The sequence below is a fragment of the Lontra canadensis genome, unplaced genomic scaffold (assembly GCF_010015895.1).
Source record: "Lontra canadensis isolate GAN:19392208 unplaced genomic scaffold, GSC_riverotter_1.0 scaffold79, whole genome shotgun sequence".
Taxonomy (NCBI): domain Eukaryota; kingdom Metazoa; phylum Chordata; class Mammalia; order Carnivora; family Mustelidae; genus Lontra; species Lontra canadensis.
Window position 1 is genome coordinate 7,150,922 of NW_022631073.1, and position 281,609 is coordinate 7,432,530.

Here is a 281,609-nt window from a genome sequence, read left to right on the forward strand (position 1 = left end):
AATGAACGTACACAACAGCCCCGTCTCTCTCCATTGATACGTAAGAGAGGGGCTGGTTCTATAACGCCACCTCTCCCAGCCGTGTGTGACCCGGAGGTCGCCAGCAGAGCAGAACGGCTCCCAGCTTCCCACTTCGCTGTGTGGGAGGGCCCCGCTGAGGCTCCTGACGGCAGTGAGGAAGGAGTAGGCCTGTGCTGTTGTCCAGTTTCCTGAGGCCTTGAGCACGACAGGCCAGGTTGGAGCAGGATCGGGAAGGCTGGCCTGCACACAGCCCATGCCAGCAAATGCTCCGGGATAGGCCCTGTTGCCGTCCTCTGTCACAGCTCACACGCCCGGATCCATGGTTGAGACTCTGTGTACGCTCAGAGTTCCTGTTTGCATGTCACAGGAGAGGAAACCGAGCCTCAGAGCGGCACAGTGACCTGGCAGGTGGCTGCACGTAGACGCTCACTCGTCAGAAAGGGAGCTCCTCTGGTCCAGGCCTGCATTTGACAGGAGGAGGCCCAGAGATGGAGCGTGTCTTGGCCAACAGGCAGAGCTGCTCGGGAGCAGGGCCAGCGCCAGAGCCCACGTTTCCGGAGCCTTGCTGGCTCTACCCCGGACCACACTGCCTCTGGTTTGGGCTTCTCTACTTTGGATTTTGCTTTAAAAAAAATTTTTTTTTCTTTAACTCCTTACCTCTTTTGGTTTTTCCTCATGGTTTGATTAAATTCACTATACTTGTAAATAGGTCCGACTGAAGAACAGGTCATGGTCGTCTTAGGCTAAGTGGCTTAACATTTCAGATTATCTTTGGGGCCCTTGCTGTGTCTCACCATCCTCTGCTCTCTGCCCTTCTCTCCCATGCCCCAGTTTGGAGGCGAAGGTGGTGTCTGGCTCTGTGCTCTGTAAGTACTGGTTCTCTTACCCTCCCTCCCTTGTCCTTCATGTCCTTCCTTTTGAGTTTGCTCAGCAAGTTCTAGTCCACAGCATCTCGTCTCTCGTGGTGGCTGGTGGGTTGAAATGACACGAACTGTAGTGAGAATTACTTGAGTGTCATTGGAAACTTGTCTGTCGGGTGTTTCTCATTGATAAACGAGCTCCTGACAAGTCATGCATGCAGCTGGCTTTGGTTTCAAGAAGTGACACCGGCTGTCTCGTTCCCATGTTCAGATTTGTTTTGGCCCTGGGTCTCGACACTCTTATGTCCCTGAATAATGTCACCCCTCCCCTCCTCTCGAAATGCTATTTGCTTAAACCCCAGGAAATCCCTACAACACTGAGAGTGACCGTGTAAAGTCCCAGAGAACAGAGTCCTGATGTGGTTCAGTGGCTCATTTTACTGGTTTCTTTTTTCCTTCCAGGAAGACAGTCTCATAAGGGGGCTTGCTCGACTTTGTTCAGCCAAGGGCGTGGATGGGTTCCTTGCTAGGCAGGTGATGTGACTGCTGGTCCTTCTCCAGATGTGGAACTTTGGTGGCCTTTGGTCACCTGAGGGACTAGGCCAGGGAAGGTATGTTCATCTCAGTTACAAAGAAAATGCCTCCAAGGAGACACCTCACTTTGGGGTGGGGAGTGAGGGTTGGGTTGAGCGGGTGGTTGACCTCCTCCCCTGAGAGTCAGACGTGGGCACATGCCAGCTGTGAGGCTTTAGGTCATTTTGTCTCTTGTAGCCTAGTTTCCTTGCCCCCGACCCTCCCCCCACCCGGACCCCCCAGCATGTGCAACTGGGACCCCCGAGTGAGCGCGAAAATCAGCAACAGACTCAAGCGTCCAGCAGCCCCATGCTAGGAGTCAGGTGCTTGGCGGACTCACAGGCCCGTTTCCTGCCCCCAGCAGCTCACGCTGCGGCTGAGAAGATATGACCTGTGTTAGCCGCACCCAGCTAATAGAGGCCTGCACTCTGCTTGGCCTGGGGCATGCCGAGGACTTCATGCCTTCAGGGTCTTCACGCCTTCCCTGCAGAGTCTTACCTCCTCAACCTTCCGCGTGAGGGGGGCAGAACAAGGATCACGTATGACAGATGACAGAGGGTGAGCTTAGCAGAATCATGTCGCGCTGCCCCAGGGTTCTGCCGCTCCTCTGGGACTGAGCTGGGTGGCCGTGTGGCTTCCGGACAGGGATCCACTGCCCTTCCCCTGTTCTCCTGACTCCGCCGACAGACCCGGATGTCCGGTTCCTGCTATGGCAGGCTCCGGGCAGAGACCAGAGGATGACTGAGGCAGGCCTACACCCAGACTCTGCAGGTGGACAGGAGGGCCCCCCATGGGTCCCCTAGGAACGGACTTGGACAGGAGGGCAGGGTGGCTGTGGTGGAGAGGCCACTGGAGGCAGAGGCCTGGGGAGAGGTGGCAGATGGACGTGGATTCCAGCTGGTGTAGCAGGAAGCCAGCACGACTCCCCCGGGGGACTGGAGACACCCCAGTGTTCATGGGGAGCACCTCACCTTCCACGTGGCGCCTGGCCTAGCTGCACATCCATGCTTGTTAGGATAGATGGCACTGACGCCCTCTTGCCTCCCTGCGCCCCTGCCAGCCATGGAACCCTAGTGCTGTGTCTCAGCAGTAGGTTCCGGAAGGTTGGTGCTTGGCCTGGGATACCTCAGGATGAGCTGTGGAGATGAGGACTGCTACAAACCTCGTGTCTCTGCTTCCACATTTGGTCAGTTTAATTGAGAAATACGTGAAGGGTCATTATGATGAAATGCACAGATCCTGGAGTAGAAGAGTCAGGGGTCAAGACAAAGGTTTTGGAGTTCAGCAGATGTGGCCCGAGTCCTCGTGCTGTCCCTCACAGCTGGGTGACCTAGGGCCTGTGCCTCAGTTTGTCGCTCTGTAGAATGGAATAGCAACGGGGCCCACGAGCAGGGACTCCGTGGATACACTAAGCTGAGAATCCAGCACGGCTGCCCTGGCTCTTATTTTATTCATGCTCTGCGGAAAGGTAGACTCTGCTTCACACTTAGTTCCGCAAATACAGACCAAGGAGGTATTAGGCAAATGGTGAAAACAAAATGCAGTTTCTCCCTGGATTCTGTCTCTCCCGTGGAATCCCCTCAGATCGACAGGGCTTGGTGTTCCTTGCGTCTGCGGTGTTACCGTATCGACTGAAGAGGCCCTTTGTCTCTGGTTTTCTGTGTGTTGAAGGTGGTGGAGGCACAGCTGTCTCTCCTCACTGACCCTTCAGGAGGCTGGAAGGCCTGGGCACCTGGGCCGAGGGACATCACTGAACTGTCTCTCTGGAGCCCACACATTCCAGCCCCGGGTCCCTTTACTGAGCCTCCAGGCCCTTTTCCTGACACTAACTGGGTCTGGAAAAGAAAGGGCTCTGGTGAGGTTCCCGCATATTTTAATGTTCTTCCTTCAAACTCTGGGCACGTAGCTATAGAGTCCGCAAGCCAAATGGTTTGGTTCCCTTTGTGAGACAGCTAGGAGCCTTGATTCCCCCCGCCCGGCCCACCCAGGATTCGGCTCCCCTGGCCACCCTTCTAACGGTTTGTTGCTGGCAGAAGGCACCGCCCACTCAAAGGTGCACTTCGCGGCGTGTCCCTAAATTTGCTCTAGGTCCTGTCTCCAGACAGCATTTGTCACACGGATGGCCAAAGTGAGGCAAGTCTAAAAATGCATGCGGCCTTTCTGAAGACCTTGCCGAAGGGGGCTGCTTCCCTTCCATTTCCTTTGCTTCATGGGAGGGGGAGGGACAGTGCTGAGGCATGGCTGGCTCAAGCCCTCAGGAAAGTCACTGTCAATCACCAGGCCAGAGTGGGGTCTGTGCCCAGAGGTGGCCCGTAGGCGGCCTTCATCATGCCACCTGCGGCTCTGGGGCACCTTCTACCCAGGCCAGAACCTTGTTCCCAGTTCTTCCTTCAAAGGTGGAGCCAGTCTCCCCTCACCCCCCGGCCCCCAGCCCAGCTTCACTCCTAGCTTTTCCCTGAGCCGTCCCTGGCCCCATCCTCAGACTCGACTCTAAGTCTCTGGACGGGAATTGGCATTCCTTAGTGAACTTGGCCAGGCCCATGCCACGGATCAAAGGAATCCCAGGGAATTCCAGATTGTGCCAGGCTCTGCTGGTCTGGATTTGCCTCACAAGGTCTGAGAATGTGCCTGGATCATTTCAGATGTTGCTGTGATTTAGCTTCATTCCAAAACGTGTATTGGGCTCGTGCTGTGTTCAGGGCACTGTGCTGGGCATTGCAAAGGACCCCCTAGAATCACTCTTCCTCGACAGGTCGAAGTAGCCCAGCCCCTTGGGGAGCTGCCTGTGGCCACGTGGTAAAGTCTACACTCGGTCGGCATTGCGAGCTGTTGGTCTGATTTGAATCTGTCTTCCCAGCTCCTTGTCCCCGTGCTGCCACCTGTCCACACACCCTCTGCTCCTGCCACTGGGGTGCTCCCTGAGTCCCACACAGTGTGTACAGGGGAGGGCCCCATGCTTTGCTCGCAGCCTTCCCTCTGCTTGTGTGCCTCTCCTGCATGTTGAAATTTTGCCTATTTTCTTTTTCATGGAAAAGGTCTTGTAGGTCCTGGGTGGGGTATGCAAGCAGCCTGCGAAAGCTGCCCAGTCTGTCTTCTACTCCAGAACGGCAGGTGCTTCCATAAGGCGGCCGCGCTTTCGGGACCACACTGTCCTCCTGCTGTACTCATCTCGCAGCGTGCCTTGGAGAGCGTTTCTTTCTGTCCTGTCAGAGTTGCCTTGTTGCCGATGTGCCTGAAGTGGCGTGCTGTCCCTTTCCATGGTTCCGCCGTGCTTCATGGAAACAGCCCCCTGTTGATGACATCTCGGTTGTCCCCACTCCTGGGCTCCTGTAGGTTGTGCTGTGTGTTGTCGGCCCTGTGCAGGGGCTTCTCTTCACAACTCGGCTGCGGTGCCCCCTCTCCCTACCTGCCTTCATCGGATTTGTGCCTGCATCCACAGAATTCCCCATGACCCCCGGGGACAGGGCTTGTGCTAGACCTTCTCTCTCCGTTTGGCACCTGCCATGTTTGCTGACCGCCCGTTTCCAGGACCTTACAGTGCCCCCGTATCCATCCCTCGCGCTGCCGCCCTGGGTCCTGGGCTCTCGGAGGGGCGGAGCTGCGAGAGTGGGGCCGCCCACGCTGCTCCCGCCGTCCCGCTTTGTGTCTGGTGCCAATCGGCTTCATCCCCATGGCCTAACACGTTTCCATGGCGACGGACTCCCACAGTGTCATTCTTACTGGCCACCTACTGTTTCACCAGAGGGATGGGCCGTAAGATGGCCTGTTCCATCCTGGTGAAATTTAGCCTTAAAAAAATTTGATGAAATTTCTCTTTAAAATAAAAATCCAAGTGGACAGATAGATGCTTGGGCGTCCGCTGCTGAGAACGGACAGGGACCTACAGTCTCCCCGATGAAAGTGGGGACAGTGGCTACTATTTATCGAGCACTTCCTCAGATGAGCTAGGGCTTCTCCCTGAGCACCAGGCTTGAGCTCCGTTTTCAGATGATATAGGAATCTTGCGAAGCAGGCACGGTGGTCCCCATGTTACGGAGAGAGAAACAGGCTCACAGAGTAAGTAACTTGGTAAAAGTCACTCAGACAATGCATTTCAAGAGCTGGGATTCCAACCCAGGTGTCTTTGACTCAGGACCTGAGCTTGTAACCACCAAGCCGTCCTGCCTTGTTAGGGAAGAAGGAAATGGGGGGTGGGGGTGGGAAGGGCAGGTCCCCCTCGGCCTCGGGCCAGTGGCCGGCTGCCCCAGAAGCAAAAGAGGCTGCACCCAGAAAGAAGATGGCCGCCAGTGGGCCTTGCCTCCGCCCCTGAAGCGGCACAAAGGGTCCCTTTGAAGGGCGAGTCCGTAGCACCCTCCTACCCTGCTCCCCAGCCAAGCGTCCAGGGGGCTGGCGGGCATTTCTGGCTCGGCTTTCTGGCCTGAGCTGGGAGGAGTGGTCTGACATTCTTTCCTTGAGCAGCTCACTCTCGGTCAGAATGTGTTGCTTCTAGACTGAGGTGGTGTTCAAACTCCAGTGTGACCTGGGAGCCTGCATGCCACCAAGTCTTCCTGAACAACCCATCCTTGGAAAATGTATTGATTCCCACCCCCCTTCCCTGCTCTTGCACTTTGGATGAACCTTGTTTTCGAAGAACAGTAGAAGGTAATTTTCCTGTGCTTGCCAGCTGGCCCGTAATTGAGCAATTCCAATAACACCCACTGTAAAGTCTAATCGAAGTAAACAGGAAAATATGATTTACAATCTGGACGGCAAGTAAATACCAGGGTGCAATTAATTTTTACATAGAGCAGCAGATTCTGAAACATTTTCCTGCACGGAGCAGTTTGTTGCTAATTACAGATTAGGAGCTGCCCTTTTCTGCTATTTTTCGTTGTTATTTTTCACTTTGTGAGGGTGATCTTCAGCTTCCTTGCATCCATGTGACTTTGTCTGAAGGTGTGACCACAGAGGGGTGGGCTGGGGAAATAGGATCAGAGAAAGTAACATGTAGAGAGCGAGTTCTCGAGCCTGAGCTAAGGCCCAGCTCTCAGCATTTGTTTGGGGGGTGACGCGGGAGGAGGCACTGGTGGGCTGTGCAGAATGGTGCCACGAGGGGTCCTGTCACTGCTGGCAGCTCTGGGTGGCATGGGCAGGCTCTGTGAAGGCCGTGACTTGCTTCGGCTCAGTCTGCGGAAGGAGGCAACACTGGGGGCCTTGCAGATGTGTGTTTTGAAACGTGGCGCTTTCAGCAGTGGGAAATATGTGCCTTTAAATGGACACCCCCACCCCCACCCCGGCGACTCTTCCAGTAGCTCCTGTTCATAATTCGGTGGAGGACAGCAGCCACCTCACTGCCTGAGGCCGCCTGAGGGCTGGTCCCTTCAGTTTTGACCGTGGGGTTGGTGCCTGTCTGACCCTCAGCCTTGGGCATATACTGAAGCTGTCTGTTAAGCCAGCTGGGTTTAAGATGCCATGTGACTTGAGTACACTCTGGGGACAGCAGATTGTGACCAACCCAGACCCTGAGCTAGGTCTTAAAGGTGCCATGTTGCTGAACGGAGACCCACTGCTGTACCCACTAGAGCGTGGGCTTTAGGGGTGCCCCAAGGCCAGCATGGGGGATCCTGAGAAGGGGATCCCAGCCTTTGCAGCCATACGCCTCTCCTTCAGCAGGGAGGCAGTTCTGTTTCCGAGCGGGGCCCCAGCATGGGGGTGCACGGCCGGGTCTCTCGGGGACCCGGTTTTCCCAAGTCCTGAATCCCTTGCCTTTTTCTGTTGTCTTCTCAGGGAGTTAAGTGCACGCGGCCGTTTCCTGGAAGAGCCCTTCCCCAAGCGTGAGCAGCCGATCGGGAACTGCTCCTGCTGATGCCAGGCCACCTCAGCCCTGGGAGGTGCCCAGCAGGCCACCTGTGCCCAAGTCCGCCCAACTGAAGATGGCTCGTGGCCGCCCTGGGATGGAGCCCAGCGCCTGAGATCCTTACCATGGTGATGATCCTAAGTAAAAGCCTCGACAACCAGGGAGCCGACGCCATAGCGTGCAGGACCTTGAACCCTGAGCTGGTAAGGACCTAGTGGGCCTCATTTCCCTGATGACCTCTTCTGAGGCCTGATGTCCAGGTGGGGCTATTTACTGCATGTGTGGGCTTAGCAGACTGAGTCCAGAGTGCCCAGGGCAGAGCCCTGGGAGATGCGGCAGGCTGGGGCAGTGGGCCGAGGTGACCCAGAGCCCCGCGGCGTGCTTGCAAGGAGTAGCTGGCGGAGGGCCCCTGGCGCGCGAGGAGGGAAGGCCGGCACCCTGGTGGAGAAGACCAAGCAAGGCTCTGCTGCCCTGCCGGGCTGAGGCTGACATACCTTGTGGCCTCTACCCAGTAAGGGGAGGCAGTTTCCCCAAAGGGCGGTGGTGCCGAGTGGGAGCGAGATTCGGCTGCCCTTCGGAAGGCTGGTGCGGAGTGGGAGCGGCTGCCTCAGGAATGTCAAGGGTGGGAGACGAGGGAGAAAGAAGGCGCGATCCGGCGGCCAAGGTGGTGGGCCTTGGCGACAGCTGCCCTCCACTGCCTTCTCCCAAAGTTGTCCTATGACCAAGTGGCCTGATGGGGTGGGCCAGAGAGGCAGACTGGCCTTCTCAGACTGAGAACAGGGTAGTCCCTTAGCCTTCCAGACCTCATTCCTCAGAAGTGAGTGGGGCTGCTCCCCTGCAGGGGGGTGGGAAGGGTCCCACTCTGACAAAAATAAACCTGAGGAGTTGTTTTGCAGACAGCTAAGTCCCCAGGACTCTGCCACGTTGCCCAGCACCCCTCCTAGTGAGCCGCTCCTGAGAGCCCACCCCAGCACCCTTGTGGGCTCCCTCCCCAAGCTTACAGCAGCAGTCAGGCCGAGAGCAGACGGGCCAGGCTGGGTCTCCAACCCTTGTAGGAGGGCGGGAAAGCCGTCGAGACCTGAGGCCTTTATGTACCACTGTGTGTGTGCCGGCCACTGGGCTCGCAGAATTCCACAAGCAGAGATGGGTCAGGTCTCTGCCCATCATGGCTTCCTTTCCAGTTTGCACTGAATATATATCTGGAAATATGTTTGATTCCCTCTCGCCATCCTCACTGCTGCCGCTCTGGTCCCACCTGCTGCCCTCTCTTGTCTGGAACGTGGTGTAACTGGTCTCCTGCTGCTGGCTGCCTGGCCTGTTCTCTACCAGCAGCCAGAGGGACCACAAGGCAGGTGCATCTCTCCTCAACGTGTCAAGCACGAGCCTGCCTCAGGGCCTTTGCACTTCTGTGGCCTGGACCGCTCCCCCCAGCAGGACTCCTTCCCTCCCTCTCTTTCTTCTTTGTTCACTCAGCCTAAAATTGAGCTCTGCTCGAACCACCCCCTCCCCCACGCTTTCCTGCCCTTCCCCTTCTCTCTCTTCCCTCTCAGCGCCTGTCATTTTCTGACATTTTGATCTTGTTTGTTGAATGACTGCTCTGAAATGCGAGCTTCATAAAGCCAAGGAATTTCGTTTCTTTTGCTTGTTGCTGAGTGCCTGCCCAGGGCCTGAAACCGGGGCCTGGGGCACGGTGGGTGCTCAGGGATGTTTGTAGAGGGAATGGACGCGGGTTCCTGCTGCCCAGCTCCTCACTGCTTTAGTTCCTCTCCGGCTGCTGCCCAGGTTCACAGCCAAGGGTGCGGGAAGAGCCGCTCTGCTTTCTGCTGTGCCGGTGAGGGCGCAGGGTGGGGGGTGCTTTCCTGCTGAGATCTGAAGAATACACTGGGAGGACCGTTGGCCAGAAGGGAACGACCTCTGGGGGGAGGGCCCTCCGGAGGTCCCAAGGGAGGGTCCCTGCCCGTTTCCAGCTGTGCCGTTGGCCTCAGCGGCTGCCGCAGAACCTGGTCCCCTCACGGGGCCCGCCTGGCTGGGGCTTGCCGTGGGGCTGGTCCTGGGGCACGTGGGCCCCAGTTCCGCTGAGCTGCTCTTCGAGGAGACGTGGCCGGAACGCCTGCCTGCCAACGCTGGACCTCCCAGCCCTCGCAGGGGAAGGGAAACTCATCTCAGAAGAGTCTAGGGAAGCCGACTTCCAGCCCGGCCATGCACAGGGACCAGCCCAGAACAACCCCAGATCATCTCGGTCCAGTGCTGACGTCTGTGAGGCGGAAGGGAGGGTGAAGGCACGTTAGAATGCACCCTCCCCTGCCGGCAAGGTTGGGAGGGAGCGGACGGGGCTTTGCTTCGGCTTCCTAAACTGGCAACGCCATCCTCGTGTAAATACCATCAAGATAACAACAGGAACATGGAAAAGCATTTCTCTTTTGTTTTCTAATCAGGCTAAGAAGATAACAGAAGGGGGGGGGCGGTGGGCTTCATATTAAAAAAGAAAACATGAGTCACAGGCCACTTTGGAATTAGGGAAGCAGGCCCCAGAGGCCCCGGAGTGAGAGAGAGAAGGTCTCAAATTGTGGGTGAAAGTCACCTGGGGGCCACCCAGGGACCTTGGACGCACTGGGCAAGGAAGCCTGTAGCCCCTCCCTCCTTGCCTTCTGAGGTCTCTTGTTCTTTTTCTAAAAACGAAATGCTGGTGACAAGTGACTGGTCTTGTTCCCAAGAGAGATATAGGAAAACAGAAAAAAGGACTGACAAGTGCCCAGCGTTTTGCCTTTCCCGGCACCTGGCCCTGGGGAGAGAGAGGGCTGAGGGCCCCGCCTGGCCCCCAAGTGGGCCTGGCTTACACAATGCACACAGTGAAGACTGCTTAGTTCCCCTTACACCCCCCTCCCCCCAGCTCTGCTGGTCTCTTTCCTCTGCGGAGTGGGCTCTTCCTCCTAGTGTTCTAACATTAGCTGCTGCCGCTGGAAGGCAGCCCAGACGGTTGACCTCGGGAGCAGTGTTCCCCAGCCCCTTCCCACACGCCCACACTCAGCCTGTGGCCTGTTCTCCCAGGCCAGAGTGACCGTCTTCCCCGGCCGGGCCTGCCTCCTCTCCCTGGCCGGTGTCTCTGCTCGCTCTCAAGTCTGGAGACCGTCTTGGAGGAGAGGGTGGAATGTGGCTGTAGGCGGCCTTGCTTTCCCCAGCCTCAAGGTATTTCCCACAGTAGGCGACACCGGGTCGGGGAGCTGGTCCTTCCCTTCATTCTTGTTAGGTTAGGAGGCCCGGGCTGTGATCTGCCCAGTGGGGAGAGTCTATGGCCATGTCAGGCCTCGCACCCAACTGCCTGGGGCGGAGGGTCTTCATGTTCGCGGCTCCCCAGAGCTGGCACTGGGCTCACCGGCCCCAGCCAGCCTCGCTGGCGGGCCCAGGCTGGCCTGAAGTCAGACCCCAGAGGTGCACAGATGTCTGGGACAGTCCGAAGCCTCTTGCCTGAACAGGCTGGGCCTTGGCCAACCCTGAAGCCCAGGGAGCCCAGGGAGCCCGGGCCTCTGCTCCATCCCTGTCAGCGAGTCTAAGAACCTCTCTACAAGGCCGCTCATCCCTTCTCGGCTTCTCTTGTCCTGGTCAGGCCTGGCCCTGTCTTCTGCTTTCCACTGCCATGGTCTCGCTGTGTTCCTTTTTGGAGGCTGGGGTGTTCTTGCTTGTTTCACTCGAGGGCACGAGTAGGAGCCTGTGTCGCGTTGTGGTTCCCCTTAACAGTGTTGTGGGGAAATAGTGACATGACGGCTTTGGTCAAGAATCTGCAGAGCAAAGCTCTGAAGAAGCGTGACGAAGGCCAGAGAAGAGCTGCACCGTGTTCCGTCCGAGCTAGTTCCTCATTAGGACTGGACTGTGTCTTGATCTAAGTCAGTCCTTCTTTTTTCAGTCAGACAGATGGCCCCTGAAGCCCCGGTGGGATGTCCAGCTTTTGCTTTCCCTGTGGAGGGTCTGATTCCAAAGCCTTCCTTTGTGCTCTGAGGACGCTCACAGAGACCCGGCTGGGGCGGGCTGGAGAATAGGTGCGTCGCGGTGGGAGATGCGTTATGGGGATCTGTGCTCCTTGTACTCTTCCTGCCAGCCCCAGCCGAGGCCTGGGTGCCGACTCTGATGTGCGCGGTGAGTGTCATGTGAGCCCGAGGCTGGAGTCCCCACAGCCTGCTGGGCCTCGCCGTGCCGGGACTGGCCGGCCCGTCCTCCTGCAGTGATGCGGAGGACGTGAAGGTTGGGAAGGCCGGCTGCAGGCTGATACAGACCAGCAGGAATTTTGTCACAGTCTGGGCATACCGGGGATGAATTGGCTCGGGCCAGTCTAGAGCCCAGAGGGGACCTTGATGTTGGGCTCAGAGAAACCTAACAGCGGCCAGGGTATGCCTGCGCCTGACATCTTGGGAAGCTGTCAGGAGAGCTGGCGAGGGAGGCCCCAGAAAGGTCAGGGACAGGGCAGCTCGGAGGGTTTTGGAGGCAGGTGCTCAAGGCAGGCTGGGGGCCCCCCACTGGGTAAAGCAGCCCTCGCACTTCTTCAGTCCAGGCTCGGAGCCCCAGAGCAAAGAGGACCCGGTTGGCCACGCCAGCGTCCCGTGCCCGTCTCTCGTCAGCAGAGATGGAGGCGTCGTCCCGCCGAGAAGCTGTGCGGTGTGGAGGGAAGAGTCCCAGTGCAGGAGTCGGTGCTGAGGGCAGAAGGAGGTCACCCACTTGCACGTGCTCCGTGAGAGAGCGGGGATGGAGCTCACTGAGAACAGGGGACGCGGAGGTGTTCCTTCACGTCGTGAGATCTGAGTGCGAGTGATCGCTGCCCTCTTATTCCCCAGCTGTCCGGCGGGTGCTCTCTCCCCTTCTCCACCAAGTTTTGACTTGGCATGAGCCCATCGATTTGGGGAGGTGGCAAGTTTTGCCCAGTGAAAGTCTGTTTCCCTTGGCCCTGCATTTGCTGGGTGAGTGGCGGCAGGAGCAAGATAAGTGTGGACAGACCGGTGGCCATCGCTGTCGGTCACCAGATAGTCACATGGTGCCTAGTCTGTGCTGGGACAAGATGGCAGCCTTAAGAAGCTTCATTCTTAGGGGCAGAGAATAAGCACAGAAGCAAAGGAACGGACGCAGGCGGTGCTCTAAGAAGAGAGTGTGCTTGGGGAGGGTGCCCTTTGGCTGGATGGTCAGGGAAGGTGGCCTGGTGAGGAGCCTGTCATGGAGAGACCTGAGGTGGCAGCACTGCACATGTCTCCTGTGCCCAGGCTTGGCTCTCACGGGCCGGGTGGCCGGGTTCTGTTCTGGTGGCTGTGGGACGTCACGGGAGCAGAAGAGCAACTTCAGCTGGCCTCTGCGTTCTGGGTGGAGAATGGAGGGTGGGCCCAGGGCACAGGGCCTCGGACCAGCTAGGAGGCTGGTTTGGTCTCTCCGTGGAGGGTGGTGGCTCGGAGCAGGGCTTCGGGGGCAGTGAGAAGCACTCCCATTCCAAGTGTGTGTCCTCTAGCCTGGGGAGTGAACGGTCTGCAGCCAACGGGGCCTGATCCTTGCTGAGTGAACGAATGCATGAGCCAGGAGAGCCTGGGAGCCCCTGTGGCTCGGCCCGGTACTCCCCTCTGTAGGCCCAGACCCCAGCCTCTCTGGTGCCCACACAGGTGTCCGCAGTCCCTGGGAGGGCCCGGATCTGGAGGGCCCCGCCTTGCCCCACTGTCTGGAGCACACCGCCTTTGTGGAAGGACAGGTCAGCGGGCTGGTTCCCTGGCTCGCTTCCTATTGTCTGTAAACCCCAAGCCCTCCTCGGTGGGCCTGCGTGCCAATGCTGCAGACAGGCGGCTTCAGGCTCCTTGCTGTCTTCTGCTTTCCCCGGCCCGATCTGGGTTTGGGTTTCTGTGGGCCACCGGCCGTGGCTCACTTTGCCACCTGCCCCCCAACCCAAGTGTGGGCCAGGGACTCTGGTTCCCCAGCGGGTATTTGCTTGGCGCCAAGGTGCTTCCGCAGTCAGAGTTGTCTCCCTTGGCCGCCAAGGACCCTGGCCTAGGCAGAGCCCAACTCATGACTCTGCACCGTCCCCCTGGAAGCAGAGCCTGCCCGGCGTCCACGGGCCGCGTGCTTGGTTGTTGGGGGCTGTGTGGCGTGGAGGCAGGCTCTCAAGTCATTGTCACCCATTCTCCATTCGGTGGCTTGGTTGTGGGCTTTCTTTGCAGATCCCGCTGCGTCAACCACGTCATTTGGGAGGGAGGCAGACACAGCCGTCTTCCACTTTTTCCAGATAATTCCCCGGATGACTGTGAATGGGATGGTTCAGTCCAGGAGGACAGCCTGTCTTGCAAACATAACGCGTATTTGAAGCTGAGGAGGGCACCAGAGCAGGCCCGCCCCGGCGCCATGTTGCTTGTAGGCGTCTTCTGGTCCTTGAGAGGAAGCCAGGGCTGACCTCTCGCACCCCAGCACCCCGGCCTGGGCCCTCTCCTCTCTGGTCTCACGCTCCCTGTAGTGTAATGGTTTGTGGGACTGTGTCCTCCATGAACTGTGAGCTTCCTGAGGGCCCAGGCAGGCCTCCTTCACCTCTGTGTCCCAGGCTGGGCAGGATGGACCCTTAGCAACGAGGCTGGTGAGCACATGGCTGACCGAGAGCAAAGGTCTCTGAATCGGGGAGCTGGGGACAGGCACTTGCCACCCTTTTATCTGGGAGGGCCAGGCATTCCTAGTCACCTCCGCCCTCCTCCTTCCAGGGCCCAAAGCGCCAGGGCCTGGGTTCCCACCCAGTTCTCAGACAGGACGCCTGCGTGTCCCTGGTATTTGGGGCTCCTCTCAGAAATCGGAGTTCTCTTGGACAGGCTGACTCCTCTGGGACAGAGAGCTTCTTCCCCCGTCATGGGCTCAAGCTGTGGTGCAGCCTGCATGTGAATAATTACCAGTACTTAGGAGTGGGCGAAGGAAGGAAGGAGGGAATGAGTCTTAGGAACACTCGAGGCAGACCTTTCTTCCTAGAGCCCCAGTGGGCACCGTCTCCACCTCACTAGAGGTCAGAACAGGTCGCCTGACCCATGCCTCAACTAGCGCAGGGGAGCCCGGAATGTTCTCTGTGCTCAGATTACTGTGTAGCCATGGAGCAGTGCCTGGTCTTGGGGCCTAGGGCCTCACTGGCCTGTCCCTCTCCCAGTGGCCGTAGCATTTTGTGAGGCTAGGTGTGGGCCTTGAGGGGAGGCATGGGATGCTTATGGTGGGAAGGGGAGCCGTTGTAATATGGTGCCAAGGAGTTCAAAACCCTAGCTCTCTGCTGCAACCAGACATAACCTCTGAGTTTCTGTTTCAGTTCAGGGAGCGTGCCTGGGGGGCCTCCTTGTAGCGGCGAAGGAGCTTTGCACGGTGCAGGGCCCCCCTCTTGCGCTCTAACTGGTGCTTCTGTGGAGAGGATAAGTTGCTGTTCTCTTGGTGTCTCTGGGGAGGGAGGGAGCTGGGGTGGCGAACGGGCCTCCGCTTCTCCCTGGGGGCTCCTCCTGTCACCAAGAGGCCCCCTCTTCTCCCAGCCTGCGCTGTGGGGCAGCGTCTCTATAGCCCAGCTCCGTGACTGTGTGCATCACACCTCCTCCCGCGCCCTCCTCCCCAGCACTCACATGGAAAAATCCCCAAGTGTCAGAAGTCGTGGGGCTTTCTTGTGTGTGTTTTGAAGCCATTAACTTGATGGACTCCATAACTCACTGGAGACTTTGGACGGGGAGCCCAGGTCTAATTATGGGCAGGTGTTGCCTCCTAGAATGCTTTCTTCTCCTTTCCCTAATCTGACGTTGGCAGAAGGCAGAAGTTACCCCTTTAATTGTGACTTTAGTGAGGGATCAGTGCAGGGTCATGTACAAACGTGCTTCTTATGACTTGAAGAGTGAATAGCTTTTCTGGTTGTTTTCAGCACACGCCAAAGAAGATGAGTCAAGGACCGACACTTTTCTCTTGTGGAATTATGGGTGAGTAACCAAGGTGGCTGCGGAGAGTCCTTCTCTTGTCCTTCCCCCAGGGCCTGAGTCCCCCAGGTGAGATGCTGGAAGCCCTTTCTGGACACAGGCACACACAGCAGCCGTGGGGTCTCTTCTCTGGGCTTGAGCAGTCTCGGGCCTGGCCGTGCTGGAGTGGCACCCGGGCTGTGGGGCTCAGGGAGCCAGTGGGCCCTGGGGTGTGGCTTACAGATGTCATCTCCAACCATAACGTTGAGAGTTTCTGTCTGGTTATTAAGGTAATCATGTTCACTTTGATACATTGGGACGACGTACCATAGTGTAAAGTATAAAATAAAAATCTCTTCTAGCCCCAGTACCCGGTGAGAATGCCTGTTAATATTTTGGTGTATTGTTAATGTTCTTTGAATTTCTTACATGGCCAAGTCCACAATGAATGAGCGATTGTATAAAATTATATACAAAAAACTTTTTTTCTTCTGGTTTCACTTAATAGTCCTTACTACCATTTTCCCCAGCGCGGTAGCGTTGGCCCCTCCGTTTGGTTTAATGAGTGTGTAGTAACACACTGTGTATCAACGGGTGCTGACGGATTTCACTGTCTTTTGTTTGTTGGGTGGAATGGCTGTGTTCTGTTTGCCATTGTGATGAACAGTGACTACTTGTCTAAGTCTTTGTCTTTTGTCGGCTTTCTGGATTATTCCTTAGGAGCTCCCAGGAGTGGCTTAGAAAGGCCTGGGACAGGGACATTTTGAAGGCCCTTGCTTCATATTGTTGACATGCTTTCTGGAAAGGTTGTCTCAGTCTCCGGTGCCCATGCAGGTGTGAATTACTCTTTCTCCTAAGGGGGAGGCTGAGATGACTGTATTGATTATGTTGATTTTTCTGAGCTCCAGATGATCAGGCACCATCTCTCCTTCCACTGTCTCCCCATGGCTCCTGCCCATGGTGGGGACACCCTGCTGCATGAGTTTCTGGAATGTTTGCACCGAGGCAGCAACCAAGCTCCCGTGGTGGGTGAACGCTGCAGGCCTTCCGATCCCAGGCCTGTCTTCATAGGACTGTCAGGTCTTCCTGCCTCTTTTCTCAGCCTTTGACTCTGTGCACCGTGTTTTCTTTGTCTTCTTGAGACTCTGTCCGGTAGACGGGGTGGTGAGGGTAGAGGGGTTGCTGGGTGTGTCGTAGTGAGCACCAGGCTCCTTCCTCACGACACGGTCTCTGGGACGCCGCAGCAACTCTGCTGTGGGGCCGCTGGGGCCGCCCCATTCGCATAGGGGGACACCAAGACCTCGTGAGGCGACTCCCCACCAAGCTGCCTTGGCAGAGTTGGGCCCAGGTTGAGGGAGGACAAAGATGGTTTGCTTCTTAGTCCCAAGCCACTGCTCGGTGGGAGAGCCCCAGGTGGTCCTCTTGATGCTGCCCCCCAGAGGACGTGGAAATAGGGAGATCACCTGGCCTTGGTTCCCCCACTGCGATACACTTCTGAAGCCTGTCCCCTCATGGGGCTTGATTGAGCACCTCTGGTGGTTGTAGGCTTTCAGCAAACTCTCAGCGACTTAGCCACGTGGCTCAGAAGCTTGCCTCACTGCCTGCTTCACGGGCTGGGCTCGGTATCGTGGTGGTGAGACTGCCTGCCTTTGTCCCACCAGGAAGCAGAGGGAGGCCCCTGGGCACGCTCAGCTCCTCGGGCCAGCCTGGACTTCAACTCCGTACCCTGGTGGTAGAGACGCCGGGCTTCGTTTCAAAGCCATCCCTGCCTGATGTACGCCAGGGAGCAGGGGAGCGGCCCAGTGGGGGTCTGCCGAGCCCTATCGTCTGTCTCCTTGGCTGTTCTCTTCTGTTGGCCAGCCCCTCCTTGATTTGGGGAGACCCTAGCCCATCTGATGTATGCTTTTCATTCCCCAGGGTTCATTTCAGCGGGTTGTTCCCATGGGTGTTTATTGAGGATCTACTATGTTGTTGGGCACTTGGCCCAGAGAGAGGGAAAGTCAGCCGCTGCGCTCAAGAGGGCTTCTGTCTAGAGCCGAGAGAGTGAGAAACAGAATTCCCTGTGGATTGGGGTCCTCAGAGCTGAGGGCAGATCAGCCTTCCTGAACCCCAGTCTCCTCCTCTTGCAGATCGTAGTTCCTGGTAGGATTTAAAGAGACAGCAGCACACAGAAGGCACCAGCTCAGTCCCTCCCACCCGCATCCCCTTCCTGGGCGCCTTCCCAGGCCTTTGTGCTGGTGGAAGCTCTGGGGACCGCTCTGGCCATTTTACCCTGCACATCGCATCGAGGTGTGGCCCCAACCGCACTGGGAATGGGAGGGCCTCTGAGGCAGTGAGGTCTCACCTTCCGCATGCCTGCTTTTTAACGGCCATGGGTGGGTCTAGCTGGACTTTTCAAGAGGCTTTTGAGCCTTTCCAGGACTGGGCGATACTCAGCCTTGACAAAATGTCCCATTACTATAATCACCAACCCCCGTCTGTCTCCCGGAGATAAAGAACTCATGTTCTGGCCCCAATTGGTGGAATTCTCCCGTGATTGCTGGGGACAGGTTGGCCCCGTGACTCAGGGCATTTCCCTCCCAAGCACCCATTGCAAGGGTCCTAGCTGGAAGCCAGGGCAAGTTTGAGTTCCCTGAGCATTCTGAAGAAAATCCAGGCAAGCTCATTGGAGTGGGGAGTGTAGTGGCCTGTTTGCTTCCTCTTAAAAAGCCACCCTTTCCAGGAGCCTTGCCTCCCCTATGCCCACTTAGATAAAGTGCCTTACTCATGTCATCAAGGGCTCACCACAATGTGTTCTCTTTAAGTACTTTTTGTTATCGTGAGCTGAATGGGCTCCTCCCCACCGTTGCCTCCCCCCCCAACACCCACACACACCCTAAGTTCGGGAACTTGATAGAAGGAAGCAGTTTTATGCCTTCCCAGAGTGGGGGAGAGAACAAAGCCAGGACGAGGGGTGAATGGCAGAAGCAGGGCACAGTGGGGCCCGGCCACGGCCTGGCCACCGCCCGGCCTGCTCCACACCAGGGCCCAGCACTCCTTATTAGGTTGTGAGCCCAGCCCGGTCCCTGAAGGGCTCTTTGAAGCAGAGACAGTGTTTGCCTCTTGGTTTCATTTCTCCCCTCCCATAGCATCCCGAGAACGCTTTCTGTGTAGAACCGTGATTTCCTCTGCAAGCGGCTTCTCTGGGGAAGGGCCACGTACATGGCTGGTTCCTGTGTTCTTAACACGGGAAGCCTCGGTCAGGTGGCAGCTTCAGGGCCGTGGCCCGCCCCCAGTCAGCTGGCCTGGCAGGCGGGCCGGCGCTTGCTGCTGGCCGTGATCTCTAGCAGGCAGGGAAGGGGGCTTGGCGGCACCTGACCAGAAGCGCTCTGTGCTGGGAGAGGCAGGGGCTCCCCGCTCCCAGATCAACAGTCACTCGCCCTGCGTGACGCTTTTGCGCTGACCCAGTGGCACACGTGTGTCAGTTTAATCTTTTTTGGTGAAGCTGGGCAAGTGGGGTGAGAGCACGCTCCGCTCACCACCCTTGGCTAATTGCACCCATTAAATGAGTTCTGTATCGCAGGGACAATGGACACTACACATTCCATTTTCCTCACCGCTCAGGCGAGGAGAGACCTGGAAATCAAATAATATGTGAGGAGGCAAATGCGATACCAATTATTGCAGAAGGGCCACTAGGAAAAGTCGTGTAAATACAAGTCAATGAACAGAGAACAAAACAATTCATATGCTAAAAAAAATTGCATGGAAACCCATAATTACTTTAGGAGTTATGGTAATAAATTATTTATTAATGTAAATTATTTCACAGGCAGAGAACATAGAGAAACTTGAGCAGAAGGATCATGCATTATGTATAAAAGGGAATTGTAAAAATATTATAGCCGTCCTACTTGTGCCACTCTGGTTCAGGTTTGTCAGCATTTTAATTATAAGCCCGTACTTTCTGTGTTTAATTACTTGGCTGTTAAATTCTGCTCTGTACATGAAAGGGTTGTTCCCGGGGGCACTCTCTGTATTAATTTCTACAGGGTAAACCAGTTGGCCGTGTTGGGCCATGCAGGATGGAAAGATTTCACTTTGAGATTTCATAGCTTTTGGTCTTTTAACTCTGTCACTTGTTGAAAGTGGAATGTGACGGCCCCTCGTATGAGAAAGCTGGCATTCGGAGGTGGGACATTTTCGATTTCTTAGAGCGGGCATGTGACCAACGCTGAAGGGACAGTCACAGCAGCCTCTGAGCCGCCCAGGCCAGTTTCTGGTCCCCGCTGCTGCTTCCGTCTCTCAGGGCTAGCCATTTGGAGTATGACCATTGGACCAGAGCCTCCAGTAAGGAACAGGTTAGTAACTGAAATTGGCAAAAGGGAGCTTTGTTTTCATTTTTAAAAGTATATCCCTATAGAGGCATGCAGAGGAATGATTTTTTTTAATTCACTTTTTATTTTTTATTTATTTTTATTTATCGTGGGCATATGTGTGATTTGTCAGTCCCTAAGGTAGTTTAAGGTTTGTCTATAGAGAGTGGTCTAAATGGCCCCTCGCACTGTGCGTTGGTTTCTGACAGTGTTTCTGGAATAAAATACAGGCTGGAAGTAGATGCAAAGTGTAGTTGGCACAGGATGGCTGTTTACAGTGTCAGGTGAAAAGGGAGCCTCCCGGGCTGCCTTCTCAGCCAGGCTGGCCTGCCTTGGGGTGCGGAGGGGTCCCAGTGGTGCCAGAGGATGGGGAATGACAACTGCTGGACTGACTTTGGGCACCACCCACCACGATGCATTGCCAGGTGGAGAGATGGTCTGGCGAGGGGCGGCCTGACCCCACTGCAGGAGCGTGGCCTTGGGACCGCACACTGTGCTGTTTGTGGGTGCTGTGACCCTGGGTGAGGTGTGACGCTCTTCTGAAGCTCAGGCTCCCTACCATGTGACGGGGCGCGCCGCGATGCCCCACGGCTAAGTAGCGTGCGTGTGATGTATGCTGTCTGCCGCCTCAGCAAGCAGCCCAGTGGGGCGCCAGTTCATCACCAGTTAAGACGAGTTTCCCAGCAGCTTTCTGACCCGTTCTCCCGGCTGCTGGCTCTCTCCTCAGCTCTGCGGCGTGCTCGTCTCAGAGATGAATCGCAGGCGCGTACCCATTTCTGATGCTCCACATGTACCCGCAGCCAGGACGGGGTTGCCGAAGAGGGTGGGCAAAAGTGACCTTTCGGGCCCCTCACAGCTTTTGTTGTCATTGGGAGTACTGGCTCCCTCCACATTTCTGGATGCCCCTGGGGTCAGGGTGGGCACCCTGCCTCATACAGATGGGGAGACTGAGGCCCAGGTTCCTAATGGTAAGTCTGGTGTGTTTTTTACCCCTCCATTCTGTGTGTTGGGAGATCCCACTAAGCCTCTTTGTAAGAGCAGCAGCTGCCAGAAGCTCTGGCAGCTGCCACGGGCCACCCCTACCCAGCTGGTGACGACAGGGTCCTGGTTACCACTCGGAAGGTTAGCAGCCTCTCAGCCTCCAAGGCAGGCTCCTTGCTTCCCTGGGTGGGACTGGTGGCGTGTCCTCTCCAGCCATCCTCCCTTAGCCGAGGAGCTTGGTGTCCTGTGTCACTGTCCCTGAAGCAAGGACGCAGCTGACATTTTATGGTTCATCACTATCGAGAGGGCACCACCGGAGGCAAGGCCTGTTCAGGCAAAGCCTGAGAACCTTTTCTTCCTGACGTAGCTTTGAACTCTCTGTTCTGATGACACAGGGAAAGAGGCACTCCAGGGGGCCAGGGGCTCTGAAGTTCATTTAAAAATCAGTGACTCCCTGTGGGATAGCGCAGGTCATTGTCCTTCATGGTTTTCCTGTGTTCTTTTTTGTAAGCTTGGCTTCGTAAAGCCGCCTTCAGAAAGCTATCTTTCCATTTCCCACTGAAAGGGCTAGGGAGCTTCTACCCTAACAGCAAGCATAGAGTCTTTGCAGTCCTGAGGCCGAGTTAGCACCAGCCAACCCACAGGGCGGGGGAGAGAGAGAGTCATTGTCAGCCCAAGTAGATAGGTGTGAAGTCCAAGAATGAGTCAGCCCGTCTTGATCGGGCTGGAGGCTTGAGACCCAGGCTGAGAGGCTGCAGGAGTCCAACTTCTCCGGTCTTTGCTTCAGGTGCTTGGCCTTTTCTAGAAACCACATTCTGCTGTGGTTCTGTCACCATAAGGTGGCCTGTAACACACAGCACACGGATGTCCAGGGCTGTAAGTCTCCTGGCTTTTGAACCGAAGAACGCTGTGGTCCCCTAAGAATTTCCCTGGGAAATTTCCCTTCAAGTTTAAGGGTAGAAATGGAAACAAGAACATTTGAAGTCACAACATTTGTGCTTCTCCGAGTGTTTTCTTTCTTTGAGCTCTAGATCTGTGTACTCAGCAGCCTTCTGAACCTCCCCAGTCCGGGGGTGGCAGGATGGGTGCCTTGTGAGCAAGGCTGGGGACCAGGGGTTTTGTTCCCACGCGTGTGAGCGTTGGCTTGTCCCATGCCTCCCAGGCTGGTGCGAGTCTTCTCAGAGACTTCAGGCTCAGACATGAAGCCTCACGTTGTGGAACCTGGGAGGTCACCTAGTCGGGCCGTCTGTGAGAGACCTGGATGGTTGGTATGCTTTTGTATGAGTCCGCGTGGTTTCTCTTCCTGTCGAGGTAGAGCCTTGTGCGTGTTTTATACACACACACACACACACACACACACACCCCCCTGTGAAGAATCTCAGTCTTGTGAAGATAGGCTCACCGGGGAATGGAGCAACAGGAGAGGAATGGGGACTGCCCGGAGGGGGTGTGGCTGGGGCCGGTGCTCCCAGGCTGTGGGCCATCATGCTGGGTTGTCGGCGTGTCCTAGGAGGAAGGAGGGAGGCCTCAGACTCTTTCCCTGGCTTCCCAGGCCTCTTCCTGTGGCTCTCCACCCAGAAGGTGCTGGGCAGCTTGGGCCCCCACCCCCTCCTGTGAGAAAGGGCCCTCCAAGGACTTGAAGGGTTAAAGGTTTCCTTCTCTGTCGTTCTGCTTCTTGTTACCGGCTGGAAACAAAACAGACACCAAAGCACCAACTTCTGATGGTGGTCTGAATCCAAATTTGTAGAAACTGGAAGGGTCACGCCTTCAGGGGCGTCCTGGGTATGGCTGGATGGTTCGAGCGAGGCACCCCCCCCCCCCCCAGAGGCATGAGAACGGTTCTCCATACCTTTGCGTTCAAAGAGCCCGAGGAGCTTATTTTAACGCAGTCTTCTTCCCCCGGAGATTTTGTTCACCGAATCAGGGACTGGGCCTGGGAATCACAGTTTAACACCCCAAGGGACGCTCCTGCCAACCCGAGGGTCGCAAAACCACACTGAGGAAAACTGGTGCAGAGCGTATAGGTTCCTGTCCCAGCCAGACCCCCAGAGCTTGGCCCCCAGGTGCAGAGGAGGTGAGCCTCGGCTATAGATGCGTCGTCCAGCACTGTCCTCCTTGTCATGTTGCTGCCGCTGGCAGAGCCTGCTGTGCCCTCGCAGGCCCTGTCCCAGGCAACTGTTCGATTCTTAGAATAGCTCTGCAAGGTCGTTCCTATCTGTCACCCTCATTTTATAGATGAGCGAAATGAGGCTCTGAGAGATTTAGTGACTTGCAGAGCTGAGGTGCAAACGCATGTCCACATCCTCCCACCATCCCAGGTGACCCCTGCTCCATGGACTCCCCAGGTCTGTGGCCATTGTCACTTCTGACAGAGTTATTGCTGTCTATGCAGAGTGGTATTGAATGGAGGGGCGGGGGTGTCCTGTATCCTCTCCTCGGAGCCCTGCCGAGGCCCTTTGTCCGGAGTGACGTCAGGGCCAGAAGTTCGGGGCTGTTTGCCATGAAAAAGTAGCTTCTATTCCTGTTTCTTTTGTCTGGTGACCTGACCCAGCAAATTGCTTTCTGTTCCCTGAGCGAAGGGGGAAAACACAAGGGCTAAACATAGCCTCAGTTGTTTTTACTTTTCTGATATTGTACTTCTTCAAGCGATAAAGATAGTAACAATTAAAATATTATCTGCCCCTCAGACAGACCAAGTGGCCACCTGGCTGGTGTTGACACACAGTAGCAGCACTCGGTGTTGGACAGGGCTTTGTGTTTCCAGAGTATCTTAGACCTCACACTGCCAGCCAGACTCCCAGCCGCTTCGCACGCAGCTGTCCATGGCCTCGGGGAAGTGGGAAGTTGAAGGCAGAGCCCCTGGGGTGGACCTCGCTGGCCGAGGAGGGGTTACTGGGGCCAAGGATAAGGGGCAAGTGGCGCTCATGGCGTCAGATAACTGCCCATGGTGGGCTCTGCAGCTTTTATCTGCACATTATCTGTTCCTTCCTCTACCCACCACCGGCTAAAGTCTGCTCTGTGCCAGGCTCCATGCTGGGCATTTGTGGGCTGCGCTGGGTCTATGCTCAAGGGCTTATGGCTCCGTGGAAGCAGACGTGTAAACAGATGATTAGGGTTCAGTTAACATCTGAGCCATAAGATTGAAAGTCAGTCCCAGAGCCGTGGGAGCCCAGTGGCTAATGTGGGAAAGACACATGAGCAGAGAAGGTGATGTTGGAGTTGGTGCTTAAATGATGAGGAAGAGATTCTTTCTGGAAGTTAGGCAGGAGAACAGTGCAGGCCTATACAAAGGTGTCAGGGCTTGAAAGAGCTGGTGTTTGGGGGCAAGCTACAGATTCACTGCAGACACATGGCTCTCGCGTTTAACCGGGGCCTGGTGGAGAACGGGGTCTTCGTCATCCCCAAGGCACAGGAATCTTACTGCTAAGGTCATTGAGGGTCACCCTTACAACAGAGCAGAGTGCTTCCCACAGGCAGGCAGGAGCCCGTTAGAGTAGCCATCCAACCCCAGGCCCCACGGGGATTTTGACAGTCGACCTAAACAGACAGAGCCCCCCCTCCTGCGTGTAGATGTTGGCTGTGCGTGTTCCCAGAGCTGTTTCGTGAATATTCGTTTTATAAGGAATCTTCTTCAGGGCTGTGTACACAGACCAGAAGGGGTGTCCTGCCCGGGCTCTTCCAGGGATCGTCCAGGATGGTTTCGATTCTGCCTGCTTCTTGTCTGACTTCTGATGTCACAGGAAGTTCGTTGTGCCTGGAGTGGGGTGAACGGGGCAGGCGGCGAGTAGATGGATCTGGACGGCAGGTCAAAACTTTCCTGTTCTTTCTGGGAGGCCACGGGCGGCTGTATGGGGACAGACATGACAAGTGTGGGCCTCGGGAAGTTCTCTGGAGGCAGTGAGTGGGTGAGCCTGGAATAGGGAGGCCTGCGGGGCCCACGTCAAGAAGCACCAGGATCACGGGGTGGCCGCTGGGGAGGAAGGGTGCTGCCAGATGAGAGGGACTGAACCTTCATGCTTCACCGGCTCGAGGTCCCCTTTCTTTTCGTGACTTCCCTGGAAATGGGGACAGTTCCAGGGCAGGGAAGTTACAATGGAATGAAAAGTGGCATCCTTTGGGGGTGGGATCAGTTCTTTTTAGTTTCAGGGTTCCTCAGGGTCTGGATACTGCCTGTAGTGCCCCTCAGGTTCCCGAGGCAGGGCCACTGTGGCTCCAGGTGGGGACCCTCACTGCTCTGTGGCTGGGCCTGCTGGGTCCTTCCTTAGCCACATTCCTGGCCCATCTGGTGCCTTAGTGCCTTGTCCCAAAAGAGAAGTTGGTGGCCAGCGTTATTCTAAGGGAACTCCCTGAAAGACGGAAGGAGCAAAACCCAGTGGAGGTTGGGATCATAGGCCCTGACCCTGGCACAGCACCAGGCGGCTTCGTGGCCACGTCCCCCACACATGTGGAAATATATTTGTCCTGAAAGAGAATGTAGAAACTATAGCAAAACAAATAGGAAAAAAAAAAAAAAAATCAGCTGGCTCTCTCCCATTCAGTTATGAACATTTTGGTTTATTTTCAAAAGACTTTATTTGACAGACACATAGCGAGAGAGGGAACACAAGCAGGGGAGTGAGAGAGGGAGAAGCAGGCTTCCCACTCAGCAGGGAGCCCGATGCGGGGCTCGATTCCAGGACCCTGGGTTCATGACCCGAGCAAAGGCAGAGGCTTTAACCCACTGAGCCACCCAGGCGCCTGGTTTATTTTCTTTTAATTATCACATATAACATACATATTTTACAAAATAGGGATCATGCTATCTATCTAGTTTTTCTATCCTGTTTCTTTAGGCTTCGAATTATGTAATTAACATTTCTCCATATCATTAATATTCTTTGGAACTGTACTATCTTCATGCTCCTTATTATTCCCTGATCATTTATGTCACCAGCCCTACTGGAGGGCGTTTTAGTTGTGTTCATAATGTTGCTGTCACTCGTATCACTTTTTCTTTTTAAAATTTATTTATTTGAGAGAGAGTAGGTGTGAGAGAGCATGGGCAGGGGGGAGGGGCAGAGGGAGAGGGAGAAACAGCCTCCCCACTGAGCAGGGAGCCTAACTCGGGGCTCGATCCCAGGACCCTGAGATCATGACCTGAGCTGAAGGCAGACACGCTTCACCGACTGAGCCACCCAGGCGCCCACTTGTGTCACTTTGAAGAGCATCATTACACACAAATCTGCCCTTTTTTCTGAGGATAACTTTTTTTCTTGTAAATCAGCTAACAGTGACTCAGTTGATGTTAGCTTGTATTTCTTTTAATTTTACTTTATTATGAATTTACTGATCTTTCAGTTGCTGACGAATGTCAAATTGAAAGTGTTTTAGAAGAATCACGGCTGCTTTAGGGGCAGTGAGTAGGAAGACCTGTTTTGAACAGCATAAACGCTACTTGCGAAAAGGCAGCTTATGGAAATACTTTATCAGATTTTGTTAAAGGGACACGCATGGAGACCTGCTATCTACCAGGGCCCAAAAAGATTCCTGGAGGAGGTGAATTATACACTTGATGACTGTCCTGTTTTCTTTCCAACTGGTTTAAGGAAGAGCTTCTCCCGTATCTCCAGCTTCTGAGGCAGTCTCCTGGGAACAGCCTCTGGGCGGTTCCTCCTGTGTCCCCTGTCCAGAGTCCCAATCCCTTAGGCGTGTCTCAGGACTGTGGCAGGGTGGTCCACGTGAAGGAGCAGGCACATTTAGCCCCGATTTGGCTCATCTTTGGCTTGCAAGGCTCCTTTTGAGCCTCACTGGTCATTCCCTTTGAACCTGTCCAGTAGCTGCGGACACTGAGCACAGGGTCAGTCCCTCGCTGTGTCTCTCAGTGTCTTTTAAGAAGTGGCCCCCAATTGAGACGGACTTGTGGTCCTTGCTGACTGGTGCACTCACATGGGTTTCATTGTGGTTTGTCTGAGTGGACAGCCCGTTCTGCATGACTCAGAAGGTTGCTGAGGACAGCCCCGATGTTGGGCTCCTCTTCGCTGTGGTGTAGTGAAGAGAGCAGGGCGCTGGGGTGCGCCAGCCTGGGTTAGCCTCCAGACGATTTTTAGCTGTGTGGCCCCAGGCTACTTTCTCACCCTCCGTATGGGGCACCCGGTGGCTTCCAACCACCATCCAAGATATCTGCTCTGTGACCCTTGAAAGTGCTATGAGAATCCATGTGCATCAGACACCTGCCCGAATGTCATTTCATGTTTTGCTTCTGTCCTGACGAATGATGGACTCTAGCCGTAGTTTTCTGAGTATTCTCATGTGTACTGTTCATAAATGTGTGCAGATTTAAAAAAAAAAACAGAAACGTGCTGATATGTGGATCCCTGGTAGCACACGCTGTTTCTTAGCTTTGTTTTTGTATTATAACCTCGAGTACAAGAACTCGGTCAGGTGTATCTGTGCCCTCCTAAGGTCCTCAGCACAGTGCCTGATCCTTTAGTAGAAGAACACCAAATAGTTCCTGAATATTTCACTAAAATAAAGGTTCAGGTGCAAAATCAGCATTTCCTAGTGGGGTTAGCTTATTTATTCATATGTTCAGGTGGAGACCTGATGATGTAAGTTTAAATCATCCCCTTGTGTCTGTGCAGCCGAAGACACGCTTCTGCAGATTTTGACCACTTTAAACATCCTCAATCTCGGTGAGGGATCAGGTGAGCACAAGGAAGGTGCTCCATGATTGGCTGTCATTGCTGGTGATGTTGATATTATGGCCATTTTGATAGAGGGAGGCACAAATCAATACAGTTTCCGGTTTCTGTTGTCAGCGAGTGTTTTAGAGATAGAATTCCGAAGAGCTAACCTGGCGGCACTGCCCGCCCCATTTGACCATGACCCTTCCAAGTACCAAAAGACACCTCCTGGGTTGTGGTCTTCTGTCAGGGCGTCAAGCCCCAGCTTGAGCGGGGACGGAACTGCTACAGGCCGGGGAGGGTTGGGGCAGGTCGCCTTCCCACCTAGAAGAGGGGAAAGCGTTTGGGTGACAGTTGTGGTTTTGGACTTTCCCGGGAGGCAGTGTGGACTGTTGGAAAGAAAGCCGCGCCAGGAGGCCTGGGCAGGGGGTGTGTGCATCCCCGGCCTCGCTCTGCACCTCACTCCACACCGTGGGACTCACACCCCCGCTCTGGGCCTCCGTTTCTCATCCATAAAGCAAGGTTGGACTGGAGGGGCTTTGAAGGGCCTTCCCGGCTCCAAAGTCCTGTCTAAAATGGGCTCTTGGTTGTGGAGATGGAGGGCTGGCCTGGAGGCCTTCTCAAGTCCTGTTTTCTCTCTGTCGTTTCTGAACCAGAAAATGACAGATGGCGAGAGCTGGACAGGAAATGCCCTCTTCAGATCGGGCACCCGAGCGCCGGCATCTGGGAGTGCCTGCCTGAGAAGTGTCAGGATGGCCCCCTGTGGCACCGGGAGGCCGCGACCGCCTGCGCTGTGACCAACCTGATCAAAGACCTCAGCCTCAGCGACCACAACGGGAACCCCTCAGCACCCCCCAGCAAGCGCCAGTGCCGGTCACTGTCCTTTTCCGATGAAATGTCCAGCTGCCGGACATCGTGGAGGCCCCTGGGCTCCAAGGTCTGGACTCCCGTAGAAAAGCGACGCTGTTACAGCGGGGGCAGCGTCCCACGGTACTCTAACGGCCTCAGCACCATGCAGAGGAGCTCCAGTTTCAGCCTCCCCTCCCGGGCCAACGCGCTGTCCTCGCCCTACGACCAGGCGGGATTCCACCACCGATTCGGAGGTCAGCCTTGCCAGGCGGCACCAGGCTCGGCTGCCTGTGGACAGGCGGGTGACCTCTGGAGCCCCGACCCGAGCCCCGGGGGCGGGGGCCGGCTCGACATGCAGCGGTCCCTGTCCTGCTCCCATGAGCAGTTTTCCTTTGCGGAGTACTGTCCACCCTCAGCCAGCAGCACACCTGCCTCCACGCCAGAGCTGGCCAGACGCTCCAGCGGGCTGTCCCGGAGCCGCTCGCAGCCGTGTGTCCTGAATGACAAGAAGGTTGGAGTCAAGCGGCGGCGCCCGGAGGAGGTGCAGGAGCAGAGGCCTTCCCTCGACCTGGCTAAAATGGCACAGGTAAGAGCCCCAGCCCCACGGGAGGCATTGCACAAGCATCTCGGTGCTCACGGGGGCCGCTGCTGGTCCTGGCCTGTCCCGGGCAGAGGCGGAGCGCCACTTTCAGAAGTGCCCAAAAGCAGATTAGGAGTCCTTGTTTTTTAAGTTCTCTTCAAAGAAAGATGAAATTGAATTTTTTTTTTAAAGATTTTATTTATTTATTTGATAGAGAGATCACAAGCAGGCAGAGAGGCAGGCAGAGAGAGAGGAGGAAGCAGGCTCCCTGCTGAGCAGAGAGCCCGATGCGGGGCTCGATCCCAGGACTCCGAGATCATGACCTGAGCCGAAGGCAGCGGCTTAACCCACTGAGCCACCCAGGCGCCCCGAAATTGAATTTTTTAAAGTGTCTCTTTCTCTCCGTTTAAAATCAGAGACACAATGCTAGCGGTATTGGAGCAGACAGATGGTGAGAGGCAGGGTGTTGGGGAGGCATAGACCATTGTCATCAAACCCCGGTGGTCCCCTTCCAGCACTTCGCTGGAGCCTCTGTCCCCGGAACCCAGCCCTGCAGCACAGACCAGTATTCACTGACACTTGGATGATGCTGGCCCTGAGGTCAGGACCATGGGTCATGGTTTCAGAGGGTGGGAGATGGGGGGAAAGCACTTATTCCTTTGATTAAACTGTCAGCATCACGAGACCAGAAAGTATGACTGCCATCCTCTGTGCCACCTTTGTAATCATCCCCACTCTTGGCTAGGCGAGGCCTCAGGCCACATGCCCTGGCCCTTGCACTCTGTCCTCTGTGTCTTAGAGTCCTGCCTTGTGCTAACACAGAGCTCAGAGACCGGTTTGAATGAGATGAACTTGGAGTGAATACACTAACTATGGGACAGTCTCCGAGCCTGGGTGCCAGCTGTGTTTGGTTCTTACGGAGGAGGCCTGGGCAAGACCGTGAGGTTCAGGGACTAGGGTTGGCCCTTGTGACCCAAAGTGGGGACGGGTGGGTGTGGTGGGCAGGGTGCAGTCTCTCTCTTCTGTGTCCTCACAGGGGACCCTCCGGTGCTTCATGGTACGGTTTAACTGTCGACTTTGCATCTTGTCATGGAAGCACTGGTCACCGCGGTGTGTTAAGGGATGGAACCTGGCTGGCCTTGCTCATGCAGCATGTGGCCCCCTCCGGGCAGGAAGACTCACGTACCCCTCCTCTCTGTGGGCAGGACGGCCTCCCTTCAGTGCCCGGAGCTGCTTTTGCCTTAGAACAGAAATGCTGCTTCTGTAGATGGCATTTCCTTCATTTCTCTAGCCTCCCCCCACCCAGTCTAGAGGTCCCCACCCCTGCCAACAAAAGAAGAGGGGCAGGTATCTTGAGCCTTGAGCATGCACCTGGCCCCAGAGTCCAGACTGTCTGGCCCTTTGCTCTGGAGCCCGGCCCTGGCCTGGGGCAGCCAGAGGACAAGCTCATGACTTGCTCTGCCCTCCCCTGTGCTGCTGAGGCTCCACCCTCCGCCCCCGCACTGTCCAGGTTCCATCACTCCTCCACGGGTGTCCCTTTCTTTTTCCTGAGTAGTGGACATTCTTTGCTTTACTAGCTAGGCAACATCAAACCCACGTTCATTTACTTGGACACATGGCTAGAATTTTCCTTCCCTGGAGAAATTTAAATAGGTAAAAAGGCTGGAAAGGTGACAGATTTAGGTGACTTTCGGAGGGAAACCCAGAGCCCTGAGTCCTGGCTGCGATAAATTGCTTCAGTTAAATTTTTAATGTTGAGCTTATTTTATTAGCTAATAAGCTAGATAGGTAATAAAAGCAGCTTACACATGTTATTCTGTTTTACTGCCCACAAGTTGGAGTAACAGCACGGGCATCACTGGAGACGTTTCCCGTCCTCACTTGGGTAGAAGCTGTTTGAAAATATATTGCTCGGTGGGGCTGTGCCCAGATGTGTAGATTGCTTCATTGGCTCCAGGCAGGCCTCCAAGATCCTGGGGAGGCCGCCCTGATTCCGCCTGGTTTTCTCTAGCCAAGGCCTGGGTAGGGCAGAGTCCGGGGAAAGTGAAGACGGGGCCCCTGGGAAGGGCGTATGCCAGAAGGGGGAGGCCAGAACCCTGGGGATGGACCCTGAACCAAACCACCCCGACCAGGCCTCCGGAGCCCCAGGCAGCCCTCTCTCCACGGGGCCCGGCCTGCTTTGGCTCCCCTGCTGGATAATTTATGGCCTCACGAGGTAGACCTTGCTTTTACAGGAGCTTTGAAAGGCAGGCCTGAGGCAGCCCCTGTACCTTTGCAGAGAGCCCTAGATCCATCCTGGAATGTGAAGGACCCTGTGCCTGGGAACCCCATGAGCTGAGCCTGTCACTGGCGTTACAGACACCTGCCTATGGCCAGGTGACAGCTGATATGGGACTGCTGCCCCCAGATACCAGCCTCTGTGGGCTGCGGCTTTCTGAGCGTTTGTCACTGCTGGGGAGGTAGCAGGGTCTGCTCATTTCTGGGAAGACAGGCTTGCACCAGGGGTCGGCGCAGCTCTGTTTCTCCAAGCTGGATCTTGGACTCTTTTTCATAGGTCTTGTGATCTTAGTTTAGAAATACTCACTTATGGCGGGGTGGGGGGGGTGGCGGGCAAGGGATGCTAATTGAGCATCTTTGTGAAGGAGCCCCTTTGTGTAGATCTGGGACCAGATGTGTGAGATGGGTGCACAGTGCCTTTTCGGTTGGAGTGACTGGGAGTTCTGACAAACCCCAGCTTCCTGCAGGCGCTGACTGGGGCTGAGCACACCTGCCGGCCTGTGATGAGCACGCAGGACCTCTCCTCCAGCTGTTAGGGTGCCCAGAGCAAGGCGGGTACCCAGAGCCCCTCCAGCCTCGTCCATTATGGCCCCTCCTGAGATTCTTCTGGAACACGGTGTTCACTTTTGGGTCTGCATTTGGAGGCTGCAGGGGGGGCATCAGCACATCAGAAGGCCTCCAGAGGAGTGGCAGGAGGCTGGCAGCCCTGGGCACACAGCCTCCCATTTCTGCACAGCAGATCATACCACTGCTGCCTCTGCCGCCGCTCCTGCCCCCTTGGACTGTTGGGGTCGGGGGGAGTAAGGGAAATAGTGTGCATGCGTGCGCACGTGTGTGAGATGTGTCGGCGTGTATGCGTGCATCCGTATCTATGGAGACGTCTGTGCATGTCTCCTTGTTGGTCTCTGCACGCGCACACGCACACACACACACGCGCGCACGCACGACCCGGCGCCCTGGCTGGCGTGTGTTGATGGTTACCATCAGCATTGCTGCTGCGTGTCTTGGGAGGGAAGGCATGGGCTCATTGTGGGCGACTCCAGAGGTGGAACCGGGAGAGAGGGTGACGGTCCCAGGAGGCACACTCCGTGCATGAGAAGGGCTCCCTTTTTTCTGTATCTGCCCATGTCTTCCCTTCTGTTTTTCCCCCTCCCTTTTCTGTCCTTGCTGTTTACTTCTTCTTCTTTGTTCCTCTTCTTGCCTCATCCTTTCCTTTTGAAAATGGGAAGGAGCCTGCCCTGCGGCTCAGCCCGGCCCGTGGTGAGCTCCATGCTCAGAGCCAAGGGGCGTGAAGTGGTGACAGAGTTGGAATTGCTACCACCAGAGGAGGGGGCTGTGTGTGGGCGTTTTGTGTCACGCCTGTCGCCCACAGGGCTAGGTAGACATGATCCTGGGAGCCCACCAGAGGCCCACCCCTTCCCGGCCTCATTCCTGGGTGCAGCTGGCCCACCGGCTGACAGCAGTGTCCCTCTCAGGCAGCGAGGCCAGGGTGCGGAGCGTCCGGAGCTAGAAATCACTTTCACACTGTCTGCCTTTGCTCACGTCTTCTTAAAACCTCAGTGCCCAGCTCGTGGGCAGGGATGCCGAACGAGGCTGCAGGTGCCCCAGCCATCTGGCTTCTGAAGGAGGGAGGATGGTTGCAGAGAGGATGGTGCCCACTGGGAGGAATGCCACCAGGACCCGGCCCAGGAAGGCCCAGCCCGCCCTTTTTGTTGTCCTCGCCACCACTCGGCTCTCGGAGCAGCTGCTTGAAGGCGGCCCAGAGGGGCAGTCAGGCCTGCCCCTGCCCAGGTCACATTTGGCTGACCTCCCCCTCAGCTTTCCCCACGTGACCCCTCCTGCCTGGTGTTTTATGTGAAGCTGAAGCCTCTGTTTGCAGAATGACAATGTGTGCCATTGAGAGCAGGGCCCGGCCTGAGCTCAGGAGTTGTTTACTGGCGGGACTTTGCTGACGTGATTAGTTACTGCTTCTCTGAGACCAGGCTTGACTACCAAGCGCTGGTTGACTCCCAGAGAGGCCTGAGCTGTGCATGGCCCTTTAGACACAGATCACATATATGTGAGCAAAGATCTCAGGAAAAAAGCGATAGTTAAAAAGATGACCCACGGAATGCCGTGCCCCTGGGTGTCCCAGTCTTGCTGTATTTTTAATTCTGAGCTAGTTGGCTTGCAGGGGCAGCCTGTGTATTTCTCAACAGTGCTTCAAACAGAAGCGAGGCGTTTGTGAGGAGGGTCGGGATGCTGAAACAGAGGTTTGATTGATGGCAGCTGCCCACGCGCTGAGTCCTCCAGCCTCCTGGAGGAGAAGCCCCAGAAACAGGAGCAACTGTTGTGTTAGCAGATGTGCGAGGGGCCCAAGAAAGCTGGCCGGGGGCGGCGCAGCGTAGGGGAGCAGCCTGAGACTAGAAGCTCTGCTGAGAGTTGATCCAGGACTCGTCTCCGGGACAGCCGGGTTGGCTGGGGCTGTGGGGGCTCTGCGGGGTAAGGCACTGGTGCCGGAAGCCATCAGAGGGGTATCACAGACACTCATCGGCAGGGCATCCCTGGGTCAGCCTTCCACTCTCCGTCTAGCTTGCCAGTGGGGGCTGCCTTCCACCAGGGAGGGGCCCTCCTCAGCCACCATGTGGGGTGGCCCTTCACACCCCTGGCTGCGTGACCTCCCTCCTCAGGCGGCCCCAGCAGCCCCACCCAGCTGTGCTTTTCCTTGGCAAAGTCCCTGGGCTCAGGCCTGGTGTGTCCGAGCCTTCGTAGCCTCCTCCTGTCTGCACTGGCCCCGGCTGGCCGCTGGGCTGGTTTTCGTTTTCTGCTGCCTTGCACGCATAGACCATTCCTGCTGCCCTGGAGGACACACTGACGGCAGACAGAGGCCCTCAGCAATGGGTCGCCCCATACAGCACAGAGTACAGATGGTCACAGAAAGCCCGGGATTGCTAACTGGAATGAAATAGATGCTTAATAAAAGTAAAGGCAAAACCAACTGTGGGCACATGGGAGTAGCTGCTTCTGGTGAGGAAACAATCAGAATGGGCTTGAACCAAGGGAGAGAGTCTTTAAGACTTGGATCGTTAGGGGGCGCCTGGGTGGCTCAGTCGGTCAGGCGTCTGACCCTGGGTTTTGGCTCAAGTCATGATCTCAGGGTCACGGGATTGGCCCCATGTCAGGCTCTGCGTGGAGTAGAGTCTGCTTGTGCCTCACCCTCTGCTCCTCACCCCCATCCCCGGCTCATGCACATGCACTCTCTCCCTTAAATGAATGAATGAATGAGTAAATAAATTAAATCTTAAAAAAAAAACAAACCCCAAAACTTAGACCATCAAGTGGTTGGTGGTTGGCCGGGAGCGGCAGCTCTGGGCGCTGGTCCAGCGCGTGCTCTCGACAGACAGTGCTGGTCAGTCGCAGCAGTCTTTCTGGTTGAACTGGGAGGTCGTAGACTCCTTCCCTCTGCCATCATGGGAGCCACTGCTGATCGATCTCCCTCCGTCAGTCTCTTCACTTGAGGGTGAGGCCTCTGGAGTCCCAGGAGAGTCAGCGACTTGCCCAAAGCCACGTGGCTCTTCAGGACGCCAGGAGCGCTAACCCTGGGCCTCCTGACTCCAGGTTCAGGGCTCCTCCTGCTGCTGTGATCCGTCCTCCACAAGGACAGCCCAGTTGGCCTTTGCAGGTGGGCGACCCCGGCGACCCTTACAGGACCTGGTGGGTGTGGAAGTGAAGGCCTCAGTTCTGGAATCAGAAAGGGGCTCAGTTTCCCCCTCTGCCACTTTTGAGCTGTGTGCCTTAGGCAAGTCACCCTCTGTAGGCCTCCACTTCCGAGTCTGTAAAATGGGAATGGCAGTTCCTGTTTCTCATGGGCGAGGGGAGGATTCCGGCAGGGTGGGTCCAGCCAGGGGCTCGCACGCCGATGAACATCGAAGCTGCCCTCTATCGCCTGTTTCCCTTTGCTCCGGTTCTGGGCGTCAGCGGGGCTCGCCACTCCCGGGAGAGGTGGTGTCAGCATGAGGCTGGGGTCCTGCCGGCCGTGGGGGAGCGGAGAGGGCTGAGCCGGAGACTAGTTTCAGTTCTGCCCAGGGTTTCTTTTCTGTCAGAAGTAGGCCTGTCAGTGACGGTGCAGCACCCCTGACGGGGGTTCTCATGATTCAGGGAAACCCCTGTGCAGATGCTTGGATCACTCCTTGCCGTCCCGTTGCAGCCACCAGGTTGCATAAGTAATCTGCTTAAGGTCACTCAGATTGGGGCCGAGTGTTGACACAATAGATTTGCTCTCCTGGGAAAAGGAAAATAGAAGGAGTTCAGCTGGGGACATGCCAGCGAGGCAGCTTTTAGTGCCACTTGGTGATTTTCCATGCTTTAATTGTGGGCCTTTCTGAGCCGAAGGGTGTCTTAGAAGATGTGAGGCAACACAACTCTGGGGTGCCCTGGGCTTTCCGGAGGGCCTCTGCTTCGGAAGCCGGTCGTTTGGGTGGGAGCCCCTCATGCTCCCCAGGTGTGCTTGGAGCATCTGCAGCTGCTGGGCACCGCTCTGGTCCCGGGCACAGAGGCCTGTGAGCTGGTGGCCCTGTCCTGTGGAGGCCAGCGCACCTGAGGACATCTCTAGTCCCACTCCATGGAGGCCAGAGTGGGAAGGGTCTGTGGGCTAGGTGGCTCCTACCTCTTTGCTTCAATTCCAGGGGCCCGGAGGGGAGGGTTTTGAGGAAACCTGTGTTGCCCCCCAGTCCACTGAAGAAGAAGCAGACTGTGGGCAGAGACATGGGGAAACAGAGGGCTGGTGGAGAACAGGGCCTTGGCTCTGCCCATGGGGTGGGCTTGAGCCTCACCCTGGGCGACTTCTTGACCCCTTGCCGCGTGTTTGCCCAGCATCGAGGTGGGGTAGCACCATGTCCGCCTGCCGTGTTGTTGTCGGCCCTGACTGAGCTCATCAGTGTGACACACTTGTGTGTGCCCAGGGTCAGCCCTCAGAGTTCTGGAATCAGAAAGGGGCTCACTTTCCCCCTCTGCCATCAGGCTACTGGTGGTGACACATTAGGAGTAAGGGAGAAAAATTTGTCAAAAAGAAGGACCTGTCATTCATCCCTGTGACCTCCTCCCTGTGGCGATTCTTTGTCTCTGCCGCTCAGAGGTCCTGGCTGTGTCTCTGCTCCCCAGGAGAGGGCGTGGAGCCCAGAGACTTCTGCGTCTTGTCGGAGTTGTTGAGTTGCCTTATTGGGGTTTGGACCCAGGGCTCCGGGCCTCCCCGGTGGGGGTTTTGCTAGGCTGCCACGGGGTAGACACTTCCGCAGTACCAGAGAGACGAAGCGGGGCCTGTCATCGGGAGCACAGCTGTGTCTGGAACTCGAAGACCCAGGTTGGGACCCAGTTCTGCACCCCGCTGTGCTGTGAACCCGTCGTCTTGCTTCTTTGAGCCCTGGGTTTCTGACCATGTGTGGGTGTGCACAGGCATGGCTGAGAGGGCCTGCTGCTTCCTGGGCCTGACTCCAGGGCCTGAATCCGTGGGTCTGAGCCAGGGCCCCCAGTGCCAGGGTGTTCTGGGAGCTCCCTGACAGAGCAGGCTTTGGGAGCAGCAGGGCCCAACCTGGTGACTCTGCAGAGGCCCGGGATGGACTTACCTTGTGTGGTGACAGCACCAGGAGTCAAGGCCCCTCCGTCAGGAGGCACTGGGTCAGCCGGGATTTGGAAAGGCGCAAGCTGGAGAAGGGATGCAGGAGCCCAGTTTTCTAACTTCCTGGTCCTTGGTCCTTGGGTGGCCCTGCTGAGTCATTGTGCTGGCGGAGCAGCGGCATCCCTACCTGACGGTGAACCTTCCCGAGCTCCAGAGAGAGCTTGGGGTCGACTTACGCTGCCTTGGAACTGTCTGGAAAGACAGCTAACATGCAGTGTTGGACATGTGTGAGGCCGGTCCCTGCGCCTGGGTTCTTAAAGGCGGCTTCCGAGTCCCTGCTCACCATCCAGAGTCTGGGCTTGGGGGCAGCGTGAATGAGCAGGAACCCAGTGGGACTGTTTATGCCCTGTCCACAGGCTGCGAGTGCTGGGTGTCTTGGGCTTGTGGGAGCCTTTGAAAGAGGCCAGGCTTCCAGAGTGTTCTCAAAGCACGGTAGACTCGGCCTCAGGAGGGAAATAAGCCACGGGGCAGCCCTGGAATTGCTGCGGGTGAGATGGGGCCTGGCGGCCCCAGGAGAAGCACAGATGCGAAGGTCGGAGTTAGGAGGGGCTGAGAGGAACCCCGTGTGGCTGGAATAGAGTGGAGGAGGGGGCAAGGGCCCCCGCATGGGGGCTTCCTCTGTAGGCGTGCTCAAGTCCTCTGGCTTTTATTCTGATGCAGGCAGGGGCTTCAGAGAGTTTTAAGCAGGGGAGGGGCAGTGCCCCGGAGAAAGCTCCTTACTGGCGGGGTGAGCCGCCCAGACTGAGGGCTGTGGGGAGACAGGAGCTCGTCGGCAGATGGTAGTGGGTGAGCCCAGAGCAGGGGCAGTGCTTGTGTTGGTCTGAGTTTGAGGCTCAGACGTTCTGGGGGTGTTCAACAGGCCGATGGCTTCCTCTTGTCATTAGCTTCCAAGTCGACTGAGTCACGGACTTCAGGGGCAGAGAAGCCAGAGCCTTAATCCCCAAAGACCGCTTCCTTTAAACTACTCAGTTTAGTGTCTGCTGGATGTATGCCTGTCTTGGTATCTGACCCGCAGCCCTCACTCTGCCCGTTTTCTTGATCTTTTCTCAGTAAAAGTGAAGTGTAGTCAACCACTACAATTCCTTTGGTTTCCGCAACCACCCTTGAAACCATCCCACCCCCAAATCCTTGCATCTCAGTGCTTTGCCAACCGGCCTGTCTTTCCCTGTTGTGGAAGCTCGATTCCTGCCCTGTCCCTAGACCTCTGACTCCTGTGCCGAAGCCTCTTAGTCCTTGCCCACCTGAAAGTGGGTGCCACTCTGGGCTGGAGAAGGCTGAGGGCAGCTTAGGGCCCTTCTCTTACAGGTTTGAGTGCTTGTCCTGCTGGATCCTGCTTCAGCGGTGCCACAGCTGATCTGTTTACAGCAGCTGGGGCAGCAGCTCTGGAAAACGTGGCATCTGCGGTGGCCTCTGTGAATCTACTAGAAGAGCATGTAATCCCAGCGCAGCCCGGAAGGATGCAGGGGACGGGGATGCTTGACAGCCCTGGAGGGACTCTGGGATTCCCTGCCCTCTTCCAGCTTCCTTATTGGGATGTTGGGATAATACCTCCTGGGAAGGCGCTCCAAGCCCTTGGCAAGACTGTGGGGCTGAGAGAGCCCCAGGGAGGGTGGGAGACAGGGAGGCACGGAGCGGTGTCCCTGAGACAGGCCTGTGCTTAATTACGAGGCAGACCCTGAGCTGACTCATCTGACACGAGCCTGTACCTCTGCCCAGGGCGGCCGCTGGCTTCCATGGATCCAGCACAGGATGGAAGCTTACTGTTGCCCCTTTCACAGCACAGCCCTCCACGTCCCAAGGACAGAGAATCTCCCCTTCGGACACGGGCTGTTTATTTACAACATTTTTGCAGTATCAGCTGTCCTGAGTTACTGCTGCTGCTCCCAGCGTCGGGCCCCAGTCGAGAACTAAAGACAGGAAAGCCCACACGGGAGGGCAAGCTGCAGTCCCTAGGCCGGTGGGAGCTTGGTTCGATTGGACTTGGAGTGGCTGGTAATTGCCTATTCACGGCCAAATGATGAACAATGCCCCCTTTGAAAGTTGGGCATAGTAGGGCTCTTGGACAGCTCCTTTTGGGGAGGGAGTGGGGTGGCTTTCTTTTCTGTCTTGGAAAACAAAAGAGGTGGTTGGTTCCAAAATACAGCGCAACGACCAGAAGCACCATTCACTGGCAGTAGCAGTGAGCTCGCGTCGGTAATGTGTCACTGAAAGCCACCAGGTGCCAGCTCTCTCCCTGAGATAGTGCAGGGCCCTCTAATGCATTTAATCTGCGTGGAGCGGGTGGTCGTGGCGGTGGGGGCTGCAGCTGCTTCCTCGCCAGAGCTCGTGCACGGAGAGCATGCAGAAGGCTGCCTGGAGCAGCCAGGGCCCCGGTGGGGGACAGAAACCACCCACGTGTCCACGGAGGGCTCACCGCGAGGGGTTGTTAATTGGGTTTCTGGAGAACCGAGAAGCCAAGACAAGAGCACGAGATACCATGGAGGAAGCAACGGCAGGAAGCTGCTCCCACCCGGGCGACGGTGACAAAGGGGAGGCCGCGGTTCTGCAAGCTGCAGAGCTTGGAGGCCACAGGCCCCGGGGCTAGGGACAGGAAGCGCCGCGAAGCTGCAGCACATGTTGGGAAAGCCGCGGGCTGTGGCAGCTGCCGGGCATGGGGCAGAGGGCCCTGCCGGGTCAGGAATCAGGCCAGTGATGGTGACAGCCACGGGAAACAAGCAGGAGGATGCAGCCCTACTCCCCCACTCCCAGCGCTCCTATTCACAGGAGTCTCGAGGGGAGCAGATGGCAGAGCCTCCCCGCCACCCCACCCCACCCCACCCCACCCCACCCCACCCCACCGCAATGCTGGGCTCAGAGGCCAGGGAGCCTGGAGCTGAGCCTCTGGCTCTGGGATTGGCCAGAGCTGCCGTGGGAACGCCTACCCTCTTTTTGCCACGCGGCCGAGCGTGGTCCCTCTGTACCATCCAGCATCCCAGAACGGTGTTCTCACTCTTCCTCTCTGTCTCTCCTGGTCTCATCCGGTGGTGACCCATGAGTGCCAGGCACTCAGCAAGGCCCTGAGGGTGTCTCCACAGGCCGCGCTCGGTTCTCATTTTCACGGAAGCTATTTTCTAGAAAGAGGGGTAGATAATGAATAACAGGCAAGAAACTTGCAGGTGCCAGTAGGTGCTATAAAGAAAATAAAATAGGCCAGATGTGGATGCCAGGTGGGAGGGGGCATGTGGCCCGCTTTAGGTTGGAGTGACAAGGCGGCCACTCAGGAGGTGATCTAATAACGAGACGCCTTCAGCCAGGCACAGGTGATGAGGGACAGTGAGCACAAACGTGGGCAGGTGGGGTGGGCTTGGCAAGTTCAGGGCAATGCAGGCTGGTGCGAGGGGGTGTCCAGGAGGGACTGTGAGGGATTGGCAGGGCCAACTCAGGGCTGGGCCTCGCAGGCAGGGTAAGGAGTAGGTCTTAGTCCTGAGCCCAGGGAAGGCCATCAGGTCCCTAAGAAAGGATCAGATGTCATTTCCTGGGTCTGGGACCCTCTGAATCCATTGCCTTGGGGATCTGGTCTCAAGAGTGCACCCAGGAGACCATTGTGCAAACAGGTCAGAGCAAGAAGGCATATAAACATTCATCAGGGGGAAGAGGACGATAACCAGCTTTGTCCTTGGGGAGGCAAACCAAGTGAGATACAGCTTCCTTTTCCTCTCAGGCAGCAGCAAAGCCAGAATAGTGAGACATTGGAGCTTTCTGCATTAGTTTAGGTCAGCTGCCTGGTCAGCCTGCCATTCCCTTCTCCCTGGGAATGAGGACAGCATGGTTCATGCCGGGAACCTTTAGCCGGAGACGTGCACCTCCTGTGGCCTGGGCCCCACTCTCTGAAACTCCAGTGAACGGATAGACACGTCACTGATGGCTCTCACCACGTATGACTGTGTGCTTGCAATGCCTACGTGTCCCTGTCCTTACCTCACCTGTGGACCAGAGACGGGATTTATGTTTGTGGTGTTCCGTGTTGTCTTCATCACAGCCCTGGAAAGTGGGGATTGCTGTCCCCATTTTGCAGAAGAGACTGAGGTCCAGAGTGTTACCCAAACTCCCAGGGCCTGGCGTGCCTGCAAGTTCCATGCTTGTTCAAGTTTCTGTCCCCATCAGGGGCCCTGGGCAGAGCTCAGGGTGCCAGGCCCTTCCCACCTTGGGTGTCTGTACAGAGGGTGAGAGCCAGTGGGGGGGTTGGTATCATGGAGCTGAGGCTGGGCTGGAAGCAGGTCTCCTTCCTCAGCTCTAGTGGGTCCTTAATGGGACCCTCAGCTCTGGTGGGTCCTTGATGGGACAGATCATCCCTGGACACGAAAGGCTCTCTGGTTTGAAGACAGTGACAGGGATGAGCTCAAAGGTCAGTACCCAGTTCTGGGATGGCAGCTGGGTTCTCCCATGACATTGCCAGGGGACCCTGATCTGGCCCCCACTCCACCAGCTGTTGGAACTGTCTAGACGATCTGAGGTGACAGTTGTCACCAATCTGGATGAAGTAGGCTACGATTGGATTATTACTGAAACCTGAGACCATTTTGAAGCAGTGACAGCAAGCAGCGCCCTAATAGGGGCACTGATGGTGGCCTTGGTGGAGCTCAGGAAGCTGTGTGAGGTGTCGTGGGCTCCCACAGCACGGGGCGGTGTGTGAAGATGAAGGGCTGCTCCCTCCGTGGACCTTCCCCACTGCCCCAACCCAGGCCCTAGAGAGACCTAAGGCGTAGGGTGCTGGCCATGAAGCTAGGCCCACAAACCTGCCATCCTGGAGAAGGAAGAGAGCAGGGGGGAGTACGGTCCTCATCCCAGGTTTTGGGACCCTGGTGGGTCTCTTCAGAGGCCGTGTATCCCAGGGAGCTCTCCTTGCCTTTGCTTCAGTCTGCTGGGGCCGTCTCTGGTTTCTCCGGGGTTTTAGGTGGAACAGAGGGGAGCCATGAGCCCCTGAGCCCGTGCTGGGAGGGCATAGGGAATGCCCTCATCACAGAGCAGGACTGTGGAGGACCAGGGCCCAGTGTCCATGGAGTTCTGTGCAGGGGTGACTTACTATTTTGTAATAGGTTCAGCATTTTAACTAGACTTCTGCCAGGTGGACCCCTGGGGCATGTGTGGTGGGGTGGGTTCATAACTCTACAGTTGTGGGCAGTGTTTTCCAGGAAAGGTGACAGTTGTCACCTCAAACCATCTAGATCAGGGATCGGCAAACCACAGCCCACAGCTGTTGCCTGTTTTTGCAAATAAAGTTTTATTGGCACATAGCCATGTTAGCTTACTTAGTAAATTGCCTGTGATGACTTTCATGTTAAAACGGAGACTGGATGGGCCACAGAGCCTAAAATACTTACTGTTTAGCCCTTTAAGAAATTTATCCCAGCCTCTGATCAAGATGGCCCCGTGCCTTAGTTTCCCCGTATGGAAAGTGACTGGAATTTGTCGGTTTCTCACTGAAAGCTACTCATAGAAAGGGCCCCAATACTGTTACCCTGGCGGTCAGGAATGCGGGGGTGACGTAACGCGGCCCACCCGATTGGCTAAAGTTCTGCTGAGCCGAAACTTGGCCCCTGCATGGCTTTTCCTGTGCTCCTCAAGTGGCAAATAAGAACACGGTGCTGGAGAGGGGACAGCGGAAAAGGAGCGGCCAGAGTTTGTGAGTTTTGGCTAACTGGGGCCCTGGTGTCCGAACGAGTCATTCAGTGTATCTCAGGGCACAAAACGTGATTTTTTTTTTTTTTTTTTAAATGAAAACCGCGTTCTCATGGTGCGTGGCTCTGGGAGGGTGTGCCAGATGGCCTGTCCAGCCCCAACGCTCCCATCTTTTCCAGGCTGCTCGTCTGTCGCTGCCATGCCTGAGGAGCGTGGGCCAAAGACGATTGTTCATTTCCTCTGCTTTCACTCACTGCCTGAATTTTCTCCTGTCCCTCGAAGAATTTTGGTGAGGCTGTTCCTCTCAGTGTGGTGGAACAAAACTCCAGTGAGGCCGCAGGGGGGTGGGGGGTGGCCCTGGGGTTCTCATCATTCAAGACAAACCCCTAGAAAGTTCACCCTGGCCAGGGATCCAGAAATCTCTCTGCCGGCCAGATGTGTCCTGGCCCCGGAGGCAGACAACCAGCTCGGAAGTTGCTAGAGGATATTAACTTTGTGGTAACAGAACTTGGCCCTGCGAGGTGCTTTTGGAGCCGCATTGTGAAATAAGGGAGGGACGACTGCTCTGACATGTAAAGGCCCCCGCTGGCTGGGCTTTTGTCCCGCGCTCCACCCCAGACTCGGTTCCCAGAGGCCGGCCTGATCCCTGGCTGAGGCCGCCCCGTGCCTGGGCAGCGTGCAGCGGCCCGCACAGAGCCAGGAGGCTGTTTCCGCCTGGGCAAGGCGCGTGCTCCCCTGTGCCCCCAGCAGCACCCCAGGGCCCTGGGAAACACTGGGTCGCCGGGATGAGGCTGCAGGCCCTTCTCTGACCCCTGCTGCTTCCGGTTGGTATGAGCTCTCCTGATGTTCAACTCAGCCCCGGGACACAAAGACCCTTTTTGTCACGCGGCTCACCGCTGAGGATGGGGTAGCAGAGACGTGGTTGGTGACTTGCCTGTGGCAGGTGCGGGACTCCCAGCCAGGAGGTACAGTCAGGAGTGTGTGCCTAGCCTGTGCGCCCGGGGGAGCCTTCGGGAGGCCCTGGAAGCAGGGTCCGAGGAAGAAAGGCCAGAGAAGATTTCCCAGGCAGAGGTAGGAGCGTAGGTGGAGGGGAGGAATGCAGTCCTGGAGTCCTGCCCCTGGCAGCCTGTCCTGTCCCCACAGCTCCTGCCCTGCCTTCTGGGGGCGGGGAAGGTAAGTCTGTCAGGGTGTTTTGCCCGTTGCTAGGAACTCGTCTGCACCTTTGTGCCCGTCTCCCGAGGGAGACTTTGCAGACTCTCTCCCTGTGCTGGACTCGTAGAGAAGGTTCTCCAAGGTCTAACCCAGTGATACAGGTCTCTGAAAGGTGACGCTTCTCTGAGCAGGAATGTGCTGTGTGTCTGAGGGGCTGGAGGACGCAGCATTTTGCATACATGTGTGGGGGCCGACCCCTTCGCAGAGCACCTTCTGGGAAACAGTGTGAACATGTCAGCAGGACTGGGCAGGTGGAAGCACTTGGGAGGGGACCTGCTCGACATCTGGTCTGGGGTCTGTGGCCTGAAACCCTGGCAGAGGTGGCCTGGGACTTCTGGTCCTGAAACCTCCCAGGGTGGCACAGTGTCAGGCAGCACCGACGAGAGCCAGGCCTCCACCACCTGCCTTGTAGCGTCCCTATTCCCGAACACGCCAGCGTGTTCTTCAGTTTCACACCTAGCAAAGCTGCTCCCCCAGGCTTCTGCTGGCCCATGCCTTTCCCCTGCCTCACACAGTCTGCTGGGGGAGGCCAGGAACTGACCCCGCTCTTCAACTTTGGGAGACAGGTCACCAGTGTGACCCAGACATCTCCAGAGTGCTCACCCAGTCTGTGGCCTCTGTGCTATTTGTGGTTTACTAGGACAGCTGTTTCCAGGGGCCAGGCAGGAAAAGGGGCAGAGAGAAAGGAGCCCTCAAGTCTGTGGGGAGGCAGGGAAGCAGGCTACCTGAGAGCAGGGCCCCGGGAAGCAGACAGCTGGTTACAGATCTAGCTGTGGGACCCTGAGCTTCCATATCCTCATCTGTGAAGTGGGTCTGGTAATAGGGAGTCACATGAAGTGACAGCTCTCTCACACTTACGTGCCACTACATCCTCAGTGGCATGTAGGACTGCATTCTTGGCACATAGCAATGTTCTTGTTGGAGTAGGGACAGACGCTTATATACAAAAGCAGATGATTTCTAGACTTATTTATTTATTTATTAGATTTTATTTATTTATTTGACAACAAGAGACACAGTGAGGGAGGGAACACTGGCAGGGGAGCAGCAGAGGGAGAGGGAGAAGCAGGCTCCCTGCCGAGCAGGGAGCCTAATGCGGGGCTCGATCCCAGGACCCCGGGATCATGATCTGAGCCGAAGGCAGACGCTTAATGACTGGGCCACCCAGGAGCCTCTCTAGATTCATTTAAATTTCTTGTTTCTTCTGCTTACAAAATTAATGCATACACGTAAAAATTTCCAAGTTTAGAAGGCAAAACATTACAATTCAGAAATTTAAGAACAGAAAGTGAGATCCTTCTGGAATCAACCCCAGAGGTAGCCAGCACTCAATGTCATGGTTCTCAGTCCTTTCTCTGAACAGCTGTGTCACTGAGTGGGGGCTCTAGAGGTGCCTTCCGGCCCAATGAGCCCATGGAGTCTGCAGGTTCAAACATACTGCGGAGCTGTGACAATAGGAATTTGTTCCTTTAAAACAGAAAAATGAAAGAAACAGTCCTTATGAAAACAAAACACATGAGCTTAGCACCAGTTTCTCACTCTAACCAATAAGAAAAGCAGACACATAGTCTTTTTTTTTAAGATTTATTTATTTATTTGTTTGTTTTTTAATTTATTTGACAGAGGTCACAAGTAGGCAGAGAGGCAGGCGGAGAGAGAGGAAGGAAAGCAGGCTCCCCGCTGAGCAGAGAGCCTGATGCGGGGCTCTATCCCAGGACCCTGGGATCATGACCTAAGCCGAAAGCAGAGGCTTTAACTCACTGAGCCACCCAGGTGCCCCCCCCCTTTTTTTTTTAAGATTTTATTTATTTATTTGACAGAGATGACAAGTAGGCAGAGAGGCAGGCAGACAGAGGAGGAAGCAGGCTCCCCGATGTGGGGCTCAATCCCAGGACCCTGGGATCATGACCCGAGCCGAAGGCAGAGGCTTTAACTCACTGAGCCACCCAGGCGCCCCCAGACACAGTCTTAAAAAAAAAAAAGTCCCCACAAAATTCTTGGTGCAGCACAAAATAGAATTGAATTCTTTTAGGCTCTGTGGTCCAAGGTCTGTGGTGAATGTGTCGATTCTTTCATACCCTGAGTTTGTAATAACGCGGGTTCCCATTAGCATCACTGAACCCGCTCAGCTGGCTTGGACGACAGGTCTCACGTGACCCGGTCAACCTGCTGCCCGTCCCGGGGCTTGTAGTGGCTGCACCGAACACAGCATGACCAGACGTTCCCACGCCGTCCGAGCGCAAGAGCCGTTTCCAGCGTCGGCCCCGTCCCACAGCTTGGAGCAGGGGTGCCTCTGGCCAGGGCCCTGCTTTGGTTTTTTTTTTTTTTTAAATTTTTATTTATTTATTTGACAGAGAAATCACAAGTAGGCAGAGAGGCAGACAGAGAGAGAAGGGGAAGCAGGCTCGCCGCTGAGCAGAGAGCCCGATGCGGGGCTCGATCCCAGGATCCTGGAATCATGACCTGAGCCGAAGGCAGAGGCTTTAACCCACTGAGCCACCCAGGCGCCCCTGCTTTGGTTTTTTTGTTTTCGAATAGTTTGCCTGGGCGTTCGGGGAGCTGGCTTGACTCGTTTTTTCTCAGGAGCCCATTCTGTTTTCTGGCAGTGGAACCGGGAACGTCTGCCCACCTACCACAGTGGTGCCCCTGGAGCCTGAGGCCCCCATGCTCATGCAGGACACGGCCAGTCATGGGGCCTGCAGTGTGTCCACACTGCCCGTGCACACAAGCGTGTGCATTTTGTGTGGGAAAACCCAAAACATGCCCACATCGTGTCTGCTTCCCAGACTCCCTGGCCTGGCCATGCCAGGGCCCGAATCTGGGCTTCCACCTGAGTTTCCTTCATACCCACATAGGACCCATGTCTGGTCTGTCTCTCACTTTCCATTCAGTCCAGAACCTCTCTCTGGGTTCCTGCTGTATGCGGGCCACCTCAGGGCAGGAAAACTAGAAGCCGGATCCCGTTGCCTCCCTCTGTGCGGATTCTTTTCATTCTGGGGCAGTGCCGCTGGGTGCACACCTAGTGTGCCCGCGTGTTGCTCTTTGTTGCTAAGGCTGCAGTGTGGGGCAGGGTGGCTGTAGGCCCTGGTCTCTAGAAGCTTCCCCCTTGTGTGGGTAGACAGACAATAAGCAGGAGCAAAGATTACATGAGACATAGTGCTTCATAGACCTGAGATGTGGCTGACTGGGGAGAAACAAGGGGCAGAAAAGCAGAAGGATCTTCCATGGGGAAGGGTAGCGTGAGTGACGCCAGAGGCTAGGGCAGGGGGCATGGTCAGGGACTGCACCTGGGCTGGCCCCAGCTCTGCTGCTGAGCAGTGCTCCAGACGGCAATGACCTGTCACCCAGAGTGGTAGAGCCTCCTTCAAGGAGGGGTCGTTGTGCAGAATCCCAGCGCTGGGTGGTTCTTCCCCCTTCCTCTTCCCTCAGCATCCAGTGTGCCCTGTATTGGCCCAGGACAGTCTGTGGGGGGCATGTCTTGGAAAAGGTGAGGAGGAGTCTGGTGCAAGGAGGAGCCCCTTGGTTTTCTATTGATGTCCAAGAGGGCTATGGCTTTGGGGACCCTTACCAGCCCAGTGGGTGTTGGCACAAACCCTTAATTCATGTGGAGACTGTAAGCCTCAGAATGGACTGCCTGTCCTGCGAGAGGGGGCATCGGCGAAGGGATGGTCCTGGCCTGTGAGTGTGAGATGGGGTGTGACCGTCCTTGAGGGTCTTGGCAGCATTGTCACCCGAATGTGGCAAGTCAGACCACTGTCTCTGGCTGAGAGCAAGCAGGACAGTCGGGAGGTTAGGAATGACTGATAGCCTGAGGGCCTTAGGAGGCAGTCCTAGGCACCAGAGCCCATATTCTGTGTTACTGTCAGTTAAAATGGGATTTCCCAGAATTCCGTGACATGTGTGCGCCTTGGGCTCATATAACCTGGTCACTGTTTTGGGACCTATGGCTCATTTGAGTCCTGACTGTTGGCAAATGCTCTCCATGCCCTTCTGGCCTCTCTTGCTTTTCAAGGGAGCCAGGATGACCTGGTGTGAACCTGCCCTCAGGGCTCCCTGGGCCAGACATGGGCAGGTGAGTAGTCGCAGGAGGCAGGACGGCTCTTTTCAAAAGGCCACAAGCTTGCAGACTCAGGAACTCCCAAGCGGGAGGGGGTCGAGTCAGCAGCCTGGGGAAGGCTGAGCCTCCTGCAGCCCTACCCAGTAGCTCTGGCCATTCTGGTAACTGAAGGGAGCGAGCTCCTGCCACCGCCCCTCCGCGGGGCTGGGAAGGAAGCCGTTCCTGCGCACGACAGGGCTCGGCCTTGCTACCCCGGGCCTCCCACGGCGCAGCCACAGCCGGTCCTGGGAGGGGAGAACCTCGGTTGAGTCAGAGGCAGATTCTGTCTCCGCCACTCCCTTCTGCTTGTTCTGCTACAAGTGGAAAATAAGCCCTCACTGTTCAACCCCCACCGCCACCCCCACGCCTGCAGGCCTCGGGACCGGAAGTCCCATCCCATCCCTGGGAGTCCCCTTCTCTCCCATTGCCCCCAACATGGCAACCATTAGAAATGCCCCCTTTCTGAGAGTCTGTGTTCCAGTGTGGTCCCGTTTGGGTCCCAGGGTGGAGAGGATGTCACTGCTCACACTCGGGTGGGGAGGGCCAGCCAGGTGCAAGGCTTTGGGTCCTTTGTCCTAGGGTCTTTTTCTAAGCACCTTTGTGTTGGATGAAGATGACGGTCAAGCACAGCATGACACGCTTTTCTCATTTAATGCTTTGTAATTATTTCCTTTGATAATGATATATATATATATTTTTTAAGAATACACCCAAATGTCTTGAGAGCCACATTCTCTCCAAATAAGAGGAGATGTGTGGCAACCTAGTTAGTGGCTGGAGTCCTGTGGTTCCTTAATGGCTCTGAGCGTCCGTTCTTCCTGTGTCCAGATTGACCTGGTTAGGGGCTCATTGGAGCTACTAAAAGCCTGACGTGGGGGGGCCCGGCACACGTGGCTTGCCAGCTGAGCCTCTGGCCAGTGCCGGGCGATGTGAAAACATCAGCTAGAGGATCCAAATGCTGTCAGCCCTCAGCCGGATGGCCGGTCTCCGGGCCTGATGGGGTGTGGACCCACCCATCCATGCAACAGGTTAGATTCATGAAGAACGTTTATATGCTTCATTTTCTTTCTTCCTTGCGGGCCCCCTCTGACGTGGGCTGTGCTTATCCAGCTCGTGGATGAGGAAAACAAGGCTCGGGTGGAGGGAGCTGCCCAAGGTCCACAGTGAGGAAGTGGCTGCAAAGAGGGCTCTGAGCCCAGGCGTGTATGGCCCCTTGCTTGACGCCGCCATCCCAGCGGCACCCTAGAGAAGAAGCCACAGCCCATCTGTCCTTGGCTCTTGGCAGAGCCGTTAGAAAGTTGACGGCAGAGAGTGGGGCCTGCTGCCCCGGCACCTGGGTGTGCCTAGCTGTTTCCAGCCTCATAGATACCTCTATTGAAATAGCATCAGAGTCCCCAAGGGGGGCCGCTCTCGCCAGCCCCTGCCATGCCCCAGCCTTCTTGCTGTAGAGGAAGCCGGTCATCCCAGCCTCAGGCACAGTGCCTCCTGAAATCTGGAAGACCGCCCTTCCTAGCTTGCCCTGAGCTTGGGGCTTCAGAGAAACTCGCTAAAGCCTATGGCTTTCCTTCCAGGGAACTGGAATGTAGACTCCTTTTCCCAAGGTGGGTTAGAAACCATCAAAACAGTTTCAAAGAACAAATCCCTGACAGTGGGTTTGGGGTGTTTGAGGGGCAGTCAGGGAACCCTTGAGGCCACTGTGAGCTGAGCTGTCTGCAGAGCGCTGTGGGTCCCGACGGGTGGCCTGGCTGAGGCACTGGGTTCCCCAGAGAGGGCAGCCTCTTTTGTCCGCAGTCCCTCGGGTGAGGTTTATCAAGCCCACACCAACACGGGCAGCCTGTGCCAGTGTGCAGCCATAGCTAGAAGGACACAGGAGACGCCTGCGTCTTGGGGACACACCGGAAAGTTTCTGCTGGAAAGACTACATCTCCTTGTGGCTGGACTTCTGCTGCCTTCCAACTTGAAGGGGTTGGGGCCCTGAGCTGGAAGCCAGGTAGGACAGGGGACCCTGTGGTGTCAGGCCCTCAGCCAAGATACTTCTCTGTAACTGTGTGACCGCACACCATCCTGGCTCCTGGGCTCCCTGTGGCACCCAGTGGAATGGCAGCTCCCAGAAATACCAAACTTCCTTCAATTCCTTGACTCTGCAGGCGAAGCCACTGAGGCCTGGAGGAGGGAAATGGCTGTGCTACAGCCACTCAGGAGCTTGTCACCAGGGATGATGGGCTGGGACCAGACCCAAGGGTGGCTTCAGGCCAGGGTCCTTCTCAGAATTCCCCAAAGCCCATGGCAGAGAGGCCATGGCCATGGCTTCCTCTGCCACTGGACAGTAGTGCACTGGCCTCTCCCGGTGCTGCCCAGGGCCTCAGTTTCCAGATCTGTGCATTGGGCCGAGTTCTTTGTTTTACTTGCCCCCAGGACTGGGTGTGGACATGCTGTTTGCATGGGAGAACCCCAGGCACCGTAAACGCTCTTGTGGTTGTGACCTACTGAGTAGAAACGTCTGGGGAATAAGTGATTTTCCCCTTTGCAGGGACAAACTTGGGCAAGTCTTAGGACCCAAGTAGGAAAATGGGCTGGAAATTAGGAACTTGGGGAGATGACTCGAACCTCAGAATTCTTCTCACTGCACTTTGATGAGTTGGGTTTGTGCTGGACTCCATTCTCCAGGCAGGTCCTTTGGGAGCAGGGCTTCTAGAAGGCAGGGGGCCCGTCTTGCTGATGGCTGACTCCGTGGAAGTCAGGACAGCACGCGGTGCACAGTGGGTACTTTGTGGGCAGGGATGAGTAAAGGAAGCTGAGTGCAGGCCCCTTGGGCCCTCCATTTCAGGTCGTCCTAAACATTCTGGGGTCTGTCAGCAGGGGCTGCATTAGGGACATAGTGGTCTGTGTCGTGTGTCAGTGCTCAGGTTTGCTGACCTGGGGCAGGGCCAGATGTCTGCAGGGAAGCTTCACCGGCCGTCTCTGTGGCGCTGTCCCCCCAGAGTGGTCAGGCCCCAGGGCAGGAAGTCAGCTGAGTGTCTGCACGGCACTGCAGGAAGCCAGGAGGCCTCTGGGCTGGGATAACCATCGCCGGGGAGGCCTGGCAGAGGAAGAGGAAGGAGAATGGGGTGCTCAGTCTGGGTTCCTGGTGCCCGTTTATGGGCTGGAGGTCTTGTCCAACAGCTGAGCTTGCCGTCACAGTGCCTGTGGGTTGGGAGCGAGACTGGCCCCAGCCAGTGCCTTGGACTCCTCTATGGCCCTCCTCAGCTGGGTCTCTGCCTGGCCTGTGCAGCTCCGAGGCCAGAGCGGGAAGATGCCAGGCAGAGGCCTCCATCCAGCTCCGGCCCTCGCCGCCTTCTCCTGCCCTGTTGCATCAGGTGGAAAGGGAACACGAGGAGCTGAATTGGGGTGCTGGAGGCCTCAGTTGCTGGCAGGAGCCTGGCATTGTGGCCATGACAGCCTCTGAGGGAGGGCTCGGGGGGACCTGTGTCCGCCACTCTGCCTCATGGCTGCCCTTGTCGCTATGCCTTTGGCTTTGGAGTGGTTTGGGCAGGAAGCAGGCTCTGAAGAGAGGTTGGGGGGCCGTCAGGAAAGGGAGGTGCGTGCAACCCAACAGTGCCCCTCATTGTCCTCCCAGTGCCCATCAGCCCCCGCTGCTCTTCCTTCCCTGTAGGAAGAAGTTTGCTGCTTGCGCTTGTTGCTGAAGGCGGGAGAGGGGTCTGAGTCTGCCGCACACAAGGCCTACTTTAGGACGAACCCTCTTCTTTCGGATGAGCCTGCACCTTCTATAGCAAGTGCCAGCGGCAAAGGGCGGTCGGCCCCATGCGTCTGTGCTCGGGAGCCAGAGCCCGGAAGTGGCTCCTTGGCAGGAACGGTGTCCCCCGTGCAGCCGTTCCCTCGGGGAGCATGAGGCAGAGGAGGAGCAGTGTCTTTGGAGTCCAGAGCCCCTGCCTCTCCACTCTCATCAGGTAGCCACGGTTTCCTCATTGGAAGATGGGGATAATATTAACTTACCTCAGAGGGTTGGTGTGAGGATCCCGTAAGCCACAGGCTGTAAAGCGCCTGGCCACGCCTGGCCACACTGCAGGCGCTCTGCAGATGGTAGCTGCTGTCGTCCTCACAGTGACCAGCCCCGCTACCTTCACCTTCACCAGAACACCACTACCTTCATCACCACCACCACCCCTCCCCCTGCCCCCACCCCTACCCCCACCTCCACCATCGCCATCGCCACCATCCTCTAGCACAGAAAGTGCAACCAGAACACCTTGAACACTTGGCCTCATGCCCGACTCTGAACCACAGGGGCAGACAACTGTCCTGTCACAGGTGCCGCAGTGACCTGGGCTTCCGTCTCCTCACAAAGGCGCTTTACCTTTGGCCTTGTCCATCTGATAGTGAGTTTCCCGGTAGGAAGAGATCCCAGTGTTAGTTGCTGTCTCCTGAGCGCTCGCTCAGAGTAAAGCAGAGCCTACAGGATCTCAAAATTATGCTGTGCTCAATTAGAATACTAAGAATAAAACACTCTGGCTCCATTAGGGAGAAGAGTTGTCTGGTAGATAATTATGTTGTCTGTACATGTCATCAAATCATCTTTTTATGACTTTAGTTCTTAATACCGTAAATATCCCAATAGACAGAAAACTGGGGATCTGAGCGCACAGTGGAGCAGGAGCCAGCCCGAGGACAAGCGGGCCCTGGGGGTCGTCCCCACCCCCTGCTGTCTCCTAGCTGAAGGATCCTGGGCGTACGACTTCTCTGGGCCTCAGCTTGTTTAGTTTTGAAAAATGGGGCCGGGACGCCTGGGTGGCTCAGTCGGTGAAGCATCTACCTTCAGCTCCGGTCCTGATCTCAGGGTCCTGGGACTGGTCCGTTGGGCTCTCTGCTCAGCGGGGAGCCTGCTTCCCCTCTCCCACTCCCTTTGTGTTCTCCTTTCTTCTCTCTCCCTCAAATAAATAAAATTAAAAAAGAAAAATAGGGCTAACAATACGTCTTGTGGAGGCATTGGGAGCAGTGAGGAGGGGTGGCTTGGTTCCCGCGACAAGCACGTTCGCAGTAGATGTCGGTGCTTTGGGCGTCTGGGGGAGTAGAGACAGTGCCGTGGCCCTTTCGGTGCATGCCAGGGAGACCCTGAGTGCTGGGGAGGGCCGCTGTCGGGTCCTGACTCTGGCCAGCTTCCAGTTGGGTCCTGTTTGTGGCACAAATCCTTCATACAGTCGTGTGAACGTGGGCTCGGGCTTGATCCAGGAGTTTGTTGAAACTGCCGTTGTCCAAATCCTTGCAGTTGTCGGGTGTTGGCAATACCCTGTGGCATGCGGTGGGGGAGAAATAGGTTGGGAGAAGCAGCTGCTGACTCACGTGGAGGCGGGCCGGCCAGGACTGCTCTTCCGGCTTCCCACCGCAGCCGCAGATGCCTGGGCCAGCGTGCCAGACAGCACCCTCTCCACCCATCCACCCATCCCCCATCCTGGTTGGCCAGGACGGTGGTCCAAGGGTGCCAGGTGGATCCAAGAACAATTTGGGGGCCTCTGCCAAGGTTGGGATGCTGGGGTCTACTGAGACAATGGTATCTTCCTCTGGGAAGACAGTGTGAAAACTTCGAGTAGTCAAGGATGGTTTCCGTGCTCCCGGTTTTGATAATGAAGAGGTACAGAAGTTGTAGCTGGGACTCGTATGTCTCAGAGCTTTGAGGGACCGGAGTCCGGTCCCGTCCATTGTGTATCTGGAGAAAGTGAAGAGAAAAGGCCCCTCGTGCAGGGTCACATAGTGACGCAGTTGATTACAGGGCAGCGACTGGCCCTGGGTCTTCCATCGCTCCCGTCACCTGCCCTTGCCCCAACCTGGACACCCTCCCCTGCGGGCCTGCAGCTGTTCTTGCAGGTGGGTAGGAGGTAGCTGTCCTCTGCCACTGGTTCCATCCTGTCTGCTCGGCCTTTGCCCCGAGCCTCCCAGTGCCTCTCGTGTTGCAGCACGCTCTTCCCACTGGTCTGTCCAGTGACACCGCCCATTCCTCAAGGGCTGGGATGGTGCCCTGTCTTCCCAGGGTGGCCTCCCATGATGGCTGATCCCAGCCCAGCCACTTAGTGGAGAGAGGAGCCCTGAGCAAGTGAGGCGGGTGGCCGTGTCCAAGTGCTGGTGGCGCGGTCTTCAGCTCTGGGACCTTGGGCAAGTCACTGGATCTCTCACCCCGTTTGCTCATCTGCAAAGTAAAGATTAGACGCACCCCGTGGGGCTTGGTGGTGGGAGCACAGGCCCTACTATTTATTATTATTCCGCTGCTACTATTTTAGGGTGTTTTCCCCCCGGAAGCTTCACGATGTGATTCTTAAGGTCTCCTGGCAATGCTCTGAGGGGAGCTGGCCGGAGGCCTCTTTTGCTATTTTACAGCTGGGGACAGGGAGGCTCTGAGGGGCGTGGAGATGAGTGGTGACTTTATGCCCCGTGCTGTCGGGCCGGGCCAGCACACAGCAGGCTCATCCCTGCCCCCCGTCCTCCTCTCCAGGCTTTCCTGTCCACAGAGACCAGGCTCATGGGTGCTGGGGACAGTGGTCTGGAGGCAGCCACTGCCCTCCCATCCTCCCTCTCCATTTTAGGGGTTTCCTGGCCCACGCATGGCCCTTTGCTGTGCCCCAGCCTGTGGCCTCCGATCTGGAGTTTCTGACAGATGTTCTCAGAGTCAAGGAGCCTTAGTATCTGCGTTTCCTCCCAGAAGCTTGGGTGCTCCCAGCACCCTCCGAAAGAGGGCTTTCTCAAGGAGGAAGAGCGTGCCATTTTGCCTTGCAGAAACAAGCAGATTTTCAACATCTGAGGGAGGCCTGAGAATGCAGAAGTCTGGGGGTGGCAGCCCGGCCTCAACCTGCCTCAGGGGCACGTTCCCAGCGCATTTCCTGTTGACTGTCTCCTCACCCACACCCACTTCCTTTCCCATCCCTCGCTCCACCCCGACCACCCCGCTGCCTGACAGCTCGGTGTCCTGTTCATGTGCTCCCCGTTCGCCTCCCGCTGTCCTGGGCGCTGCAGGGAGCCCCGACCCCAGGATGGCGCTGTCACGGCTGTCCCGAGGTTCCTCCTGCATGGGTCTCGTGAAGCCAGAGATGTTTTCTTGGCTTGTTCTGGGTCTGTCCTCAGCAACTCCGACAGGTGCGGGCAAGAGCAGCCCTGGGTGGGGAGACACGGGTCCCACCACTGAGGGGGCGGGGCGGGGGGAGCGATGTGGAAAGAACACGGGATTTCTTCACGCTCTGCTGCGCCCTAGCTGTGACACTGGGCATGTCAGCGTCCATCAACGTGTCCGTGACTTTCACTTCTCTCCTTACAGCTGTTGTGAGGACTTACTCTTGCTCACGTGATGGGTCACCACAAATGGTGGGTCCTCAGCAGCTGCCTTCCCTTCCTGCTCTTGCTGAACAATCTGAACGAAACTTAAGAGTTCATCTGGGGCCTCAGACTGGACCAGTCATTATCCAGCACCTGATTGTCACCGTGTGGGGCTTAGGAGCAGGAGAAGGAGCCGAGGACAGGTAGAGGGTGGAGGGGGCCTCGGGCATCTCCTGGGATATGGGGAAGCTTGTATGGCTTCCTGCCAGCCATTCACTAAAGCTACTGGGGCTCAAGTCCCCCTTTTAGGACATGGGGACGATAGTAAAGTCCCTTAGGGAAGTGGTACAAAATAAATTTGATGTTAGTTGAAAAGCGCTTGGCAGAGCAGCCAGCACAGACCACATGGTCTGAAAACACTGGCCCCAGTACGGCACTCTGAGCACCCCTGACCTCGTCCCTTCCCCGACTGGGAACTCCTCAGACGCAGTGGCTGGTCCCCTGCTCTGGGTTCCTAGCTAGGGCTTAGTGCCAGGTGATGGGCCTGGCAGGAAGCTGACCAGGTCACTCTGCCGTGGCCCCTGGCCACCCTGGATCTGTGGACGGAGCCTCACTTTAGACCTGGAGACAACAGTGACCACACGTTCAGACTGACTCTCGGCTTGTCGTAGGCACTTCCGCGGGGGGCAAAGATGCTGGCCGTTCTCTCAGAGTTCCTGGGCATCTGTCATGCCCTGCTTCTAGCCTCCCCTAAAGTAACCCTGTGAGTCCCCCCAGCAGGGCAGTTGACAGTTCCCGTGGGGGAAGAGCCACAGAGAGTGACCGTTACCACTTGTGGTGGGGGGAGCTGGACACAGAGTCATGTCCACCATGAACCTGAGCTTGTGTCTTTAGCCCTTGGCCTAACATCCCACAGGCCCAGGGCTGGGAGTAAAAGGGCTGAGGGAGTACATAGCAGGTGGAGCCATGACCGTGGGAGCACCCTGGTTTGGGGCAGCTGGTCAGAACGCCGTGTTGTTCGTTCCTGGATTCCTTCCTTCCGCAGAGCTGCGTGTTCCTCCTCCCTCTCCGCATGCCTGCTAGCGGCCTGCCCGGGGAAGGTGTTTGAGCCCCCGAGGGGCCAGAGCAAGTTTCGACGGCACTGAAGCCACTGGCAGGAACATTCTTACTGCACCTGGCAAGTGCCTGGGAGCAAGCGAGCTGCCCTTGCATGTCCCGGGGGCGACGCTGCCACAGGAAGACCAGAGCTTCGGCCTCAGCATTGCTGGTGTCTTGGTCTGGACGGTTCTCCGTTGGAGGGCGAGGGGCTGCCCTGTGCTGTGGGATCCCTGCTTCTCCCCACCTGACGCCCACAGTCCCCGTGACCTCCGGAGTCCGGACAGTCCCTGGGGTGACGTTGTGTAGGTGGAGATCCACAGACTGGACTGAAAGGTCTTGGCCCCCCTGGTGGCTGCAGTCTCTGGGGCCCTGTTATGTGCCTGGCCTCAGACAGGAAATCTGAGCCTTGTGAACTAGCAGTGGCAAAGGACAGGGCCTGACAGGTGCCTTCTAGGCCCTACTCAGCAGGAGCACCACGCAGGGGGGATGGAGCTGGGCAGTGGGGCCTCCTGTTACCTGAAGAGGGGTTACGGGGCCTGCTGCCCCTGGGCTGGGTGTGTTGGCTTTTTCTGTCTCGGAGTCTGCAGCCCCAGGAACTGGGAAGGATGGTGATGCTGTCTGCTGGCTTGTCAGCCCACTCTGCCCGAGCCCTTCCAGGAAGAGCAGGCAAGCAGGCACTTTGCCAGGCAGCTGCCAGCAGCGTGCACTGCTGTCTTTCATGTGAAAAAGCGCCAGCGTCCCACTGCCAAAGCAGAGCCATCTTGCCCATTAATCAGGACTTCAGGGTTCTTGGAGCCGTCTTAGCAACTGCTTGGCACAAGCCCTACTCAACTTACCATCACCTGTCTGCCTTGAGAGCTGGCCCCTCCTGGGAGGCTGGAGGAGGGGAGGGGAGGGAAGGGAGCTGCTACCAGCTCATCCCAGCTCCAGAGCCTGTTTCAGGGGCCGAGGCTGCCCCTCTCAGTGGGGCCCCAGGAAGCACTTGGTTAGGATCAGTGTTGATTTTGTTTTTTTAATTTTTTTTTAAAGATTTTATTGATTTATTTGACAGACAGAGATCTCAAGTAGGCAGAGAAGCAGGCAGAGAGAGAGGGGGGGAAGCAGGCTCTCTGCTGAGCAGGGAGCCCAATGTGGGGCTCAATCCCAGGACCCTGGAATTATGACCCGAGCCGAAGGCAGAAACTAACCCACTGAGCCACCCAGGTGCCCCCAAGATCAGTGTTGTTTTTGTTATGACTTTTGATTTTCAACTTTAAAAAATTTAGAAAATGGAAGCTGGACCACTAGACCCAGGTATCCTTCTGAGGAAGAGGGGAGAGGAGCAGGGGCAGGGTGTCATCAGAGCAGGGCGTGTTCAGAGAGCACTGTGACGATAGAGCCCCCGCTGGTCCTGCTGCCCCTTCCTGCACTGAGGGCTCAGCCGGCTCCTCGAGGGCCACAGGGGCACCCAGGGACTCCCCCGCTGAGACGGAGCCTAGTCACTGTTGTGCTGCTCTTAGCCCCAAGGGAGGTGACCACTGCTGGGGTCTTTGTCTCAAGGGCCTGGCTTCTGCCCTGTAGACAGACATGCATACACCTGGCTCCTTTTCTTCTCACTCAGGGGAGGATAGGAGAGGCAGGCCCCTCGGAATCTGGGTGTGGCAGGGGCCACCCTAACCCCCTGCGGGGCAGGTGCTCTAGCAATGCTGGTCCCCATAGTAGAGGGACCTGAGACATCATCCCTTCCATCTCCCAGGATCTCGACCAGAGGAGGCTCTGGCTGCCCACCTCTGCATCTCTCTGCCATTTCCATTGCCACTGCCATCCCCAGAACCTGCCTGCCCTCTCCAGTCAAGCTCTCGGGCTTTGCTCATCTCCCTAGAAGCCCCCTCCCAACACCATCTGGGAAACAGACATCCCAAGCCTCCTTCTGTGGCAGAAACCTTTGAGCAGTATAGTTCTGAGATGTTCTTTGGGGAGGACCTCATACAGCTCAGATACCCTGGTAATTTGGAAAAGAGCTGCTGAGTGTCACACAGCTCAGCCGGAATTAACATGCATTTTGCCAAAAGAACAGAGTTGGCCCTCGTGTCTTCATCCATTGCTGGCTGGGCTAGGCGCTGTCCTGGAATTCTGAAGGGCGCTGGGAAGGAAGGCAGCAGGGCAGCAAGGGCACCACCGTCCGCTTCTGGGGGTTCTGATTGGCTCTCATGGAGCCAGAGCTCCTTGGTTTGCTGGCAGAGCTTCTGACGGTGGTGGCCACTGGGCAGTGCTGTGCTCAGTGGTCTCAGTGTTGGCAGTCACAGGGCATGGCTGTGTGCGCCATGTACATGCCAGCCCAGCGATTCTGCAAGGGAGCACATATCCTCACTGCTTTCCAGTTGAAACAGGCCCAGGGGGGCAGAGTGGGCTTTGGATAAACAGCCAAAATGGGGCCAGGCCTGGGTCCCTTCTTTGCACCAATCAGGACTGTCTCAACAGTCCGTGTCCCCTAGCTCCCTGGCTTGCTGTCCCCTGGGTGTCTTGGGAGCAGGCATGGATGGTAGGTGTATCCCAGAGGCGTGTCAGCCCTGCAACAGGGCCCATTCCTACCTATACCAGGTTTGCCCTGTCTTCCTGAGGTTCAGAGGATGCAGGGAGCTCTAGAATGTTCCACTGGTCCAAGGAGCAAATGCCCAGGCGGGCCCTGCTCCTTCTAGGGGCCCCTTCCTCCCAGCCTGCCAGTCGCCCCTGGAAGAGCCCAGCATTCAACAGTCGCGCCTTGTCTCCTGAGACCTCTGTCTTCGCTCCACCCCAGGATCAGCCTGGGACGGACCACGGTTTTAATTAGCCTCGTTTGGGGATGGCGGCTTGGAAGCCCTGGGAGGTGAATGCGGCCGCCTTGCTTTTGGAATCCGCTGCCAGTGGACACAATGTAGCTGTAGGAATGAAAACGAGGGAGAGAATGGCCCAGAGGCTGGGCTTTTTAATTGGCACCGTCCTCCCGGCCCTGCGCCCGCCCGCTGGCCCTCCCGGGGCTCTGTTTGGGCGGCCAGACCTGGGCCGCGAGCGGTGAAGCCTTTCAGAGCGTCAGACTGATTTAAGTGGCCCCGTATAGATGCCGGCAGCCTCGCTGAAAGGCGCGGCTCCGTCCCCTCGTCGAGGAGCCCTGGGAATGTGTCCGCCACCTGGTGTGGTGAATGACAGTAACTGCCCGGAGCCCCGCCGGGCAGCCTGGGCTTCAATGGGCCCTGGGCCTTGCCCGAGAGAAAAGGTTTTTCTAAAGCTGCAATTAATTTCTTTCCCCCAATCAATTGAAGGTTGCTTTCTTGTTTTCAGGCGGGTGAGTGGGACGCGTGATTCTCTGCTTCCCTGCTAACCTGGGTGCCGACAGTTGACGTCCGCCTCAAGAGACAGAGAGTGGCTTTATTTCTCACCGTCTGTGGAGGACGGGACTTTTTTGTTTGTGTTGTGTGTGTGTGTGTGTGTGTGTGTGTGTCCCTCTCTTTTTCTTTCTCTAAGATCATCTCAAGCTAATAGTGAGAAAAAAGGCATGTGAGCGAGTCTGCCCAGGCAGGTCCCACAATACCTTCTGGAACGTCCATTTTTCTTGCTTTCATGAGAACACTATGAGGTCTCTCTTGGAGGGGACAATGGCAAGATTAAAGAGGGAGGGAGCGTGAGGGAAAGCGGGAAATAGAAAGGCTGTTCAGCCGGACCGCTGGAGAGCTTTATGCCGCAATTTAAAGGGGTTTATCCTGGACGCCCCCGACCCTGCCAGCATGATTGGCGGAAACCTCTTGGTTTCTACTTAGTTTTGCAGTGAGAACCAGTGTTAAGTGCAAGAGAGAAAAGGCCACCCTTTCTTTCAGGAGTCACTCTTGTGTTTCTGCAAACATAACTGTGAGGGTACCTGTGTCTGGGTTGGGTGCTGACCCACAGGATCTCAGGTTCCTTGTTCACATGGGGACACTGCTGGCAGGACGTCAGCCTGGCTGCTGTTGTGCCCAAGCCGGATGCCTCTAAGCCAGCCTGAGCACCGTCTGTCTCTTAGGCCGTCAGGATGCCCCCGCCACCACCCAGCCCGGTCCTCCTATGGAGGGGAGGTGCCAGACTTGAGAAGTGGCCTCCGGGACTGTCTGGGCTGTGCCAGGCGGCGTGACTGTCATGGCAAAATCCCTCCGGCCCCTCTGCCCCGACCTTGGAGCTGGCCTGCTCTGGCCGTGGCCTCCAGGAGAGGTTTGGCGAGAGGGGAAGGTCTGTCGCTGTGGGTTTGTCCATGCGCTTGGCTCAGCTTTCATCCCCTCTTGTCTGGGGCCCCAGCCTCGTTAGGATCCCTGACCTGCTTGCTGGGCCGACTGCTGCTAAGCCTCGGCACAGTCGATATGTGCCGCCCCGTGCCCCGGTCCCAGAGACATGACCACTGGCTGCAACTGCAGTGACCTGCCGGTTAGGGCCCCCAGACTCACTGTCCCCTGAGGCTCACAGGGTGCTGTGCGCACGCCGTTTCATTCAGATGGAGAAGAGCCGCTCTTGCTCACTGACCTTACAGGCTCCTCAGCTTCCTCATCCCAAAGTGGAGGCTGAACTTTGCCTCCTGGGGGGCCCCTCCTGGGGGTCCTAGGGAAGCAAGTGAGGCCATGGGCACAGAATCTCTGCTGCCTGCACTTAGTAGGTGCACAGTTCAAGGGAGCATGTCAGCAGTTGGTTTTCTTAAGACCCACCTATGTCTGTGCTTGGAAGACGGAGGGTGGAAGGAGGCCCAGCGTCAGGGACCTCTCTTGGGGGTGGGTCAGCCTCTGTCTGCTTTTGTCCTAGGCTGTGGTGGCAGCTCCCGCAGGGATCTGAGAACCTTATCGCTCGAGGCCCCCGTGGCTCCGGGCTCCCCATTCCAGGTGAATGCGGGCCTCTGCCCATGACACGCAGTGTGGTTGCCCCTTTTGTGGCAAGCCACTTGCAGATGGAAAGTGAGGGACTTCCCCCTGGGTTCTGTGCTTTTTCCAAAGTGTTACACATTTTTATTTTTGCAAGAGAGAAGTAGGCTCATTTCCTGACTTGGGCTCAGCCAGTGTTGGTGTGAGGCCAGAGGCTGGGGCCCCAGGCCTGGAAGCTGGTGGTTCGGTGGTGGGCACGTCCTGTGTCCCACTGCAGCTCACCTCACCCTCCTGCACCAGGAGGGCCACTGGGGGTCAGAGTCAAACGGACCGTGTCATCATCAGTGTAGGAATTACAGCATCTTGAAGCAATTACAAGATGGCGGTGCTGTGTGCGCATGCGCATGCGTGTGTGTGAGTGTGAGAGGGCGACAGATGCACGCACACAAGCATATGCACGCGTTTATATCTAAGGGAGATAAGGGAGCGAGGGCCGAGGGCCGACCTGGAGGCCGGCCCCGCAGGAAGCCTGGGATTCTGTGCGCATGGAGGATGTTGTGAGGGCGCTCGGCTGCTTCCTTTTGTCTTGCTGGTTCGCTGCCTCCTTGCGCTTTCAGCCCTTTCGCCCTGACACATCATTCATCACCTGGGGGAGGGCTCCAGAGGAAAGTAATATACTCACGGCCTTTGCCCTTTCCTCCCATCTGGCCGAGGGCCTGGCCCCGCGTGGGGTCCGCCTGGGCGCACCCTCCCGCCAGCCTCTTGCCTGGCTGCCGCCTCGCTGGTGTCCTGGATCAGAGAGGCCCTTCCCCTGTCTCCCTCCTTACAGCACCTGGGCACCCGGCCTTACAGGCAGACTGCCGGGGTTCAGGTCCTCCCCAGTTGCTCCCCGAGTGGCCTTGGACCCTCCGACACCAGTGGCACAGCGGCCCCCGCACTGGGGTGGTTGTGAGGGTTCAGGGGACAGTCCCTGTGAAGACACTCGCCATCAGTGCTCAGTAAACATTAGCCCTGCTGTCATCGGAGTCTCCGCAGCTGTTAGGACACAAAAATGAGCCCCCAGAAATGCTGACTTTGTTCCCGAGCAAGATCAGATTCCAGGGGATGACGGGCGGAATTGACGATCGCTCAGCCTTGTGAGTCAGTTTTCTGTACGTGAAGAAATGCCTGGACTTGAGAGTGGTTTAGGGCAGCTCCCAGCCTTGCACATACCCCGGGAGCTGTTCGGGAGCCCTTGTCCCTTTGGAATATCAGTACCAGGTGAGGATTGCCAAAAAAACCCCAAACCAGGTTGGGTTTCTATTCTGAATTTCTATGGCATGATGGGTAAGGGCAGGCCTTGACCAGACAGAGCTGGGTTGAGCCTGGCCCAGCCACTGCCCCCTCTGTTAGAGTTTGCGGAGTCAGCCTTGGGCTGTCCAGGCATACACGGGGCTGCCGGCAGATCCTGTCCCTTGGTGGGGGGGGGGGGGTGTGCCTGGGCATCCACCTCAGGTAGATTATTAGCTCGGAGGGTGAGGGCTTCTTGGGCCTTCTAGGAGCCTCTTGAGATGTGGGTGCTGTGTTTGTGTATCCTGCCAAACATTTAAACAGTAATGAACAAAGGAGAAAAAATAGAAAGGGAAAAAATAAGCCTATCAGGAAATTAACAGTTATGCCGAGGTGTGTCCCTGAGAAAGTCAAAGGGATGGAGACCCGCCCTGGCCAGCGCTTCCGGAGTCTGTGGTCAGGCCTCCCAGTGGGAACTACATTCTTTTGGCACAGGGATGCCTTAATGGGGCCATCCACACAAGGTCAGGGTCGTGATTCCATCCTGGCTCTAAGAGTGGAAATGACTCGTCCAGAGTCCCTAAGCTAGAAAACGCAGACGCTGCCATATATCTGGGTATGTTCTGGGCCACACCCTTTCTGTTGAAGCTGGGCCTCCTCAACAGGTCTTTATGGGCCTCCTGGGACCTCTTGTGCCCTTTAAGCCAGTGTCTCCCAGATGCCTGCTCCTGGCCTGGACTCTGGATTTCCTGCTGGTTAGGTTTGGCCTGGTCCTGTAGGAGAAGCCAGAGCCCCCTCCCATGCTGCCCCATCCTTGCAGCCCTGGAGCCCCTGCGCTAGGGGTGCCTGGTCAGCAGAGACCGAGGCGTGCCTTGAGCTGGTGTCCACGAGCGTCTAGAAGTCCAGTAAGCACAGCGCAGCCTCCCAGATCTGTGCACCCTCTGGCTTCTGCGGTGGCTCCAGTCATTCTTCCCGGCGGCTCAGAGGAGCCGGCAAGAGGGGATGAGACCTGCTCAGGTGACTCATGGGGCCCTGGGCAGAGTTGGGACTCTGAGCCAGGTCTGCTGTCCAGCTACTCCGAGATGCAGGCCCTGTATGCCGCAGCATTGGATCTGGTTGGAGAGAGGGAACTGGAATGCAGGTTGTCCTGGGAAGGGCACTGGTGGGCAAGAGACAGGATGAGTTCCCCCTGGAGACTCTCTGCCCTACCCCAAAGTGAAGCCCTCAGGTGAGGCAGTCCTCTCATGGGGCCTCGGGCTTAGGAGGACCAGGACCCCATGCACTGCGTCCCTGCCGCTCATCTTGGCTCTGCGGGTGGGGACAGCCGGCTCTGAGAAGCAGAATGTGCCCAGGAATGTCCTGCCGCACCCAAGGCCAGCAGGCATGTCCGTGGCCACCTGCCGGGCTCGGGCAAGCCAGGACATGCTGGCTGAGCCCGGCTGGGCCGCTGCTGCTCCTCGCCCCCACAGGGCTCCGGTGGCCAGTGTGGGCCCACGCCGCCCCTTTGCCCAGCATGCCTGCGATTCTGCTGTCACCGTGAGTCCGGGTGGGTGAAAGGCTCTCCTGCCGCGGCTTCCTCCTGGCGCCTCCATCCTGGCACAGCTGGGCACCGTGAAGCGGTGTCGAATCCCACGGAGTCGGCCCACACGTGATCTGATTTTATCGACATCACGGCCCCACGAGAGCAGTTTTAGTTCCCCGTTTTACAGACAGGGAAGGCGAAGCTTAGGTTGCATAAGGAGCTGAGGGAGACCCGGCCTGGCGGCAGGGGCAGGGCTCCCCCGCAGCTTGTGGCCGCTTCAGCCTTGTGCCCGGGAGCCCAGCCCGTCCCTACAGAGCCTGTTGGTCGTCCCGTGGGTGTGGGCCTGGGGCCTCCAGGACGGCGTGCGGGAGGCCGGGGAGGGTGTTGTGGCTGGGCTCCAAGGGGGAGAAGATTTGTGAACAGAGTGATCCTGGCTGGGGGAAGGTAGCCCCAGAGGGAGCTGAGGGGGCAGGGGGCCGCGGGCGAGGCGGGGACAGGGCTGCTGGGGCTGCTGCAGTGGGGTGTTTGCTCTTCGCAGAGACTTGAGGAGGAAAGTCCTGGGTCAGGTTTGAGCCCCGATGAGCTGAGAGGCCTGTGAGGACATTCACGGGACCCCCTAGGTCTGGAGCTTAGAACAAGGTCTGGCCTCAGAGCGGCCGTCTGCGGCCCCTGGGGCCGAGGAAGAGTTCTGATTTGGATTTGGGGCCAGGCCTTGAGTCGTGTCAAACCTGGTTGGGCACAGCGGCCTCCCAGGGCAGAGCGGGGACACCCCGGGCTCAGGCAGAGCGACTCTGTCATTGCACAGATGGGCCCAGAGCCGGTAGGACTTCCCAGGGCACACCCGGTGTGTGGCAGGCTGGAGTCCAAGGCCAGGTGCCTGTGACCCCACCAGGGGCGTCTTGGGTTACACTGTCCTCGGAGGATGCTTGTTGCCTCCTGCCTTCTGCAGCCTGCTGGGAGGCCGAGCCAGCAGGGGTGACCCTTGGGACCCACCCGTTCCCAGAACAGAGGGCAGATGGAGGCCCAGAGCAGGGCAGGTTTGCGCGAGGCCCTCCTGAGTGGTGCCTGGACGTCGTGTCTGATGCCCCTTCCGCAGACTGTTCTGCCTGCAGCGCCTTCCTGGGGAGCTGTCGCCCTTGGACTCCTATCTTTTGACCGAGTCACAGATCTGGGAGGGGGCCCAAGTCGTCTGCCACGGGCAGCTTTGTGGTCAGTGAGCGGCTCCTCTGGGTTTAGGGAAGGAATCCAACTTCATGCTGCGAAAGTGAGGGCAGCCGGACATTTTGTGCACGTCCTCTGGGGCCTCAGAGGAGTTTGGCAGAGCAGGGGACCCCTTCTTTGGGGCTCCAGGACATCCCTGCTCCCCAGGCTTGCCCTCCCACTCTGGCTACATCGACAAGCGCCAAGTGGTGGGAGAGCCGGTGCTGTCTGTGACCAGTCGGGATGCTGGCTCCTGGGAGCGAGCAGGGGTGTGGGTACCCCCTGGGAAGCCAGGCTCATCCCAAGATGGGGAGCCCTTGTCAGCTGAAAGGGGCAGCCCGTGAGGAGCTTCTCGACATCGCTTATGTAGTTTTCCACGTGATAAATCCGGTAGTTGTGTTCCTGCAACGTTTGCTTACCTTCATGGTTCGGATTTTATTGCCGGCCAGGAAAGAAGTGGTCTCCCCTGCCCGGCTGACAGGAAGTGTGGCTGAATTTGACACTTGGAACTTTGTCTCTGCTTCTCCTCTCTCTGTCAGATGTAGAAATACGACGACGGCAGGTGGAAACGGGGGCTCCAGGCTGTACAGCACGATCCTGGACGCCAGGCCCAAATGTCCGTCTCTGGCATGTGTCCTAGAGTCCCCTCCCCTGGGCGCCGGGGCTGGAGTGTGGCAGGCTCGAGGGGCCGCGCCTCCCCACCCCCTTCTGGCAAACTCGCAGCCTCCTCGTAGCGCCCCCCGCTGGCAGGGCCGGGCAGCTGCTCCGAGCGGCTGACACCCACCAAACTGCAGGGGGGACGGCGGCATCGCATTGGAGAGCAGGGGTTCGGGGCACCAAGCAGCCCCCCAGCCCCACCTTGGGTTTGCCCACGAAGCCTGGCCCTGCTCCCCTGTGGAGCCGGAAGCCCCAAACCAGCTTCCTCCCGGTGGGCAGGGAGCCACGCGAGCCTCTGCGGCAGCGAGATGTTTTCCAGGGATGCCCCGGCCCCGCCAGCTGTGTTCTGTGAAGGCGCCCAGCAGCCGCGTGAGCACGCCCGCTCGCCGGCCGCCCACACGCAGATGTCTGGCACATGTGTGGCCCGCTCGCCCGTTCGGGGTGGCGCTTCTTGGTGTTTGCACATCCCGTGCTTGTGTGAATCTCAGATTTAATTTGGTGATTATTAAGTGCAGGAACTCGGGGCTGGTAGGGGCTTTTCTTTCCTGCCCAGTTCTGCAAAGTTCCATTTTCAGAAATGCACAAGCCTCGTTCCTGCCAATAAGAAGGAAAGTCAAAAAGAACTTTGATGGAGAAACATCAAAATGATTTAATATGGAGATGGGGGGGGCCTCCTTTTTTTTGAAAATGGAAGTGCCCATTTGAATAAGATTTGGGCCTGTGGGTCATCCTTCTCTGAATTTCTAACTCAGTGTGTATTCTCCTCTTAAAATTAACATACACATACATATATATTTTGTCTTTTGATAGTACCTTAATGTGTTCAAAAATTAATAGTGGAGGGATGCCTGCCTGGGTGGCTCAGTTGGTTGGACGACTGCTTTCAGCTCGGGTCATGATCTTGGAGTCCCGGGATCGAGTCCCACATCGGGCTCCCAGCTCCACGGGGAGTCTGCTTCTCCCTTTGACCTTCTCCTAACTCATGCTCTCTCTCACTGCCTCTCTTTCAAATAAATAAATAAAATCTTAAAAAAAAATTAATAGTGGAGAGTCTTGCCTTCAGGTTAACTGCTACTTTGTTTCTTGTGATCCTTCTAGAAATCCTTTATGCAAATAGAAGCAGATGATAATTTCCCTTTTTTTCCCCCCTCTCTTACACAAAAGATAACCTGCTTTATCTACTCTTCTGCACTTTGCTCTCTTAAAATGATAGACCCGGGAGGTGTTTTTGTGTCAGAGCCAAGCTGCAGGAGGTCCTGTCCTGTGACTATGGCCCGTCTTTCCCAGGCCACCCTCCCGGGCCCCCAAGCCTGTGCAGGCATGCTCAGCAGTGAGCTCCGGAGCTGCTGTGTCCTCTCAGACATGGCACATGGGTCCTCCTGGAGATGCAGTCCACCAGGAGGGCCGCTCGGCTACAGGTGGCATGTGTGTGTCACCTTGAGGATGTGGCCCCAGTGACGTTGTAGGAGCCACGCACCCTGATGGTTTCTGCAGGTGGCCCATGTCCCCACTGACACACACTGGCCACACGTGAGTTTTGCCAAGTGATGAGTGACACATGGTCTCTCCGTGTCATCTTAGTTTGCCTTTCTGTCAGCGGTCAAGCCTCTGTTCTTTGTCTCTCTGAAAGCTGTTCAGGTGTCCTGAGCTGGGTTCATTTGTCTTTCTAAAAAAGTTGAGTTATTATTGCTCTTTTTTCTTCTCAGTGGTGTATTAGGGAGATGAGTTTTTCTGGCGTATGAGTTATAGATCTTGATCTCTAATTTGTTCTTTGTCTCGGACTTCGCTTTTGCCATTTTTTAACAGCTTTATTAAGATACAATCCACATGCTGTACCCTCCGCTCATTTGAAGTGTACAAGTTCGGGGCACCTGGCTGGCCAAGTGGGTGGAGCCTGGGACTCCTGATCTCAGGGGTGTGAGTGAGAGCCCATGTTGGGTATAGAGATTTAAAATGCGTTTAAAAAATAAATTTAAAAATCTTGGGGAGAAAAAATGTACACGTTTTAGTGGTTTTCATATATTCCTTAATTGGTATATTCCCGGCAGTGTGCCAGCGGGTCACTGTAGCCCATCTTAAAACACTTCACCATCCCCAGAAGAAGCCCCATACCTCCCAGTAATCACTTCCCATTACCCTCAGCTGCCCCCCAGCACCAGACAACCTAAAATCGACCCTCCAGACTGGAAGTCGCCATTTCTGGACTTACCGTGTAAACGGGATTATGCGGCACGTGGTCTCTCGTGTGGCTTCTTTACTCAGCCTGGTGTCTCCACGGTCCCATCTGTGGCAGCAGGTGTCAAGGCTTCTTCCTTCTGTGGCCGGACAGTGCTCCATCATCCAGACAGACTGCAGCTTGCTGATCCATTCTTTGTGGGTGGACAGCGCAGTTGTCTCCACGCTGGGGGCGTGGTCAGTGACGCCCCCGTGAACATCGTGCTCTGGGGTTTGTGTGGACGTGTCTTTCCTTCTCCTGGGTGTGTACCTAGGGGTGGAACTGCTGGGTCACATGGTAGCTCTGGGTCTCACGTTTTGAGAAACTGCCAGACTATTTTCCCGAGTGGCCATACAATTTTACATTCCCTCTGGTGCTTGTGGCATTTTTTGACCTGTGTATGTTTTTTATCAAATTTACTATTTTATGAATCTGGATGTTGAGTTTGAGAAAGGTCCCTCTATCCCAAGATTATAAAGAAATTCTCCCATGTTTCTGGGCCTTATACTGCAGTGTTTGGCCCTCGTGGATGGACTTTGTCATAGATGTGGCCCGAGTATGGGGCCAGCTTTTCTTTTTCTTTGTTAATGGCCCCTGTTCATCTCAACACCAGTGACTGAAAATTCCATCCTTTACTGTCTGCTCTGAGATGCCACCTGCACGGGTACTGAGGCACAGAGGGGATGTCTTAGTCTCTGCGTGTCTGCACGTGGTAGGGAACTCTTCATTATTAAGGCTCTCATGTATGTCTTAGCATCTGGTAGGAAGAGTGTCTCTCTGTTCCATACAGTTTTCCTGATTAATCTCTCCTGTTAATTTTTTAAAAAGATGTTATTTATTTGATGGAGAGACAGTGAGAGAAGGAACACAAGCAGGGGGAATGGGAGAGGGAAAAGCAGGCTTCCTACTGAGCAGGGAGCCCTGTGTGGGGCTCAATCCCAGGACCCCAGGATCATACCCAAGCCAAAGGCAGACACTCAACCACTGAGCCACCGAGGCACCCCTCCTGTTTATTTTCCATTAAAAACTTGAGATTCACTTTGTTTGAAGATGGTTGGGGTGGGGGTTGTGTGCTATTGATATTTTAGATTGGGATTGCATTCAGTTTAGGAATTCACTTGGGGAGAATTTACACATTTTTGAGGTCCAGGTCTTCCTGTCTACAGCACACTGTGTTACTCTACTTCGTGCAAGCCTGCATTTGTGTTCTTGACAGTTTTCTTCGTATCATTTTGGCCAGTTTTTACATTTCTGTTCCCAGAGATTTTACCTTTTGTGTCACTGCCGTGTCTTCTTACTTCTGAAAGCAGGTTTGTTTTAAAAAGGGCATTTGGGGGGGCGCCTGGGTGGCTCAGTGGGTTAAGTCTCTGCCTTAGGCTCAGGTCATGATCTCAAGGGTCCTGGGATCGAGCCCCGCATCGGACTCTCTGCTCAGTGGGGAGCCTGCTTCCCCCCTCTCTCTGCCTGCCTCTCTGTCTACCTGTGATCTGTCAAATAAATAAATAAAATCTTTGAAAAAAAGGGCAGCTGGCGACGCCTGGGTGGCTCAGTTGGTTAAGCCTCTGCCTTCGGCTGAGTTTATGATCCCAGAGTTGTAGGATCAAGTTTACATTGGGCTCCCTGCCCTGTGGGGAGTCTGCTTCTCCCTCTGCCCCCACCCTGCTCTCATGCTGTCTCTCATACTCTGTCTCAAATAAATAAAAATTTTAAAAGGGCAGTTGGATTTGGCCACCTGTAGTTTAGATTCTGTTCCAAAACCTGAGCCCTCTGGGCCCGAGTGAGGTGCGGGGGCGGGTGGGGGTGGGTGGGCGTTAGGAGCTCAGGTTTGCCGGCACCTTCATTGGCCTCCTTGGTGCTCTCGTTGCAGTCATTTCTCCAGACAATGCTATGACTTTGGGGCTCTTCTTAGCCTCCTGGTACAAATGAGAAACTGAGGCTCAGAAGTTTAATGATTTGCCAAGGTTCCGCAGAGGACACCCAGGAGCTGGGATTCCAGCCCGCCTTGTCTAGCCTTTTCTGGGCCGCTGTTCTGCCTGAGGACCAGCTGTTCTCCTGAGCACAGCCTGGAAGTCAGAGGTGTGGTTGCATGTCAGCTAGGCATGCGACTGGGGCCGAGTCCTGTCCCTGGTCTTGACCTCAGTCTGCCAGTCTGCAAAATGCAGTTGTTCAACTGGTTGACGATTTGCTCATTTTTCCAAAAAGGATCTTCTTTCTCCGGAAGCCACTATTTGGAATAGGGACACAGAGCTGCGAGGGCCCGATACTCTGTAGTCCTTGCTCCCTGTGCCCCGATGTGGCCCTCAGATCACCCAGCTCCAGGCATCTGGGCAGAAACCATGCCCTTCCATGCCCTCCAGTCCTGCTCCTGTAGGAGCTGCGCCCCCGACACCCTGTGCATCCCGGCAACGTTAGCCTTGGCCCTGCCAGAGCCCTTGTGTGCTTTGGAAAGGCCCCTGGACTTTTGTTAGGCAAGGAATTCTCCTTACTCCAACCCGAGAGCGAGGTGGTTTCACAAGTCCTGTCCTGAGTGTGTGCTGGCTGGGACGTATGCCGCAGAAACAAAATGTTTGTTTTCTGATTGCCAGAGTACTGGAAGGCCCTTTAGCATTGGCTTCTACACCTTCTGTGTCCGGGCGGGCCATCTGCCCCCTGGGGTCCCGGTGCAGAAACCGTGTCTGTCACAGTGTGGTCTGGGGCGGGGAGGGGGGCACCATTCAGAGGGCTTGCCGGGCTCTGGGCCACCAAGGCCTGTTCTTGCCCACTGCAGCCTGGGGCCCTCCGGGCTGCTCAGGCGCACAAGCCGAGCCAGGTGGGGCTTACTGCGTCCTCCCTTATACTCCCAGGCTGCTTTGAGCTCCTCGCATGACCCGGCACCCGAGCCAGGCAGTGGGGTGCAGGGTCAGGGCTGCGTGGGGCTAGGCATGGCACATGCAGGCTCATGGATGGCTTCCAGAGGGGATGATGCAAAGATGGGTTTTGGTGGGTGAACAGGAGCCTGCCAGGTAGAGAGGTGCTCAGTAAACATGTGTGGCCTCTGCGGAAATAAATTGTGGAAGTGGTGGCCCGGGAAGCCAGGGACATCCTAGTAACTGCCAGGGCCGTCATTATGCCCCAAAGATAGTTGCTGGCTCCCTGGGATTTTGATTCTAGAACCTGTGATCTGGGAGAGAGAGCCCCAGGTAGTCAATGCCAAATCAGCAGGGCTCACTGGGCCCCAAAGCCTCCCCTTGGGGCAACTCTGTTTCCTATTTTTGCGGGCCTCTCTGGGTTTCCCTTGTTTCTGTGGGTAGAGAAACAGTCCAGGCTTAGAAAAGGCTGCCTCTTGTAGAGTCCAAAGGTAAGCATTTCATAGTAATGGGCTGGGCCTTGACACAGGCCCGGCGAGCAGCTGACCCGCCCGGCACAGAAGTGTGAGCTGGGCTGTGGCAGGGCATGGTGATAAGGGGCACAGAGCGAAGGGCCAGCCTTCAGGGCCCTGAGCAGCAGTGTCCAGTGCAGGCCCTGCCGCTGGGCTCAGGCCTCTCCAGCCCCAGTGTGTCACCCCGCTGCCCCCCACCCAACAGTGCTGACCCTGGGCAGCCTTGGCAGTAGCTGCCCCCCACCCCAACCTGACCCCTTGGGCCCCGGGGCTTCCTCTGAGACAGCTGGCCTTCATGCACAATTCAGATTGGCCAGAGATGGATTCTTGTTTGGCCCAGCATGTGCCGGGACCTTTTTTTCTTCTCCGAGATATGAAAAACAACAGCAACAACAACAAAGGACAAACCCACCCCTAGGAAATCTCATGTCTTGCCTCCTTAGTTGTTTCTGTGCCAACTTCCAGCATAAATGAGACTTAGAAAACTTCCAGGCCGCTAGCCATTCTCGTGGTCCGGTGTTCTCTTGATGCTTGGAGAGTTGTGTTCTCATCAGAGTGTCTGTTTGGGAAGGAAATGCCTCTGCTTCGCCAGAGCCCTGGACCCAGCAACTTCCAGCAGAGCGGCTGCAAGGGCCCCGGAAGCTCAGGCCAGGAAGGCTCTGGGTCCGATGATCCTGACTTGTGAGTTGGGCTTCTTTAGGGCCCTCTTTCTAGAAGGACTAGAGGTAGCTCCCTCAAAATCTGTGACACAGAGAGATCTGTAACGCTGGATTGAAAAGAGGGGGACAGGCTTCCACGGAGGAAAAGCCAGGTGTGCTTGTCTAGTCCAGCATCCAAAGCTGGAGTGGGGGGCTCTCGCAGGGCTCGTCTGGGAAGGCGTGTTCCTCGGGGAGCAGGTGTTGTCCTAGTTCAGTGCTAGCTGTAAGGCTCTAAGGCGCGCTCTGTGGGGACACTATGCCCAGGACACAGAACAGCCCAGGAGAGGGGTCCCAGCAAACAGCGGGCCGTGCTCCTGCAGCTGGCCTCTGGCCAGGACCCGCATTGCTGTTCTGGAAAGTCAGCAGTGGGGGAGCCAGACTTGGGTCCACTTCCTCCAACTCCAGAAGCTTCATCCCAACTGGTCCACCGCCCATGCTAGGTTCAGGGCCTAGGGGGGTTCAGGGCATTTTGGGGTGGCCAGGGAGACGGGAATGAGAACAGCTTGCCCTCTTTAGGGTAGGACAGTCCTGAGAAAGGGGACCTGGCACTCCAGAAGCCCACGTTTGCCCTTGTCCTTGCGTGGGATTCCCCCACCCCTTCCTCCACCCTCTGGCGTCCTGGAACTCTTCTCAGAAGTCTGTTATTTCCCCACCCACCAGACTTAATGCTCTGGGTCTTTGGTAAAGCCTGTGGAGCAGTTCAGCTTGTAGACGATTCTGGATTCCCTCCCTTGTGCCCCTCTAGGCTAGCATTAAAGCAGTGACACTAGAGGAGGGACGTGAGCTTGGGGCCCAAGTTGGTACGTGTAGCAGGATGGGGATGAGTGTGAGTTGAGGTAACATGGGTTTCCTGGGGGCAGGAAACCAGTCCATCTGGAGGGACTGTGACCTTCCTGGACCCGCCACAGTGTGGGTGGTTGGGAGGCGGAGGAGGGACTGGGTGTAGAGAAGGGAACTGGGCCTGGCAGATGAGGCGCTGTTGCAGCCCAGGATCTGGTGGGCCTCTCTCTGCAAGGAGGACCACACAGACTTTCACTGGGGCTGCACCGCGGAAGGTGAGGACCTTGGTCTCTGTCCCCAGGGCCGGGCCAAGGCCTCCCACCCAGGAGGATGTAGGACTGCGGAAGAGGGGCCCATTGCTCCTGGCTGTGAGACCCCGGAGGACGGTTGGGGCGGGCTGGAATGTGGCTGGAGCTGAGGTCTGGCGGGTCTGATGGGAAGATCTTGACATTTGGGGCTCCTTTTGGAAGTTGCCCCAGACTCTAGGACTGGGGTGCTGAGCAGTGTTTCCAGCCACTAGCCTGAGGCCACGGCGATGGCTGCTTCTGATCTTGGTTACCTGAGCAGGCCTATGCCCAAGTGGGTGGCCAATCCCTGGGCCAGGGTTGGGCCTCAGGAGAGCAGAATTTGGGGTGGGGGACTGTTTGTCCCGGAGCAACCATTCCACCATGGAACGATGTGTTCATGTGGCGCTTTGAACTTGTTAGCAGCTTTCCCCAGACATTTTTGAGGGCACGCAGGCCTCCGGGCCTCCAACAGGCCCGGGCAGCGTTCTTCTGTGGGAGCCGGGCTTCTGGGGAGTGTGAGCTGCCAGGAGAGGCTGGGCAGGACCCTGCCCCCAGGGTGTGGTGGGCACCAAATAGCCCTGGGCCCTGGGTGTCGGCACGGGGTAGGCTCACCGGGGCTGGAGTCTGAGCAGGACGCACACTGCCGCGTTGTGTCAGTCACATTCCACCCTGGCAGGTGGGGCTTGCCTCCAGCTGGGGCATTCAGCGGGCTGGTCTTGTTTTTTCCGAGACTGTGGCTGAAATGGCTGAGTTTTGTGTCAACAAAGTTTTCAAGGTGACATTGGCTTTGCAGTCAAGCAGCAGGTGCCTTTGAGGACTTCTGGGGGGTGGGGTTCGGTGACACCTTGGGGTATGCTTGTGACAACATTCGCCAACCACACCTGGCAGATTGTTGCCCTCTTGCAAAGCAGAAAGGACCCCGTTATCCCAGCCAGCTGCCGCAGGGTGGCCCCAGGGGCCCTGGGCCACCCCTTATCTGCCGGGTGGGCCGAGGTTCTTAGCTTGGAGGGTCTTGTGTGAAACCTTGGTACTCATTGGTGGCAGAGCCCAGGTCTGTGATAGCCTGTCCCTCCTCAGCTCTCTCCAGGGACTACGTTAGGCAAAGACAGGAAGGTCCCAGCAGACTGGGGTCCCCAGCACCCTGCTGCTGGTGTGGCTAATGTGTAACCTGATTAGTGTGCAGACACAGACTGTCACATTTGCCATAAAGCCAGACGCAGAGTCCTCCACCCTCTCCACTTGCACCTTTACCCTGCTCGCCCCCCACCCCAGGATCTGTGGGTGGGGCAGTCCGAGCAGCCGGGGAGGGTGAACACAGACTCGGGAGCGTTTCCTGTTCAGGTTTACGCCAGCCTTCCCACTGTTGCCACGTTGGGGCTCCCAGCAGGTGTCCGGCCCGCCGGGGTGAACGGCCGTGGGTGATCCCCGGGGCCACTGCCTGTGACCCCCTTCGTAGCACATCCGGCTCACATCAGACATCATTACTCTGTAACAGGTGTCACTCGCCACTCACGGCATGTCCTCACACAACACAGCTCCTCTGGGGCAAAGAGGCGGACTGCGCAGCCTGGCCAGGAGGGCCGGGTCGGGCTCCTTGGGCACCTGGGCTCCAGACCCACCCCACCTCGCTCCTGCAGTTCCTGTGTGCAGAGCATCCGGGGACACAGGCTGAGGTGGAGCTTGACAACCCTGTCCAGGCAAGGCCATCCGCCCACTTCCTTCTGTCGTGGCTCAGGTCTAGGCAGGAGAAGAGAGTGGCTGGGAGGCAGAAGGGGCCCCCGAGACCCTCCCATCGCGGGTGTCTGGGGCCTCCACCTGCCAAGAGTCAGGTCACGTTCTAGTCTGGGAGCCGTCCCCAGCTCTCTGCAGTGGTGGGGAACAGAATGTGCACCGGGTGGACAGAGGCCTTGCTGAACCCCATGGCACCCCAGGCCAGGGGATGGGAGGGCCCCCAGTCTGTGGGGACCGTGACCTGGGCTTCCACCAGGCCTGGGCCGGCCTCACAGCTCTCATCGGTGGCCCGGCCCTTCTCTCTTCGATCCCAGCGCTCTCTCCCAGAGTCCCCCAGCACACATCGCACCCCCGCCCCCCCGCCGCCCTCTGGGCTTCACCTTTCTTGGTTAATCAAAAGATTCCAAGGAAAGCAAACCCATGAGACCAGTTTGCTCCGGAGCATTCCGGAACAATGAGCATGCCCACGACAGGCACAGCCACCTTCCTCCAGAGAGGGCGGCTTTTCTTCTCCGTTGGCTGAGCCTGTTTCAGCCGCTCGTTGGCCGTGACAGCCGGTGGTCGTCCCTACTGCAGAGTATGTGTGAACACCGCAGCCTGTGAAAGAACTGGTGCCCTTGGGATGTGCCCGTGATCTCGGTGCTCCTGGTCCCCACCTCACACTCCAAAGGCCTCTCCTCTGCCCTCTAGCTCATCTCTCCTTGGGTCCTCTTTGAGAGGAGACTATATGGCTGCTGGTCCTTTGGGGAGTCCCCAGAGCGAGGCTGTGGGCACCCCCAGGCGTCATAACCCTTTGTCCCGAATCGTGCTCTGTGGTGAAAGCAGGCGTTTAACCTCACCCACTTGTGCACAGGACTGGGCCTGCCCCCTCTTGAGAACAGGTGTCCCCAAGCATCCTTGGGTCCTGTTGCAGCTGCACCTGCCACTCAGGGAGCCCCCGGGCTGCCTCCCTCCCCAGGCTGGCCTTGGGGAGGCTGCACAGGCAACACTTGGTAGGCAGCCTCCGTTTCCCGCTGGGCCCTCAAAGAGCCCTACAGAACAGGTAGGGACCATTGTTTACCTCTTAACAGGTGAGGCAGCCGGGGCCAGGGAGGCTGAGGGGTCTGCTTGAGGCCCCCGGCGGGCGAGCCCAGCGACCCGGCCCGCAGAGCTGCGGCATCCGCCAGCGAGGGCCTGCTGGAACGGCTGGCGGAAGGGAGGCGCTGCGTTTCTGCCAGCTCACCCTGGGCAAGGGCAGTCTGCTCGGGGTTCAGAGCCCGGCCTTCTCGCCGCAGCTTCCCTTCGCCTGGGTGGTATCAAGCTCGGGCCCTTTCCTTCATTTGTGGGGAACTGGATTTTGTGTGTGTCATCCCGGTGTTCACTGGCCGGGGCACATTTCCTCATGCCCACTTGCCGACGGCCCCTCCTCTTGCCCGGATGTTGGAGGAGGCCGGGCTCTGGTGGGCCTCCACCGCCCAGCGGACCCATCACCAGGTCGCCCCAGGGGCTGCGGTCGGCCGTCTGGGCCGCACAGCCCTTGGGTTTGGGATGGGCGCGGGACCCCGGCTGACCCGTGTGTCTGTCTCCCCACAGAACTGTCAGACCTTCAGCAGCCTCAGCTGCCTGAGTGCGGGGATGGAGGACTGCGGCCCGCACAGCCCCTTTGCCCTGCACGTCAGCAGCACCAGGTCCTGGACCGCCTTGCTCTCGGCCTCAGCCTCCAGCCTGGGGGGCAGGACCCCCGCCGGGACCCCGGTCCCCGAGCCTCTGCCCCCGGCCTTCGACGACCAGCTGGCCTGCAAGGAGGAGCAGTGCTGTGAGGAGTCGGGCGGCTCTGGCCTGAGCGACGGCTGTGCCAGGAGTTGGGGGCCGGCCTCGGCCTGGCGGGACCGCGGGGCAGCCGGGAACAGCCCCTGCTCCCTGGACGGCGAGTTGGACATCGAACAGATAGAGAACAACTGAGGGGCGGCGGGCACTTGAGGCGGGGAGCCCCCCGCAGGCCCGGCCACGCCGCACGGCTGCCCGCCCCCGCGCCTCACCGGCACAGCGGCCACGGCCATCCATGGGGCCGCCGGAGCCCGAGAGCAGCTTCCTGGGCTGGGCCCCTTCCCCCTGTTTCTCGCCGGCTGCCCTGCCGGGTCCCGCAGGGTCTGCTTCTCTGTGCTCTGTGGGGCTGGTGGGGGCGGCGCGTGCTCAGGGCCGTCCGGCGGGGTCGGGCCCTTCCCGGCCTCCTGCTCAGGTTCATTTCCGGGGGGTCGGCCCCACAGCTTCCTTCACTCTGTTGTATTCCGTGCCTTCTCTCCCAGGTCTCCCTGCTTCAGGCTTGGGAAGGTTCGGGAGACGCTTTCCTCTGTAGTAACATCAGAACCATTTGGCCTTAATTCGAAGTGTGGGAGACAGAGGCCCTGGGGTGCCGGGGTGCGGGGGGCTCTCCATGTCGGAACTCTGGGGGCCTGGGGAACAGCTCGGGCTGCTTGTCGGAGGCGTCTGCGTTGGGTAGACGTGGGTGGGTCTGTTGGCGAAAAGACAACTCCTTGCCTCTCCCGTGGCGTGGAGAGCCTGACCCCGTGGCTCTCTGCCGCTCCCGGAGCCGCTTGGGCAGGGCTGGCATGTGGCAGCCATTCTCTGTGGCCAACCTGTCCCTGAGGGATCAGCTTGATTCAGGTGAGTGGAGAGAGGTCACTAGTAACGGGCAACCTCTTGAAAACGTCCTCGGGAGGCAGGAGCTGTGAGCAGGTCCGTGCACCCAGGCCCTGTGCACATTTCAGGGGTGGAGGCGGCTTGTGGGCTGCTCTGGGGACCTGGACCGGGGACCCGCAAGGCCGCCTGCCGTATTCTAAGCACACTGGCGCTGGTCGGTGGGATGCTGGCCTTCATCCCAGTGCACCCCCCCACCGCCCCTGACGAGCGCCCCTGCTGCTCAGCCGGGGGAGCAGAGCGCCTCCGCGTGGCGTCCCTACTGCAGGCACGGAGCGCAGGGAGCATGTGCGGTCCCCAGCTCCAGGCACCCCTGCGGATGCCCTGCTGCAGGGGAGCCCCGCCCAACCCCGACCCCCTGAGGTTTCGCTCTCAGGAAGCCCGGCTGGCAGACACACCACATGGGCTCTGCTCTCTTGGACTTTGGCTTGTAGCAAACTTGGCATCTTCCTCAGACAATAGCAATTTTGTCGGCTTATGAGCAAGTGGCTCCTTCCCCACTACGGCTAAAAATAACCGGTGTATTCTCTTGAGTTTGCTGACACGTAACAAAGGCACATTCGTAGTCTCCTTACTTTTGCTCATCTTCTGTGGACAGCGAAGGCCTCATGTGCACAGAGTGAGTATGAACGTTCTCACTCTCTTTCCCCAAAAGAAAGACCCTGTTTGGGAAACTGTACTTAGAGCTTCGCTGTTTGCCTCGATGAAAAGCGTGGTGCTCAAGTTCTAATTTCTAGGGTGGTGGTTCTTAAAAATCAGCCATAAGATGCTTGTAGAGAAGATCTCAATTCAGTGGCCCTCCCAGATTGTGTTCAAAGCCTCAGGTCAGATAGCATCATGGTTGTGTGGACACAGGGAAGGTCCTGGGGCCGGGACAGTGGCTCCCACCAAAGGCACGTCCCCTCAGGACCCCGAAGAGCCAAAGCAGGGAGCCGGTGGCTCTGGGTGGGCCTGCCATCTTGCCTTGTCCCCACGTAGTGGGTCATGGAGGCCACGTCTTCTTAGAGCAAAGCCAGCGGGGGCTGGGGTCGTTGAGTTACGAATTGGGAGAGCACACGCTGGTGACTCCTGCCCTCAGAAACCTTGGCACCCAGTACTGGCACCCAGCCCACACCAAGAGGGGCCACTGAGGGAGTATGTCCTCTCAAAGCTCCTTCCTGTGGAAGGAGAGGTGGGGCCCCATCTCTTGGTCCACAGCACAGTGAGGGACCGAGGTGAACCAGATGGGCCTGGGTGGTAACCCCCCCGGCTGCCTTTCCTCAGGGTCAGCTGGGCAGGCACCTGAGGTGGTGGGTGTGTGGCACAGCGCCGTGGGGTGGGCGACCTGCCTGCATACCCCACCCACCAGCTGCTTCCCCGTTCTCAGGCCTTGTGGCAAGGAAGGCCAAACCTTCCCACCTCCGCCCAAGCTGGTCCCATCGACCCTCAAACCCAGTCCTGCGGCACTTTCAGGCGAAAGTTACCCCAGCCCCAGGCAGGGTTTGGCCCTCCAGCCTCCTCAGGCCCCACTTTGCTGTCCTCACTCCCGCCAAAGCTCCTAGCGCAAGCCCACAGCAGCAGCGGGGGGGAGAGCGGCCACTGTCCCTTCTGCTCCGAGAAAGAAATGCCCTCCGGTCATCTCACGTTCCCCTTTGACTAGAGCGCCCACCCCGTGCAGAAGGTGCCGCCCCGCCGTCCAGGCAGGCATGTCCCGCTCGGCCCTGCTGAGGCCGGGACTTCTGGTCTGGAGGCTCTTGGAGGGAGGCTCGCCCAGGGGCTCCCTCTGGCTGCCTGTGCCTGTCCCCGCGGGGCCGTGGGCGGGCTGGCAGGCTCGCCATGAGGAGCCCCGTTGGCGTCTAGGCCCTGCCTCTCCTAGGGGATGCCTGTGAGCTCCTGCCTCTGAAGGAGACCCAGGGAGTTCCGAGCTGGAAGGGAGGCCTGAACTAGCCGCCTGCCTGCCCGGGGACCCTGAAGGACAAACGCAGGGTTGTGGCTCCCAGAGAGCGGGGTGGGGAGGAGAGGCTCCCTGTTGCGTGTGTCCCTACCTGCTCCAGAAGGAGCATCTGCTACGGCCGTAGGACTGACAAGAGCCGCTGCCTGCCCGCAGGGCCTGGGCCGGGCCGGGGTCCGTGGCCTTAACCGTTTACCACAAACCCTCTTGCCTTACTCGCGGTGGAGGCCGGGGCTGGCGCGGGGCCCGCGGGCAGACACGACGTCCAGGTCACGGGGGCGCTTGTGCCGATCATCCGTAGATTTTCATTCTCAGAAAGCCTTACTCGTCATCAAAATGTTTGTAGCAGGAAAGTTTTGTGAATTTGTACGCGGAAAGAAAATTTAAATAAAGGAAAAGTCCACGTTGAAAAGAAAATCCCAATGTTCAAATTGGTGCACAGGGCGGCGCGCAAGCTCCCTGCTCCAGCTGAGGCTTCCCTGGGCGGCGGGTTCGGGCCACTGCGGGTCTCAGGGAGCTTCCGTGGTATTTAACACAGAGCCCTGGACGCTCTGCCGTGGGCCCAGCCTGCACCTCCACATCTGCCCGTGAGGTTCAAGTCCCGCGCACTCCGTGGCCAGCTGGGCCGTGGCTGTCGTGGCCCAGGCACTCCGCCCCCCGCCCCGCCCCGTACAGGTAGTGACGCCGCATCTTGCCACAGCCGCACAGCTGGTCAAACCTTTCCCGTTGGCTCCAGTCAGAGAAGACATTGCCTAATCTTTAAGGAGAAAAGATAATGCAAACCACCCCCCCCAGACCACAGCAGAGATCTCGTAGCCTAGGTAGGATAGTCTGTTCTAGCATAGTCTCTTTGGCAAATAAGTTGTGTTTTCAGTGCGTGGAGGAGATGTCCCAGGGGCTGCTGCGGGGGCTGTAGCGTGCTTTCCCGAGGCGTCCGCCCGAGGGGCTGCTGAACCCCCCAATAGTGAGGCAGCCGAAGCGAGTGGCATTGGGCCAGCCTGCCGGTGGCCGGGCCACATGTGTGCAGAAGGCACTGGGCCTGCACCCCCCTACCCCGCCCACGGCTGCCTGTCCTCCCACACGGGCCACGACTGTCTTGCACTAGAGCCGCTCTAGTCTCTCAGGAATTTGCTTGTTACTCTTACTGTGTAAATAAAGCTTCCTGGTTCAGTATCCAGCCTCCGGGAGCCTGCTGCGTGGTTTGTTGGCTGTGGTGGATTGGTGGCTCCCCGCTCTGTCCACGGGAGCAGTGGCTCTGGGTTGGCAGGGGCCGAGGCCGGGCCCTTCTCTCCCCTCCGGGCCTCGGGGTCAGGGTGGTGAGATGGGGCGAACATCAGCTCTCCAGAGGCTGATGCGGGAAGGGGAGCGAGCCACTGTGTGTGGCCACAGCTGTGGGCATGAGGGAGCCCTCTAGAGGCACCGTCCGAGCTGCCCGGTCCCCAGGGCAACGGCGTGTGTGTACATGGGTGCGTGTTTGGAGGTGGAGGGGCCCAGCCTCTCTGTCCATCCGGGAGCCAGAGACCCCAGGACGGCAGAGCAGAGACACCGGCTCCGTGTGATTCCGGAGTCCGGCGCGGGAGAGGAGTCCGCCTTCCCCAGCTGGGCCCACCACAGGGCCGTGCGCCCCAGGTCGTGCTGCTGCTGCTGCTGCTGCTGCTGCTGCTGCTGCTGCTGGGGAAGGCCCGGCCCCGCAGCCTGCCCCCTCCCGCCACGGGCTAGGCGAGGACGTGGTGCGGGCGGGCCGTTCCCCACGCGGGCAGCAGGGCTCAGACCTGCACCGCTCCCGCCGGTGGGGGGGCCGGCGCTCCCAGCCTGACCCAGGGTGGGCTCCGGGGCGCACAGTCCGCGTGCCTGGCCCTCCAGACCACGGACACTCGGCTAGCCACGCTCGGGAGGCTGAGGTCCGGCTTCAAAGGCTCGTTTACATTGCTGTAACCCAGCGTTTGCCCATGAAATCGAACCACAGAGTTTTTGCCTAGAACACCCACCAGGTCCCGAGGACGTCCCTGTGGCTGTGAGACACCAGAGCACTCTGGACTCTTCCTGTGGCCGGTTTTCCTTCTCGCAGCCGCCCCCATTCCAGGATGGTGTAAGAACACCGAGTTTGTAGGCGGGGAGTCTGCTTCCCTTCCTCTCTCTCTCTGCCTCTCTGCCTACTTGTGATCTCTCTCTCTCTGTCAAATAAATAAACAAAATCTTTAAAAAAAAAAAAAAAAAAAAACACCGAGTTCATGACCCAGGTGAAACACGGCTGCTGTGGTAGAAGCTTGGGGGGTGGGGAGCCCCTCCCCCTCTCCCTAGACATCCCTGCAGGGCCAAGGCCCAGGGACCCAGGGACTCTGCCTCCTGTTCCCCGCCCGGGTGGCCCTAGACAGACCTCCAGCCCTCCTCAGCTGAGGTCCCTGGCTGGGCCCCAGCCTCCAACTAGCCTCACTTAGGGGCATCTGCTCTCCGCTCAGCCTGCCCAGCCACGGCCACCCTGCATCTCCCCCAGTGCCAGGGGAAGGACACGGCCCGAGCTCCTGTGCCTCCAGATCTGCCTGAAAGCCGGACTCTGCCCTGGGCACCAGCGCGGGGCTCAGGTCGGGTCACGGGTCTGTGGCCCCCGGCGCCGGGCGGGCTGGCACCTGCGTCCGATGTCAGGCTGCGCGCCGACTGACTCCAGGTGTGCGCGGCTCCAGGTGTGCGCAGGCTGAAACACCTGCGGGGCTTACACAAGAGTCTGTGCCCCAGACCCCGGCACCACGGCAGACTCGGACAAGCCGCAGTGTGTTAAAGAAGGCTGGGAGGGGGGCTGGAAGGAATCGCCCCGGACAGTCACGGAGGGCAGACTCTGACTTTCGGTTTCTTTTTATACCAATATGTTCACTCTCTGAATGGGAAATGAGAGAAAGGGAGAGGCCCTCGGGATAATCACACCAACGTGGGAGGGGGCACCATGAGCCCCAGGAGGCAGGCACGTGTGTCCTGCCCTGCGTCCCCTCCTCTGTACCACTTTCCACCTGAGAGGGGCAGGGTTGGCCCCCAGGAAGGCCCAGGCCTTCGGAGGGGCCTTATTCCCCCCAGTCTGGAGGAGGAGGGGAGCACCGAAGCGGCCCGGGGCCCCGTGGCGGGCGGGCGGGCTTGGTACTGAGGCTCAGACTCCCCACCACGCTCTCAGCCTCCGGTCACGTTCTCCTGTCCTCCCAGCGCCGTGCTGCCTCCTTTCTTTCTTGGGGGAATTTGGGAGGGGCTGCTATGGCCCTGCCTCAGGGTTGCCTGGGAATGCCTTGGGATCTGGATCCAGCCAGTCCTCGACTTGGACAGGAGGTGAGACCTAAACACTCTTGCTGCGTGACTCACCCGGGCGGAATCGGTTTGCACAGGGTCCCGGGCCGGTAGCCCACCGTTGCTTACACTGGAAGGTCTGGCGGGTAGGTGAAGCCCTTGTGCCCCCAAGGAGGTGACCCTGCAAGACTGTCCTCCCCTCTGCACCATCCACCCCTCCTCCTCCAAGATATGGCTGGGCTCGTGGCCCCCAGAGCCTGAGGATGTCCTGCTGGGCAGTGTGGCCAGACTCAGGCCCCTGCCTCACCCCAGGGCTCTGCCGGGAGGGCCCACGGAGCCAGCCTGGCCTGTTCCCTGGGCTCAGAGGGTCCGTTTCTTAGTGGCAGGTCTGGAGCCTCTCCTGACCGCAGACAGGTACTTAAGCCACTGGTGGCCCTGAACTCCAGCCCCACCCACAGCAGCAGCTTTGTGACGTGCGTCTGTGGCTTGGGATCCGCGCCCGCCTGCTGGGAAGGAGGGTCTGCGGCGGGTGGACCGTGGGTGGCTGGAAGGACCCCAGGGCGAGGGACGCCCTTCTCCCTTCTGGGCCGCGGGACAAGGGTCGTCATCCGCAGCAGGTGACAGGGCATCCTGGTGTGGCCTGCCCCCCAACAGGGCTCTGAGCGTGTCTGTTCAGGAAGGATCCCCCCCTTTCACAGTTATGGCAGTTGAGGCTTGTGGATGGTGACCCCCGTGCTAGGGCTGAGTGGACCTTGGTCCTGAAGAACATTTCGTCTCCAGAAATGTTCTCCCCCACACTGGAGGATACCAGTGTGCAGGCTTACCAAGAAAGTCACAGCCACCTGGCCACCCCCACGGAAGGACTGTAGGAGGAACTAGAAAGGACAGGACTTGGGGTCAGACTCTGGGGTCAGACTCAGGTCTGAGTCTCCGCTCTGCCCTTGCCAGCCCATGGGCTGGTCCTCTGTCCACACCGCCAGTTCGTTCTCTGTAAAATGGGGAGAGTGTGGATGTCCCCTTCACTGAAGCTGGGGTGGCACATTTTCCGGCCAGACACAGCAGACGTCTGCCCCCCCCCCACCCCGAGCTGTCCCTCGGACACCCTCCCCGTCCCCCTCCTGGGCAGCAGCCGGCCCATGGACCGAGAACAGCAGATCCTGCCTCCAGAGGGGACACTGCCCTGGCCACAAGCCCCAGCCAGGACAGCAGGCGAGGGCACCCCGTGAAAGAAGAAAACCAAGGACCTGCAAGACAAACTGGCCGGAACGTGGCAAGCCCGTCTCCTTGACGCTGCCCTCCAAGCCCTGGTGCGCTTCGCCTACCGCGGGCCCGCCGGTCCCCCAACAAGCTGTAATTAGCGGACTCGTCCAGGAGCAGGCGATTTGCATACTTCCCAGCTAATAGGCCCCACGCCCCTCCTCCCTCGCCACCACGGACACCAGCCCCGCCGGTGGCCTCCCTTCTTGATGAAAAGACTTGGCCACTGGTTCCTCTTAATCCTGATTTAAGGGTGGCCAGCCGGCCTGGGGACAGCACAGCCCCCGCGGGCCTTCGGCTCCCGTGCCAGGGCGACTCAGAGCTCGGGGTCCAGCCTTTCATCTCCTGCCTCCACAGAGTGGAAACCCTGTTACGGACCCACGACTTCTTTCACGTGTGGTCGTTGCCCAAGACTCATCAGGGACTTCTGGATTGATTTGAGGAGAAACGCCAGCAAGTGCTCTGTTCAGCTGACTGATTCTGAAACCTGAAACCCGGCTCTGAGTGAATTCTGGAAGCCTGTGGCTCACCACCACCCTCCGCAGGACGGCCCGTGAGAGCTGGCCAACACGCGCCCTGCTCTGCTTGTCCCCCGTGGGGCCGCCTGCTGTCCCTTCTGGGCCTCCGTCCTCCTGGAGGTGATGGGGCGGCGCGGGTGTCTGGGGCCCTGGGCCTCTGCTGCTCAGGCTGAAGCATGCGGCAGCACCAGGCCAGGGCCGGGCACCCCCCACCCCGCCTCGGGCCCCCCGCGTGTCAAACTGAGTCAGAGACCGAGTTGAATCAGGACAGTTTATTTATTTAACCAGTAGCTGCCCCGGCAGACGCTGGGCAAGACACATTCACGTCTACCGAGTTAGGGCCCTGGACCACCCTCTGGGCCCACAGCCTTGACCCACGAGGTTACAGTTCTTGATTGTAGGACGGCAGTCTTCAGGGTTCCCGCGGAGCTGCCCCAGCCTTGGGCTCCAAGGTGCCTTTTGGGGTAGGAGGGGGAAGGGGTGCCAAGGGGCCACTCGGACTCTGGGTAGGGGCAAGGAGGCCAGCGGGGGATGCTGGGCCATCCCAGGGAGGCTGCTTCAGCCCCAGGCTGCATGGAAAGTGCAGGAAGCCCCCGCCTTCTCCAGGCCCCTCTGTCAAATGCACAGAACGTATGACAGAGGGCCAGGGAGTCAAGGTCCCTCAGGCCAGTCAGCTGGGACACTCATAGGACTGGGTGCGGCTAGAGAGCGTTCCCAGAGACAAGGGTTCTCCTTGTTTGGAGATGCCCAGACGGGTCTGTCCCACTGTCTGACTTCACCGGGTGGGGGGTTGGGGGGCAGCAGGCCATCTCCGGAGGAACAGCTCCATGGGAGGTTGGGGGAAGCAAGCCTGGCCTGCACCCTGGGGCCTGGGCCCAGGGGAGGGGTGGCGCCAGGGGGCCCGCCCTACGAGGCTCGTCAGTTGTCCGCGTGCTGCAGAAGCAGGTCCACGGCCTCTGCCAGGTTGTCCACGTATCCATCAGCCTTCACGTCCGGATGCCGCTCATCACTGGGCCTGGAGAGCAGGACCGCAGGTGACCCCTCCGGAGCCTCTTTCTCCCCACGTCTAGCACGGGCCCTCAAGAGGCCTCCGGGTCCTTCCGCACCTGGTTACCGGATGTCCCCCTCCTCCCACTTCCTGTCTCAGCCACCACCCATCAGGGTGCACACACCCCCCTCCTGTTTTCTCCACCGGGTCACCTCTCCAAACCCCTTCCATCTGAAGCCTGCTCAGAGTGGCCAATGGCCCTGCTCCATCCCCACCACCAGCAGAAATGGCCTACTCCTAACAGCAGGGCCGTGAGCTTGACCCTGCTCTGAGTGCCTCCCCGTCCAAACCCCAGGGGTACACATGCCAAACAGTCCCTGTCCTCTGAGGTCACTCCCACACCACAGGGGGGCGGTGCTCCTGGCAAAGCAGCTCTCTGGCTGGGTGGGATTTGGGGGGCTAGAACTGTGCAAAGCCCCAGATATGTCCTGAAATCTGCCTGGAGGATAGGCACAAGAGAAGTGAGACCACGCCATTGATGCAAATGCCTGTGGGCCCAGGTGGCACCCCAGGGACACCAATGTGGGGGCTCCTGGAGGAGAGACTGTGGACTGAGTCCTGAGGTAGAGCAGGGGTCCCAGTGGGCATGTGGGTGGGGAACTGTAAGAGGGCTGGAGCCCTGGCCACAGGAGCAACCGGGGGTGGGCTCCTAGGGACATCCCAAAAGTCTCTAACACTTGGGGGAAGGGCTGGGACCTCGTCCCTTGGGCTGCGTGCAGCCTGGCGCTGTGAGCTAAGACTCAGGTCCTGGTGACCTGAAGACCCTCCCGCACTGCTCATGAGCTGGAGTTCGTGGGGCGGAGGTACCCCCGTGCAACCTCACACCACTGAGGACCTGCTACTCAGATCACCCCATGGTCTGACCCCAGCTCCCTGGGAAAGCAGGAAATCATGGCTTCCCAGCAGCCAGGCCACCACCTCGGAAGCCCCCACCCTGGTTTGGAAGGAAGTGGTTGACACTGGCTCTGATAACATCCTAAAAGCCAAGTTGTCCCTTTTGAAGGGTTTGTTTTTCACAAAGCTCTTTACCCTACAGTGGCTGTCCTTTCAGGGCAAGGGAACCACCTTTTAAAAGAGTCAGCCTGGTGGCCTGGAGGCCACCTCCCCAGGGGCGGCTGGGGCCCCAGGGGCAGCCCTGGGAGTGGAGAGGGCAGTGCACACAACCCTGACGACTGAGGCCCCAAACCAGGAGCCCTGGAGACAACACAGGTGCTGAGTGCATGGGGACCCTCACCGCCACCACTGGGTCTGCAACTTGAGCAAGAACAACTCTCACGTCCGTGCAGGGTTCTACGGGATCATTTCACTCTTGCCATCACAGACACAGCTGGCGATGGCGGGAACTTAAGATCCATCATCCCCAGCAGCGCTGAAATACATACCTGTCGCTGTCGAAAGGTTGTATGTGGCGTGGCCTTTTAGTTCACCAAACTGTGTGCCAGCACCTACTTCGGACCCATCCATTTCACTCCCAGATACACACATGACAAAAATGCGTCGATTTGTTCACCAAAACACGTGTACTAGAACATTCCACGCAGCTTTATGGTAAGAGCACAAAGGGGGAAACTGCACAAGTGTCCGTCAGCAGGGGCTGGAGAAACATGGTGGCGAGCGCACGCGGTAGAACACGGCGATGGTCCTACTCTCAGGAAATGACCGTCTGCGCTGCTGCATGGGGGTCCCGCCAACCTTACGACAGGCCGCAGGAGCCAGGCTCAAGGAACCCCAGCTGGAGGACCCATTTACGCCAAGTTCAGGAGCGGGCACAACCAGTCCCTGTGGTGCAGGGGCCAGAAGACGGTTACTTCTCGGGGGAACAGGATCGGGGGTGCTGGCAACGTTCTAGATCTTCACCTGGGTGGCAGTTACAGGGGTGGGGCACACAGGGGAAAACGCATCACGCTGTTTGTTTTTAGGTGCTCTCTATGCATCTACACATAGGGCACGTGATGAAGTCACACATGATTGACAAGCACAAGGTATCTATGTCCTGTCACCTTGGCCAGTCTCTGTGGCCCCCAGGCCAAATTCTGCCTGCAGCCTGCTTTGTACAACCCTCAAGCTGCTGTAAAAAGAATATGCAACGTTCGGCTCACAAAGCCTCGGCCAGCTACGCCCGCGCCTCTACCACACAGCCTTGCAGACCTCTGGTTCGGGCCCCCTGCCACCCACCGGCCTCTGCGTTTTCGTCCACCCGGGACGGCGCTCATGCCTGCCGACTGCCCAGGGCTTCCGCAGACAGCCCTTCCCGCAGGACGTCCTTCCTCCCTGGAAAGCCTGCGCTCCCCACTCGGGCCCTCCTGGTGGGCAGAGCCTCTGCTGGGCGCCGCGCCGGGCTCGGGAGTGTGCGGCTGCTCCTCCCCCGTACGGGCCGCCCCGCCCCCATCACTCGGCCCCGCCCCCATCACTCGGCCCCGCCCCGGAGGGGGGGATTCTCCTCAGGACAGCTCTGACCGCAGGGCTCAGCAAGGGGGCCGCGCACGTGGGTGGGAGGGGCCCTCTAAGAGAGCCGGAGACCGAGTACCGGAACGGGCAGCAAACCCAATCCAGGCGAACTGTCGGCCTCGGTGTCTCCACCTGTGCCTTGGTGCTGAGCGTAGCTCTCTACTCACCACGTGACCTGCCGCCTAGGTGTCCCTGACTCTCACCAAAGGTAGTAAGAGGACGCACGCGCAGGCTCTGGCGAGGAGCAGGGGCGGGGGCCGGTACCTTTCCCTCAATCACTGAGCACCTGGATGCCGCAGGGGAGCAGGGGAGCGCGCTGTGTGCGGGGCTGGGCTGGCAGGGAGAGGGAGTGGCGGCCTGGCCTTGGGCCCTGCCTTGGGCACACAGGCTGGTGGGGGGACACACCTCAGTATATGGGGTCCAGGGAAGTCAAAGAGGGGGCCTGTGTGTGGAACCATGGGCACTGGAGTCATAGGGTGGGCAGGCTGGGACCAGGACCCCGGGGGACAACCCGATGGCCCGGAGTCCCGGCAGTCCCCGTACCTGAGAACACAGCTCCAGGCGCCCGCAGGGAGGGGCTGGTGGGAGGCCAGGCACCTGCCCAGGCGTCACTGCTCCCCTACTGCCGGCCCCCTGGTCTCCCCTCTCGCTCGGCCTGTGCACGGGGGCTTGAGTCTTGCGCCATCTTGCAGGTGCCCTTTGGGGCTCCCCCAGCTATCCCTGGGGCCCGGGGGTTGCTCCAAAGCCCCACTCGCCAGCGAGGTGGGGGCGCCCCTGCCCTTCGCCTAGGAGGGGGCTGTTGAGCCGGGGGGACAGCCAGGCGGGCTTCGGGTCGCGCCTGTGCAGGTGTGGAGCCCCCCCCAGCCCCTGCTCCGGGGCCTACCCCCAGCTCCCACGGCATTCCCAGCTTTTACCCCAAACAGTGAGGTCAGCGTGATGGCTCAAAGGAACCAAACTTCTCCCAGCAAACCCCACCAGGCTCATCGTCCGAGTCCCTGGGTGGCTGACCCGGGGCTCCCCTCCTCAGACCCCTGCCCCGGGCCCCTGGGCCAGGCACCGTTCAGTGCCGTGAGCTCAGCCCCGGGAGGGAGCAAGAGATCTGCCCGTGAAGGAGGCCGCTCTGCACCGAGCTGCTCGCCAGCCTCACTCGGCGCGCGGCACCTAGCGAATGGAGGACCCAGCTAATTATGTTTAATTACATATCATTTAAATTCAAGAATCCATTAAAAGAAAGGATTGCATTAGCAGCCGGCCAGTGTTTGCCAACACACAGAGGAAATCACGGATTTTTATGTCTTAATTATGGGATGCTGCCGTGAGCTGTGGCTTGGGAGCCGGGGTACCAGGAGGGGATGGTCCGGGGCCCAGCCCGAGGCCCCGAACACCCTAAGCAGCCACTCTCAGTCCAACGGCAGACCAGCGGGCAGTGCCCTGGTCCACGCTGGCTGGTGACCCAAGCCCTGCAGGGCCTCAGAGACACCGCACCACGGAGGCCAAATCATGAGACCCAGCAAGGATGTGCCCGTGGCAGTGGGAACAGAGCAGAGAGCGCGATGGAGAAAGGGACCGAGAGACCCCCTGGGCCTTGAGCAGGACGTGGAGGGACAGAAGGGGCAAGAGCACAGCCAGGCAGGGACGGCAGGATGGGACTGTTGGAGAGACGGACAGAGGGACCCAGACAGATGCACACACACAAAGCAAGAGAGAGGAGGGAGAAGAAACTGAGTCAGAGACAGGGAGAGAGAGAGGGAGGAAAGAGCAAAACAGAGGTGTGTGTGTGGGGGGGTGGACAGCAACACGGGAGAGGGCGACAGAGAGGGATGGAGGGAAAGAGGCCAGAGAGATGGGCAGACAGGGGCAGAGAAACAGCGAGCTGCACAAAGTTGGGGCAGGGTTGGGAAGGCAGACACACACCAGAGTCTTCCGGGCCAGAGTGGGCAGCCTTGGTGCCCTGCTCTAGGCCACATGTGTCCTGGTCACCCACTTGTTCCTCTGTGACTTTGGGAGGCCCCCTTTCCCTGTACCCCATGGGGTCTCTGCGGGGTTGCAGCACTGCCCCTCCCCAGGGTCCACTGGCCTGCCCAGCATGAGTGTCTCTTTACCTCACTGACCCTCAGCTTGCTCATCTGTACGGTGGGACACGGCTGACTCTCAAGGCTGCTCTGAGAACGGAGCATGGTTAAAACAGAACCACCTGCGCCCACCCTCTCATCCTGCCCTCTGCCCTCCTGGCTCACGGAGAGAGCTCTAAGGGCATTTAGAGGGAGCTGTGGGGCCAGGGAAGCTTCCAGAAAAAGGGACATGAAGTCCGGACACCCCCCCCATCGCCCTCACCACCCTCCAGAGGTTGGCGTGAAAACACGGGTCCCTGTGGATGTCCCCCTAACTAGGCAGGAGCACGAGGCCTCTGATCCTGGCCCGAAGATGGAGGTGAAGGCAGACGCGCCGGGGGCTGCCCTGCAGAGGGCCAACGCATTCCTGTCTGCTCTCCTGGGCTCCTGGGGTGGCGTTCGGGTGTCTCTGGCTGGGCCCAGATCCGGTGGGCGGGTCAGAGCAGCATCCCCAGATACCCATCTGCTCCCACCTCTGCGTGGGTCAACGCTGGTGGTGACCCCACTGCCCCATGCCACTGGCTCGTGGGCAGAGGAGACAGTCCAGCCCCACAGGATCTCCAACCCCGAAGGCTGTTCAGGCCTTCCCCGCCCTCCCACACCTCTGTATGCACCACGTCCAGGGGCGCGCGGCAAACCTCCGACTGCAAACTCCTATTCACCCTTCAAGACCTCACTCACTCGTTCCCACCTCCAGCTCGACCCCACGGGGCCCACTGCTCTTTTCTGAGCACGTGGCACGTCCTCCCACCCACCCCCCGCAACCCCCCAAGCCATTCTGGCAGGTGCTCTGCTGACCTGCGCTGCCCAGAGGGAGGAGCCCGGATTCCTGCCGGTGCTGGCCGCCCCCGCAGGCCGAGCCCAGAGCAGGCACCCAGGAAGTATCCGCCATCGAGTGAATGGACAAAGGCCCCCACCCGGGCAGGGCGCCGCCTGTCGTTAGCTAGTCCTCCCCCACGTGCCTTGTGAGCAGAGGAAGAAGGGAAGACAGAGGCAGAGAACAAGGCCGATCTGTGCGCCGGCCAGCACGGCCTCACAGTGACGGTCTTTGTACCAGCTGAGGAGAAGTGGCGGCCAGACCCCCCACCTCCATGCCCGCCCGCTTCCCCGGGGCCGCCCGAGGGGCCAGCACCTCCTCCCTGGCTCCAGTGACCGTGGGGACGTGGGCAGCCTCCCCTCGGGGAGCTCTGGAGGGTCAGCGCCACCGTGGCAGGCCCGCCTCCCCACCCTGGTCGGCCCGGGGGCATGACAGAGGCTCCCCAGCCTGGAGGCCACTGCCCACATGAGGAGGGCCATATGTCCTTGTCCCCGATTGTTCTGGAAGAGCCAGGCGCTCGGGGCAGGCCAGCCAAGTGAATTCAGGGAACTGGGCACTGGCCTCCAAGAGTGACGCCAAGCAGGTTGTGCTGACAAAGTCAGAGGAAAGGACAGAGGGTGTCGGCTCACGGGGCCAGAGGTGACAAGCCTGGGCCAAGGGCAATCTTTCCATCTGAGCCCCAGGAGTCCAAGACCTGGGACCAGAGCTTGGCCTCCTGCAAATGCTTCCCACCGCCCACCTGCTGGCCCAGGATGGCGCCTGGCAAAACAGCAGCTGGCTGGGAACCTGGGGGGCCACAGCGTCCCCCTGACCTGGGCTGGCTGCTGGCAGGTGCCACAGGGTCAGTGACCTGGCAGTACGGTGACCCGGAGGAAAGTCAGCCACGGATCTCAGATGGCTGCTTCTACCCCTGGGTCCCCCGGGCCATCCCGGGACCTGGGCTCCAGAGGTGGGGTGGATGGGACTTAGGACCCCTCTGGGAAAAGCCTGAGACTTGCGCTAAGAGAGAAAACTTCAGAAGCCCCTTTCCCCTTCCCCAGCCGGTGCCTTCATCCGGCTGAGCCCGACTTCACGAGGGGCTCTGACCTGGTCCTTGCTGACAAGGAGGTCACCATGGACACAAGAGCCAGGGTCGCGACAGTCAGGGGCTGCAGCCTTAGGTCTCTGCCCTCACCCAGCTTGTCCTGGGACAAGACGGCCTGAAGCCCCCGGGCCCTGCCCTGTCCAACCAGCTCACACGGACAGGGGTTTCCTAACTTCCTTGAAAATCACGTGGGCGAAACGCACTGAGAGAAAAACCCAGGCCTGAGAGAGGACTTGCCCCGGGCCCTTCTGAGGCCCACGGCAACCAGGCCAGGAAAGGAAATGGGGACACCACTCTGCTGGCTGGGACCTCTGTGGGGGGAGGTGGCCGCACCCCACGGCTCCCATCCCCGGTGGGCACCTGGGCCTCCCCTCGTCTGCTCGCCCGTAATGGGGAGGGCTGGGGGAGGGGCAACAGATAACCCTCCTTCGCGGTGCCCCCCCGTGATGAGCACAGACGTGTGCCCGGGGGGCGACATGCAGGTCTGAGCCCCTTCACGCTGCCTTCCTCCCACCCACTGCCTGGTGCCCTGGGACCAGGCCCCGCAGGGAACTGACAGTGGAGCCAGGGGCCTGACACCAATGGCGGAGGGGGCAGGGGACCGCAGGTTGGCCGTCTCCCGCACCCCCACCTCTGCTTGTCAAGGTAGGGCTGGGTCCCATGCCCACCCACTGGGAGACATACCCTTCCTGCATAGGCACTGTGGACTGTGGTGGACTGGGGGTGCCCCCCAGAGAGGAGGGAGGTCACACCAGGTCAGGCCCTGTGGTCTCCCGGGAGTCCGACTTCGTCCCGATACGGAAGCGAGCTGGGTCGAGGGCGGGCTGGGCTAACTCAACACCCCTCTTGTTCGGGTCGGGGGCAGCCCAGGGCCCAGAACTCCAGGCTGCGTGACCCAACCTGCAGCTGGGAAGGGCCAAGAGTCTCTCCACACTGAAGGAGGCACCTGCTGGGCCACTCTCAGGGGCTCTGAGCCCTGGTGGTAAACTGAGGCAGGGTAAGGCACTTGCCACAGACCAGAGCTCCCACAGGCCAGTAGGCAGGCCCCAGAGTGCAAGCAAAGCTCACCCGGCTGGGGGGATGGGTGAACTGCAGATGTCACTCCCCAAGGATGACGGCACAAACGTGCACCAGCCCCGCCTCTGTTGTAGGTGACTTTGAGGACAGTCTCCCATGTCCCCTGCACAAGGATGTGGGCACTATGACTCGGCGTTCTAGAGATGACAATGCGGATATATGAGGCGAAGACCAGCACCCAGCGCCACAAGCAGGAAAGGCAGAGCTGGGCCTCCCACCTCATGTGTCTGGCTTTCTGGAAAACCTGGGCTCATTTTCGAGATTCTTCCCTTACCACGCAGGACATATCCTGCCTCTGGGGGTTACTGATGTACCAGTCGACCTCCGGCCAGACTGAGAGGCGTCTAGGTCAGCTCCTGGTCAGCGGTGGGCGCTGGGAGGCATCCACCAGCTCCAGCAACCGCAGGGGGGACAGCACAAGGGGACAGAGGACGAGGAAGTGAAAGAAAAGGCGTAACTCACGCTGTGCGCGGCCTCCCCCACGGCTGAGCACGCCCAGCAGAGCCGAGAAGGCGCTGGAACACCTCCTCCGCACCTTGTGGTCACCGGCGGGGGGGAGGGGGGGTGGGGGCGGTCACCAGTGGGGGCCCGAGCCCAGCTGAGGGAGGGGAGGTCACTGTGGACCCCGGAACCCCGCCTCAGGGCTACTTGTCCACATGGAGGAACTGGGCCTCTTTACGGTCTGTTTAGGCTGGTGGCGCCTTGCCGAGCAGAACCCACCCTCAGCACCAGCTGTTTCCCGGGCGGCTGTCACCGCCCGTCACCAGCAGGCATGGGGGTGGGGGTGAGAGGTGCCCTCACACAGAGAGGTCCCCAGAACCCCTGGGTGTGGCTGGAGCCCCCACACCAGCCTTTACTCGGTTCCCAACCACAGCGAGGCCAGAGTCACACGCCGGTGGCCTTCGGACATGTCAGGCTGGGCCCAGAGTGTTTGTCAGAAACAGAAGCTGGAAGTCTGGCTTCTTTCGAACATCGGGAGGAACCAGTAACAACACCCTGGCATTCCACAGGCAGAAACGAGCTGATGCAGCCCCTGAATGGGGTAAGCAGCTTGGAGCCTATCATGCTCCCCACTCTCCAGGGTCCCCCGGCTCTCAGACCAGGCCTTGTTCACTCCACTGCATTTCCTGCCTGCCTCCATGGGTATCTGAATTTGCCGCCCTACCCCAGAGCATTGGCTATCTGGGACTCATTTCCCAAGGAAAAAGTAACCTCCTCCAGGAAGCCTTCCCTGAAGCCTCCTCCCTAGCCCTCACCTCAGGGGCCTTCTCTGTGCTCCACGGCCCCTGTGTTGACCCCACTGGAGCACCCATCCCTCTACTGCAAGTGCCTGGGTACCTGTCAGGTGCCCCTCCAGACTGTGGACTCCCTGAGGTCAGGGGCAATCCCATGGTGGTCTCATACTCCTGGGATAAGGCCTTGGTCCTGCCAGAGAAAGGAACAGGCAGCCGACTGAGCAGACAAGCAGGGGGCCTCCTCCCTTTTGACCATCCAGGGGCTGTGTGTCATGACCGAGGCATCTAGCTCCTTCCAGGTCTGAGCCGTCCTAGAGGTCTAGGCATGAGAGCCGGTCCATCTTGGAACTGAGGGATGAAGGGCAGAAAGGCAGGTGTCTAGGCCCTGGGGCCCGGGGAGCCCTGGCCTGGTCTCCCCTTCCTGGCCCTCCCTAGAGGAAGTCCCCGGCTCACCCCCCAGGCATCTGGGTGGCAGTGCTGGGCCACAGAGAATTTTCTTCTGGGAAACCACTCACCCCCAACCCAGACAGTCAGAAGTACGAAAATGCCACCCCATTGCCCCTGTACGGGGCAGGCTAACTCAGCCCCGAGAAACAGGGTCCTGCGCCCGAGGACAGTGTCCCGGGCTGAGCCACAGGTGCAGGTGCTGGCAGCAGGGGCACACGGAAGCCAAGGTCAGCACAGAAGCAGAGGGATGGGTCCAAGGGGCTCTCCCCTCCCCCCGCCACCACTGAGACGGATGCACCCTCCCTAACATGGCTCGGGAGATGGCCCTGGCGCCTGCCAACCACTCCCACTTCTCCTCTCCTCTGTAACTCCATGGTTCCCCCAAACTGCCCATGCCACTGCCTAGAACACCCTCACATGCCTGGTTCCCTGCAAGGCCCAGCTCAAGGGACCCTCCCCTCCCCTTGGTCTCCAGGACCCATCCTGCCCCCTGAAGGGACACCTGTAAGGCCTCTGGGACACAGGCCCAAGGAATCCAGTTGGGACGTTCCAGAACGGAGGCCTGGCACTGTCGTGGTTAGAGTACCCGCGGGCGGGAGCTCTGTCACAGAGCAGCAGGGCACCCCCGGGGCACCCCCGCCGGGCACGAGCAGTAAACCATCCCACAACCCCACGCCTCCCCCAGGTCATCTGAACAGCAAAGCCGGTTTCTCTTGTCTTCCCATATTTTGCTCCCAGAGAACATGGGAGACCGGACCCTAGAGGCCCCAAATGACGACCGCATGGACTCAGGCTGCCCACTCAGGCGGGGACTCGGCAGGGGTGGGGCGGGAGGGCTGGGGCTGCCAGCCAGAGTGTGTGTGGCCCTCCCAGTCCCGGCCCACAGGTTGGCACTGGGCTGGCCCTGACCCCCAGGTGACCCTGGACAAACACCTCAGCACTCAGAGGCCCTCGTCTGCAGGGTAGGGGGGCTAAGGGGACCCCCCCCCGGGGGCTGCAGTAGAGCATGTGAGACATGCAGCTGGCACAGGGTGTGGCCGATGCGATGTGCGATCCGGGTGGATAAGAGCCCTCGAGGGCCCCCTCTGCCCGGGGTGAGGGGTGGGCAGGGTCCACAGCTGTTCCTGGGAAGCTCACCTTGGTCCCCACATCTGGAGAGCAGGTGCCATCTTTGGAGAAGGCGGTAGGTCCTTTTAGGGCCAAATATCTCAGGGGCCTCGTGACAGAGCCCAACCAGGCTGCCGGGACGAGTGCGATGTTCCTGCTTGGCAGGGGTTGAGCATGACTGGTGGTGGCCGATGTCCCCTTGCATGTCCTGGGGACAGGTGGCAAGGGGACCCTCTGGACTCCTTTGGCGGGGCGGGGGGGCGGGGGCAGCCACCGCAGAGTTGCTGGCCCAGCCCTTGGGGGCCACTTCTCCAAGCCAACGGGATGCACTATTCATAACAGTGATGGCCACGGGGAGCCCTCTCCCTCCGCGGACCTGGCGAGGGGCCTTGCACACTTTAGTGGCCCAAGGTCTAGGTGCTACTGCCCCCTTCTTAGGTCGGGCAAAATGGAGGCTCGGAGAGAGTGAGTGGCCTGCCCGGGGTCAGCGGCCCAGTGCCTGAGCCTGTCTGCCTCCCCGGCGTGGCTGGAAGCTTCTGCCGCACGGTCTAGAGCTCCGGGGGAGCCAGGCGGGCTGCGCTAGCGAGCAGCAGGCAGGGCCCCACCTAGAAGGCTCGCTCCCGCAGGGGGACGGGCCCGCCGGGCGGGGCATCTGGCTTCCCGTAGAGGAACTCCCGACAGCTGTTCAGAATATTTTGATAAAAACATGTTGAACACCTGGGGTGTGTTTAGTTTAGAACCAGCCAGCCCAGCCCCTTGCAATATGCTCTCCAACGGTCGAATCCCCCGAGAGGCCTATGTGCGCTCCCGCCCGGGCCCTCGGGAGCACCGGGCAGGGCGCTCCTCCCAGCCTCCCCCAGAAAGCCGCCGCACTCCCTCTCTCTTCCGGAGGCCGGACCGCAGGAGGTCAGGGAGATCCCCTGCTAGCCCGGCGAGCCTGGGCTTGCACACCCGAGCTCTTGGTTCTCGTGAGGTGGCCCAGGAGAGCAGGAGGGCACAGGGCGGTGGTGCCTCCCCATCCTGGGGGCAGAAGGGGTCACAGAATCCCGCTCACTGAAGGCCTGGCGTCATTTCCACCACCACGTACAGACCCAGGTGGCCGGGCCGGGCACCTCGCTATCAGCGGAGGCTTGCTGTGGGGGCGGGGGGGGGCCCTGCGGGCACTTCCTCAAAATGGTCTGGGGGTTGGCACCGATATGCCCCCGGATACACGAAGACAGATGCTCAGGACGGTCTGGAAGTTGCCCAGTGCCCAAGTGGCGAGCAAGGCTTGCCCCCAAACCCTGTCCTGGTCTGTTGCCTGGGAGCGGAGTCTCCTAAGTCAGGGTGCCCCTCGCTGGTGCTGATTAGGGTCCAACGTGCGGGGAAGCCCACCTGACCTCAGAGATGCGGTTCCATGAACCCAATGGTCTTCCAGGGACACGTGTGGGACCTCCGGCCCACCAGCCTCCACGTACTCCGCACGTGTTCCTCTCACACAGGGTTAAAATCGGCACTTCATAAGCCGGGTCTACACTGGCCACGGCGCACGCGGAGCGGGGCTCAGCGTCACGAGCCAGTTCGAGCAGTCCACGCCACACACCCCCCCCAAATGGCCGGAGGGAAGGATGCCGAGGGGGGCAGGACGTGAGCAACAGGAACTCTCCCCCTCTGGCTGGCGGGAGGGGCCCGCAGCGCAGCCTCTGGAAAAAACCCGCTTGGCAGATATGTCCTAACTGGAAACCCGTGAATACCACGTGACCCGGCGAGCCCATCCTGGGCACCTGCCACAGGGCCATGAGACTCTGTTACCCGAGGGACGGAGACAGGGAGGTCCCACCAGCTCTGCGCACAATGACCCCAAACTGGGAACCAGCCAGTGTCGGTCCATCAGCAGCAGAATGAGGAAATCTACGGTGGGCCAGTCGTACAACGACTCCCACGACAGGCTCCTGCTACACAGAACGTGGATGAAACAGAGCCGGCTTTTCTTTAAGTGTCTCAGCTCAGAAAGGTTTCTCCTAGGACATCAGATGAAGTTGGAGAGATGGTTCAGAAACTGCAATGAAGAAAGGGGGAAATAAGTGAACCACAGGCCTGCGACCTGGAGCCAGAAACTGCAGCTTTGAGCTCCCCGGCAGCCAGAGCAGAGGGAAGCCCTGTAGGTTAGATGGGGGCAGGCGATGGTTCAGGAGGGACGCCCTTCTTTGCAGCACAGACCAGGAAGGTCTTCTCCCGTCCCCAGATACTCAGAGGTCACCCTTCCAAATGAACAGACTCCTGTTACGCAGCTCTAAGGGCGGGAGGAAGGCTTGGGGCCCCGGGCTGGCCTAGCCTGCTCCCCTGACTTCTCAGCACCTGGCGGGTCCCTGAACTGGATTGTTCAGTCCAGGTTTTTTGAAACTAGCTCCCACTTGCTCCCGAGTTACCCCCCAGCTGTCCCTTATTCGGGGAAGTCCCTTCTGCTCTCTGGACTTTGGAGTCTCCGCTCGCAAGACTAGCTGAGCCTCCTGGCCCTCTCCCCCTCTCCCCCATTTGTGGATGGGCGGCTGATCTCAGGGGCCGACAGCGGACAGGTGGACGCTGACCTGGGACAGGTGGGATGGGGGCGGCAGGCGTGGGGCAGCTGACAAGCCAGCAGAGGTCCCGGGAACCAAGCAGAGTTTCGAAGCCTGTGTTTGAGGAGACCCATGCTGGGATATTATTGTTCAGTTCCAGTCCTGCACAGAACAGGTCTCTGAAGAGGTCCCCGGCTGGGGGCGGGGGGGGTGCCAGTCACTCCTCTCCCTGGCAGCCTGCTGTGTGCCCTCTCTCACCCAGCCTGGCCCAGGGCCTGCATGGAGGGAATGCGCTGAGTGGACCCACCTCCACTGCCCGGACCCCAGCGTGCTCAAGAAATCCCTCCAACGGCCACCCCGAGCGCGTCACACGGAGAGGACCGGCTCCATCACAAAGAGGCAGCCGACTGGGTTCGATGCGAGTGGAGATGAAACACTGCGGTGCTGGGCACCGAGCACCGGAACGCGCTCCGTCATGTGGTCCTGTGTTCACTGCCTGTCCCCGACTAACCACAGTCAGGAGCCGCCAGCACGACAGCGGGGTGGAGGCAGAAACTGCAGCCCGCTCCCTCACCGCCGCTCCCCAGGCCAGCTCCTGTCCGGAGCTGGGAAAAGACACGCCGTGCCAGGCGGGGAGCAGGGCGCTGTGGGCCTGGCTCCCACCAGCCACCGAGCTCGGAGTGTGAGCTCGTCACGTGCAGAAGGAGGGAACGATAGCCTCCCGGTCCTCACGAAGGTCGGCGGGGGGCCCCAGTGGCAGGGCCTGGCTGCAGGCCTGCACACGGGCTCTGGACTTGGGTGCCAGGGCCCACATCCCGCCCGAGCAGGTGACCTCCCCCGCTGTGAGGACTGAACATGACGGTGGACAGTGTGCACGAGGCACACGGGAGCGGCGGGCTCTGGGACAGCAGCGGTCGGGCTGACTGGGGGTACTTAGGGCGAGCACTCGGCGGGAGAGGGGCCCAAGGCAGCGGTGCTGACAGCCCTCACAGACAGGAAGCCAGGGAGCAGGAAAAGGACCAGAACATCCCAAGGGGGCATCAAGGAACACTCCAGAGGGGCTGCTCGTTCGTTTCAAACTGACACGCTGACTCACGAGGACTGTCCCCTGCTGGGTGGGGCTCACTGGCAGTGCCCCGGCCTCTGGGACAGCTCCCTATCCTGCACGGGCTCCTGCCACGGCCCTGGAGCTCTTCCCTCCATCCGCACACACTGCGCCTGGGCGCGGACGCGCTCTCCTTCGCCGCCCTCCTCCCCACGGATGCTAAGCCGACAGGGCTTCTGCTGGGCTCGTCTGCTGTAGACGTGCGGATCTCTAAAAGGAATTCTGTTCTTTAACCCCATTCCTGGACATCTTTCCTGAAGAGTTAATTCTAAAGAGGCCTCATACAGACTCGGGCGTATGGACAAGTCTTCAATAAAAGTTTGCTGAATCGAGGGGAAAAAGGCGCTTTTAGAGACATCTGTGACAATGCTACTTACAACAGAAAAGGAGCCAACCGTGGGGGAGTACTGAAGCCTCGTCCACTTTATCTGCTCCGTGAAACACGCCAGAGCCGTGAGCTACAGCAGGAGGAAGGGGGAGGCGAAGACCAGGGGTTTCTGCATGCCGGTGCCCACGGATGCAGGAGGGAGCTGGCTGGAAAGCTGAGATATACAGCTGAGCATGGAAGCGTCAGAGACAGAACCTTTTGTCTTTCAGATTCGCCTGGAGGTTGCAGTGACGCTATCTCAGCAGTACGTGCAGTGGTACAGACAGTTTCTCCATCTGTCTCGCCGCTGCTTCACCAGAGGTATTAACAAGGCCGGAAAGTCAAGATGATGCTCCAGCCCGGACAGGCACTAGAGGCACAGCGACCCCTCCTGGGCCCGGGGCTCGCCAGCCAGGGGGCAGCAGTCCAGACCAGCCCTGTCCCTGGGGCCAAGCACCTGGCTGGGTACGGCCAATGCCACCTGCTCTGCGGAGCGTATCACTTCATTACGGAGCAGGGCCTGCCCAGGTGCGCTAAGGTAATTCTGGGGGAACCCCAAATGCCACCGGCGATCACCCCAGGCTGGTCCTCCCCTGGCCCCTCTGCCCAGCTGCCAGCCATCGGGTGGGTGTGCATAGGTCCAAACCCAGCCCAGGATGGAGAGCACCTCATTCATATCCCCCCGACTTCGTATCTCACCCCCCAGCGAGAAGGACATGGGAACAAGGGGTTTGCTTCGGGTCACATGGCCAGCACATGGCAGGGCTGGGACTTGGATCCTGGTTCTGACTCCAGTACCAGCACCTTCCCTGAACCTGCTGGATATAACAACCAGAGGGAAAAGCAATGAGCCCCAAACCCCAAAGCTGGAGGCACTTTAGGGCACAACCCCTCCTTTCTCTGGGGAGGAAATCAAGGCCCTGAGATGGCCCAGCCAGACTGCACCCAAGATGAGGAGAAGGACCTTCCAGAGAGTGGAGCCCGGGTCTGGGTACGACAGGGGGACTGGGGCTGGGGTCGGGGCCTTTTCATCAGTTCCTCCATACAGAGGGGGAAACCGAGGCACAGAAAAGGAGGGCCTAGAGTGACCCAGCAAGGAGGCCAGTGCTCCTCCCCCTATTTACTTAGCACCTTCCGCCCCGGCCAGGTTCCCCGAAAAGTTGACGAATGCCACCTCATTCATCATAGTCCAGACGGCACCTTGTAAATGGTCAAAGCCTCCCGGCGAGGGGCCATTCATTCCGGGCCCGGGGGACGCCAGCCGGCCGGGGCGGCGGGCCCCACAGTGGGCTGATTGTGTGTGCAGGGACCCCGTCCAAGCTGTCCTGGCTCCTGGCAGGCCGCCGTGCGCTGGACGATTCCTAGACGGAATCTTGTTTTCGCCAGCTCCGTCTCTAGGCAGGCAGACGAGCTGCTCCTCCCAAACATTTACTCAACACTTTTTCTTCAGACCCTAGTCCTGCCCCGTGATTTACGGGGAAGCCATAAACCAGCCCCAAACAAGCCTGCCCTGTGGCCTCCAGAAAGCTCTGGAAGCAGCTCCAGCAGGGTCCCATCGGCCATCTGGGCTGTGGGTGGGGATGACCGTGACCTTCCGCTGCATTTACTCAGTGACCCTCGGGGGGACACTGTCCTCTCTGCAGATGGGGAAACTGAGGCCCAAAGAGAGGAACTGGGATGCGGGCAGCCATGTAGGTCGGGATTCTGGGCCAGAATTTTCCCCAAGTTCTGGGAACTTGCCCCTAACAGCCTCGCCACCTCAGTTCTCCACTAGAGGCTTTCGGGGCTCGAGCCCGAGGTTCAGTGTATGGGAAGGGCCCGGGCATGCCAGGATTCCAGAACGGGCAGGGGTCCTGGGGTTGGTGACAGGTGGGAGAAGGGAACCAGGACCGGCTTCCTCGGGGTGCTGTGTGGGCTGAAGATCCTGAGGGAAGCAGGGCCCTGCATGCCATCGGTGATGCCATTTCTTCCCGGGCACCAGACGCCAGGAACATGGTCCCTACCAGTCCCTCGGCCCAGGCGCACGCCAGGACCCTACCTTTCCGCACCGTCCCAGCTTCACATCACTTAACACCAGGTAAGGCCCATCTGGTTCTCTCCTTGCCCCTGCCCCCAGATGCTTCCTGTTCACTTGTTTTCTATATAAACTTGAGAATTAACTTCTCCAGTGTGTGTGACAAGGTGGGGGAAGGAGAGAGCAGCGCAGGTGGCCAGGCCAGTGTCTTATATTGTCCCAAAACAAAAGTTCTTCGGCAGGTCACACCCGGTTTCCTCCTCACAGCCCTGGAGAGGGGACCAGGACGTGCTCTCAGCTCCAGGTCAGGAGGCCTGAGAGCCACAGGAGATGAGGACACTGGTTCTCAAACCCACCGCCCAGTGGGATGACATGGGAGCTCAGAACAACCACCCAGTGTCAAAGCTGTGTGTGGGGGGGCACTAGAGCAGGACCCAGGGGGACACTCGTAGCCCTGCAGCAAGGCTCACATTATTAGAGATGAAAGTCTCTAGCCCCTCATCGATGCTCCCACCTTAAGAAACTAGAAAAAGAAGAGAGCAAGATAAACCCAAGGCAAACGGGGGAATTCATAAGAGAGCAGAGCAGAGAGCCCTGAACTGAAAACAGAAAAACAACAGAGAATATCATTGAAACAAACAGCCAGCTGGTTCTTAGGAAAGGCCGACTAGAAAATACTGACGCCCGAACCCTCCTCTGAAGGATTTTTTTCCACTTGGCTGGTCCTGTTGTGGCCTGGTGGCTGGGCGGTCTAATCTCCCCAGATGCTTCTAATGGGCAGCCTGGGCGGGAACTTCCCCTCGCTCCCAGGTGCAGACCCCTCTCGGGCTGGCCTGCAGGGAGAGAGAGCAGGCAGGAACAGATCCTGCCCCAGTGTTCGTGTCTGCAACACCTGACTGTGTGGTCTGGGCCAAGTCCTTTCCCCTGTCTGGGCCTCAGTTTCCACACCGGACTTTGTCCTAGAGCTGACACTGCACACCTGTGCTGCTTTGAGCCCTGGCTTCCCGGAGGAGCCTGGGGGGTGGCAGGGGTGGGGGTCGGGCTGCTAGTGCAGGAGCCCTGCCTCTCCATCTCTTCCCCTAGGATGGCCTGGTCTCCTCCCTCTGGGGCGCAGGGTTTTGTCTTTTCTCCCTGTGAGCTCCCACCCCGAGTGGACACTCAGGACACACCAGCATGCTAGGATGCTAAGAGGATGCCCCCTAATGTCAGGCATGGGGGCCATCCCTCCCGTCCTACCTCCTCTCTAACGAACAAGCCTGGGCCCCCAAACAGCACCAAAGATATCACTCAGCTTAGCCTCCCCTTCCCCTGTGCCCTGCCAACTCCGCTCCCTCCACAGTTGGAGGCTGCTCTGTGCTCCCCGTGCAGGGGGAGACAGGATGCCTCAAGCTTTCTGGCAGAAACTTCATGAAAGCATGGCGATGGGTGAGATCTTTTCTACCTGGGACAGGAATCCTGCTTACTTCAAAGAGGTGGACAACAGCGTGTGCTACAACCACACTCCCCTCCCTGACGTTATGGGGCACAGCCCATACTAGGAACCCCTTCTTCCCTCCCTCTGCATCACATTATGATCTAGACTTTGTTTTATACATGAGGAAGCAGGCTCAGAAAGGGGGTCATAACCTCCCTTGGCCCCAGAGCTTGTAAGTGGCAGCACTGGGCTTCGGACCCCCTCTGTCTCCAGGTCCAACATCTCCCTCCCGTCCCTCATCTGTGTACCACTGGGTGCCTCTGCTGGGACGGGCTGACCATGCCAGTCCAGGCAGACGGGATAGCCTCAGAACTGGGAGCCAGGAAAAGTTCTCTTGGCTCTGATGGAGCCTTTGGAGCTCAAGACCCCTGACGGTGTGCCCTTCATGCCCTCACACCAGGAAAGACAAGGAGAGGCCAAGTTCAGACCTGGCATGGCGCTGCCCCTCCCACTTTGGGGAAGAGGTGGGCAAACACACACAGAGACGGGTTATTAATTAAGCCAGGCCTTTGAAACATCACAGCAGGGAGAGGAGTGCCAACAGGGATGTCCAGCTGCAGCAAACCCTGTGTGGAAGGTTCCAGCATCTCCCCGTGGGCACCATCATTCTCTGGCAGCCCGTGGCACTTTTCTCTGCACAGACGTCAGCCGGTGCTCGCTCTGTACCCCAACCTCAAAGTGCTGCTGTTCCACACTCTCCCACTGCCCTGCCGCGCGCATTTGGAAGCAGAGAGGGAGAATGGGACGTGAACCGAGGGGCTGCTCATGCCATTCTCTGCAGAGAACGACGATGAACACCCCGTGCAGCCAGTCAATTGCACGTCTATTTCTCCAAAGGGGCAGTGGGGGTGGAGAGAGCTTTCCTGAAAGGACTTGGCCTTGAAACATTAACCCAAACAACTGGATTTGGCAGTGGCCGGCTTCCGAGCACCGCCAGCCGGAAGAACCCGGAGGCCAGGCACGCCGAGGCCGCATCGGGAAGAATGAACTCATTCAAAGCCAAGCCCGGTGCTGAAGAATCCCCACACCGCGGGCCCGCGCATCAAGGGGCTGCAGCCCCGGGGGTCCTGGGGTGCGGGCACCGAGACCCGACCTCAGCTCTGCAGCCGGGGCTGGGTCTGCCCACGGGGATGCATGGGCGTCGCCAGAGACGCGGGACGGCCAGCGGGTCTGTCGGGGCGGACAGGGACGGCCTCGCTCGTGTTGTCAGCGCAGCATCCAAGTGCCCGCACCTGGGAATCGTGGGGGCCAGGCCCCGGCAGGCATCGACGTTGCTGGGGGGTGAGCCCTGCGCCATCGTGGCTTCCAGAGCGGGGTTCTCACATCAGCGGGTGCCCGGCTCCCCTTGCTCGTCAGGCCCCGGACGGAGTGGTCGCGCTGAGCTGGCGGGCACTGCCCGCACCTTCTCTGGTTTGCAGTCCTGCCACAGCTGCGTGGGTTGTGAACCAGGCCAAGCCCGTGTCACCTTTTGAAAGTTAAGTTTTTATCTGTGCTGACTGGCCTTCGACTTTGGGAGCAGCTTTGAAGCCAGAGTGGTGGCACAGCCCAACCCAGCAGCAGGAGCTTTTCTGAAAGAAACAGATGAAGAAGCAGGGCCCGGGATGCCCGCCGGCCGTGGGCCCCGGGACGTTCCTCTCCCAGCCCTGAGAGGCTTAGGCAGGAAAAGACGCCCGCCATGCACCACCCAGTCTCCGTTCTGCCCTCCGGGCTGCTTTGAGTAGCCCCTGGCAACCCCACCAGACACCCCTCCTGCACACAATGCCCCAGAGGCTGGTCATAAAGCCTGCAGCCCAGGGTCTACACACGCTCGGTGGAAGCCACGGCTCTTGTAGACTACGGGCTGTTTTCTCCCAGATGGTTTAGAGGAGGGACATCATGTAAAAACTTCAGAGTCATCGTCAGCTGCACTGCTGTGGGGGCACCGTGACTTACGGACCCTCCACCATGGTTATGAATAACCCCATTTTGCCAGCAACACAGCTGGTCAAGAAAATGAGCATCTGGTTTTCCCTACCCTTGGCTCTTCCTTCCTTGGCTCCTAGAGCACAATGCAACATGCGGGCCAGCCCCTGTGCTCCCCGGTGCCCCCCGAGGGGACAAGGTAGGCACTGGGCATGTTCCGATCCTCCCCCCTTGGAGGGCAGACTTGCCCCTCGCAAGCTGTCACAGCAGGTCCCGAAGAGCCAGAACCCACAAATATGAATTTTTTTTTGCAAACATTTGCAAAAAACTTTTTTTTTTAATTAAAAAGCATACCTTTCTGCTCTAGACAGCAATGCTTCAGGTGGGGCGGACCCCACGTTCACCTTGGAGGTGAGGCCCAGGCTGACACGGCCATGCCCACAGCTCCGCACAGACTGAGAAGGCACGGAGTCCCACACCTCAGCAAACGGCCATTCCATGGGTCGTATCCTCTCAGCCGTTTCCTCTCTGAACACAGAGCACCTGAGAGCCTGGTTTGCTGGGAAAGGGACAGTAGGCAGCAAGACCTCCTCCTGTGGCTGGCAGGCCAGAGCGGTGGCATTGCCGGTGTGGCCTGCGGTCTGGGATGCCCCTGGTCACGGAGGCCTGGAGCCAGCCCTGCCAGCCCTCAGCCAGGGCTTCTGTGCCCTTGAGGTGCAGATGGTTGTGAGATCACAGCCAGCCCCCAATGTCCCAGCAAATGGTTCTTGGCTTTTCTTATTCTCAATTCAGGGTGTGTTCCAGCCACCCTGGAGAAGAAGGAGGTAGGGCAAAGGGCATGGAGCCCAGTGGAGGGACCACAGGGGCCGGGACACGCCTGGTCAGGTCACTGTCAATGGCCCCCTGGCCTCAGAGTGGATGGGGGTGGATGGAGAAAGGAGTAAGCCAGATGGGGAGAGAAGCATTCACAGAACGGAGAGCAGACGGTGAAGTCACAGGAGCGGAGGTGAGAAGGAAGGTGACCTTGACCCAAATGACAGGACAGGGATGCTTGCTGAGCCCCTGCCCTGGCATACTGAGTTGGGGGCCAGCCTCATTTTTCTGTGGGGACCCCTCCCCTGCACCCAGGGCTCCCCACCCAGCCAGGCTCCCACCACACTCTGGACCCACCTCCCCATCCTGAGTCGCAAGTGGCCGGCACAAGGGGAGGGCTGTGGTGAGGGTGGTCTGGGAGCCCTTGCTTAGCCCTTGCTAAGCCTCCAAGGTGCTGGTGGGGGCACTCCCAGGCCCTCTGTGCCCAGAGCAAGGAAGGACTGCTGGAACAGGCATGCGACACAGGGCTCGATTGCACGACCCTGAGATCACGACCTGAGCTGAAATCCAGTTGGAGGCTTAAACGACTGCACCACCCGCCCCCCCGAACCCCTAAACCTGGAGATTTCTGACCTCCTCGGGCTGTTCTCCAGATACCTGGCTTCCCCTCGAGGGACCTGGATGTCCCCTCTAAGTGGATATGACGTGGGCAGTGCAGGGGTCAGAGGCTGGAGAGTGCTCCTGCCGGTGGCATGTCCGATGGGATTGGGACTTCTTTGCTCTTTGTGCCTTCTTGTCCCTTCCCTACACCCCATCTGGAAACCGCTTCGCTTCTTGGTTCCCTGTGTAGATCAGACTCCCAAGCCTCTTCTCCCCTCCCAGGGCCGGGCAGGACAAACACAGACAAGCACAGGGGACGAAACCAGCTGATGACAATGTTGCTGACAGAGGCCAGTTTTGCCCCAGAAAAAGAGCTGTGGGACCACAGTTTCTTTCTCGGATCAAAAACGCAATGGGGTGTACACGGCGGTGTGCGGGAGCCAGTGTGCGCGGACTGCGCATCTCCCCCAGCTCCACGCCCTGAGAGCTCGCTTTGGCGGCTTGAAACCAGCCATGCCGGGAGCATTCATGCCACGCAAAGTGACGAGCACTTCCCATCAGGGCTTCCCCGGCCTCGCAAACAGCTAGCCGGTACAGTTACAGCACACCACTCGAACTTGATAATCCTCCAAGTTCCTCTTATGTAAAAATGATTCCCTGAGACAGTGATTTACGTGCTCACATATAAATAAGCCCATGTTCAGAGATGCATGCAGGGCAATTTCCAAGATAATGACAATAAAACCTAATTACTGTTAATCCAGTGACGGTCTGCTGAAATGAGCAAACCTTTAATTTATAAAATTTTTTGAGTCATTAAAATCAGTATTAGCAAGGTGGAGGTCCACAGGAGGGCTGTGGCTCTTTCCTGCCTACACTGTGACAATGGCACAGCCACATGCAAAAGAATAAAACTGGACCCTTACATCAAACCATGGGCAAACATACACGCAAAACGACCCAAAGACCTGGCTAACAGACACATGAAAAAGTGCTCCACATCACTCGGCATCAGGGAAATACAAATCAAAACCACAGTGAGATACCACCTCACACCAGTCAGAATGGCTAAAATGAACAAGTCAGGAAACGACAGGTGTTGGCGAGGATGCGGAGAAAGGGGGATCCTCCTCCACTGTTGGTGGGAATGCAAGCTGGTGCAACCACTCTGGAAACAGTATGGAGGTTCCTCAAAAAGTAAAACAAGAGCTACCCTACGACCCAGCAATCGCACTACTGGGTATTTACCCTAAAAGATACAAACGTAGTGATCCGCAGGGGCACATGCACCCCAATGTTTAGAGCAGCAATGTCCACAATAGCCAAACTGTGGAACAAGCCTAGAAGTCCACCAACAGATGAATGGATAAAGAAGACGTGGTACATATGTACCACGGAGCATTACTCAGCCACCGAAAAAATGACATCTTGCCATTTGCAATGAGGTGGACGGAACCAGAGCGTATTATGCTGACTAAAATAAGTCAATCAGGGAAAGACAATTATCATACGATCTCATTCATGCGTGGAATTTAAGACACAAAACAGAGGATTACAGGGGAAGAAAGGGAAAAACAAAAGGAGACAAAATCAGAGCGGAAGACAAACCATGAGACTCTTAACCACAGGAAACAAACTGAGGGTTGCTGGAGAGGAGGAGGGGAGAGGGAAGGGGGTGACTGGGTGATGGACATTGGGGAGGGAGTGTGTTGTAAGGAGCAATGGGTATTATATGAAACTGATGAATCAGGACCTGTACCCCTGAAACAAATGATACATTATATGTTAATTTTTTAAAAAGAAAGAAACTTAAAAGCACCAAGGGCTTTTGGCACCAGAAAGACCTGAATTTGAAACTGAACTTTTCCACCTGTGATGTTCTGTGATCATGGTTAGTTAAATCGCTATGTCTAAACCTTGGTTTCCCATTTGTAAAAATGTATTGCCATGGAAATGACTTTTTAGGACGATGTTAAGCAACAAATAAAGTCATCTGTATATGCTTAACTGCCGCTGGAACAAAATATATGCTCAATAAAATACGCTTATCAGTTTAAAAAATGGCCCAAAGATCTGAATGGAAGAGCTAAAAACATCAAATTCTTAGAAAAAAACACAGAGGTAAGTCTTCACGGTCTCAGGTTTGTCAAAGGGAGGGGAACTGCAAACCAAAACCATGACGATATCACTTCCCCACCCACTGAGACAACTGGAATCAAGAAGTCTGATAAGCACAAGTGCAGGTGAAGATATGGAGAAATCAGGACATTTATACACTGCTGGTGGGAATGTAAAATGATGTGGCTGCTTTGGAAAATGGTCTGGCAGGTCCTCCAATTATTAAAATTAATTACCATATGACCCACCAATCCCACTCCGAGGTATATACCCAAGTGAAAGAAGCCACTAAAAAAAGACCACTTTTCACATTGTTCCACTTATACGAAATGTCCACAACAGGGAAACATACAGGGATGGAGAGTATTAGTGGTTGCTTTGGGCGGGAGAGATGGGGTGGGTAGCTACATGGGGAGGATGGTACACATCGTTCTTTTCAAGGTGATGCAAATGTTCTAAAACTGACCAACGGTGATGGTGATTGTACATGCTAAAAACTCTGGAATTATATGTTTTACATGGGTAAACTATGTGGTTCTAGATTCTATCTCAATAAAGCTGTTTACTTAAAAAAAAAAACACATTAAAAGGGACTGATAAGAGCAAAGATGGAAAGCTGACACACAACACAGGTGGCATTCCAAGTCAGTGGGGGAAAGGGTGGCGACTGAAGCGGGTGTTTGCAGAGCCGCTGGTTACCATATAGACAATACAATCAGATCCCTACCTCACGCCACGTGTACCAGTCACATTCAAGTAGAGTCAGAACCTGAATGTGCCAAGCAAAACTTTTAAACTCCTGGAGGAGAATGCAGAAGAGTATCTTTCCAACAATGGGGAGGGGAAGATGTGCTGGACAAGACACAAAATGCATATTTCAATTTAAACCTTTCATTCAGTAAGACACCATAAACTAAGTAAGAATACAAACCACAGGGGCACCTGGGTGGCTCCGTTGGTAAAATGTCTACCTTCAGCTCGGGTTGTGATCTCCAGGTCCTGGGATGGAGCCCCACACTGGGCTCCCTGCTCGGTGGGGAGTCTGCTTCTCTCTCTCTCTCTGCCCCTCCCCCAGCTCACACTCATTCTCACTCTCTCTCTCTTTCAAATAAATAAATCTTTCCAAAAAATACAAGCCACAGATGGAGAGTAAATATTTATAACACAAATAACTGACAAAAGAGCAGGAGGAGACTGTATTCAGAATTTTAACAAACCACACTTCACTCTTGAACATGGGGGTTAGGACACCTCCCCCCAGAAGTCAGAAATCCATGCCTAACTTCCGACTCCTCTCAAATAGCCCACTGTTGGCTGGTAAACTTACCAGTAACATAAACCATTGATTAACGCATTCTGTATGTGTCATACACATATATACTATATCTGTGTGATAAAGTAAGCTAGAGAGTAGAAACTATGAGGAAAATCATCAGAGAAGATACATTTACAGTACCATACTATAAAAAAATTCATGCACATAAGTGGACCCATGCAGTTCAAACCTGTGTTGTTCAAGGGTCAACTGTACTTTTCTTTAAAGATTTATTGACTGATTTGAGAGTGGGGGTGGGGGAGAGGGAGAGAGAACCCTGCGCAGACTCCACGTGGAGGGAGGAGCCGAGCCGAGGCAGGGCTCGATCTCACAACCCCGAGATCATGACTTGAGCCGAAACCAACATTCAGATGCTTAATCGACTGCGCCACCCAGGGGCCCGGAGTCACCTGTAATCTTATTTTATTTTAAAGAAGATTTTATGTATTTATTTGACAGAGAGATCACAAACAGGCAGAGAGGCAGGCAGAGGGGGAGGGGGAAGCAGGCTCCCCGCTGAGCAGAGAGCCCAACGCGGGGCTCGATCCCAGGACCCTGAGATCATGACCTGAGCTAAAGGCAGAGGCTTCACCGACTGAACCACCCAGGCGCCCCGGTCACCTGTAATTTTAAAAAGTGACGAGTACTCCACAGTAAAGTATATGAAGGACATGGGTAGATCATCCACAAAGGGAAACCTGAAGAGTCATTAAACGTTTGAACGCGAGCTCGACCATGCCAAAAGCACAGGGTGTGCTGCTTATACTAAAGAGATATTATTACACATCCTCCAGATTTGGAAAAGCTTTTGAAAAACTTAACAGTACTGAGAGCTGGCAAGGAAGTGGGAAAATTGGGTTCTCTTCCACTGCTGGAGGGGACAGAAACAGCACATGCCCCGTGGGGCAATCAGCAGTATCTGAGCACACAGTGACAACCCGTCCGCTCCGGGCCAGCCGCCCTGCTTCTGAGTTGGGGCACGCTAACCTCCCCCGATAACAGGAGTCACTGAACTCTGCTGAAAGAAATCAAAGATTCCTGGCTCCAAAGTCAGACTTGCCAGGACAGGCCTGGTGAGACGTACGTTTACTCAGCTCTCCACGGTGATGCTTACTGCCCGGCAAGTGGGGGAAACCGTCCCAAGGAAAACCTAGCACATTTGCACAGGAAGCCATGCCAATACCGTTCACTATAGCATGATTTATAATCACGCAAAAATTGGAAACCATCTACACGTCCATCAGCGGGAGACTGGAGTGCAAACCGTAGGACAGCCGCACATGGAGACTCCGTAACGTAACTCTGGCCGCCTTCCTGGCCAAGCCTGAAAGGCTCCTTCCCGGAGGCTGGCGGAGCCTCTAAATAAATAGGTTCTATGTGCGATTTTCCCCATTGCTGCCATGCTGCATGAAGGCAGCTGCGGGAAACTGGAAAGCGTTCAGTGCTGTTACCAGTAGCTGTTTCCATCCAGGGGCGGCAGTGACTCACACTCGCCGGTCCCATGGCGGTGGCAGGGCTGCTCTGAGCAGGAGGTCCTTCTGCGAAAGGCAGGCCAAACCGTGGTGCTGTGAGATGCTTCTAGAAAGAGGGATTCTGGGGGTACGCTCAGCCAGTCAGGACACGTGTGCACTCAGGATAAGCACTGGGCAGACCCAGCGACAGCCTCGGGAAGGCCTCTAGGAGGACGTGTTTCAGCACTCGGGGCCGTCCGCGAGTTAGGCGAAAGCAGCCAGCTTTCTCCAAAGCCCTTTTCCATGGAATCTCCTTTCCTAGAAACCTCTCTGGGCCTCGAAGGGGCCCTCCAAGCAGCCGGGCATGGGTGTGGCCCAAGATAAATGATGCAAAAGGCTCTTTCTCCAACAGTCCAAACCCACAGTGTGCAAGCCAAGAGTGTGTGCCCACTGGAGGCTGGGCGCCGCAGAAGACTCAAGCAGTCTCTGGAAAGCGCAGCAGGGGCACAAGACGGACGGCCTAACCCACGGAGTCCTGGTGGTATCAGCGTTCCCTCGGCCAGTTTCCCTGGCTGGGCCGGTGTGGGGACGTTGGTGGCCATGACGGTATGGTCTCACCTCGGGGGGCTCCCAGCCTGGGGTGGGTGGAGGGAGACGGGGACACAGACAGGCACGAATCACCACGCAGGAGTCAGAACAGCTACTCACAGCATGAAAGGGGCTTTGAGGGAGGCCGAGCTGTCTGCAGAGGAGGGAGGAAGGAAGGAGGTGTGTGCAGGCACACGCACGTGTGGGGTGAGGAGGGCCCTGTCACCAGGGAGGGAGCGACGCAGCCTCGCTTATGCTGTGGGAGGGGCGGAGGGGAGGGCAGTGCCAGGCCGGGCCTCGAAGGCCACCTGGCCTTGTCTGAAGAGGGAGGAATGGGGGGGCAGACGCAGGCAAGCTTGCCCACCACCTGCCTCAGGGCCCTGCCTCCCTGGGGGCCCTGGAAGCCGGAGGCAGGCCCTCTGGACAGTGTCAAGAGTGACAGTTTATGAACCTAATTAACTTTTTTCTTTGGATCAATAAAATCGCAGGGTGGGCTCGTTCCAGGGCATGTCTTGCTTCAAAGAAGAGGTGACATGGGGAGTGAGGCCGCGTGGGTGGGCTGAGGATGGGCATCCCTTGGGCCCAGGAGGCTGGCGTGGGTCCCGGGGACAGCCCATCTCCGGCTGGCTGGAGCCTGGGGAGCCACCCTAGTTCTGGTCCTCAGGGCCCAGAACCTGGCGGCCAGGACCCCCTTGTTCATCTCCTGGTCAAGCACAGATCTGGGGATGGGCCGCACCTCCCGGGGCCTTATTCTTCCAGCTCTAAAGTGGAAGATAACGGTGCCTACTCCTACTAGTGATCACACAAGTTGGCATCAGGCCTGACTCAGTGGGCTCGGTGGGCACTGGTATGAAATTCCCCATCCTCAGAACGCAAGGAATGGTTCTTGCTCGGAATCCGTTAGCGGCGGCTGCATGGATGGGGGAAACGCACCTGGCAGCTCCGGGACCATCAGCCAAGTCACCTTGACACCAGCCCGTGTTCAGCAGCCCACGCAGGCACGGGCCAGGGGGGTGGGAAGGAGGCAGAGGCTGGGGAAGGAGGGAGAGGGGATGGCAGGGTCTCCCCGGCACATGGACACTGACCACGGGCACCCCGTGGGGGACCCCGCCCTGGAGCTCTCCCCGGTCCTCCTGCCATCCCTTGCTCAGGGATGTGTGTCCTGATGCAGAAGACCGCTGCACCCTGTGTTTCCGGCAGGCCTGGGGGACGGGCCATGGAGGGAAACCTTGGGGGCAGGATACGGAGGGGGTCTGGGCCAACCACCATGGCCCAAGCATGCCCCTGAATTCCCTCGCTACCTCACACTTCATACTAGCACTCTTTGTTCTTCTGGGTTCTTAATAGATTTTTTCTTTAAATGTATTTCTGGGAAAGCTGTATTTTTACTCCTGTCCTGCCAGGTTTTTTTTTTTTCTTTTTTAAATAAGTGCGTACTCCATTAGGCAGTAAAATCTCCACATGAAGTCATCCTCGACAGCTAATAATCAAAATCCTGGGTGTTCAGAGAACAAAGCGATTAAGAAAACCAGGCCCGAGCGCTCCAGACCACAGAGCAGCGGCCGGTGCAGCTGAGACCCACGCTTGCCTTCAGCTCGTGTCCCCGTTGTATGAGCCGCGGATGGCCAATGTCACCACAGCACCCAACGGGCGCGAGCCTCTCAGTGGGCCAGCCGGCCACCCGGAGTCCTCGCCAGGCCACACCTCCCCCTGCCCCGGCTGTCCTGCTCGGCCACCTCTCCCGCTCACACACCCACCACGCCACACGGTGGAAGCCAGACTCACTTGTCCACACAAACAAGGCCTTCGGCAGCCAGGGTGCGGAGGGACAGGTCACGGCCCCCGCGCCCTGGGGAAGGTGACACAGGAGGGGTCAGGGACGCATGGTGGAGGTGGACATAGGAGCTAGCCACCCCCCACCCCCCATTTTCATCATTTACCCACAGAGGTTGAAACCTTGACCTTGGAAGTCCAGCCTCCAGAACAGTGAGAAAATAAACATCTGGTGGGTCGGCCCTGGTAGGTGGTGTTTTGTCTCAGGAGCATCCCCTGCCCTCCCGGCCCCACCGCTGCCGTTCTGCTTTCTGTCTGCACGACTGTGCCCCTCCTGGCTGGCTCACGTCGAATATGACGGTCTTGTCCTTTTGCATCAGCCTGTTTCGCCAGGCACAATGCCCTTCGGGGTCACCCGTGTCGTAGCCTGTGTCAGAACTTCGTGCTGAATGATCCGCCACCATAAGGACAGACCATACTGTGCCTATCCCGTCACCCGCTGATGGATGCGTGGGTCGTCGCCACCTCTCGGCGACTGGGAGGCAGCGAGCTGCGAACACACGTGTATGAGGACGGGGTCCAGGCCCTGCCTGCGCTTCCTTCCTCAGCACAGCGAGTCTGAGAGCTCCCCGTGAAGCACGGGGAAGGACACACGGGGCCGAGGTGCCCTTCTCAGCGCGTCGTCAGGAGCTCGTACGTGCCGTTAACCTTGATCGCCAGGCTAAGATCCAACCCACCAGCTCCTCCACTGTAAACTTCTTAGTTTTCCCTTTGTGACCGCTGAGTATCTGGCATGTTAAGGTCATGCAAATACCCTGTTTCTGCTTACACTTCCAGAAAGTTCTGTTTGGAACCTGCCAGGCTGGGGATGTCTAATGATGGGCGAGGGCAGAGATCAGGAGGCCACCAGAGGCAGAGGTCGGGGAAGCTGGGTTTAAGGCCTGCAGGGTCGCCTGGGGAGAGAATGGAAGAGGAGAGCCTCGGTGGGCCTAGGCCAAGCCCTGATGCCTGTGGCATCTGGAGACCAGCAACAGGAGGGGACAGGAGGGAGACCAAAGAAGCCCCGTGAGTGACGTCACACATCGAGGCCGTGAGAAGACACATGGCCTTGGCTGGTGAAACATGGAAACCTATTCCTAGTTCTTCAAGATAACAGACACGGTCCCCACCTCTGGCACCCCTGCCCTCACCCTTGTCTCTCCTGCCTTCCATGCCCTCCCTGCTCCTGTCTCCACACATCCTCCGTCTCATCCTCTGGGGTCCACCTCACATGCTGCACTCCTGGGGCCCTTCCACGGGCTCAGTGGGACGAGACTGCTCCCCTCCCTTAGCCCAGACTCTTCAGGACCCTGGTTGTGCCCCTGAGACAGCACCGATGCTCGGGTCAGCCCCTGTGAACTTGGAGCTTCAGGAGCAACTCCCTGCCTCTGACATTCCACAGTCCAGATGTCCCCACCCCTCTGCACACAGGACACCCCATGGGTTTAAAGCCGAGCAACCCCTGTCAGTCCTCGGAGCCAGGCTCTCTGTGTGCGAAGTTCTGGGGACTCACACAGGTGTGAGGAAGAGCCCGTTGCCAGTCACCTGTGCTACACCAGACACAACCACAGACACAGCTCCCAAGGCACTGGGCCCCGGGGTGGCCCAGCCTGAGCCTGGCGGGCTCTCGGACAGGTACACGCAGTGGCCGCAGGTTAGCCATGCTGTGCTGCGGGCCTGGGGCCCGTGGGCCTGGAGGCCTTGAGGGTGGCTTTTCATCTCCCAGGGCCCCCAACATCAACTCACACATGTCCCGTCTTGGGGACAAGCAGTCACGGTCTGGGAACGTGGCATCTTCCGCGTTACAGGTGTGGTAAGCCACCTCGCTCCATCCTGTCTCTGTGACTAACTGGTGCAAGCCTTGCAGCGGGGACCTTCTCACCGTGGGCCGCTGGGTACCCCCCGGACCTGCCGCCTGGCTGGCTCCATCGCCATGACCCTGGCATCCCGGGATCCAGTCCTATACTAGGCTCCCTCTCCCCTCCTCCCTGCCCATGCTCTCTCTCTAGTTCGCTTTCTCTCAGACAAATAAAATCTAAAATAAATAAATAAATGTTCTCTCTGACCCGACAATTCCACTTTGGGGTGTTTATCTTAAGGAATCGGGGTGCCCAGGTGGCACAGTTAAGCACGCGTCTGACCTGTGGCACCACACTGGGCCCCACCCTCAGCGTGGGGTCTCCTTGAGCGTCTCTCTCCCTCTCCCTCTGCCCCTCCCCACTCATGCATGCTCGCTCTCTGAAATAAATAAATAATCTTTGAAAAAAAATTAAAAATAAACCATCAAATGAGTGTACAAAAAATATGTTTGTGGTAAAATGCACATAAGGTCCAGATACAAGATAAACCAGTATGTGCACCAGTGTCGGTTCTGAGCGGTGATGAGTGGACCACGGAAACGTAAGGTGTGAACCAGAGAAGGAACTGGGGGAAGAGCAGACAGGAGCTCTCTGCCGTCTTGGCAACTTTTCTGTAGCTATGAAATTATTCCAAAATAAAAAGTTTATTTTTAAAAATACACACACATATGTTTGCATAGGAATTTTCACTGCAACACTGTCTAAAATAGGGGGAAGTGCGAAACAGCGACGTCTACCAGCCTGGGAGTCGTTAAGCAGATGACAGTGCGACTGTCCCACATGTGCGCAGCTCCAGGACAGGGAGGTGGCCCCTTATAGTCGACACGGACACCAGGGCACACGGGGGGTGGCGGGAAGCAGGTCTACTGAACTTTACACTGAGGGTATGATTCCATTCAAGTAAAAAAGTATGTGCTTCTCTACACGTAAAAGAGCCCAGGGGCGCCCGGGTGGCTCAGCCGGTTAAGCGTCTGCCTCCAGCTCTGGTCATGATCCTAGGGTGCTGGGATCAAGCCCTGCGTTGGGCTCCCTGCTCTGCGGGGAGCCTGCTTCTCCCTCTCCCGCTCCCCCTGCTTGTGTTCCCTCCCTCACTGTCTCTCTCTCAATCTGTCAAATAAATAAAAAAAAAAAAAAAAAAAAAAGAGCCCAGGAGGACGGACGTCAGACTGAAGAGAGAGGATTGTCTCTCGGAGTGTGACGATGAGGTGACTTCGCTTCGCAGGGGCGCATTTCTGCGTTACTAGAACAGTGTTTCTTCCCATCCTTCACTGCTTTGTGCCAGCGCCCACCAGCTCACCATGGGATAGGCCCAGAGGCCGCCCACCTGGTCTCCCTGCTTTGCCCTCTCCCCGTCACCTGAGCCAACCAAGCGGCAGAGGGACCCCTTTAAATCCTGGAGTCAGACCACAGCTGAACTCTGCACAAAACCCCAACACGGGCCCCTCCGCGAATAAAACTGACCCTTCTCCCGCCAGCTGCTGGGGCTTCCGTTCCTCTTTGCTGCCCCAGCCGCCCCGCTCGGGGCCGGTCCTTCCCCAGCAATCTGCACAGCCCCTGCCACCTACTCCAAGGCGTTGTTCAAATCTCACGCGAACCCGTGTGTTTCTGCCCGTACCCCGTTCATTGTCAGGAGCCCCTCTCATCTCCCCGCCCACAATACGACCCACTTCCTTAGCGTCCTGATCTCCCGTCCTCCTCCGTGTGGTCCTCGAGCAGGACTGAGGCCGCTCACGTGCCCAGCGCGGCAGGTGCTGGCACCGAGTGGCCACCCCGTGAGCGCAGGTTAAAGGAGCGAAAGGCTCAACGTAAAAACACCGTAAAACCACCTCCACTTACGAGTTCTTCGAGCTCACGGGGGAGCTGGCCTCCATCACCAGTGACAAGGTCAACATCTTGGCACGTTATTTGGCAAGTGTCTTGAATGGACGTGAATAAATTTAGTCTTTTCCTTACATATTTTATTTATTATTATTTGAGAGAAAAAGAGAGAGCTTGCATGAGCGGGGAGGGGCCGAGGAGCGGGGAGAAGGGGAAGCATCTGAAGGAGACTCCATACTGAGCGAGGAGCCCAATGCGGGGCTCGATCCCACGACCCCGAGATCATGACCCGTGCCGAAACCAAGAGTCAGACACTCAACCGACTGAGCCACCCTAGCTCCCCTACATATATACATATTTTACATAAGTACCACACCCAGCATTGAGCCCAATGTGGGGCTCGAACTCATGACCATGAGATCAAGACCCGAACTGAGACCAGGAGTTGGCTACTTAACCAACTGAGCCGCGCAGGCACTCCTTTTCTTACACATTTTTACCCAACCTTCACACATGGCTGCTCACTCCTTAAAAAGTTTAACATGAAGTCACCCTACGACCCAGAAATTCCACAACTAGTCACATACCAAGACAATTAAAAATACACGTCCACCAAAAATGTGTACATGAATGTTCACAGCAGCATTTGCACAAGATCCGAAAACGAAACAAGTGTCCGTCAGCGGACGGACAGCTAAGCCAGAGGTAGTCTCGACACAGGAGGGAACGTCGCTCCGCCAGTGAGGAGGGAGGCACTGACGCACGCTACAACACGGACGAACCTGAACACGGGGCGCTGAGTGAGAAGAGCCAGTCCCAACAAAGGCTGCACGACTTCACTGAGACGAAACGTCTGCACCAGGCAAATCCGCAGAGACTGACGGAGACTGGAGGCACCAGGGCCGGGCTTTGGGGGCCAGAGCAGAAACTGCCAGTGCGTATGGGGTTCCCTTGTAGGGTAACGGAAATGTTCTGAAATTAGACAGTGGCGATAGTGGCACAACTTTGTGAATATTCTAAAAACTTAAACCCACTGAATTGCACGCTTTAAAGGGAATTCCATAGTATGTAAATTATATTTCAGTTAGAACATTTTTTAAACCTGGCGGCTCGTAGGGTGAAAGCTCTGACTTGGGACCGATCCCAGCTGGACTGTCCCCTTCATCCCCACGGGCCCGGGGCCAGCTCGCTGCCTGACTCACAATAGGTGTCTCATGACTGTTAGCTGCGGGCAGGGGCCTCCGATGGAACCCAGTGCACGGGCTGTGTGCCAGGGCCGGGGAGTGGGCCATCCACACGGGGGGTAGACGGCCAGTCCACGGACAGTCGTGATGGCCAGAAGGACCATGAGGGGCTCCTGTGGGGAGCCACGGAGACAGAGAGACTTTTCCTCCAGTCTGGAGCAGACTGCGGGGGCAGAGAGTGCCTCCTGGAGGAAGTGACCGCCAACCTGACCTTTGAAGGGTAAGCGCGGATCAGCTCAGGGGAGAGCTGGGTCTGGAACAGACATCATGTGCAGTACTCCTAGGAGCCCCTAAAGAGATTTAAGCCGGCGGTAACTGGCCAGATTTGCCTGTTAGAAATAAATCACGGGGCACCTGGGAGGCTGAGTTGGCTAAGCGACCAATTCTCGGTTTTGGGCTCAGGTCACGCTCTCATGGGTCGAACCCCACATGGTGCCCTGTGCTCAGTGGAAGTTGGGGGGGCACTTACTGGCGGGAAATCCGAACAATAGTTACCTGGGAGGAGAGGGGAGTGCTGACCAAGAAGGGGCGTGAGAGAACCTTCTGGAACATTACACAGATGGATCTGGGTGGTGGCTCTTGCACATATGTACAAGTTCATCAAGCTGTACATTTCAGAATCACGCACTTTACTGTTCATTATGAACATTTAAAAGAAATAACAGATAAAATCTACTGTTAACAATCATTACCCAACAACACCGTGCGCCCTGGGTCTTTCCCTTCATGGCATCCATCACATCTGAGATGGTTGGAGGGAGGCTCCTGTCTCCCTTCTAGATCCTGGGCTCCCTGAAGGCCGCGATACCCCCCGCTGGGCTGCCAGGCACATGGAGCCACCCGGCAAATACCTCTCAGCGAAGGAGTCACATGTGACAAACTGTTCTCAGGCTGCCGTGCCCTCCACACTCCTGTTGGCTCTTTCAGCCCTGCCTTCAGACAGAGCACGACCAAGCTCAGCGCCAGCTGGACCTGGACAGTTGCGGAGAAGCCGCTTGATGGCCGTCCCGCTGGGGCCACGGTGCTGCGCGGCCAGTGACTACACTGACGGGGCCGAGAGGCCTCACACCCACATCCGCACATCCCCAGACGCCTGACCCAAAGCCGTCGAGAGAAAAGAAGTCCCAGTCTTTGCAGGAGCTCAGGCTTCCCAGCTGCCCAGCCCCACAGTCTCACGTCCAGACGAAACCAAGAGCAGCTCCCTGCGGTGGGAGACAGAAGGCAGGACAGACACACTGCTAGTTGCAGGGGTGCTGACCAGAGCTGGAAGAAGAAGCCTCATCCAGGCTGTGTGTGTGGAGGGGGACTCAGAACCCCAAAACAGGCCTGAAGACCCCCTCACCAGCGGGTCCTCTGCTGGCCCGCTAGGAAGCAGAGGGGACTCCGCTAAGCCCGCGGCCTGGCGGTTGGGGGCTCCTGGCACTGGAGTAAAGCGTGGTGGTTACCCGCACGGCTCCTTACAGATCAGCGGGTGCCAACCCACTGTCCCCGGCTACCCACCGTCGCTTCATTTTCCTGTGCCTCAGCTTCCTGAGGTGAAAGGTCACTACCAGCAGGACGACTGTGTGAAGTTTAAATGAGACTGGTGTCCCCGCCCCCCAACCCCCACCATCATGGGCCTACGATGAAGAACAAGGTCGGTCATCAGACTCCCTCTGCCAGGCGCACACCCAGGAGAAACACATCTCACGTGCACCACCCCGCACATAGGAATGTTCCAGTATGCTGTTCCTGATGGCCCTGTGGACCCCATCAGCATCCCAGAGACATGGCAGAAACAGCACAGCATGGAGCAAGGCAGGACCTGGCCCATAGGAAGCCTGCAGTCTGCTGTGGGGACAGAGCCAAACACACTGGGCCCCTGCAGAGGCCGGGACAAAGGGCTGGAGCATCCGGAGGACGGGGCTGCCAGGTCCACACCCTCGGGGACTCTGAGACCAGGGTGGGAGCCGCAGCCCTGAGGTTCTGGAGACCCGGGGAACTCCCCCTTCTCCCCTCCCCTGCACTCCTCATTGTGGGATCCCCCACCCCCAGTAGACAGGGAGCTCTGCAGGCCAGATAAAGGTGTGTGGCCTGGAGAGCTGGTGCCCGCAGAAATGGGGTATTGGACCTGGGGAGGTAGCGTGCTGCTTCTGGACAAAGCAGGGCCCCCTGGGGAAATCCAATGGAAACGTTCGGCGGCCGGGATGAAGTCTCCAGGCACAGCTGTCTGCCCTCAGACCCTTAGCCTCTGTTGTCTAGAGAACCGGCTTGGCTGCCCACCTGCCTCTCAGCCTAACAGCCTCATGGAGACCTGGCCAAATTTCTGTTGGGATTTCACTCACTCTGCACAAAAGACCCCAAAAGCTAGAGGTGCGCCAGTAAATCAGCTCCCTGAGGGGCTGGGAGCAAACCCTGGGGTGTGCGCGTCTGCCAACCACCAGGGGGTCAATACTTGAGCCAAGGCCAATTTCAAGCTGCAAATGCAACACCGCGGACCAGAGTGGAGAAGAGATGTGTGAGCTGGCCCCAGCTCACTCTGTGGACTGAATTCTGGTTACATGCGTAATTCTGGTTACATGCCCCTGAGCCAGAAGGCCTCGTGTCAACGTTGGGAAACCCAGAGGAAAGTGGGCAGAAACCCTACAGAGGTGGCCAGCACCCATGGCCTCCCAGCTTCATGCCCCCGGGGGTTAAGTACACAGGATGTCCCTGTGGGGCCAGGACAACCCCTTCTGAGAGTGGGTCTCCCTGGGGACCCAGGGATGCTGAGTAGCCTCCTGGTGCCATGAGCCTGGGGAGGGGATGTGATGCCTCGTCCAGCCTCCAGGACCTGCACCCCCCGGCTCCGGGAAGTAACTGGAGAAGGTGCCGCCTGCTGGCCCGGCCGGGCTGGGGAACCACTGCACTCCAGCACCTGTCCTGGGGCCTCTCTGCCGAGCATGGCATGACAAACCCCAACAAACACGCCCAGCAGTTGTGTCCAGCTCTGCAGGCCCTCCAGGGACGAGGCTGCCTGTGGGGAGCCCACCTCCCCGGACACCCCCAAGGACGGCCGGGGCACGCACTCTCGGCTTCGGCGTCTTTGTTTTGTTGCCTTCACATCAAGGCCGGTTTTCTCCCTCACACACAAGCACAGAAAGGCAGCCGTGATCATCCAGCCCGGCTCAGGGCGGCGGGCACACGATGCGCGGCTGGAGCGGGAAGCAGGCGGCCATGTGCCAGGCTCTGGGTGCCAGTGTCTTTAGCTGCCTCCCGGTGACCTCGAGCAAGGCCAAACGCCGCCCAGGCCTCCCGCTGCACGCTGGGACGACGGCAGCTGTGCTCCTACCCCCACCTGATGGAACCAGATGGGCCAAGAACCGATCCCGGAAAACCAGCCTGCAACTCTTGGGCGGCGGTGGCCACCCAGGAAGTGGTCTCACCTCGGCAGGGTTCTGAGCACGGGGTCCTCTCCTGGTGACCACACTGGAGGATACAGTGTTCCACGGAGGCTCTGGGCTGGAGGCGATCAATTTAAAAATACCGCCCTTCCTAAAAATAGGTGCAAAATCCACAAACGCAGCTCACCGGGTCCTGCTCCCCACAAACCAAACCGTCACGCTACGTATAAACACACGTCAGCAGAGAGAGGCCAGCGAGATCTTGGGGATGGTGGCCTGCGCAGAGAGCCGACAGGCACCTGTGTTCTTCGTCAACTTCCAGGAAAAATGCGCAGGAGGCCAGTCCTGGCTCCTGCAAGGGCTAAAAAACCAGCGAGCTGACAAAACCGTCCTTCTCAACCAAACAAGATTGCCAAGGGAGGGAAAACGCCGTCCTCACACGTGCCCCTCAGCGGGTCGCGGCTGCTATGGGAAGGGGGGTTCGCCCAGCGAAGGCCTCTAAGAATCTCAGGTGGGCGTCACTGCGGCCCGGTGTGCCCTCGGCAACATCGGGCCGGAGCGTGTGTTAGGATGCGTGGAGCTTCCCACACCGCCGGGCGCTTCTCCCACACCAGCAGGTGATCCCCCATGCAACCCAGCCCTGAAGACACCTCAGATCCTGCAGGTCAAGGGCTCTGTCTCCAGAGACGGCCCCTCCCCCCTTCCAACACCAATCACAGTCCAGGCTGTCACTGTGCTTCCCATCCACCGGCTACAACTCAGCGTCCTCTTCTCGGCTCCAGCAGAGCTCAGAGAAACATCTCCTTATGCTTACCACTTTATTATAAAGAGTTTTATAAAGGATACAGGGCAAGGTCCAGGGCAGGGGGTGAAGGGCGGTCCCGCCCTCTCCAAGCCCGTCCCTCTCCTGGCCCCTCCACGGCTGCACTGACTTGGAAGCTCCTGGAAGCCCATCCTTCCGGGTTTCTAGGGAGTTTTCACTATGTAGGCATGACTACTGGAATCCTTGGCCTTGGCCATGGTAGTCGATCTCCTTTTTCTCTCCCGCAGGAGGCTGGTGGGTGGGGCACAAAGAACCAACATGGCTGGTTTGTTATGAATGGGACACATTTACCCTCTTACCACTTAGGGGACTCCAAAGGTTTTAGGAGCTCGGTGTCAGAAACGAAGATGAAGACCAAATCTGTATTTCTCACTATAAATGACGGTATCACAGAGCCCAACACGGGACACACGGGGGTGAGGCCATCACTGCTGAATGGAGACACAGGCTCCTGTGACAATCCTGCCTCGCTCCCGCCTCCTGGCTTACTGCCGGCCGGGAAAACAGGCTGGAACAGGTGTGTGCGGCGCAGCTGAGGCCACTGCCCGCCATCTGGGCCTGGGACGCCCCTGTGTCCGAGAAGCGCAGGGCAAAGCCCCAGCAGCAAAGTAGTCAGAGCGAATGTTTCCCTCTGCTCCCTGCAACCCAGAGCCGCCCAGAGCCGCTGTCAGACGACTGTCTGACGGCTCAGCGCAGCCTGTGAGCTCCCTGGGAATGGCTAGCAGAAGAGCTTGACTTTGCTCATGTCGTTTCCGTTTCTAATACGTAACTTCTTCCACAGTAAAAATAAAATAAAGTAAAATAAAATAAAATAAAATAAAAAACAGGAGCGCCCAGGTGGTGCCATCCGAAGGCATGACCTGTCTTCGGCTCAGGTCATGATCCCAGGGTCCTGGGATCCAGCCCCGCATCGGGCTCCCTGCCCCTTGGGGAGGCTGCTTCTCCCTCTCCCCACTCCCACTACTTATGTTCCCTCTCCCCTGTCTCTCTCCCTGTCAAATAAATAAATAAATAAAATCTTTAAAAAAACCTATAACCACGACACATGTTTAGAACTTAGAGACAGAGAAAAAATATTAACCATAATTCCACAGCACAGTACGCTGCCCGCCTCCTCCCCCCCAATCACACTGCAGCTGCCCCCTCCTCGTCTGTCTCCCGCTGAGGAACCAGACAGACAGACAGACAAACGATGGGTTGATCCAGTCCTCCAACTCAGTCACTTGAGTGTCTGGGAGGGTGTCTTCCAGAGTCTTTCCCCACAAGCGCGCTCCTTCCAGAATTAGCCTCACTCTTGAACAGTCTGTCATCAGCCCCTGGCACTTCCAATGATATCACAGGCATTTTTCTGGGCTGCAACACAAAAAGGGATCCCCCTCCTCCTCGTTCCATTGCTTTTTCAGTAAAGTGTTGATTTTAAAGCCATCGTAGGTCCACAGGCAGCTGTGAGGAATCTACGAAGCCCAGATTTACCCAGTTTCCCTCAATGGGAATATCTTGCAAAACAACAGAACATCAAGCCCCAAATCCTGACATCCTTGTATTCAAAAGAGAGGAGGTTTCAATCCTTAGTACTGGGACCCCTCATGTGCTCTTTGTACCCTCGTCCCCTCCCCCCCATACCCGCTCCCCAATCCCTGCCAACCAAGAGTCTGTTTTCCATCGCCGTAATTGTATCATTTGCAAAGTGCTTTTGTCATTTTGAAAATGTTACATGTTCGGCGTCAGACAGTACATAACCTCTGGGGACAGGCGTAGGGAGATTTTATCTGGTGCATCAACGGCTTCCCTTCTCTGCCAAACAAGGTTCCAGGGGACGGGCAGACAGTGAAACTCTTTACCCACCGAAGAACGTCTGAATCGCTTCTGGTTTCAGGCTCGGAGAAAAACTGGCGTGAACGTTCAGGTGCAGGCTTTCGCGTCACTTATGAGTTTCCACTCTTCTGTGAGCAGTGCCCGAGAGGCCACCGCTGGGTCTACGATAGCTGATGCAGCTGCCGAACTCCTTTCCGAGCGGCTGTACCGTTTCTCATCCCCACCAGCGGCCCCAGAATCGTCTAGATTCTCAGCATCCTCATCAGCCTGTGTTTCTGTGGCTGATATTTTGTTTTCATTTGAGCCCTTCTGATAAGCGTGTAGTGATACCTCATTGTGTGTGGTTTTAATTTGCATCTCCCTAAGGACTAACGATGCTGAACGTCTTTTTATGTGTTTCCGGTATCTGTGTATCACCTTCGGTAAAACGGCTGTTCATTTTCTTCAGCTTGTTTTTTCCTCCTCGGCATAACCTCTGTTTCTATCTTTACGTTCACAGACCGTTTCCTCTGTCCCCTCAATTGCGAGTTTTTTGTTTTGGCTGTCATGTTTTTCAGTTGTACGATGGCCATGTGGTTCTTCTTTGGATCTTCTGTTTCTTTGCTGACTTTCCACGTTACCATTCGTTTCCAGCGTTCTTGTAACCGTGGCTTTAAAATCTCTGTGCTCACATCTGTGTCCTCTCAGGGCTGGAGTCTACGGGTTCTTTTCTCATTCAAGTTGAGATTTTCCCGGTTCTTGGCATGATAATGATTTTGCACCGAAACCCGGACATTTGGGGTATTGTGGTTCGAGACTCTAGCTCTTATTTAAACCCTCCCTTTTAGTTGGCTTTTTTGGGACACATCTCTGGCAGATGAAGGGGTTTAGAGCTGCTGCCTTACTCCCAGGTAGGACAGAAGTCCAGGTTCCCCACTGTCCTCTGCTGACACTGAGTGGGGGAGGGGCTCTTTGTACTGCCGGTCAAGGGTGGGACTTCCACCCTGGCTGGGAGGAGCAGAAACGCCTCATAATTGCTCCCTGTGTGGGAAGGAGGAGGGGGCGAGGTGGCCTTATTATCACTGGGTGGGGGACCTCTGCGTGGTCTCCACTAGCAGCCCAGCTGAGGGGCTCCCATTACCCCCTGGCTCCTGGCTCTCTCCTTGGCCTCTCGGATACACAGCCTCATGAGGGCGGACGTTCTGGCCCCTGCTTCAGCGCTGGCTGGACGGAGATGGACCACAGTTTGCAGTCGTATCTGGCTGGCATACAGGGTTACTGTCTACGAGTCTGGTGTCTTGCTAGGCTGCCTGGTTCCTGGTCCGCGGACTAGAGAGAGTAGCTTTCTGGGGCTTTTCTGTCTGTGCCCCCTGATGCTTGCACTGGCTGGCCTCTTCTGCTTCAAGTCTGGGATCTATGACACAAAAGGACAAACCATGGAGTCACTGTGGGGCCATTGCTCAGTCCCAAGGTCACCAGCCTGTGTGCCCTCTTCTCTCCACCTTCCAGAGTCTTCTGTTTGTTTTATGCCTAATATTCAGGGTGTTTAGTGGTACCCAGCCGGAGAAATCGGGAAGGGTCCTCCTGCTCCGTGTCACTGAAAGCAGAAGTCTCTCCAAACGCTCTTCTGCAACCAGAGAGGGTCCTGGGTGAAGAAGGAACCGGTGTCTGACGGAAGACCCCTCCAGCTCGCCGCACAGCGTTCACCCTGCAGAAGAAGCTGGAGAGCTCCTGAGGTTCCCGAGGAAGGCACTGGGCTCCAGCCCCCTCCACAGCCAGGCCAGGCTGTGCTCCATCCAGTGCTCCTTCCCGTCACGGCCCCTTCCTCATCTCCGGACCCGACAGGGAGCGCGCGACCTGTGCTCTGCGAGCGTCGACACCAAACACCTGCATGAAGGTCCGCTCTTCGTCTCGGCTAATTCTGCCTTTATTCTCCTGGGAGGAAAATGTGGAGCCGTGGGGTTCCTTGTGCCAGGCCAACGAAAGGGATATTTTTAGATTTCCTCCTCCCACAGCTAAGCGTCGACAATCTGGTCTTTCCCCCGTAGCCCGTATCGAAAACGCAGATGAGTCTATTTCAAAAATGATAAGTACATTCTGTAAAACTGTACATAAAACAGAATCTCAATTGTCTTTGAAAAATGCTAAAGGGGGAGGAAGGGGGGTGCTGGGAGAAAACACTCCAAAATGCTAAAGCGAAGTTACTGGAGGCTTCTTCTGGCCGCTTCAGGGTTGCTCACAATCCAAATCTTCCATATGAACAAATCACATTTATAAAATTAAAAATCAAAATCTGAAACCAGAATCAACTTTCTCCCCCCAGAAAGAGCAAACCGGGGCTGCCTGAAGCGATCACAGGCTGCTTGTCTCCTCTGGACCTGAGTTCCCTCAACACTCCGAGCTGTGGTCAAGGCAGGACTGCGACAGCGCCGCACGTGCCACAGCCCAGAGCCAGGGCTGGGAAGTGGAACTGCCTCTCCCTGGGAGCCGGGAGCTGCCGCCGTGCCCCAGCCCCCAGGCCGTCCAGCGCCAGCGGTGTGTCGGGGGTCAGCACCCCTGTAGGGAGTCACTCCACAGATGCCAGCAAGGATGGACCCCAGGGAATCTACTCCGGGGGCTCCGGCGTCAGGGGTGTGCACCCCGCACAGGAGCTCTCAGGCTCCAGAGTACACAGCGCCACCAAAGCACCCAAAGGCAGTAAAACCCAGCACTTCCAAGAATCGGCCCCCGGCCCCGTACCACAGCCTCCCAAGACTCACCCGAGGAAGCTCCCTGGGACGAAGACAAAGGAACTGCTCACTGTCCAGGTGAGGCAGCTCCATGGCAAGGTGGCCGCAGCCCAGGCAGGCTAGGGCCCGCACGGGCACCTTCCCTGGCTGCTACACCCTCAGCCCCGCCACCATACCCCCTCTGTGGCCTTGGTGGGTGGCCTCCATTTCAGCATGCCACACGGGTTAGGGCCTCCCTGGAAGGCTCTGGGCCCCGAGGAAGCCAGATGGCCCCACTGGAAGTCGGGGACCAAAGCCGGGCAAGTGCAGGAAAGCGAACGCAGCTAAGAGCCAGCTTATCTGCCTCAAGGGCAGGTGCCCTCAGACCCACCCAGATTCCTCCAGCAGACAGTGCGGGCAGAGAGCCCAAGGACAAGGAAGACTCAGCACTTCCAGAATCCTGGACAGACTCAGCGCAACTTCCAAGAGTCGAAACCCGTCTTTGGAAGACATCGTCTCGCAGGAAGCCTCGCCCCCATACATCCCCCGACAGCGTTCTCTCTTCGGATGCAGGGGGTGGAAACCTCGCTCTCTGTCCCTCTGCCATCTGGAAACATCCGTTAACTTCCTGTCACAGAGGTGGGGCCACGTGGGGACCCTCGCGCTCAGTGACAGCTGTGGAGAAACCACGGACGGACGGCCGTTTGGAAGACCAGGCCCAGGCCTGGCCATTGGCTGTGTCTTTATTTGAAACTCCTTTTACTTCCAGTGTTAAGGCCCCGCAATTCCAACCGAAAAGGCCGAGAGAAAAATGAATGCCTTGACATTTTTTCCAAACATCCTCTCAAAGAGCGCTTGGCAAGGGAACCTGGTTTTGCTGAGAGCATGAGAATGTCTGTGGCCACAGAGCCCTCCTCGGACGGGATCTATTTTTGTTTGGTGAGACAGCTGTGTTCTGCTAGGCTCAACACTTGGGACTATAAAGGAAAAACAAAACATGGAAAGGAGACAGAAAGCTGTACCAAAATAAGAGTGGGTCTTGAGCCGTTCTGTTACACGTCTGGTGGGCGGTGGGGGGCAGTGACAGCCTGGTGGGGCTGGCCAGGACACGGGCTCAGGCTTTCTGCCTGATCTTTTCCTGCAAGCCTTTCCAGGAGGTTCTGTGTCTGAACCGAACACAAGTCAAGCACACCTACCCCTGGGTCTCATCTGGGTCTCCCCACAACCAAGAGGGAGACAAACAGAGCAGCTCAGGGCACAGCTTCCAGGGTCACACGATCAAGGGGCTGAGCCCCATCTGCCACCCACTGTGGGTCCTGCATGCATGACTTATGCCTCCCGTCTCTCTGTACCTCACCTGGAAAGCGGGGTTACTATCAGGGGCTGTGCCGAGCCGGGCAGGTACTTGCCCAGATGGCGTGTAGCATGAGCTACGCACGAGTGTGCTGGGAGTGTGGGTTGATGGAAGCTCCGTAGGGACAAGGTAGGCTGTCAGCCATGACAGCACATCCACTAGGTAGGACATGGGAAGCCCTTCCAGCTCCTCCCTGACGCGGGGCTTGGGTTCCAGAAGCGTCACCCTGACTTCTGCCCCCTGCAAAGACCACCAAGTGCACTGCCAGGGAGCCACTGGGCCGTCCCCTGGTGCATGTGTCCCAGCAGGTGCAGGAGAACACGAGACTATGTGGTTGCTTCCCCCACACAGCTTTGTGCCTCCTGGACCATCACCCAGAGTCATCAGGGGGCCTCTCTGTGACCCTGAAGCACCAGGCAGACAGGACAGAAAGGACAGGGGAAGGAGGAGGACAGGCTCCACTCAATCATCCTTAGGATCAGGGCACAATGGGAGGAGGAGGGGCCCCTTGCTTGCCTCTGTGATTCTCTCACCCACCACTCTTCCACACGCCCTAAGTTCCCCAGGCAGCCTGTGATCTGTGTGTCCTGGCAACATGCCCCAGACCAACTAGTGGGACCCCCACCCCTCTGACCCCTCCAGAGTCCACTCCTGGGCCCTTGCCCCCTGGGGTCAGCCTGGCCTAGCTTCACTGCAGAACAGGAAGGACACCTGGCCCCGTCGATGGCCAAGTGGGGTGGTGGTGAGCCCACTGGCTGGGCAACGGCGAAGTCGTACGAGGTTCAAGCCCCACCCCAAGACCGGCACCCCAAGTCCTCCTCTAGGAAATGGACTTTCCAAACGGACAGTGATTTACTCTATGAGATCACTTATCTATGTATTCTCGCTTCTCCAATTCCTGGCGATCTGAGCACAAAGCAAACACAAGGAGCTACACACTGACTCACTTTCCCAACACGAAGGGGGCTGGGGCGCATGCATTCTGAAGGCACGACCATGGGCTTCTGAGGCAGAGCACACGTGGGCCCCACGAGCACCATGGCTCGCGCAGCTGTCATCTGCTGAGCACCAGGCCCTGATCCGCCAGCCGTGGCTGGCGGGCCTTCCTTCCTTCAGCAGCTCAAAACCAGGTCTGGAGCACACACCAGGACCCCCTTGGCCCGGACACTGGGGATGGGAAAAGGAAGAAGCCCTGATCTGGGGGTCCAGCTCCTCCTGGGCCGCCACAGAGAGGGGTCTGTCAAGAGAGCTGTGACCAGGACACGGATGAGGCCAGGATCCTTACACACACCGGCCTCCAGCCTCACCTGCTGCAAAGCAATCTGGCAACATCTTATGATATCTTATTAGATTTCAGAACAAAACACAAGCATCTTCTCCAGGGAATAAATGAGCCACAGGCCCTGTCGTCCGTCTTTGGCAAAATACAGATTTCTCATTAAAAGAAAAGCCTTGGTTTTCAAAACATACAATAAAAATGGAAGAGCATATAAATATGCAATTTAGAGAAGGAAAGAGAGTCAGTGACCAAAGAAGATGAGAAAAACCTTTAGTCTCATTAGTAATTAGAGGCGCTACCGTTTTTTCCACTAACAGAGACATTTTTGAGAGGCTGATGACACTGTTCACTGGTACGACCTGTTGTTGAAAATGTCGAGGCACAGAGCTCGTGGTCCACGCGGATGGGGCGCCGCAGACATGGGGAAGAAGGACTCTGCAGAAGCACCAAAAGCCTGAGAAGTCCGCCCATCTTCTGACCCAGCAATTCGGTGTGCACCCAGAACGGGGGCTCAGGGATGCCCACAGTTGTTTTTTTTTTTTTAAAGATTTTATTTATTTATTTGACAGACAGAGAGAGATCACAGTAGGCAGAGAGGCAGGCAGAGAGAGAGAGGAGGAAGCATGCTCCCTGCTGAGCAGAGAGCCCGATGCGGGGCTCGATCCCAGGACCCTGGGATCATGACCTGAGCCAAAGACAGAGGCTTAACCCACTGAGCCACCCAGGAGCCCCAGACGCCTACAGTTTTATCGTCAACAAGAAAAATCATGAATTATCATATGAAAGTTTTGAGAGAAGAGGCTAACAGTCACAAAAGAAAGATGCTCCTGCCTTGAGGCAACCAGAAAATAGGATAATGTATGAAATGACAGTATTCAGGCCCTGGACGACAGGCAGGGCAGGACTGTGGTCCCAGATGAGGGGGAGCAATGAGGCCAGCCCCCAAGCTGCCCTGTGCAGAGAAAGGGGTCCATCCACGCTCCTCAGCGCCCTGTACCTCCCAACCCAGGCTGTGGGAAGGTCAGGTGACATGTCCACCAGTGTCCCCATCCTTGTAGGGCCCTCCAGAAGGAGGGGGTGCCTGGCTGACCGTCCCCCCGCCACCAGCACCCAGCAGGCCCTGGGCAAGGTCTCCGGGATGCAGTTCTCATTCCTCCTGGAGAGGGCGCCCTCCCCCAGTGTTCTGTAGGCTCCTCCCTCTGGTCCAGCGGGGGACGCTCACCTTGTGGGAGTGAGCCCAGCGGGGGGGAGCAGGAGGGAGCCGGTGGGGAATGCAGCCCAGCCCAGCCTGATCAGTCCCTTCTCTTCCACGCAGGCCAAGAATCTGCATGACTATCCCCCCTCTCCGCCCCACTGGCTGGCCCAGGAGAGAGTGAGCGGGTAGGGGCTCCTCCTGGGAGGGAGAGAGCACAGTGGTGGTGAGAATGGCAGGGTTCAAATCCTGGCCCAGCCACTCCCTTGCTGGACGAATTCAAACCCATGACTCAACCTCTCTGAGCCCATTTCGTCATCCGTGGAAGGTGACTAGAAGGCCAGCTGCATTGAGCTGCCGTCGGGATTCAGCGAATGAGTCTGCACAGTGCTTAGCCTGAGTCTCGCACACGGTAGGTCCTCAACAGAAGACACCTGTTACTATGATCTGTCGCTATCTCCCTAAGGTGTGTGCCACCCCTGACCAGCCACCTGTTCCCATGGAGACAGACGTACTTGCGGGCCGCACTCCTCCACTGGAGAACCTAGTCCTGTCTGGCAATTTCGGCCAGAGTTGCAAAGTCTCTGGGGTCCAGAGACAGAAAGGTGTGCAGAAATAAGGAAATAAAGAAGGGAGAAGGGCCAGCACTGGACGTCTACCAGACCAAATCAGCGCAGTGGGGATAGTGGAGACCCCACCACCCACCCTGCTCCTGTCCCCAGCTGAGTCTGTCTCATCTGGCCCCTCCCCCACATGCCCCTGCCTCCCTCCGGCCCTGCACCCATCTGTCCCCGTGTCCTCCAGAGCTCCCGTCAGCAACAGTGATGACAACAGCAAGAGAAGCATTAGCCGAGTGCCTGCTGTATATCGGCCTCTATGTCAAGTACTTCATGTTCGTTATTTTAGCCATCGTAGCCCCGTTACATAAACTGGCCTTGAAGTGGTTAAAGAAATTCCACCTGCCCAAGTCAGACGAGCTGAAGTGGCAGCGGCAGGAGCCAAGCCCAGGTAGCTCAGGCCAGTAACAGCCCTGCCACCCTCCCTCCTAACACCAGCCTGAGGGCTCCCGGCTGCACTGGAACCCCACCTGAAGGAACCAGACGGTGCTGGCTAAAGGGGCACCCGGTTCCCAGAGGGCAGTGCTGCAAGGACAAAAGGAGGTCCCTGTCCCTCCCACAGTGCTGCTGCTTCCCTGGGCAGGAAAAGGACAGATTCCAGACAGATTAGCCTGCGGTAATTCCCCCCCCACCACCAATCCCGGGGTAACTGCTTGCTGAAGCTGCCGTTTATCTCTCACTCCGGATTTGGATTTTGGGGAGGGGGGTTCCTGGCAGACGGGCCTCTGTGCAGCTCACAAAGCTGATATTACCAGGAACTAGACAACATCCAGGAACAGGAGGAATCCTGGCACTAGCATGCAGAGCTACTGGACTTTTCCTGAGGTTGGGGAGGGATGGAGAGAGGAGGGGGTATGATCTGGAACATTCTGTATTAGTCAGGGTTCCTTTTTCTGGACATACTGATCTAGAGACCATGCAAAAGCCACAGGCAGTGAAGGGAATCTAGATTTCCTGGCTGGCTCCCTTCAGCTTCAGCCCTGGACATGGCCTCTGGGCGCTGGCTAGGTTTCCCGGATCCTTGCATGCAGTCCCCCCACACCCACTAGGCCCAACTCCCCACCCTCGGGGAAAGAGCAGGGCAGTCCCACCGCACCTCTACCCCCAGGGCAGTGAGAAGGGTGAGGGGTAGCCTGGCTGCAGGTGCAGGCGGTGGGGCAGGAGGAAAGACCAAAGGGAGGACCCCTCCACCCCCGCCCACCAGATACTTCGGGGGCTGGTTTTTAGTTCCACACATGAATTTCTCATTCTCTTTCTCCAAGAGCTGCTCTGCCAGGCTGAGTCTAGGAGGCAGAGCCCAAGCTGAGCCCTGGGGACAGCCGAGTCAGAGGCTCTGCCTCCCTTGGGGCTGCCGTCATCAGCCAGGTGCCTGCCGCAGAGCCCCGGGGTGGTAACGGCGGGCGCAGACCCCACCCCTGAGAGACAGGGGGCGCGAGCACTCGGTTCGGAGGCCTGAGAGGCAGAGCCAAGAGCTCTCAGAGGCCACAGAGCTCCGAGCCAGCCTCATTATCAGCTCGGAAGGCCAGCTTAAAGGATATCCCAGTAATTGCGAGGTTTTTTGTAAATGTTAATTACAGCTGCCTTAATTAGCTCGGAACCCATTGATCTATGGATTATATTAGGTTTATAAGTGTAATTACCTTAACAGGCATATGGATTACAATTATGCTCCAATTAAACCCCAAGTGTATAGCATATAAATCAGCAAGGGGGTCCTCCTTATTCTTCAGGGTCGGGCTGTTAAAATGCTGGGGCCGTTCCTTTGCAGGCTCAGGGGCATTTGGGGGTTTGAAAGGAGGGGGAGAGGGGAGTGGTCTGCATGATCCCTGGCATTTTCCAAAGGATGGTGGCCACGCGTCCAGTAGGTCTGGGCCTGATTTAGAAATGGCTGCCTTGGCAGTGAGCAGGGACGGCAGGGCCCCAGCCTGCAAAGCGGTGTCTCCAGGATTAAGAACTGTGCCCAGTTTGGCCGCTGGAGCACCAGCTGCCCCACCACCCCACCCCCAGGCCCCTTTCTTCCCTCAAGGAGATCATGACACTCATCAGCCTGTTAATATGACGCTCTGCCCCTCCAGGAAGAGATGGTTTTCTCTCCTTATCTCTGCAGGGGGCTGATGAATATTATTAACCTGCTTTCCAGGGTCGGGAGTGAGGAGGCCACAGGGCCAGAGGGGCACAAAGGGCAGGGTCCCCTCTTCTGACAGGGTGAGAGAGTGCCAGGAACCCCCACCCAGCAGCCTGGAAAATGGGGTGACAAGGGGGACCTCAAGGAAAGGCTCCATAGGACAGCCCAGCAGAGCAGGGGGAGAGGACAGGAAGTGCCTGCCAGTGGTGGAGGGGATGGGAAGGGTCCTGGGCCTCAGGGCGCTGGACCTGCTTGCAGGGTCCCTCCTACAACCTACAAGACCTCAGAGCCGGCAGCCAGGGGTGCAGCATCCTTTGGCCCAGCACGGGGCTCAGTAGGGGCCAGAGTTGGGAGCCCCCTCCCACCCCCCCCAAGTTTAGGCCAAGCCACACTGCTCCCTGAGGAGGCCTGCCAGGGTCTTCACTGGGCCCCTCCCATGCCGGTCACAACCCGCTTTCACATCCGTGGCCTTTCTTCCCGTGGAGGCCAGGCCAGCCCGGCGGGAACCACCGGCATCGGAAGACGACAGCTCTTCTGTCCCCTGGCAAAGGCAGGGCTCCGGCCCAGGGCTCCAGGCCCCCTCTACCCACTTTGGCTCTTGTGGTTCTGAATCTCCTTCTCAGGACCATATCCCATGAGCGGGCCCTCCCCGCCCTGAGAGGAAGGAGGGAAGCGCAGCAGCCCCTGGAACGCGCAGTGTGAGAGAACGGCCCGAGGGGAGGCAGTGGGGGGACTAAGGGTGGAGGGGTGGCAGGGCAGGGGGAGCAGAGGCCCGCACCTCTGGGGATGGGCCAGCTGGTCACTGGTCAACCTGCTTCCCCTCCCCTGGGTCTCCAAGGCGGGCGGGTGATGAACTGCGGCGGGGCTGTCTCCTCGGGAACTCCAAGGGACAGGCGGGCACGGATGCGGGCATGAGGATGGTGAAAACCAGCATCAGGGGAGGTGACGGCTCCTGTGGTCCCATTTTACAGATGGGTTATGTAGAAATGAGGCACAGCGAGGTCACACAGAGAACCCAAGACTGCAAGTTACTCAGTGGCAGACCGGAGGTCTTCACGCGGACTGCTGGGCTCTGGAGCTGGGCTCTAGGACCCCACTGGGTCCACGTCCCTCCATGGGGCACAGGGCCGGTCCCTCACTGCTGAGGATGGACATGACCCCAGGGCACAGAGGTGGTGGCAGAGCATGGAGCAAGCGGTTCAGCTCTCTCCGATCTGTGCGTGCAGGCTGGGCCCCTCCTTGCCACCCCGGCTTCCCGCTCCCCCAGCTGGGCCTCCAGAGCCCCTTTCCCAGAGTCTTAGCCTGGAGGGGGGAAGCATGTCTGTCTCCTGCCTGGTCAGTGAATGTGAGGAAAAGCTGTGTGTGTGAGCGTGCACATGCGCGCGCACACACACACACACACACACAACCCTGCACACGTGCTCACATGCAAGGGCCCAGTGCACAAGGACACATTGGGGCTGGGTCCTTCCGTGGTAGGATGGCCTCCATGTGCTATAGCCAAACCACCCGTCAGTGAACCACACGACGTTCTTCCTCCACCGCACACAATTCCGGAAGTCTTGTGGGCAGACAAAACCAAAACTGTTGGAACACGGGTTCTGCAGGGAGAGTGAGGACGGGTCCTCTCTCCCGACAGCACACAAAGGGTGGGAGGCATCGGGCAGGTCTCAACAAACAAGACCAGGGTCATCCCAAGCCCCTACCCCACAGCGGCCTGAGGCAGAGCCCACAAGGCACAGGTCACGAAAGAGGGTAGAGAGACAACGGGATCGACGGCGGACCAGACTCTCACAGCCGGAAGTGAGCTCCCCGGCAGGAGAAGTGTTCAAGCCTTGCTGGCAGGCGCCAAGAGGAGAAGAGTCCATCCAACCCCCCACACCCGTGACCGGCTAGGAGACAGGCCATCTGCCTTGCACACCAAAGTCAGGATGTCTGTGCCACCCATACCCTCACAGCCAGCAACTACTAAGCCAGACGCTTCGCAGACACAACCTGATTTGATTTAATCCTCATAACAGCCAACCAAGAGGCATTACCACTCCCAACCACAGACAAGAAAAGGAAGGCTCCGAGAGTCTGTCACTTGCCCCAAAGTGCCCCATCAGGCAGTGGCTGAGCCAGGATTCAAACCCCAGTGTCTGATTCCAGACTCCAGGTCCCCTGATGCAGACAGAGGCGGCACAGCCTGGCAGACTCTTCCAGACTATTCCACGAAGGAAAGGAGGCCCACTCAGGCTACTCACAGCACCGGGCACCAAAGGAAGCCCATATCCTGTGCTCCAATTAAGGGCAAAGAGGACCAAGTGGTTTCTTCTAGAAGTTTAAGTTTTACACATAAGACAGAAGCTTAAAAAAAAAGAAAAGAAAGCTGGTTTTCAGAAGGAAGGCTCAGAAACAGTTCCTTCTTCCCCCTATGTTTCTGAATTTAGCAGAAAAGATTCACTCATCAGAGGACACTCTCATGTCCACAATGCATTGCTGGAAATCATTTTGTGGGAAAAAGTTAGTTAGACTAGATTTTTATGAGACTCAGTTCCCATTCAGGCCTAAACAGGTTAACCGCCACTGCTACTTACAAGTTAAAAGAGGCCGTGCATTTAAAAACGCATATATTTATTCTGAACTGTCCCCCTTCTCTTATCTTTCCAGGTCAGGGCGGCTGGGCCTGGGGGAAGGCGCAGGCAGAAGAGCCAACCCTGCTGTCCCGTGACCAGCGTCTGGTTGAGAGGCTCTGGGGACAAGCTGTGTGGCTGATCTCAGCCCCGGTCTGTCACTTGGAGCTCAAGGTTTGAAGGCCCGGCCATCTGCCGGGGAGCTCCACCTGGATGTCTAACAGGCCTCCCCACGGCCCCCAGCCCCACTCCCCCCCTGCAGCCCTCTGCCAGCTGCTCCGGCCCCAGCCCTGCGGTCTCCTTGACTCTGTCCCCTGCCCTCTCCAGCCTGCCAGTCTCTGGCTCTGGACTGAAGTGCCTTCAGACAAAATGACAGAGGCCGGCATTGGCTTCAGTCAGTGCTAGACATGTCTGGCTAATACTGGTTATAACAAAATGCCATAAAGTGTTGGGGGGGGGTAATAAAGAAGAAGAACTCATTCTCTCACAGCTCTGGAGGCCAGAAGTCTGAAATCAAGGTGCTGGCAGGGTTGCACTCCCTTCAAAGCTCCTGGGGAGGGCCCTCCTCGTCCCCTCCAGCTCCTGGTGGCCCCAGGCGCTCCTTGGCTGCGGGCCACACCACTCCACTTCTGCCTCTGTCTCCGGGTGGGGATGTCCCGCCCGTGTCTTTTTGTGCCTTCCCTCTTCTTGGATTGCACGAAGGGCCCATCTGACTCCAGCAGGGCCTCGACTTAACTAATTAAATTGCAAACACTTTCCAAATAAGGTCCCGTTGTCAGTGCAGTAAGTACCCTCACCGCCCCGGGCAGGCCCGCTGCCCCTGGAACTGCTTCTCCAGGAGGAAGACGGTCAGCCCGGAGCTTCTTGCAGCCAGAAGCCCTCCCCTTGGAGGCGCTGCATCACCAAGCATGGGGCCGGGTCAGGGGGCCTCAAGGGCCAAGGGGGGCTTTTCACGCACTTAGCACAGCGCGGGACCCAGGGAGACCCGGAGTGGAAACCCCCCCAAGAGATGGTGGGAGAGACGCTTACCCTTCTGCACGCTCAAACTTACCCTTCTGCACACTTACCAGAACTTCTCTTTTCTCCATGAAGACTTACATTAATTAATGGAAATCAAAAACCATTACAAGAATCTAAAGTCCAAACCACTGAAATGAGAAACAGTTTTAAAACGTGAAAATAGGGCGCCTGGGTGGCTCAGTGGGTTAAGCCTCTGCCTTCAACTCAGGTCATGATCTGGGATCATGATCGAGGGTCCTGGGATCAAGCCCCGCATGGGGCTCTCTGCTCAGCAGGGAGCCTGCTTCCCCCTCTCTCTCTGCCTGCCTCTCTGCCTGCTTGTGATCTCTCTGTCAAATAAATAAAGAAATAATATTTTTTTAAATATGAAAATAAGCTTAAGAGAGCACATCTTTTCACTTGTAATGGGAAAAAGACAGGGACTAGCCCGAATGACCTCTAGCAGGGGCCCGGGGGGGGACCTAGAGCCCCCACACCAGGGGCGGGCGCGCAGCTCATGAAAAGCCCCAGCTAGTGCTCCTGTCGCCGACATGGCAGGTATCCAGATGTGAAGAGAGAAAAGCAAGGTGCAAAGAGACACAGTATGACTCCATCCTGTAGAAGATAAACAAGACGAGCCCCGGTGTGTGTGTGTGGGGGGGGTACACACGAGAGCGGAGAGAGGCTGAGCAGGTTGTTAACACAGATTATTTCGGAATGGGGGGCAGAAGAGAGGAGGGGGAAGAGGTGTAGAAAATCTTGAAGATCATAATAAAAAGAACAATACGTGTGGTATAATGTTAACGGCAAACACAGAACATAAAACTCTAACATTATCTACAAATGGTAAGAACCAGATACCAGTATGCCTACAGACAAGGAAGGAGAACGGGATGTGACAAGGACAGGGATGTCTGGGGAATGTGAGACCAGAGAGCAAGGGGACACGGAAGACCTGTACTTGCCACAGGACACAAGAAACCGCAGGGTGTTCAAGGTAGGGAGTGGGATGATGGCGTGCACACTCTAGGTCCTCCTGCCTCCCGGGGAAGATGGACGGGAGGTGGGCCGGCAGGTCGGATGGGGAGAGGGTGCCCACGGTGGTGTGAGTGAGCTCAGGCCACGGGGCGGGGGGTGGGCAGTGATGACTGAGGGACCGAGGAGAGTGGCCGAAGGACACGGTCTAGGTGGACGGTGGGGACCGTGTGCTCGGGGACAGGCCCTTGTCGTGTAAGGAGCCCGGAGTGGAAAGGTCAGGGAGGGTGAGTCCTGGGCTGGTCGCAGGAATCTGCAGAAGGCCTTGGGGTCTGAAAGAGGCAAAGGCCTCTTCCCAGTGTGTGAACGCCCACGGGGCCCCAAATGGGCGAGGGTCCTTGAATGCTGCAGACTGCCACACCCACTCTCCCAGCTATCTCCCAGCACAGGGACTGCAAGGCCTTCAGAAGGTGTGGGCTCCCATTAGCTCTGGGACCCCAGGCAGGGCCCTGCCCTGCTCAGAGCCACAGTCTCCTTAACTTTCAAACGAGGGCCGTTTCTAATGATCAGATGACACGTGGGGCTTGCCCACGTGCCCAGTCCCCACCTCTCAAGGGCTCAGAAAATGGAGCTGGGACCATTCCGTGGCCACCAGCACCACCCACCCATCCTGCTGCTCCCGCCACAACATGACCAGACAAGAAACTCGCCCACCCAGCACCCTGTCCCTTGTCGATAAAATGGGGATGAAGGTATCACCGGATTCTGAGTTTTAAGGGAAGGGATTCAAGAAGAAGCGGGTAGAAAGCACCTCCTGCAGACGCGCCCCTTCCCTGCCAGCCACCATCACTGCATTCTCATCCACGTCGCCACTGTCCTCTTCAGGGTCAAGGGCATGGCAAAGGCCCACAGCTGCGGAGGAACATGCTTCCAGAGGGAGTGAGGACGGACTGGCAGAGGCTGGCTCAGGAGAGCCATCCAGACACCGGAGCAATGAGCTTGGCCTTGCTTGGAAGGCAGCACAGAGCCCGGGGGTGGTTCCGGGCCGGGGGGATGGCACGGTAGGTCTCAGTGTCTGGACTGCAGGCCTGGCTGCTGCTGGGAGGATGGGGCAGGGGCATTATGGAGGCAGAAAGGCTAGCTTTCTGGCTACAACACCGCAGTTTTGCTGGAGGCAGCAATGGGCCCACTCTCAGAGGACATGGCTGGCTGAGCCAGCTGTGACAGTCCCACTGCTTCTTGCCAGGTACCTCCTTCCGGAGAAGCCCTGCAGTCAGGCATGGTCACATGACCCAACCCCAAACACATAACTGGAAGTCTCTTGGGGGCACCTCTGGGAGAGCTTTTGTATCCACTCGCAAGGGATTCTCATGGGAGGAGAACTCACCAGCACCGCCCTGAAGGTGACCATGATACCCGGTACCATGGCAGCCATCTTATGACCATGAGGTGACAGTGCGTTCACATCAAAGGCCATTTTTTTTTAAGATTTTATTTATTTATTTATTTAATTTTTTAAAAAAAGATTTTATTTATTTATTTGACAGAGATCACAAGCAGGCAGAGAGGCAGGCAGAGAGAGAGAGGAGAAAGCAGGCTCCCTGCGGAGCAGAGAGCCCAATGTGGGGCTTGCTCCCACGACCCTGGGATCATGACCCGAGCCGAAGGCAGAGGCTTCAACCCACTGAGCCACCCAGGCGTCCCTATTTATTTATTTGACAGACACAGATCACAAGTAGGCAGAGAGGCAGGCAGAGAGAGAGGAAGGGAAGCAGGCTCCCTGCCAAGCAGAGAGCCCGACGTGGGGCTCGATCCCAGGACCCTGGGATCTGACCTGAGCTGAAGGCAGAAGCTTTAACCCACTGATCCACCCAGGCGCCCCTCAAAGGCCATTTCTAAATTGAGATAAAATTCACATAACATGGGTGGCCCAGATGGTTAAGTGTCTGCCTTCGGCTCAGGTCATCATTCAGGGTCCTAGAATCAAGTCCCACATTGGGCTCCCTGCTCCCTGGGGAGCCTGCTTCTCCCTCTGCCTCTCCCTCTTTCTCTCTCTCTCTCTTTCACGAATACAAAAATAAAATCTTAAAAAAAAATTCACATAACATCAAATCCACCATTTTAAAGTGTACACTTCAGTAGCTTTTGGGACATTCACCGCATTACGTATCCATCACCATCTACTTCCAGAACATTTCATCACCCTAAAGGAAGCCTTGTACCCATGAAGCAGTCACTCACCAATCCTGGCTCCCCTGAAGCCCCTGGCAACCACGAATCTACCTTCTATCTCCACAGCTTTGCCTATTCTGGACATTTCTATAAACGGAACCACACAACATGTGGCTTTTTTGCATCTGGCTTCCTTCACTCGCACCACGTCTGCAAAGATCATCCGTGGCACGGCCTGCCCACAGGACCTTGTTCTCTTTTATGGTTGAACAACATTCTGTTGTGTGGGGAGGCCACACCGGCCACATTTTGTCTTCCCTGCATCAGCTGACGGACATCTGGGTTGTTTCCACTTTGGGGATATCATGAATATCGCTGCTCCAAGTACTGGTGTCCATGTTTTTGTTTGAACATATGTTTTCAATTCTTTTGAACCTAATTTTGTATTCATTAAACCCAATGTTGTATTTCTTTTTTTCTTCAAATGCCCCCCCTTGTCCAAGCTCTTTAAACTTCAGGCCTTAAAAAACTTGGATTTCTGCTGATACGAAGGCTGGTGGACCAGAAAGACAAAGATCGCACCTAAGAGCGGTGCCACCAGTGAGTCTGAGGATGGCTGGCTGCGTTCTTAGGTAAATAACTACCCTGAGGGTTGAGGCCACTCACTGCTGGTGGTGTCCTGTCAGCCGCGGCCAAAGGCGCGCCGACGGGAACAGGGGGTTACGACAGGGATCCAGGCCAGCGGTGGTGAGGAGGGGACAGCGTGGCTGGCTTGAAATCTCCAGGCGGGAGAGCATAAGACTTGGCAGCCACAGGACAGGACAGAAGAGGAATTTAGGATGGCTCCGGACTTCTCCCGGCAACTTCTCGGGCACAAGTACAACAAAATAACTCACTGTCTTATTATTTAGCTAATAATTTGAGCAAATATTTGGCAGGTACATCCCAGTGCCTGGCAGGGGCCTAGCAGAGAACAGACCTTTGATAAATGTGAGTGGCCAGCTGCCAGGAACGGCGCGATGCGCGGAGCCCTCGGCCCGGCTCCAGGCACAGCAGGCACGGAGCGACCCTGTCCCTTAGCGGCCACCCAAGGTCAGGAAAGTGTGGCTCCTTTCCATCCCACACTGCTCCGAGAGACACCCCCTGCAGACACAGTGCCCCTCACAGAGCCCTATACACCTTGGACCTTCCCACCAGCCCACCAAATGCAGGGAGGACAGCAACCCAGCAACACCCCCAAGCATACCCCCCAAAACAGATGCCACTACCGATGCCAGGATGACACCACACGGTCCAGCTGCCCACCCAGCAGATGCCCTTAAAAGGCTGACCATGAGAAGAAGAGTACGTGTGCTATGATTCCCTTTATAGGAAGTTCCCAAACAGGCAAACTAATCTCTGCTGTTAGAGGTCATCAGGGTCATGGTTATCTCAGGGGGCAAAGTGACTGAAAGAGACCCAAGGGGGTCTGGGTCGGGGAGGCTGGCCTCGTTCTGCTTACACAGGTGTGTACACTTAATAAAAGTGTGTTAAGTTTGTGTACCTAAGTTCTGTTCACTATTCTGTAGGTTACATGTCAATATCAGTTTTTAAAAAAACAGAAAAAGAATCCTGACCACCATAATGGAACGCTGGCCTAGAGGCTAACAGTAGCCACGGGTGTGTGGAGGCCTTTCACCACCCCCATCAACCATCTTGAGAAAAAGGCCCTGGGCCCAGATAGACTCCCTGTTCCCAGACTCCGAAGTCTTGGCCTTCCTGGGGCATCTCTGCCTTCGTTCCACTGGTAGGACTGCTCCTGACGGGTACGCAGTCCCAGGTGTGGGTGATGTGGCCTTAGGTGGTCCTGAGGGTGCACCCGGGGCTGGGGGACAGGCAGTGCCCTCCCAGGTCAGTTATGAACTCAGGTCCCCATGGGGTAGGCACGAGTCAGGCAGACAGCTGGACCCCAGTGGGGAAACGCAGGTGGGTTGTGCCCATAGAAAGACCCATGAAAGTGTGGGGAGGCCAGGCGGGGGTAGGGAGGGCCAAGCAAGGAGGCTGTCAGGAAAGTAGCATGCGTGGAGCTTGATGCGGGGCTCGATCTCATGACCCTGAGATTATGACCTGAACCAAAATCACAAGTCAGATGCTTAACCAGCTGAGCCATCCAGGCACCCCTCATTGCTCCCATTTTAAAGATAAGGAAACTGAGGCCTGAAGGGACTGGGGCAGGATGGGAATGCAGACAGCAGCTTTGATGCTCTGCTGCCTCCCCTCCACCATCCCCAACCTGCACCCTGCAGAGCTCCGGAAGGGGGGCGGCATTTGGGTTTCAAGACAGTCAGTGAGCCATAGGGACCACTTGGGGGCCCTCTGGTATGCCTCGGGGCATGCATGCCACATTTCCTCAAATCATCCAGCTCCCCTGAAAAAGAGGCCGTGAATAAGCATTCTATATTAGAAGCCTGTGTGCCCAAGCTGCGGCAACCCTATTCTCCAATTCCGCGAGGCCAGGCTAAAAATAACTCAATCCCTATAATATTTTGAGAAATCAAGTGCCTTAAAATGTCATGGGAGGTAGCACAAACTTCTTAGGAAGTGCTTCCTTCCTTCGCCACGCCTCTGTTGCAAGAACTGAGAGGCAGTGAGCACGTGTCCTGGGGAGCACGTCCAGACCGCGGGATCCCCGAAGCTTTCCGATGGCTGTGAGAGCCAGGCACGTTGGAAGCCACGCTGAGGCTTATTCTTCTGTAAGATGGCGGGGAGGCACGTGGGGCGTAGGAAAGGACTTAGAGAATTCCCAAGGGTTCTCCTAGAGGTGTGAGTCTCCCAACAAATGGCACACTGGTCCCCAGATCTGCACCGTCACCGGTCTCTTCCAGATCTGCATCACAAACCCTTTGTGGGCAGCCACGTGGCTCAAGGCAGACTGGCGTGGCCCTCAGCCTCCGGGGAGGGGGGTGATGGAGGCCTGTCTGCTGTTTCCTCTTGGGCCGGAAGGGCAGCCTGGTCTCCTGAGGCTGTTGGACATGTGTGTACCAGAGCCCTGCAGCCCCGCACCTCTTTCCCTCACACAGAACGTCCCGGTGCAGTGAGAAGACGGGGCAAATGGGAGACCACGCTCTGGGAAGGGCAAAGGCAGTGGTGGGGTCCACGGAGGTGAGGCCTGTGGACCGTAGCAAAAGCAACAGCCAACGGCAGAGTGGGCCCAGACTTCCGCATGGGGGCGGGGGTGTCACCCAGGAAGGGGGAATTGGAATGGGGGCGCCCACAAGAGGATTCACCAGAGCAGAGGTCCAGGACCCTACCAGATCTTAAGAGGGTGTTTTCGTCACGTGGGCCACAGCCCCGCATCTGAGCCCTGCCCGCATCCCTGCCCCCGCTCCGTTATGGCACACGTTTGGGGTATAAACCCACACACACGTGTACCTGGGCAATTACGACGCAACCTACATGACTCACAGTGGGCTGATCTCTCCAAGTCTCCCCCAAAAGCAGCAGGCACAGAAATGGGAGCCACACAAGCAGGAAACAGGGAGCCCGGCTCCTAGGGCTGGCTCTCATGCCAGCCATTTGGCTCTCTGGCCTCTGTGTCCCTCATCTGTGAAGTGGGAACAGTGTCCTGGGTGAGGTAGGGACCAGCTGTGGCCTACAATGGGCATAGCCTGCAGGCTGTATCCCGATGAGCTCCAGGAGCTCTGGGCTCACGGCCTCGGGCGCGGGGCTGGGAGGGAGACAGAAGGGGCTCCAGGAGGCCCCGTCTTCCCACCTTGCCTGCAGGCACAGCCTGCTCCAGATGGCTGTGCCTCTGGCCCCCTCTCTGCGACCCCAATTCGGGCCTCCCAATTGTGGCAACAACATGGACCCCTGCCACGCAGACTGAGCTCTGACACCCCCAATGTGTTCCTGGGCCCCCACAATATTCCCGGGCTCCGAGTTCCCAGGACCTCTCTCAGCAGTAGGGGACCAGAGAGGGCAGGTGGGGAAACCGAGTCTGGGCACGCTCAGCCTGGACTGCAAATAGAGGATCTGGAGTCAGACACACCGGGTTCGACTCCCAGGCTGTTACTGTCCCTGATGCTCAAGTTTCTATTTAAAAACTGTGTTTACCCTACAAGCTGGTTGCACAAAGGAGGAAAAGTGCCACAGCCAGCACCTGGTAAGTGCTGGATTATTCCAGAAAGACAGCTATTCTTGTCATTGCCTGAGAGATCAGAAGCCCGAGCCACCCCCTGGCGGCCCTCAGCAGAGCCAGGAGGCAAAGTCCCGGCCCCCCGCTGCTCACGGCCCAGCCCACCCATCTCCCAGCAGCTGAAGGATACCAACCGCTTCCAGCACGGCCCATCAAGAGCCGCTGTCCAAACCAACCCTTGCTGGATCAGACCCAGCCCTCCCCGGCTCGGAGCTGCAATGCAAGATTCGTTCTTAAAATATCTCAGATTCCCGACGATCTTCTGCCAAATGGGGGCCTGTCCTGCTCCCTGACTGCCTTCAGAGGGTCCCCTCCAGAGTAGCCCTGAAACCCTGAGCCTCCCCAGACCCTGGCTCGAAGAACCCTCCAGACTTCTGCTTTGGCTCCAGGACATGCCGGCTGAGCTCCCTGGAGTCCGGGGTCCCCTTGGCTTCCCCACACATTCCGCCCACTGCCCCTAGGTCTGGGAGCAGGGGTGGGGGTGTTCTCAGGTCTGCGGAGAGGATCTGGGACACGAGGAGGCCCTGGTGAGCTTCCCTCCTGGCAAGTGGAGAGGCAGGGCAGAAGTGCATTTTAAACTATTCTGCATGGGGGACACCTGGGTGGCTCAGTCACCTGACTTCAGCTCAGGTCATTATCTCAGGGTTCTGGGATCAAGCCCTATGTTGGGTTCCCTCTGCCCCTCCTCCTGCTCATTGCTCGTTCTCCCTCTCCCTCCCCGCGTCTCGTTCTAAAATGCATAAATAAAATCTAAAAAAAAAAAAAAAAGATATTTTATATGATGCGGTGCCCGGGGGGGCCAGTCGGTTAAGCAGCCAACTCTTGATTTCAGGTTACGATGTCACAGTCGTGGGATTGAGCCTAAAGTGCAGTCCACGGTGGGTTTGGAGCCTGCTTAAGATTCTCTCTCTCCTCCTCCCTCTGCCCCCCCCCCAATAAAAATAAAATATCCTTAAGCTGTTTTATATGAAGACACTGGTGCTTCCCCTTTACTGGCAGGTTCTAAACCGGTTAACCTCTTCTCCTTCCCTGCTGTCTTTGTTCTGGTTTGCCAGAACAAAACCAGGAATGTCTTCCACATGCGACCCGGATCCTGCCGGCCCCCAGACACAGTATCCATGAGACCCATGAAGCCTCCGGGCGGAATGCTGGGGAGGGAGACCAAGGGGCCCTTTGGGAGGCACAGCGGGGCAGGGACAGAGGGGGACAAGGAGGGACAGCGGGGTCCATTCGGCTCTGAGCTGGGGCTGCACACACGGGCGGGGATGGGAAGGGCACATAGGGGGCCCTGGGGCCAGGGCCCTGCCAACCCCCCCGGTCAGCTCCTGGCCTGTCTCAGTCTCCACACCTGTAAAAGGGCAAGTGGGGTAGGGACAGGATCTGAAGATCCGGGCTCCTTGGAGCTTTTAAATGCTTCAAAGCAGCAGAACCTGCTGGGACACTGGGCAGCTAGGACACTAGGAATTCACAAGGAACCCGATACAGACAAGAGCTGCTCCAGCTGAATTAGGGGTCAGGTCGGGAAGCCACCTGGATCCTGCTAATTTCCGGGGACCAGAGCAGAACTGGGACTTGGGGGCCCCCACCCGAGGAGGCTGAGCCCACACTCGTTCTGCCCTGAGGCTCGGAGCTCCTCTGGCCGCTGTGACTCGATCCTCCCAGCACCAGGCCCGCCTAGCAGGACTTCACAGCACAGGTCCCTGGTGGCCGACTCGATTTAAAAGTCCACCGGACTAATTTAAAACGGCGCAGAAACAGAGAGACAGTAGTCACAGGTAACACTGCTCATGCCAGACCACAGGTTCAAAGGCCAGCTCTGAGCAGCTGTGCGAACCCAGGCGAGTCACTCAGCCTCCCGAAATAATGAGTTAACTGTCCCATACAGTTGCTTTGAGGGTAGATTATCCCGTTAGTGATCATGTCTGGCTCAGGAGGTCCCCAACTGTGTTTTCCCAACAACCTTAGGAAGAAGACATGACTCACCCTGTGGGGAGGAAGCTAACGCCCAGAGAGGTTAAGTAACCTGCCCAAGGGCGAACAGCTGAGCTGGGTCACAGCCCGGGAGCAGGTTCCAGAACCTGTGCGCTTACCCGCCAGGCTCCAAAGACCAGGGCACATGAGAAAACACTCAGATTCTGTGCAAGTCTTTACTTGGAAGTATAGGCCTCACTGCGACATGTACAGCCTGACCGATGAGCTCTTCCCAGCCCTGGGTCAGCCCGAGCCAGAAGCCATGAGCGATCTCCCGTCAGGCACCAGGAAGGGAGGAGACGGGGTCACGGCAGGCTCACCTGGACCCCAAGCATCCTGCAAGGGCAGCCGCGTCATCTGTAAAATGCAGACGGAGAACAGAGAGGCAAACGAGCCCACGTAGGGTCACACACCTGCCCTGGGCCGCAAAGCCTTGGGCCTTCCCCAGCCCCCCTGTGCCCAGGCCAGGGCTGGTCAGGCTGAGAGACATCCATGCAGGCCTCCTGCCACCCTGGTGCCGCTTCTGACAGGCCACCGCTGCCCCCTCCCTGCCATCAGCTCTCTTTACGATCCCACATTTCAACGACCAGAGAAAACGCTACAGAGCTGTGGTGAGAAGACCCAGGCCAGCCGACGCCTGCCTCCAGGTGCTGAACTCCCCAGCACGGGGTGGAGGGGAGGGCAAGACAGCAACATGAATCCCCCAGCAGTGGCCATCCAGGTAGTCCCATGAGGGGCATCTGCTCCTCAGACAAGGGTGACCCTGCCTCGGGCCTTCTCCTGCTGCCCACCATGTTTCAGTCATGCTTTGGGGCCTTTAAAGGAATCCTGCCGCAGCAAAGGGCTCTGCTTTAGCCAGTCCGCCGTCTCCAGGCTACACACCCCAGGCCCGCTTGGGTCCTCAGCCCCAATCCCTAAACTCTGTCATTCAGAACCTGTCCAGCCCTGTGCCCTCTCGGGGTAGAACACGGAGCAAACACAGTCCCTGCTGGCCAGGGGCTCCCCTGTGCTGCTATCCTCACCCTGGACACCTCATCCCCCTGCCTTCTGCGTCGGATACACATTCCGTGCCCAGCACCAGACTGGGGACTCTTCTCCCTACATGCCACTGCGCACACAGGAGCTGCTCGCAAAACCGAGCTGCCTTCCGGATACACTCTGGGTGGCAGGAGCAGGCAGCCGAGCAATAGTGGGGTCCACCTCCTGGCAGGGGGGTCAGGGAGGCTGGGAGCATCACCTGCTCCTCCCCCCACATTAAGCTGGGATACAGCCGACTGCATCCTCTTTAAAGAAAAGCCTACTTTTCCCATCAAGCATCCTTCCTTCGGGGTGAGGCTAGCCCCATGGGGGGCCACGCCAAGCCCTGCCTGCCTGTCACAGGGCTGTGAGCAGCCACAGAGATCATCGTGGCCGTACCTGGACTTTTCCCTCCCCCCACCCCAAGGCTATAAACTTCTGAGCAAGGCCAACCCCGCCCCCACACGAAGGGAAGGCCAGGAGCCAGCCTGTGAGAACATTCTGGTTACGGTCTGTAGGGGCAAATTTTCAAAGTGGCGCTGTGACTCATCCCAGTGCACGACCCCCGTGATCCTACCCAGAGTGGGGGTGTTGGCTGAGCCTGACCTCAGGGATGCCCCCGGGCCTCTGGAGGGTGGGGCCAGCAGCCTGGGGCCCTGCTGGGCTGTGCAGATGAGGAGACGAAGCATTCCACTGACCTCTCTCTGCAGCTGTGTGTTTACTGAGCCCTTCCCGTACAGAGTGCTCAGGACACAAAGGAATGCTTCCCCATCCCAATCCCCACTTTACGGATGAGAAAGCTGAGACTCAGGGCTCTTCCAGCTGGAAAGCAGCTAGGCCAGGATGTGAGCCTGGGGCTCCTCTCCGGGGAACACGGGCTCTGTCCCTGCAGCACCAACCCCAGGTGAGGGCCCGGGAGCAGCATCGAAGGGTCCCTCCTCCCATACGAGCAGGCACACAACACGGCCAGGCTCTCATCCAGGCGCAGGGACAGCTGGGACACATGTGCTGGCAACTTTCTGGGAGATGCCTTCCTAGCCTGGGGTGGGGACCCTGGAGGAGTCAGCTCCTTCCCCCGAAAACAGCACTTTCTCTGCCTACCGCGGGGCTGGAAGGGGCCACAAACGTGAAAGTGGCTGGGAAGCCGGAGGGCCTCTCCCCCAACTCAGTTTAACAAACGCAGAGTGCCCCCCACGTGCCGGGCAATGTGGGGAGAGCAAAACTGGCAAAGACCCATCTGTTCGCTCAAGAAGCAGGATGGGAGAGAGCAGGGAGGCAGATGAGGCGGCCAGCGTCTGGGGTCTTCCCTCCTTTCTTGTGGGCAGGGAGCCCATGGCACCAGGCCTGGGAGGGGGGCCGGGGCTCCCCGTCAGGAGGCTTTGGGGCGGCGGGTAGGACGGCATTCAGCGGCCCGGCAAGGTCAGGCTGGCTACATGCAAGGGGGCCGAGCAAACACACCAGTGGAGGGAGAATAATGTAAACCAGGTTTCTCCCCATAAGAGAAGGAAGGTACAAATCTGCAAAGGCATCAGCCGGGCTGAAGCCTGTGGTGTCGGCCTGGAGTCCAAGGTGGCGGGGAGAACATGCTGTCTTTGAGAGACACGGATGCAGAGGTTCCAGCAGACGGACGTGTGAACGCATGGGGACATGCAAGCATATGTGTCCCACCTCCGTCCACGGAGAGGGTCAGAGAGCAGTGACACCCAGAGGCATGGGAAGAGCGTCGAGTGCACTGGGGTTCAATTCTACCTACCACTATCCACTAAAAGGAACCAGGGCTCCTCAAGAAATGGCCAGCTCCAGGGCTGAGGCAAAGACAGAACATTGTTTTGTGCCAGAAAACTAAGGAAGGGCTCCGAGAATGACGGGACGGGCCAAAAAGCCACACCGCCAGCTGGAAAGACGGCCACCGGCCACATCGGGGATGCTGTGAGCCTCGAAATAAATTCTGATGATAACAGATTACAACCTATCAAACTAAACAGAATTCCATACGTCCACACTGGTTGAAGTGAGTGGTGAGAAAAAAATCTTCTTTACCGTAGAATGCCAACAACAAATGTAAGAACGAAAAGATGGAAAGACATCAGCAAGCATCACAGAAGCAGCGACAGACACTGGAGCAGAGAAGCGGAGTGAGGAGAGGGATTTCACAGCCTCCATGTAGCCCCCACAAAGGGTCGTAAGTCACAAAGGGAAGAAAGCTCGGAAGTTTACACAACTTTAAGACACTCACCATCGTAATCGATGTTGCCACCACCAACACAGGGGCAAACGGACACCCCGCGCCTCCTGACAGGACGCCCTGAGAAGCACTTCTGTGACAGTCCGGCCCACAGTGCGTGACCCAGGTCACATCACAAGGAAACGTCAAGTAAAGTGCATGTCCTGGGCTCCTCGAGAGGGGAGCCGAGGGGAGGCCGGCGAAGCGGCCCAGACCGACGAGGCGGTCTCGAGAGAGGCCCACGGAGCTGCCCATCCGGGACCGACGCTCCTCGCTGTGAAGGACGTCAGGGACCGACGGGGGAAGCCTGGCCAGGTCTGGCCCCGGGGGACAGGTACGTGCAATTGTTTTCTATTCTGGAAATCTCAGGAATGGCTTGGAAAATAAGAAGCTGGGGGAAGCCGAGAGAGTGCCAGGTAGTTCTCCTGGAGGTGAAGTGTGTTTGGGCCCTGGCATGGGCTCTGTCATGGGCTTCCATTGGCCACAGGTTACCCCTGCCCATGAGACCGTCCCGCTGCTCCTCCGAGCTCCCCACAGGAAGCCGGGGCGTGCCCTCAGGGCCCTTCCATGGGAAGGACTCTGGGAATTCCTTCATTAGGGAAGGCCTCCAAGTCAGCAGGACTCGGGCGAGGAAGGGGCGGCAGGAGAGGCGGAAGGCACAGCGTGAACGAAGGCCTGGAGATGGGACGGGGCACCGTGGGCTGGAGGGCCCGGAGGGCCACCTCCTCAAGAGGGCACCTGGCCTCTTGTGCTCGAAGGCTGAGCACTCGCGGGTCTCAGGCTCCTCTTCCCTGAGAAGGTGCCAGGTGGCAAAGGGGAAAAGGCCTGGCGAGCTGATGTGAGGCTTTAATTTCCGGGGCCCCAGCGGCCAAGAGGCTCTTGCCACAGCAGCAGCAGAGAAACCCTAAGACCCAGCACCTCCATGTTTTCCAGGCCTTGGTGACCCTGCCTTGTGGGGGCAGCAGAGGATGGCGAGGGCCTGGAGGGAGGGCAAGACCCCCAGGCCTGCTGCCCCAGTCCCAACACAGACACACAGCTGCTGCGAGGAAGAGCGGGCACGCAAGCGGGTGTGGCCGGCATGTGGGCTGGGCGGGCGTGAGTGTGAGTGTGCCAGCAGGCCCATGTGTGCTGTCTGAGGGGGCCTGGGTGTGAGTGTGTTTGGGAGGGAGCCTGGGTGTGAATATGTGTGTGCGTGTGTGGCCTGGATATGTACACGTGAGGGTGTGGGACCTGGGCGTGAGTCTGGTGTGAGTGTGGGACCTGGGCGTGAGTGTGTGGGACAGGGATGTCACGCGTGAGCTGGTGTGCACCCGGCCCCTCCCCGGACCCGGCAGCAGGGCGCCCCCTAGCGGCCGCAGCAGCAGGCGGTGCAGGGAGGAAGGGAAAATGAAAGCGGACCCCGCCAGATCTGGGCGGAGGCACCACGCCCAAGGCAGCTGGGTAGGGCAGGGTGTGAGAACAGGAAGGAAGAGCCAGGGGGTGAACCTGGAGAACACAGAGGCCAGGCTGCACCTTCCCCTGGGGTCCCGCCTAGGGGAGCAGTGAGTTATCATAGTGACCATGACTGTCTTAGATGACAGCCGTGTTGGCTTGGCCCTTCAGCTAGGAGAGCCCCAAGATGGTCTTCTGTCGGCCCCTCTCCAGCTAGGGCTGGCTCAGGGCTCTCTGCCAGCGACACACGCAACCCCCCACCCTGTTCTGGGGTCTACGGTCTGCAATGCCAGAGAAGACAGCCCTGAGCACCCCCTCAGGGCTGGGGAGGCTGGAATACCCCCTTGAGTGTCTGCCAGTCTTCCACAGATCAAAATGTGTGTGTGTATAAGCTGGTGTGTAGGGTGTGTGTATAAGCTCGTGTGTAGGGTGTGTGTGATCTGGTGTGTAGGGTATGTGTGTGTAAGCCAGTGTGTAGGGGGTATGCATGTGTATAAGCTGGTGTGTAGGGTGTGTGTGTGTGTGTGTGTGTGTGTGTGTAAGCCAGTGTGTAGGGGGTATGCCTGTGTGTGAGCTGGTATGTAGGGATATGCATGTGTGCGTGTGTAAGCTGGTGTGTAGGGTGAAATGAGGCCACCCCCTGCTGGCCCCCAGGCGGGAATGCCACGGGGAGGTCGCAGACAGCTGCGCACGTGTGGTGGCCCAGAGAAGGCACTGCTTTCACCGCCAAAGGGACGGGAGCCCTTTGCCCTGATCCCTTCTAGATGAAACACCTCAGGGGGAGAAGAACGCACCTTGGCTGTGTCGCGTCGTAAGGGGAGGCAGGAGGAGCCGGGGGAGCTGTCACCGGGCCAGACCCAGTCCGGGCGGTGGGAAACTTCCCTACGAAGAGACCTCCGGGCGGTGATTTACTCTTGTGGGCGAGGAGGGGCCCTCCCTGGGCACTGAGGGTCAGGGCAGAGCTGCCCGCAGGCTGGGGGACGTTGGAGTACTTGGGTTGGTTTCTGTTTGTGAACTAATGAAGATATACTTTTATTTTTTTATATTTTTTTGAAAGAGAGAGAGAGAGAGCACGCGAGCACGAGCGAGTGTGAGCAGGAGACAGGGACCAGGGGCAGAGGGAGAGAGGGAAGCAGGCTCCAGGCTCAATGCGGAGCCCGACACAGGCCTCCACCTCACAACCCTGAGATTAGGACCGGAGCCAAAATCAAGAGTTGGACACTTAACCGACAGGGCCGCCCAGGCGTCCCTGAAGTTGTACTTTCAGGAGGTTTTCTTTTTTTGGAACCTTCCAAATTCACACACCTGTGGGCGGGGGGCACAAGTGTACTTAAAAAAAAAATAACTCGTTTGGAGTCTCATCATAAAATACTGAGAAGACACTTAACTAAATCCTCTGTGACAATCAGATGTCCTTCCTTCCAGTCTCTCGCTACTCGGCCGCCTACACACCTGTGTGTAGCTCTGCCTGTGGTTTTCCCAGCCGGGCTCCAGCCCTGGCAGTAACAGCCCAGGACCTGGAGCGGGAGGTCACAGGCCGGGTGGAACCGGAGGCCTGAAGGACAAGGCCTCATCTTCCGCCTCTGCAAGCGGGGACTGTGGCACTAACTGTGTCTGTCAGTGGGGACACAGGACCAGCCCCTGGGCTCGTCCCATGGACCAGAAGCACGGAGAAGACCTGACTCCCCATCAGCAGCCTCAGGAAGGATTCGAGGCTTCGTGTCACCCCGGCCTCTGCCCCTTCTTCAGCCTCCCCAGAAGGAGGACTGCCAGCCTCTGCGGGTCATTTCTAGTGACAAGGACACCCCCCTCTCCAGGCAGCTCATTCTATGTTGAGACGGCTCTGGCAAACCTTTGTGGGCAGCTTCCTCTGAGGTTAAATGAGGTGCTTTCCAGCACATTCTAGAGCAGGGAGAAAGTCAGTGGTGGTATAAGCTGAAGGCCATTGTGGTCTCTTTCTGCCCCTTGAAAAGGGCAGCATGGGGACCTATCAGCACGTAAAGATAGGGGAGCCCTGGGGCAGGCTCCCCCATGGGCATATCTCAGAAAGAAGCCCACATGGCTGACCAGCCAGGGAGAGCTCAGAGGCTGGAGGGACGCAAGCTGAGGTACCACCGGGCCCCTTGCTCTACTGCTCACAAAACTCCTAATTCAATGGCCCACTTTTCCCACAAAGGCCAGAGGAGGCGTCAGCTTCAGGCAGCGCTAGATCCAGATGCTCTAATCAGGTCACCACAATCTCTCTCTCCCCATCTCCAGACTCCGCTTTGACCCTCGATCAGGATTCTCTCTGGGGTGCCAGAGATGGCCACTGGAACTTCCTGGCTTACACTTCACCGGCCATTTTCCTAGAGGTTCTGGAAAATCCTGGGCTAACTCACCAGCCCCACTCAGATCACAACCCCACAACTATGGCCAGGAGCTCTTCATGCTTCAGACTGGCCAAGCCTGAGTCCCATGCCCAGGCCTGTGTTGCCAGGGTGCTGGAGGTAGACGAGGGTGACCCCAAAGAAACACAAGGATCACACCCAGCACAGGCGGAAACAAAAGGTGCCCACCACCCCACCCTGTTTATGTACTACGGCCCTTCAGAATGCCCCCAACCATGGTACGTCTAAGTTTTATCACCCTTAAGAGGAATTCTGGCCCCCTTGGGAGTAACATCACCCCTACCGGGCATGCATGGGCTAAAGTGAGGGGCCAGTGTCCCTCCACCAACAGCCAATCAAAGAGCAAGTAAACCGAGCAGGTGTGGAGGAAGGCCAACCCAGGCAAAGCCAGAGGGCAAGGCCAAGAGGGGTGTGTCCCGCCCCCCACCCGGCCCCGCCTCTCCCACCCTGGCAGCCACTGACCTCACCACCCACGCCCACCTGTGCCTCTCCCATGCCTTCTCACCCGAGGCCCTTGTGGGTCCCTCCCCAGTTCCCAGGGGCGCCCAGCATCCGGGTGGACTGGAATGCTGGGAGCTGACATTGCCCGAGGCCCCTAAGCCTGGAAACTAGGAAGACCAGAGGCCTCCCCTTCAAAACAGCCCAGTGGGGAAGAGGCTGGAAGCAAGAGGGGCCCTGCCCACGGCAGGCAGAGCCGAAGTGGTCCCACACGGCCACCGTGGGAATCCGGCATCACCTGCTGGATCACATGCACTCCCCACGACGCTGCAATTCCAACGCAAACCTCTACCCTACGAGGACCACGCCCACGTGCCCAGGAACAAGGGTCAGACGTTCCTGGCAGCACTTCAAAGAACGGCCACACCAGGACCCACCCAAGTGTCCCCACCAGGGAAGGGGAGGAATGGGGCGTGTTCATAGCACGGATGCAGGACCACCAAGTTGAACCACTTATGCTCCGTGAAACATGCAGTAACTCCAGACGAAGCTCAGCTCAGGAAGACCCGACTGCATTCTGGAGGGAAGCTGACCCACACGGGAGAGCCAGAGAACACCACGAAGTGGTTCCCACGCAGGGTGCCATGGAGGCCTCCGTGGCTTCCCAGCCCCATGGGGCGCAGAGCACATGGTTTCTCTAGCTGTCCTTTGGGGCCTGTGTGTCGCGAGTGCCATCTGCAGGGGAAAGGGGGAGGTGCAGCGTCCCCCACCCCCCACTCCTTACAGAAATGCAGGGAGTAATGGGACCCAAGGTGGCCAGCAAGAACTTTCTAGCAGCTACACTGACAAAAATAAGAATAAGCAGGTGAAATTAACATAAGATGCCAGCCTCTGCGCATGTAATCAGTATACAACACGACAAATGAGCTTTTCCACATTTTTTGTCTCCTGTTCAGTCTTTAGATCTGTATTCCGTACTTCAAGCACATCCGACTGAGACCAGCCACAGTTCAAGGCAGCCTGTGGTCCCCGCACTCAGCAGCACAGCTCTAGAGTGGCCAGTGACAGAGAGGTCCCCACCCACTCCCCCGCGCACAGAACCCGGCCCCCCTCTTAGCCAGTTGGCTCACTGGCTGCCTTACCTGCACCGGAGCCCCTTTCACTCTGTGCTGCACGCCAACAAAGGCAGATTCACATCCTTACGACAAACAACAAGATAGGAAACTGTACCGCCTTCCGGAAAAGACAGACTAAGCCCCAGCCTCTGCGCTCAAGGCCAGGTGAGGCGCTGCCCGGAGGGGAGACGGTTTCACAGACACCATCAGCGTCACCCACCCCTGCTGAAGGTCCGTCGGGTGTCAGGCACCAAAGGGTACCTAAGTACAGCATCTCCTGAGATGTATAAAATAAGTTAGTGTGGCCACGGAAAGATGCCACCGAACACTGTCCAAGGAAGTAGCAAGTTGTACAGTAATATAATGCTATTTTCATAAAAAAATCTTTATATTATATATATATATATATATATATATATATATATATATATATATAAAAAAGCATGCACATGTATACACACAGGCACACAGGCACACACGCACACACGTGTGTGTACCAAACGTTTATCTACACACAGTGAGCAGCCTAGAAAGGTCGGGCCAACTGTTGATGAGGCTGATGTCCCTGGAAGATGGCATCGGGGGGACTCTGAAAAGCGCCAGCCCCAGTGCTGGGAGGCAGGACAGGAGCAGCACCATGCAGTGGGGGCGGCACCGTCAACAGAGCGTCCGCCAGACGGTGGCTAGCCCCCCAGCTCAGCAACAGGCCTGGGCTCTGCACCTTTAGGGATCGGTGGAATTAGGGCCCTTGGAGCTCCAGGCTGCTCTCCTGAAATGCTTCCGAGGTTGGTGAGTGGGGTCTCCCTTACTTCCTTAGGCCAGACATAGCCAAGGGGACCCTGAAAACCCTCCCTTTGAGGGCCAATATTTCAGCTGTGCCAGGAGCTTGAAGAGAGCTGCTAGTGCCCTGGAAGGGTCCAGGCCGTGGCCGGAAGGGACTTTCTGGCCGCAGATCCACCTGCATCAAGCCTTCCTCATTCACCTTGTGTCCACCCCAAACCCACAGGTCTCCTGGGTCTCACACACGAGAGAGGGGCTTCACAATGAATAGGACCTTCTAATCCATTTCCCTGACCCTGGTTTGTTTTTGTTTTTTGTTTTTGTCTTTTTAAGATTTATTTAATTTTAAAGAGAGAACGAATGTGACTGGGGGGAGGGGCAGAGGGAAAGCATCTCCAGCAGACGCCCCACTAAGAAGGGAGCCCCACACAGGGCTCAGTCTCATGACCCGAGATCATGATCTTAGCTAAAACCAAGAGTCGGACACCCAACCGACTGAGCCACCCAGATGTCCCACTTCTCTGACCCCATTAAGCAGATCACTCAGGACAGATGCCACCCTCCTCTCCCCTCCCACCCCCACTACCAATCCAAATACCCCTTGGTACTTGAGTAACCATATTTTAGCCAAGTCTCTCCAGCATCTACAAAATTATACTGAACAGCCACAATCAAACCCATCCGGAAAACACAAGTCAATGCTCTGATGTCTAAGACATCCTCCACAAGCCAAACCCCGAAACCGCAAGGCACCTGCCCATGCCTACAAGCACCTGACCTGAGAAGTGTCACTGGGGACCCGCCCAAGACTAGGCTGCACTTCTGACCCAGGAGATTAACAAAAGCTCCTCTGGAGACCAAGGTTTGGTTCCAAGAGGTCCCTGACCAAGGAAGGATCTGCTCTCTCAAGGTTCTCTGTCTCCCACAAACAGACATGGCAGAGCCCCAGAAGGAGGGTGACCAGGAGGGGCACCGGCTGGAAGCTCCAGGGGCAGGGAAGGCTCTGACCACCTGGCCCAAAGGAGCACGGCCCAAATTCAGCCCGACCTGCTGTGGCTGGGGACAGCTTGGAGCCCTTGCTCTTTCTCTCCATGCTCCACCCTATTCGAACCCCAGTTTTCAGTCTTGGACCTACTTGACCACTCCTGCGACGAAAAGATCAGCGAGGTCCGGCCTTAGGGCACACTTACACAGAGGTCAGCGGATGTCCATATACCATTCTTTTTGGAAAGAACAACCCCCTTTATTTGGGGGAAGAAAACAAAACAAAAACATGGGACACCCCAGGAATCCACGGAGGAAGGCAGGCAGATGAACCTGACCATGAGCAGGGCACTCACCTGAACTTTCCCGTCCGCACCTGCAGGGCCCTCATTCCGCACCGCTGGGCACCGCCAACATCTCCCACGATATCGTCTCCGATCATGATGGCCTGCCGGGCAGACACATGAGCTCAGAAGTGATGTCAGGACAGTTTATTCTGTGCTCCTTCATCTTTTCTGACATAAGCAACCGCTTGATTTGATGCTTAAAACTACCACCATACAAATTAAAGAAGGCAGCGTTGTCATGGTATTGATCGAAAGTCGACCCACCTTGAATATATCTCCCACTGCACCCCTCCACTCCCTGCCCAAGAGCCAAGGGGCTCTAACAGCGCATACGTAGGCAACATGAAATCAACCCACAGGAGTCGAAATGACACAGTGTCACAGGGATGTGTGGCGACGCCGACCCTGTCTTGCCTCTCCTCCAACACAGGCTCCATTTTACCTGCAGCCAAATGCTCTACCCAGGAGCCAACCACTAGTTCTGTGAAAACTGACTAAATTTCTGGCAAACCATTGTAGCTCACAGTTTAGGAGGTCTTGATTTCAATAATGAACGTATTACTACAAAAGCCAAACTAACGTGCAAACACACACACACACACACACACACACCGGAAATGCTTGCAGCCTGGCTGTCATTTCCAAAAGCATCTTGTGGGGTATACTCTCCCACCCGAAACAGTAGGAAACCAAAGAGACTAGAAGAAACAACAGTTTTCGAGTCGCTGGACATCAAGCAGTGAAGGACAGTGATTTGGGACACTGGAAACATGAGGGGAACCCATGAGTGCCTCCGGTTTCCAGACTGTAGGTACAGGGAGGGACCACACAGAGGCTGGCAGCCTCCTGGAATTGAGGGACAAAGCTAGGCGCTGGGAGACTGAGGCAGCTGAAGTTCCCAGGATGGAGTGTCAGAGAGGAGGGGGCTACCCGGAGAGAGAGGAAGGGTGCAGATCTGCAGAGTGTCCCTCTGAATGAGGCAGCATTCATAGACCGCTGATCAGCACACATGAGTGAGGAAACTACCCGAGGCCAGGAAAAGAATCACTCTGAAAAATGAAAGAAAACATCACCCACACCTCAAATGGGGATGAGAATAGTGCCTGTTTCCACCAGCCAGACTGGAAAGTCTCATAATGCACGGGGGCACTGAGTCGCGTTCTCAGAAGCACCTTGCCTCAGAGTGGGGAGTAATTAGCCTTAGACCAAACCCTGCTCTGGGACTGCCCCCCAAATCTTAAAGCAAGCTCTGGAAGGATCCAACTGTTTCCAAGCTGTTTAACTACATCCCAGAACAAAATAACCAGCACCCAAAAAAGGTAAAATTCACAACGTCTGGCAACTAATTTAAAAAAGTGATCAGACATGCAAAGAAGACAAATATCACACATAATGAGCAGAAAAAAAATCAGCCTCAACTGACCCAGAACTCACACAAATGTGGGAATTACCAGACAAGGACATTTTATTAGTCACTGCAGCTATCTTTCATGTGCTCCAAAAGTTAAGTAGGGATATGGTAGATAAAAGAAAAGATCCCAGCTGAAGTTCTTGAACAGGCAACTAGACCGGATTTTTTTCAGATGGAGAAGAACTGCTTTGATTTTTAATTACTAGTCAGTGCAACTTACTGATATTTGTAACTGATGGCAAGTGAGTGGTACTAAATAATGCTTACATTTTATTTACATTTTTAGCATTTGAGATACATTATGTCTGGAATGGAAAACCCACTGGATGAAATTAATACTGGATTATATAATGCAGAAGAAAACATTAATGAACTTGAAGATACAGTAATAGAAACCAACCAAAATGAAACCAAGAGAAAAAATAATTTAACAAAAATGAACAGAATGGGGCACCTAAGTGGTTCAGTTGGGGTAAGCGTCTGCTTTAGGCTTGGGTCGTGATCCTGGGATCCAGGATGGAGCCCCGCATTGGGCTCCCTGTTAGGTAGGGGAGCCTGCTTGTCTCTTTCCCTCTGTCCCTCCCTGTCCCTGGTCATGCGCTCTCTCTCTCTCAAATAAATAAATACAATCTTTTTAAAAAGTGAACAGAGCCTCATCAAACTATGATGTGACTTCAAAGGGCCTGATACACGTGCAACTGGAATTCCTGATGGTGAGATGAGAGGAGATGACAGAAACAACATCGGACTTCCTCCTAATGGCTGAAAAGCTTCCAAACACAAGAAAACTCATAAAGCCACAAATGCAAGATCCTAATCAACATGAAACACAAGAAACATGAAGAAAATTACATTAAGGCACAACATAATCAAATTGCTCAAAGTCAGTAATAAGGCAAAAATCTTAAGACTGCTGGTGCAAAATAAAAAGTGGGGGACTACCTAGGTGGCCCAGTTGTTAAGCATCCAGCTCAGGTCATGATCCAGAGTTCTGGGATCAATCCCAGGACTGGGCTTTCTGCTCAGCAGCAAGCCTGCTTTTCCCTCTCCCACTCCCCCTGCTTGTGTTCCCTCTCTCACTGTCTTTCTCTGTCAAAAAAATAATAAAATCCTTACAAAAAAAAAAAAAAAAAAGCAGTCACATGCTTTTTTTTTTAAAGATAAGACATGCAATTTCCCACTGAAAAACAAAGATAAGACATGCGATTTCCCACTGAAAACAATGCAGGTGAGTAGCCAGTGGGGAAATGCCAACATAGAATTCTATACCCAACGAAAGTATCTTTCAAAAACAAAGGTGAAATAAAGGTCTTTTCAGATGTCTTAAGCTAAAAGAAATTATCACCAATAGATCCACACAAAAGACATGTAAAAGGAAGTCTCTTAGGCAAAAGGAAAGTACTAACTGGAAATACGGATCTGCCCAGAGGAACAGGGAGAGGGTGACCTATGACGCATGGCTACCCATCTGCCCGCTTAGCCCCCTTCTTCTACTGGCCAACTCCTAACAGGCTTTCAAGACCACCACCTTTGAAGCTGCCGGGGCTCCAAGGCCCTCCCCAAAGCCCTCCAATTACCCCCCTGCCCTGCACGTCCCCTACTGCACTGTACTGATTATCTCTCTTTCTGCAGCAGGTGAGCTCCCGCAGGCAGGGGCATGTGCTGATGCTGGCACTCAGCTGACAAGCTCATTGAGGGAACCAGTATTCGGGAAGAAGGCGTGGCTGTCCGTGTCTGGGGGCAGGTAGGAGGCAAAGCTGAGCGGACTCTCCACTGGTCACCAAGGTAGAGTCGACTTCGGGACTGCCTGAGCTTTATTCATCTGTGGGCGTACTTATGCCCACATCGATATGTATTATTGATATTCTTGTTCAAATCGATTCATACTTTCTTAATAACAGAATGTGTTTCTAAAGAAAAAACAGCAGCTCCCCTCACTCAGCTACCACAGAACTCTGATTAAAAGCTTCAAAATATTTTAGGAGAAGATGTGGAAATAAAGTCCAATGCCTCAGACATCAAACACGTCCCTAGACCTGTTCTCAAGTTCAGTCAGGAATTTACGTGGTTGGAGGCCCAACAGGCCTGAGAAAGCAGACTCCTGTGATAAGGCAGTGTCTGATGGGGCCGGGACAGAAGCTTCAAAACCAACAGTTACTCCACAAGTCTTCTCTCTGGAATCCAGATGCCAGGTATGGCGAACCAATGAAGGAACCCACAAGCCAATGTCAAGGAATATAAAAGTGATGACTGTGAAGCTTTCACGCTGGGGGAGTTCTACCCATGGGAGGTGGGGGGGGACAGGAGTCCACACGGAGCCTGTCTTCCATCTTAGAGTAGGGGTACAGGGTAGTAGAAAACAAGGCAGGCCCTATGTGATGAGCAGAATGGACAGACTGAGTTTGGGATTCAGACGGGGACAGAGCAACCAGGCTCACATCCCAGCTTTGTTATTTGCGAGCTCTGTGGTCTAGGGCAAGCCTCCACTTCTATCTGTAAAATGGGTACAAACGGTGTGGCATTTAAATGAAATCATGCAAGTTAAGCATCAAGGACAGTGCCTAGACTTGTTTACTGTACATCTTTAAAAGGAAAAAAAAATGAGGAAATGTTTTGTTGGGGAAATTCCTAATCTAGCTCTATTGGAGACACTCCAGTCTCTATGATGGCACTCTTGCCTCCAGCATCCCAGCTCTTTTGTATCAAGCCCTTTTGGGGACAGGCAGTAAGGACCCAGGGAGTCAGAGACACCATCGCTGCCCTCATGAAGCCTCCAGTGGAACACAAAAGACAGAGCTTCATCAGTTAATTTCACAAATACATAGCCAAGACCTCTGCAAAAGTACAGGAGGTTGTGAAGGAGTAGTGGTCAGGGAAGGCTTCCTGGAGGAGGTGATGTTTTGAGCTTTGATCTGAGCAGAAGAGGCCAACCAGGTTAGGAGGTAGGGGAGGGGGGTGCAGGCATTCCCAGCAGGGAACACCACGTGTGTACTAACAGCCCATCTGCCACCATTCACCAAGGCAAGCCACACAATGAATTCCACAAAGTACAGGTTAATAAGCTTGAAGCAACTGTCCTTGAAAACATCTGAACAGGCATTCAAATAGCAGGAGAAATCCTGAGGAGATTGTGGAGAAGGACAGAGACTGAGCTGGTGCCACTCTGGAGGCCAGAGAGGTCGTGCCGGGTGAAATGAGGCTCTTCTGACAACCGCCCCAAGCTGCCTCGCAGCTATGGAGGCTGTCGCTTAATCACACTCAAGCAGAGGCCGAAGGGGCCTCCACCAGTGAAGCCACAGGCAGATGCCGGCCCCAGGAGGAAGCTCGGACACGGACACAGTGAACTGTGCCAATTGTGAGCGGCTCCGGCTCCCGTCCTGCCCCCAGCAAGATGCATGAAGAACTTGAAAAAAACTGCATTTCTTCCAGTGAATATTCTAAACTTTATACGCTTCACAAATGCCCTCTGATCCTGTATCGAATCCCACGCTTCCCAAAGTCAGTTCTGCATATGGGCGACACACTATCTGATTTTCGGTAAAACAAGGACATGCATTTTATCATAACTAGTTGGTGTTTATTTTTAGAGGAATCTATTTATGGGAAGTAAGTGATTCTGGTTTTCCATTTATAGGACTGATCAAAGTTCCTTTCAAAATTCATTTATCTAGGGGCACCCGAGTGGCTCAGTTGGTTAAGTGTCCCGCTCTCGGTTTCAACTCAGGTCATGATCTCAGGGTCCTGGGATCAAGCCCCGCATCTCAGGGAGCTCTGCTTGAAGATCCTCTCCCTCTGCCCCTCCCCTGACTCTGTGCTCTCTCTCCCAAATAAATAAATCTTTAAAAATAAATACATTTTAAAAAATACATTTATTTAGGGGCACCTGTGTGGCTCAGTTGGTTAAGCGTTCAACTCTTGATTTTGCTCAGATCTTGATCTCAGGGTCATAAGTTCAAGCCCCGTGTTGGGCTCCACACTGGGCACGGAGCCTAATTTAAAAAAAATTTTTTTTAATTATTTAAGTTTTTAAAAATAAATTGACTTAAAGAAAGATGAAGTAAATAAAAGTGCCAGAGGCAAGGATCCGGATATGGTCAAAATTGTTTTTTCCAGAATAACTGATGCTGGGGAGAACACTGCCAAATCCAGATGGGTTTAATTTTTGTGCCTGTCAAGCTCCCATGCAGCTCTGGGGAAATCACCAATCATCAAAGAAGAAAGAGCCAGGGGCAACGCCTGCATCCTGACCCGACGGGGGTGACCGCAACAGAAGCCGATGTACACACAGGGGATCCTGCAAGCCGGGGCCACCCCACACGCCTCAGCTGGGAGGAGGGGGCTGGAGCAGGGGGAGGGCTCGGCCCAGGCCACCGAACCAGCCATGATCCCCAGCAGGGGATTCTGCTTTGGCCTCTCAAGTTGTCCTGAGACCGTAAGTCGGCCTGGGAACAGACACAACACTCCAGCTTAGGCTTCTGTCCGCTGCTAGCCGAGGCTCCAGGCGCCCACCTTGCTAGAAGTTCCCTGGGAATGACAAGGTCTTCCAATTACTGCACGACAACCCTCACGCCTTCCATGCTCGTGGGGAAAATACAGTTTTATGCTCACATACTCCCAAGGCGGCAGAAATTCTTCCCCCTCAGAACAGAGCCCCGCGGGCCTTCGTGGGCCTTCGGGGGGCAAGCACATTGGTTGCTGTGGCCCCCAAAGATGGAAGCAGAGATCCGGGCCCTCGGAAGAAGACGCCGGGAGCAGCAGCAGCAGGCCACGCGCCGGATGAGCTGCCGCCCGACCCCGGAGCAGCGTGTGAGGCTGGGGGGGCGCAGGGGTGCGGGGGACGCGGGCTGTGCAGCTGCCCGGAGCAGTGATGCCTGTCCGGGCCAGCTTGTGGGCTCCGCATACCAAAATGCACAGGGGCCCCCGGGGATTTCACAGATTTACTATCAGTGAAGGGCAATAATCACGCCAGGAGGAGCAATTATTGCCAAATCATTTAGGATTTAAAAAATCATTGGCAAGAAGATAGAGGTCAAGAGGTGCGCTGTCAGGGGAAATAAAAACCCCTACCTGTCAGGCCGGGGACGCACCTCCCTGCTGACTGCAGGACGGCAGAGGGAGACGCGAGCACGGACTCACGCGGAGCACGGAGATCGGGGGGCTGGCGGCCGCACCGCCGTCCTGCAGGCAGGCTTTCCGGCTCGAGCCCTAACGCGGATTCACACACCTTTCCGAGATCTTGCCCGCCACCCGGGTGCTGTTCTCACCGGGAATGAAGTCTGGGAGCACAACCTTTCAGTGCCAAGGAGCCTTCCCGGGCAAGCCCACGTGGCATACACCTCCGGGTCATCCCGGGCATCTGCCCAGGAGCACTCTCCCTCCTGCGGGGCGGCAGCGCTGGCGGGCCGGAGCACTAGGCTCCGTGCGCATCTCAGCCCAAGGGGCACACACACCCACAGGGAGACGCCTCGGGGGGACATCCAGCACTGGAGAAGCCTCGGGTCCTCCGCCTGCACCCAGACCCCCTCGAGACCTGCAGACAGCTCGCTGCTAAGTCATTCCCCGGCCGGACCCCCAGTCTGACACACTCGTGAGGCAGGACACCAATACAGCACAACACAACACAACACAACAGCCACTGTTCTACAGGAAGGAAGAAGCTGGGTGTGGTGAGGACGTGGGGGGTTATGGCTGGGAAGGAAGGTAAACTGAGCCCACCTTTCTGAAACAGAAATAAGCCCTGTGCCTCACGGCCCAACAACTACCCCGCTAGGTGGGATTTCTCCACAAATCAGATATGTGCAAAAGGACGTGCGTTCAAGGGTGTTCACAGGGCTAGGCACAAGAAGGAAACTGGGAGTCAAGCCCAACGTCCGACCACAGGGGGTGGGTAAAGAACATGAGGGTACAGGCCACCTAGGTGGCTCAGTCGGTTAAGCGTCTGCCTCCAGCCCAGGTCAGGATCCCAGGGTCCTGGGATCGAGTCCCACAGCAGGCTCCTCCCTGGGCGAGGAGACCACTTCTTCCCCTGCCTGCCACTCTCCTGCTTGTACTCGCTCTCACTCTCTCTCTGACAAATAAATAAAACCTTAAAAAAACAACATATACATGAGGCACCTGATCGAGCCCTGCACGGGGCTCCCTGCTCAGCATGGAGTCTGCTTCTCCCTCTCCCTCTGCCTGCTGCTCCCCCTGCTTGTGCTCTCTCTCTCCCTCTCAAATAAATAAAATCTTTTAAAAAACATGTATAGAGAAACTAAGAAATTGGAAAGGTTAAGCATGATTTGCGTTATTCTAGTTTAGTGGGATGACGAACAGTTTTTTCCCTTGTACTTTCTGAATGTTTTTCTATCTCCTTTACTGAGTATCAGTTACTTCATATGATAAAATTCTTGTGCTCTGAGGAGAAGAAAATCTATTTTTAAAAAGGCTCTTGGGGCGCCTGGGTGGCTCAGTGGGTTAAAGCCTCTGCCTTCGGCTCAGGTCATGATCCCAGGGTCCTGGGATCGAGCCCCGCATCGGGCTCTCTGCTCAGCGGGGAGCCTGCTTCCTCCTCTCTCTCTGCCTGCCTCTCTGCCTGCTTGTGATCTCTGTCTGTCAAATAAATAAATAAAATCTTAAAAAAAAAAAAAAAAGGCTCTTGGTGGCAGGGCCGGGGGGTGGGGGGCAACTTAGGAAAAAGTAAGGTTTTAAAGGTTTTACAGACACTTTGTGACTGAGATACATGCCAAGCGCAACCCAGAGCCCGAACTTCCTGAAACTCCAAATGCTCTCAAACCCGAGGCTGCAGATCTAGGTCTGTCGCTGTCTGGAGGCAGAGCTTCACGTTCAAATTGGGGCCGCAGGTGCAGATGAGCCTCTCCTCCTGGCCCCCTCTCTCCTGGTGCTCCACTCACACTGTCCCAGCCAGGGGCCCCTGAACTGACAGCCGAGAATGTGCACGCAGCTGGGGGGGAGGCAGGGCCGAGCAGGTGGAGGGGACTGGGGACGGGCCCACCGTGCAAATCCATGAGGGGGAGGAGGCCATGAGAGAAATGAGTGGCCCCCAGTGGCCCCACATGGACAGTCACTCCCCAGCCAGAGGTCTCACCACTAGAGTAACAGCCTGTCCCCACAGCCCACATCACTAGAATGCATGATCTGAGAACCAGCGAACGGAAGGACAGTGTCCACGTTTTATGCCCAGCCCTCTCGGGATAAACCTACCAACCTCACCCTCATATTCGACAGGCTGCCCTGAGGGCATTTACCCTCCCCACTTAGATCCTGTCTAACTTCACCATCTGTAGTATGTAATTCTGCCAGCGATATTTAGTCGTTTCCAAAATAGCAAGTGATACTGTACTACTACATACACCTTTTCAAAGTTCATTCACCAAGCCTAAATAAAAATCCTGCAATGTGGCCGGCCCCCTCCTTGAGAACCAGGGTACAGCAAAGGCCTGGAGGGGACAGGGTCTTGGACACGTGCCTGATCAGCAGAATATCTAGGGCTCAGTACTAGGGTTTCTGTGACTCCTCCCAGAATGCTGTGATTCTCAACTGGGGACCATCTGGCCCCTGGGGGTACGTTTGGCAACATCTGGAGACATCTGTGGTTTCACACTGGGGGCAGGATTGCACAGGACAGCCACCCCCCACCACAAAGAATGATCTGGCCCCAAAATGTCAGAGCGCAGAGGTGGGGAACTGCTGCCCTGACCTTAAAATGGAAATGTGAGGACCTCAGACAAAGACTGGAGCAAGGACTTGGTGAAGTAAGCAGGGACGCGACGGTACCCGGGTGTGCCCAGCACGCACGGGGCTCCAGGCAGTTGAGATCGTTCTTCTCTGAGCCTCAGGCTCCCCGCCTGTGAAATGGGCACCCCCAGCCCTCAGCTTCTTGGCCCCTGTGCTAACTAAGCCCTCTGGTTTCAACAGTCCCAATTTCCAAGAAACCTGCATAATTTGCAACAGATGCAATTTCGGTATTTACAGAAAACTGCCAAAACCCTCACTTCATTTGGGCTTCGGTAGGAAGCTACAAAACCTTAAGCCTTAAGCCATGAGAAATTAGGTATTTCTAGAAGTAACCTTTAAGGTATGTTATCCTTTGCCTTATTACTGACTCCCGGAAAGGGCCCGGTTTCCTCTAAGAGGTTTGAATTTCCAATCTATTAGAGTAATACCAGCTATCTGATCTTTCTAGGCCACTGAGGAAAGGTTAGAATGAAAATTGGATTTGGGTAGTTATGTCCATTCCAAAGGCTGGCGGAGGGCACATCAGTGGAAGCGGGCTGGGGCCTGGAAGGAGCAGTTATCAAGGGAAATGACTGGTGATAACTTTATTGATTAAAGCAGCTTGAAAAATTTAAGATTTGCCACAGCCTGGCACTGCGGCAGCAAGATCGCTCCTCACAGGCATTTTTCATTAAAAATAAAGAAGCAGGAACAGAGAATTTATTACCTTGTATGTAAGACACAGTTCATCTTAAATGGCCTTATTCTGAAATACTGCCTTAAAATGTCTACACATTCTGAGGCTCAAAACAACATTTTAGAAAAACAGGGAGGGAGAGTGTTAACAACAGGCAGTTGCCACTCATCTGTCTGTTGAGGGAGAGACAGAAATGGCCCGTGAGGGCGGAAGGGAGAATGATAATGTGAGAGGGAAATAAGATTCAGCTCTGCCGCCTGAGCTGGGGGCCGCCGGAGCAAACCAGCCCTCAGCCATCCCGGCCTCGGATGCACACAACCATCGCAGGGACCTCAACCTATCCAAGAGATTCCTGGGGAATCCCCAAGCCAAAGCCCACCCCAGATCCCCCAGCCCCAGCACCCGCCAGATGAAATGCCCAGATTAACCTGCCCCCCATGCAGGCCTCCGCTGCTCTCCGAGGTGTGCGGAGGGCAGTTCTCAGAATGTAAAAGGTGCCCTCTGTGAAAATAATTGAAAAATGCCAAAAAGCAAAAAGGGGAGGGGGGGAACCATGCCAGGTTGAACTACACAATATAACCAAAGAAACTCTCAGAATGTAGAATTCTAAATACTGGGGTTGTTTTTTTGTTTTTTTTTTTTTAAGATTTTATTTATTCATTTGAGAGAGAGAGCACAGAGAGACTCCCCATCAAGCAGGGAACCCGATATGGGGCTTGATCTCAGGACCCTGAGACCACAACATGAGCCAAAGGCAGATGCTTTAACCAACCTAGCCCCCTGGCACCCCCTAAACACTGGTTTTTAAAAACTCACCTTACATTAGCCTTTCTTAAGATAATTTGTTACAGAGTAGAAGAATTTATTCTCTCTTAAATTTATCCTATGAGAATATAAATATGGACAGGGACACCTGGGTGGCTCAGTTGGTTGAGCGTCCAACTCTTGGTTTCGGCTCAGGTCGTGATCTCGGTGTCGTTGGATGGAGCCCCAAACTGGGTTCCACGGTCAGCGCAGACTCTGCTTGAGATTCCCTCTCTCCCTCTCCCTCTGTGCCAACCCAGCTCATGGGAGCTTGCTCTCTCTCTAAAATAAATAAATAAATACATACATACACACATACATAAAACCTGACCTGACCTTAAAATGGAAATGTGAGGACCTCAGACAAAGACTGGAGCAAGGACTTGGTGAAGTAAGCAGGGACGCTTACTTTAAATAAATAAATATATATACATAACTGTCAAAAACAAATAAATATATATACATAACTGTTTATATTTAAGAAATGAAAAGGTAAGCCATAATATTTATAAAAAGGGCTTCAATGAGATGAGTAGAAAGAGAAAGAAAAGGACAGAAGCTCCACTTCCTTGACTATATCTCGTTTATGGATTTGATTTTGGAGCCAAGTAAATATTTTACATAACTATAAAAAATGTAAATGTTGAAAACCAGTTCCCTAAAAATGATAAGTAAAGTGAATTCAAAGAGGGTCATGTTGGTGGCATACCATCCGGAGAGGAACTATGCCTGTAGCTCTAAAATCCAGCATTTTGGCCGTAAATTTTTAGAAGGAGGTGCTCAATACAAAAAAAGAACTGCCAAAAAAAGAAATCGTAAATAGTAAGGGTCAGGACAGTGACATTGTGATGGCCATCTGGTCCACTGGGATACCAACCACAACAGTGGCCCAGTCTCGGGGCACTGCTAGCCCTGTGGTAGCACCAGACACTTCTTATTTGGTTTCTTTCCCATAGTTTCTGGAGCTCAAGACTCTTGTGTGTACAATGGATGAAAACAAATGACTGGTTCTGTTGGTATCCTTGAGAGCCAAGCTTTCTGATGTGGAAAAAGGAAATAGAGATAGAAGACTGATGAGGTCAAGTAGAAACCCACTGGCCTGACACATCAGAGATTTCAGTATGAACTCCAGATGTAGTTCATGTTTAAAGATAGATACTTTTCGGGGCACCTGGGTGGCTCAGTGGGTTAAGCCTCTGCTTTCAGCTCAGGTCATGATCTCAGGGTCCTGGGACTGAGCCCCCTGTCGGGCTCTCGGCTCAGCAGGGAGCCTGCTTCCCCCCTCTCTCTGCCTGCCTCTCTGCCTACTTGTGATCTCTGTCAAATAAATAAATAAAATCTTAAAAAAAAAAAAAGATAAATACTTTTCTGAGCCTGGTTGACTAAAAAGGCTCAGAAAAGGGGTGCCTGGGTGGTTCAGTTGGTTAAGCATCTGCCTTCAGCTCAAGTCATGATCCCAGGGTCCTGGCATCAACCCCAGCATCAGCCTCCCTGCCTGGCACAGAGTGTGCTTCTCCCTCTCCCTCTGCCCCTCTCCACACTCATGCTTCCCCCATCAAATAAATACATCTTAAATTTTTTTAAAAAGGCTTAGAAATTTAGAAATGATGATCAACCCAATAGCAACAAGAACCCTCCATGTTCCCAGTACGGTTTCTAAATACCATTTTCCACCAAAGGTAAGCCTGGCTCCTTGGAAGAAAGGTGAATCCTGGGCCTGAGGCAGGAAATGTACATGGCAGGTGTGGAACATCCTGTCATAACAGGGAGTAAAGAACCTCAAAGACTCCTGAGGTCAGGTCGGAAGGACTTAGAGGCCAACTTGAAGGGGGTTCCACTGGTCAAAGATGAAATACTTTTGATATGAATAAGATCAGGACTGCAATGGATCGAAACACATCAATCTATCTCTCTTAAATCTATCTATTATAGTGATATATGTATAGTTTCAAATCTCCTTCGTCACCTCGGGAGGATGCTAGAGAATCAACTCATTATTGTGAAAACTAATGAACAATGAAAAAAAAATAGGCCTTTATCTGGAGTTCCCTATGTGAACTGTACCTCAGGGTAACAAATAGTTGGTGAGAAGCTTTCCAATATAGAAGTAACCCAGAGGGGAAAACAAAGAAGGAATGAAAGAATTAATACAGCTCCATTCTATGGTCCAGGATGAATTAAAGGAGTTGGCACCAATCACGAATAGCAGCTAATAACACAGAAGGGGACAAGTGGACATTCTCCACCTGCTGATGGAGGACACACCACCACCTGTAAGCAGTCATCCAAAAACTGAACCAGACTCTGAGCAAACTTGTAGATCTTACTGTCAATATTCAGAGAACAGAGGATGGAAGAGCAAATGAGAGTATACCAGAGGTGCAACCAAGAAAATCTAGACCATGCAACAAACCACCCAGTTTCCTCTTCACCACGTGGCAAGGAAAAACAAAAGGTCGATTGGGGGCTGGGGAGTAGAGGGAACCAGGAGATTAAAGAACACCTGAGATTCTCATTGACCAATTACAATGCAAGAGTTTCATCTGGATCTGATTCAAACAAATTGTAAGCAACATAGAACAATTTTAAGACCATCAAGAAGGGATGCCTGGGAGGCTCAGGTCATGATCCCAGGGTCCTGGGATCGAGTCCCACATCAGGTTCCCTGCTCAGCATGAAGCCTGCTTCTCCCTCTCCAGCCTCCCCTCTTTGTGTTCCCTCTCCCTTTGTCTCTATGTCAAATAAATAAATAAAATCTTAAAAAAAAAAAAAACACCATCAAGGAAATGTGAACAATGACTGGATATTTGATGATATTATGGAATTATTGTTGGTTTTAGACATGGAGATGGCACTACCTATGGCATTACCTATGGCTTTAAAAAGAATTCCTATCTTCTGGGAACACAGAAATATTTACAGATGAAGGAACAGGATTTCTGGGATATGATTCAAAATAATTTAGGGGAGAAGAATGGGTGGAGTACAGAATAAACAAGTGGCTATTAATCTTGAAGATTACTTAATGGCTAAATATGGGACAATCTGAGCAACAAAACTAATAACAATAGGAATGACTGTAACTTGGGCAATAAAATAAATATCCTTCGGTCCAAGTTGGAACAAATAAGTCAATGGGGAAAAAGAAGAAAACTCTTTCTTACAGTAAAATTGAACTAATAAATATAAAAGGAATGATAGAAATACAGATTCACCATTTGGCAAACACCCCGTAATAACTGCTTCAGGTAAGAATTATCAATGGAGGGGTGCCTAGGTGGCTCAGTGCGTTAAAGCCTCTGTCTGCCTTCGGCTCAGGTCATGATCCCAGAGTCCTGGGATCGAGCCCCACATCGGGCTCTCTGCTCAATGGGGAGCCTGCTTCCTCCTCTATCTGCCTGCCTCTCTGCCTACTTGTGATCTCTGTCGAATAAATGAATGAAATCTTAAGAAAAAAATAAAAAGAATTATCAGTGGATGCAAACATTAAGAAAGGAAAAGAGTGATGGGAAAGAGGATATTTATACAGTCAACATGCTTTCCCACAAGACGCTTACTAGTTACATGGGACAGGGAGTAATCCTGCAGTGTGGAGAACCCTGGCACAGGTCACCTCTGACACTGATCAAAGGGACCCTTAGCAACAACAGGAAGACATGCCCTCACGTGCGTCCTGCTGGAATGCACCAAGAGGGCACAGCACTGATTCTGGGACGTTCCTTCCAAAAATGCATAACCTAAAATTAAAGTCACAAGGAGACATGAGGAAGAAAACCAAATTGAGGCAAAGTCTACAAAAGAGCCAGCTAGAACGCTTCAAAAATGTCACCATCCTTAGAGACAAAAAAGACTGAGGTTCTGGCCCAGAAGGAAGGACCCTGGGAAGGCAACTGCTACAAGCCCTGTGTCCCAAACAAAGACGCTGGTGGCTGGCTGATGACTGGCTGATGACATCTGATTTTATCACTGTTCTACGACTGTTGTGTAAGACGTTAGCATTTGAAGAAGCTGGCAAAGGGCACGTGGAAAATTCTTTGTGCTAATTTTGCAACTTTTGTAAGTATGAAATTACTTCAAAATGAACAGTTAAAAATAAGTTTTTTCTAAATGGTTGTTAGTTGATCACTAGCGAAGCTTGGTTATGGGTATGTAGGACTTCATTATTCTACTCTCTCTCCTTGCATAGGTACTACAAATGTTCCATGATAAAAAGTTAAAATGAGAAGTTTCGGAGACAAAACAACCACATGCAAGGTACGGATCCTGTTTGGACTTGAGTCAAAGAAATCGACACGAAAGAACATTTCTGAGACAGCCGGGGAACTTTAAATCTCATTACCGGTTAATACTAGGCAATCACTGTTGATTTTGTAGGTAGATTTTTTCCCATCGTAACAACAAAAACACAAAATTCACCAACGTCAGCACTTAAAGCGTACAAATCGGTGGCATTAAGTACATTCACCATGTTGTAGGACTGTCACCCCGTCCAGCTCCAGACATTTTTATCACCCCAAAGGGAGACTGTCCCCATCAGCAGCCAGTCCCCACTCCCCCGCCCCCAGCCCCGGCAACCACTCACGTGTTTTAGATCTCTGATTTGCCTGTCTGGGACATCTCACAGAAATGCCACTTTAACATGTAAAATGTGGCCTTTTGTGTCTGGCTTCCTTTATTTACCGTAGTGTTTTCCAGGTTCCACACTGCACCACTGATCAGCATTTCGTTCTTTTTACAGCTGAACTATCCCATTGTGTGAACAGCCCCCATTTCGTTGCTCTGTGCATGTGCCCCTGAAAGTTTGCATTGTTTCTGCCTTTTGGCTACCGTGAGCACGCTGCTCTGAACACTCATGGGTAAGGTTTGGTTTGAACACCTGTTTTCCATTGTTCTGGATGCCATCATCGGCGTGGAATTGCCGGGTCATATGGTGCTTCTGTTTACCTCATCCAGAAGCGGTTCTCAACAGCAGCCGCTCCATTTCACATCCTGGCCGGTCTCCCCACAGGAGGGTTCCAGCGTCTCCACATCCTCGCCAGCGCTGGCCATCTTCTATTGTTTTTGTTTTTAAAATTATTATGGATAGGGACGCCTGGGTGGCTCAGTCAATTAACCATCTGCCTTCAGCTCAGGTCATGATCCAGGGTCCTGGGATTGAGCCCCACGTCGGGCTCCCTGCTCAAGGGGGAGTCTGCGTCTCCCTCTGCCCCACCCCCTGCTCATGCATTCTCTTTCTCTGTCAAATAAATAAATAAATCATCTTTTAAAAAAATTATTATGGATGACCTTCCAGGTGGTGTGAGGTGGGCGCTCACTGTAGTTGTTTTTTTTTTTTTTTTTTAATTTTATTTCTTTATTTGACAGACAGAGATCACAAGTAGGCAGAGCAGCAGGTAGGGAGAGAGAGGGCAAAGAAGGCTCCCTGCTGAGCAGAGAGCCCGATGCGGGGCTCAATCCCAGGACCCTGGAATCATGACCTGAGCCGAAGGCAGAGGCTTAACCCCATTTGACTTGCATTTATTTTCCTAATGACTGACAACACTGAGCATCTGTTTACATGTTTGCTGGCCATTGTTAGATGTTTCAACACATTGGAGTTATGTCAAAAATAACCATCTTTTTCGGAAAGACATACTAATGTGAAAGGATACAATAACAACAAACCTGGGGTTTGAAATGCAACAGCAAGGTGGGGCCTGGGTGGCTTAGTTGTTAAGCGTCTGCCCTTGGCTCAGGTCATGATCCCGGGGTCCTGGGATTGAGGCCTGCATAGGGCTCCCTGCTAGGGAGGAAGCCTGAGTCTCTCTTTCACTCTCCCTGCTTCTGTTCCCTCTCTCACTATGTCTCTCTCTGTCAAATAAACAAATAAAATCTTAAAAAAAAAAAAAAAACAGCAAGAAAGAAAGAAAGAAAAAGTTTAAAAAAAAAAAAGAAGAAAGGAAAAAGAAGAGAATGTGGCAAAATGTTTTAATTGTTCAATCTGAGCTATGGCTATATGGGGAGAATCACTCTGAAACATGCCACAATAAAAAAAGAAATTCTGTCCTAGGAAACAAAGTCTTGAAAACCCAGGGTCATTGTGCCTGTGGTCTTCATTCAAAACACAAGCCTCTTCTCTTCTACCAGGCTCACAAGACATTTCCTGGGTTCTTCCTAAGAACCCCAGACACCCTGTGCCCTCTGGCATTCACAGATGTCAATAAGGCTGGGGGCAGCTGTTCTAGATATCGGGGGCAGTGGGCCAGCCTTCTCCATGCATCATGAGAGACCAGTGCTCTAGACTGGAACATGTGGGAAATTCGGGTCCATCAAGAAGGGAACACCACAGTGATCCTGGGGACACCTGCCTCACCACAGGATGCTGACACTGTCCCCACTGTCATGTCCAAAACAGACATTGGGGCGGCCTCGGCTGGCTGCAGACATGTGCCCGTTGTCTTTTCAATGATGTTCTTAGAAAACCACCTGCTGCTGGGGACCAGCTCCACACCACCTGGGAAATGGGGGCACTGTGGACACCAAAATCGTAACTGTTTTTTTTTTTTAAGATATATGTTGGGAAGGCCATCTGTCTCAAACACAGTCATCATGTAAGGGTGGCAAAATAGATATTCTTTGAATCTTGTTACATACTGTCTTTTCAATGAACTGTTTTGTTTTTCTTTTTAAATGGAAAAGTGTCCTCTTATTTTATCATTACTAACATAAGCATTTGATGTCAAAGAGAGGAAGGTAATTCTACAAACCCAGAACGTTTGCAAGGACATAAAATTTCCATTTTATCATGGTTTTCTGCCACACTAGCTCAGATGTACTTGTCCACAAGCACCCCGCATAGCCCCATCGGAATTATTTCAGTCAGCCTCAACATGTGACTCTCCCCAATACTCCTGAGTCTAGAATAAACATAGAAAATTGTAATTATTAACTTCTCACTGGATGGGATAAGAAATAAAGTCATCAGGTGATGGGACAGTCATCAAGTAGGACTGTTAATTTCCAACAAGAAACTTGGTTGAAATGTTTCTTCTGGGGGCGCCTGGGTGGTTCAGTGGGTTAAAGCCTCTGCCTTCGGCTCAGGTCATGATCCCAGGGTCCTGGGATCGAGCCCCGCCGCATCAGGCTCTCTGCTCAGCAGGGAGCCTGCTTCCCTCCCTCTCTCTCTGCCTGCCTCTCTGCCTGCTTGTAATCTCTATCTGTCAAATGAATAAATAAAATCTTTAAAAAAAAAAAAGAAATGTTTCTTCTGGTAACAGTAGTTACAAATTAGAATTTTCGAAAACAAGGGCAGAACAAAAGTACAGTGAAAGAAACTTCCGCAGCTTAGACCTCCCACAGCCCTAAATCTCTGTGAGCAGCAAGGCAGATCAATGTTCCTACAAATTAAGTGAGTTTCCAGGATTTCCTGGAAACTCACATGTAGTGAGGGTTTCGGAGATATACACTCAAGACATAGCATTAATCTACATACTATCTCATCTCCGGTTGTCTTTTTCTTTTTCTTTTTTTTTTAAATTTTATTTAATTATTTGACAGGGAGAGAGAGGGAGGGACCACAAGCAGAGGGAGCAGCAGGCAGAGGGAGAGGCAGACTCCCCACTGAGCAGGAAGCCCAACACAGGACTCGATCCCAGGACCCTGGGATCATGACCTGAGTCGAAGGCAGACGCTTAACCGACTGAGCCACCCAGGCGCCCCAGCAGCTCTGGTTGTCTTAATTATACCTGCACAGTTAGACGGCCATCCAAGTCCAAAAGCGGAGGAGGAACATACACACAGGTATGGTCAAGGGCAGGGACAGACTGGAAAGGCCCAGGCTGACTGGGCTGGGCTGGTGCAGCCTGACATGAGCTTTTCTTCCACGGAGGTGGAACCGAACACTCCGGCTAAAGAGACGACGGAATAAGTCAACGTAGGATGAGGCAGAAACATTCTCCTTCCTCACGTCTTACCTGCCACTCTCTCTAAAAGGTAAGTGGTATTAAGAAAAATCAGTTGTGGGGCGACTGGGTGGCTCAAGTCAGTTAAGCGTCTGCCTTCGCCTTGGGTCATGATCCCGGGGTCCTGGGATCAAGCCCCGCATCGGGCTTCCCGCTCAGCTGGGAGTCTGCTTCTCCGTCTCCCTCTGCCCTTCCCCCCTGCTCACGCTGCACACTCTCTCACACTGTCTCCCTCTCTCAAATAAATAAGATCCTTAAAAAAAAAAAAACTCAGTTGTGGGCGTTGTCGTCTTCCATTTCTTCTTGCTTCTGATGTCGCTATGTCATTCTAGCCGCCTGTGGTACCATATGAGGAATCTCGTCACAGGCTCTTCCAGAATCTTCATTCATCAGTTCATTGGTCAGTGCTTCACATCGGAGCGGCTTCTCGGAGCTGCAGGCACAGCTGGACTCAAGCAGCGCCCGGTGGAAGCAGGGCAGGTCCCCTGAACTCTTGCTCTTGTCCGCTGACCACTGTCCCCCGGATGCAGGCAGGCACCCCATGGGGCCTGCACATACCCAGCGTGTACCCCGCGGCACTGAGGTGAACATGGTCTGGCAGCCCATGCGACCCTCAGCCAGGCCCCCACGCCTTCCACCGATCCCCCGGCTGGCCGCCCCTCACCTCTTCTGTGAACTACTGTGAACACACTAGTAGGGCACGTCAATTCTCATCCTTCCAGAGAAGCAGCAGAAGTCACTTAGAAACGGCCACAGGCCTTTGTTTCTGACTCTGAACGCTGAAACGAATTTCACCGCCTGAAAGCATTCAGTGGGCCTCCTCTGCAGGCTTTCTCCCCCTTCCCAGTAAAACCAGCTCTTGTGGGCCTCTAGGTCCACACCGGGCTGCCCAGCCAGCCTCCACAGGTGCCTAAGCCCCCCAGCCCGTGATCCGGGGCGCCCCCGATCGAGCGGCTTCCACACGCGGGCTCCCGCGGGAGACCTCCCTACCTCGTGGGCTTCCACCCCCATCTCCTTCAGGGCCGACTGGAAATACTCAGGAGAAGGTTTCCCCACCACTTCGGCCTCGATTCCACAGGCGTACTGGGAAAAGAGAAAAGGACACAGCACGGGTTGAGGACAAAGCCACAGGTGAGCCCTCCTCCGAAGACCTCCCTCTGGGGAATCAAGGAAAGAGCGCCCAGAAGGTGCACCTGCGGGCCAAGGGCCTCCCAAGAGGCAGGACACTTGCGCTGAGAGACACATGGCCCCCACCTGGCCCCCTGCGATCTGCTCAAAAACCTGAGCACAGCAGGAGGTGGGCCACCCTCCCTCACCTCTCCTTTGGTTGGTGCTCTCATTTGCATAATTGCTTCTCCCCTGGAAAGAACTCAGTCACAGGCCTCCCACGGGAATAGGTCCAGGGCTCTACCAGCCAGTCTGCCCAACACTCCCACCCAAGTGCAGGGTGCCAAGAGCCAACGTAGCAGCGAGGGTGGCAGGTGAGCTGACCTGGGGCAGCTGAGCAGGCACGGGTCGGGGGGTCACCGGGGGCCCCATCTGAACCCGGCCCTGAAAAGGAGGAGGGAGTCGGGAGGGAGTCCCATTAGGACACATCATGCTCAAGGTGTTGCAGATGACCAGTGTCAGGAAGGAGGCAGGTGGCAGGCGGACGCCGAGGGTCTGAGAAGACAGCGGCAGCGAGCAGGCCGGCCATCGGCCTGGTGCGGGGCCTGGCGAGTGGGGAGGAGCAGGAGGGACAGGACAGCAGAGTGACCACCCCGGTGGCTGAGGGGCCGCACTCTGGAGCGGAGCGGGCGCTCCGCTTGAAGCCCCAACAGGGGGGCGGCAGCTCTGGCAACAGAAGAGGAGATTCAGACACGGAGTTCACCCCTCTCTCCCGAAAGGCCAGAAGCGTCCCAGACAGCCCCGAGATCTGAAGGCGGCTCAGACAAACTCAGGCCAGGTACCTCGAGCGCCTTCATGTAGGCACCAACGTCCAGCATCAGGCCCGAGGTCTCCTTGTAGTAGCGTCTACAAGAGAGGAGGAGGGGACACGGTGAGCGGAGCCCGGGAGCTGTGCCAGGAGAAACCACCCCGTCCCGGTTCTGCCAGCTCCGGAGAGCAGAACCATGGGTGAGGGTCAGTCCGGGCGCCACGCTGGGAACGACCGACGGAGGTCGGCATGACACAGCCCAGCAGCGGGTCACCATGCCCGGGCGGGAGGGACAGTGGGCCAGCAGCTCTCACTCCCAGTGGCCCCCTGCTGCCAGCCCTCGGGGGACCCCAGGGGCAGATGGTTCCAGTCATTAACAGAGAAAGACAAGGGGCCTGCGTTGCGTTCTGGGGACGGGCAGAAGGTCCACAGAGCACATGGCAGACTCCTAACTGCTAATGATTAACCCCTAACTACTGCTCGAAGAAGAAAACCCCATTAGTTCCATGGCACCCCGCAGCGTCTCCTATTAACCGGAGGTCCAGGTGCCAAATGCTTTCACCAGAAGACGACAATCTCTTCCTGTCTCACCGGAGACCGACACGGCATGGCTCACGGGAGCCTGCCTTTCTGAGGACAGCTTTGTGACTCCTGTGAGCGCTGGGCTGGCCCTGGCCTCCACCCTGGGCCACACCCAGACCCCTCGGGACACATGGAGGATGGATCCCAGTTCCAGAGCAAAGCCATTCGACTAGAAAGAGAGCAAAGGTAGTTTAATCTACACCACTCAAAAGACAGGGTTAACGGGAGCCTGAGACTGTTAAAATGTTTTGAGACCGGTCACAGCAGGTGCCTCTCTTTCCCACGCTCTACGGACTGGAGAGACGTCGAACAACACGTATACAGAGACCCGAACAGAAGAGTGAGGCACACTGACTCCAGGGCTCCAATCCAAGTTCTACGTCCTTTTAACTGTGAGACTTTGGGTTGCTGAAGCCCTCTGGGCTGTTTCCTAATCTGTAAAATGGGCAGCAGCGACCCTAGTGCCCACCTCATGAATTATTGTGAAGCTCAAACAAAACAATGTGTGCAAAGTTCTTAAGTGACGTCTCGCATGCAGGCACTGCTCAAAAAATATTCGAGAAAATGATTATTCTGGTTACCTGGACCGGGCTACAGGCAGGGAGCTATGAGTGGGGCCAGAAAGGATGAACACATGTCTTTCCCCTCTGTGGGGGTTGCAACCTGTCCTGTGCCTACTGAAATGTAGAACTAAGCTTCCCAGGAGCTGCCGCAGGGCTGGCTCCTTTCCTCCAGCTCTGCGCCCCAGGAGTCCTGCCCGTTCCTCTGGACCCCACCTGAGGCCCTGAAGGCTGCGGGAGCCTAACTGCCCACCACATGCTCCCCCAGCACTTGGTGTTCTCAGGCTCCACGAAGGCTGGCCTGCAAGGCTTTAGCCAAACCCTTGGCTTTGGGAGGGGTTGGTGCCCAGCCAATCATTCCTGTCCGGTACACTGGGAGCCCGGAGCCCATGAGATGAAGCTGGGGATGGGGACGGGGGTGGTTCCTGGTATGGCAGGACCAGTCAGTCTCCAAGTGAACCCCAGGTTTCTTGGTCAGGGGTCACCCCACAAGGGCTAGGTGGGACACTGCACCCCTTCAGGAAGATGCCTGGTAGCCAAGTGGAACAGCTCCTGCTTACAGCATTGGGGCCTCAAAATGCTACCCCATTTAAAGGGTGACCCCAAAACCCAGGGTTAGAGGTTTAATTGCCTTTGTCTTAAATCGAGAATCCAGACACGTATTCTGTCTGATAGAGCCTCACTGAAGTGTTTCCTTCTATTTCCCCATTCCTACAATAAACCACCTTCCCTAGCTAGGTCCCGAGTTTTAAAGGAACGGCGAAGTTAAGTCAGGTTTGGCCCACAGGAAGAGGGAGACACTGGGTGCTGGGCCCTGCACTCAGGGACCCCAGAGTTGGGGTCCGCAATTCAGTCCCCCAGATCCACGGCCCTCTGTGGGACTCAGAGACCAGCCAGACACAGGCTGTCCCCCAGGGACTCCCAGTCTGGTGGGGAAGCAGCCCAGTCCACAGACAAATATAAAGGGGACGGGGCACGGGCAACGACCAGGGGAAGCCCGGACTCAGCGTGCTCTGCTTGAGGAGGGCTGAACATGCTGGGCACAGGGAGACAGCATCCCAGCGACACATCAGAGCTGGGAGCAGAAGCTAAAGTGAAGGGAACAGAATTGTCCAGCCACAGGGACCATCTCAGAATCCAGCAGCAGCACTCTGCTGAGGACCCCATGGGCCGGACGACCCTCCAGGCCCGGTTTCAGCTTTGTCCCCTCACCCTCTGTATGAGGACGGCTGTGGGAAGGGAAGAGAGGGGCAGTGGGAGACCAGAAGGGGCAGGAGGGGGACCAGGGAGGGCCTCCCTGAGGAAGGGACACGGCAAAGTGAGCCAGGGACAAAGGACAGAGGTGAGGAGAGAATGCGGCCAACACAAGACCCCGAAGACAAAGGACGAATTAAAAATGACACCATCTCATTGCAACAGGCACAGGTTTGTTTGGAGCAGAGGATTCTCTGGGCCTCCGGCCAGGGCCCTGGGCTGGCAGGAGGTGGCAGGAGCTGGGTGCACCTCCCTTTGGAAAAGCCTCCCAAGGACATGTTCACAGCACAACTTCTGCCCAGCCACACTCCCCAAAGTCTTTCTTCCCAAGTGACAGGAACCCACACTTGCTGAAGTTTAAATTTAGTCCTGATAGAAGGAAAAACCTGAGCATATAGCTTAAAATATTTGTTACCCTCATGTTTAGAGCCTAAAGAAAAAACGGACTTCCATAAATCAAAATTAGAAACCTTACGATTTCTTTTTCAACTGAATCTGGGCTTTGGTTTTCCAGTGTCCAGAATTTTTCTTTACTCCTTACTCATTCAGGAAAGCCAAAAGCTATCGGAGGCCATCTGTTAGCTGAAAACATTTTTAGAGACACAGGAAATACAAGTATCGAAGTTAATTTTTTCTAAATATAAAGGCCCAGGTTATTCCTGAAACCGAAGAGATCGGATACACCATCTTCTGTTACTGGCATCAAGAAAGCAGCAGCAGAAGCTGAGTGCTCCGGCCACAAAGAAGAAACTGGGGGTGCTGGAGAGACGGGAAGGAGCTGGCCAGAAGCGGTCGGATAGATTTTATGCTTTACTCTTCTGCCTTTCCGATTATTCAGCGCGGCCTCCCTTCAAAATGACCACTTGACCTTTCCCACAAGAGCCATTAACCTTCCATAGTCTCTCGCGTAAACAGCTTAATTTTCTGACGGCAGCATGACAGAAGAAATTACAAAGGCAATTCCCACTCCGGCTCCAAACAGATGCCACATGTAAATCACTCCATTTCCAGGAGGACATTCTGCCCCAGTGCCCCCGCCATCCTGCCTCCTCGGGGGGCCCCGCGTGGCCCCGTGCCCCGGAGGATGGCCCCTCGCCGTCCACGAACCCCACTCGGACAGGACAGCAGCTCTTCATAGGTCCTTGGGCTGTCCCGAGAAGCTGCTGACCCGGGCCCCAAAGCTCTCAGTTCCTGTCCCTTGCTTCTGAGCGCCCAACCCACAGCCCAAGTCAGGAGCCCCACTCGTCAGAGGCACCACCTCCGATCGCGTATTTGTAAAACCAACCCTTGCCTACCCTTGAATTTACTACAAAATGACAAAGCTAAAAAGCAAATGATTCCTTTTCTTTTTCTTTTTCAACAACATATCTACTTGGACTACTCCCCACTATCTGGAGTAATAACATTTAACAATTAGGGACAATTTGAAAGAAAAAGTGTGAACGTAAATGAATCATGACAGAGCTTCATCATGCTGTTCTCTAGTGAGGGGCTGGTGGTCTCAGGGACGCCTAAAGGATCAAACCAGGAGCGTGAGGGCGTCGAGCAGGCCAAGTTCCATGGCTTGCAGCACTCTAATCCGCAGGTGCTCGTGAGGTCGGAAAGGGACTAGAATGGTGAACTTATGTGTCAGCCTGACTGGGCCAAGGGGCCAGATATTTGGTCAAACATTATTCTGGATGTTTCTGTGAAGGTCTTCCTTGGGTGAGATTAACATTGAAATCAGTGGTCTCTGAGTAAATGGACTGCCCTCCATTCTGTGGTGGGCCTCATCCAATCAGGGGAAGGCGGGAACAGAACAGTATTCCCTCCCTGAGCAAGAAGGAATCTGCCGGCAGAGAGCCTTCGGTCCCGGACACAGCTCTTCATTGGGCACCTGGCCCCTCTTGGTTCTGCTTCTGCGACAAATCCTGACTACTACAGGACATATTTTATTTGCATGATAAACACACTAGAATATTTTAAGTTCCTAAAAGAAATATATCCTCTCAGGGCGCCTGGGTGGCTCAGTGGGTTAAGCCTCTGCCTTCGGCTCAGGTCATGATCTCCGGGTCCTGGGATCGAGCCCCGCATCGGGCTCTCTGCTCAGCAGGGAGCCTGCTTCCCCCTCTCTCTCTGCCTGCCTCTCTGCCTACTTGTGATCTCTGTCAAATAAATAAATAAAATCTTTTAAAAAAAAAAAAAAGAAATATATCCTCTCTTTCCTGAAATCTCTTTTGTTTGCCTATTTTGACAAGAGACAAAGCCATTAAAAAATACCATGAGAAAAACAACCAAAATAGCGCACTTAAGTGACAGCAGACTCTGAGCTTGGTGAAGGGGATGGCGGGAGTGGCGGGGCCTACGGTCAGCTGGAATCAATGGAGGCAGTGGCCTCAGCTAAGCTTCTGAGTGTGGTGGAATGTGGGGCCCTGAATTATCAGATATTCTGGTTTTTTAAGTATCCAGAAATCTGGGTATTTTATATAAAAATCTCCCAATTCTTTTTTAAAGATTTTATTTATTTATTTGACAGAGAGAGATTACAAGTAGGCAGAGAGGCAGGCAGAGAGGGAGGGGGAAGCAGGCTCCCTGCTGAGCAGAGAGCCCAATTTGGGGCTCGATCCCAGGACCCTGAGACCATGACCTGAGCCGAAGGCAGAGGCTTAACCCACTGAGCCACCCAGGCACCCAAAAATCTCCCAATTTTTAAACATGCTGCCCCCAAATTTAAGGTCCTGTGAGGGCCAAACATCTGCTCTTGAATGTAGCCCCGAGGGGACAGGATTTATGGGCCGGGGACCCCGGCTTACTTCACCTCCTTAGGCCTCGATAAGCCACTTCCAAAATGGCACTGCTGCTGCCTACAACTCACAGGGTTGCGGCGGGAATGAAACAAAATGGAATACGTAACGGTGCATGGCCAAACCAAAGGTCCCTCCTTTGACTCCTCTGATAGCCGGCCCCATTTGGTGGGCACAGGGCGGGAGTTCCCGACCAGCAGAAGCACCCAAGCTGGAAAAGCCTTCCCCAGGGACGGACCCCAAATCCCCGCCAGGCACAAAAAGCTGGGGCAGGGCTCCAGAGGGTCCCTGCAAATGTAAGAGCCCATGATTTTAAAGCCTAGTTCTGCCTCCTGCTGACAAAGTCTGCGCAGCTTTCTGGAAAGCAGCCCGGCAACGTGCACGGAGAGCCTCGGATCCATCTATCACGGCTTTACTTTCGTAGAAAATCAGAAACAACCTAACATCCATCAGCGGGCATTGGTTTAAGAAAACTACAGGATAGGGGATGCCTAGGGGACTCAGTCGGTGAAGCATGTGCCTTTGGCTCAGGTCATGATCCCAGGGTCCTGGGATCGAGCCCCACATCAGGCTCCCTGCTCAGCTGGGAGCCTGGTTCTCCCTCTGCCTGCAGCTCCCCCTGCTTATGCTCTCTGTCAAGTAAATAAATAAAATCTTTTTTAAAAATTAAAAAATAAAAAATAAATTTAAATAAACTACAGGATATTCTGTAAAAAAGATTACAGGAAAACCACCACACAGACATTTCTTTATCAAGTGGATAGTTGTTCACAAAGTACTGTCTGCTGAACAACAAAAACCCGGGTAACAAAACTAGGTCAGGTTTGATCCTGATGCTCCAAGTACATCCCTTCGTAATGATTTCTTTGCTCCAGGAACCACGTGGAAGGAAACACACCGACGTGTTGACAGCTGTTTTCTTGTGCAGTGGAATGGAAATCTCTGTTTTCTTCTTTTTGCTTATCTGTACTCTCTGATTTTCCTCCCATGAACATGCACTGTCTTGGTGCTAAAAGATGTTGAGAAAAGTAACCAGCATGGTTGGTTTGGGTTTTTTTAAAGGAAGAGACAATGAGGACTGTGCTAAGGGCTCAGACAAAAATGCCAGTGACAAAATCAGGACTTTACAGAGACTGCTCTGTGGCCAGAGATGCGGAGCCCGGCCCAGAGCTTTCCTCCAGGCCCCCGAGCCTTCCCTTTACTACTCAGGTGCCCCCTAGAGACAATTCTTCAGTGCCTGGTGCTGTACCTGTGCAAACACCCCTAACCTTGGGACAGTGAGCACCTGTGCTCTGAGGCCTCAACAGGGCCTCCATCTGCAGCAACCCTCCCCGGCCCCAGCCTCTTCCAGCCCAGGGCCCACTCGCAAGCCTGACCAGCCAGCTCCCCCGAAGCCAGAGAGTTCTCATTTCCTCACAAATTATTAAAAGAAAGGAAGCACGAAGGGAAAAAAGCAGGGAGGGAGTAGGAAGGCAGACTATGCCCACCCCACACCCACTTTTCTGCACCGTGTACTGATTCTGCAAGGCCAGAGACCCACAGAGTGTCTGTCGTCCAAAGCAGCTGGAAACCCTCTTCCTGAAGCTGACTTACCCTTTTCCCAGAGAGATGAGCACAGGACTTTCCAGCTCCATGAGCACCCGGAAAGCCTTATTCATGTTTTGGTAAGAAAAGCTTTCTCCAGCATCTGCAATGACCACGCAGTTGGGGTTGGAGGTGTCAATCTGATCAAATTCTGAGCGGACTCCTGGAAAGAGAAAGAGGGATAAAGCCCTGCGGAGACATGGCTCACGTCTCATCTCCTACCAGGGACACCCTCTGTCTGCCACGTGGGTCCGGCCCCTTTCTCAGATGTACTTCCTGATCCTCCCAGCTGTACGGGAGGCAGACGTGGAAGGGGTCTTACTCCCACTTTACAGATGAAGGAATTCCACTCCCCACAGTTGGGGTTTGTCAGGAGAAAGATGGACCCACCCCGGGGGCCCCCAGCCCAACACTGCCATTACCCCAGGGGCTCCTGTCCAATCCCACAGGCAGGGAACCCATAGTTCTGCAAGTGAGAAGTGACATTTGCCAGGAAGACACAGATTCCTGAATGCAGGGTGAAATGAGGCTGCTGGAAACCTTTGTAGGGTCTGTACTGCTGGACCCACACTGTAAAGACCATCAAACATTCCAGCCCAACCCCATGGAAGACAGGAGAGCCTCGAGTGACACACATGCTGGAAGGAGTAGCCGCTGATCTCCCACCACCCCTCCGCTCACCAAGCCCCTTAGCAAAGCCTCTTCCTCCTTTCCTTCTCTGCCCTCCCCTATTTTATCTTATTTTATTTTTTTTTAAAGATTTTATTTATTTATTTGTCAGAGAGAGAGAACAAGCAGGGGGAGTGGCAGAGAGAGAGAGAGACAAGCAGACTCCTTACTGAACAAGGAGCCTGACGTGGTACTCGATCCCAAGACCCTGGCATCATGACCTGAACCAGAGGAAGACTTTTCTTTTTTTTTTAAGATTTTATTTATTTATTTGACAGAGAGACAGCACAGGCAGGCAGAGGGAGAGGGAGAAGTAGGCTCCCCGCTGAGCAGGGAGCCTGAGGCAAGGCTCAATCCCAGGACCCCAGGATCATAACCTGAACCAGGGGCAGACGCTTAACCAACTGAGCCACCCAGGCGTCCCCCGAAGGCAGACATTTAACTGACTGAGCCACCCAGGAACCCCTGTCCTCCCCAATTTTAAATTAAAATCCGAGAACATTGCAAGGATAAACTAAGTTGTCAGCCTTATGCCCTCCATTGCTTAGAACGAAGCGTACTCTCACCTATCTTGGTCTTAGATGTTGACCTTGCTGAATTAAAAAATGGAAGTAACTGCATGATACCACTTCCTACTTGGCAGATCGGCGAGAATTAAAAAGATAGGCACCGCCAAGCGCTGGTGGGGAAGCAGAGCAGCTGTAAGAGCCGGCTGGCCAGAACGTGAAATGATACAGCCCCCTGGGGAGAGGCTAGCAGTTTCCGATAAAACTCAACAGCCACCTACCCTCTGACCCAGCAATTCAGTCCTAGGTATTTATCCAAAAGAACTCCATAGAAACATTCATAGCAGATCGCCTCCCTAACAGCCTAAAGTCGGAAACAGCCAGGTGTCCGTCAACAGGGGACTGGACAAAGCCTGGTATGTTCACTTAATGGAACAGCACTCCGCAGAAAGAAGAAAAAATCTACTGACAACCCGCAACCGTACAGATACGTCCCAACAACAGTATGTTGGGGCTGCTCGGATCCAGCAGATTCCAAAGAAAGGCGGTCCTCAGGGCACCTGGGTGGCCCAGGCGGCTAAGCATCTGCATTTGGCTCAGATCATGATCTCAGAGTCCTGGGATGGAGCCCCAGGCTGGGCTCTGCACTCAGTGGGGAGTCTGATTCTCCCTCTCCTTCTGCCCCTCCTCATGCACCCTCTCTCTCTCAAATAAATACAATCTTAAAAAAGAGAGAGAGAGAGAGTTTTTTTGTATGCCTGAGGCCCTGGGAGGCCAGAGACTGAAGAGCCAAGGTCAGTCCACAGGCGCTGTGTGCCTCTCCAACCAATCCCTACTCAAAACCCTAGACACCAGGCTCCAGTGGGCTCCCCTGGGTGATGACACATTGCACGTACCGTCACACATCTCGGCTGGGAGAATTAAGTCATCTCAGGGAGACTGCCCAGGTGAGGACCACTGAAAGGTCATGCCCCATTCTCCTAGAGTTCACCCCCGCCTCTCCTCCCTTTGCTGAGTTCAATCTGTGTTCCTTCACTGCAGCAAACCCTACGAGTCCCGCAGCTCTTCTGGGCCCTGCAGGTCCTTCCAGCAAATCGTCAAGCCTGAGGGTGGTCCGCAGGGTCCCGGCACAACTAGAAGCTGCATGATTCTATTTATACAAAAATCTAAATGAGGCAAGCTTCTCATGATCAAACAAATGAAAATGCCTCCGAGAAGGTTGGGGATGGGGACTGACGGGGGCAGCACGTGCCAGTAAAGCTCTGTATTGGGATCACGACAGGGCTAGGGACACACAGATGGATGCATCTGACAGAACTCAGCAAAAGCACACCTGAGATTCCTGCATTTCATTGTACATAAATTTTTTATCAAAAGAAAAAATTATAAACAGACACTGAACTCCAGTTAAGTACTGAAGCGTTTTGGGGACATGTTCCAGTGTTTGCTATTTACCTTGAAATGCGTCAAAAAGATAAGAAAAGCAGGAGCCTGGGTGGCGTAGTTGGTTAAGTATCCGACTCTTGGTCTCAGGGTCCTGGGATCGAGCCCCGCATCAAGCTCCACGCTCAGTGCAGCGTCTGCTTAGGGTCCCTCTCCCTCTCCCCGCTCCTCCCCCCACCAGCACGCAAGCACTCTCTCTATCTCTCTCTCGAATAAATAAATCTTAAGAAGAAAAAAAAGTAAGATGAAAAGATGGACAGAGGAATAGGCAGACATAATAAGGAAGAAAATAGAGTAAAACATCACTAGCACAGCCAAGGTGACCACATCCAAATTATTCTGAGCAGAATTCCTGTAGCTTGGCTGTATGTTTGAAAATGTCATAATAAAATGTTGGGGGTGGAATTCATCAACAGTAAAACTTGGAAAAAGATTCCGAGTCTGGAGACAGGCATATTAATGGAAAAGAGATGCAGGGGTGCGGCTGAGGAGGGCCCCCCGCTTCCCCTCCGGCCTGCACAAGCTCCCATAGCGATCAATGCCCCCTCCGGGCAAACACTGAATCTCCTTCCCCTTCCCAGCGCATTTCACCCCCACTCCTCCCTCTGCCCCGGGGGTGGGGATTTTCTTTCTTAAGTTCTTCTCCTTCCTTGAGGACCTGTTCTGAAGACACTGGCAGAGATCCCATATCACAGAGGAAGGATTTTGAGAAAGAGGCTTTCTAAAGGCTGGGCGTATTGCCCTCAACTGGCACCAGAGCTCTGGATTGGACACTCGAGCCTTTCAGGGAGCACCCTCAAGCTCGGGGGGGCCCCTCTCCTGCCGGGAGGCAGAAGAATATGCTTGCTTCTGCCGTGGTTTGTAAATAAAAATACCCAGCGCAGGGGAAGAAGGAGGGCTCAGTGCAACGACAGGGAAGCGTCCTGAATTCGAAGCTCTGCTTATGTGTCTTCTTTTTGAATATTCAGAAGGCACCCAATAATACCGCTCCTTCCACTTCCCAGAAAAACTCCCCAAGGAGGGTCAAAATGTCTCTTTCGTTGCATTCAGACGAAGATCAGGATATAAACCTTGTGCCATTTGCCAGAAAGTAGGGCTGGTTTTCACAAATAGAGATCAAGTTCAGGGTTGGGGGAGGGTGGCGGGGGAGGTAGGGGGAGTGGGGGATGGGGTGTGGCAGACAGAAACCTACAGACTTCAGTCTAGCCCCTCAGCCTCCTTCCCTGCCCATCTCCTGCCCCACAAGCCCTAGAAGCTAGGATTTTGCCGCTGTGGCGATTCCCTGCCCCTCTGGTCCATTCTAGATCAAAGAAATCAGGCTCAGAGGTTTCCTTCTTGGAAACTGTTCCATCTGGAACCTGCCTCTAAAGACCCTCCGGTACTCAGCCAGGGGTGGAAGGGGACTGGTGCCCAGCAGGGAGCCCACGAGGTTTCCACCCCACAGGCCCATGAGCACCAGTGGCAGGAGCCAAGCGTTCGTGTCCTCCCCAGTGGTTTGGCCCAGGTGAGGACGCCCTCCCTCGGCCCCCACCTGGAAAGGAGGCACCGTCACCCCCACCAAGCCAAGGGCCCGGCAGGCCTACCATCATGGACAAGCAGGTGTGGCCGCAGGCCTCGCTTCTTCAGGATCAGAGAAGCGGCTGGGGCGGGGGCAGTCACCTCGCTCTCGGAGATGTCGAAGCCGTGGCGCCGAAGCAGCCCCACCAGGTCTCCCCGGGACTTCTGCGAGTCGTTGGTGCAGAACCTCACCTTCAGCTGTGACCGCTTCAGTCTGGGAGTGGGAACACGACAGGCAGAGGGTGCCATCAGCACTTGGAGCGCTGAGCCTCCGGGGAGGAAGCTGGAAAGTCACTTCCCAAGGGCAATCAGGACCGCCAGCGTGGGCCAGACCACTGTGGCTCCCTGAGGCCAGCTTTGGCTGACCCCGGGGTCTGGATGGGAGCTGCTGAGCTGGAGCTGACCCTTTCCAGGGAACCCCGACCCTGCCCACAACCCTCCTTTCCATCTGCACTGAGCCTGTTGCGGGAGACATGTCCCCACTCCCTCGGCCTGGGACACCCCCACCTGGGACATATCTCTGTCCCCACTCTCTCTGCCTGAGATATCCCCCCCACCACCTCTTCATCTGACACACAACTCCAGCCTTCACCTGGGACACATTTCCTTCGCTCCTTCTACCTGTGACACACACCCATGCTCTGCCTGGGACACATCTCTATTCCTTCTCCTGGGACACATCTCCACTCCTGCCTGGGACATGGCACCTCTCTACATGTGCCAATTCTCCCACCTCCCAAGACGCACCGGACATCTCCCCTCCATCACTCCATCCCGCTCAGCCTGGCCAGGGATGTCCCATGAACGTCCGTGGCAGTTTCTCTGGACCATTCCCCCGTGATCAGCACTTCCACTGTGCACGTGGGCTACGTGCGCCTAATTACCTCTGCATCCATATTTCCCCTAAAGAACAAAGGCTGAGACACCAAGTTCCTGTATATCTTCTCATTGCTGTCGCCGAAGAAAAGTTTGCCAGACGGTCATCAGGTATGTGAATGATCCCGGGATGGACAGATAGGACCCAGGGAGCCCCTGCAACCCCAGGGTTAACCTAACAAGACCCTGAGATGCTGTGGCAGGCCAGCCGCGCCCACATTTCTTCTCTCCTGAGCTCCCAGGACCCCGGCTGCAGCCTGGCTACACTTGGCCCGGTTCTCGGAATGCAAACCCATAAGCAGATGCCGAAAGAGGTCCCAAATGCAATAATATCCAACCCTCCCGCAACACTTACCGAGCATCTACTAAGTGCCTGGCTGGGGGCCAGCACACAGAACTGTAACCTTGACCACAGGCAGGCTCCGGCTAGAGCCACAAGGAGGTGCTTTGAAGGACTGGAGCAGGATGAAGAGGCAGATGGGGGCCAGGAGGCAAAGAAACAGCCTCCAAGAGAGGGAAGAGTGGACTCAGGCTGCGCAGGAAAAAGGGCTGGCACAGCTGAGATCCATTCTGATGGCAGATGTCCCCATGGGCCCAGAACACACAGCCCTCCCTAGACAAGCCAGGGCAGGACGGCAGTCCTACTCAACATCTGCACAGAGTCGCAGCGTGGCATCGCAGAACAGACGCCAGGCTACTAGTCAGGAGGTCTGGGAAACCCTAGGAAAACTAACCGAGGGCACTAACTGTCACCTCGCACTGTTTGCAAACAGGTCTCTGACACAGCCATGCCAGCGGTCTCCGAACGTGCAGAAGACATCTTTACTTTTCAGCCATCCTTTCAACTTTTACATTTTTATAATATAAATAATATATCTGATCCAGTGTTAAGTGCATAATTTATCATTTAGTATTTATCAATAAATACCCTGTATAAGAGATACGTGTTCCAATTTTGTGCTCTTGTGCAGAGGCAACACACAGAGTAGACCCAGTTACTCAGAACTATGGACTTGAAATCAACCTCTGTTTGGCCAAATAAGGGAGACCCCCGGTAAAAATGCAACTCTGTCTCAACCCTGGCGGTGACATGCTTTCTATCCTGCTTTATGAGTGAGGACACTGAGTCTCGGAAGGTCAGGAACTTTCTATTCCTCTTCCTGGATCTGAGACACTAGGGACATGGGCTAAGTTCTACTTGACCCCAACACGGACCCTGGAACCGATATGGAGTCAGAAACAGGAAGCACACACCGTAGCCACCCTACAAAGCCAAAGGTGGGAAAGGTCTCCTCCCAGGATGGGGTGTCAGAAAAGGCTTCTCAGAAGAGCCAGGTCCAACTTGAATCTTGCAGAACTGATTAGGCGGCCAGGGTAGGAGGGGCGGAGTAGAGGGAGAAACAGGTGCAGTGTGGGCCCTGGTTGGGTTCAGAATCTTTGAGCAGCCTTGGGTATATGGAGGCTGGGCCAGAAAATGAAGCTGAAGAGGAGGGTGACTGAGCAGGTAGGGGTGCCTCAGGCAATCTGTTCCATCCCGGGGTGGAGGGAGCTCCAAATTCAATGCTCCTTAGTGCTAACAGAACTGGGAAAAGGTGGCAGGTCTGTCCAATGTCCCCCTCTCCACCCTGTGTCACACTGTCCTTATCCTAGCTCTGGCTGTATTTTTCTTTCTTTGTGACGTTAACCAATATCTCCAAGTGTCTGACTTCTACCTTTGTGTATTGTTTCTCTCCCAGACCTGTGTGCTCCATGAGGTCAGCAGTGACATCTGGTCCATGCTCCTCGGCACCCCTGCTTCACACCGGGCTGGTGCACGGCAGGCTCCCATTTGCCGAATGACCGAGTGACAGAAAATCCAAATGACAGCCGGTGAGAGGGACCCTTCCTTAGAACCACACCGACCACACCTACTGCCGCCCCCAGGGGCGCCCCTGTAGCCCCCTTCCAAGCCCCGTTGGACACAGGCAGGCGCTCCTTCGCTGCGATGACCCTCCAAGCCCTGGAGCTGACCAGTGCCCCCTGAAAAGAGGTCTGTAGACTGACCAACAACAGAGTGAACACACACCTTGAGGCCAACCATGTCTTAATCAACAGCCCAGGTGGTTCAGTCCTTCCTTAATATTTGTCTTTCCTAATCAGAGAGTTATGAAGGATCCATTACGCGTAGTGGTTAATTGCCCTTCATAAAGACAGCTTTTGTATTTTTAAATTAGGCAGTTAATACATCGTAACTAATAGCATCACCTTGTGCATCACAGACAGATCTTCATTGATTGGCACCGGGAATGTGTGATTCGCACCCAAATTAATGGAGCAGTTGAGCGAAGAAGTGCAGGGGTGTCCGGGGACTAATTATTGCTAATGAATTATGATGTGACCTTCTCAGAACAGTGAACAATCAGCGTGACAGTGAGACGACAGTGCCTCACATCTGCTATTCAGAGCGCGACTTCAGATGCCGATGACAAATGTGTAAATAACACAACTCGCTTCGGGACCCTTCAGCCACGGGTCTCCTTCGAAATAACCACCGAAGTTCGTAAACATGTGCTTTAAAATCAAAGTACTCGTTTTAGGATCAAATCAGCCCTTGAGAAACATCTAGTGCAAAACGTGTGGGGAGTCCCCTCCCTGTGGCGTTCACCCGTGCCCCCCCCCACTGACGGCACCCCCTTTCTGACCATTTGGGACGAGTCCCAGGTCCCCTCTGTTTCTCGTAGTCACTGAAAATGATAACCGCATGGTTTATTAGCGGAGTAAAGCGTGACTACAACATTACACTAAGTCCTGCCTCGGGACTCAGTGTCTGTGACCTGATTTGGTCCAGAACCACATGCTTTCTTCCCTACACACGTCCCCGGGCCAGTACCCGGCGCACAGTCAGCACCGAGCACGAGCTGCCTGAGCAATGAGCCCAGACACCAGCACGACTGTCCCCATTCTAGAGATGCCAAAACGGAGGCTCTGAGGGGCAGAGACCGATAAAGTCGCACCGCTGGTAAGCAGCAGAGCCCGCAGGCTGTAAACTGGCCCCGGGCGGGGGGGGGCAGCTACGCGCTGGCGTGTGCAGACCTACGTGTTTCCAGTAAGGGGAGTACCGTGCCCCCGGCAAGACCCAGGTCCAGGTGCGTGCGGGGCACACGTGAGTGTGTACGGGGGAGAGAGAGTGCGAGGTGAGCGGTCAGCGCTGAAGGGAAGGCCCTGAACGGCCAACGCTGTGGACGGAGCTGCGCTACACACACACACACACACACACACACACACACACACACCCCACCCCCACCCGCCTGGCAGATCCCTGTGTTAAAGCCCTGAGGAGGCCAGAAGGGCTAAGAGAGGTCATCAGGGTGGGGGTGTGAGAGGACAGGGATTACTGTCCTTAGAAGACCACCAGCAGGGGCGCCTGGGTGGTTCAGTCAATCAAGCATCTGCCTCTGGCTCAGATCACGATCTCAGGGTCCTGGGATCAAGTCCATCCGGCTCCCTGCTCAGCGGGAAGCCTGCTTCTCTCCTCTTCGCCCAAGAATGCCTGGAACACGTGTCCTCCCACAGGGCCCTGGCATCCCAGGGTGGGGTGCAGACCAGATCGTCCCTCTGAGACCCTGGCCACCACTTCAGCCCGCTGCCCCCTTCCCAGGAGTCCCACGAGAGTGGGATTTGCCCCCACGTCCTGTGGCCACGCCGGATCTTTGAACTGACCTTTACCTCATCCCGGCAGGACAGGACAAACCCGCCTGGTGCAATTACTGTGCGTCACACGAACTGGTCCCCTGCAAATCACCTCGGACCTCACACAGCTGCTGGCTGTCGGCATCTGCCAGGGGCGCTCACCCGAAAATAATGGAAACCCTCTCATTATGGCTCCGTAGCAGGTAGAGCGCTAAGGCGATTACTGGACATCCTGACCGACCTTGGCACAGCTCCACAGCCTGCTGCCCTCTCCGGCTCGCCAGAGGGGCTGGGAGGGGAGGCCACCAGGGGGCAAGAAGGCTGCCCCAGACAAGGCCCTCCCAACTGGGCCCATCCTCCCTCCTCACTCCATTCCCCACCCCACCCTACTCCCCCACCAGCTCTTGGGAAGCTGTCACCTTTGTATGTCCTATGGAGGGCTCAAGTCACCCAGAGTCTGCTGTACCGTCCTCTACAGCCCAATCTTTGTCATCTTTCAAGGACTGGTTCGTGTTTCCCCTCCTCCAGGAAGCCCCTCAGGGCCCCCATCCCTGGTCTGCTCAGGCAGAGCCCATCTTCAGCTCTGCTTTCACAGCCCTTGGAGGGTAGCGATGCCTTTCGATGGGAATTCCCTAACTAATCTGAATTCCAGATCTGATGGGCCCACACATCATAAAGGAATAACATTGCCCTTGCCTCCAAAGAACCTCAGGAATAAACCGCATGCTCAAAGCTAATCCTGCCTGTGGGCAATATCGCCTCCCTACTGCATCTAATTCTTCAGTGCAAGGTTTCTAGAGAATTCCAGAGGAGAAAGCATAAGGGAGCCAGATGCGTCCAGACAGATGAACGAGAGGCTGAGCCTACGCACACGGTGCTGGACTGAGTCACTCCTTCATGCAGGCTATGGACCAGACGGAACAGCCATGCCCGAAGACGCTCTACTGCCAGGCAGCAGGCCAGGGGGCCCAGTGGGGACAAGGAGGCACTTCGAAGTCTGATGACTGTGGACGGGGTACCAGCTCTGCCACCTAACAGCTGTGGGACCTTTAGCGAGCTCTCCCTTCTCTCTGTGCCTCAGTCTCCTCATCTGTAAAATGGGGATGATCACAGCACCTGTCCTGTCCCATACTGTGAGGCTTCAGCAAGACCCGCAATGTGCCTGCATGGGCCTGGCACACTGAGGGTTCACTCCATGCCAGCTGAGAACAACCACCAGGACACAGGAGAAACCCAGCGGGAGGAAAGGGGAAGTAAGGGGTAAGGAGAGGGAGTCCCCCCCATTCCTGTCTCAGCCTGCTCTGCCCCTGGTGCCACAACTCAAGATGTCCCCCGGCGGAGAAGGGGTCCCTATGACTACTATAAGGGGAAAAGCAGCAGATAAATGAAAGGACATTCATGACACCTCAGGGGGCTGTCGTGAACTGGAACGCGGGTGGCAGCGCCTGGCCAAGGCCCTCGGTGAGCATCCGTGTCAGCCGCCCTAACGGCACCCAGACGCAACCCCGGACGTGACCCTCAGCCGGGCTGCGCGGCTATGCCAGCCGCCGTCTCTCCCGGAAAGCCGCAGAGCTTGAAAACAACTCAGAGAGGACGGAGCAGATGTTAAATTGATAAGAACAGATAATACACTTGATCTTAGCCAAAAGGCCGAGAAGTAATTAAGAAGTAAATCCTGCAAAGTACTTATTTGCTCTAAGAACCCCATTTTTTTGAAAAATAGAGGGTCAAACAGGAGCCCGTGAGCGGAGCAGGAACAATCCTGCAGTGATTCCCGCATTTCCTGCACCGTCACTGGCGCGTACCAACAGGCACCCTGTTGACTCAGGGAGGGACCCAGCCCAGGTCCCCTAGGCCCGAGGCCCGGTGCCAGGCATCAGCTGGGGTCAGGGAGCCGCCCTGCGGCTGCAGCAGCAGCAGAAGGCATTTTGCCCCCATGAGAACAGGGTCTGGCTCCCCAGCTGGGGTCCTGCACTTGCAACTTCGAATGCCAAGCATCTAAAGGTCAGACTCCTGGAGTCCCAGAGTCCTGGCCATGATATGGGGTAATCCCAGTGCCTGGTCTTCTGCTCTCTCCGGGACTCGGCATGCCATGAGCCGTCCCACAGGCTGGTGTCACCATCAGACCAGGAACGCCAAGGGGCACCAGTAACAGCTTCTGCCAGTAGCTCGAGCTGGGCCGGCCGCACCTCCCCCTTCCCTCCACTAATCCAGCAGAGCTTTCTGCTGGGCTGACAGCCAGCCGCTCTCCCACCTCAGGGTCCCTCCCCATTCTCCATCTGACATTTTGTGGGCAGCAATGCACATCACTGTGTCGTCAGAACCCAGGCAAGAAACAGAGTCCAAAGTATGGACAGAAAGAAGAGAATGAACAAGGGACAAGGTGAGACGCACATGGACGGGGCCTGGCTGGGCCTCTCAGTCGGGCCAGCTGGCCAGGGACCTCAGGGAATAGGGACGAGGGCAGGTAGACATTGGGCAGGCTCCAAAGCCAGGGCCCTTAAGAAACACAAGGTACCTCCTCCCGGTGCCTGTGACTGCCCCACCATCCAGCATGTTCTCTCTCACCTGCCTGAGTCTCAGAGCTCAGAGCAAAGGGGAATGCTGAGTCCACAGACATCAGTGTGCTATTTATTAATAAACACAACTTAAAATCAAGTGCAGGGAATCTAGAAACCAGAGGAGAGGTTCAACAGGATTCCACCAACGGCTCATTTCACAGCAGGAGACTGGGGTGCAGAGGGATGCAAGGTACCCGAGGGCGTGTGTTGAGGCGCTGTGGGTTCTTCGGACCACTCTCCAACCCTGAAGAGCCAGTCACCAGCCATCACAGGCTGGTCTGGGCCAGGAGCAGCAGGGGACAGAGGCCAGGCACACCCAGGGCGAGGTGACAGGAGCGGGCAGCCTGACTCAGAAAGCGACATGCCTACTGCACCTCCACCACCTCTGACTGTGTGGCTGAGGCTTCTGACCTGACTCTCCGATCTCAGTTTGCAAATCTGTAAAACGGGACACTAGCAGCAGGACAGGGCTGTTGCAAATGTGATACTTACAAACCATATCAGAAGCACCTAGCATGCTGCAAAGACTCAGAAAATGCCAGTGTAGACTGACAGTACCAACCACAAAATTTATGTGTCTGGCAAGCCTGGGCTGGGGACATCTGGGCCTTGGAGGCAGGCAGTCTGACAGGAAGCCACATGCCCCATGAACTGGGGCCAAGAGGTGGGGAGCCCAGAGAGCACCACTAAGAAAAGAGGGCAACATTCAATCCAGCGAAGGGAGGCTGGGGCAAACATCCTGGGGCACCCGGGACAAAGGGTGTCCCAACAATAGCCACGACAGCTCCCAGGGACTGGCTGCCAGGGCCTCCCCCAGCCACCCAGGGCACCACCTACAGGCTCACAGTGACTTCTCAAGACAATCTGGGAGACGGGTCTCTGTCCGCATTTATAGATGAGGACCTAGGGTTCAGAGGGGCTGGGTGCCTCACCCAGGACCAGAGCACAGAAGAGAACCCTCTATTATGAACCGGCCTCATGAAAACGTATACAAATGTGAGAAATACAACCTGGGCACAGCTGAGTGATTTTGGGTGGAATCAGCACCAAGTTCAACAACAGAAAGACTTTTTGTATTTGCAAAAGAACCACCCCTTCCCCATCATCTGACCGTTCAAGCCACAAAATGCTCCTTTAGCTCCTAGAGGTAGCACAAGTAAAATGGTGGCTTAAGAGAAAATATCCTACTTAACTTACCCCCCGGTGATGCACACGGGAAACTGAGGCACAAAACAGCTATGAAACCTGCCCAAGATTCCATCACAATCACAGGACAGAGTTGGGACTCAAAACTCAGGCCCTCACCTACAAAAGCCGACACCTGCGTTCTTTTAGGAAGTGGCACCTGCTCTGAGGAGCACTCCGGCCCCCACTCTCCCTCTCAGTGAGGCACCCTCAAGCCAGGCTCTCTGAGTCTCTGGTTCCTTCTCTACACATCCTGTCGGCCCCATGGTCACGGGAAATTGCCCTTCACACCTCTACAGGCAGGGCTGAGGCTGGGTTTGCCAATATGGCTTCTCCGTACATCCTTGGGGTGCTAGGGGCAACACAGGGCGGGGGGCGGGGTTCACGACTCCTTTTGTAGGCCTCCTGAGTAACCCGAGCCACAATGCCCTCCTAATCTCAGGGGCTTCCGACCAGAGGCAGCACTGAAACATGTCTCAGTTTCCCTCCATGTGGGTCAGGTGCTCTCTACCGCTCTCCCTCCGATCTGTGCAGATTGTCGGGCCTCCTTTATCTTTCTGGACAAAAATGGTATTTCATACACATTCTTCTAGAACATGTTTTACTGACCACATACAATATGTATGTGACATAAACTAATGTCAACATCAAACAGTGGCAGAATCATGGTCTGGGTGAACCGCAATCTATTTCCTCCTCTTGTCCTGCTAGACGTGCCCCTTGTTTCCCAGCCACTCCCACAGAGGCATGACCAGAGGAACTGTGGTGCTGTCGGGGCGCCTGGCTGGCTCAGTCGGTTAAGTGTCTGACTTGGGCTCAGGTCATGGTCCCAGGGTCGTGGGATCGAGACCCACACGAGGTGTGCTGCTCAGTGGGGAACTTGCTTCTCCCTCTCCTTCTCCCTCTGCTCCTCCCCCTGCTTGTCCTCTCTCTCACACATAAATAAATAAAATCTTTAAAAAATAAACTGGGGCACCTGGGTGGCGCCTGAGTCAACTAAGCCTCCGCCTTCAACTCAGGTCAAGATCCCAGGGTTGTGGGATGGAGCCCTGCTCAGCGGGGAGCCTGCTTCCCTCCTCCCTGCCGCTCCTTTCCTTTGCTTGCTCACTCCCTTCCTTTGCTTGCTCTCGCTCTCCTGCTTGCTTTCTGTGTCAAATAAATAAATAGGGGCGCTTGGGTGGCTCATCGGGTTAAGCCTCTGCCTTTGGCTCGGGTCTTGATCCCAGGGTCCTGGGATCAAGCCCCGCATCAGGCTCTCTGCTCAGCGGGGAGCCTGCTTCCCCCTCTCTCTCTGCCTGCCTCTCTGCCTACTTGTGATCTCTCTGTCAAATGAATAAATAAAATCTTAAAATAAATAAATAAATAAATAAAATCCTTGAAATAAATAAAATAAAATAAAATAAACTGTTGGGCTGTCCACTGGCCCTGACTTGAATACTGTTATTCATCAAAATACTTTGATCATTTTCACTGACTGGCTTCATCATCAATAATAGATTTGAAGAGAGAAAATATACATTTGTCAAACACTGTTCTCTTATTTATTTTTTTTAATGGCGGGGGGGCAGCTCCTACCACGGATTTCTTTGGGAAATAAATGCTCTGAGGTACGGAAGATTGGAAAGTTCTGGCTTGGGATCTGCAGGGACTCAGCCCCCAGTGACCTGCAAGCACCAGGACGGAGGAGGCAGGGGTGTGGGGCAGGGGGCGAGGAGGATGCCATGTCAGGAAAGGGAGGCACTGGGCCTTCCAGTCCTCTGTGATTTGGGGAGAATGAAGAGGAAGGGGTGTGGTTGTTCCCACCCCGTCACCCGGGGGGAATGCGTGGGCCAGGCGTTCCCACCCCGTCACCCGGGGGGAATGCGTGGGCCAGGCCTGGTGACAGAAGGGTCTGGACTCTACTCTGCACCTTCATGCCCTAGTCAGGACAGTTTACAAGGAGGACCACCCCCCCCGCCCCACCCGAAATGGCAGCAAGTACGCGGCAGGGTGATCTTGTCAAAACACACCTTGTCCCAGGTCAGGGCTGAGTGAGGCAAGCTCCTGCTGGCCTTGATAAGCTCAAACAAGCAGCCTCCTCCCTCCAATATCCCCAAAGGGCCTTCTCTGGCAGGTGATGGGACCAGGCCCCCCGCAGGTAAGGCCCCACCCCAGCTGTCTCTCAGTCCCTAGCAGCTCTTAGTATCGCCACTCCTAGGCCCAGATGCTCAGCCCTGGCGGCCCAGCATTGAAGAGGGGAGAGACGGAGGGGTTGGTCCTGAGGTCTGCAGGCTGGCGACTTCGGACAAGGTGCCCCTGGCCACGTCCGTCGCCTCAAAAACCTGCTGGGAGGGGCCTCGGTGTCAACAGGGTCCCAGGGCTTCCGGGACACCCGGGGCTTGAGAGGCCCCTCCTGGAAGGATAGGCTGTGGGTCTGGCGGCCCTGGGTGGGAATTGCTTTATGAAGCGGCCCTGGGCTCAGGCCTGCTCCCTTCCGCCGGCCACAAAAGGGCTGGGCCGAGCAGCTGTGCTTTAGTGGCCGGAGACAGGATGCAGTAAATGCCCACCTGCCTTTCACATGCAGATGCCTCCGGGGCTCCCCTTTGTGCCGGCCAGCCTCTGGGCCGGCCCCTGCAGCCCCCGCTGGGCCCGGCCCTGCCTCTGAATGGCTCCCCCCGGAGAGCCCAAATGCCCAAGAATGGGCTCCAATAAAGGGCCCGTTGGGGGCACCCCGGGCTGGTTACAGATGTCCCATTACCACGCCCGCCCACAAATCCTAGTGCAGTGAGAGAGCTCAGCAGCACTGTCCCCAGCAGCTCCAGGAAGGAGCAGGCGTGGCCTCCGAGGCCTGGGCCTTTGGTTCCATTGGGGACACTCCTGGCGCCGATGACGTCTGCAAACACCAGCGCAACCGCAACGGACCCGCGAGGCTACGCTCCCCCACCCCAGCTCCCCAGCTTCCTGCCGGCTTGGTCTCCCCCCATCAGATATGGGCCTTCCCAAGCGCCCTTTACACTGATTCTCCCAACTGTCCCTCTGCCTCCTTCCCATCCGAGGGTCCTGACAGTTTAGAAGTGCTCGGTAAACGCTTGCCGGGTGGGAGTGAATGAAAGAGCAAATGCCTGTACCAAGAGGCAGCATGGTGCTGAGAGGGACACAGAGGCCTTGGAGTCTCAGGAACCCAGGGGTTAACCTGGCCCAGCTACCTTTTCCACATCAGCCAGTTGCTGAATCTCTGGGCCTCCGTCCCTTTGAAAAGGGAACCGAAATCCCTACTTGGGGGTGGGCTGGGAAAGCAGCTATGCAGTCAAGCACCCAGCTGGGACCCGACAGGACCCCCTCAATCGCTGGTGACTGTGGCCCACATGGTTCTGGAAAGGAGGGTTTATCTTCCGCATGTGCTCCATGTCCCCAAAACGGTGGGAACCTTTTAGAAAACCTGGGGACAAACATGTCACTGCAAAAAGTCTAGGAAGAAGAATAGTCAGTTGCCCCCTCTTGGGTTCCTCAAATGATGGTGCTGCTGGGAGCCTGTGGTGCTGGGGGGGGCTGCTGTGGGGTGACCGGTCCCCCAGAACCTCGTCTCCTCCCCATCATGCTTGTCCCTCTGCAGCTGCTCTCACCCCAGGGACTTCCATTGAGCTCCTCAGACATCAAAGTGAGCCTCTCAAAGTGAGCCTCGAATATCAAGGAGGCCACCCAGTGCAGGTTGTAAAGAAACCCCTCTCCGTGGCTACAAACACTACAGAAAGCAGCCAAACACACAGGGCACAGCGTCCTTCACCTTGGCAAACAGGCCTGTTGTGTAAAAGGTTCCTGGGAGAGTCCACGCTTGGCTCAGGCACTAGAAAACAGGGACATGCGGCATGTGTGAAACATTCCCATGGAAAACTCCAAAAGCAGGGGGAACCTTAGAGCACCACACTCACTACCACTGAGTGTCTGGGCCCTGGGCTTTGTGCCTGCCCACAGCCACCCACAAGGAAGGCTTGGGTGTGATCAGTGGGCCCCTGGAGGCCGAGTAGAAGAGCCCAAGAGGGAAGGATGTCCAGAGACCCAGAGCGCACCGGGGTGTGGGTGGGCCCAGGCTCGGTGGGCGCTTGGCCACAAAGAGGCTCATCAGTGAAAACCCTACCCAGGAGTCTTTGCAACTGGCAGCAACGGGATGAGGTGGGGAGGCAGTGGACAAGGGGCCACCAAGTTCACTTGAGAAGGCCCTAGCAGATCAGGAGGAGGCATGGGGACTTGGTCTTATGGCCTGGGACCCCTGAGGTTTCAGAGGGACGAGGCAATTAGCGGTCCAGGCCCCCGGGCAGCACGATGATAAAATCTCTCAGGATAAGGAGCGCTATGTCCCCTCACTGAAAACAATGCCATGTGCTCTGGGGAAGGCAATCCCCCTCTCAGTCACAAAACTGGTTCTGATGTATTTTAAGATTGACGTCACAGAGCTGTTCGACTTCTAGGGTACAGCTGCTACCAGAGACAGCCCAGCTACTTAAATCAGCCTAAGTTAAAGTAAATCAGAACAAAACCCTCCTGGGGATGGGTGGGAAGGCGCCAGTGCAGAACCCACGGAGGTGAACAGGCCGGGACCCCAACTTACTGCCACACCCTGCGATTGGCGTACACATTTGTTGGACACGGACAGGTCTGTGTCGGCGGGGGCTGCGTTACGGGCTGCTGGAAGCCGCTGACCTTTCTCAACACCCGCTCCTCCCACAAAGGATTCCAAGTATGGCTCAGGCACAGCGTTTGGCAGTCAGGCAGACTTGGGTCCCCATGGTCCTTGGGCCATCCCAGCTGCGACCCTGGCAAGCCCCGAGCGGCAGTGGCTTCCCGTGGTAAAGGGGAGGCACAGCGCCCTCCACCCCAGACTGTCAGGGGGACCACACAAGACAGTGAGAGGCAAGCACGGATACTGAGCACAGAACAGGCAGCCGAGAGCAGCCTCACCTGCCCAGAAATACAGGGAATATCGTCAATCATGTCGTAACAATGTTGTTTGGTGACTGCTGGCGGCTCCATTCCTACTGTGCTGAGCACCGAGTAATGTACAGAACTGCTGAACCAACAGGCTGTCCCCCTGAAACTAATATAAGGTTGTGTTAATTCTATCTCAAAAGAATTCCAGAACTTAAAGAAATAAATGTGTGTATGTATGCATATGGTGCTGTCACGGGTCTATCCTGCACCTAGCACTGGGCCAAGAACTTGACATACATACATCATGAACTATCAGAGCACCTGCCCTGCACCCCCTTCCTTACCCTCTCCGTCCTTTCAGGTGCTCTAGTCCGACACGGGGAGCCGTTCTTTACTTCCTCTTCTCCCGGCCCCCACAACACTCCCTCATCAGCAGGCCCTCTCGGTCCTACTTCCAAAACATCTCTTTCATTCACTTCCTTCCCAACACCTCCCTGGTCCTTGCCCCACCATCTCTTTCTGGACTATACAATGGTCTCCGAACTGCTTCCTCTCCTGCCGAGAGCATCTGGACGTTGCCCATTTTGCAACTAGAGAGATCTTAAAATACTTGTAAATTGGGGGGGGGGTACCTTTTTTCCGGCTTTACTGACATATAATTGACAGAGTACTTGCCATTCAAAATCTCAAGTGGGAGATAGGTTCACACGGCTCAAAAAAACATTAAAAAAAAGCTAATACACAAAGCCGTACAGTGAAGCAGCAACCACCCAGCGCTCCCCAGTTGTCCGTCCCCAGCTCTTCAAACAGTGAACTCTTCCCTCCGCTTCCTTAAGCAAACATAGCAGCAGGAACACTGGCCTGCATTTCTGCCTTTTCCACCCAAAAGACAGCCACCACACAGCCGGTTCTGTGCTTTGCTGTCTTCCCTGACGATGCGTCTATGTGACAGGCACACTTGTTCCCTTCGTGCTCCGTGGTACTCCCTTGCATAGATGGATGGACCATGATACTCCCCTATCAGTGGATATCTGAGTTCTTTCCAGTGTTTTCCTATTTCAAAACTTATTTTCATGAATGACCTTGCACTGAGGTCCTTTCTCATGCACGAGGCAAGGCAATTTCCAGAAGTGGGACTGGTGAGAGAGAAAGCCGAACGGATCTTCCACAAGCAACGTAGGATAGGGTCTGTTTCCACAAACACTCACCTAGAGAATGTATGCTCAAAGTTGTGCTTTTTTTTTTTTTAAAGATTTTATTTATTTATTTGACAGACAGAGACACAGCGACAGAGGGAACACGAGCAGGGGTAGTGGGAGAGGGAGAAGCAGGCTTCGTGCTGAGCAGGGAGTCTGATGCAGGACTGGACCCCAGGATCCTGGGATCATGATCTGAGCAGAAGGCAGATGCTTAATGACTGAGCCACCCAGGAACCCCTCAAAGTTGTGCATTTTTGCCGGTTTCCTCATATTGATGAAAAAAGGTACCTTGGCACAGTTTCGATTTGCATTTCTCTTATCTAAGTAAGGCTGAACATCTTTCCTGTGCTTAGGGGTCATTTGCTTTTTCTTCCTTGTGAACTGTTTATATCTTTTGTGCATTTTTTATTAGGCTGTCGATTTTTTTTTTTCTGTTGATTTCTAGATTGTGGGGCATAATTATAAAGGTCCTCTGCTCCAAGATTTCAAAGGAAATCTCTGTGTTTGGCACTTATACAGCTTCACCTTTTACATTTCAAGTTATTTAAAACATACATCAGATCACACGGCGCTCCTGCCTGAAATCTTCAGTGACTCCCCACTGCACTCAGGATAAAATCCAGGGACCTCTCCGCGGCAGGTTCCTGCTCTAGCCATGCTCCCTCTCTTTGGTTCCCGGAACATGAATGTGCCAAGCTCTCTTCCGCTGCTAGGCCTTTGCAGCTGCTGTTCCCTCTAGCCGAAATGCACTTCCTTGCCCCTAGTCCAGACGGCCCTTCATACCCTCTGGTTGGGTCCAATGCCCTCTCTGTCCAACCTCCCCTCTGGCCCTTTTTCAGCCAATCTTACATTTACTTGTCTGCATCCATTTCCCTCCCAGACATGAGCCCCATGAAGACTTGTCTGCCTCAGTCATGGCCTTGAAACTGTGGCCTCGTGCTTCCCCACACTAGGTACACATAACCCCAAAACACAGCCAGTGCCCTCTGCTGCACTCCCATAATGTTCTTGGCTTCATAAGATGCTGACCCATATATGTACTGATATGATCTATATAAACTGATATGATCCTAGCTGGCAATAAAAATGATGAACTAACAACAAAAAAAAAAGATACCAATGCAAAATGTTCTTGTTTGTGACAGAGTTCATCTGAAGCCTTAGGGTAAATAGGAACTAAGGCAAAGGGTAGAACTTAAACCTGGACTTCAGGAAATGAGGCTCCCGGGGCCCTCAGGAGTCTCCTAGGTCAGGGCTGCCCTTCACATGTTCTCCTTGCGGCCATGGCCCCCTTTTCTGAGTTCCTGGTCTCTCAAATACCTCCAACTTTGCTACACAGGACAGTTTGGCTCCTGTACAGACCAGTGGGATAGGCTCCCTGAGAAGGACCAAGAGGCTCACTTAATTGCCAGCTACAGGTAGGTAAACTGAATCCTAGTGAGATCAGGCCACTAACCCAGGGTCCTCCCACCAGTGAGTCTAGGAAGCCAAGTTCTGGGCAATTAGCCCTTGCTGGCTGCCCATCAAAATCATGGCAGCACTGGCCTGTCGTGCCAATGGCAATTACAAAGCGGAGAGTCCAATGGTGCCAACCGTGGTCCTTGCGTGGTCTTCTGTGCACGAGATTTGGTGGGAAAGATGCCCTCCTACTCCCCTCCCCCCCCCAACAAATGATACCAGCACATACTTCAAAGTTTTCTGGTAACTACATTAGCAAAAGTAAAAAACAGGTGGAATCTAATATATCTTATTTAACCTAATCAATTATTATTACTTCAACATGTTATCCCCACAAAGCAAGGTCTTTCCGTTTTTGTCACTAAGTCTTGGAAATCCGTGTGGACGGTGCCCTTACAGCGCACTGCAATTCTGCCCAGCCCTATCCCAGGCGCTCAGCCGCCGCAGGAAGTCAGGGGCTGCCGGGTCAGGCAAGGAAGTTGGAGGTTGGGGCGGCCGGGTCCAGCCAGGGTCAGGGGGAGTCCCAGTGCGAGGGGCGGAGCCAGAGCTGCATCCCCGCCCCCGGCAGCGGCCAGAAAACGCAGGTGGGACCGGCTGAGCGCTGAGCCTCGCGCCCACCGCGGCCGGGGGGGACGCACTCACCTCGCTACCGCCTCCACGGAGCCGGGGATCGGCACGCCGCCGTCCTCACTGCCATCGTACAGCACGCCAGAGATGTCGAGCAGCACCCCGCGCACGCCCGCCAGCCGCTCGCCCCACGAGGCCATCGCGCTCTGCAGTGCACCTCAGTCTCCGCGCGTCCCAGCCTCCGGCGGGAAAGTGCGTCTGGGCTCGCCGCGCAGGGGCGCCTGGGAAGTGTAGTCCTGGGCTGTGCAGTCCGGCGGGGCGGGGCCCGCGCGGCAGGCCGGGTGCAAACCCGGCTCCTAGGGGCGCAAACCGGGATTCCCGGGTGCCGCCTCCCCGTTCCCGGGTCACACGCCCCCGAAATGGCAGCCATCTCCCCAGGAGAGCTCAGTAGACAAGAGGCAGGAAAAACAAAACATTAAGCCCCTAGGAAGTAGTCAGTCTCCCTAAAAACCAAAACAAGGCAAATCAAGATAAGGAGGCACCTGTAGAGGTAGCAAGCATTAAAGAGATCAGTACTTCATTGGTGTCCTCATCTTTTTGCTGAGTGTGACGGCCCTAAAAGCAATGGAGATAGTTGGACCAATTGGCCTGATAATCCCGCGCCTCGGAAGTGATGCTAGGGAAGTGATTCCAAAGACGGTGAGGGCAGTGTAAGGTATCACGCCAGAAAAAGCCGGAAGAAAAGTCACTGTACAAACAAGTATAACATGGCTGCAGAAAGAAATATTATGCCACCAAAAATGAAAACTAGGTAACAACATGGAAACTGCTTGTGTCACAACATATGAGAAAGCAGAGCACAAAACTAGTAAATTTTACATTACCCTGCAAAATTAAGGATGGTAGGAATAGAGCTGGGAAGAAAATGGAAACATTGCAGTGTGTTAGGCCAGTGACATTTTGGATGAATTGTTACAATCCATTTAATGTTACCTCATTTTTGCAATAAATAGAAGTTGATAGGAAAAGGGAAGTTTCCTTGACTGCCCCTCTGGCCTTTCCAAGTGTTGAAACTTGAGGGGTGCCTGGGTGGCTCAGTCAGTTAGGCATCTGCATTTGGCTCAGGTCATGACCCTGGGGTTCTGGGATGGAGCCCCTCCTGGGGCTTCCTGCTCAGCGGGGGCCTGCTTGTGTCTCTCCCTCTGCTCCTCCCCATGCACATTTGTGCTCCTGCTCACTAGCTTTCTTTCTCTCAAATAATAAATAAATAAGAATCTTTAAATTAAAAAAAGAAAGAAAGACATTTGAAAAAAATCAGATTCCTCCAGGCCTGACTTTTCTTTAAGGCATCAAAACAAGACCATTTTAGGGGCGCCTGGGTGGCTCAGTGGGTTAAAGCCTCTGCCTTCCGCTTGGTTTGTGATCCCAGGGTTCTGGGATTGAGCCCCACATCGGGCTCTCTGCTCAGCAGGGAGCCTGCTTCCCCCTCTCCCACTCCCCCTGCTTGTGTTTCTTCTCTTGCTGTATCTCTGTCAAATAAATAAAATCTTTTTTTTTTTAAATGGCCATTTTAGGTTCTTCAGCCACAGACAGGATATAGAATTCATCAGAATCTTAGAATTTTAACTCAGTTCAATAAATTATGCATATTGTGTTGCTAAGTTTACTGGGGAACTATGTACTCTTGATTTTATAGGAGGGATGTAAAATGTAGTTCCTGCCCTTTGGGAATTTACAATCTGACTGAGGGAGAAAAGAATATTAGACCTAAAAAAAAAAAAAAATTAGCCATGGGTCTTAGCTGCAAAAATAGAAACCGCACCAACTAAAGGGTTATGTTTACCCCAGGCAATGAGAAGCTTACAGATGTCCACGGGAACAGGAGAACCAAGCTCAAGTACCATGCAGCTCTGAGAAATGCCCAATAGCATTGTTTCACTGGGGTACTTGGCTTCCAAGTCACCAGGGACCTGACAGTACAGGTCCCCCAAAACCAAATCCACCCACCACTGTGCTCCTGAAGGATTCTCTCCACCTGTGGCTACCACTTGCCTTGCTTTCACCATGTCCAGCTTGGTGGAACCTAGTCCAAACTGCCAGGGACTCTGGGAAATGCAGTTTTTAGCTGTCCAGATTCTGTGGTACAGGAGCCGAGTGAGTCAACCTGGATAATCTGCCATGAACGCCGTGCTCTGTACACACGTATTGGACTGTCCGCTCTGTGGGCTCAGGGGTCCAGGAATGCAAAAAGTCTAGGGTGTGATCTTTGCCTTGGAGTCAAGACTGCAGAAAACAAGATGTACACTTTGAAGATTGCTGACCGAATGTGTGCCAAGTGCCAATGAGTGACATAGACATAGCCAAGAGGATGGGCTTTGTTAACCACAGAGGGCAGCGATGGTTTCTGAGCTGAGGGACAGCCTGAAATGGACCTTGAAGAATGACTGGCCTGCAGCTTCCAGCCAGGGAGGAGAAGCAAAGGCATTTCTGTCAGTGGTGGGGAGCCTACCCATGGTTCTCCCTCTTCTACTGGCCATGTATGACCTTGGGCAAATCACTTTCTATATCTAGGATTATGGTAGACAAAACAATGCTCCTAGAACGTGTCCACATCCTTTTCTCTGGAGCCCGTGAATGTACTACCTTACCTGGTACAAGTAACTTTGCAAGTGGAATTAAGCTGAGGATCTTGACATGGGCGGTTATCCTAGATGATCCAAATAGTCTCTGTGTAATCACGAGAGTCCTTAGAGGGAAAGAGGGAGACAGGAAAGTCAGGGTCAGAGAAGGGGACATGACAACAGAAGCGGAGCTGAGAGAGAAAGAGGGAGGGAGGAAGAGAGAGAGATTAAAAAATGCTGCACAGCTGGCCTTGAATTTGAAGGGGGCTGTGAGCCAAGAAATGCAGGCAGCCGTTAGAAGCTGGAAAAGCAAAAGAAATGGATTCTCCTCTGAAGCCTCCAGAAGGAATTCAGCCCCCGACCCCTTGATTTTAGGGTTTTTTGCCTCTAGAACTGTAAGATAATAAAGTTGTGTTGCTTTAAACTACTACATTTGTGGCAATTTGTTACAGTAGCAATAGGAAGTGAATCCAGGGACTCAGGTTCCTCATCTGAAGAATGACATTGGTCCAAGGTGAAACATGGTATTGTGAGCCACTAATGGACTTGGACTTAGCCCAAAAGTCTGTGACCTTTGCTTGGATATAACAGGTGAAAGACATTACATAAATTAGAGTTGCATTTGGCTGCATGAATCAGAAACCCAACTATAGTTGCTCAATAAAACTGAGATAATTTTCTCGTGTATCAGGAGGTCAAGAGGGAGGCAGGCCTGGACAGGTACCATAGCTTCCAGAGATATCAGGAAATAAACTCCTTCCATCTCCAGCTCTTCCATCACTAACATGAGGCTTTCACACTCATGATCTCCAGGTGCCTACTGCATCCCTAAAACATTGTATCTGCATCTCGGGCAAGAAGAAGGGGAAGGAAAAGGACAAAGGACGCGTGGCAGCTGAGTCTTGCCCTTGCACCAGGAAAACAGAAGCTTCCCCCAAATCTTGATCCAATAGATTTTTGTTTATATCTTTTGGGCCAGAGCAAGTTCAGTTAGCACTCTCATGTGCGGAGCTTTGGGCCTATTATATTTCCGATTATAAGTCTATAAATCACGTCTGAATTTCCACTCCAATGTGAATCCATTCAATCTTCTATTGGTATAGACGTCGTATAATCCTTCTAGATTTGCTTGTATTAGCTAAGACTCTTTCATCACCGGTAACAGAAGCCCAATCTCACACGGCTTAACTTTCCAGGGAATGTTTTGGCTCCCGTAACCGATAGTTCAGCAATTGATGGCTTCAGGCATGACTGGTTCCAAGGCTTAAATGGTGGTGTTCCAGGCTCTCTGACTCTCCATTTCTTAGCTCCGCCCCATCTGTGTGTTGACTTCCTTCCTTCCTGCTTTCTCCAGGCAGCTGGGAGAGAGAGCTGTGTCAGGCCAACAGAGTCCCAGGTAAACCACATGGGGAGGAACCTATTCCACAACTTGGTCTGACAGTTCCAGAAAGAACTCTGGCCCTCTTGTATCAGAGCCCCCAAATTCCTCATGTCTGTGTTTGGAGGGAAGTGGTACTCTGATGATCCAGGCTGACCCAGGTGCCCTATCACGGCTGGTATTCACTGTCTTACCACACATGGAATTTGGGAGGGCCTCCCAGGAAAAAGCAGGGCACTATTACAAGAGCACTAAGGTCAAAAAGTTTGTGTCCTCAAAAATATTCATATGCTGAAAATGGGTGGCTCAGTTGGTTAAGCAACTGACTTCAGCTCAGGTCATGATCCTGGAGTTGTGGGATCGAGTTCCGCACCAGACTCCCTGCTCAGCAGTGAGTCTGTTTCTCCCTCTGACCTCTCCCCTCTCATATTCTCTCTCTCTCTCATTCTCTATCTCATTAGAAACAAAAACAAAAACAAAAAACAAAACAACCCAGGGAGCTTGCTCATCCTTCCACTCCGTGACAGCATTGCAGGAAATTGGGCAGTCTGCAACCTGGAAGAAGTTGGACCACACCCGACTGCACTGGTACCCTGATCTTGAACTCCCAGCCTTCAGAATTGGGAGCATTAGGTTTCTGTTGTGGAGAAGCCACCCAGTCTGCTACATTTTGTTTAAGTAGTCCAAGTGGATAAGAAAAAGAAGGAAGAGACACTGTGTAGGCAAAATTACAGTCCCCCACAAGAGCACTCTATTCGTATCAAAGTTTGTGTGCCCTGGAAAGTGAAACCAAACCAAGTGAGGTCTGGGTGGGCCAAGGGGGTCTTCTGTATTACTGAGGTGGGCCATAGTAGAAAAGAAAGTAAGGAGCCATCAGTCCAAAAGTGCCTTTCAAACTTCTATGTGCATTAAAAAAAGAGGCTTACTCAAACCAAGTTTTGGTTCAGGAGGTCTAGGATGGGCTTGAGAACCTGCATTTCCTACAGGCTCCCAAGCAATGCTGCTGGTCTCCAGATCGAGATCACCGTTTCTCAAACTTTACGATACGTGTGAATTTCCTGGGGGAACGTACTAAAATCTATATTCTGATTCAGGGGGTCGGGGGTGAAAAGAGATTCTGCATTTCTTTTCCTTTTCCTTTTTTTTTTAAATTTTATTTTTAAGTAATCTCTACACCCAATGTGGGGCTCAAATTTACAACCCCAAGTTCAAGAGTTGTGTGGTCTTCCAACTGAGCCAGCTGGGTAGCCTGAGACTATGCATTTCTTTTTTTTTTTTAAGATTATCTGTTTATTTATTTATTTATTTATTTGAGAGAGAGAGAGATCACAAGTAGGCAGAGAGGCAGGCAGAGAGAGAGGGGTAAGCAGGCTCCCTGCCAAGCAGAGAGCCCGATGCGGGGCTCGATCCCAGGACCCTGAGATCATGACCTGAGCTGAAGGCAGAGGCTTAACCCACCGGGCCACCCAGGCGTCCCTGGATTCTGTATTTCTAACAAGCCCTCAGGGAAGCGGCTGCTGCTGCTGCTCCCAAACCACACTTTAAGTAACAAGAGTCTAGATTCTAGACTCTAGAATGACCTCGCATGCACAGGGCAACTCTTGTATTCTATGATTCTATGATTTTTTTTTTCTTTTCCTAAAAAGAGATCACTTTGTAGAGGAACATGTTCCAGCTACTGCACCGCTGCGTGCATATGGCCGGTAGAGGGACTGACGGGCCGGGAGGCAATGATGTCCTTCGGCCAAGGAGCCGCCTGCTCCTTGGTTACACGAGTGGGGAGTTAGCAGTTTTAAATAAGTACGCTGAATTATGAGGACTTGGCCTCAGACCATCGGCACACTCACATGAAGTCCTTCGTATGGAAGAGATTACTGCCAAAGGTGTGGGCAGGAGAGAGGGAAAGCAGCAAAGAACTTGTACTTATCAGTGGGAGCTTTACCCCCCTAGGCCAGAGGCGTTCTCCCTACAGCTGCATGAGACCTGCGGCCAGGGGACCTGTGGCCTTCACTGGGGGAGTGCAGTCACTGTTCACCCCAAGCTGGGTGAGAGAGACGAAGTAATCTCCTTCCTCCCATCCCTTCTACCATGACTGTTTTCTTCTGTGAAGGGCGTGGTTGCCCAGCGTACACAGCCTGCTTAAAAGCATCAAACTTGTTCCACAAATGCATGGGATTTCCCCTAAGGAAGCAAGATCCATTATGAACCCAAATGCATATCTCAACACTTGTGAATCAGATTGTTATTTTCAGCCGAGCCCGTACCAGCTCTTACAGCATGGGGTTTCCAATCCCTCTTACTCAGGGTTTATGCTATTGGGCCATCATTTATTCCTTTGGAAACGTCAATTGGCCAAATGCCAGGGTGTTAATGGGCACAGAGACAAATGTTACGTGAGCTCCCAATCTTTTTTTTTTTAAGACTTATTTATTTATTTCAGAGAGTGAGAGTGGGGGCAGAGGCAGAGGGAGAGAGAGAATTTCAAGCAGACTCTCTGTTCAGAGCCTGACACAGGGCTCGACCCCATGACCCTGAGATCATGACCCGAGCCTAATTCAAGAGTCAGACACTCAACCGACTGAGCCACCCAGGCACCCCAGTGTGGGTTCCAACTTTAGGAAAGACCAAGGACCAGACAGTCTGTACCCCATACAGTATGACAAAGGCTGTGCCAGTCAGCATCTGGCCCCTGGCTAACTGAATTCCAAAAGGGGAGGGGACATGACAAGCATTGGGAAGGCTGTAAGATGATTTATAGAATTAAAAAAAAAAATGTGGTTGGGGAACCTGGGTAGCTCAGTGGGTTAAAGCCTCCGCCTTCAGCTCAGGTCATGATCCCAGCGTCCTGGGATGGAGCCCTGCGTCAGGCTCTCTGCTCAGTGGGGAGCTTGCTTCCCCTCCTCTCTCTCTGCCTGCCTATCTGCCTACTTGTGATCTCTCTCTGTCAAATACATAAATAAAATCTTTTAAAAAAATGTTGGATAGCCAGACCTCAGAAAGCACTAGAACCAGCAGCTCCAGAGTGAAAATTAGCAGAGGACTTCTTTCAGGCACTACTGCTGAGATCAAGCAGCCCCAGCTCAGTGTTGCAGGGGAGAGCGCCGGACCGGTCCTGCAGGATCCCACTCCCACCCCAGGGCCAGGGCAAGGTGAGGCCCTGCGTGGCAGTCCCATACAGGAAAGGAGGTCAGATGGGGTCACCTGAAGACAGAAAAGGGGTGAGGGTGCTGATCAGGCAAAAGCAAGCGATGTTTACCAAGGCTGGCCGGAAGGCGGGGCACCCTGTGGGAAGAAGTGCCCGGGTCAGCCTAGGCAGGGCTGGGAGCACGTGAACACAGGATACTTGAACCTGAAAGCAGGCTCCCTGGCAGGTGTGGGATGGAGAGAACATTGCCAGAGCAACACACACATTCTACAGGTCTTAGGACTTGCCAGCCTTCATAATGGCATGAACCACTTCCTGATTTTAAAAATCTCCATATCTCAATGTATCTCTCTCTCTGTGTCTCTATATCCATTCAGCCTACTGGTGCTGGCTCCCTGGAGAACCCTGACTAATAACCGTAGCTCCCATCAAAATGAGGCGGAAGGGTCGCAGGGATGCCCATAAGCTCACTGGGAACCCAGAAGCAGCCGCCCAGCTGGTCTCTGGAAGAATGGATCTCGGGAAGCCACTGGTGCTTGCCCATCTGCCTGTGCCTGTCATAGCTTCCCCGCTTTGCTCTGAACATCTGTTGTGTTCTGCTCCCCAACTCTTGCCGAGTCTTTATTTCCTCATTACTTCTGTGCCCGTGTGGCCCCACAACAGTCACCCCATTTCTATATTTCTTGCCCAGTGAGCTCAAGCACCCACCACGGGCAGGAAACAGGCCTGTGGGTCTTGGCCAGACTCCTGGGATCAGAATCCTGTGGTCTGACTCGTCTAGCTCACCTGGCTGGGCTGACTGCTTTGGAGAGCCCAGGAGTGGGTCCGGTCAAGGATTGGGGATTCTCTCCTCCCCCACTAGCCTGCCCACTGCCTACTCACCACGCCCCAGGGGCAGGGCAGAGTCTCTGAGAAGGCAGCGTGCCTAGGCAGGAGACCCACACACATCTAGCAAGGAACAGCTCGATGCAGGGACCAGGGCTGCCCAGGTAGTGGGGTTGGAGGGTAAAGAACCTTACATTCGGATTTAAGGCATTTTGTCTTCCCCCTGTGGATATGGAAATGCCGCGAGCAGTGATTCAGGTGCGGTCGCCTGCCATGAGCACAGCGAAGGCGGCAGACATGTGACCCACAGACATGTTTTGTTTTTAAGGACTTATTAATTTGAGAGGGAGAGAGAGGGCAGAGGCAGAGGGAGAGAGAGAGAATCCTCAGGCAGTCTCCCCACTGAGCATGAAGCCTTCAACATTTGGAATTGGTTGCCAGGATTTAAAACTTTGGACTTACCACATCCGAATCCAGCTTCCCGGCTACTTTTGGGCAGTGTGCAGACCCGGCCGCTCTGATCAGCATTCCTACAAGGTCAGCCCCCAGCATGTGGAGCCCCAGCACACTCTTGTCCTTGAACACCAGCATTCTGGCTGATGGTGCTCCTTGGGCCAGGCCTGGCCCTCTGGGGGCTGGAGTTTGCACACCCACGAGGTGAAGAGCCTGGAGGTGGCAAGGCTGGAGGCAGGGAGACCAGGGAAAAGACGCTGAAGGCATGAAATTTAGACACAGGTGGGGGAACAGAGGGCTTTGACACCTGCCTTGCAGAAAAATGGATCATACTTACCTGCATTCAAGGAAGCAGGTGCACCGTATGTTTGCAAAGTCCCACCTTGCTTCCTCGTCTTTATGCTTGATGTGTCTCCCTTGGGAAGGGTGTTAACGCGGCATTCCATGCTCACAGTCCACAACAGCCCAGACTGCGCTCTTGTCCCTCCCTGCTCCTGCTAGCCCTGTCCCTCACCAGTTCTCTCCCCATATGTCCTCAGCTTGTCACTTGGCGTTTTCCCTTTCATTCTCCTTCTTCCAATTACATGTCTCTACTTTCCTAGATGCCCGGAGCAATTTGGTTCATGGGCAATTCCCCTGTCTTGGGTTCCTCCCGGGAATATCTTAAAATATTAGAAAACACTGAACATCAGAGTGGCTGGAGCTGGATCCCCAAACGGGCACCACGGTACTCCCTCCACCCCCAAGGCAGTGCTGGGCTCAGTTATTTTCCGGCAGGTCCTCTTAGGCATCCCAGCTCTCTGTGTAACTTTGAAGGAAAGTCATTCGATAAATGTCTATAATTAGATTTCACCCTGGGGCCAGAATGTGATTCCCTGGGTCGGAACTCCCCAAAGCAGGTTCTGAAATCTCACTGCTCGGGTTCTGATCTTCGCTTAATCACTTCCTAGCTCTGGGGTCGTGGGCAATTTGGGGACAGTCACAGTGCCTGCTCCGTGGGGTTGTGGGGGAGGATTGAATGAAATAACCCAAAATGAGCAAAAAGCTTGGCCAAACACCTGGCCCAGAGCAAGTTCCTCAAAAAGAACAGCTGTTAGGTATATTAATTGTCATTATCAGAAGCAATTAACATGTATTCCACTAATCAATATAATCGCTGCTTTACCCCCTTCTTTGATCCTTCTCCACATTTCTGAGACAAAGAAGTTAACTTAAAATTTTTTGATTTTTTTTAACGTGTTGATTTCCGAGAAGAAATACTGATTTCTTAAAGCAAAATGTGTTGAGTACCCACTTCTCTTATGTCTGCAGTGGGGTTTGGTGGGAAGGCTACCTTCTGAGCTTTCACAAATCAAAGCCTCTGAGAGGTGTGTTTTTTAAAGGAATACTTGCTGGGCTTGGCAGCCCAGTTCAAAGCCCTGGTGGGAAACTAGGGTTAGCCTTTAATTGTAAATGAACTCTCTGGGGGCAACCAGGGGTGTAGAGTCAAATAAACATTAACACCTGATTCTGCTAGGATCACTAGCTCCCTTTTACAAACCAGCGCCTTCCCCCTTCCCATTTTGCAGACCCATTTTTGAGTTGAAATACATCTTGGGGAAAGCTGGCTGAGGCTGTCCACGGGACTATCCCTGCAGTTGACTTCTCTCCCTTTGTCACCAAGCTGTGCATTATGAAGCTGTCTCTTTGGCATCCCTGTCCTACTCAGGGGGCTGGCCCTGACTGCAGGGTTTTACCTAGAGAATTTGCTTATTTTATTTCAGGAACGTAGATTTTATCTAAGGTGCTTTGACACGGCTCATAATATTGGTCTCCCTCTGCATAAACAGCACATTCTTTCCGTATTCACACTGTTCATGTCTCGGGCAGCAGCTCTTCAAGGCTGTGCTGGAATTATAGGCCACTTTGTTTGTGGAATAGCTTGGGAAGCTTGGCACCATCGATTTGCATCAGTGCCTCCAGAATAGCCTTTGCCTTCTCCTTAAAGATACTATCTAAACTGTGAAATTCATTAAATAGCCCCAGAAATGGATCAGGTTATTTAACACAACATCCCTAATGGCGCAATATCTCAGCTGTCTGCACCGATAGCGAACATTGTCTTGGATAGTGTTATCAGCCCAGGACACCCGCTATGAATATTGATCCCGAGCTTGTTACAGCCATCGCTTGCCATCAGGACAGGTCAGGGTTGGAACCCACCTAGCATCAAAGCAATTTAAAGACAGCACTCGGGCAGAATTTTAATGCCCACGTTGAAAAAACAAATCAACTCCAGGCACAGAGGGAAGGTGGCTTGCTGGATATGGATGTATTTATTATATAGGAACACCTCGGGTATAAATACATGTGGGAGGATGTTAGTGAGTGAACACAGGCCAAACTGTACCTATGGGAGGTCTCCTAGCTCCTGGTTATTTACAAAGCAGGTGGCCAGAAAGAGGATTCCCTAAGCCCCCTCCCCACCCTACCTCCCCTCACCAAATAGAGTAATTTTTGTCTAGTTGTTGGGTGGGGGACTTCTAAGTGGGGTGAGTCAGAGGAAGCATTTTCCATCCCTTCAGTGTTGATGGGAGACACTCTGATGTTTCTTCTGCGTCATCTATTTCCAGAAGCCACACACAGTAACCTGGGTTGCACTGAGCATGCGTATCAGAAATGGTGTGTGTGTGGGGGAATAATGGGCAAGAACAATTAAAAAGAACTAAAGGAAGTTCTTAAAGGTTGAGTCTTAAAAAACGTGGCCTTTCTGTACTCTTGGTTTTGTCCCCGATTTGTTGCTTCTCCCTTTGCTGCTCCTTTTCTATGTCTAACACCTGTAGACCTCAAAGGAAAGGTAATTCCTATCTTTTAAACAAAAATTGTTCGAGGCAATTTATGAAGTGAAATGAAAATGACCCAGATTGGGGCTGCTCTTGGCCACCCTCCTTGTCCCTCTGGTTTGGGTACAGGGTGCCTCTGGAAGGTTAGCTCAACTTCCCAGGAAAATGGCTGCAAGATTGCTAACAACAGATAAGACCCATGGTGGGAGTTCACAAATATCCCTTCTGGAGCTGCCTTAGGGAGATCTATTTCTACCCGGAAGACCTAAATGTGGAAGAAATAGGAATGTGTGTGGGGACAAAAAGTAAAAGGGACCTGGGCTCAATATGGGGAGGGAAGGAAAAAGAAAAGGAAACTTAAATTAAAAAAAAAAAAAAAAGGAGATCTGAGTAAGAAAAAGTCCTCAAAACAGAAAGCAAATTACCCTAGGCGTATGTTCTGGAAGGTTCTGTGATTTGCAATCCAAGTTCCTGGGTGCCTCTGTGTAGTTCCAGAGCCATCTTTTCTTTGGTTTTCACAAGGTGTGCATTCCCTCTGGGGAGGTGGGCCAGGGGGCTCCGGCCGGGCACTTCCCTTCCTGAGTTTCCTGTAAAAGCACAATCCATCATAGCTTTAGACCAGAGCGGGTTTGCATTTCGGCAGGGCTTTAAAGTCCGCAGGGAATACAGGGGCCGCCCCCAGGAGGGGCCACAGGTTTGAATGAGAAAAGCTACAAGGAACAGGCGCGGAGGGTCTTCCCTTCAATAACAGATGGGATTAACGGCGCCCCACCCACCCCCGCACTTTAATGAGCGACTTTCTCCTCCTCTTCCTACTGCTACCTTCTTGGACAATATTAATTGCCAAGTCATTGTTTGGAAGCCCCATGGGGCAGGGAAGAAAGGAACAGCAGAGTTAGAAGTGGTTCTGGGCAGAGGGGTCTGAGAAGCCTCAGAATTTGCTTACTGCTCACAGACTGCTCCCCAAGCGACAAAAGGAGCAGGGAATGTTAAGATGGGTCTGGCTGGTGGAAGCTTCCCCCAAGGACTGATGTTCATCATTCCAGGGGACCTGGCGGGGCAGATGGGAGCCCGATCAATTATCTCTGTTCCCTGACCTTAAATTCAAACCAGACAAGCATCTTTTAACCTTTTTTTTCTTCTTGGGGCTAGAAGTAGATTGGGGCGGGGGGGTGGTAAAAAGTCCAACCTGGGTCCTAGAGACCCCGTCTGTTGCACATGATTGAATCCTTGGCTGTGTGCTTGGGGCTCCTTGAGCGGAGCAGCCACCCTCACCGGACTCATCTCACCTGGCTCTGAACCCGCAACCCGCCAAGGCTCCCAAAGCGGCGGGACACCCTAGCGGGGGCTCGAATATCTCCCCCAAGCCCCTGCTATTCTCGGGCAGAAGGGAAGCCTCGGACTCAGGGGCAGAATTTCCCTCGTCCATTTCTGACATGGCAGGATATCCTGGAAAGGGTAGTGGTCCGGGACAATAAGACCTCTCGGTTCCAATCCAGCCGCTGTCACAAGTCAACAGTAACCTTGGGCAATGCTCTTCTCATCTTGGAATCTCAATTTCCTTGTCTTTAAATGGGGATGATAGTCTTGCCAGGCCACTCCTTCCACACAGGGATGCTCCGAGAACCAAGTGAGATCGCTCAAGCCAAGGGGCTTTGTCAACTGTAAATCGTGAGAACACTAGAGCTTTTAAGTCTGAGGTGACGAGGTCTGAGACCATCACTGTGATTCCCTGGCGGGGCAGGAGATGTGCACAGCGTTGCCTTCAAGTAATCACTGTTGGCCTCAATGATATCCCCAATTCAAAGTCACCAGGGAAAAGTCACAAACGCAAGCCCAAGTCAGTGTGTATACGGGCGGAGGGGATCCCCAGGATGGAATGGTCCCGCGATCCCTCGCTAGCGCACATCGGGAGTCCCTGTGGGAGAGGCGCGCTGAGCCGGCGGCGATGTACCGGCGGGCGGGTGCGCGCGCCGGGCTCACGCAGGCGCCCCGGGGGCCGAGGCGAACTGCCCCAGCGCCGTGCGGGCAGTCTGGGGGCCGCTGCGAGCGCGCACTGCACGTGGCGGGGGTCTGGCCAGCACAAGTGCCAATCCCGGCGCAGCGCCCCCGCGTCTCTCTCCCAGCCCCGCCTCCGCGTGCCCCTCCCCAGATCCACTTGGCCGCCCGGACCCTCCTACTGGCTGGAGAGCTGCGGCCCAGCCACAGCCGAAGGCAAGCTAGAGCGCTGCCATCCCGGACCCCGCGCCGCGGGGCCCGCGGGCGGCGGGCATGCTGGCATGGCAGGACGGCGGGGCCAAGGCGGCTCCCTCCCACCACAAGATCTCCTTCTCTGTCCTGGACATCCTGGATCCGCAGAAATTCACCCGCGCTACGCTCCCGGCCGAGCGCCCTGCTTCCCGGGAAGCCAAGAAAAGTTTGGCAGAGGCTGAAGCGGGGAAGGACGCCGGCCTAGGGGACTCAGCTCGGCAGCGGGAGACCCCTGGTAAGGATGCGAAGCGGCCCTGGGTCCCGGAAAGCCCCAACCTAGATGATGCGATAGGGAGGTTGGGAGGTGGATGGACAACCAGGGACCGAGTGAGTGGCCGTTAGGAGAGCCTTCACCAAAGGGAGAAAACTCACAGGACGAGGTGCAAAGTGTTGTCTTTTCTCCGTGTTGGAACTAAACTGAGGCAGAAAAGAGGCCCCCAGCATCCTCGGTCAAGGATTTGCCTCCCAAAGCCCGTCCCTGCTCACCGGCCAAGCCACTAAGCATCACAGCTCTGTTTTGCTCGCCCTGGAAGCTAAACGGCTATCCAGGCTTTCATTTATTTCTCAGGCATATAATGCACCCACCACGTGCCAGGGCCTAGACCAGAGATAAAAGTCATGGAAAACTTCGGAACCCGCGAGGTAGACAACATGATGAATATTGCCCCTATTTTATGGATGAGGAAGGTGAGGCTAACTCATGTGTCCCTGTCTGGAAGGGAGTGCGAGGTCAGGTTTAGGCACCTAGGGCCCACTTCCAACCATCTAGACACCTGCCGAGATTCCGCTGGCCCACGCGCTCTGCCCTGTCTCCCCAGACCCAATCACTGACTGGGGCGGGAGCAGGGGTGAGGCTGGGTGATGGGAGGCCTTTGGTGCTTTCTCCTCGAAAGGTTTTCACTTACTCCTAAGTCTGGCGGGCACCGAGGCAGCGTCTGGGAGAGTTTGTGTCTGGAAGGACGGACAAAAGACAGCAGGATCCTTGCGGGGTGGAGCGTGGGCACGAGGTTCCCCGGAGGGACGCAGAGTCAGGGGCGCAAATCCGAGAGAAGCGGGATGCGGCACAGCCCCTCGATTCTCCTTCCCAAATTTGGCAGTGATTGTCTGGGGGCTCGGGGCGCCTCTGGCGGCTGTGCTTGGGCCCAGGTAGTCCGCCTGGTAATTGTTCGGATCGCCCCTCGGAGGGGCCGCCCTCCCCTCCCCCCCACAGCGATGATCGATATTCTATTACCCGCGCCTGCATATCTCCTGCCCGCAGCTTGCAGGTACCGACTTCAAACCCCCTTTCCCTGTCTGATCCTAATATTGTTCGATTAAAACTTACCTTTAATAGATGACATCTATCGATCCTGTCCCGCACAAATCTGAAACTCTATTAACACGGCAGGAGAGAGAAGATGGGAAAGAGGGAATTTCACTTTAAGGGGGGGGGGAGAGGGCTTAATAACTTCTTTTTTAATTGCTAGGAGTTCCAGACCAAAATAGGCTTCTAGGGACTGGGGATACAGAGCCTTAAACGCGCTTGACATCTCGATGTCTCAATGTACGGTGATCCTACCCGCCCAATACTGTCCAATATGGTCATTGTATTTTCTTAATGGGGGTTGTCATTCATTCATTCAAAATTCATTTTTTGGACGTCAACTAGATAGCAAATGAGTAAAGGGCAAGAGGACACCGCACCCCTAATCCCCAACTCCTGGGAAGAGCCTGCGAGGATGTGTGATCGTGGGATGATGGGGGGAGCGAGATGCCAGAGAGGGGCAGAGCTAGGGACTCTGGGGCAGAGGAGGAGGGGGTCTGGCGACCCGGAGGGGCTGGGTCGTTCCGGGCTTCTGGTCACCCTCCCCTTCTCCACTAGACGCTGCGGATCGCGGCGCGGGCACTGCGTCCCCCTTGGAGGGCTCGGAGGCCGAGGAGGCGGAGGAGGAGGAGGACGAAGCCGAGGACGCGGGCCAGCGGCGGCCGCAGGAGCGGGCAGCGCGCTTGCAGGCGGACCCGGCGCGCTCCCCCGGGTCCCGGGCGGCGGCGTTGGCGGCGGGGGAGCGGGGCACCCGTGGGCTCGCGGGATCCCCGGGCTCGCCCGGCTCCCCGCGGCCCCGGCGCCGGCGCTCCGAGCCCCGCTGTGCCAAACCGAGGCGCGCGCGCACCGCCTTCACCTATGAGCAGCTGGTGGCTTTGGAGAACAAGTTCCGGGCCACGCGCTACCTGTCCGTGTGCGAGCGCCTGAACCTCGCGCTGTCTCTCAGCCTCACTGAGACGCAGGTCAAAATCTGGTTCCAGAACCGCAGGACCAAGTGGAAGAAGCAGAACCCCGGCGCCGACGGTGCGGCACAGGCGGGGAGCGGCGCGCCCCAAACCGGGGCGCCCGGGACGGCAGCTGGAGCGGGCGGCGGCGGCGCGGGGGGCAGCCCGGGACCCCCCGGCCCGGGTGCACTGCCCTTCCAGACTTTCCCCTCCTACGCGGCGGCCAACGTCCTCTTTCCGGCCGCCACCTCCTTCCCTCCAACGGCTGCAGCCACTGGGGGCCCCTTTGCGTCCTTCCTCGGGCCCTCCTACCTGACCCCTTTCTACGCTCCGCATCTATGAACCCGGAGATTCTCGGGGGCCCCCTTGGTCGGGATTCACGGATGATTGGCGTGGCGGTGCGGTTCCCCCTGCCACCGAAGGCGCCGACGCGCAGGAACCGCCCCCTCGTGGTGAGCGGCCGTCCGCGCGCCCCTTGCTTTCCAGCTGTCGGGAGGCGCCACCAGAGGGCAGGGAGAGGTTGCCTGCCGGCTCCAGCCGCGCCCCTGCCGGCCGCGAAGACCCCCTGAACCCACGCGGTCTACAGAGGGGCCAAGGTTCTGCGGTCTGTAAAAGTGTCCGGAGACGAAGGCTGTGCGCAGCCTTCCCGATTCTGGAACTGGCTCTTCACTTTCGGTCAGGCTCAGTTCCGTTCCGGGGCTCCCCCGAGAGTCTGGGTGTCCCGAGCAGGGCTAGCTCGGCTGCAGGGATGGGGATGCTAGGGAGCCAAGACTTCCTGCCCGCGGGTCGCTCACACTTAGGATGGAGTCTTCGAACCTTTCAGCTCGCTCAGAGGGTAAGCGGATTCCCCCTTTCAGAGCACATCGTTTCCCTTTTCATACTTGATTATTGGCCCAAACCCAGCGATTCCTCCCGAATACTGAACAAGCGGGGTCCGAGAGCACACACGGCCGCTGGAAATGGACTGTTTTTAAATGCACAAAACTGCACATTTTTAGATCTTCATTTAAGATTGGGACTTGAGCACAATTCGTGTTCCAAACAGACTCCCCACAGGCTGTTCCTGAGAGAGTAGGTATCCTACTTTTCGGAGAAGACCAGAAGTTTCTGCCAGGAAATGAAACGGCTTTGTGGCTAGACTCACCTGCTGACGCAGGCGCGGTTCGGCTGACGCAGGCGCGGTTCGGCCGTCCGGCAGATTTTGGACCAGCTTTAACCAACAGGCAATGGCCTCACATGCTTAGAAATGATAGTGAAGGGACCAGTGGTTCAACTAAAATCTTGACGTTTATGCCTGAGGCCTCCTGTTCTGATGTGCAGTATTTGATACCCTCATTGGTCTGTCCTGGCATTTCCTAGGCTCCCAAAGAGAGAACAGAGCTGGGAGAGGACAGCTCCCCCAGGACACATGACAGTCACAAGTCGGACTGTTTTTTAAAGGCACAAACTCAACATTTTTAGAGCTTCATCTAGAGCCATTCTTGTTCCAGAGAGACTCCAGGATGGCACAACATGCAAAAGGCTGTCAAGGGTGTGAAGGAAGTAGTTGCTGGGCTAGAGGAGGGCTCTGGAAGCAAAAACATTCCCGTAATAGATTTAACCGTGGGAATTTAGTGTATGGCCCCTAGTTCCAACTACTACTTTGATTATGTCCCTGGAAAAATTAATTATTCTGTAAATTTTTCATGCCAGATTTGTTTGGGATACTGCCTTTAGTTTTCTATGTGGTATGTTTGGAATTTGTATCTCAGAAACCCCGAGGTTCCCAACCAGGTCATGTCTATTTTATTCTTAACTTTGTTACTTGAGGTCAGCTGATATCTACACAGATACCATACTGCTTGCTATGTTTTGAAAGCCTGTACCATTAACAATTACATTTAATGCTCAAAGTTTGCTTCCGATAAAGCAAACCCAGTTTGGTGTCATGAACACATGATACTATAATTTTGAGATATCTAGTTCTATTATTATCAGGAATGATAGAAAATATCCCCCCTTCTGCCAAATTAAATGAAAACTTCATACTCACGGGATGCTCACAAGATTTGAGAATGGGTATCCTTTAACTGCATATGATGTGCTCATTACTCGATTCCTTCTATGTTAAAGAAGAATGTCCCCGAACAACGCATTTTAACTTTCTAAAAGACAGTTGATGCCAGATGAGATTAAAAATGCAGTTACTGTAGTAGAGAATGTTTTATTCACGTTACCTGCTGAGAAACACTCCCTTAATAACTGTTCGTTGGTTTTCGAAAAGCAACATCCCGTGTGTCATGAACAGGCAGTTCAAGTGCTCAGAGTCAAGATCTGTAACAAGAAGCTGAATTTCTGCAAGGTGTAGGGAACATTTCATCTCTCAGGTACCAGCATCACAGAAGACTCCAGCGGAAGGCTTATCTGTCTGTGGGCTAGCATGGAATGCTGTCATTCCTGACCTTTCTGGTTTCTACACACTGTAGCAGAGTAATGCTCCGAGGGTGTGACTTTGAACTTCCGCTACTTTGAAAGACCCAGTGGCTTTCGGGCCAAACCCTTAGACTCAATCGATTGATGTGTTTGTCTAATAAATCCTTTTTGTAATGATTTCTCATTTAACTATTTCTTGTTCTTTGTTAGCAGTTTTTAACTAGTTTTATAATTGTCCGAGTTTGTATAGACCCGTCTCCTTTCCCCCCATCAGCTAGTCTCCACAAATAGAGGGTATTTCTACCCTGACATGACTTTCTCATGCCACGCTAGACAGTTTTCCAAACCCACGTTGGATATACACATAGTGGCTGTGCTAGCAGGCTGTATATACAAACACACGGGGCCATTTTCATAGCAAAAGTGAAGTACCTTACAGAATTTTGTTAGTGGCTACAAATTAGATCAACACCTAAGTACCAGATTTTTAGGACATTAACTTCCTAGACTTATGTTACAAATTCTTAATACCCCGTAAAGAGCCTAGTAAATAACTTTTTAGGTTTAGGCTGTCCATTGGTCGTAGATTTCCGATGTTGAAAATGACAATTGCAGGGACGCCTGGGTGGCTCGGTAGGTTAAAGTGTCTGCCCTTGGCTCAGGTCATGATCCCAGGATCATGGGATTGATGCCCTCATTAGACTCCCTGCTCAGTGGGGAGTCCGCTTCTCCCTCTGCCCCTCCTTCCCACTCCTACTCCAGTTCTTTCTCTCTCTCAAAAATAAATAAAATCTAAAAAAAGGGTGCCTGGGTGGCTCAGTGGGTTAAGCCTCTGCCTTCGGCTCAGGTCATGATCTCAGGGTCCTGGGATCATGTCCAGGGTCATGCATCGGGCTCTCTGCTCAGCAGGGAGCCTGCTTCCTCCTCTCTCTCTCTGCCTGACTTTCTGCCTACTTGTGATCTCTCTCTGTCAAATAAATAAATAAAATCTTTTTTTAAAATCTCAAAAAAAAAAAAAAAAGACCTTTGTAGATCCCACTTGGAACCATGTAGCCGAGGAGCCACATGTGTTCATGTGTTTAAGGGAGTGAGTGGAGAGACTACCATACATTGAGAAATCCCCTTCCATTTTATGGGCACAGATCAATATAGTGTATTTGTCTTTTTAGAAATAACCGATAAGACTTACTTAGCTAGCTTTAAACATTATGAGTAGGCTGAAAGACATTCTTCAATAAACACTAATAAGTACACTTTTAAAAATGTAATTCCGCCTTAAAGTCAGTTGAATGGAAGCATCTAAGAGTTAACAAAGTGGGATGACCCAGACTCAGGCAAAGAGAAACAGGAAGTGCCCCCTCCTGCTTCCAGCTGGGATCTGGAGGCAAATTCCAGAGGAGCCCAGTTGTGGAGACGAAGGGAGAAAAGTCTTGGAAGAAGGGCTGCTCTTCCGGGTCAGCCATGCTTGCCACACCTAACCCTCCCTGGTTCTCTTGGCCTGCGGGTTTTCTTTCTTTTTTAAAGATTTTTTTTTTTTTTTTAATTTGACAGACAGAGATCACAAGTAGGCAGAGAGGCAGGCAGAGAGAGAGGAGGAAACAGGCTCCCTGCTGAGCAGAGAGCCCGATGTGGGGCTCCATTCCAGGACCCCAGAATCATGACCCAAGCCAAAGGCAGAGGCTTTAACCCACTGAGCCACCCAGGCGGCCCTGGCCTGAGGGTTTTCAAAGACTACAGGTTCCAAGTCACTTCCATCCCTCTGTCCACACGTGAATTTGCAAGCTTCCTATGTCTTTGGGCCACAGTTCCCTCACCACAGAGCCTAGCTCAGATGACTAGAGAGCATCTCTGCAGAAAACACGGAGCTTGAGGCCTGGCACAATGAAGGTATTGTTATTGCACTTGAAGCTAGAAAGGACCACTTCTTGTGGTAACTGTATCTTCCTGCTTTCATTGATAATATATCCAGCAGGGGGGCTCCTGGGTGCCCACAGACCTAGCTTTAGAGCCAAGTAGTTTCCCAGTGTGGTTGTAACAGTTTACATTCCCACCTGCAAGGACGGAGAGTTCCAGTGTTCTACATAGGAATGACCACCATTGTCATTCGATGATTCTGGGAGGTATGTGGTCATCCCACTCTGGTTTCAAATTTCATTTCCGGATGGGTAATGATGTTGACTATCTCTCCATATGCCTTTTGGCCATTGGAGATCTGTTTTGGTGAAGAGCCTACTCAAATCTGCCCACTGGTGAAATAAACTTAGTCTTAGAGGGGAGGTAACTTTTGCAAGGTTGTCCGGGTTACTTAAGAAACAGGCTCAGTGAGGTTATGTGACTTACCCAAGGTCACACAGAGGGTAAGAGAACAACAGAGCCTAAAAGCTGGGCCTCATAACTCTAGGATGATTTAAAAAAAAGTTTTTTAACTGGGAATATGCACAGAGTCTCAAATATCACCCCGTAAATTACTTTATTAATTACAAATGGAAACAGGTTTCTCTACAATGGTAAAATCTGGAGGATATCACCTTGACCAAGTAATCACATTCATGTCACCAAAGTGAGACAAATTGGTATCAGATCCCTCCTAGTGTAATCAGGATGATTTAAATTGTACATCAGGCCACCAATGATAGGAAATATTGGGGGGGGGGGAACACCTGCATGGCTCAGTCGGTTAGGTGTCTGCCTTCAGCTCCGGTCATGATTTCAGGGTCCTGGGATCAAGGTTCACATTGGGCTCGCTGCTCACCAAGGAGACTGCTTCTCCTTCTCCCTCTGCCTGCCACTCCCTCTACTTGCTCTCTCTCTCTCTGTCAAATAAATGAATAAAATCTTTAAAAAAAAATTGTTAAGGTCTTTATTTATTTATCATTATTATTTCTTTTAATTTTAATGATCTGACAGCTGTTTGGGCATTTTGTAGTTAAAGGTAAATGTCAGGATTAGAAAGAAAGGGTATCCATTGCTTCTCCTTCCTCTGTCCCCTGACTTTTTCCTTCCTGCCACAGACATGTACGGAGCGCCCATTCTGTGCCAACTCTTCTGGATGGTGGGAATTCATTGATTTATTGGGTTCCTAGGCACAGGGTAGATTACAGCCTGCGTATTCCTAACTTTTCTGCAACCATGGTGGTCTGTGGAGCCAAAAAGAGGACGACCCTTTATTTCCTCTCTACCACTTACTAGATCTGCAATCTGACATGAGTTTCCCCAAGCTTCCCGAGCCTGAGAGGCACATAATATAGCTACAAGTAAATGGTAAAGTTCTTCCTGCCAGTGGAGAAATTGGCTTATGCAGGTAATGACTGAGCCAGCCAGGCACCCTGGGGAGGGATTACATTAAAAAAAAAAAAAAAAAAAAAAAACCCAAAAAATGCTCTTCCAGGCAGCTGCTGATGACACAGTGCTCATCCTTTGCGAGATTTAACCTGGCAGAGAACACCGAGGGCGGGGGAGGACAGTAGACAGTCCACACAAAAGAGCTGAGTGGATGATTTTATAAAATTACTTATTTCACAGAATTGATTCCCTTCTTGTGAGCCATTTTCTTTCCTGTATAGTTAATATATTTACCAAATGTTCTCTTTGCTTCTTCTAAATAACCGGCAGATCCTAAGGCAGAAGGGGCCAGGTCTGGGGAAGGTCTAGATGGCACTTTCAGAGTACATACTCATGAGGTCCAAAATTACCACAAATGTGCAGGAAGGTTTAAGAATAATCTTAAAAAAAAAAAAAAAGAATAATCATTAAAAGGTTAGTTTACCCCGTTTCTGAAAATTCTCTTCTTTCACAAATGCATTTTTTTTCCGGAGGGGTTCTAGTTTTGCACGGGGGGTTCTTTCTGGTACATCACCTTTGTGGCTGGCTAAGTCACTCTAAATTCTAGAGATTCAGAATACTCAGTTCCTATGAATATCTCTGTAGGAAGAAGGAAACAGATCAACTCCTCTTGGAGCCTAAAAATCCCCACATACCTCTAAGCAAGATTCTGATGGAAGATTTTTTTTTTTTAAGATTTTATTTATTTGACAGAGAGAGATGCAGCAAAAGAGGGAACACAAGCAGGAGGAGTGGGAGAGGGAGAAGCAGGATTCTCGCTGAGGAGGGATCCCAATGCAGGGCTCCATCCCAGGACCCCCAGGATCTTGGGCTGAGCTGAAGGCAGGTGCCCCTCTTTTCCTTCTTTCCTTTCCTTTTCTTTTTCTTCCTTCCTTCCTCTCTTTCTCTCTTTCTTTCTTTTTTTAAGATTTTATTTATTTGAAAGAGAGACAGAGAGAGCATGAGTGGGGGGTGCGGAGGCAGAGGTTAGAAGCAGACTCCCACTCAGCATGGAGCCCAGCTCAGGGCTCCTCCCCAAGACTCCATGCTCATGATCTGAGCCAAAGGCAGCTTCTTACTAGACTGAGCCTCCCAGGCGTCCCAGTTCTTTCCGATGTGTGACTAGCGTTGAAATCGCTGGCTCATGTGGTCATTCTGTGTTTAAGCTGTTGAGGAATCCCAGATTATTTTGCACAGCTGCTAGACTGCTAGACCATCGTTCATTTCCCACCAGCAATGTATGAGGGTTCTGATTTCTCCTCATCCTGACCAACCCTTTTTATTGTTTTTTTTTTTTTAAAGATTGTATTTATTTATTTGCCAGAGAGAGAGAGAGAGAAAGAACAAGCACAGGCATGCAGAGTGGCAGCAGAGGCAGAGGGAGAAGCAGGCTCCCCGCTGAGCAAGGAGCCCGATGTGGGACTCGATCCCAGGACGCTGGGATCATGACCTGAGCTGAAGGCAGCCGCTTAACCAACTGAGGCACCCAGGCGTCCCTTTATTATTGTTTTAAAATTAAAACCAATCTAGTGGGTGTAAAGTGCATCTCATTGTGATTTTGATTTATATTTCCCTAATCGTGCAATGATACTGAACATCTTTTCATGTGCATGTTGGTCATTCCTATATCTTTGGAGAAATATGCATTCAAACCTTCTGCTCACTTCTTAATTGGGTTCTTTGTCTTTTTTTGTTGAATTTTAATAATTCTTTATATATTCAAAAGACACATCCCCCTACCCACTTTGTTTTTGTACATTAAAATAAGCATATAGGGGGGCCTTGGTGGCTCAGTGGGTTAAAGACTCTGCCTTCGGCTCAGGTCATGATCCCAAGGTCCTGGGATCAAGCCCCGCATCGGGCTCTCTGCTCAGCAGGGAGCCTGCTTCCCCTTCTATCTCTGCCTGCCTCTCTGCCTACTTGTGACCTCTGTCAAATAAATAAATAAAATCTTTAAAAAATAAAATAAAATAAAATAAGCATACAGTCCAAAGACTCCCTCTTCCCGTCCTTTGCACAAATACTTATTGGGCACCAGCTGTGTGCCAGGTGCCACTCTAGCATCTGGAAGGCAACAGAAAGATCCTGGCAGGGCACCAGAGGGGAGGCCCGGGGGAGTGAAAGTCACAGACAGCTGTGTACTCGGTGCAGCAGAGTGTAGAAAATGCCACGGCCTTCTTGTCAGCTGTTTTTGTATGAAGGAACACTGATGTCATTTGGAATTTGGGCTGGAAATAAATAAGCCATTCATGCCGCCTTTGCCAGGCTTATTATCTACAGATCTGGTTTATGTTTTACGAAGGTCTCACCAGGCATTTATCCCTCCCAGGGTGTGGCAGAACATCATCAACACAGAAGGTGATGATATTAGCAGGATATCAAAGAATCGGAGTTACTCTTTTTTTCCAAGATGAGTCATAATTGCTTTTTTCCCTTACAGACTTGCTAGCTCCATCATGGTTTTCCAAAATCGTTTTTTAAAAGATTTTATTTATGTATTTGAGAGAGAGAAACAAGAGAGAGAGCAGGGTGGGGGGAAGGGCAGAGGGAGAGGGACAAGCAGACTCCCCGCTGGGCAGGGAGCCTGATGACAAGGGGCTGGATGGCAGGACACCTGAGACCACTGATTATCCTACTGAGCCACGGCACCCCCCAAAATAATTTTAAGTAGAACTACTTCCAATGGCCTAGAGAAATGTATTTCTTCCTGGCAGCAAGATTTATGGAGTATAAACCCATGTAATTGGATCTGCCAGCTGATTTCTAATTTTTCTTGCAACTCCAGAAGGCAAAAATACTATATTTGAATGACAACTTCAGGGCAGGACAGGTATAGGGTGTTTTGTCCGATCTTTCTCTTTGGATGCTTAACTACTTAGCAACCATAGCTCTCTAGCTATGGAAGCAACTGGGCCCTTGAAGCAGGGACTTACTTTCAAAGCTGCATCAGATCTCACATAATCCTTCTTTGCTTGCTGTGGGTCAGGCACTGTGTCCCTGGGAGTACGATGGTGAGAAGACAGACTGGATCCCTCCCTTCCAGTCCTGCCAGAGCCGTGAGTGGTCTTCCAGCTTTTCTGATCTCTGATCTTTCGAATACAACATAATGAATCTGCATCCCCACTACATGTATTTGCTCAAATTGTGCATGTATACCACAGCGTTAGGAGATTATTTACATGCAAAATACAAATATACATTGGAAAGGACAAGATTATAAAATATAAATGTGAATTTCTAACATTTTCTTCCTGTACATCCCTACTTCATCTTAGGCTCTCTTCCTACTTTTTAAAAAGATTGGTGTCCTGGGGGTGCCTGGGTGGTTCTGTCAGTTGAGCATCTGACTCCCAGTTTCAGCTCAGGTCATGACTTTGGGGTCATGAGATCAATGCCTGCATCAGGCTCTGGGCTCAGCATGGAGTCCGCTTTCCCTCTCCCTCCTCCAGGCTTGTGCTTGCTCTCTCTGAAATGAATGGATGGATGAATGAATAAATAAATAAATAAAATATTTTTAAAAATAAAATAAAGATTGGTGTCCTGGCAGAGAAGGATGATGCCTAAGACCTTCTTCTTCTCTGACTGGGTGGCCAGCTCCTTCTGCAGGGGACCCGTCACCATATGACTTTGCCCCTACTACATTTTATGTTCTGTCATTGTCTGCTTCTTTCATCTGGGAGAGCCTGCCTGTTTCTTTCTCTGTCTTTCTCTCTGTCCCTGCCCATTCACCCACATATGTTGGGGATCATTTAACCTCTCACACTGGAATATGCTGGCACTCACTCAATTGCTATTAAAGGACTGAAATATCTTTGCACTTTTTGGTTTGTCTAATTTTGTTGTGTTCTTTGGTGTGTGGGGATGGTTTCTCCATAACTTTTCAGAAGTTGGGTAACAAATCTGAGTCAACATCATGTTAAAAAAGAGGTTGTTCATGACTTTTGCCTCGCAATGGAAGTAATTTTTTTCTCTCCAGTCATCATAGGTGGATAAGGTCAATAAAACCAACTCTTTAGAAAAATGCAGGTGGATGTTGCAGTGGGAAATTGCTCTAAGAAACTGCTTTCAGTTTCTGTACTCCCCGCTTCAGACCAGCACCAGGGCAGCGACCACACAGGGAGAAGCCTGCTTTATTCTTTCTCCTCTGAGACCAGGGTTTAGAGTCTTAGCCTTCAAATTGGAAATGCGGTCCGTCCTTTGACCCGGCAATCCCACTTCTAGGACTTTATCCTACAGAAACACCTTCATGAAATTTCAGAGAGGAGGTTATCCCTTGTGACACTGTTTGCGATAACAAAAGATTGGAAATAATCCAAGTGTCTAGCAATGGGGCTATGAATGCAGCTCTACACAAAAGAATGAGGGCCATCTCTCCGTGTCGACCTGGAGGGAACGCCAGGCCATATTAAGTGGCAAGGTACAAAGAGTACATGTAACCTGCTTTCTCAGGTGTTAGAAAGTGGACGAAATAATGGCATGCATTTCTATTTGCTTCTATTTGTACGATGTATCCCTAGGAGGATTAACAAGAAGCTACTACAAAGAGTTGTCCAAGGTGGGGGAAACCGACTGCAGCACTGCAGCGCTTTGGGGCAGAGGAGGAAGACTTCGTGGGGTGTACTTTTCATTCATAAATGAGGCAAAGGCATTAACTATTTACAAAACAAAAAAGTTGTTTGGGGGAGAAAGTGTCAGAGAGAAAAGTAGTTCTACAGACTTATTAAAAAAAAAAAAAACCCAGATAGATATTTCACACAATTGGAAGGTTTCCAAAGTTCCTTCAAATATCACATTTGGAAATTAACAAGAAAACTGGGACTGTCTTTCAATGATCTGCCCAGTGGGGCACTGGGCTCCCTCCCTGGGTTTATCATAAGCTTCCTTTAGAAAATTAAACACATGGGAAAGTGTGAGCAGAGCTTGTTTATGGTCCAGAAGAAGGCCAGTCCCGCCCAACTGTGCTTCCCAAACTCCAAGGAGCCGATGAGAAAACTCTAGGGTGGTCATGGGTAGGGCCCGAGTGGGAACAGTGTCTGTGGCACCCAGGCAGCCCTTCACTGACTGTTAAAGAAGTTGCCTTTTCTAAACAAGATTTACTCCAGCAGGTCCCACTTGTGCCGTTCCCTGTTTAACTTCTCTACCTTTCAAAGTACAATACGCGAGTTACTTCGGTTTCAGCAGGAGCCGGTAGCCTATGGGAGAGTCAGGGCTAGAGGGTGATCCCGAGGACTTACAAAAGAGCCTTTACTCTAAATAAAAATAATAATGTTTGTAAATAAAAGTAATAAAGCTGCCATGGGTTGAACTGCTGGGTGGCTTCGATGCAGCTGGGTGTTTTAGAGCGTCCCATTTGTCTGTGAGCCTCAGGACAACCCTTTTTACGAGGTGGGTAAGTGAGCTGTGGGGTCTCAGGCTCCCCAGCAAAGGAGTGGAGTTAGGGTGCACTTCTGGAGTGTCCGGCTTCCAGTAAAAGTTATTCAAGTTTTGGCACTCAGAGTTGGCCTTCATGGAATCAATAAAAAAAATCATTGCATAATACACTGAGTTTCTTAGTGCCTTCATAGATAAGGATGTAAATATTTAACTATTACTTGAGGTTTCTCTTATTTTTTAAATTAATGAGCAAGGCAAATGGCTGCAAACTCCCGACTTAAATTTTTGTGGGGCGCCTGGGTGGCTTAGTCGATTAAGCATCTGCCTTCGGCTTAGGTCATGATCAAAGAGTTCCAGGACGGGGCTCCCTGCTCAGGTGGGGAAGTCTGCTTCTCCCTCTCCCACTGACCCTCCCCCTTCTGGTGCTCTCTCTTTCTCTCTAGGTAAATAAAATCTTTTTTTTTTTTTTTTGATAAATAAAATCTTTTGAAAAATGTTTATAAAAATCTTTGCTTTAACTTTTGTGCTCAGTTGAAATTCTTTCTTTTTCTTTTTCTTTTTTAAGATGTAAGTATGTATTTATTTATTTCAGAGAGCAGGGAGGGGCATAGGGAGAGAGGGAGAGATCTCAAGCAGACTCCCTGCTGAACAGAGAGTCTGACAGGGGGTTGGATCTCAGGACCCCGAGATTACCACCCTGAGATCATGACCAGAACCGAAATCAAGTGTAAGACACTTGATCAACTAAGCTACCCAGGTGCCCCTGAAATTCCTTCTGATGGTCTCAAGCAAGGAATTTGTTGGGTAGAATACCTGATTCCTTTGCTCTTCCATTACTTCTTTCTTATAACACTGGGTGGTACCACCCTTTACCTTGGAGTCTTGGATTTCTCTTTAAAAGTATTAGATTAGGGCACCTGGGTGGCTCAGTGGGTTAAAGCCTCTGCCTTCGGCTCGGGTCATGATCCCAGGGTCCTGGGATTTTCAGCGGGGAGCCTGCTTCCTCCTCTCTCTGCCTGCTTCTCTGCCTACTTGTGATCTCTGTCTGTCAAATGAATAAATAAAAAATTTTAAAAAAGTATTAGATTAGGTTTCTAAAGCTCCTCAGCTCTAAAATCTACCATGTACTTACATCTCTAATGTACATGTCCAAAATAACCATATTTATTAAGTTTCCATATTGAGAATTAGCTGACTTTTCAGCTCCAGGAGCTGAGTCTCTCTTTAAACACTTGCTATCGAGCTGATGGAAACAGGCTTTACCTCTGGATGGATGAGTTGAACTGGCCTGGTTGACCTCCATCATCTTTCTGGTATTTCCCATTCTCTCTCTACTTAGCCTTCTAGGCACACAGGTGTCCTCCAACTGTTGTGACCAGTGCCCAAGGCCCTCTCAGAGTCTCCCATTCTGGACCCAGTTGTGTCTCCATGAGATATGGAGATCTCATGACCCATGCTAAGGACTGGTCCACCTCTTTCTCTCCAGCACTCAAGTTTATAAACTTACCACACCCAGTGATATTCCTTCAGCACTTTGATAAGTGACAAGGTGTTAATGGACAATAATGGTTCCAAGTGATCTCTTTTCTTCAACCCCAGCTTCTAGGGCTTAAATCTAGTAACAGCTTACCAGCGTTAAGAGTAGGGAGGTCTGGGGCGCCTGGGTGGCTCAGTGGGTTAATTAAGCCTCTGCCTTCAGCTCAGGTCAGTATCTCAGGGTCTTGGGATTGAGCCCCGCATCAGGTTCTCTGCTCAGCAGGGATCCTGCTTCCCCCCCTCTTTCTCTCTGTCTGCCTCTCTACCTGCTTGTGATCTCTGTCTGTCAAATAAATAAAACCTTAAAAAAAAAAAAAGAGTGGGGAGGGCTTTGGGCAGCCTGGGCTTTTAGAATCCCAGGATTATACTCCCACAACGGCCACTGGCTCTGCCCCCAGGAATGCAGTGTAGAACAATCATTCCTACTAAGCACCACAAAGATGCGTTCTGGGAGGTTGTAAAGATCCTGCAAAACAGGCTCAACCTTCAGGAACTTCGGAGTCTCGGTGGGACGATAAGATATAGAGCTAGAGGTATATGGTGGTGAAACAAGGACAGCAGGTGGGTGGCCCTGTGGCCTTCGTCACCAGGGAATGTGTCATGTGAAGGACAGGAGCTGCAGCTAGGATTCTTTTCTTTTTTTAGTATGTATTTATTTATGTTAGAGAGCGAGTGTGTGCATGCAAGCAGGGGCAGGGGCAGAGGGAGAGAGAGAGAATCTCAAGCAGACTCCCCACTGAGTGTGCAGCCATATGCAGGTCTTGATCCCACAACCCCAAGGTCATGTCCTGAGTGGAAACCAAGAGTCAGATGCCCAACTGCCTGGGCCACCCTGGTGCCCCAAGAAGCTAGATGTCTTTTTTTTTTTTTTTTAAGATCTTATTTATTTGAGAGAGAGAGAGTGAGAGAGAGCATGAGAGGGGAGAAGGTCAGAGGGAGAAGCAGACTCCCCACGGAGCTGGAAGCCCGATGCAGGACTCGATCCTGGGACTCTGGGAGCATGACCTGAGCTGAAGACAGTCACATAATCAACTGAGCTACCCAGGCGCCCTGCAGCTAGGTTTCTTAAGTGGAGTTCAGCTGCTGGGGAGGGAAAGTAAGTACTTCTGGCGGGTGTACTGATCAGATTCTATCAGAATCAGTACTTCAACTGCAAAATTTCTGCATCTCTGCCTATTGTCCCCAGTTCAGAATTAAGTTCAGGACTTCTCCCCGCTATTCCTCTGCAGTTCCCCTTACTACTTTGCTTACCTCCCTCCTGCCAGATCCCTTCTGGTCTTAAAGAAGTTTACTCTCCTCCAGATGCAAAGGTCTGCCCTGGCTCAGGGCAGTAGCAGCAGAAGAGACAAGTCATGTACGTTGTCGAGGTTTTTTGTGTGAAGATATCTTTTTAGGGTGAATGGAACCTGGGGAAAGGAAAATTTCTCCTGCTGGGTAAAAATCACCAAATACTTATTTCCTGAGTCTCTTCATGAGGCTTTCTCTTTGGCTGTCAGCTTGGATTTTTCCTTTTTAATCAACCCAAGGTCAAGGTCAAGTATATGTAAGCTGTACTAATAACAAGTCATAACAAGTTGGACAATGAAGGGAGCAGTGAAGAGTCAGGGGCCTGTAGAATCCATAAATCGTTTTTCTGGTCACTGAATGATTGAGAGTTGCCTATATGAGAAAATAAAGATGTTTTCCTTTTTTTGTATAATTTTAGCTTTTCTAGATGGTCAAGGTTATTAGTTTCAGTTCACTCCTGTTGAGAGTGCACTTCCTGAACTTCTCTTTTCTCACTAAAGTGACCCATGTGCTCTTGCCTGATTCGAAATTCAATGCAGATCCAAAAATGTAGGCACACAAAGGACTTTGTTGAGTGAACTAATGAAGTTAATTTAGGTGTTGGGTATCTGCTGTAAGATCAGTCTTTTTTTTAAAATAAAGATTTTATTTATTTATTTGAGAGAGAGAGAGAGAGAGATAGAGAGCATGAGTAGGGGAGAGAGGCAGAGGGAGAGGGAGAAGCAGGCTCTCAGCTGAGCAGGGAGACCCACATGGGGCTCGATCCCAGGACCCCAGCATCATGGCATGAGCCAAAGGCATGCACCTAACACTACTGAGTCACTGAGGTGTCCCTGCTGATTCAGTCTTTATATCTCCCAGATTTATGGCTCCTGAATAGTTAATTACTTGAATCTGTGAATAGCTGTAGAAGCTCAAAAATCTTTGGAAAGTATGTTCTATTTAAATATTTCTAGATTGTACAAGTAAAAATCTTACAAATAGAACAGCTCTTTCTTAGTTGAAAACAAGCCGCTTTCCAGTCCAGGGCTCCAAGGTCACATTATGCTGCAAAATTACCTGGTAGTAGAGAAACCATAAAATATTATCATGTTCTTTGTACCTATTGCATTTTTCTGATAAGAGAGAAGAGATAAAACCCAGACATTCTCAGGAGTTTCTTACATATGGAAACTTTTTTGTTAAGGAGCATCTTGTCTGTGAGACCAAAGGCAATGCAACATACTTTGATGTTACGCTCAGATCTTGGGTGTCATGTGCCCCTTCCTGAACTCAGAAACACCTGCCCCTACTTGCCAAGGCCTAGGAGAGGATTCCTGGGCTCTGTAAGAGATCCAAAAGCGGGTTTGGCATGGTATACCTGCCTAGGTTTGTAGAACAGGAGCTTAGAGAAACAATTCCTCTCTGACCTGCTGGGTAGAATGACCTAACTTCTAAGAAATCACACTGTGTTCAGGGTTGTGGAGAGACATCAAAGAAGTAAAAGGCAAAGTCCTGCTCTCACCTGCTCTCAGGGAGCTCCAGAGAGCGTGTGTCCGTAACAGCTGGAGTAAGTGGCCTTGTTCTGGGGTGGGGGAGCCAAGGAGGACTGAATCCCTTTTGGTTTCTTGCTCTGGACATCTGCAGTCATGGGCTCTGCTGTTTACAGCTCTGCCTCTGGGGCCCACTCAATTTTCGACCCTTGACCTTGCAGCTTTGACTTTACTGTCTACTCAGCTAAGACTAATCTTATTTGCTTATGTGTGTTGAATGTCTTGCATTTGTCTCTCTATCCCACCTACTCTCCAGCCTTTCCGACCGATTCTGTGTTCCTGGAGAGTAAGCTGCAGAGACTTCCTTAAAGGGACTCCCTAGGTCTCTGGCTTCCTAATGTGTTCAGCCTATGGACCACTCTGGTAGGAGGTGGGAGGTCGGGATGCTTATCACCTCGGCACTGGCCCAGTGGGGTCACTGATGACCACAGCTCAGGAAGGTAGCCTCTCCTTTCTTCCTCTCTTTGGGTTTTGGGAACCAGTCTAGGGTTGACAGTGGTGCACTGACTCCAGGTAACTTCTCCATCCTTATGGTTCACCAGTCAATGTTTAAATAATTCCTTTAATAAATATACCTCAGATTTTCAATTTGGAGCGTGCCATTTGTTTCCCCCTGGGATCTTGACTGGTCACAATGCTTTCTTTTCGTCTCTTTCTCTCTTAGATTCATTTATTTATTTTAGACGGAGAGAGCGCTCCGGGAGGGGGGGAGGAGGGGCAGAGGGAGACTATTTCAAGCGGACTCCCTGCTGAGCGCCCAGTCTCTATCTCACCACCCAGAGATCATGACCTCAGCCGAAATCAAGAGTCGGTGCCTTACCCGACTGCACCACCCAGGCGTCCCTGACCACGATGGTCTAAGGAATCGTGGTGCAGTCCTTTTTCCCAGCATCTGTCTTGGACTGTGCACTGAGAAGGGAAGTGGCACACGGGGCTGGGCTGCCTCTCACCAGTGGGGTAACCCTGGGCAAGTGGCCTTCCCTCTCTGTCTGGTTTCCATTATGTAACAAAAACGGTGGAGGCAAAATGACGTCCAGGTCCCTTCCTATTCTCATACGAGATTGTCCTGGACTGTCCATTTTGAGTTCTGCGTTTTAATTATGGCTTGTGGAGGGCGCCACAGACAAATTACACGGGGTGTGTCGCGGTCACTTAAGGGTCTACCCGCAACCACGAGGAGGCCGGCAGTGCTTTCCAGCTGCCGTGATGACTTCTAGGAGTGGGTACAGAAGGGTAGCAAGGTTCGAGGGGTCCCGCAGCTGTGTTTGGGATGTATCTGGGTGGGCGTCCCACAGAAGGCCCTGCGTGGCAAGGGACTGGGAGCACCGCCGGGAGTGCAGGGCTGGAGGTCGAGCCGGTCATCCAGACCCTCGCGGCCGGGACCCTGGAAACATCACGAGCCCGAGGCCCAACAGACATTCCATCCTTTCGGGCCTCGTCTTGCCCCCAGCGAGCGGCCGGCCGAAAGGAACCGACCTGGCCAGCGCTGGAGCGCAGGGACCCGGCGGCCGCCCACAGCAGCCCCGCCCAGGAGATGCGAGAGAGGCTGGAAGCCGCGGTGGGAGGTTAAGTCCGCGCGGAGCCGCAGCGGGGCGGGCCCACGGCGATTGGTGCCCAGGCCTCGGCCGCCAGCCAATGGATGGCGAGGGCGCCCCGGGGGCGGGGCGGAAGCCGAGTCTTAGGCTCTGTGACGCGCCGCCGTCGCGCTGCTGTGCTGTGCGCGACGCGTGTGCCGGCGGGTGTCGGAGGCCCAGCCAGGTATCCGCGCTAGCGGAGGGGCCGCGGCTGGAGCCGGGACCGGGGTGTCCTGGCCGGGGGCCGGCGGGGCGGCCGACGCGGACGGCTGCAGTCCCGGGTCGGGGGTCCGGGGGTGGGGGAACGGGCTGAAGGGGCGCGCTGGGCCTCGACCGGGGGGCAGGCTCCGCCTCTGCGGCCGTTTTACGTGGCGGGCGGCGGGCACCGCCGGGCCAGAGGCAGCGGGCGGGCGCGCAGCTTCGGCCGGCGGGGACGCGGCGCATCCCGGCCGGGAGTGGCGGGCGGGCGAAGGAGGCAGGAGGCTGAGAGAGGCTGAGGATGTGGCACCTCCGCCTGCCAGGGCAGGCGGAGCCGGGCCGGCCCTCGGCCCTCCTGGCCCGCAACCCCCCAGCGCCTTGGCTGCGCGCCTTCGGGTTTGGGAGAAGGTGTTGGGCGCCGGCGCGTGGGGAGGAGGCTCCGGGCACCGCGGGCACCGCGGGGACCCTGGGTTCCCGAGGTCTACCAGAAGGCTGCATTCTGGATGTGGGGAAACTGCTCAGTTAATGGGTGGCTTTCGTAATGGGGCGGAGGGCCCGGGTCGAGAGAGACCCTTGAAAAGGGTTCGAATCCTTCCGGGTAGCGCCTGGGCCCTGCTCCCAACCTGCTTATCTCTCCCCCGCCCCCAACATCTTTTTTCCCTCCAGTCTGTCCAAATAAAAAATTACAGAAGTAGAGCCTTATCTATAGTAACGTGCAGACTAATTGGATGGTGTCAAGGGATTGGGGCCAACAGGGTTTCAGCATGAAGACTTCATCCTTAGGGGTCTTTGCGAGCATCAGTAAGTTCTGGTTGAAATCAGTGGGGCACTTGTTCTCAGGAACCTGTGGTCTCCACCTTTTGTAACTCTTACTTCTTGGTTTCTGTTTTACCTCTTAGGTAAATAAAGGGAGGTGATAAATTCAGGGAGGAAAGCAGGCGTGAGTTTGAAATGAATTGGGTTTAATAAATTACTAATCTGTAATTTTCGCAATTCTAAATCTCTTCTTTGGGTTTGTAAGTTTCTGTAGGTAAACTGGTTCTCTCAGTTGGAACCTGGAAGTGTTATTTATGTAAACCAATTTCTTTATCTTACCTATTTGAAATAAACAATAGACTTCTTTCATTAGAATATCTTGGTTTCAACTTCAGAGAATCTAGTTCCGGATTATGAAAAAGATGCAAGTTTGAAAGTAGAGTTCCTCTTTTTTAAAGATTTTATTTATTTGAGAGAGAGAGAGGAGAGATAGAGACTACCAGGGGCCGGGGTGGGGGTGGTTGTGGTGGTGGAAGGGAGAAGCAGGCTCCCTGCTGAGCAAGGAGTCAGGGGCCAGGCCTCCTGGGATCATGGGCCTGAGCCCAATGCAGATCCTTAACGACTGAGCCACCCAGGCGCCCCTTGTTTTTTTTTTAAATGAAGCATTTTAAAAATGTAAATTCCAGTAGTTAAAATAGTGTTATATTAATTCCAGGTGTACAATGTGGTGATTCAACAGTTGCATATATTAACACTCAAGAGAAAAATCTTTTTTTAAAAGAAGATTTTATTTATTTGAGGAAGTTGTGGGGGGAGAGGGTCAGAGTGAGAAGCAGACTCCCTGCTGAGCAGAGAGCCTGATGCTGGGCTCCATCCAGGGACCTTGGGATCATGACCTGAGCTGAAGGCAGATGGCCAAACGAGTGAGCCTACCAAATGCCCGATAAATGTACTTTAAAAAAAAAAAAAAAGATTTTATTTATGGCAGAGGGAGAGAGAGGGAACATGCACATGAGCACTGGGGGCTGGGGTGAGGGGGAGGGGGGAGGGGGAGGTGAGACTTTGTGGAGCAGGGAGCCCAAGGTGGGATGAGGTGAGGTTCTATCCTAGGACCCTGAGATCATGACCCCACTGAAGGCAGCTACTTAACCAACTGGGCCACCAGGTACCCCTGAATCTCATATATTTTAAAATAGAGAAATTGGGGCATCTGCATGGTTCAGTCAGTTAGGCAGGTCTTGACCTGTAGGTGGTTGAGTTCAAGCCCCCGTTGAGCTCTGTGCTGGGCGTGGAGCCCACTTAAAAAAAAAAAAAAGTAAAATAGGAATGGACCAAATTTTGGAGGTGTGTGGAGGGTGTTTTCTGGCAGAGCCAGTCCTTTTTCAATAGTAATGGTTAAGATGTTTGTGCCAATGACGCACTTGAGTTGAATTTTAGCCAGATTACGTACAAAAAAAACCCAAACCAACAAATTTTTCTTGGCAGAACTTAAAAAAAAAAAACAACTGTATTTGTGAATGGTTACCTCAAGAAAAGTAAATATTTGACCAATATAGGAAAGCCAAATTACAAGTGGAATATTTTAAGTGGCTTTAAAAAAAACTTTTTTTAAAAGGGCGCCTGGGTGGCTCAGTTGGTTAAGCAACTGCCTTCAGCTCAGGTCATGATCCTGGAGTCCCAGGATCAAGTCCCACATCAGGCCCTCTGCTCATCGGGGAGCCGGCTTCTCCCTCTGCCCCTCGCCCCTTTCATGCTCTCTCTCTCTCTCAAATAAATAAAATCTTAAAAAAAAAAAGATTTTATTTATTTGACAGAGAGAGAGAGAGATCACAAGGAGGCAGAGAAGTAGGAAGAGGGAGAGGGAAGCAGGCTCCCTGAGGAGCAGAGAGCCCGATGTAAGCTTGATCCCAGGACTCTGGGATCATGACCTGAGCCAAAGCCAGAGGCTTAACCCACTGAGCCACCCAGGTGCCCCTTTAAGTGGCTTGATGAGTTTTGCTGAACAACTTCTGGTTTTTCTTTTAGAGTTATTTAAAAAAACTAGTATTTCGTAGTACATGCTAAATTAGATGAATTTTCAAAATGCAGCCTTTTATGGAAATTCTGTTTTAGGTATGTTTTCATGGAGACAGGATGGACTAGATAGATGGGAGTAATATAGCTTGAAGAAGGGCTTTGTGAATTATGTAGGTTACTGAAAACAATGCCAAAATTTTCCGTCAGTAGCAGTTTGCCACCCTCCCCTGCACGGACAGCCCCCCCCCCCCCCCCCCCCCCCCCCCCCCCGAGAATGGGCCTTGGTTAACCGCATGACCACAACCTGGACTGGTCAGGCTTACACATACTATTTTGACTCTTGAAGGCCATTAAATTTAATGAAATGAACTTTTTAAAAATGAGTTTTTATTTAAATTCCAGTTAATTAATGTACAGTGTACTTAAAAAAATTTTTTTTAAAGATTTTATTTATTTGAGAGAGAGAGAGAGCGCAAGCAGGAGGAGCCGCAGAGGGAGAGGGAGAAGCAGGCTTCCTGTTGAGCAGGGAGCCCAAAGTGGGGCTTGATCCCAGGACCCTGAGATCATGACCTGAGCCAGAGGCAGATGCCCAACCAACTGAACTACCCAGGTGCCCCAGAAGGTTCTTTAATAGAAATATTTGTACAGATTCTGGTTACATCATCACATACCTACTGCAGGACTTTTCGCAGTTGAATATCCAGAGTTCATCTTTAAAAGCCTTAAGAATGGGGCACCTGGGTGGCTCAGTGGGTTAAAGCCTCTGCCTTCGGCTCAGGTCATGATCCCAGGATCCTGGGATAGATGGAGCCCCGCATCGGGCTCTCTGCTCAGCAGGGAGCCTGCTTCCCTCTCTTTCTCTCTGCCTGCTTCTCTGCCTACTTGTGATCTCTCTCCCTGTCAAATAAATAAATAAAATCTTAAAAAAAAAATAAAAGCCTTAAGAATGAGTATTGGTAATGTTTGAATGTTATTGTTTTGTCAGTAAGTTATTTTTTCAATAAGACTGAACTTCACAGATAAATGGATATTTTATCTCATTTCTATTGCAAATTAGCTAAGCAAATAACTTCTTGTATAAGATGAAGACTATTGGGGCGCCTGGGTGGCTCTGATTTCGGCTCAGGTCATGATCCCAGTGTCCTGAGATTGAGCCCCTCATTGGGCTCTCTGCTCAGAAGGGAGCCTGCTTCCTCCTCTCTCTGACTGCCTCTCTGCCTACTTGTGATCTCTGTCAAATAAATAAAATCTTAAAAAAAAGAGATGAAGACTGTCGAATTTAGATAATTTCAAAAATTCCTTTCACTTGCAATACTGTATCGACCTGTTAATCAACTTAAAACATGCTAGTTAGGGGCGCCTGGGTGGCTCAGTGGGTTGGTCTCTGTCTTCGGCTCATGTCATGATCTCAGGGTCCTGGGATCCAGCCCCACATCGGGCCATCTGCTCAGCAGGGAGCCTGCTTCCCCCCTGCCTACTTGTGATTTCTCTCTCTGTCAAATAAATACATAAGATCTTAAACAAAAAACAAAAAACAAAAAACCATGCTAGTTAGGGGGTACCTGGCTGGCTCAGTTGGTAGAGCATGTGATGCTTGATTTTGGGGTTTGAGTTTAAGCCCCACATTTGGAGTTGAGCTCAAAAAATGCTAATTAAGAGGGTATTTAGTTGTTTTGCTTTTTTTTTTTTAGTTTTTTTTTTTTTTTTAATACGTCAGTTCATTTCATAGTGCGTCTCTGCATGCTTCTAGTCACAGAGCTACAGACCTTAATAGCAAAATCATTACGGAGAGGAGTTTTTATTTTAGAATTGGACCCCGTCTCATACAAATAAACTTCTAGACCTACTTGCTGTAATCCAGGTTGCACTTCCTAGGGGAAATGACCTCTGCCTTTCTTTTAACCACAGACTGTTTTCTCAGAGCTTCTCAAACACTTCTTTTCCCCTTAGTTTTGTTTTGTATGTTGCCTAAGCTTTTTCTCTATCGAGTGTGACAACCTAGCAGACATTCAGCTTCACTTGTAACGACTTTTTCTGATTATAAATGTGGGAAGCACAGAATAGTAGAAAGATAATAACAGTGAGCATTTTTGTGCCTTTTCAGGTAGTTTTTTCATTATGTGACTTCTTTATTTATAATCTTGAACATATCGTATATGTTTTTTTTCACTTAACCACATCCTAAAACTCCTCTCCGTGTTGTTGTACTACTATGATTTTAAATGACAACACGCTATTATGTGTGCAATTATGTTGATCCATTCTCCCGTTGATGAACATCTTTTACGCATGAATGTTTCTCTGCATTCCTGAGTATTTATGATAGGATTTTAGGAGTGAGGTTACTGGTCTAAGAGTACAAACCCTTCAGAGGCTGTGATAATGGCTATAGTTATTTTCTTTTTTAAAATATTTTATTTATTAGAGAGAGAGAGAGCACAAGCAGGGGGCACGGCAGAGGAGGAAGAATCAGGCTCCCTGCTGAGCAGGGAGCCCCATTTGGGACTCAATGTGGGGCTCCATCTCAGGACCCTCGGATCGTGACCTGAGCTGAAGGCAGACACTTAACTGACTGAGCCACCCAGGCACCCCTATAGTTCTTTTCAAAAGGGGTTTTAGTTCAGAGTACCACGATGGAATGCTATGTTTTATTGCTAATTTGATCAAGGCAGAAATTGTGTTAATTTTTTAGTTGGTTAAATAGAACATTAATTCTTACTGTGTTTAGAGCATAAAAGGCCAAGAAATAAAGTTAAAATCCATTTTTTAGACTTCACAGTAGTATTTTAGGGAAGTTCTGTATCATTTTGTATAGCTAGACCTTGCATTTTACTAGCCACTGCCCCGTGTCTGCTAGTTCCTATATAAGGTTCCTCTCCCAGATAAAACCTGGTGAGAGCTAGGGATTTTCTCCTTAGGAGAAAAAACTTTTGGGAACGATTCTGCATTTTATTTCAGGAGTTATTGGACCCTCTGAACACCATCCCTGGAACTCAGATTAAAAATCTGTATTCTCATCTGAACCGTGGGAAGAAAGGATAGTCGGTGAGTCTGGGCAAACGGAGTGCTGGATTCTGTTTAGTAACTGTGAATTCCTGAACATACTGGATTTACCACATCGTGCCAAGCTGAAAGGGAAGTAAGCCAAGCTCCAAGTATTAAGTTTTTGCTCATTCGGCAGCTCACATTCAGTGCTAGGAGGTTGTGTGATTTGGCTTGTCATTCATAGAACTCTGTCTAAACGTGACGTAAGTAGTCTTTTTAAAAAATAGGTATAGACAAAAAATAAGAAAAAATATAGACATAGTTAAGTGTGCTTAGTGTGTGGCAACTTTAAAAAAATTATTAATTTGAGAGAGAGAGAGAGAGAGCGAGCGCGCGCATGTGTGTCCCTACCTCCCTTTGAGTGAGGGGGTAGGAGCAGAGGGGCAGGGAGAGGAACAAGCCGACTTGTGCTGAGCGAGGAGCCCCGCCCCTAAGATCATGACCTGTTTGGAAACCAAGAGTCCAAAGCTTAACCAACTGAGCCACCCAGGGGCCCCTGGCAACTTTTAAGATTTTATTTTTTTATTAGGCGGAGAGAGAGAAAGAGTGCACTAGCAGCGGGGAGGGGGATCAGAGGGAGGAGGAGAAGCAGGCTCCCCACTGAGCAGGGAGCCCAGTGTGGGGCTGATTCAACCTCCTTCCCTGATTTGATCTGCATGCTGGGGGGGTCTGCCCATCTGAACGGATCCTGCCCCATAGTAGTCCCTTTATAACAGCTGCTCAGTCCACAAGATCAGGTACCACCTCTCTAGCTCCTCTGCTGTGCAACCTTGCCTGAGTCCCCAGAGAGAGTTCCTTGCCCTTGATGTACTCTCAGCACCGATGACTTAAAAAAAAATCATGTGTGCTTAATAAAGAACTCTCGAGGGTCACCTGGGTGGCTCAGTGGGTTAAAGCCTCTGCCTCTGGCTCAGGTCATGATCTCAGGGTCCTGGGATCGAGCCCCACATCGGGCTGTCTGCTCAGCAGGCAGCTTGCTTCCTCCTCTCTGCCTGCCTCTCTGCCTGCTTGTGATCTCTGTCACAAAAAAGAAAAAAAAACTCTCGAGTGGTGCAGAAGAATGCGACAGTCAAAGCCTCTGACCTCCCATCCATAGTTTTTCTTGGTTTTCTTACTTATTATCCTGGCCTCCTTACTTCTAGTACTTTGTGCACATCCTGCTGTAGTCCTTGTCAGGTTTGAGTCTAAACACGTCCATGCTTATTTCCCTTAAGCTTCCCATCACAAGGACTGGGTCTTTGTTCTCCCTCGTTTTCTTGATTCTTTGGCGGACTTCGGTAAATGCTCAATACGTGATGGGCTGACATACACTGACCCTGGGAAGACTCTTACTTTTACTGTCTTCTCTCCTTTTTGAACAGGTGGGTGCTTTTCCTACTTGAAGGGCACGATGTTTTCCAGACTAGCTCATCTGCAGACCATCGCTGTGCTTCGTCGTGGAGTTCATTCCTCAGTGGCTTCTGCTACATCTGTTGCGACTAAAAAGACAATCCAAGGTCCTCCATCTTCTGATTACATCTTTGAGCGAGAGTCTAAGTATGGGGCACACAACTACCACCCTTTACCTGTAGCCCTGGAGAGAGGAAAAGGTACATTTTGAATTAATCCAATGCCCCTTCTCCCTTTTGCTTGAAACCTTTTATAAAAATTGCTTTTAAATTTTTTCAGTGTACATTTGCCAGATGCATTTCTAGGTGGCAGATATGGTTAATTCCACATTTAATGAGTGTCTAGTGCTTGCTGTCCTAGGTACTTGTGGGGAATACAAAGGTGAACTCGTTCAGTCTTTGTCATGATGGACATTGCCAGGAGGGAATGTAAGATCCTTAAGGAAAGTTGGCTGGTGAGGTAGTGACTGCCAGCCTTCTTCACTGCAAAGATACTGTTTTGCCCTTTCGAATATCTTGTGGGGACATGATTTGAGATTCTGCAAACTTTTACTCACACTTTTAGAATCCATTAATTATTCTCTGCCTGAAAATGATTACTGATATTTGCCAAGTGGTGATTTAATGCACATTTTGAAATAACAGCCTTAACCTAATAAAACCAAAGTTTATTACTTAGCTTTGGGCCAGAAGATGATGTATGGGAATATTAAACATCTTTATCATTTGCCGTATTTATTTAGGACTAGCACTGTGATCTAGATTTTGAACAACTGAAAATCTAGACTTCTATACTACAAATTTGGGAACTGTTTGTAAAAATATTGTACCGGGACACCTGGGTGGCTCAGTGGGTTAAGCCTCTGCCTTCGGCTCAGGTCATGATCCTAGGGCCCTGGGATCGAGCCCCGCATCAGGCTCTCTACTCAGCGGGGAGCCTGCTTCCCCCCTCTCTCTCTGCCTGCCTCTCTGCCTACTCTCGATCTCTCTGTGTCAAATAAATAAATAAAATCTTAAAAAAAAAATTAATTGTACTAGCAGAGTGCCTGGGGTCAAGTCCTGGTTCTGTATGTGCCAGCTTGGGCTGATTCTAAATCCAAGCATCTCTTTCCATATCTTTGTACTGTAGGATGGTCACACTTTTAGGTGTTTTTTTTTTTTTTTTTTTTTCAATAGGTTTTCTTTGATGAGATAAGGCTCAGCAGCACCTAAGACAGTATGTTAAATACATGGTAAAAGTTAGCTGGTAAGCTGCCCAATATATTTTAATATCTATAGTCAACTTAAAAAATTTTTTAAAGCATACATAACTTAAAATTTACCATTTTAATCATTCAATTCAGCACCATTAAGTATATATATACAGTACCGTAGAGCTATCCCCTCTAGCTAGTCCTGGGACTTTATTACCCCCAAAGGACCCCTTACCCCCATTAAGCAGTCACTCTGCAGTCTCCCGTCTCCCTAGCACCTGGCGGCTGCTGACCTGCCTTCTGTCTCTGTGGGTTTGCCTGTCCTGGATGGTGGGACGGCTGCAGCGTGTGGGCTTTTGTGTCTGGCTTCTCTGACTTAGTGTAACATTTTCAAGGCCGGCCGTGTTGGGGCGTGTGGTCGTAGTCGCTGCTTACGGCTGAATAATCCTTCGTCACGCGGATAGACCGCGTGTTGTTGACCCATTCATCGGTTGATGGACATTTGGGTTGTCCCCGACTCCTGACTATTGTGATTAGTGCTGCTCTGAGCATTTGCGTACGGAGTTTTGTGTGAACACCTGTCCTCCACTCTCTTGGGGTATGTACCTGGCTGTGGATGGTAACTTTTGGTGTGACTTGCTGAGGAGGTGCCGGCCGCTTGCTACAGCTGCTGTGCCTTTTACAGTATGCATGAGTTGCGGTTTCTCCTTGTCCTGCCAGCACTTGTTCTCTTTCTTTCTTTCTTTCAACCATCCTTATGAATGTGGAAGCTATCCCTGAGGTTTCGATGTGCATTTCTGTAGTGATTGAGATACTGAAGCATCTTTTCATGTGCTTTTGGGCCATTTGTGTATCTTTGGAGAAATGTCCAATCATGTTCTTCCCCCATTTTTGAATTGTGTATTTTTTTTTTTTTAAGATTTTATTTGTTAGAGCAAGAGAGAGAGAGGGGACAGGAATGGGGGAGTAAGAGGGGCCAGAACGAGAGGGAGAAGCAGATTCCCCACTGAGCAGGGAGCCCCATGCTAGGCTCGATCCTGCGACTCCAGGATCATGACCTGAGCCGAAGGCAGCCACTTAACTGAACCCATGAACTGGGTTGTTAGTTGTTGAGTTGTAAGTGTTCTGGATACTAGACCCTTAGCAGATGGGTGTGTGATTTGGAAGTATATTTTCTCTTTCTCCTTCTGTTGATAGTTACAGTCAACTAATCACGATTTTTCTGTTATGTATAACTTCTGGTTTTACATTCCAAACCCCAATTTTCTAGGAGTGAGGGTGTCACTCCAGAGTTTATAAAACTTTTCTTGTTATGGTGTTCTTGTTAAATATGTAATTTCAAGCTGGGCAGATAAAATATAATTCCTTATAAATCAGATTATTTTTAACCAGCCTGACTATGCTTGAGCTAAAACATGATTAGCCACAATTCTGTATTATAAAGTAAAGGTTCATGTGTGGGTATTCAGAAGGCTTGCCAACGGTCTTAATCTTTGAACTTTACGTAACTCAGTGATTTTCTAAAATGACTCTCTTTATGTATTTAGGTATTTACGTATGGGATGTAGAAGGCAGAAAATACTTTGACTTCCTGAGTGCTTACAGTGCTGTCAACCAAGGGCATTGCCATCCAAAGATTGTGAATGCTTTGAAAAGTCAAGCAGACAAACTGACCTTAACATCCAGGGCTTTCTATAATAACGTGCTTGGTGAATACGAAGAGTATATTACTAAACTTTTCAACTACCACAAAGTTCTTCCTATGAATACAGGTAAAATATTTCTTTTTTACATTAAATAGCCAAGAAAACAATTGTATTACTTTTTGATAATTTAAAATACATTTTTTTTAAACTGAAAAATTTTCCTTCTTGATAGGAGTGGAGGCTGGAGAGACGGCTTGCAAACTTGCTCGTAGGTGGGGATATACCGTTAAGGGTATTCCAAAGTACAAAGCAAAGATTATTTTTGCAGGTATGTGAAATTCAGCATTAACCTTTGTGATGTCAGCATATGATGTCATTACTGTTTCATTATCACTGGAGTATTTCCAGTGTTTGCTTCATCTGTGATACATTATTTGCTAAATCTTTCAAAAAAATTGAGAGATTTTCCGGGGCTCTTTTTGCAGATTTCTACATAAATGGGATTTTTCCCTGTTAAGTGACCCCCTATTCCTCACTCCTTAAAGTGAGTGACTATATGATTTATTTATCATCTGTTTATCAGAATTTTTTCATAGCAGGTTTCTCATTAATTAGATGGTAATTAATTAGATGGTAGAGCATTTTTGACAGGTTGTTGATTTTATGTTGTGTTAGAGTAGGGCCATGTCCTAGGTGTGGTATGGAATTTGAATCTTAGTATTTGATGTATTATTGTATCATGGCCTCAAAAGCTGTTGGAAGAGGAGAGCTGCAGTTGCCCTGGATAGATGGCTGGGAATGGTTGAGAGAGGGGACGTGGATACTGATTCAGGAGACGAGAGTTACTTCAGATGATGGAATCATTTGCTTAAGATTTTCTCTCCCTCTGCCCTTCTGCCCTGCCTTGCTAGTATTTCCTCTTCCTCTTCTTCTTCCCCACCCTACCCCTTATTGGCATTTTATTTGTTTATTTAAATTTTACTTTTAGTTTTTGATGTACCAAAATGTGTGCGTAATTAATGTGGACAACTTGCTGAGCTCAGAGGTAGGTGTTCACCCACGAAACCACTGTCCCAGTCTATGCCGCTACCCTTTACACCACCTCCAGAAGTTTCCTTTTGCCCTCTTACTTGTTATAACTAGTACTTTTTACTCATTTTTTTAATTGAAGTATAATCACCATACAGTGTCCTGTTAGTTGCGGGTGTACAATGTAGTGATGGAGCAGTTCTGTGCGTTCCTCAGTGCACCTCGTGCTAAGTGTGCCCTTGATGCCCTCGATTTCACCCCACCTCCTCTCTGGTAACCACCGGTCTCTCCTCTGTGTGATATAATCTGACTCTTGGAATCTTTATAATGGTGTTCAATTGGAAGGTTCTGACTTTTTTGTAAAGTTCTGATTTTCATTTTAAAAAAAGTAAAGTGCGGGGGGTACCTGGCTGGCTCAGTTGGTTAAGCCTCTGCCTTCGGCTTGGGTCATGGTCCCAGGGTCCTGGGATCGAAGCCCTCAGCGAGGAGTCTGCTTCTCCCTCTGCCTCTGCCCCTCCCCCTTCTCATACACACTCTCCCTCTCAAATAAATAAAACTTTTATTTTTATTGTTTTATTTACTTATTTTTAAAATTTATTTGATAGACAAAGATCACAAGTAGGCAGAGAGGCAGGCAGAGAGAGAGAGGGGGATGCAGTCTCCCTGAGCAGAGAGCCTGATGCAGGGCTTGATTCCAGGACCCCGAGATCATGACCTGAGCTGAAGGCAGACGCTTAAGGACTGAGCCACCCGGGCGCCCCAGCATAACTGTTTCTTGCAAACAACAGTGGCATTTCTGGTGATTGTCATTCTTACAGACTGTATTAGTCTCTTAAATATTAGCAAAAGGTACAAAGGTGTTTTCTCCTGAGTGCTGAAGCAGTTGGTGAGTCAGTGGGGTAGAGACAGTAAGGCTGTTCCCAACTGAAATTCCCTTACACTTGCAGAGTAAGCCACAGAGGAGACTGCTGGGGCTCTGTGGAGGAGAGCACCTGGTCTGATTGGTGCATTTGCTTTTCTTTTTTCTCTTTTTCTTCTCTTCTCTTCTCTTTCTTTATTTCTTTGGAGGGAGTGTACTCGAAAGGCAGTGGGAAGGGCAGAGGGAGAGAGAAAATCTTAAGCAGGCTTCATGCCCAGTTAAGAGCCCATCGTGGGGCTCATTCCTACAGCCCCAAGATCATAACCTGAGCCAAAATCACAAAATCACTTAACTGAGCCACCCAGGCGCCCCTGGTGCCTTTTCTCTCGAACACGCCTGGTCATATCAGTGTGCTGTGACTGGTGGACGAGGAGAGTGGGGATCAGTCATAGGAGAGAGAGCCTTTGCAAGAGTGATGTTTAGGGATGCTTTATGCCAAAATACAGTAATTTAGTACTGGGTTAACGGAGTTGGTGCTGGTAGAGGTGGTAGAAAGCTATTAAAAAAAAAAGTGGGGGAGCCCCCAAACCTCTCTGTTGTTATTCTACATTGTTTCTTCCCTTGCTTGAATGTAACCCATTTGAAATTACCTTATGTATTTGCTTTACTCTGATTCAGGTTATGGTGTTTCTTCTCTCTGGCATTTAAGCAAGCTCCATGATGACTCCTCTTATCCCCAACACCGAGAACAATGCCTGACCTACGTAGTAGGGCCTTAAACTTATTAATGAAATAAATTAGTGGGTAAAAAGATGTTCCTGAACAAAGAACAAGATCAGTCATTTAGCGCATTATCATACCAAGGAAGGCAAAATTGAGTGTTTAGATTGCCTGAGGGTGTTTCAGAAGATGAAATTTTAAGTTCATTCTTTAGTATTGGGTGTTTGAAAGGAAAATACTAATTCTCCACAAAGGATGTTCTTTTTCTCTTATTACTATTATAAATGCACTGTGTCTAGAAACACATGTGCTGAATGCCTCAGTTGTTAGGGTTTGAGATTACTGAAAGAAAAGACAAGTGTTGGGGCGCCTGAGTAGCTCAGTCGTTAGGCATTCACCTTCGGCTCAGGTCATGATCCCAGCCTCCTAGGATCGAGCCTTGCATCGGGCTCCCTGCTCGTTGGGAAGCCTGCTTCTCCCTCTCCCACTCCCCTTGCTTGTGTTCCCTCTCTGCTCTCTCTCTCTGTCAAATAAATAAATGAAATCTTAAAAAAAAAAAAAAAAGACAAGTGTTTATCCTCTGGGGCTATGTATTACAGTCGGAGGTTCAGTAGAGGCGTGCCTAAAGTAGCAACGGCAAGGCCAGGCCTTGGTGGTTGTGTGAGCCATGATGTTTAATATCAGGGTTTTTTTCCTTTTTTCTTTTTTCCCTAATATCTGGTTTTATTTTAACAAGTGAAAGCTCACTGGAAGCTCTATAAGGCAGACCCGCATTTTTATTTTATTTTTTATTTTTTTATTTTATTATTATTTTTAAAGGTTTTATTTATTTATTTGACAGACAGAGATCACAAGCAGGCAGAGAAGCAGGCAGAGAGAGAGGAAGGGAAGCAGGCTCCCCGCTGAGCAGAGAGCCCAATGCGGGGCTCGATCCCAGGATCCTGAGATCATGACCTGAGCTGAAGGCAGAGGCTCTAACCCACTGAGCCACCCAGGCGCCCCTATTTTTTATTTTTTAAAAAGATTTTATTAATTTATTTGACAGGGAGAGATCACAAGTAGGCAGAGGGGGAAGCAGGCTCCCCGCTGAGCAGAGAGCCTGATGTGGGGCTCGATCCCAGGACCCTGAGATCATGACCTGAGCTGAAGGCAGAGGCTTAACCCACTGAGCCACCCAGGTGCCCCACAAACTCGCATTTTTAAAAAAAATCAAACTTACTAAGGTAGTTTTTGGGGACAGTGCTTATTAAATCTGGGGGTTTGTTTGAAATAATCTGTTTATTTTTCCTTTTCAGCTGGAAACTTCTGGGGGAGAACTTTGTCTGCTATCTCCAGTTCCACAGACCCAAGCAGTTATGATGGTTTTGGGCCATTTATGCCAGGTTTTGAAATAATTCCATACAATGATCTGCCTGCTCTTGAGGTATCACACTTAGCGTCACAGTGCTTTAGCTCAGAGTAAATGTAAATGAAATTTATTGAATGTATGGATTGAAAATAGATGTGGGACTGTAATGAATGTCTGTCTAATGTAAGTTGGGCCAAGATTTCAGACTGGTCTCTGGAATGGCCAGTTAGTTTCCAGCACGGGGAGGTCAGGTACTATGGTCTAATCCTGAGAACAAGCTACTTTCCCTCCATGTCCTGCATAAATGATTTGGATAGTGTATGTTTAATTACTTTATTAGATAAAATTACTCAGATTTCAGCTAGCCTTTTAAAATTATGAGTGGAGGACTTCTAAAATAAAAAGAGTCACTGAAAATGTCTTTAAAAAGCTATGTTTTTGGGGTGCTTGGATGGCTCAGTTGGTTAGGCATCTGCCTTCGGCTCAGGTCATGATCCTGGGGTTCTGGGATAGAACATCCGGCTCTCTGCTCAGTGGGGAGCCTGCTTCTCCCTCTCCCTCTGCCTGCCGCTCTGCCTACTTGTGAGCGCACGCTCTCTCTCTCTGTCAAATAAATAAAATCTTAAAAAAAGAAAAAGAAAGAGGCGCCTCGGTGGCTCAGTCGGTTAAGCGGCTGCCTTCTGTTCAGGTCATGATCCCAGGGTCCTGGGATCAAACCCCGCATCGGGCTCCCTGCTTGGTGGAGAGACTGCTTCTCGTTCTCCCTCTGCCTGCCTCTCTGCCTACTTGTGCTCTCTCTCTATGTCTCTGTCAAATAAATAAATAAAATCTTAAAAAAAAAAAAAGAAAAAGAAAATATAGGATAGAGTAGATTAAAGCTCAAGTATTTGGAGCTTTTGGTAACTGAGTGTAAGAAATGTTATATTTTGTGTGTGTGTGTGTGTTTAAGATTTATTCATCTATTCTAAGAGAGAGAGAAGAGGGAGCATGCATGTTGGTAGGGAAGGGGGAGAGGGAAAGAGAGTCCTAAGCAGACTCTGCCTGGAGTGCAGAGCCTGATTGTGGTCTCAGTCCCAAGACCCCAGCTATGACCTGAGCCAAAATTAAGAGTCGGATGTCCAACTGCCCGTGCCACCCAGATATGTTATACTTTGACATCAGATATAAGTTAGTACAGAAACTTAATTTGCATACTTCACATAAAAATATATGCAGTGTGTGATTTCAGATTTAACCCATTTTTAGCCTATTTAACCAAATAGGTTTAAAAGAAAGTTACTAAAACGTATTCGTATTTTTTTGTAGCGTGCTCTTCAGGATCCAAACGTTGCGGCATTCATGGTAGAACCAATTCAGGGTGAGGCGGGCGTTGTCGTTCCGGATCCCGGCTACCTGATGGGCGTGCGAGAGCTCTGCACCCAGCACCAGGTCACCCACCTTCCACCTGCCTACCTTGCTTAGGGCTGGGCTGCTAGGGTGGAAGCAGCGATGACATCACCTCTCCACTAGGGGAAGACTTCATTCTGAGAGCTTCAGAACTTTCTAGTACAGTCTATCAGTGGCCTGCACAGAAGCGCTCTTTTTGCTAGCTCTGGAAACTGGCCAAGCCTGGGCCCAGGCAGAGCTCCAGACTTCCCAGGCCCAAACGTTGTTCCTTCCTCCCCTCTCCAGCATCCTGTGGTGGGAGCTTCCTCAGGCCCCTGGTTGTATCCTTCTGCTCCCTTCCTCTTCCCACCAAGCTAGTACATACTTAAGAAGAAGTAACTGTTTAATAAATGTCTGGAATAAGCAAGTGAGTTAATGTCTGTTAATGTTTTCCCAGAGAGTAGTTCTTTTTTTTTTTTTTTAAAGATTTTATTTATTTATTTATTTGGCAGACAGAGATCACAAGTAGGCAGAGAGGCAGGCAGAGAGAGAGGAGGAAGCAGGCTCCCCTCTGAGCAGAGAGCCCGATGCGGGGCTGGATCCCAGGACTCTGGGATCACGACCTGAGCTGAAGGCAGAGGCTTAACCCACTGAGCCACCCAGGTGCCCCCCAGAGAGTAGTTCTATCCAAACCTTGCCGAATAGGGCAGAATGGGCCTCGGGGAGGGAGTGGACTGATACAGGAGGTAATTGTGGGTCTGCAGATTTTCATAGGATGCTGCTGAAATTATGTTGGTAATTAAAAGATTCTCACAAATCTGAGGGAATGTCAGAATGACAGATTTGTGTGGGGAAGAGTTCACTGTTTGCCCTGTGGAAACAGAATCAGTAATGAATGTATTCTGTTGTTTCCCAACAGGTTCTGTTTATTGCCGATGAGATACAGACGGGATTGGCCAGAACTGGCAGGTGGCTGGCTGTGGATTATGAAGGCGTCAGACCTGATGTGGTTCTTCTGGGAAAGGCCCTTTCTGGTGGCCTGTACCCTGTGAGTTGAAGTTTCAGCCTCTCTCTAGTCACTGTTCCTGTGAAGTCTGTCCTTCACAGGGCCCTGGAAAAAAGTGCACTGCAAGACACCTGGAATGTGTAATAGAAACATTTCAGGGTTCCAGGGAGTCGATACGCTTAGTTAACTCGAACGGGAGAACTGGGTGTACCTTGGAATTTGCTGTGGGGTCTGTTTTGGATGGAAACTGTGCTTTTTCCCATTGTTCAGAGACCTAGCATGACCAGTTGTCTACAGCCATGACTGATTCATGCAGAGGTTGGGAAAAAGTAGTGTTTTGTTGTAGCTTCTTCCTTGGGTTTACTGTTCAGACCAGTCGCTGGTACTGGATGGCCTATAAAGGCTCTGAGTGTAGCGTGCGACATGGTTTGCTAAGCAATTGAACCAGGCGTTTCACTTTGCAAGTGAAAGGAATTCTAAATTCTGTCACTGCAGAAAGCGCTTTCCTCTTGGTTCTGAAATGTTCTGGTTTGGAGCCATCGAAGTGTGCCTGACGAGCTCACACCAGGCCCGGGGTGTCACCGGTATGTCCCTGGTTAACTTCAGTGAAAGATGTGTAGCCCTTGTTTGTGGAAGCTTCATGTCACATTTTTTTTTTTTTTTTTTTAAGGATTTTATTCATTTATTTGACAGAGGGACACAGCAAGAGAGGGAACACAAACAGGGCGAGTGGGAGAGGGGGAAGCAGGCTTCCTGCCGAGTGGGGAGCCCGATGTGGGGCTCGATCCCAGGGTTCTGGGATCATGACCCAAGCCGAAGGTAGATGCTTAATGACTGAGTCACCCAGGTGCCCTTCATGGCACATTTAATACCACCTTCATAAGTACTTGTGTTCCCGGCATGCTGAGAGCGGGAACGGTTAGTCTGGGAAGTGACTCGGTCGGTCCTGAATTCTCTGTCTTGCAGGTGTCGGCGGTGTTGTGCGACGACGAAGTGATGCTCACCATTAAGCCGGGGGAGCACGGCTCCACGTACGGAGGAAACCCGCTGGGCTGCCGAGTGGCCATCGCAGCCCTGGAGGTAACGGCCGCTTCAGACCGTTTGTCTGGGTAGTGTCGACATGACTTTTAAGTTTGAGCCCGTGGACGTAATGAGAAATGTAACAAGATTGCCAGGAGTCACAGAACACCAGTCCAGAGGAGGGACTTCAGGGGCGCGGCATTCTCAAAAAGTGATTCAACCTTGGTCTAGCGGATAGGAATCTCGGGGGTCTTCCGAGTTGCAGTCACTTGGGGCTTTCGTCCTGGAGGCCTTGGGTGGCTCGCGGAGCTTTTGTTCTGTGACCAGACCTGGCCCATGGGGCTAATTTTTTTTTTTTTAAGATTTTTAAATTTTTATTTTGAGAGAAAGCGAGAGAGAACGCACAGAGGCAGTGAGAGAAGGAGACTCCTGCTCAGCAGGGAGGCCAACACGGGGCTGCATCCCAGGGCCCTGGGATCATCACCTGAGCTGAAGGCAGCTGCTTAACTGACTGAGCCACCCAGGCACCCCCCTCCTTTTTTTTTTAAAAGTGTAGATTTGAGGGCGCCTGGATGGCTCAGTGGTTAAAGCCTCTGCCTTCGGCTTGGGTCATGGTCTCGGGGTCCTGGGATTGAGTCCCGCGTCGGGCTCTCTGCTCAGCGGGGAGCCTGCCTCCTCCTCCTCCTGTCTCTCTCTGCCTGCCTCTCTGCCTACTTGTGATCTGTCAAATAACTTAAAAAAAAAAAAACTTAAAAAAAAAAGTGTAGATTTGAACACTTTTAGATTTATTTCTTAGGAACCTACCATAAGGCACAAAATTATGTGATGTCCAAGGAAGGGCTTTTTAGAGGGAAAAAAGTAAAGGAAACTATTGTAGTTTAAAAATTAAAGTATATTCAGTCCATTGATTTATTCAACTAATAAGATATCACTTGCATTAAACAAATTTTAACTCTTATTTTGCTGTGAAATCAGATTGATGATGGATTTGTAACTAAAGCAAGGCTCTGTTTGAGCTATGTATGTTTAATTAGAAACTAAACTGGTTGGACCACCTGGGTGGCTCAGTTAAGCATCTGATTCTTGGTCTCAGCTCAGGTCTTGATCTCCAGGTTGTGAGTTCAAGCGTCATGCTGGGCTCCACACCAGGTACAGAGCGTACTTAAAAAAAGAAAAATGAAACTGCTATACAGGCTTTGGAAAGCAGGAATAAAAGTTCAGGGGCACCTGGGTGGCTCAGTCATTAAGCATCTGCCTTTGGCTCTGGTCATGATCCCTGGGTCCTGGGATCGAGACCCGCATCGGGCTCTTCTGCTCTGTGGGAACCCTGCTTCTCCCTCTCCCACTCTGCCTGCTTGTGTTCCCTCTTTCTCTCTCGCGTGCTCTCTCTCTTTCTGTCAAATAAGTGAATAAAATCTCAAAAAAAAAAAAAGTTCAGTGACTCTGGTCTTTATCTGGTCGTGTTGTTCTTTTGCTTATCGTCCACATTCCCTTCCAAAGTATAACCTGAAACAGGACAGTCTTAGCATATGTGTAATTCTTCTTTCAACACAGGTTTTAGAAGAAGAAAACCTTGCCGAAAATGCAGAAAAAATGGGTAATATCCTGAGGAATGAGCTCATGAAGCTGCCGTCTGACATTGTGACTGCCGTCAGGGGGAAAGGATTACTAAATGCTATCGTTATTCGAGAAACCAAAGGTACGGACACAAACATTTTACTCCAGATGTTATTTTTATATTTTATCTGGTTATTGGGTTCCCCTGTCTGAAATTGTTGACCAGGTCTGTTGGGCAGAGCCTCATCTGACTTCTGTTAAGGGTCTTTGGAAATGGAGCCCTTTCCTCCAGGCAGGATGTACGTACTCCGTATCGTCACTTGTTACTCTGCCTTGAGTTAGTGACACAGCCCTCGGAGGTGGCCCGTTACCTGCTGGTACAGCCCACACACGGCAGTTTCTTGGGAAGCTTCCTCTTCGCTGTCTTCCCCGTTTCCCTCCTGGACTTTGCACGTCAGTAAAGGTGGCAGGAGCAGCAGTCACAGCGACAAGTGCGGGTGATGGTGGTGATCAGAGACCCCCCACCGTGCTTCCGGAGTGTGGGCTGTCTCACTGCTTCATCGGGACTAGCCCTCAGGGGCTCCCTGCCGGATTTTCCTGTGGTAACCCTTTCTTTTAAAGCAGCGATTCCGACCTTGGCAACACTTTAGAATCACCTGAGGAATTTTCATTTTTATTTTATTTTATCAAAGATTTATTTTAGAGGGCGCCTGCGTGGCTCAGTGAGTTAAAGCCTCTGCCTTCGGCTCAGGTCATGGTCCCCGGGGCCTGGGATTGAGCCCCGCATCCCGCTTTCTGCTCAGCGGGGAGCCTGCTTCCCCGCACTTCTCTCTGCCTGCTTCTCTGCCTACTTGTGATCTCTGTCTGTTAAATAATAAATAAAATCTTAAAAAAAAAAAAAAAGATTTATTTTAGAGAGAGCACGTGCAGCAAGTGGAGGGGGTGAGGGAGGGAGAGGCTCTCAAGCATACTCTGCAGGGCTCAACCCACGACCCTGATACCATGACCTGAGCCAAAAACTTAACCCATTAAGCCACACCGGTGCGCCCTGAGGAACTTTTATTTTTTGTTTATTTTTAAATTTTTTTATTTCCCCCCCTGAGGAACTTTTAAAAACTTCATCCAAACCTAGCCTCCCCCCTAGAGAGTCTGATTTAATGGGTCTGGGGGCGGCGCAGGCATTGGCCGTATCCTTTCGGTGACTCGGGCGCACAGCCAGGGTTGGGAATAATCCTCTGAAGTGAGCAGAGTCTCTGTCCACAAGCTCAGGAAGCAAATCCGTTTGAGGAGTGTGTACCGTTCGCGGGGTTTGAGTAGTGCTCATTCCCTGCCAGCTAACTTCTCTGTGTCCTGCCCAACGTCTTTCTGCGCTGGTTCCTCATAGTTAATGTGACAGCCTGGTCTTTCTCATTTTTGGAAAAATGAACAGATCTGTGTGTCTGATCGTACCATCCAAACCTAGTTATGCACTTGCCGAAAAATGACCTCATTTTTAAGAATAAGGACAGAGCGAGCTTGCAGCTCCAGGCGTCTGTCTTTAGTAGGCCCCGGCAGTTTTCCTTCGCTGGGCGGCTCTTGCCCGTCTGGACCGCGAGGGCTGCCCCAAATCCCTGTCTTTGATCAGCGCACGTGTTTGGCCATTTTTCTTTAGATTATGATGCTTGGAAGGTGTGTCTGCGGCTTCGCGATAACGGACTTCTGGCCAAGCCGACCCATGGCGACATCATCCGGTTTGCCCCTCCGCTTGTGATCAAGGAGGATGAGATTCAGGAGTCGGTGGAAATCATTAACAAGACCATCTTGTCCTTCTGAGGGGAGCGACTGTTCTCAGTGGTGCCCGTGCAGCTGGAGACGGCGGTCCCCGTGCCTCACGTGGGCATGCGCCACGCCCCAGCGTCTTCGAGGACCTTTTAAAATATGTCTTTTTTTTCAGTTCATGCATAATAGAATGGCATTTATAAACACACAGTTTGCTGTGTAACATGACTGTAAGAGAATGGAATGGCCTCTCTGATGAAGTTTCTGTGTGCGTGTGTTCTTTCTGGAAGTAAAATGTACCTACTGTATATAGAGAGCCTTTTAATCAAGCCCTTCAGTATAATTTATATGTTTTTATAATTTCCATACTGATACAGATGTTTCGTATTTGAAAAAGTGATAGGGGGTCGTACGTGGAAGACTTGCTTAACCTTATAAAGTTAAATTATAATCATTGAATTTTAGGAAGCATTAATGGTTAAGCTTACATAAAACACTAGGATTTAAGGAAACTTCATACTGGCCAACACCAGGGTGTAGCCTATGGATGTCATTTTTAATTAGAAATTAGTGTTTAACATTCTCAAATTATGTTTCAAGTGATATAATTTGTAAGAAGAGTTTATTTTTCGTTTTTCTTTAAATTTAAAGTAAAGCCTCTATTTAAAGTGTCTGTTATGATGGCAGTGTCACTGATTACCTAACATTTTTAAGCTCTTTGAGAATGTTCTTTATTGTGTGTGTTTTTCTAAGAGCCTTTCAGTGTCTTTGATGATATTTAGAAAAATAGAAATTATAAAAAGAAAGTCTCTTATTATACTCCCTTCTCCCCTTTGACAATAATTGCTTTTTTCCTGTGCTTATACTTGTATTTACCATTTTTATTAAAGTATCCTTATTATGCATGGTATTGTGCAACTTTTTTTTCCTTTTTTTATCTGAACATAGTATTTTGGAGGCTTTTCTGTGTCAGTAATTTCAAGTTTATCTCAGTCTGTAGGGACTATCATGTGGGTGTGTTATTTCATGTTGGGGGACACTTGGGTTGTTTCTAGTTTTTCCTTCTTTAAACAAAGCTTGTGTCTGCTTAATGTTTATACAGTCTGTGTTTGTGGAGGTCTCTAGAGATGGATTGCTGTGTCCAAGGGAATGAACTTTTATTTATTTTTATCTATTTTTTATTTTATTTTTACTTTTAGAGATTTTACTCATTTATTTGACAGAGAGAGAGAAAGAGCACAAGCAGGGGGAGTGGCAGGGAGCGGGAGAAGCAGACCCCACCGAGTAGGGAGCTTCACACGGGACTCGATCCCAGGACCCCGGGATCATCCTGAGCTGAAGGCAGACTCTTCACCGACTAAACCACCCAGGCGCCCCTATTTTTGTTTATTTTTTATTTCTAAGTAATCTCTACAGCCAACAAGGGGCTCGAACCTATAACCCTGAGATAGAGAGTCACAGGCTCTGCCATGGAGCAGCAGGTGTACTGGGAATGTTTTTTTTCCCCCAAAGACTTTATTTATTTGACAGAGAGAGACACAGCAAGAGGGAACACAAGCAGCGGGGAGAGGCAGGCAGAGGGAGAGGCAGATTCCCTGCTGAGCAGGGAGCCCGATGCGGGGCTCGATCCCAGGACCCTGAGATCATGACCTGAGCCGAAGGCAGAGGCTTTAACCCACTGAGCCACCCAGTCGCCCCTGGGTGGGGGTTTCTGACTGAAGTGTTGGCAGGGGCTCGACAGGTCTGTATGACACATGGCGCACTGGAGCGTGACCTTCCTCCCGAGACCTTCAGGGGCTGCCAGTTCTGCATCCCCGGTTTGCACTCCAGGGCGGGGTACCGTCTCTCCGCCTTCCCTACAAACCCCCGGAGGTCCCTGATTGGACTTCCAGGTGGCCTTGAGGCTTCAGAGTAGCGTCACTGGGGCTATGGGAGGCTGTGGGGTGGGACCCAAGTGCCAGTAAGTTTCAAGCTCCCCAAGAGGATCCTGTTTGCAGTCGGGGTTCAGAATCCTGGCTCAGGGCTCTTACTAGAACGCAGATCCAGATTCGGTGTGAGCCACGCTGAGATGCTGCATTTCCAGCGAGTGCCCGGGGGGCCCCAGTTCCCGCAGATGCGGATGCGGATGCTGATGCTGACTTCAGGCCTGTGACCATCAAGCCCCAGCCAGGTCGATGGGCATTCAGCAATTCTCAGCCATCCGAGAAGCCCTGAGGCCTGGGTGAATTGAACAGATCCACAAGATTCTTGGCTAAATCCTTTGTGGGCCTAGTTTGAGAAAGGACCCTGTAGGAAAGCACAGGGTGCTGTGGGGAACAGTTAGAACCCTGCATGTGAGAAGGTGGGATGTTAGGGAGTCCCTAATTCCTTTGGCATCCCTGGAAGAAGGGTAGGAAGCAGAGATGTGGGATGAGGCCAGATAGATTAGCAAAGCATGCCGGGGGCATGTTGCAGACGTGTTCACCCAGTGCACGCTTACTGGTTCGCTAGCCATGCCTGCGGGGACCGTAGTTGGGGCGGGGGGCGGGGTGTGGAGACCGAAAGACGCAGGCGCTTTCTTCACTTTACGGTTTGTGGAGTGAGTGGGGACCTTGGTGATGGGGAGCCCAGGTAGTGGGGAGGCAGGAAGGAGGTAGAGGCTTTGGACATAAAGACTTGTCTTTAGAGCCTCAATTTCCCCCTCAGAGGAAGTGGGATAATTAATACTCACCTTTCTGGAGAGGTCTGAGCGTTAAACGCAAAGGAATGGGTAGTCCCTGCACAGCGCCTGGCAGAGGCCTACTGGAATCTGAGTTGCTAACCTAAAAGGAGCAGATTCGGCTTAGGGACCGTGATCCCACTCGGGGTCCCCACCACTCTCAACGGGAGGAAGAGGGAACCTCCAAATGAGGGTGCTAGCCAGAGGGGGAGAGCAGGGGCAGAGTTGATGGAGCTGGTGCACCCTGAAGGGGAGGAGTGGCCTAAAGCAGAAGCCACGGAGAGTGTGGGATGCCCGGGTACAGGCCCTGGGTTGAATCGCCCAAAGGAAGATAATGCAGGTGTTTCTTCGCGCTTAAAATGATCACACGCTGTGCGTTGATTGGCTGAGCTGCCCTAACGAACTACCGCGGATGTCTTAAATGGCAGAAATTTATTCCACAATTCTGGAGTCTGGAAGCCTGACGACAAGGTGTCTACAGGGCTGGTTTCTTCTGGGGCGTCTCTCACATGGTCTTTCCTCTGTGTGTGTGTGCTTAAAAGGACACTGGGTTGCACTGGGTCAGGGCCCACTATAATGACCTCATTCCAACTTCATTACCACTTGGAAGACCTGATCACCAAATAGAGTCACATTCTGAAATCCTGGGGATTAGGACTTCAACCTGTTAATCTGGGGGAGGGGCACAATTCAGCACATAAGACACCCTAATGGTGATTTGTTCTTTGCATTTTGACTTCCTAGGACACCTCATCTAAATTTGTCATTGCACACACAAGAAAACAGGTTGGGCTAAGACATCTGATTTAGCTCAGCTAGCACGTGAGGCAAGATTATGGTGCACTTGAAGGGCTCAGTCATTTGGGCATCTGCTTTCAGATCAGGTCATGATCCTGGGGTCCTGGTATTGATCCCTGTGTTGGATTTCTTGCTCAGTGGGGAATCAGCTTCTCTCTCTCTCCCCTTTTGCTCCTCCTCACTGCTTGTTCTCTTTCTCTCAAATAAGATGAAATCTTAAAAAAAAAATGTTCAAAAAAATTACAGTGGATCTGAGGCACTAGGAATTTAAAGCCCCCAGCCTCTTCCCTACAGGAGGGGAGCACACCATCTGGGGGCCACTTGTAGGTTTAGATCTGTGCTTAATGCTTGACCAAGGGTCGCTTGACATGCTGGAAGAAATTAATACCAACATCAGGCTTCACTTCACATCAATGGCATCAGAATCTCTGGGCAGAGGCCTGGGGGACTATACTGAACGCTGCCCTGGGGGATGCTAATGTGCAGCCTTTGCAAAATGGGTGTTGAAGGTGAACGTGTGCGTGGATGAGTGTGAATGTCGGTGTCGTTCACCCAACTCACTGTGCCAGGCACTGGGCTTGCCCTGGGGGTCCACTGGGGAAAGAGAAGGACTTCATGTGGTTTTTTAGTTGGTACATTTATTTTTCTTATTTTGAAGATTTTACTTGAGAGAGAGAGAGAGGGAGAGAGAGAGAGAAAGAACTAGAGGGGTGTGGGAGGGGCAGAGAGAGAGGGACAAGCAGACTCCCCGCTTAGCAGGGAGCCCAACACAGGACTTAATCCCAGGACCCTGAGATCATGACCTGAGCCAAAGGCAGACATTTAACTGACTGAGCCACCCAGGTGCCCCCAGGCAGTACACTTATTTGAAAAGTACTTAGTACCACTTGGCTAGCCCCAGAGGAGAGGCAGTGGTTCAAAGAAATCACGTTTATTAACCGGTATGTGTCAAGCACTATTCCAAATGTGTTGTTTTACCACAGAAAAAATCATTCCCATTTCACAGATGAGAAGATGAAGTCTTAGGGCAAAGAAACTTGCCTTAAGTTATTAAAATAACTTAATATTAAGTTATTATTATAAAATAATAACTTAATAAGCTGGTGGAGCCCTGAGTGGCCTGGGCGAGGCTTCTGTGGGGAGGCAGGGGGTAGTCCTAGGTGCTTCAGGGACTAGCGGTTTGGGGACAAACAATGCCTCCATTTGTCTAAAGAGTGGCCCCAAATGTGTGTAAAAGCATTTTTCAATTTGTTCCTAACTTGGGCAATGGATTCTTAAAAATACCAGCAGGAGCCATTCAAATGAGTAATACATTAAAAAAGCAGCTTAGTCCACTTAGGAAAAACTTGAAAATATATTTCAGGACTTACTCTACTGTTTCGTGCATAGAGAATGTTTCAGAGGAGCCTTTATTTTGATTAACGTGCAAATAAGATTTTTCTCCCCCTATGCACTAATCTAGTCCAGCAAATCGTTAATGAAATATATGCGCTAATACGGTTTTTATAATTTGCATCACAAAACCCAAGTGCAGAGAAGATGGTGGCTAAAGATAAGTGGGGGGTAGAGTGGAACCCGGCTCAAAGCAGCTTGATCAGGACAGCGGCTCCGGCCTCTGTGTGAATGGGCCGTTGGGGACCCGGGGCGGGGGTGGGGGTGTGGGGGGGCTTCTGATTTCGGTGGCCCGTCCGGTGAATCTTCCTCTTGGGGAATGGAAGGTCAATGATGCTGGTAGGATTCACCAGCCCCTAATCTCTTCTACTTTCCCTTTCATCACAAAACATTTTAACTTAGTGACGCCTGAGTGCCAAGCCACGTTATTAAGAATGACCTGGGAGTCATCACTCCCGGGGGTGATTTCAAAACAAGTATGCAAACAGCACACCGGGCTGCAGGCCTTCCCCGGGAGGACCTGTTTGCGCGAACCTGGCTGAGGAATTCTAGAGCCGCGGGAGGTCTACTGCCAATCGTTTCACAACTGTGGGACGAGGGACGGGATGGCAGGTGGACCGTCAGGACTTCAGCCTGGCTCTTCCCTCCGTGGCCTTCGGCGAGTCACCACCTGTCTGTCCTTCAGGAAACGAGGGTTTGAATTAAGCCAGTATTTCTTCAAGTGTGGTTCTGGCTGAGTCGGTCTCTGGAAGTGACGCCCGGGGCGGGGAGTGGGTGTGCGCTTGGATCAGTCCGAGCCGCCCCCGCGCCCCTTCCTCGCCCGCGGGGGAGCCGGGGAGCCCGCCGGAGGTTCCAGATAGGGACCTGCCAGAAAGCGGCTCCCGCGGGTTGCGAGGTTCCCATTCCCCGCCTCGGGTCGTTAGAGCCTCTTGTGACAGTTGTCCCTCCAAGTCAGCTCCTTGGACAGGGGAGGTGCCGTTAGCGCGGAGGAGGGGCTTCGAGCTGCGGGCGCAGGACAGGGCTCATCCCCAGGATGCAGCACCGCTCGGCAAAACCGGGTTTGGCCCGAGCCTCACGCGGGCTCGGGGCCCGGGGCCTCTCGGGACGGCAGGGGGCGCTGTCTGCAAAGTTTTGCTCGCCGGACCCGACCTCGGGGTTCCGCGCGCGGCGCGAGCGCCGGGGGCCCGGGGACTCCGCCTGCCCGGGGTGGGGGGTGAGGGAGTGAGCGGGGTGGCCCGGGGGTCGCCGGCGCTCCCAGGGTCCCTGCGCGGCAGAGCCGGGGCGGTGCGGGAGATCCGGGGGCGGCGGTGGCCGCGCGCGGAATGCGGTGTGCTTTCGGGATCCTTGTTTTATTCCAGGGAAATATGCTCCTTGTAGGGAGTTGGAAAACGTAGAGAGCAAGCTCCCGCGGCTGCTCCCCGCAGAGCCGAGCGCGTTGCCGTGGGGACCCCGGGCGCCTACGTGTGGCTCTAGGGCTCGACCTTCTGGCTTGTCGGGGCTCTGCGAATCGCTTCCACCCTCCCAGAGCCCAGACGCCGCCCGCTGCGCCCCTCTGCACCCCTTTTCTTTACTGCGCAGAGGTGCGGGGTCCCGAGCAGCCTGGGCTCCCGCGGGCTTCCCCGCGGGGTCGGTGACCGACTTGGCAAGGGAGGGCCGGCTGTGCGTCCACCGGGCAGGGGGCAGGGGGCAGGGGGCGCTCTGACCCCACGGGAAGGGCCTCTTTCCAGGGCCTGCTGTGACCAGAGGGATTTGCAGCTTGAGGTCCCGCAGGAACGGTGCAAGGGTGGAGGGGTGCGATGGAGAGTACAGTGGCGGGTGGAGGGATGGTTCTCTGGCTTCTCTGCGCCTCAGTTTTTGTCCGGTGGTTGGGGGGCTGAGTTGTACAGTGAGTGGCAGGATGTGGGACCTGATGCTGGCCTGGCTGTGGCCATGGGTCATCGAGATCGTGACGGTCCTATGCCAGTGAGGTCTGGCAGGCCCTGGGTGTGTGGGTGCCAAGGGCAAGGCCAGTGCCTGGGGCCCAGACCTGGGTTTGCCGCTGTGCTCCTGGACAGGAGGGAGAGGAGTGGGGAGCTGAGAGGAGTGATATCCCTCCTCCTCCAGGGAGGAGCCAGGTGCTGCGGCCCTGCTGGGGGTGTGTGTGGGCAAGCTTGCTCGAGGCTAGTTACCAGCTCCATGGGCTTGGACCAGTTTTCTCCTTTAGAAAACCCGAGCAAGGTGCTGGGTTGGGGACAGTGTGTTGCATTCTTGGTCCTGCCTCTCTCCCTCTCTGCCCCAACCTCTCCTCTGGGAATTCTCAAGCTCTGGAGAGCACTGGGATGGCCTGAGACTTGATAAACATGCAGGTGTCCTGGGCCCAGCTCCACAGGTGGGTTCTGTAGGTCTGGATGGCCCCAGGAATCCTGCTTCAAACAACCCTCCTGGGGTTGAGGACCCCAGGGGCCCCAGCTATGGGCAGGGGGGTGCTAAGGTCATGGGGTGTAGGGGAGGTACCCATTCCAAACCCATTAACCTACAAGGCCTTGTCAGGAGTAAGGGATTTTAGTGCTTTGGGTTTGAAACTTTGGGCAGGACCTGACTTAGGAGGGCTCAGTGCTCCCTGGGCTTGGGTGGCCTGGGGGTCCTAATTCTAGGTTCACCTGCCCAGTGGCTGTCCCTGTCCCTATGGGTCTCAACCTGATGAGTGAGTAATAATCCTATCCTTCCTTCCTCATGGGGGCCAGCCATGCTCCAGACTCACTGACTGCTCTAGCAGCCCTGAAAACTTGGTAGTTCCCAGACCCTGTCCCAGGGAGGTCGGGCAGCTCTTGGGGTCTTTAGACATGAGGCGTTGAGACTTGAGCCCTATGGAGTCTGGTACCCACACAGCCTGGATACGCATCAGAGTTAATGGAAACTCCAGACCCCATGCTCATGACAACAGTGACCCCGTGTTCTCCAACCCAAAAGTGGCTGGGGCTGTTTTGGTAATCAGGGCCCAGGGTGGGGCGGGGTCCAGCCCGGCCTAGAGGCCAGGGGTGGGGGACATGGCTTCATCCCGTGACTTCTGTGTCCCTCACCTGTTTCCACTGCGTGGGGCTGAGCCCCAGTCCCCAGGCAGAGTTGTGACCCCATGCCACCCCACCTGGAGTGTGGCCCTCTCTGGACAGCTTCTGCTAGGTTGCCTGTGGATATAGCCAGGGCTCTGTCCTGTGGTGAGGAGGAGTCTGCCCCCCCCCCCTCCAAGTTGGAGGAATGTCTGTCTCAGTGGAGCCTTCTTTAGGCTGCCCTACCTCGAGGTGGGGGAGCTCTGTATCCTTGGGTGTGGAGCACGTTGGGCTGCGGGAGCGGCGCCTGCCTCCCTTTGCCAGAACTCGGTCTCCCCTCCTGCCTGGCCTTGACTGTTTGTGCTCCTCACCCCCAGAGTATGTTTGTTTGGGTTGACACACCCCCTGCACACAGCCAGCCACAGGCACCTCTGTGGCAGCCAGACCCAGCCCTGCCTGGGGCCGGCCACTTCTCCAGAGGAAAACGCAGCCCCACAGGAGCAACAGCATGGCCCTGATCGTGGCTTTGAAGGAGGGAGCCAGGAGGCCAAGTCAAAAACTGCACGGCGGGTAAACAGCTGAGGACCCAGTTTGGCCTGCTTGGGATGAAGGCTGGCTACAAAGAGACTGTGAGGGATGCCCTCGAGCAGAAGGGACCTATTCAGTTCTCCCAGAACGGGATTTGCCTACTAATTAGGTGTGGGGGACCTTAGCAGTGGGTGGGCTGCAGGAAAGCCTGGGAGGGGTAGGGGAGTGGAGGGCCCTACTGCCGAAGAGCCGGCTGCCTCTGACTGGCTAGGACCCAAAGTCCAAACCCAGCTTGGTAGACCAGTTGCTTCAGAGCCATGCAGGGAGCTTGTTAAAAATGGCAATGCCCAGCTCCTTCCTGGGGGCCTCGGTCAATTAAGCATCAGACTCTTGATTTCAGCTCAGGTCATGGTCTTGGGGTTGTGGGATCGAGTCCTGTGTCGGGCTCCATGCTTGCAGGAAGTCTGCTTGAGATTCTCTCCCCTTCTCCGTCTGCTTCCCCCCCCCCATCACGTGCGCTCTCTCTCTCAATAAAGAAAGAAAGATAGAAAGAAATACACACCTTTTTAAAAAAATGGCAATGCTGTCTCAGTCCTCCCCAGTGGGATGGCAAAACCCAGCCCTAGGTGGCAGGCTTAATATTCACCAGATGCCTGCCTGGTGCTCTGGGAGGTCCAGGCCTTGCACATGGCTGCCCTCAGCATCCTGGGTGACAGGGGCGGAGATGGAGACCCCACTAGGCCTGGGGCGGCTGGGCAGGGCTCAGGACGGGAGGCAGCTCCCAAGCAGTGCGTTCCTCTGCACAGTGCACTGTGCACGTAGCTCTCATTCTCCTTGTGTGGTTATGAGAACCCCATGAAACAGCAGGTACTTTCATTCCATCTCATAGCAGGATGTTGTCCCCATTGCACAGGTGAGAACGCGGAGGCTCCACGAGGTTCACCAATTTGTCCAAGGTCAAATTTATCCAAGGTCACACCATGCGGGGGCTGGGACTTTCTCCGTGAGTCTGCCTTCTGGAGGGTGGATGGGGCCTGGGCATGTGATGGAAAATTCCACAGCGACTGGACTGTGCTGCCCTGGGGGACCCACGGTCCCCATAACGTCTTGCTCCCATGGCTTCACTGAACACAGGGCAAACGTCAGGGCCATGCAGGGCTCTAGGTGGGGGAAGTGAGGGAGATTCCCATAGATGTGCTGATCGATAGCATGAAGACAGGCCCCAGGGGGGCCCTGGCACTTCCAGGAAAAGGGACCCGATTTTGTGCAGGAATGCAGGCCAATGACCAGGAGTGGCAGCTGAGAGTCATTTCTAGACCCTTCTGGAGATGTGATTGCTTTTACAACAGCACTATCTTGTTTGTTTAGAAATGGTCTAATGAATCTTGGTGACCATCTGGTGGGCTCATTCAGGGTCACCGACTTTGTGTCTACCCTCTATGCCTGGCATGGAGGCCGGGACCCAGCAGACACTGCGGAGGCTAGTTTGGAGTGCAGTTAAGTGGGTCCCAGGGCCAGTACCAGGGGGAGCAGCTAGCTGCCGGCTGCTGGAGTGACTGCTGGGGCTGAGCGGGGTAGGACAGGCCCACCAGAACCAGAGGGAGAGTGAGTGGGCTCTCAGACTCCACAGGGCTGAGGGGTCCTGTGCCAGGAGGGGTCCGGGGCAACTCCCTGCAGTACACCCGGGTCTGCATACAGCGTCCGGGTGACAGGTGCCTGGCAGTGGTGGGCAGACCCCTGCACAGAGGCCACACACATGGTGAATTCCCGTATGAATTATTCCATGACCCACGTGAGGGGAGAGCTCATTCCCATTGTTCTCTCTCAAGGACGCAGAAGAATGTGCTTGGGCAGGTAAAAAAATGGAAAAGGTTTGCTTAGCTAGCAGATGGTACCCAAAGCAATTCGCGATTTGGATTGAAAAGTGGGTTGCTGTTTCTCAAGCCATCCCTTAAAGCCTGGTGGGTTTTTCCTTCCGGCTCGAGGTGGGAGAGGGAGCCCGGCTGGGGCTCTGTGAGGCTGGGTGGAGCCGAGGAAAGTCCCCTGGGTGCCTGAGTCTCTGGAGAATCTGACAAATGCCTCAGTTCTGCCTCTGCTCTGGGTTTGAAGGAAGCGTCAGTGGGCAGATGGAGTCAAAGATGAGAGAGTCTGGAAATAAACCTATGACTTCCTCGACTCTAAGGTCTTGCCTTTGAAACTAGAGAGTTTGAACTTCAGAGCTAGAAGACCCTACAGAGCCCTAGGCAGGAAGAGACTTAATCAACGACATGCAGGAAGTTGGTAACAGGAGCTGACCTTGAACCCAGGTCATGGGACTTCCAACCCAGTGGTCTCTCTGGAGTCGGAAATCAGAGTGAAGGAGCCTGGTTTGTGTCTGCTTTCTTTCAGACCCAAACCCTCATGTACTAATGACATATCCACTCAACATGAGGAAGTAGGTAATTTGGAAAAATTATCAAGTGACATGTTTCTTGCATCTGGGTGTCATGGAGCAAAGTCAGCCTTGTTACATAAATTAAATAGTATTTGTGGCTGACAGCTGCTTTATGAGGTCCACAGGGTGGGCTCCTGTGTCTCGGGCAGACCTATGCGGTCCGAGGAGGGTGGGATTTTACTACGTCTGTTTTATCGATGAGAAAGCTGAGATTCGGACCAGCAAAGTGACTGGCCCCAAACACACAGAATGTCAGAGGTGAAGCTGGGACAGCATCCCTCCCTCCCAACTTTGTCCCTTTGCGATCCAGTGGTCCTCACTCTCTGGAGCCCTCTAGCTGGGGGGAATCCCCCCCATGCAGCTTTATAGCAGACTTTACAGGTGTTTCCGTTGAGAGCCCTCCGATCAAAAATGCAATGATCAAATCCAGAAAGGTTGGTCAGTGATGCGATGAAGAGAAGTGTCCACCCTCTGAGTACTGAATGACTTCATCTTGGACAACCGTTGACAGATTTGTTTTCCTGGGACTAAGTCTCACCACGTGTTCTTTATGGTCACATGCCAGCTGCTGGGAGTTTGGAATCCCTCCATAATCCAGCCAACCTTCCTGAGCACCTGCCATGGACACGGGGGTGCCGAGCTGGGTGTCTACAGAGAGTGCCCCCAGAGGCCAGGAAGCTGCCTTTAGCTGTTCATTGTCTGTCTGTCCTGCTCAGAGGCCTGGGTCAGGGGCACAAAGCAGAATAGGCTTCTGGTTCTCTGAGGCATCCTGAGTAAGGGATGGGTTTGGGGTTTGTGTGGGTGGGATGCGTGCTGCTCCTGCAGGGTTTTTTTTTTTTTAAATTTAAAGATTGTATCTATCTATTGATCGATGGATCAATCACATGAGCAGGAGGACGGGCAGAGGAGAGGGAAAAGCAGACTTGGAGCTGAGTTCCAAGCCGGATGTGGGGCTCAATCCCATGACCCTGAGATCACGACCTGAGCCGAAACCAAGAATCGGATGCTCAACCGACTGTGCCCCCAGGTGCCCCATGTGACTGCAGTTTTGTCCTCAGGGGGTGCCCCTTGGGTGCCCGTCCTGGCTCGGACATCACTGGCCCTGTGGTCACCTGACTTTCCCACTCCAAGTGTCCTCAGGTCTCGCCGGGATGCATCCCATGAATGTGGCACGTCAATTACAGAGGACCCTTGACAGGACAGGCTTTGATTTCCTCCCTCAGCTCCGACGGTGGCTTATTGATGTTGCTGCCTTTCCAGTAGTGCTTGGGAAGCAAGGCCTGTCCTTCACGGTGGAGGGGCCTCTTGTTTCTGGCGATTTGTTGTGCTGACAGCATTGGGGTTCACGAGGAACTGCGTATTTATTCCAGGGCTGGTATTTGCTCCCCTAAATGCACATGTGAAGGAAGACGGACGAGTCAGAGTCTGGAAGGCTTGCCGAGGAGGTGGGAGAGGCTGGTTTCTGATTTCCTCAGTGTGCCCCAGCTGGGTATCTTGAATCAATTTATGGAAAACTGCCAAGGAATCTCAAGATGGATTAATTTCAGAGATTGGCCAGCAGTTTCAACTTCAGCCAGGGTTTGTAGGGTGATTAGAGAACAGTGCCAGAGGCCAGAGGGGGAGAGCCGAGAGAAACCGAACAGTGCAAAGACCAAAACAGTGAACCTCAGGCAAGTTAGGGGAGGTGCATGGACATGTGGGGTGTGAGCGTGGGGTGTGAGCACGGGGAAGCTGGGCTTTGTGACAGGTACATGGAAGAGGTGACATTTATTTTATTTTAAAAAAGATTTTATTTATTTAAGAGAGAGAGAGCACATGCATGAGCAGGTGGGGAGAGGGGCAGAGGCAGAGGGAGAAGCAGACCCCCCGATGAGCAGGGAGCCCAATGCTGGACTCGATCCCAGGACACTGGGATCATGACTTGAGCTGAAGGCAGCTGCTTATCTGACTGAGCCACCCAGGCAATTTATTTATTTATTTATTAAAAAATTTTTTTTTAAAAAAGATTTTATTTATTTATTTGGCAGACAGAGATCACAAGTAGGCAGAGAGGCAGGCAGAGAGAGGAGGAAACAGGCTCCCTGCCGAGCAGAGAGCCCGATGGGGGGCTCGATCCCAGGACCCTGGGATCATGACCCAAGCCGAAGGCAGAGGCCTTAACCCCCAGAGTCACCCAGGAGCCCCCATCCAGGCGCATTTAAATGGTGCCTCGCAGACTAGCAGGAGTGTAGTTGCCAAAGAAAGGGGGAGTCAGGCCCAGAGGCCCGGCGGTGGGATGTGGTGCTGTTTCCTGGCCGCAGAGTGGGCAGAGCTGATGCAGGGAGGGCCAGCCACGCCACTGCCCAGGCCACCTGTCTGAAGGGCCATCAGCATCACAGAAACGAGGCCTAACTGGCATCATGTGCACTTGGGTTTGGGCGGGGGAAGGAGCAGCTTCTCAGGCTGGGGTACGAGTCACCTGCAGTGAGATCCTCATCTCACGCAGTGTGGACGGGGGCACTGGTCCCTTTCCTGCCTCAGCAAGTACACGGGTATCAAGCATGTCAGCTGGAACGTACCAGTGTATCAGCCTTCTCGGGGACCTGCTGCTTCTCCAGCTTTTACGGTCGGCCACTGGCGCTGAGCTAAGAGACACCTGAGTTCGGGCCCCGAAACTACGGGCCTGGAGATCCTGACGCATGTCCTCCTGTTGGCTGCGCATCCACGCCGCGAGCGGCTTGAGTGCGGCTCTCTGAGGAGCCCATCTGGAGTTTTGTGGCCTTCGAGAAGCTGGACCAGACCCCAGCAGACTTGGCTGGTTATCCTGTTCCTGGGACAAGCCGTCTCTCTGCAAACTTTCTCCCCAGCCTTCATGCCTTCGAAACTGCCTGCCCTGGGCTAGATCCCCCCCACCCTGGGAAAGGCCCTGGCTGTACCCCCAGCACCTGCGGTGCTTGCCGCTGTCCCTCACCCCCGCTCAGCCCACCTGCATTAGGATGCTGGGCCCAGCTCCCTACCCTGAGATCTCTGCTGACCATCGGCAAACTGTCAGGTCAGAGATTGACAACTACTGGCAGGTTCATGCTCCAGATACGCCCTCAGTGTCTGAAAGGCCAAGACATGGCCTCCGTGCTTGGCTACTGTGTGTTTCAACAGTGCCTGGCAGGCAGCATCGTGAGGGCCTCCAGCCTGGCCTGAGCTCTCCCTGGTTGGGCCTTTGAGCGTTAAGTATGTTGATCTGCTCCGAGTGGCTTGAGGGTGAGGGGAAGCCTGACTGTATTATAAATCTACTTTTTTAATTTTAAAAGTAATATATGCTCATTGAAAAATACAGTATAGAAAAAACATACAGGAGAGCAGAAAAATCATCCATTATCCCATCTCTGAGGGAACTTCTGGTGATAGGCTAGCATCTCGCCTTCTGGGCTTTCTGTCTCTACGCTTGCAGAAGGAGTCCTTCCAGAACCCGACCACCACAGGTAACACGCTGTCCGACAAGGTGGGAGTTTGCTGTCTGTGTTTACCTGAAGAGTCCCACCCGTGGTCTTGCAGGCACCTCGTCTGGGGCCACAAGGGTGCATCTTGACGTCTGAGTTTCTTTGAGGGGAGACAGAAAAGGAACCATGGCCTTTTGGAAGGAGGCTGTGTACCAAGTCCCCATTCCCAGCTTTCCCAGGTTGCGAGAAAGGGAGATCTGCTGGTTGCGGTGACCCAGTGTGGCCCCGGTCTCGTTGCAGGGTTGGGGTCGGCTGGTGATGCCTCTGGTTGATCTTGTCCACCAGGGCAAAGCTGCAGTGTCTGGTGGCCCAAGTTACTACCGAGGGTAGTGGGCATGTATGTGTGTGGCGGGGCTGGAGGGCGCATTCCCCAGAGCTCCCTTCCCTATGTAGTTCCAGGTTGGCTGGAGCCATGAGCCATTTGGCCTGAGTTTTGTTTTGTTTTGTTTGAAAGATTTATTTATTTTAGAGAGAGAGAGAGAGAGAGAGAGAGTGCATAAGCAGGGGGAGGGGCAGAGGAGGTAGAGGCATGGGGGAGGGGCAAAGGGGAAGAGGCAAAGCGGGGAGGGGCAGAAACAGTCCCAAGCAGACTCTGGGCTGACTGTGGAGCTGGATGTGGGGCTCGATCTTGTTGAAACCGGCAATCGGATGCTTAACCGGCTGAGCCACAGGCGCCCCTGCCTGATGTTTGGAAGAAGTCTGGTGGCAGCCACGTTCCCCAGCCTTAGACGGGTGAGGGGAGCTCGTACCCGCAGCTTGCACACATCGTCCTGCAGGCGGGGGCTTACCTGCCCGCATGGCCTCAAGCCGCTCCTTCAGCCTCTGCTGCTCCTGGCCGGGGGCCGCTGGGCTCTGGGACGAAGGGCGCCGGAACCAGGCCATTCCCTCCATGCACGTGAAGTCTAGGCCATCCTCGTGGGCTCTGTTCCTCCAGGCTTCCCTCCTCCCGGCGCAGCCACCTTCCCCTTCTCCGCAGGCGCCTTCCACTGTGTCACCAGCTGGAGCAGGGCCAGCCTCCCAGGGGTGGTTTAACCAGCCCCACAGCTGGGTGACACCAAGCCCCTGAAATCACACACATGTATTTGTGATATAATCAGTGTGTTGTATATATTACTAGAAATAATTATTGCACCTACTTTACATGTGTGGAAATCGGAAAACTACCAGGCCACAGTCTGCGGCCCCAGATGCTGGCTCAGCACCGGAATGACCAGGAGGGACCCATGGTCCACTGAAGACCTTCTTCTCCACGGGCTGGGGGTCTCCAGTCCTTTTAGCAAAGAAGCAGGGTAAGGGAAGGTGCGGCCCACATGCCATCTTTGTACCCTGCTCCCTCTCTCCATTTCCTCCAAGCTTTCAGTGCCCAGAGCAAGAGCTGAGCCTTTTGCCAATCGCCTCAGACACTTGGCTGATTCAGGAGAAGGCGGGGGGAGGGTGCTGGGGTGGAAAAGGAGGAGAAAAGATCTCAGAAAGGAAAAGGCCCCAGGAGGAAGGTCCTGAAGACCCCCATGTGGTCTTCACCCCCAAAGAGGGCACAGCCTCAGGGTGCTGCTTTGTACAACAGCCAGCCCTCTAAAATGGGCCCAGCAGTCTGGCAGGGAACCATTTCCCCTGGCCCCTGGGGACCCTGGGCACCAGCCCAGACAGAGAGGCAGAGACATAGACTCCCAAGGCTGTTCTGTAGGATTTTTCATGCCAAAGAGAAAACTCAGGCAGAACTTCTGCGAATAACCCTTGCAGGAACCTGGAGGGTTGGGAAAGATAGCGCTCCCATCCCCCAGGAATGGGTGCCCAGAAGTTACAGTCAGAGTACACATCAGCTTTTTGAAGTGGAATCATAAAAAATAATTCCTTCAAACCTACATTCACAAGTCTGTAGCATCACATGGGACATTGGTGCGGAGGGAGAAGGGGAATCCCAGTTCCTGAACCCTAGTGGGGCTTTGCCATCCGATGACGGGCATTCTGGAAAGGGTTTGGTGGGCTCAGGGGTTGGGGACTTAGAATGCATCTTAGCTCTGCCCACCTTCTTGCAGAAGTCACCTGACAGCTGTTGAAAGATAAACTGAGTCATATTCAACATTTTAAGGGTTTGAGCAAAAATCAATTAGAATCGGGCAGCATCCACTCTAGCAAAATAAGAGACTTGCAGGCAGAAGGGAGTGGGAATAAGGAGGTTAAAAGGCAAAACAGAGGGCTGGTTATTGCAAAGTTACTTTCTTTTAGGGGATGGCAAGGGTCTATCAGGCAGATGACCTAACTAGTGCTGAGTAGGGGATTCCTGATTGTTTTCTTTTTTTAGAAGATTTTATTTGTTTATTTATTTGACTGAGAAAGAGAGAGAGAGAGCTCAAGCAGGGGGAACAGCCGAGGGAGGGAGATGCAGGCTCTCCACTGAGCAGGGAGCCTGATGTGGGGCTCAATTCCAGGACCCTGCGATCATGACGTGAGCTGAAGGTAGACGCTTAATTGACTAAACCACCCAGGCGCCCCCTGATTAACTGGTTTAAGATTCCATTTCTGGGAGAGCTGAAACTAATTAAGTCTGGGTTTGGTGACCTGGGGCTTAGCATAAGTAACTCCATTTGGTCTATTGTTTTAGTTTTTAAACACAGCCCTTCCAGAACAAGTCCTTCTGTCCAAAACCCACAACAATGATTGTGGGGAAATGATGGCATTTCCCCCCAATCCCTTAAATTTCTTTTAGGCTTGCATACTGTAATTTGGGGAAAATTATATAATGTGATGTCTTTATTAATAGCACTTTGGGGAGGAAGCAGGAGATGAGGTGAGGGGACTAGAACAAGCTGACATTGCCTCTAGAAACCTTAGCGGAGGGGCTTTAAGTCGTCTAGAAGGAAAAGGGACCTTTTGTCATCCTGGCCTAGCCCCAGGAAGGGACCCAACAGTGCCATTGAAAGGAAGAGTACACTAGTGCCCAGGCTGCTATTCTGTTGACCAAAGGGGCTATTTGCATCTCAAAGACCCCGGACTAGTAGATGCTCCTTTCATGGGGCTCTTGTTCCATGTAAGAACTTTCTTCATGGTATGTGAAACTGTACTTTAGAATGGGTCCTCAGTGCAGAGAAAGGGGAGCTCTCCTACACTGCTGGTGGGAGTGCCAACTTGTGTGACCACTCTGGAAGACAGTATGGAGCCTCCTCAAAAAGTTAAAAATAGAACTACCCTACGACCCAGCAATCACACTACTAGGTATTTACCCCAAAGATATAAATGTAGTGACCCAAAGGGGCACCTGTAACCCAGTGTTCATAGCAGCCATGTCCACAATAGCCAAACTATGGAAAGACCCCAGATGTCTATCAACAGATAAATGGATAAAGAATATGTGGTATACACACACACACACACACACACACACACACACACACACACACACCAGAATATTACTCAGGCATAAAAAATGATATCTTGTCATTTGCAATGACACGGATGGAACTAGAGAGTATTGGGCTAGATGAAATAAGTCACTCAGAGAAAGACAATTATCATATGATCTCAGTCATATGTGGAATTTAAGAAATAAAACAGAGGATCATAGGGTAAGAGAGGAAAAAATTAAACAAGACAAAATTAGAGAGGGAGATAAACCATAAGAGACTCATAACTATAGGAAACAAACTGAGGGTTGCTGGAGGGGAGGGGGGAGGTGGAGATGGGATAACTGGGGATGGGCATTAAGGAGGGCACATGATGTAATGAGCATGGGTGTTATATACAACTGATAAATCACTGAACTCTACCTCTGAAACTTATAATACACTCTATGTTAATTAATTGAATTTAAGCAAAATAAAAAAAATAGAATGGGTCCTCAATGCAATAGCCTTGATTATCTTAAGGTGTGATCTGGATGACAGCAGACCTAAAATAATTTAGGATGTGGTTCTAGTGGGATATTTCATGTTATTATACAGGTAGTATCCAGGCACCAGCAGGGGAAATTATTTTCAGGCTGGACTTTCGGCAGGAAATAATCCCTCCCTCCCAAGAGAGTTTCATGGTGGGAGAGCAGCACTGGGTTTAGAGTTAGACAACTTTAGAACCCATCCTGCCTCTATCTTTTCTAGCTGTTTTGCCTTTGGCAAGTTGAGAACCTCCTTTGAACCTCAGTTTCCTCTTTTCTAAAACTGGGCAATAACCTTTTACAATTTTATTATTTATTTTAAAAAAATATTTTATTTATTTATTTGAGAGAGAGAGAGATCAGGAGCAGGGGGAAGGGTAGAGGGAGAAGCAGACCCCCACTGAGCAGGGAGCCCGAAGCAGAACTCAATCCCAGGACCCTGGGTTCATGACCTTGAAACGAAGGCAGATGCTTAACTGACTGGGTCATCCAGGCATCTTATTTTATTATATTTAAAGATTTATCTATTTATTTGAGAGAGAGAGGATGAGAGCATGAGCAGGAGGGGCAGAAGGAGAGGGGGAGAGAGAATCTTAAGCAGACTCCATGGTGAGTATGGAGCCTGACTCAGGGTTTGATCTCAGGACTCTGAGATCACAACCTGAGCTGAAATCAAGAGTCGGACAATTAACTGACAGCGCCCTCCAAGTACCCCTAATACTGGGCAGTAATCTTATCCATGCAGTAGACTTGTTATGAATAAGAAAAGGTGTGCAGAATGCTTACTCTAGCACCCAGCCCACAGCATGAAATTAGTGGAAGAATTTTGAACAATGAGGATTGGTTAAGAGTGCAATGGGGTGTTGAAAAAAGGTGCAGATGCTGCTTCAAAGCTGCTCATCTCAGGGGCCCTCAAGACCTCCAGTAATGTCCACCACCCGCTCATTTTTGTAGAAACCCATCCAGGAAAGTAGCCCAAGATGCAGTCAAAATTCTGTATACAAATATGCTTTTTTTTTTTTTTAAGATTTTACTTATTTATTTGACAGAGAGAGACACAGCGAGAGAGGGAACACAAGTAGGGGGAGTGGGAGAGGGAGAAGGAGTCTTCCCACTGAGCAGGGAGCCCAAGGCAGGGCTTGATCCTACCCTAGGACCGTGACCTGAACCAAAGGCAGATGCTTAACAACTGAGCCACCCAGGCACCCCACAAATATGGTTTTATACCGTAACATAAAGTAGAAAATGGGCAATAACCTTAGTGTCAGACAATTGGATGGTTAACAAAAATGATGGGAAACCTTCATTTTGAAAGGTTAGACATTAAAAGCGTCTTTCTTTCAATATTTTTTTTTTTATTTATTTGACAGAGAGTGAGACTGCACAAGCAGGGGGAAAAGCAGGGGGAGAAGCAGCCTCCTTGTAGAGCAGGGTGTCTGATGTGGGCCTTGATCTCAGGACCCTGGGATCACTACCTGAACCAAGGGTGGACGCCCAACCAACTGAGCCACCCAGGCCCCGAAAAGTCAGGCTTTCCAAGAATATTAATGATGTGGGAAAATGTGAAAATTACTAAAAGTGAACCTGGTTTAGAATGGAGTTGGGAAGCTGGCAGAGGAAGCTCTCAGGCTCTACCCCCCCTTGTCAATTGCAAATCCAACAGGCAGAGAGGGACCTTTTCTCTCCCAGCAGGAGGAAGAATGACTTTCCTTCTTCCCTGGCAACAGCCCAGCCAATGAGACATGGTCACAGATCAGCCAATGAAAAGTCACCATACTTCAAACTCCCAGTTTATTCCAATGGACATTTTGTTTATAACAGCCCTCCCAACATCTTCCTTTCCTCTATTAAAGAGCGTTCCTCTCCTTTATTCTCTGGATTTGCCTGTGGTTTTGCAGTAGCTTGCTTGTCCTGGATTGTAATTCTCTGCTGTTCCTGAATAAAACCATTTTTGCTGGTATAATAACTGGCAGTTCTACTTCTTAAGGTTAATAAAGCCCACAGCAAAATGTTAGGAGGGATGCAAAATTACGTGTAGCCAGGGCCCCAGAATAAGCCTATGCTTCATCTAACACGGAGCTTGGGGGGGCAGGGCAGGCTGAAGTACATCCTGGTGGCAGGTGGTCATGGGCCATGATCAGAAATTGCCCTTGGGGTAATGGAGAGAGCGACAGAGGACCTGGGACCTGGGTCAGCCAGGAATCCAACCACATTGCCGAGTGTCCTGGGAGAGAAAACCTGGCAGACTCTGTCCTGGGCTCCATGGTCAACACTTTCTCTGTGTTTTCTCATGTAATCCTCACAGACTCTCTGTTGAGTGAAAAGGCCCAGTTCAGACCAGCTTAAGCTAAAAAGGAATGATTGGCTCCTGGAACTAAGAGGTTCAGTAGCGTAATTAGTGTCAAGCCCAGCTGGAAGCAGGGGCTGGCAGGTGTCAGCATGCCCCATCTCCTTGGCTGTCATTTAGGGGCTGAACCCCAGTTCTGCTGTCTCCCTCTTCACCACCCCAAAGGCCACTTTCTACATTATGGCCAAGATGGCTGCCTGTGGCCCTTACAGCAATCCCAGCAAAAACAGTTGGTCCTTTCTTTTTTTGAGAGAGAGAAAGAGAGCGTGTGCGCCTGTGATTGGTGGTGGTGAGAAAGGCAGAGGGAGAGGGAGAGAGAGAATCTTGAGCAGGCTCCATGCCCAGCACAGAGATCCACATAGGGCTTGATCTCAAGACCCCCTGAAATCATGACCTGGGCCGAAATCTAGACTCTTGATGCTTTTTTTTTTTTTTTTTAAGATTTTATTTTCTTTATTTGACTCAGAGAGAGAGGCAGCGAGAGAGGGAACACAAGCAGCAGGCAGAGGGAGGGAGAAGCAGATTCCTTGCTGAGCAGGGAGCCCAATGCGGAGCTCGATCCCAGGACTCTGGGATCATGACCTGAGCCGAAGGCAGCCGCTTAACAACTGAGCCACCCAGGCGTCCAAGAGTCTGATGCTTAACTGACTGAGCTAACCAGGCACCCTCAGCTGGTTCTTTCAAATTATTTATTTATTTGAGAGAGAGAGAGAGAGAGAGAGAGAGTGAGCACACAAGTAGGGGGAGCAGAGGGAGAAACAAACTTCCCTCTGAGCAGGGAGCCTGACATGGGGCTCAATCCCAGGACCCTGGGACCATGACCTGAGCTGAAGGCAGCTGCTTAACTGACTGAGCCATCAAGGTGCCCCCCCTTCTTAAAGATCTTATGTATTTATTTGAGAGGGAGAGAGAGCGCGAGCACAAATAGAGGAGGGGCAGAGGAAGACGCCGACCCCCTGCTGAGCCCACTGACCAGCTCGTTCCTAGGACCTGGAGATCATGACTCCAGCTGAAGGCAGATGCTTAACTGATTGAACCCCCCAGGTGTCCCTGAGATAGAAAAATCCTGGGAAATCTTAATGAGCCTGGAGACCCACGGCCATCCTCAATAAGTCATGAATGAATTTACCCCAGGAAAGACGGATTCCATCTCCCGGAGATGGAGTAGGGCTGCCAGGCAGACAGTAAATCCTGAATGTCTCCTGTCAAGCTTCAGTATTATCTTCATTTTACAGATAAAGCCAAGGTTCAGAGAGCCCAAGTAGCTTACTCTAGAACACGCTTCCCTAAGTCACCGAGGAACCAGGATCCTAACCCAGGCTGGCTGTTACCGGAGCTCATACTCAGATCACTCTTTCATATGTTTCTGTTAGTCTGGTTGGGGTTCAGTAACAAAATATCGTAGGCTGGAGGGGCTCAGTCAAAAGAAATTAATTTTCTCACAGTTCTGGAGGCTGGAAAGTCCCAGAACAAGCCCTGTCACAGGCGGTTTCCAGGGAGCACCCCTTCCTAACTTGCAGATAATGCTTTCTGCCTGTGTCCTCACGTGGAAGGGAGAGGGATGCCTGTCCCCCTCTTCTTCCAAAGCCACTGGTCCTACTGGATTAGGCGGCATCGTTATGACCTCACCTAACCTTAAGTTCCTCATAAAGGCCCCATCTCCAAACATAGTCACGTTGGGGGTTAGGGCCTCAACATCTGAAATTTTTGGCAGGAGGTGGGGCCAAGTTCAGTCCTTAGCCCCGCTCATTGGAAAGAGGAGTGAGCCAGCAGCCCAGGCTTGAATTCAGGAGGTCACAGAGAGCTCAGGCCCTGGCGCACTCCCAGGCCCTCCCACCAGAATCTGAGAGCCAGAGCGGCTGCAGGCAAAAGCTGGGAGAGCTGTGTGCGCTGAACTGTGTGTCCATCAGGGAGCGGAGATGCAAGCAGCTGAAGCTAATTTTGCTCATTAAAGCAAACCGGAAATGCATTAAATGCTAGGGAGGAGCTCGCAGGATGGCCAGGGACTAGTCAGGAGGCTGTGTGGCCGGGCGCAGGGTTCAGAATCACTCCGCAGAGCTGCCCTTGGAAGACACCCAGGAGAGCGGGAACGGACACCTCCACGTGTGCTAATGACCCTGATGGTGA

At 54.1% G+C, this 281,609-nt stretch overlaps 4 protein-coding genes, 1 long non-coding RNA gene and 1 pseudogene across 5 annotated transcripts; 3 read left to right on the plus strand and 3 right to left on the minus strand.

Moving 5' to 3' along the window:
• The first annotated feature begins 7,220 nt into the window (after positions 1 to 7,220).
• Positions 7,221 to 77,334, plus strand: FAM53B (family with sequence similarity 53 member B). The gene is made up of 4 exons (XM_032882123.1): positions 7,221 to 7,493; positions 15,173 to 15,227; positions 27,858 to 28,636; positions 76,042 to 77,334. The coding sequence occupies exons 1-4, from the start codon at positions 7,416 to 7,418 to the stop codon at positions 76,408 to 76,410; spliced, it is 1,281 nt and encodes a 426-aa protein (XP_032738014.1). The 5' UTR covers positions 7,221 to 7,415; the 3' UTR covers positions 76,411 to 77,334.
• Positions 77,335 to 84,361: 7,027 nt separating this feature from the next.
• Positions 84,362 to 205,485, minus strand: LHPP (phospholysine phosphohistidine inorganic pyrophosphate phosphatase). The gene is made up of 7 exons (XM_032882125.1): positions 205,311 to 205,485; positions 188,842 to 189,029; positions 184,650 to 184,803; positions 177,912 to 177,975; positions 176,953 to 177,045; positions 157,404 to 157,495; positions 84,362 to 85,132 (listed from the first exon to the last, which is right to left on the minus strand). The coding sequence occupies exons 1-7, from the start codon at positions 205,433 to 205,435 to the stop codon at positions 85,036 to 85,038; spliced, it is 813 nt and encodes a 270-aa protein (XP_032738016.1). The 5' UTR covers positions 205,436 to 205,485; the 3' UTR covers positions 84,362 to 85,035.
• Positions 194,929 to 195,022, minus strand: LOC116882013 (annotated as a pseudogene).
• A 13,234-nt stretch (positions 205,486 to 218,719) lies between the features above and the next one.
• On the plus strand, positions 218,720 to 221,318 carry NKX1-2 (NK1 homeobox 2). Its single transcript, XM_032882127.1, has 2 exons — positions 218,720 to 218,964; positions 220,591 to 221,318. Exons 1-2 carry the CDS (start codon positions 218,751 to 218,753, stop codon positions 221,316 to 221,318), a joined length of 942 nt encoding a protein of 313 aa, XP_032738018.1. The 5' UTR covers positions 218,720 to 218,750.
• A 13,556-nt stretch (positions 221,319 to 234,874) lies between these two features.
• LOC116881962 lies at positions 234,875 to 237,801 on the minus strand. Its single transcript, XR_004385528.1, has 3 exons — positions 237,388 to 237,801; positions 235,884 to 235,964; positions 234,875 to 235,024 (listed from the first exon to the last, which is right to left on the minus strand). It is a non-coding gene; the product is annotated as an uncharacterized LOC116881962 (long non-coding RNA).
• Positions 237,802 to 238,158: 357 nt separating this feature from the next.
• OAT (ornithine aminotransferase) lies at positions 238,159 to 259,825 on the plus strand. The gene is made up of 11 exons (XM_032882126.1): positions 238,159 to 238,195; positions 243,940 to 244,026; positions 245,388 to 245,615; positions 248,155 to 248,379; positions 248,486 to 248,581; positions 252,157 to 252,284; positions 253,515 to 253,637; positions 254,494 to 254,622; positions 255,547 to 255,660; positions 257,155 to 257,299; positions 258,809 to 259,825. The coding sequence occupies exons 3-11, from the start codon at positions 245,417 to 245,419 to the stop codon at positions 258,967 to 258,969; spliced, it is 1,320 nt and encodes a 439-aa protein (XP_032738017.1). The 5' UTR covers positions 238,159 to 238,195; positions 243,940 to 244,026; positions 245,388 to 245,416; the 3' UTR covers positions 258,970 to 259,825.
• The last annotated feature ends 21,784 nt before the right edge of the window (positions 259,826 to 281,609 follow it).

Excerpts from the sequence above, each read along its gene's own strand:
- NKX1-2 (XM_032882127.1), top strand. The coding sequence starts at position 218,751 with ATGCTGGCATGGCAGGACGGCGGGGCCAAGGCGGCTCCCTCCCACCAC. Across the intron at positions 218,965-220,590 it reads TCGGCAGCGGGAGACCCCTG|ACGCTGCGGATCGCGGCGCG; the intron begins GTAAGGATGCGA and ends CTTCTCCACTAG.
- LHPP (XM_032882125.1), bottom strand. The coding sequence starts at position 205,435 with ATGGCCTCGTGGGGCGAGCGGCTGGCGGGCGTGCGCGGGGTGCTGCTC. Across the intron at positions 184,804-188,841 it reads ACACCTGCTTGTCCATGATG|GAGTCCGCTCAGAATTTGAT; the intron begins GTAGGCCTGCCG and ends TTCTCTTTCCAG. Across the intron at positions 177,046-177,911 it reads CCTACATGAAGGCGCTCGAG|TACGCCTGTGGAATCGAGGC; the intron begins GTACCTGGCCTG and ends CTCTTTTCCCAG.
- OAT (XM_032882126.1), top strand. The coding sequence starts at position 245,417 with ATGTTTTCCAGACTAGCTCATCTGCAGACCATCGCTGTGCTTCGTCGT. Across the intron at positions 248,582-252,156 it reads AGCAAAGATTATTTTTGCAG|CTGGAAACTTCTGGGGGAGA; the intron begins GTATGTGAAATT and ends TTTCCTTTTCAG. Across the intron at positions 255,661-257,154 it reads TGGCCATCGCAGCCCTGGAG|GTTTTAGAAGAAGAAAACCT; the intron begins GTAACGGCCGCT and ends CTTTCAACACAG.
- FAM53B (XM_032882123.1), top strand. The coding sequence starts at position 7,416 with ATGGTGATGATCCTAAGTAAAAGCCTCGACAACCAGGGAGCCGACGCC. Across the intron at positions 7,494-15,172 it reads GGACCTTGAACCCTGAGCTG|CACACGCCAAAGAAGATGAG; the intron begins GTAAGGACCTAG and ends GGTTGTTTTCAG. Across the intron at positions 15,228-27,857 it reads TTTCTCTTGTGGAATTATGG|AAAATGACAGATGGCGAGAG; the intron begins GTGAGTAACCAA and ends TTTCTGAACCAG.